The sequence below is a fragment of the Vitis vinifera genome, chromosome 13, assembly GCF_030704535.1.
Source record: "Vitis vinifera cultivar Pinot Noir 40024 chromosome 13, ASM3070453v1".
In the NCBI taxonomy this organism is placed as follows: domain Eukaryota; kingdom Viridiplantae; phylum Streptophyta; class Magnoliopsida; order Vitales; family Vitaceae; genus Vitis; species Vitis vinifera.
The window spans coordinates 4,365,607-4,605,580 of NC_081817.1; the positions used below are offsets into that span (position 1 = coordinate 4,365,607).

A 239,974-nucleotide genomic window follows, 5' to 3' on the forward strand; every position below is an offset into this window, starting at 1 on the left:
AGTTTTTCTTTTCCGTTCTTTTTAAATATCAATGTATTATGATGATAATTGTGAATTTATATTAAAAAAATTAATACAAACACTCTTAGATTTTTTATTTTACCTACCTTCAAATATTAATTTTAAAATTAAATACTCTTAAAGAATGATCATTACTAATTTTTTATTGAATGAAATTTAAGGTAAGTTAATATTTTATTTTATTTTGAAGAAAACAAAAAATTTAGTTTTAAACACATGTGGATAGTGTTTTTTTTTTTATGTTTAATATTCTATAAAAAAAAATAAAAAATAAAAAATATGTAGAAAATGAGATCCATAATATGAAAATTGTAAATATTATAAATATAAAATATTATGAATATAAAATAAAATAAAATATTATATATATATTTGAGAACAATATTGTTCAAAATGCTAGTATTTATTTATTTATTTATTAGATTATTAATTATTATAGGTGAATATATTTTTATATTTAAAGCTAATTTGTTTTAATTCATTAATTACACATGATGTTAAAATAAAATTTTAATAAAGAAAATGAAAAAAATAATGAATAAATGAATCATACTTTTAAAAAATAATTTTTTTAATTAAGTAGATTTTTAAAAATAGGGAAAATGTGAGAATTGTTTAAAAAAAATCAAAATTAAAAAACGTTTTACACCAAGGGGCATAATTCCAAATCCTCTAAAGTACCATGGATCTTTCTCTAACGTTCTCCAAAAAAATGATGAACTCAAAACGAGTGGGCGGTTTTTTTTATTCTTTTTGGGTTTTTCTCACACAACTTAATATATATTGAAAACTTGTATTCTCATCCCATCATCCGAGAAACATTGAGAAAAAAAAAATTTTAATACCACGAAGAAAAAAACAACTGACATATTTTGAATTTTGAAAAAACATGGGAGAGAATATCTCTCCCCATGATCCCCACTCAAAAGGTATTTCTTAGGGAATACAAGTAAGTGTGGTCTTCACCACATTGTATCAAAAAATATTTTAAATAATCAAATTATAAAATAAATAAATCAAATCTGAAATTAATTTAGAATTCAAAATTCCAAACTAATAAAATCAACCCAATATAAAAAAAATGTTCATATAATTTTAATGGAGCCGTTGAGAGGAACTATGGACATTATAATTTTAAGCTCCAATAATTTTGACAATTAATTAACAACTTAATTAAAAAATCAAAATTATTAATTCCAAAATTACTCCACTAAAAATTTGGAATTGCACTCTTAAAATTATAAAATTAAATATAATCAAAGGATTTGAATTGCCCATTGATATAGTCACTACATATGAGTCAATCCTTCATAAACAATTCATAATTAAAGCTAGGTTTTTCCGTTAACCTCTTTAATTATATCTTTCTCCTTAAGTGCCATTGGTTCTTTAATGAATAATATATTTATGGTCTAATCATAAATTGAGCGCTCTTATCATTCAAGGCCCGAACCAATACTTATGGGAACCGTCCATCTGACTTCTTAACGAAGGAATGGATTTCATCTTGTATATTAATATTCCCGGCTATTTATTTTATTATACTTCCAATACACCAAGAATTTGACACTATGTATTTGTGTCATTACCCGGTATGTAAAAAAATACAATAGAATAAATAGGAGTCTATTAATCACTCAAAATTAAGATCAATGCATATATGACCATCACTGATTAATATTGAATGCTCTATATTAAAACGGAATTTATCAGAGATTCATAATTAATCGTGTTCCAGTCCTATATAATCAAATTATATAAAACGCTTTCATTCCAATAATCTCATTATTAACAATCCGGATAAGATCATTTCATTCAAAATGCAATGAACCGCGCTAGTAATTTTAAATTAAAGATCTCAACTTTAATTTTTAATTATGAACATATTAGATTATTTTACTTTAAATATTATCCTCTTGTATATAACACTTATATACAATATTTAAAGTTACAATTAAATAATCTAGGGTTTTCGATATTTATAAAGCGTCTATAACATGGATGCAACAATAATATTGAAATAATTTCTTAAAAAAATATTAATAATCAGCAAAATAAAAAACATCTCGTTTGTTTATGGGCACATATTCCAACAAGGGGCACGAAGAGAAGTGGAATGGGAGAGTTGTCTTATGGAAGGAAAAAAAAAAAAAAAGGAAAGGATGGAGTCAGTTGACTTTGCTTGCTTGGGTGGCAACCCACCTTTCTGGGAGGGTAATCTTGAAAATACGTACAAAATAATTATTCTAGCGATTGAAACCCAAGGAACTTTTTTGGGTTTTGACTTCATGAAATTTTACATGATTTCCCCAAATAAAAATGGCAGAAATTTCAAATTAATTCCTAGAGAAACGTGCCCACGACAAGTACTTCCCAGAAATAATTGAATCTTCGTATCAAAGCAATTGAAAATGGCATTGAAGAACACGTTTCTTGGGTTTGCCTAGAAAAGTCAACCAAGATGGATTTGAAAAAAGCGACATGCACGTGTACAACTTGCATAGTTACTTCTCTTGGGTGGAACAATGAAGAAGTAGGCGGACCTTTCTGTTTTTAAATTCCGTGGATGGTTGGATTTCTAATTGTTGGGAAACATTGATTCTTCATTTCATAATTTTTTATTTTAATTTTTTTTAATGTCCCCTTAAGCCAAAGTAAATTTTTTCACTTTGTATTCTTTTAAGATTTTAAAGGTATCTTTGCAGATATTTACAAATACATCTCAATTTATTACCATAAATTATTTAAAATAGGATTAATCGATTAAAAAAGATGAAAATATCCTAAATTTATAAAATTAATTTTTCCTATTTTTTAATATGAGGAGTAATTCATTTTAGATATAAATACCTTTCAATATTTTCATTATTTATATGCATATTTTAAAAGAAATGATTATTTTTACAAGAAAAAAATAAGGGTGTTTTTGTAAAAAAAAAAATGATATTTTTTTAGGTTAAAAAAATTATGAAGAGTTAATTTTTTAAAATATGGAAGATTCCATCCCTTTTAATCGATTATCCCTTTAAAGTAATATTAAAATTAATCTATTTCCAAATATATTTTCATTATATTATAAGTTTTTCCAATTTTGTGGTTAGTTTTTAGAATGCACACGGCTCCCATATTTTCTCTAAGGAGTACCTATTTTAGTAAATTACATATTAAAATTTATTTCTATGTTAGTTAATTATCCCATTAATAAATTGAAAATTAATGTAAATTCACGTGGACTTTCAAATTTGTCCTTTTTATCATTTAGATCAAAATAATACCATTTTAGAAATTGCCCGTAATAAGGAAATTAAGATTTTCTATATCATGTAATCAGTAATAAAGGTGTATATTATTATTATTATTATTATTTAAATAATTATAAAAAAAATTTGTGTAGATGATCTTTGGGCCACATCACGAAATATTTATTTGCTTTTTTATTTTATATCTTTTTCTTTTTTTGGATTGGTTTGTTTTTCTCCAGCCCACGGAGACGCAAGCAGTCTTTCTTTGTCTCCATTAGAAGAAGAGAAACGAAGTTCATTTAACAAGCCACCTAGGTGTCACTCTCTCAGCCGTAGGATGATGAGGAGAAGAGATAAAAGTCGAAGCACCGGCGGAGGAGGGCGATCAACCGACTCCACATCAATCGTATTCGTATTAGGAAAAGATCAATCGTATTCGTATTAGGAAAATTCAGCGAGTGGCTGTGCAGCCGAACCAAAAAGAGGCAGATTCTGAAAATAGCGAGCTGTGTGTACGCGATTGGGATTCACTCAGGAATTTTACGGTTGAAAGTGAATGCTGCATTTAAGGAAAGAGAGAGGCGCTGGCGATGACATATCAACATATATCGGAGGCCGGAACGCTCTTGGCAGCCGAAGAAGAAGAAGAAGAGGGAGAAGAGGCTGTGCAGGAGCTTATGATGGAGGGGCCTAGCTCTGAGTCTCGGGCTCCGAAGGCAAATGGTGAGGCGCATTCGGCGGTTGAAATACCAGAGACGGCACATCAGATCAGCAAAGGTTTACTTATTCATTTATTTTTTATATTTCCTCTGTTTGGTTGCTGAGAAAGTTCATTTTCTTTATTGCGTATTTAGATCTGGTGATGGTGTTTTCTGGTGATATGTGTGGTATTTGGGATTAAGTCACAAGGAGACGGTGCATGTGTATTGATATGAAGCCATATTTTCATGGTCAAGGCCAAAACAGCTGATAAGTTGAAGTTTTTTTAGGCTTTCTTTTAGGACTTGGTGGTTTTGTTTTCTAAGTTTTATGCACTTTTTGTTTAGAGGTGTGCTCGTGCTCGATACAATTCAATGGAAGTCGGTGAACAGATTTCTTTTGGTTTATGTTCTGCAGACCAGTAAACTAGTGAGTCCTCCTCATTGAGGCAATAAGATTGTAGCTAGTTGCTTGATTTTGAAAATTTCTCATCATTTAAAGTTAAAGTGGTTTATTGAGGTTCTAAATTCAGTGTAATTTAAAAGGATAAATTAATCGATTCTCCTAAATTTGATTTTGGATCCATGAATCTTGAAGAGGTGTGTTGTGTTACTGATCCGTTTGGTTGCTGAGAGATCAGAGGAAAGGAAAATGAAAAAAAAAAAGTGGAAATGCCAAAAGCATACTTTGAATCTTGGAAAGAACAAGGTAAAAAAGAAACATGCTACAGATTACTTGCAAACCTTCTCTAGTTTTTGGCATTTCCCTTCTTGCTCCTCCTTTCTGAAATTAAATTGGTGCTAAAATATTAACTTGTATTTCTTTTGATAAGAAAATGACGTGATCCAATCAGCTGTGTCTTGTACATTTGTCTTGCTTTTATTATGTTAAGCCTTTTGATAGCTCAGGAGCTAAAATGCAGAAAATCTCAAAACTTCAAATTTCTTTTCCTCAGTTGGATTAGTGACCAACCAGAGGCAAAGATTTTTTATTCGGTAAAAGTTTGTGATGCATGGTTATGTGCACTATTTCTTTATCTTGACCCCTCTTTCTGAGTAGTGAAGGAGAGTTTTCTTTGTTTTTGAGTGATATTTATATTTGGATTGTTTCATTTCCTATAGTAAAAATGCTGTTCAGTTATTCTCAATACATTTATTACCATTTTTTTTTTGGGAATTTACAGATTCATGGCTTCAAGTCGGTTTTGTCCTCACCACCGGAATCAACAGTGCTTTTGTTTTGGGGTATTCTGGGACAACTATGGTTCCCCTTGGTTGGGCTGGTGGTGTGATTGGTTTTCTTTTAGCCGCAGGAATATCACTTTATGCAAATTCTCTCGTTGCCAAGCTCCATGAATTTGGTGGAAAGAGACATATTAGATACAGAGATCTTGCAGGATATATATATGGTATGTATGAGCAATCCAAAGGTTTTTGCCTGATGTCTTAAACTTGTATGATTTACTTTTATTGATTTCATTTACTTCTCTCTTTCAGGTAAGAAAGCATATACTCTGACTTGGGCTTTGCAATATGTAAATCTTTTCATGATTAATACTGGATATCTCATTTTGGCAGGTCAGGCTCTGAAGGTAAAATCAATTTGAAGAAGTTATTTTTAGTCTGATTTAACCAGATCCATATGCGCACACTAATTGACATATTTACTTCATCATCTCTTTGAAGTGGCAAATCCAATTATCTCTATTATATAGAGAGGAATCTCACTTTCAGAAGAGTTGTATCTAATAATTTCCCATGCTATCTTCTAGTATTAAAAAGTTTCCTGCCTTTTTCCTTGGTTAATGTTTAAACATTAATGTACCTAGATATGAAGAAGCTAAAAGTTTCACCAAGTCTAGAAGTGCTTCATTTATGAGAAATCTTGCTCTGTTAGCTTTTATGATATGGTCTATATTATGATTTAGGATTCTATGAGAATTTTTTCCCTGAATCTGCCAGACATTTTCTATGCAGGCTGTCTATGTTCTTTTTAGGGATGATGGTGGCATGAAGCTCCCATACTTTATTGCGATTGGAGGCTTTGTATGTGCCATCTTCGCCATAGGAATCCCACACTTGTCAGCTCTAGGGATTTGGCTGGGTTTTTCGACATGCTTGAGTCTAATATATATTGTTATAGCATTTGTGCTGTCACTTACAGATGGTAAGATCTCAAACTGAATGCTTGGTCTTGGAACAACTTCTTATTGTATGGTTTCCATGATGATATGCACTTTAAAAGACAAAGCAAAATCCAATTTTTCCAAATTACAATTTACCAGCTTCTATGGTCAGTTGGTTGCTTATTTTTTTTTTTTTTTTGATAGGAAACCACACAAGAATATATTGTCAGTTGGTTGCTTATTATAAAGTCAACTTATTAGTAGTTTTCTTTCTACCTGGGGCACATTTCCAAAGCATAAAGAAAATTAACAATGGTATAAAAATGGAGAAGGAAAATTTGAACATGGAAAGGGGTCATAGTTGCAACAAATTTTGCTGAGCCTGCAGATATCATCACCACGGTTGAGTTTGTGAGAGAAAATAACATCCTTTCCTCAAGCCAAATCTGTTATTGACTAAACTATATTTTCAAGTTATCCAATTTTTAGAGTAAACTATATTTTCTAGCTGTCTGATTATTGAGGCATTACCAAATCCCAATTCTGCTTGTTTGGCATATCTTATTCTTAACCATAGGATACATCATCTTATATCTCATAGTTGTATGCTATGAGAAATGGCCGAATATAAATGTTTGGAAAACATGGTTATATGATTTCATGAGGGCTATATTCAGCAACGTGTATGATAATGAAAGAAGTAGGGCTCATTTGGGACAGCGCATTGTTTTTAACTTCAGCTGAAAGCTAAAGCCAGAGGCAAAGTCTTTCTTTTGAAAAGGTGATATTAGTATTGTAAAATTTTTATTAAATATGAAATAACTTCATGTATTAGCCAAGATAGAGCTTCTACAAGAAGTAATATTTTCTTGACTTTCATATTAAGTTCTTTTTTAACTCATAAGTCGTTTTAACAAAATTCGGTAAACAGATCAAGAAGAAAAAGAAATGTTTTTTCTTCTCAGAAATCAATCCAAGCAAGGCCTTAGCATTTATTAACATAAAATTCCTTGATGTATACCTAATGAGGTCATGGCTACTCTATGTACATGGTTATTGGTTTTAAGTGCCTGTATTGAACTAAGCTACACCCTGAAATGTATTAGTCTTTTCTAAAATATAAATGTAAGGATCATAAACTGTTCGCTTATGTTTCCTTACACTGTTTTTTCTGTTTAATTCCTGTATTGTTAGCTTGGGCAAATATTTCTGTAGAGTTAAATTTTCATCAACAATGTTTGCGCTGCTTTAGGAATTAAAGCTCCATCTAGGGATTACAGCATCCCAGGAACAGAAGCAAGCAAGGTCTTCAGTATTATAGGGGCAGCTGCTAATCTTGTTTTTGCATTCAACACAGGAATGCTTCCTGAGATACAGGTAACCTGGAAAGCTACCCATGGGTTTCCTATAAATGTAGAAATGTCCTGTTCACCTCTCTCATTTTTCCCACTAAATTGAATTATGTTTTGTGACTGCAAACTCACAATGCATTGTGATATCAGCAGGAATATGAAATACACCAGCTTTTACCTTTCACTGATTTAAGATTTATTGGAAGTTGTTGAATGTGGTTATAGCATAACCACAACAATCTGTTAATGACCATAGGAATAACATTTCATTCAAACAAATTTTCAAACCTTAAGTTAATTTGTGTTTCTAGGGAATCTCAAGAGCTCTGCTTGAATGTAGTTTGGTGATATAAATTATGATTCATTAGCAAGGCTAATGCAACTTGTAGATAAGTTCTGGACATTTGTTTGGAACTTGTTATTGCCTAATTACTTGGTCAAGTTGGCTGCCCCTCCATCTGTCATCTTAAATCTAAAAATCTGCAAAGTTTGTGAACGGAGTGCTTCTTTATTAATCTTTCAGGTTTGAGAACTTTTTGCATCAGTTTTCTCTTGAAAATTGGAAAGCAAAAACAAAATTTCTAGGTTGTGTTGCTTCTTGTCTTGATTTTCTCCCAGTTCTACACCTGATATCAAATTAACAAATAAATTGGGACACACTGAACCCCTCAAAAGAACTTAAGTTTCAAGTTTGTCTGGAGTTTTCTGATTGAAATATGAAAATCATGTTTACCACCTCTGAATTCCAAAAGATAATGGAAGATTTTCTTGGTAGTACTTTTCGTAGAACTTGACAAAGACCATATAGTACACAATTTTTATTTCTCTTGCTCTGTTTTCTCTCTCAAAATTCTCAGATTCTACAGCATTTATTTTTATAACAGGCAACTATTAGACAACCTGTGGTTAAGAATATGATGAAAGCTCTCTACTTCCAATTTACTGCTGGAATTCTACCACTGTATGCTGTTGTTTTTATGGGGTATTGGGCTTATGGATCAACAACATCAACCTATTTGCTCAATAGTGTCTCTGGTCCAGTTTGGGTTAAGACAATGGCAAATCTTGCTGCCTTCCTGCAAACGGTTATTGCTTTGCATGTACGTAACCTTATCTCTTGATTTTTTAGCTTATGATCATCTATCAGTTAATGGTTGTTAGGATTTGCAAATATCAACTATTTCTTTCTCAGTGAAATTGACAATCATTGCCTGCTTGCCTTACATTTTTTTCATACACATTAGGAATTTCACTGTCTAAATTTGTTTTTATTTGATGGAATCAACTTTTTCTTCCATCTTTGGACTTTCTGATCCAAAATTTGAAGGCTGAATGGCTAATTTGAGATTTTCTTGTTGGTGTAAATCAACTGGTGGGTTCCAACCATTTTGTCATGCAGTTAGATTGAGGGACTTGAAGAACATGTGAAGTCAATTATATTTTTCTTCTCTTTACTTCTGGAAGGAGAGTTTTACATTTAATACCTAAAAACCGATGCATGATAGATCCTGTTAATTTATGCTGCCCTTGTTATGACGACATCTTGAAAACCGATAATTGTGTTAATGGACAAATAATTGGTTTAGTTTCATGAATAACCAGTATTGTTGATATGACATAATTGCTTATAGATTATTTGGTTTTTCATGTCCCTAAATGAACAGCATTTCTCCCTGACTACATTTTCACGCTGCTCGTATGTAGCTATGCCAAGTTTTGATGTCTTTCACACACCTTGTGTCCCACCTTCAATTTAATGCCATCATAACTTGGTGCTTTTTGTGACTGAAGAAGTTGCTTGTTCCTCTGAAGATCCTCACCGTATCCTTCAAACTAGAGTAAAAAATTCATGAATCTCACTGTTCTGAGTTTTTAGAAGAATTTAACAAAGAAACCAGTGATGTCTTTCACATTGTTATGCCCCACCTTAATGTATCATAAATTTATTGCTATGTTTAACTGAATAAGCTGGTTGGTGTCTTATGAAAACCACAACTTACCCTTAAAAGAGGAGGAAAGACAAATCCAAGGATCTCACTCTAATTTAGGTTTTTAAAAGTATCTACTTATGATGCTAGTATATTCTCCAAGACATGTTATAAGAAAATACGATATATATTAGCTCAATTTCAAGGTTTTACTTCTATCTTCTATTAACTTCTTGTAATCAAGCTTTATCATCTATTGAACATAAACTATGCAATTTGCAATCACAAAGAACTTGAAAATCACTGCAGAGGGATCCAACCTAATCAACGATTCTTGTGAATTTGTTCAGTTTCAGCCTTTTTACCTTTATATTACATAATTTTGTCTTCTATTTCTTAATTTTATTGATACTTATGGTTTGTGGAATTCAGATTGATCTCTATACAAAAACTATTTACCTACTTCTACTCTAAATAAATATCCTGCAAGAATTTTGGTTGATTTCATGTGTATCTGAAAATTTTGAAGATTGTATCTGGGTTTCAATTTTTTGAAATCTCCTCTTTTTATGTTTCTTTTGTAGTTATATCATATTTTCCATGTTTATAAGAAGAAAGATTTAATGGCAAAAGTAAATCAGCATGGCATTCTGTAATCAGGAATCATAAGCCTTACAAAGACATAATTGCAGCTTATATGAATCCCTTGCAAGCTCTTTCCATTTAAACTTCAAATGCTTTCTTTTTGTAGATATTTGCTAGTCCAATGTACGAGTATATGGACACTAGATATGGTATAACAGGAAGCACATTGTCCTTTCGGAACTTGTCATTCAGGATTCTAGTGAGAGGCGGTTACCTGGCCATTAACACACTTGTGTCAGCTATGCTGCCATTCCTTGGAGATTTCATGAGCCTCACAGGAGCCATTAGCACCTTCCCTCTTACATTCGTCCTTGCAAATCATATGTACCTTGTGGCAAAGGACAAGAAGTTGAACTCCTTACAGAAACTCTGGCATTGGCTCAATGTGTGTTTCTTTGGTTGCATGTCTATTGCGGCAGCAGTTGCAGCCTTGAGGCTCATTGCTGTGGATTCCAAAACTTACAATCTGTTTGCCGATCTGTGACAATATTTAATGTTTATATATCGGCCTCCTTGTTCGCCTAGTAAGTTTTTATTTTATTTAAAGCTTCAAAGCTTTAAGCATATGCAAAGCTGTTATTAAGCTCCCTTTTAGCTTAAAAGTTTTAATGATAGAACATGCATCCATGATCCCTTTAATGTCACAAATCCATGATTCTTTAGTGGATTTATATAGTTTATATATATATTTTACAGTTCAGGGGATTGCATTCTGGAAATTCTATATAATGCCAAGTATTGAGTTCAATATAGTTGGATGTTAATATAGATTGAAAAGAAACCAGAGCAGGCGGTGACACTGTTGTCATGCCCTTTGCACTGACTCTTTTGGAGGGACCATTTATTCATAACTCCTAAGCGATGGTTTTAAATTTTAACCCATTGATTTTCCTTTCCGATAATAATTTGGGTACTGCCTTTTGCTTGACCTTGACAGTCCTAGAAGCTGCAGCATAACAAAAGAAACTTTTCAAAATGACACCTGCATGTTGGCATAACAAGAGGATTTCAATTGCGGTTATAAATTATTGTATCTTTTGAAATGCAAATGGAAAGATTTGCTAGGCCATGCCTCTAGAGAAGCTGGCAGATTTCATAACTGGGAATAATTCGTGAGATACCAATGCCACTGTCATGATGGACAAGAGTAAATGGACAGTTTTTCATCAAGATTTTATGTCCCATTGGAGCAAAGTGAGCCCAGTTGAATCATCCAAAAGTATATTTAGACAGAGTCTACTTTTTTGGCACTTTCAGAATGGGTCAGGAAGATTTCTCAAACACAAGCAAAATCACGTTCCAGCTGGATTATCTGTCTGTACAATGTCTCAGTTTCTTATAAGAGACCCTGAGGAAATTTCATTAATACAAATTAGAATCAATCCTGATGTGAAGCTTTACGAGAAAGTACGGTTTCTGTAGCATTTAAAAAAATAATTACAACAAATTATTTTTAAAAACAGTTCTTTAATGTTTTATAAAACAAAAATCTATTAAAATACAAAAAACATGTTTGATAATTGTTTTCGAATACAATTTTTCTTGTCCATGACAAAAAAACATGTTTGTCAACGAAAAAACAATTTTCTATTGAAAAAATTGTTTTATTTTTAAAAATAAAAAACACAATATTTTAAGAAAACATCGTCTAATTATTTTTAATCATTTTCATTTATTTTTAAAGGCTATTTAAAAAAATAACTATACAAATATAAAACATGATTAAAAACAAAACTTTACATATAAAAGTTATTTTTAAAATTGATTAAAAAACAAATAAAAAAAACTTGAAAACAACTCAAAGATATTACCCAACAACATCATATTTTTTGTTTTTAAAAACAGAAAACTGTTTTATGTTTTTGGATTGTCAAATGTGTTGTCTGTTTTTTTTGTTCTAAAGAATAGAAAACTATTTTCAAACACAAATACCAAATAAGGCCCAAAATTCTACATCCATTTCATCACAACATTAGAGAACATAGACTAGTCCCACTTTAATGCACTATATTTATCCATTACTTCCACGTACAAATCATAGAAGTGAAAACTTTAGGTAATCAATACCATGATAATGCTATATCTAAATTTTTAATCACAGTTAGGTACAAAAGTGAAATTAACAATACAAAAGGCCAATACATAAGGCTTCATACCTCAACAAAGTAGATGAACCAATGGATGAATAAATGTGGACAAATTGAGGCAAGAAGCAGAATAGTGATACCTCAACAAACTCACTTGCAATTCATAGGGTGCAAAAGTTGTCTCAATGGCACAAAAACTAACAACCAAATCAACAAAGTTCACACCCCAAATAAGTTGTTACAGCTATGAAAATAAACTTATAATGGCTCCCTACTGTAGAAGGCATTTCTGGCAAAGGAATTCCCCAATGTTCTGAACCAACTGCTTCTGATCTGCCAAAAAGATGTGTTAAGCAAATACCCATCAATCTGGTGGAACCCTATGGAATGCTGAAATGATTAAATGAAACAGAAACATAAATTTTTTTATCAATTCTGCAAAGCAAACTCAAAATTCATCACATGCATGGGAATTTTTTCATTTAAGGCCATGAAAAGGAAGATGAGCACCAACACAAAACCAAAAACCAATGTATTTCACCATGGGTGTGAGTATATTCCTGCGCCCATGTGTTTGTGTGCTAGTGTGTGTGTGTGAGAGAGGGAGAGAGAGAGAGAGAGAGAGAGAGATAGGGGGGGATGGGGGGAAGAGAAAATTACTATCATCATTGGTAGTAGAGAGAGAATTGCTGCAGACATACACTATCATCATTGGTAGAAGGGAAAACAGGGTGATAATTACTAGGAGAAGAGAAAAAACCATCAATAAAAATAAATAAATAAAAGTTCCTTTGTTTGCCATGCTAAATTGCATTTTTTCTCAGAATCTCAGCAGCTCTTAATATTTTAGAGTAAAAGTCACACTTAGATAATTTCATGCACTTAACTTCCTGATTAATCAGTTAAAATGCTATTCTGGCACCAGATGTATGCTTTTAACTGACAACCAGTTAAGGATCATATCTTGAAAATCAAAGTGAAGGCACTAGAAACTACCTATATCTTTTGCTCAACACCAGATAAACATTTAGCTTGAGATCAAAAGATTAGAACCTATCAGTTACTAAAAGTTCTTTAAGATCCCCATGCAAAACAAAACAGACTAATTGATGACCTGAGACATTTTTTATGGAGCAAAAGTTTCATGGCTGTTAAAAACCAAAATTCTGAAACCCAGATAATATTGCTCAGCTCCCAAACTTAAGAAAATACCTATACAACCTGTTTGAATTTCACAATCAACAAAAAACACACTTCTCAAGTACCATAGTTAAAATTGTGATTTCACAAAAAGCCTAAAAATGGAGAAAAATGTTCTTTTTCATCTCAAACTGAAAAAGTAAAGTCCACCAAAATTAAAATACAGTCATCAGAGACAAATATGAAAAGCTCATACATGTATGTGTTGCGTGTTCATCTTACCTGCAACAACATCACCCAGACACCAACTTTATGATGATGCAAATGGAGTTCAGTAGTATCAGAGGAACTCGTAAGTACTGGGTTGCGTATATGAGACCTATAAGCTGGCCCTTAAATGACTTTGTTCTGCCCCCTGAGAATTCTGAGAAACTCCACCCTCTAGGTGCCAGGAATCGGTCTTCATTTAATATTGCCAATGCATTTGCAATGAGCAGACAGCCCTCCAGTAGAGTCCACAAACCCATATCCTGAGTAATAAAGGTTTATCAATCAATTCTGATACAACCTTCAATGAGCATCAATTTAAAGATATCCTTCCCTTCACCAGACTTTTGTTTTATTGGGATAGGGAGAACAGCTAAAACGGATTGAGGAGTTTTCTGCACATATATACCTAACAGGGAAGACAATTAAATAAAAATGGAAAAAGTTAAGAGTACTTCTCCAAGCACTTAAAAATGAAGTTACTGCAACCTTAATCAATTTTGTTATGGATTTGGACATGAAATTCTCATGAGCAATGAACAAGTGTGATGGCTTTATGGGATGACAGTCTAACAGCAGCTACCATGGATCAATCAACCCCTTCACCATGACAATGAGCAGCACTTACTCATTTTCATTAAGTCAGCAAAATATACATTAAGTCAGCAAAGCATACCGCAAAGCAAGGATACAAGTAGTGGTTCATGTATTTATTTTATAGGCAGGAAGGAGGTAGCTTTTAAGATTCTCCTATATTTAAGTATAACTAAATTTCCAAGTTTTCTGGGAAGATGCGATATCTTATAATTATGATAGATTTACAACAATACATCATCTTGTCCTGAGCCTATCTGATACATGTGTTGGCACACATTCATATGTGTCCTTGAACATATCATAATTTGTTAATGGAGAGTAGATACGCATGTTATAAATAGGTATTCATTCACACATCTATCTAGGGATTCCATGGCTCATGTTCAATAGGCAAATCCCAATAAAATTGGAGAATCCACTTTGCATAAAAATATAGGCAAGTTGTGTGCCCATGCGACACCATTTCCAAATCATTGAAGTGTTACTCAGGGGATCGGTATTCATCGTACTGAGAAGTTCACCAGTTGTGTTTATTGGATCTACCTAATTGAAATGGATATGAATTGTGACAAATCCTTTCTCAGAAAGAAACCCACACATCAATCCACCATGAGGAATATAATTACCCTGAGCAAGCAGAACTAGGACTCTTCAAATTTCCCTGAAAGAACAGAAATCAACACATGTTTGTGGGGTAACAAATCACCCATTTTCGATCTGTTTGCATCAATTCAGCTTTCTATGATTCCAAGACGAGCAGTTGATATATGCCTAAATTGTAAATTCACTACCAAACACATACAACTCAAACCTCTTCGCATAAAAACACAATCAATTGTATACAAATTTTATTATGGAACCCCATTCCGAATACATTATGGATATGGAACCCCATTCCAAATCAAACCTCTTCACTCGATCATCATCCTCTACAGCATAGCAAATAACTAGAATCTTCGGTAAAAGATAAAAATATTACACCAGCAGGCACTACTAAATCCATTGATTTAAGATTCGATTTTTATGTGTTTAGTTGCTGACCAAATCTGGGACTCCAAACATACACTATAACTCAACCAATTGAGTTGGGTATTTCGATTCTCCATAAACCCCAAAAAAAAAATTCAAAACCTTCCTTATTTTCTGTTCTTTTTTCCCTCCCTCTTTCTCAAAAACCAAACGGATGGTAAAGATTTTCCCAGAAGGAAAAAAAAAAAAAAAAAGAAACAACAACAACAGCATGTGAATGAAAGATTTCTACATACCTCAGAAATTCGTGGGAAATGAATGTAGGAACGTCTGGAATTGGAAGGAGATCCGAGTGTGGGAGAAGAAAACAAGTAGATGGCCTTTTTGCCCAACCCTTTTAACTGAGTCCCTTGTTTTTAGTGGGCTTTTTGGTAAAATCAATTTTGAAGGAAATTTCAAATTTTATTCTTTTAGTGGATGAGTCCTCCAAATTGCTCCAAATTGAAATCCAACCCACTTTCTGGGGAAAAAGAAAATTATCATTCATTCTAAAAAAATTATAACCAGAGGCTTGCCCAAATTAATGGATAGCTTAAATAAAAATTTAAAATTAATAACTATTTTTATATACCACTTCAACTATATATTTTTTATTTAATATTATTATTTTATTTCTCATAAATAAAGAAAAATGGTAACAGTTCAATTTTTAATTTTTCACAATTGGAATTTGAAATGTAACCCAGAAAAAAGTGGAATTTAATTTAACTCCCCTGTTCCCACTATTTTGTAACCTTGTTGGATGGGAAAAGTGGAATGACGAAAAAGGGCAGTCGAGGCGAAAAACAAAATAATAACACCGTCTCTCTGCTCTCGCCGGTGCTAACGCCGACGATTCCGACTGCTCCACGTCTCTGGTCAGTCCTCTGTCTTGATCACTCTCCTTCTCTCCCCATGTTGTCTCTGTACCGTATTTTTGGAGCTCGGAAAACTTATTCATCTTTAGCATCTTTAATTGCGATTAAATTTCTTAACTTTATAAGATTATGCCTTTGTTTTGATTCAAGATGGTTTTGTCATTGTGTTATAATTCTCTATTTGGTTTGCGGGAAAGCGTGGGAAAAGAATAACAGGCTACAATTGTTTGAGATTTGAAGATTTTCTTTCTTTGGCAGTTAATAGACTTTGTAAATTTCTCATTGAATTCCTGTTATTTCCAAACAATAGAATGAGAATAGGAAGCAGCAGTAATTTTTTTCTTGTCCTTTCTTGCTGTTTGGGCATTGTTTGGTAGCTTGGAAAATGAGAAAAGAATTAAGCAGGTTGATAGGACGATGAGCTCAAATCCATTTGATTTCTTCGCATCTCTTTGACATTTAGGGTTTTGGTCTGGTTTCACACGGGTTCAAATACTTCAGATTTGGGAAGAGCTTTGTCATGATCCCAAAGCCTTTGATCAAATTAGGGAAAATAATTGTTAAGACTTTCAATTTTTGTATCTTAAAAATGGGTCTAATGGATATGAAATTGATATTGACTGATTGAATGGGAGAAATGTGTTTTTCAAAGCCGTTGAAATAATTAATATGTTTTTTCCCCTCAAACTCACTTCCCGTGTTGGTTGTTCAGAGATATTGTGGAGCAGAGGACAATTGATAGTAACTCTTCAAGTTTTTTCCCAAGCACTGGTGAGACCAATCAAACTACAGCTGGAGTCCAATTCTCCTGCGTGGTTAACTGTTTTTTTTTCTTCACATAATCAAGGTTTTTTCTTTGCTAATCTTGTTTTGTTTTGTTGTTATGTTGTTTTTTTCAATGTAATATTGATTTGAGCTCTGTTTAAGCTTTTGGGTTATGGTTTTTTCTTCCTCCTCCCTTTCATAGGTAAAGGATGGCAAAAATTAGAGATAGAACTGAGGATTTCAAAGATGTGGTCCGCCAAACAGCACTTTCTTTGGGATATAACGAGGTTTGTTAATTCTGTGAACATCTCTAAGATGTGTTTGTGTTTGTTGAGACACTAAATTTTTCCAAGTGAACTTATTGAGGAGGGGGATTGATTTTATAATGTTGTTCTGCGTAGTTGACAAAGTCATATATATTTTTTAGACAGAGTTACAGAGATCTGTTAGAATGTCGTGTTTGTGTTAAATCAGAACTACCTTAACATGGTGTCTGGGCTATGATTATTTTATTGCAGGTTCAATGTTTGAAAATCAATTCTTTTTGTTACTGCATGGTTAGGCTATGTAAAGTCTTGATCTGTTGTAACGTACCTGTAGGGTAGAGTTCCCTTGTCTACTAAAGTCTTGAATATGTCACTGATGACGGAGAAACCTGTCATTCAGAGATATTTGTGAGGAAGAGTGATGATACAGTGCTGCTTATTGGTAATGTGATGATGATATGAGAAGGAATTTGATGTATTTTCATGAATGGCTGTTCTACATATTTGGAAACCTGTCATGCTGTACTCTAGTTTGTTGACTTGAAAGTAGTGATAGTGTTGTATTTGGTATTAGAGCCACTACCAGTTGAAATCTAAATATAAATTGTAATATGTCTAATAAACATCTAATGTCTTTTTGCAATGAAAAAGTGTATTAAGTTGTTCTGATGTACTTTGAACCATTCTGTGCATAAACTATGAAAGCTTCTTTACCTGTCCTGTTAAGAGATTTCGATGCATAATTTTGTTAGTTTGGAAACTATTTCTTCCAATATTTTCTTAACTCCTATTGTCTTTTTTTCTCTGCAATTTGATTGCTTTTGACAGTCCAAAATGGCATCCATACTGTCGTCTTTCATTATTCACAAACCTTTGCAAAGGACATCTTTTACCAAAGCTGCCCTAAAGACGGTATATGCACTATTGCCACCATATTCTTCTGATTGTGAGGAGTTCATTGGATATCAGCTTTCCAAAATAAATAAATAATTCAAGATTTGATCCTTCTTTTTGTGAAGAAAGGAATTGTTTCAAAACTTATGACCATTTGTTTGGCTAACATATTCTGTTTAATTTGTTAGCTTGAAAGCATCAGAACTTTGGAACAGTTCATCATGCAGCATCGGAAGGATTATGTTGATATGCACCGTACAACTGAACAGGAAAGAGATAGCATTGAACATGAAGTAAGTTTTGGAATCAAATCCTCCAGGGCCCTCTGTTTTCTATGAAAGAAGGCATCATACATTTTTAAGTAAATGATTTTTTTTTTTACTTCATTTATAGATACGATAGGGTTTAACTTGTTTTTGCATGGGTGGGTTTTTTGTATGTATGAAGCAAACAATGATGATTTTGTTTTATGGATTATGCTTAGTATGCTCAAACATAACTTCTTCTTCTTATGTTTGAAAAGGCTTTAAAATTTCACAATGGATTATTTTTTTTATTCCCCAAGTTACTACTCATGTACCATAAATTAACTCTTCTTGATTTTCCCTGAACTTTTTCCTTGCATCAATTGTGAGACTCTTACAAGAGGTAAGTATTGAGGGGTAAATAAGTAATTAAACTCTTCTTGATGCCTTCTGAACTGTTTCTCCTATTTAGAGTTGAATGGTTACGAATATAAGAACAAATATATTTGACATGATTATGCTAATCAATGCTGAGCATTTTTGCTTTTTGTCAACCAATTAAGTTTCTCTAGTGTTCAGCAACAAACATGAAACTGTACATTCATAGTCTTTACTAAATCAATTTTTTGCAGGTTACTATTTTTATTAAAGCATGTAAAGACCAAATAGATATTCTCAAGAATAGTATAAGTGGTGAAGAAGCTAACTCAAGGGGCTGGCTTGGCATTAGAGGTGATCATTCTAATGCTGATACTATTGCACACAAACATGGGGTGGTATGCCTTCTATCTCTCTTATGTCTCAAGTTATTCATCGACTAGTGAATTTTTTGTTGTTGTGATCTTGACCATTTGCTTAAACTTGTTCATTGTTTTGATTAAATCAAATGTTCATTTTTCACCCCATAAGGAGCTTGATGTGGAAATTTTAATAATTCTTTCCACCTCTGATTATGATGGTTGTTAACCTGATATACATTGTTGACTTATTACTCACAAGTTTTGAATCAGATCAATAGCTTAACATGATATTAGAGCACTGATTAAATAGGGGTCTCAGTTTGAGTTTCCCTATTTGTGTATCACCCAATCTGTAACTTGTGGGTTGTCTCTCCACATGCGGGTGTAGGGCCTATACAAGAGAGACAGTGTTAGGGCCTATATTCTTGTTGTTCATTACCTAACTGCTTAAGGTTTTGGCTCAAATTAGAGTAAACTCCTTTAATTTATCTTTCTTCGAGTAGTTTTGTCCTGTTTAGGTTGAGTCTGGGTGAATCTTTCACATTTTCCATGATATTTTGATTGAAACTATGGTGCTTACATGGTAATATATTTCTTGTGTGAAATTGACAATTTTTTAAAATCAAATATTCATTTCTGAGCTGATTGAAGCTGTGCTTCCAAATAGCCATCGTAAGATGGAACATGGAACACTGCTAAATTGTAAGTCTCCAATTCTTCTCCTTCTATACTCTAGGGTTAAATGAAGTGCCTATGTAACAAGGCTTGCATATTTGGGATTATCCATGTCATAGAAATAGATTAAAAAGAATACAGGGAAGCTTCAATTGGACTTGTGGTGCATTAATCTCTTCCCTTCTATTTGACATGCCTGTTGTGTACGGGTAATACATACCCATTCCCATTCCTTTAATATGTTGTCTTGGGTTTATCACATGTTCAACACATTTTGAAGTTTTTTCTTGCAACACGGTTGTAATATGTGATTAAACGCATAGAACCTATCAAAAGGGAAAAGAAACTGCTATACATGTAAGCAGGACATTTCAACAGTGTGTACAGAGTTCATGTCTCTCATACTACTTTCTTGAACTGCAGGTTTTGATTTTAAGTGAGAGGCTTCATTCAGTAACAGCCCAGTTTGATCAGCTAAGAGCTAGACGCTTTCAGGATGCGATTAATAGACGGATACCAAGAAAAAAAATGAACCGGGTGTCCAGTTCAAATGCTACAGAAATCCCTAAATCTATCAATTCAGAACTGAGGGAGCCTGATGAGCCTCAGCCAGAGCCTCTTAGAGTTCAACAACAACTCTTGGATGATGAAACACGTGCTCTTCAGGTGATGGGCATATCGGTTGGCTGAGTAATCCTTTTATAAGTTTCTCAATGCATGCAGCACCTCAATTCAATTCCGGGTGCGGGGTCCTTGTATTAAAGCTGCTTGCTGCTGTACTTATGCAGGTAGAGTTGTCTAGCCTTCTAGATGCTGTTCAAGAAACAGAAACTCAGATGGTGGAGATGTCTGCATTGAATCACCTCATGTCCACCCATATTCTGCAACAAGCTCAACAGATAGAGCTTTTGTATGAGCAGGTCAGAATCCATTTTGTTGTTTGTATTTTTGGATATTTATATATTTAACATTATCTCATCTTATTTAGAGGCCTCTGCAACAACCAATATTTATTCAAAGGACTCGTATCCTCTGCAACAAATTTCCAACCCTCCCTGAAACTTGAAAGAAGCTTTTTTGACAATTGTAATTTGTAGATGTTAGTGTCTTCTATTAGAATTGAAAGGATTTCCAATTCTAGAACTACCATGACTGAAGAGGCAAAAGATAACAGGAAGGGCAGGATTTCAATTGGTGATTTTATGATCCCCTATTTGAACCGCTCAAAATGATAGATCTCTTTGGCTAACATTTTCTTCTTGTCTGGTATTATGTTATGCCTCTATAATACACTGTTGTTGTTGGCTGCAATTGTTAGTATAGGGATCTACCTTATCATGTGACTTCTTGAAAGTCCTAGTCCACTTTTTGGTGCCCAACTTATGGCAGAACCTAACTGTTTCTATGAACTCTAAAAATCACTTTGGTCTGAAATAAACAATATTACTTCAGTCCACCTGCCCACAATTTGTTATCGCAAATCTTGGTGACAAAAAATCCAAAGTAATCAGAAGCCATAATCCTTTATGAAATGTCTTCAGTTCATCTGGCATGTTCAGTATCAAAACTGAATACAAAAGATCCTACATTCAAATTGTGGGAGGCATTGTGGAGTCACTCAATATAGCCATCTTATTGCTGTGTTAGTTTTGACTACCTAAAGTGGGAGGATGGCAAAGATCTTGTGGACCTCAGGCCAGCCTATTTGCGACATTAGGCTTTGTGATTCAAAACATTTTGTGGAAACCTCCTTTCCATCTTCTTGATAAAGGATCAAAATGGCTGGGCCTCATTAATAATAGATCCCTAATTAGAAGTCTCCCCTAGATAAAAAAATTTCTTAGGAAACAAAAGAAAGAAAAAAAAGGTAGCAACAATGGAAGCCCTAATTTTCTAGAGTTCAACTACAGTACCTGGGTATAAAAATATGTAAAAGCCAGTATTCAGGTTGAAGTTTCTCTTCTTCTGTTCTACTTCATTTTATTGAGGACCCTGGCCTTAATAGGTTGAATAAAGTTGGTATATTGCATGACTTTTATGTGGAGTCATGAAAATTGTTTTTGCTGCAGTTTTTCTTTATGGTAATTATGAGTTGATTAGAATCCAACTTTTGAGCTTTGGCATATATTTGTCGAAATATCAGAACTATGCACAAGAAGCAGTGTTTTATGTTCACACCTCTTTGTTTAACAGGCAGTCGAAGCTACATCAAATGTGGAGCTTGGTAACAAAGAGCTGTCTCAAGCCATCCAGCGAAATAGCAGCAGCAGAACCTTTCTTTTGCTTTTTCTATTTGTACTTACCTTTTCAATCATCTTTCTTGATTGGTATAGTTAAGTGGTTGATTTTTCTTGGTTTATATGTCCATCATTTTCATCTTTTCTGCTTACTCCAAGAAAAGGAAAAAGAAAAGAAAAAGGAGGAAATCCCATCTTTGCCTTGAAGTTTTCGTAGCCTGGGGGATATGATACATGGGTGGAATGAAATGGAAAATGGATCTAGAATTTAAGTTATTTCTATTTTATTTTCCAGTGATTTTTGTATTTGAGATTAATTCACACTATCTCTTCTATTGATACTCTTTGAATCAGGAGGAACCCATGGAGATGGGTTGTGAATTAATAGACCTCCAACCGGCTGTATTCTGATTAGAAATTGCTTTCATTTCCACACTGAAAATTATCACATTTTATCTTGGACAAAAAATATGGTTTTATTAAAAAAAATTATATCTTAGTATTTTTAAATAGTTTTTAAAATAAATTGTTTTGAATTTGAACTTTTAAAAATTCTTATATTCTACATGAAAGTTATTATTATTATTATTTATTTAAAGAGAGAAAAATAGAAAACTATTTTACATTATTTTGCATTTCTTGGTGGGATTGCTCATAAATTAAATTATTTGTAGGTTACATTTGGTTCCATCAATCTCTCTTAGACCTCTTGCTAGGATGATTACTCTTACATAATGTCTTTATCAATTGACCCACAAATTACGTTGGGCAACCATGATTATAAAAAATATAAAAACTTTCTCAACAAAATTCATGAAGAGTGAAAAAAAAAAACTATTGAACAAAAACCCAACTACTATGTACCTCTTGAACTAATCTAATTTAGGTCCATCTCCCTCCCAAGTTCTGCTCCTATCTTAGTATACTTTAAAAAAACAAAAAGAATGAAGGAGCTATAACCACTCAGTGATTTTACTCTCTATGCAAAACCCAGCTGCTGCTGAACGAGAGAAGCGAAAATTGTCCACCCACCTCCGTTCACCTGCAACAGAAGCCATGGATGTGGTGTACGTAGTTTAATTTGCAGCAGATTCAACACGCAGGTCCATTTCCTATCTGCTCAAACCTGCTCTATAATAAGCCTTCTTGCTTGTTACATATGCACCCAGGTAAAGGATTTGCGTAAAAATTCTCCTCTTGTTTTGGTGACTCTCCAGGCATCCTATGGTATGGCGCTCCAGTCCTGTTTGCATGTAAGAACCTCACTTTGGACGAAAACTTCTCCCAAGACAGCGTACCGTTGTCCCATTTATCAATCAGTCTCACAAAATTCCGACTGCAATCATATAAAAACATGTCAGATTATCAGTTCTCATTTTATAAAGGACTGGAATAATGGCTGATCATTTTTGTAACCTACGTGTCAGGGTTGATCGTCTTCCGAAACCCTTCAAACCGCCTATGGCCCTGCACTGCCTTAGCCATATTCCCATCATAGGTATACACAAAGACATCGCTCTCAACTGCTACAAGATAGTCCAAGGCAGCAAGCTGATTCTGGCGGTTCTTAAGAAGCGCCAACTCCTCCTCTGTGGCTAAGTTAGAATGTGAGAGTACATTTGGGTACTTGGACTGGATTGCAGAAACCCCATTTTTGCCATAAATCTTTCCTGCAACTATGTATATTTGTGTATCGGATGGGAACCCCATTGCCTCAAGAAAGACAGCAGCCTCTCTTGGGGTTATGGGGCAGCCCCCTTGGAGTCGCCTAGCCTCGCCGTCGATATCTTTCTCCTTCCAATGCTTGACATTATGCCTCATAACCTTGAGCTCCTCAGCATCTTCTGCAGTCAGATTGTGAGTGCAACCGGTAAAAGCAAGCATGTCCTTTTCATATCTGTAATCACAATCAAACCATCATGGTTAATGAAATTAAACAACAAAAAACTACAAATTTTTGCAGGCACCAATAATGCAGTCTCTTCTTATTAGGTACCTTAAATGGAGAGCTATATATGGCTTGTTATCGGTTCTAAGCCTGTCTACTAACTTCATTGCAAGATTTTCGATTGTGTCAGTGAAACGGAGTGCATCATACATTGCCCGGCACCTGAGCCTTTGGATTGACTTGGAAAGGTAATTGTTTGCAAGGCGGGAATCGGAATGTGTAAACTGGATCACCTTGTGCTTCTTCAGTAATGAAACTATCGTCTCTTTGTAATAACTAGCCTGCATAAGAAATAATCATTTTTTTTTTAATAATAGAAGACCACACTCTCCATATATAGAAGTTCTAAATAATTATTTTCATACCTTGGACCAAGAAACTGGGGGCTTCTGGAGGGGCTTCACTGCTGCATACTCTGGTGGGAGAGACTCCACTATTTCAATATCATCTTTTAGAACCTCTTGAAAGTGGTTCCAGTTGAAGATATCTTTAAAATCACTGAGAAAAAAAAAAATCATTTTTAGAAAACATGAATACAAAGTTTTGTTCCTCCTTCTTCTTCTTGTTCTTACCTTGAATCTGTCCAGAAGGAATTGTGATCAAGAGAAGGATAAACCAGGGTTGCATTCATGATTTTTGCTATGGCTACCATGTCACTTATCTACATTTCAATCCGAACAAAGAGAATCAGGTGACAAAAGACAGAATGTGAGAGAATTTGCAAGGAAAAGTTTACCATGCTTACCCCAGTTCTCATTTGATTCAACCCACCATTAGCATGAATTAGAATATAGCCATTCATGACAGCATCACTTCCTGGAAATAATCAAGGAAAAAGAGACAGAAAATAGTAAATAAAAAGTGGATTGAATTGAATTGCACTGGTACTTGGGAAATATCGGAAGTCTTGAACATACTATTTTCATTAAATGGACGATTAATACATTTATAGTAGTCCCCACTGTTGGGCTTAGTCCAAACATCTGGATTCTGATCATGATCAGTAGCAGGAACAGATTGAAAAGTAGGATCGCCATCTCCTGAAAAATGAGACGCAAACACCACACAACAATAAAAATCCATAAAAGCATTGGTCAAAAGACCAAGAAAAATCTCGCCATACATTGATTCAAGGCATTCGCTTTGAACCCAAAAAGCGATTTTTTTTTGTTATTTTGTTTTCTTCAAGAGAATAACTTCGAGCATGAAGCAAATATGAGAGATAGAGCGATTATCTGACCAGCATTGTCTCGGATTATGATATTATGAACCACTGAAGATTCATACACAGGCTTCTGAGGAATAAGAAAATCATTCTCTACCACCCCACGAAAACTCGTGATGAACGACAACCTGGCCACCAAGGAGAACGACGAAACCATTATCAGGCCCCAACAAATCCAAAAGATTTTGCGCCTCTCCGCCTTAAACTCCCAAAAACGCATCCTCCTCCGATAAACAGCGGCATTGCGTATTGCAGAGCTATCGTTGACGTCATTCACATGGCCGCTTTCATCTGCAAATTCCGTCACGCGCCTTCTCGTCCCCATGGCTTGCGAAAGACCAGCATTGGCACCGCCAGAGCTGTCTCCGCCAGACGACATCTCCACCAAAAAAAAAATGGAAGAACCAGATGGAAAAGAAAAATAAGCCAGAAAGAGTGGGAAAATGATAGAAAAAGAGAGGAAGGATTAATAGAATCTTCCCAATAGAGGGTAACGGTTTTCTCTCCATTTCTATCCATCTTATTTTTATCCTTTTTTTTTTTCTTTTTTTTCTTTTTCTTTTTAAAAAAAAACTAGATATATTTTTTTCGTTGAAAACATTTAGATCTTTGCCGTCCTGAATATATGGCGAGACACTCTCTCTTCTTCTGATCTTTAGAAGAGAGAAGGAATTTCACAAACCCTTTTTTTATATTATAATAATAATAATATTATTATTATTATTATTAACCACTATACTCTTAAAATAAAGAGATAAATAATTTCAAAAATAATTGAATTATCTTTTATATAAAACCTTATCAATTTTTTTTATTATGAGAATCAAATTTTAAAATTTATGATTTTGTTATTTATCTTAAATCTGAATTTTGTGATTTGAAAGTTAGTTAAGAAATTGATAAAGGCTAAAGGCTTTAAGGATGATCATTTTTGGAGTTCTTGCTAAAAAAACTTATCTATTTTTAAATGGATTTAAGAAAACTGTTAATTTGAATAATTAATAGCTTATCTTAAATAATTGGTACATCTTAAATAGTAAATAATACATTATTTTTAAATGAAATGTTTGTGAATCCATTATATCGATTAGTACGAATGTATGTTATGGATAATGGATGAATATTGTGTAACTAAGAATGTTTGATAATGATTCTTGAAATGTTCTACTATTTTTAATACTTTAAAATTTTTATTTTTTAAATATTAAAAATATTTTATAAAATAACTATCAAACGTACTCTAAGAGTTCGTTTGACAGTGATTCCAAAAAGTATTTATAATATTTTTAGTACTTGAAAGATAAAAAATTTCATATATTAGAAATACTATAAATGCTTTTTAAAATCACTATCAAATACACTCTAAATTATTATTAATAAAGCATTTTTAAAAGAATTTGTTTCATACTATTTTCATAATACAATTCAGATGAATGAAAATTAAGATTCTAAGTAAATATAAGATTAGGAGTTCATATTATCACTCAATAAAACTTCTTATTTTTTGGTAGCAAGATAAAAATGCAATAATTTTAAGAACACTTTGTAAATTAGTTTTATAGTAATATGGAAGAAAAGAAACATAATAAAAAGAAAAAAAAATTCAAAAAACATATAATATCATTTGTGTAACAAAAATTTTACTATTCAAAAAGCATTAAGACTTAGTTTGGTAACTATTTTTTAAAACTGTTATTTGATATTTTATTGAATAAAAGTCTATTTGGAACCTAAAATATTTTTAATATCATTGAATAAGTTTTTAAAATAATTTTTATATTCAGTGCTTTATTTTTAATAATTTTATACGCTTGTATGATTATTTTTTAAAACAATCCTTAAAAGCAAGTGAAAACAATTACAAATAATTAAAATATGTTCTATAAAAACATAATATTTTTTGTTCTTAAAACAAAAAATAAAAAACAATTTCTAATCATCAAACATGTTTTCTTGTTTTTTTATTCTAGAAAACAAAAAATTGTTCTTAAAAGCAGTTGTCAAACAAGCCCTAAGGAACTCTACCTTGGAATTTTTAGGTTGTAAACAATTTTTAATGAATTGTTATATAAAAACAATATGAATCTTCATAACAAATTTAAGATGTTTTCAATTGTTTTTTTTTTCTTTTTTCTTTTTTCCTTTTTTTTTGAAGTATTTTGAAAAACAATAAAAAAATATAAAGAATAGAAAAATAATATTTATATTCCACGAAGACTTGGCTAAGGAAACAATATTTAATATTTTAGTTTCCAACAAAAAAAATTTGAAAACAATTAAAAACTATTTTTAAAAACCATTCTAAACTAATTATTAATTATTTTAAAAAATGTTACCAAATAACATTTATTCAATTCAAAAAGCCAATTATTAATGTGATCTCACCGTTGGTAGCTTAGATATTGATTAGTAATTAATTGATGTAGAATTTCTTTTAGGACAAAAATTTAAGTACCTAGGCACAAAAAATAAACAATAAAGTGAAATCTCTAATGTTTTATTTGGTAAACATTTTTACATATGTTTTAAAAATGATTTTTATTATTATATTTTATTTTTTAAAACAATAATTAGAAAATAAGTAAAATCAATTAAAAGATATGATCTAAAAATACTTAATTTTTTTGTTTTTAAGAAGATAAACTAGAGAACAATTTTATAGTTGTCAAATGCGTGTTTTTTTATTATAAAAATAGAAATTTATTTTTAAAAATAGTTTTATAATTGTTAAACGTGTTTTTCTGTTTTCTTTTTATATAAAAAAAATAGAAAATTGTTTTAAAAAATAATTGCAAAACAAGACCTAATGCTTTTAGAAAGACTAATAAAAGATTTCAAAATTATCATACTACGACATGATGAAACTCTAGAGTATAAAAATTGTATACAAATCATAACTTAAAATTGTGACTAAAATTATTTATATATTTTCATAATCTAAAGTTGCTATAACTTGTTATATATTTTCATTCCCTAAAATTATAAATAAATGAATTTACATATATCATGAATAAATTATTTATAGTGTAAATTTCTAATATTCTTTCATTGAACAAATAACATAATAAATGATTAGATTTAGAATGATTTAATAATGTTTTTCATGTAATAGTTTTTTGAGGGTGTCTTTATCGATCTTGTTGATTTGATGTTTGTATCCTTGAAAATATATGATAAGATTTAGATTATTAAATAAATTATATTAAAACATATAAAAAAAGATTATGTTATAAAAAATAAGATTAAGATATAAAACAATAAGATCGACTTAGTTGTAAAGTATAAGACCTAAAATATACATGTGATATTTTTCTTATTAATTTTACAATACTTTAATAGGACTCTAAAAAGTGTAAAATTCAATTCTTTATTAAGACTTTAAAAAATACAAATAATTTTAAGGGCAATATGGTAATTAGCTTTATCCGAAATTCCTAACGAAAGAACAACATGGAAGGAAAAAACTTAAGGATTAAGAAGCAAACCAACCCAAGCCCAAGTTCAATCCAATGCCAGGCCCGTGCATTGAGGTGTGGCATAATTCCCATTGGGCTCAGCCCTAGTGGACTTGGCCTGTAATTTCAATAACTGGGCTTGACCCTTATAGTAAACCTTTTTGGCTCAAAATCAGCCCATTTAATCATTAAGATTTATTTGGATATGTTTATTTAAGTAATTTAACTCTTTTTTTTTTTCAACTTTGAGAAAATAAAAGCTAATTTTTATATAGAAAACACCCAAGAGGGTGGAGTGTGAATTGGGTTTTTTAAAAAATCGTTTTCAAAACACAACAATTTCAAGCAAATGAAACACAAATATAAAGAAATGAAGTTAGAGATAGCAAACTTAGATTTTATAATGGTTTAATACTTCTTTGCCTACGTATACTCTCTTCAGGCTCGTAATCGAGTGAGGTTTTCACTATACTTGAAGTTTCAACCAAACTTTTAACACATTTACACTTGGATTCTAACTTCAATAGGTTTTTATACAATCTCTTCAAGTTTCTACTCATTTTAAGGTTTTAACACTCAAATAACAATTTTGAATCTCTCAACCTAACTCAATAAATATTACTTAAATACTATGAAGAATCACAAAGGTGCACTAAGAAATATGCAAATAGAGATTTAATGCACTAAGGAAAGAATAAGAGTTTTTGAGTCAAGAACAAGTATGTAAACAAGTAAATGCAAATGTTTTCTTACTCATAAATGAAGTGGGGCTCTCAATTTATAGGTTCCTAGTCTTGAAAGCCAAAAATGCTAAAAAATGGCCTTGATCGGTTGAGTTGAGAGTCAATTGATTGACTAATCGTTAGGCAATAAACACATAGTAGGTGACTGTTAGGCCTTGATTGGACCTTCACTGGGAAGACATATCTCTCGACTAAGAATGCAAGGCTACTAAAAGAAAAAAAAAGATTTTTTTCATCTCTCGATCGGACCTCGACCGTGAAGGTGTAACTGATTGATCGGTATCTTAACCGGTTGATCCAATTGTCCAGTACCTCAATCAGTTAACCATTTTTGTCCCAAAAACCTATATTTTTCTATTTTTTTCTCTTATAACACTTAGACAAAGTTTTTAGGTAAATTAATATGCCAATCTTGAAATGATTTGTCTAAAGCTCATTTGATAAAACTCGGGTTTTGATGGAAATGTAACTTTAATGTATAAACCGAATTTTAAAAGATGCATAAAAATCCTAAATGCACCCATGCATTCAACTTACATATATTTCCTATGATTAAAAGGTCTTCCAAATATCTTAATTTTTCATCCATTAAGTCATTTAATAAATTTCAAACTAACATTTGAAAATCTCTATAATTCAAATTGATTAGTAACTTAACTATGACTTGTTATTATTTAAACACGATTAAGAGAACCTTGGGCTAACAAACTTGAAAATGGAAATAGGAAATTGTTTTTTTTCTTATACTAAAAAATATTGTTACCAAACTTAAAAATTAAAAGGAAAAAGCAGATATTTCTTAAGCATACCCAATTGGCACCATATTCCATCACTATTAACATAATCCGATTTACACGAAACAATAGTTTCCAGCCCTCAGCCCAGTTAACGCTGTTACATGGGCCTATCTCAGAGCCGGCCCAGACCAAATGGGTCCGTTTGCCTGAAACCCTCTCTATAAATACCTAATTTCAACATTGAGAAACTAGGGTTTTGGGTTTCTTCAAAGCAGGCGTAGCTGGTTCCGCCAAGTGAGAGAGAGAGAGAGAGCTCGAAGGCTGCTGAGAAGATGGTGAAGGGACGCCAAGGAGAGCGCGTTAGGTCTGAGATCTATGGTTTCTTCTCATTTCCTGCTTCAATCTTCTACTTTCTTTATTCATTTCGCCAAAATCTCTACATTTTATTTATTTTTTGCTTATTTGTGTTGTACTTTTGTAATCTCTACAGGCTTTATGTCCGAGGGACTATTCTTGGATACAAGAGGTAACAAATAATTGCTGTTGATTTTGTTCTATGTTTGGTAACTGAGAAAACGAGGGAAGACGAAAAACAGTTATTTTTTTGGTGGAGTCGTAATTGTTTTTGCTTCGTAATGCTTTCTCGGTAATAAAATGGAGGGTGATTCGTTATTGGTTGTTGTATGGTGATGACCTAGGTCGAAGTCGAACCAGTATCCCAACACCTCTTTGATCCAGATCGAAGGCGTGAACACCAAGGAGGAGGTGGCGTGGTATTGCGGCAAGAGAATGGCGTACATCTACAAGGCCAAGGTGAAGAAGGACGGATCGCACTTTCGTTGCATTTGGGGCAAGGTCACCAGACCTCACGGTAACAGTGGTGTTGTCAGAGCCAAGTTCAAGTCCAATTTGCCTCCCAAGTCCATGGTAATTGAAGAGACCTGTTTATAGAATATTGTACTGTATGCTTCTGCTAGGATTAGTTTCTGACTTCCTTCTATAATTATGTTGTATTGCAGGGAGCTAGGGTCAGGGTTTTCATGTACCCAAGCAACATATAAGGTATGTTCATTGCTCTTTCATTGTTTTGTTGATTGGGTCTTGTAATTTTATTGAACTAATCATGCATTGAAACTGTTTGTTCTCTTACCTCTTATGAAATATGGATTCATGCTAAATAGTGTTCACTTAGAAATTGTATTCATATGATAAAATATCATATTTGCATGTTCGAATTTGAATGGAACGTTGTTTTTCTTTGTTCACAAAATTAATATTTGTTTTGCATAGTAAGTAAACATTCTCTATGGCACCTATTTTGTAGGCTCTTTTTTTTTTCTTTCTATAGGCAAATAAGAAATATATACACACATGATCAATGCATCACTGTCAAAGTGGTGGACACAGAACATGGTAACTATACAAGTGTGAAAGCAATAATAACTAACCTATAACCACAACCCTAATCATGAACTAAGTACACAACCACTCTATAAAATCTGTCAAGGATAGGGGACCCCATTTGACAATCAACTAGGAGATGCCCAAAACACCACAAGTAGAAATCAGAAATGAGAGAGTCCTTAAGAGCTTGGTTAGTGGGTTGCACTCCTTCAAAGGTTCTCTGGGTGCTTTCTTCATTTTGTCAAAAAAGGCAAAGAGGAGCACCTATTTGTAGGCTATGTTGCATGATATATGGTTATAAGGTTGTTTCTTATTCATAAGTCTTAAATTATAGGACATATATTTTATGATTAAATATCAACATTGCTTCATCGTCTGATTGGTGTACTTTGTGTAAGGTCAAACAGTGATTTGGTGGGAAGTAATTTTATCTAAATAATTCATACTAAGTTTTTTGATGCAATTTCTTCATTTTTCTTATGTTCCCTTAATCTTGGGAGAACACCAATGAATAATAATACTATGTATGGGAGAACACCCATGAATAATAATACTATGTATACCCCACATAGTTGCTTTTTTGTGGGATTATGACTATTTGATATGCATTTTCTAATGTTCCCTTTCAGTGATTGGGTTGTTATTTCGTTTAACTTTGTGTTGTTTTCTCCTTGCAGCTGTTTGAAATCATGGGTGGTGCCAGATAGAGCTCATTAGGACTTGATGGGATATGCAATTTATATTTGCCTTTTTTGAGTTAAGTTCAATGTTTTTGTGTCATCTGAAGGAGAACCATTTTTGTTTGTTTAGAATGTTCAATGGAACATTACTCAATTGCTCACTAAGTTCAGTCTGGATTATTCAAAATTCTTGCTCTTGATATTGATACTTCTCATGATCAAAACTTATTTTACTTAATATGGATTGAAGTTTGCATGAGAATAAACTGGATTGACTTTCACTCTACCTCACTGAAATGTTTAGGGAAAGAAAAGTTATTATATCTTTTAGTAAGAATATAGGGTTTATGAAATCTAAATGTTCAATATGGTTCTGGAAAGAATGAAAGAAAATGGAAACCTGAAATAAAAAGGTAGTCATTAAGTTTCTGTGATTGTAAGGTACTTCCCCCTCCTAAACCGGCTTGGAATCACGGCTTGCAGCAAGCTTGTTCTGAAAGATTTTAGAATCTACCGGAGATCATGCGTGGTATGTGTGGGGTTATTTCCCATCCCATTGATGAAAAACAAATTATCTAATCATGTGTAAGATGGCCAGGTTTGGGGGTTATGTGTTAACTCTGAAAGGAGGAAGGGAATAAACTGCAAAGAAGAGGGGGAGGTATCACATTTGGTTTAGGGAAAGGGAGAGAAGAACTCTATGGGCTCCCTAGCCGGGTAGATGGATACATTCTAAATGGTGGAAGGAAACAACCGGTGGGGTTGCCTCCTTTTGCGAGAGGCGCTCTTCTTCTGCCAAAAAAGAACAGTAGTTGAGGGTGGGTTTAACAAGATCCCCTTGTTTGCTGGCCTTCGGTATAACACGGAGTGGGAATCCCAAGTTGTATGATAGGGAAGTTTCATCCTTGGTGGGCAATTTCAGCCTCTACCTCTTGGATATAAGGTTTTGAGTGGTAATTGTTTTTTGGATTTAAGAGTGTTTGGAAGTGATTTTAGAAAGCGTTTTTAGTATTTATAATACTTGAATGATAAAAAATTTTAAATATTAAAAATATTAAAAGCGTTTTTTAGAATCATTGTCAAACTGGTTTTAAGTTTTTTGGTGATTATTTTTTGAAAATAGTTTTTAAAAATAGTTTTTTAATATTTTGTAAAATTAAGTAAAAATGTTTTTAACTTTATTTTAATGCTGTTAAATATATTTTAAAAATAATTTTTATATCTAATTTTTTATTTTACATATTTGTATAGTTATTTTTTAAAATGATTCTTAGATAATAATTGAAAGCAATTGATAGATGTTTATGAAAATATTGTGTTTTCTATTTTTAATAATATAAAAATAGAAAATAACTTTTTAGTTGCCTAAATTTACCATAGTCTCAATGCAGGAGCGGATGGTTTTCTGGTTACTTACCCTTCTTAGCGGAGGGAGGGGATGGATTTTCTGTACTACTTTTAACGGTCCCAGGCGTGGGCAACAACAAATTGATGTTCCCGCTTTCAATTCCAAGCCAGCCCGCCCGGCCGCTCGCCCATCCCTCCCTCTCTTCCCTTCCCCCAAGCCGATGATTCTCCATAGCCCATTAATGGAGCAGTATGTTTCTATCCTTCCACAGCCCCGCGGCTGCAAAAAGTCTTACAACTCTTACTGAAGTGATGGACCTTCCCTGCTCACAAGGCCCGAAGGCCCAATTACTTTCTTGAATCCCAAGTCTATTGGGGTTCCCCTCTACGTGTTCCTTTTGAGCTCAAGACCCCTTGGTCGTCTAAGACAAGTATGTAATCCATCTGAAATCATTTCATTTAGGCCAAAATAAGTTTTGTCTGGCACTAGAAGTGAGAGGATTCCCTTCTCTCACAGGCCAGACAGAATTGACAACCTAAACTCTCAAGACTGATGATCTGTCCAGTCAAGCTTTTAAGACTTCTGGCATGCGTGATCAATCATACTTGACATTCGAGCGGCCAACGAGATTCCATTTAGCCAATAAGTTTATGTCAATTAATTATTGCACAAAATCTCAGACGTTGACAGGCTAAATGGACAAACATCTGCATGGTCTGAGATCTTGACATGTTAGCGATGACACTTACCAGCAATGTTTTCAGAACCGGACCGGTGATTGAACCGGAAAAGTTACCGGTTCACGGTTCACTGGTCGGACCGGCGGTCGAACCGCTATCGAACCGTTATCGAACCGATGACGTCATAAATATATAATTTATATATTATTAATTTATTAAAATTAAAAATAATTATAAAAATTTTAAAATATATATGAATAAATTAAACATCAATAATATTATTTTATATATTTGATATTATCAAATTAAATCATATTAAATGAAATGTATACAATATTTAAATGTGAATATATTAAAAATGAAAATTTTAACTAATTTATAATTTTTAAAAATATTATATTATTTTTATTTAATATTATAAAAATTAAAATCCAATATATATTGTTTTGTTTGGCAAATCAAATAACAAATCACGTGTAGCCGAGTGGTATCCTAATTCACTTACTAAACCTGAGGTCCAGCTTCAAATCCTCATGTTGCATATTTGTTAAGTTTTTTTCATTATCATATTAGTTTGCAATCCCACATCGGTTTGTGAGAGAAATAAGGGTGCAAAGGAGGCCTATAAAAGGCATCCTTGTTGAAAGCTACAACATGTCCACCTTGTGGGCTCAAGACTGAGCCAACTTAAATGCTAAGGGTGTGGGCTTTGTCATGTAAAGACTTGGCCCAGTATGGTTTTTAGCCTATTGCTCTAATATTTTATACAATGGGCTTGCAAAATAATGGGCCAATATGGACTGTTCGGTTCGTTTAGAACCGTCCGGTTCACCGGTTCGACTGCTGGTTTAGGCGGTTCGTAACCGGTCCAATAGTTAAACGGTTTAATAGAGTGGACCGGACCGGAAATGTGACCGGTCGACGGTTGGACCGGCCGGTCCGGTCCGATTTTTAAAACATTGCTTACCAGTCGCCCTTAACTGAGATGATTGTCCAACTGCCCTAAAGACATTCAACATTACAGAAAATGTTAAGAGTGCACAGTCAACACTACAGTGACGGTGTCATTAACTCTATATAAACCCCTCAAAAAACACAATCATTAACTCTATATAAACCCCTCAAAAAACACAAACAAGGTACGTACACATATACCTCTCTCCCACAAAATAGTTAAAGCTACTCTTATCTGACTTAAGCTTCGGAGGGGTGTGCCCGGATCACCCGTTTGAATATCCTTTTGTGCAGGAAAGAAGCCCGTCTGACTCCAGTACAATTAGACAAATTCTTCAAGAAGCACGAAGAAGAGAAGAAGTCTGTCTGACTTCAAAAAAGCTAAACGAACCTGATTCCAATTGACTTAACACCAACAAAGTTGGCTTGGGGTATCAATTCTGAACTGAAATGATTATTTGGAGTTTGAACGATGTGCTTTTGTTGAACATGTTCAAATGTAAGTTACTTTTGGGCTATAAAAATACTAGATTATGCGGATTTAACCTTTAACTTCACATTGTAGAAAGGTTGAATTGCTTATCTTGTGTGTAGGAATCAAAACAGGGCGGGTCAGGAAATTCTTGATCCCCAATTTTTAATTTCACAATTTTATATTTAATTTAAAAATATAAAATTATATAGTGTATAATCCATAAATGTTATTATATAATTAGAAAATTAATATAATAGGGATTATATATTATTTTATTAATATTTTAATTTTTATATTTTTAATTTAATAATTTTAAAATTTTTATTCCTTTTTAATCCTATTAAATTAATTGAGATTATAATTTTTATTATAAATAATTACAAATATAATATATATTATTATAAATACATATAATATAAATTTAAAATTGAATTCAAATTTTAAATTGAATTAAAAGAAATATATAAATGATTTGGAAATCACCCATAATAGAATATATGGCTATGCTTTGCACATATATGATAGAGACATATATGATATATAGGTTGTAGACATATTTCACATTAAGAATGGGTTATTCTAACTCAATACCGTCAATAATTAGAGTTAAAAACCTTCTATTTGTCAATATTAATATTGATCTATTTCCATATTAGATATATTGTATAACCCTTTTTAGCGTATTGATAGAACATGACATAACATTCATACTACCCTATGGGAATAAAACTTTAAAAGGAGTTATTCTGATTCGAACGTCTTTTCCTTGAATTGTCCCCTACAACATGTTGTGGTCTCGCCATATCGCATGTGACTTAGTCATCTAATCAGACAGGTTTCCGTCTCCGATTTGCGCTTTCAAAATTTTTTTCCACCCCGCCTATGAGCTCGATTATTCATCCTTTGCGCCGTGCCCTAAGTACACACAATAAAGTCCTGCACTAAAGAACAAATTAAAGTTCAACATTGATGGAAAAAGTCTGGCAATAAGACGCCACCGAAAAAGGAAATACCAGGGCTGCAAAAAACTTGGAGTTGGCTACCATTTTCACTTCTTCAAGTCAAACCACTTGAAGTTCTTATGACCATTAGTATGTTACTTGAAAATGCCTATAATTAACAACTTACAACACTTGATAACATGACTTGAGTTGATTTCAAGCGATTGCATGACCATCTCCCTTCACTTGAATTCTTCCAAAAAGGGAAAAGGATGATTGGCAACATTGCAAATGCGGGAAACTCTTTCTTCAAAAGACATGCACAAACTGGTAATTTTTTTTACCTCCCTTCTTGAGTTGTAGCAAACTTCAGAAGAACGAAAGAATATGCAGAATGATAGGGAAAGTGACTTGGATTTTACTATGCATAATGGACGGCTCCTTTATCAAAATTGGAAGCTACTAGGCTCGCTTCAAATGTGAAAATAAGCCACTTTACGTGTATGCTTTATTAACGTATGCCTCCATTCATATCAAAATTATGGCCCCCTGAAAGCCCGACTCGGTTTCTGTACATTTGACATATTTGAAATTCCTTTATTCATTACTTTTATAGCCTCCTGTTGCCCATCAAGCGGCAGCTTCTATTTTTTATGAACTATCACCAAATAATCTGCATGTAGATTTTGTATACACTAAGGTGATGTTTGGAAGGTTGAATTGGAGAATGGTAATTAGAAATCAATTTCATTCCCATTCGATGATGTGTTTGGATTGTTTATTACAATGAGAATAAAAATAAAAAATTATTGTTATAAAAACCAAATTTCACCATTATTAAAATTTTGATTCCTCACTTTTATACGATACAATTGTTAGAGTGCATGATATATATCGTGAATCCAAATTTTATAAGTTTCTTAGGAAATTGGTCATTTACCATGATATTAGAGTCATATTTGGTATTTGGTGGGAGGTCGAGTGTTCGAACCTCAGGACAATATAAAATAATTATTCAACAATAAAACAATTTTCCTTTATTTTTTGGTACTAAGTGGTCATTCAAGTCCTTGAAGAGTTATTATGAATTAACTTTATTTTTAAGTCACGAATGAATTGAAAAATTGCGTCTCAGTCTTAAATTGGTTTTTGACTACAACAAGATCATTATATATATATATATTTGAAATCTTTAAAAGACTATAACTTTTTTTTTTCTTTTTTAGTCATTTTTTTCATTTTTTTTTTCAATTATAACATAAGTCATTGTTCTTTTAAAAAAATTTATACCTTATATACCTTGTTAACATCAAATATCATGTTAAGAATGTTTTCTTTCATGATTTCAAGAACTCGCGAAGTGACAAATTTATTATTGTCAATCAATTATTAGTATCATAGTATAAAACTTTTACTTCTTTCATCGTTCTTAATTTCTTTAACAAGTTTTTTATCTATTTGAGAGATAACGGAAAACCCTAATGCTACAAACTAAGGGAATTGTTTGATTTTGTCGCAATAAAATTTGTGATGTTTAGCTTGATTGAAATTAATCTAAGATTGAACTTTTGTTTTCCTCATTATCCTTAATTTCTTCAGCAAGTTTTTCTACTTAAGAGATGATAAAGAACAATGACGCCACAAACTAAGGGAATGATTTGATTTCCTTGGAGTTGGAGTAGGGAATTTATAGTGTTTAATCAAACTAAAATAGTAACGGAAGACTTTTTAAGAGGAATGCATGGTTTGTAAAGGTAAATCAAATCTTTTATGACATTCAACTTCAAGCCTCCTCCTCTCTAATACAACGTTGAATAACTAATTTTCTTAAAAGTTTAGATTTATAAAATTTAAGCTTACAATATATATCATATACTCTAGCAATGATGATTCACCTTCCTTCTCATCCTCTTTCAATTCATATTTCTACTTATGAAACCTACCCCTGATTCCTTTAATGGGAATGCAAAAACTGCTTCCACCATGCAATATGTGAAACAAGATACTCCTTCTATGTATGTTACTATCACAGCTATATATGACATAATAACATTAATCAATGAAGATGGGGGGCTCAGACTTCCAGGATATAACCTCTTCTGAAGCCTGGTATACTGGGTTCTGGGCTTTGGTAGCTTCATGAATGCATTTTATGAGGCCAAGAGGACCTTCAATTTGGTGTAAATGACTGAAAGACTGTTACAAGTTAAAAGCAGTGGCCTACATTGTTTATGAGGTAGCCATTTATTAATTAATTAAGACATATATTTATGATGAACTGCAGACATATCAGGTACTCCATTCAACTGCATTTGCTGCTTCTCACACCATTTAATCTTTTGCTCATTTCTCATTTAGTGGCTTTAAAGCCATTAATTGCTATCATCTGCAACAGTCATATTGCTTTGTTCCCCATGAATGATCTGACAAGATACAAATCACAAGCTTTAGTACCTATTTTGCAACTGTTTTCGAAAACAGTGTTCTGTTATTCATAACAATGTTTTCGGATAATATCTTTTAGTGGTTTCTTATTATTTTCACTTGTTTTTTCTAAGATTGTTTTAAAAAATAATTATATTGATTGAAAATAAAATATTATGTATAAAAATTATTTTTAAAACATATTTAAAAATATTAAAAATATGTTAAAAACATTTTAAATTCTCAAACAAGATTTTATTGTACCAAACATCGTAAAACTGATTTTGAAAACTGATTTCAAAAATTATTTTTTAGAATTGCTTTTTAAAAGAGTTACTTAGGGTCTTAGTCTTGTTTGTTTTTTATTATCTAGAACAAAAAATAATAATAATAATAAGAAAATATGTTTGATAATTATAAAATAAAAAAAGGGCTTTATATTCTAAAAAAAATGGAAAATAAGATGTTCTTTTGGAAAATATCTTTTAGTTGTTTTTATTTTTTATGACCGTTTTAAAAAATATCTCATAACATATAAAAGTTGCTACTAAAATAATTTAAAAATATAAAAAATAAATTAAAAACATTATAGGTTGTAAGAAAACTTCTGTTTTATAAAATATTAGGAACAATTTTCAAACACTAATCCCAAAATTATTTTCAAAAACACTTTTCAAACAAAGTTTAAGGATCCGTTTGGTAGTAATTTTAGAACGTTATCAACTATTTTAATATTTGAAAATTTTTATCATTCAAATATTAGAAATGTTAGGAACGTTTCATAAAATTACTATCAAACACATTTTAAGAGTTCATTGAAAATAAGTTTACGTATTTTACTTTAATTAAAAATTAAAGTGGAAACCCAGGTTTGGTATCATAAAAACTTTATTAAACTTAAAAAAAAAGAAAAAAAGAAACACCCTTTTTAGAAGTGGAACCCTTGCAAAGTCAAAAGGGTTTCAAGATTTTTGATAGATAATCCAGGGAATATAATGCAAAGCGTAAGATTGAAAAGAAGAGGGCCACATGGGCATATTGTTTATATAGCGTGGAACAAACCACGAGGTCCGTACCTTCAGAGCCAAGCTATTTGGTTCCATGATTTTGGAATGAATTATTTTGTTTTAAATCATGCCATCACATGGTTTTATTTTGACGTGACCAAAAAATTGGGCCCTTAGGGGGCGTTTGGAATGTGCGTTTAATTTAGATAAACCCACCTCCACTCTTCTCTTTTTTCCTCTATCCCTATGACCCCAGATCAGGCTCAATACTCCATAAATTAACCTAATTTTAAAATGCAGCATTGATGATACAACAAATTAATAATCGATACTTTATTTGAATATTAATAAAATAATTCACTCCTTAGCATATTAATTGTCAAAAATCAATGAGGATTTCTCATTAATATCTAGAAACGGATGTTATGACTATTTTTATATGATGTTTTTGTATTATAAAAGTTTGTTTGAGAATCTGAAATGTTTTTAATGTTTTTAAATATGTTTTAAAAATAATTTATATCTCTAAGCTTTATTTTTAATTATTATGCATGTTATAATATTTTTTAAAACATCTCTTGAACAACAAGTGAAAATAATAAAAATTAATTAAAAAATATTCTTTAAAAACATCGTGTTTTTTGTTTTTAATAACTAAATATTGAAAACAATTTTTAGCCAAACGTGTTTTTTGTTCTCTAAATAAAAGAAAAAATGTGTTTGACAATTAAAACTGTTTTGTATATTCTGTTTTTAAGAACAAAAAATAAACTGTTTCTGATAACATATTTTAGTTATTTTATATTATTTTCACTTGTTTTATAAAAATTATTTTAAAAAATAATCATAAAAATATGTAAAATAATTAAAAATAAAATATTAAAAATAAAAATTATTTTTAAAATATTAAAAAAAAATTATATTTTCAAAAATATTTTTGTTTTATAAAATATTAGAAAATAATTTTCAAATATTATTTTTAAAAACCATTTTTTAAAACTATTTTTTTTAAAACAATTACTAGACAAATCTTTTTTTTTAAGAACAAAAAATGGAAAACATTTTATGATTATTAAATATGTTTTTTATTTTACTTTTTTTGAAAAAGTGAAAAGCTATTCTTACAAATAGTTGCCAAACATACCCTATCTTTTTTTTTTTCTCCTTTTTTAAACCAATAAATGTGAAATCTTAAATATTAATTTTTTTTTAGTGAAAATCATGTGAGATGTTATTCTCCTTTTTTAAACCAATTAATATAAAATCTTAAATATTAATGTTTTTTTTTTTGTGAAAATCATGTGAGATGTTATTCTTATTATTTAGATAGAATGATTCATAATGTTAGATTTTTTTTCAGATTCTTTAAGATTATTTGCTTAAAATAAAGTAAAGGAAAAAAAAAAGTAATTTTGAATAATTGATGCTAAATATGTCATTCAGTTTCGCGTTGGAGATAATATTTAAGTATTTCACGAACACTCCAAATCATCAATGGTGGTTGACTTTTTAGTCGTCTGACTCATCCTACAACCATTGGATTGCATGTTTGACATCACGCACGCCCAATGGTTGGACTCATTCATGACATTTGTGGATCAAGTGGGTCCCGCCATATGCCATTTCAACTCACCATTTGCAAATAAATCACATGGCCCAGATTCACAAAATCCCTTAAAAGAATTAGACCACGTTTGGACCGCTCTTTCTTTCTCTTTCTCATTATTTATTCCCCACTTTCTTTCTTCCTGGTTTTTAGCTCTTCTAAGTGGCGCGAACTGAGACAACATTCATCGTCCTCCACTTATAAATAACATGTTTTATTTATTTATTTATTTATTTTATTTTAAATTTATATTGTGGTTCACTGCTTAATCTGATAGCTTCTAGGATGCTTCCTTCGTAATTCGCAAAAACAAATATATTAAACATGTTGGAACCATTTTTGACAATAATTTTTTGTTTTTCAAAATAAAAAACACATTTGAAGATAAAAAATTATTTTTTATTTTTTATTCTTGAAAACATAAAATAATGTGTTTCAAAATAATATTTTTTAATTATTTTCTATTATCTTCTAAAGACTATTTAAAAAAATAATTGTATAAATATATAGAATAATTAAAAATAAAATGTTATATATAAAAATTATTTTTAAAACATGGTTAAAAATATTAAAAATAAATTAAAAACATTTTAATTTTTCAAACAAACTTTTGTTCTATAAAAATCAGAGAACAATTTTTTAAAATTGTTTTTGGCAACAGTTATCAAATAGGCACAAGAGTCAGTTTCACTACAATTTTAAAAGGCATTTTTCACCTAGGAAATGCTTTTGAAAAAAAATTATGTATTTTACAAAATTTAAGAAATATTTTTAAAAATATAAAAAATCACTAATATTGAAAAATTACCTATATATGTTTGGTTCCCAAAAAATTTGAGGAAAATAAATTATTTTTATATGTTTCTTTAAACTCATTTCACTTAATTTCCTCTATTATATAAAGATTAAATAATTTTAAAATGTATAAATTTATAATAAATTTTAATTATATTTAATTTATTGTGAAATAAAATACGAGAAAACTATTTTTCTTTATTTTTTTTTTCTTTTTATAGTACTTTCTCATAACCAAACATGACTTATGCTTTTTGGAGGAAAATACTTAAATAAATAATTCTTTTAAAAATATTTTTAGGAAAAAACACTTTTATTAAAAACACTTGGAGTTTGTTTTGTAGTAATTCAAGGAAGCCTTTTTAACTTAAAAAATGTTTTTGAAAAAACACTAGGTGTTTGACAAAATTTAAAAAATGCTTAACAAAATTTTTTTTTAAAAATCACTTATAATGATGAAAATTTACTTATAGGTTGTATTTGGTTCTGACAAATTTGAGAGAAAATATGAGGGAAATAAAATAAAGAAAAAAAGTGGAAGAAAAGAAAAAAAGAAGAAAAATTAAAAATAAATTTAAATTTAATAAATTATTTTTATGTCATTCTTCAAATTTATTTTACTTAATTTTCCTTTATTATATAAATATTAAATAATTTTAAAATACATATATTTTAAACTAAATTTAATTATATTAATTTTCTTTTATTTTTTCCTATGTGAAATGAAATATGAGAAAATTATTTTTTTACCATTTTTTTTCTTTCCTAAATAATTTATGACAACCAAATATAATAATAATGTTTTCAAAAGAAATACCTCATAGATGATTTTCCTAAAACTATTTTTTGAGAAAAATATTTCTACTAAAAATATTTCGACTAGAAACCTTTGTAATCCATTCTTCGCTTAGAAACACTGCAACCCACACCCTATATGTCACATGCATTATTTATGATCCTTGTTTTGGACCCAATTTGAAACCTTGCTTATGAAGTGCTTTTAATCTTTTCACTTCTTTTATATATGCTTTTAGTATTTAAAATTATTCTTTTAGCAGAAGCTTTCATAATGTCTTACATAACAAAATAATGATTTTATTTTATTAAATAAATGCTTATTCCTAGTTTAAAAATCACTTATCTCAAAATCATGTCAAGTGATTATCCATATTTTTAAATTAATATGTTTGGTTTCTATGAAGTGTTTAGGAAAAAAGATTAAAAAATAAATGTAAAAGAAAATGAATGTATTATATTTGGATAAAAACATTAAAAAAAGAAAAAGGGAAAAAATTATTCTATCATTTTTTCCCCTTTTTCTTGAGAAAATGTGGAGAAAATATATTTCTTAGTATATTTATGTTTTTCTTTATATTATATTTGGTTCTTAAAAAATTTGAGAAAAAATGTAATAGAAAAAAAAAACAGAGAGGAAAAATGAAAAAAAAAAAGGAAAAAAAAATTTAAATTAATAAATTATTTTTAGATATTATTTTAAATTCATTTAACTTAATTTAATTTTTTAATATAAAGATTAAATAATTTAAAAGTATATAAATTTATAATTAACCTTAATTATATTTAATCTCCTCTAATATTTTTTGTAATACAATTAAATATAAGAAAATCAATTTTTTTAATATTTTTTTCCCTTTCACCATAAACCAAATATAACCTTAATTTTTTGAATAATGGAATAATTTTGTTTTATATTTTTCATGTTCTTTTTTTTTTTTTTTTTTTGAAATTCAATGGGGTTATGTCTTTTAATTTTTAAAAAAGGAAATGATTTCAAATATTAGAAAGTGATCATTTCAAAATCATTGAAAAAATAATATTGGGTTGATTTTTAGTAATTTCCTCAATTACCAACATTAATTTATTTTCAGCTAATATTAGCATCGTATTTAAGAGTTTTTAATTATTATAATATTTTTGTTGAAAATAAATAATTATAAAAAGGGCAAAAAAAAAATTCATTTATTGGATATCGAAAATAATGATGAATTATGGTTTTGTAAAAGTAGGAGGAATAGAAGTCAACATAAAAATTTGGAAGTAGGGAAAAAAAAAAAAAAAAAGGGAAAAGGAAAAATTACAGGAGAAACGTTGATAAAAATAATAAAATATAACAATAAGAGAGAGAAAGAGAGAGAGAGAGAGAGGCAGAGAGGGGGAGAGAAAACGAAGCCCAAACGCGTTCGCACCCGCCTGCTTAAAGAAATTGCAGATGCAAAAACGTCGTCGGTCGTCCTCAAAACTCTCAATCTCGAAATTTCTCTTTATAAAGCTCTCTCTATTATTTTCTCCTTCTTCTTCTCTTTATCTAAGCATGAAATTGTATCAGATCCATGGCTTATGAGTTTGATCAATCTTCTTCGTGAATTCGCTGAAAACCCTAACAGATCCATGTTCTCATAGTTTTCGTTTGGCTGCCTTTGACCAAAACCCTAGCCTCTCTCCACAATGAAGAATTCCAGCCGATTCTTCACGATCGGCCTCGTCACTGCCTGGTATTCGTCCAACATAGGGGTTTTGTTGCTCAACAAGTACTTGCTGAGCAACTATGGCTTCAAGTACCCGATCTTCCTCACCATGTGCCACATGACGGCCTGTTCTTTGCTCAGCTACGTCGCCATTGCCTGGATGAAGATGGTGCCCATGCAGACCATCCGATCGCGGGTCCAATTCATGAAGATCTCCGCCCTCAGCCTTGTCTTCTGCGCCTCCGTTGTCAGCGGTAACATTTCCCTTCGCTTTTTGCCGGTTTCATTCAACCAGGCGATCGGGGCCACCACGCCGTTTTTCACTGCGGTCTTTGCGTATCTTATGACCTTGAAGAGGGAGGCTTGGCTTACGTATGTTACTCTCATTCCCGTTGTCACCGGGGTCATCATCGCAAGCGGGGTATGCCAATTTTTTCAATTCTTTGACAATTTTAATGCTTTGTTTGGCTTTCGGGAATATTTTATGGGAAGGGAAGGAAAAGGATCGAGAAAAGGAAAATTTATTTTAACGATTTTGTCTCCTTCATTTCTTTGCTTCGTTTTTCTGATAGCCAAATGAAATATTTTGTTGTCTGAGTGGGTTCTGGGATTGATTTGGTTGGTGGTAGATGTTCCAATTTGGATTTTCTATTTGTAGTTTGAGTGCTATTTCTGCTGCTGAAAGGGAATTCTGAGAACTGCGGAGGAAAACATATACTTACGGTCTCTTTGATAGCTGATAATTGCTACGGGAAGTGGTTTTTTTTTTTTCAAAGAAGGAAAATTTATGTAGGACCTGAGAAAAAAATTATCTCTGTTCAACTGGCATAATATGATTATTGGACTAAGTTCAGGGTTGAGGTTTTTTTTTTGGAGGGGCTATTCTTTTATTTTTGTTAATCGAGAGTCACTGCAAAAACGAAATATATGATTCAAAACTCCAATTTTCTTCTTCCCCTTCAGTTTTCTGAGTTTTATTTTCAATCAAATGCCAATATTGTCATTTTAGTTTCAAATGATGAAGACGGGGATGATGATATCTTTGACATTTTGCTGACATCTTTGAAACTGTCAATTGGATCGCTGGACTCTTCTGAATCTACCTTTTTTTTATATAAAGTAACTCTAGTTATTGCTGAAACATATAATAAAGTTTTTGTCAGAATACCACTTCCCCAAGCAGTTTCTTCTTGCTTTTGTTAATTAATGGATTTCTAAATTATCTTATGGTGATTGAATGTATTCTTTCTGTAAAATCTAGATCCAGTAATTGCTGGAACATATAAGAATTTCTGTTGGGAATTCTGCTTCCAATCAGTTTCTTTTTGCTTTTGTTAGTTAATGGATTTTTGCATTATTCATGGTGGTTGAATTATTTCCCATCAAACCATAATTATTCTGAGTCTTGTTATCCTTATTTTTATGTGGAAATAGGGTGAACCAAGTTTTCATCTATTTGGGTTTTTAATGTGTATTGGTGCTACTGCTGCAAGGGCACTTAAATCAGTGCTTCAAGGGATTCTGCTTTCTTCTGAGGGGTAATGACCATTTCTTGTCCACTCTTACATTGTATTCCATGGAAATTAAGGTCAAATCTTTTTATTTTACTTTTGGATCCATTATGAAATTGGAAATCAGTACTGAGAGATGTGTATTTTTTATTCAAGGGAGAAGCTGAATTCAATGAACCTGCTTTTATACATGGCTCCTATAGCCGTAGTATTTTTACTTCCTGCCACACTCTTTATGGAAGAAAATGTGGTTGGTATCACACTAGCACTTGCAAGAGATGATATAAAGATCGTTTGGTATCTGCTATTCAATTCTGCCCTAGCATATTTCGTAAATTTGACCAATTTTTTGGTCACAAAGCACACGAGTGCCCTAACTCTCCAGGTATGCATCGGTTTCAGATCTTCTCTTTTCCCCTTTGTCATTAAACAAACACATTTTGCAGTTATTGACACCTGGTTTAGCTTCAATATTTGGGCCATAAGAAACCAATGGTCTTTTTCCTAAAGAAACTCAAAGCTAAGGATGACTATTTACGTCCAATGGTTATGATGTCATATGGCAACACTGCATAGTTACTAAAATCCAAATATAAAGAAAATTCAAACAGCTTTTAAGAAGATGTCGGTTTCCATGCTTTGTTTGGCATTGTGCAGTTAATGCGTTCTTACAGTGGCGTATGTTGGACTAAGTTTTTCTTTTTATTTAAAGCAGTCCTGTTTCCATGACCTGTAAGTTCTTGTGGCTCAGCAGAGTGGTTGTGACCTTTAGGTTCTACAAAGAAAACATGGGAGAGCAGTTAAACGTCTGACACTTTTGGATAATCTTTGCATATAATTTCTAAAAATATTCTTGAATAGGTGAATCTCAGAATGAAGCAAGAAATCAGAGTGAGTTATGAATCTTAGACATAGTGGAAATGAAGAATAGGAAAACTTTTGGATAATCTTTGCATATAATTTCTAAAAATATTCTTGAATAGGTGAATCTCAGAATGAAGCAAGAAATCAGAGTGAGTTATGAATCTTAGACATAGTGGAAATGAAGAATAGGAAAACCCAGTTAGTCACAAGGAACAAAACCATAAATTCCTGAATATCTGGCAGAAAGATGCTATAAAGTTCTAAACCCTGAGGGGTAGCTCAGTTGGTCCGGCCTTGGGTTTGCTCCCCAATGTTCACCAATTCGAGTCCCCTCAGGGCTACTGGAGGTTTACCCGGTCGTTAACTTCAAGGCCCCGTGGGATTAGTCGAGGTGCGCGTAAGCTGGCTCGGACATCCACGATTATAAAAAAAAAAAAAAAAAGATGCTATAAAGTTCTATCCACACTCTACCTATAAGGCTAGAAATTTTTTTAGAAGCTAGAGTATCATGTAACCAACAAGTGTAAAGGAAGTGTAGTCATCACTAGGACTAGTCGTGTATGGTATTGGTTACTCAAAAACCTGTATTGATGAACTTCCATTAGTGTAGAAACATTTCTTTCTGTGCCCCTTTTTGTTAGGCGCTTACATCAATACATTTACCCTATTTGCATATCAGGGGAAAACAATAGGAAAAATAATATCTTTTGAGGTGGTTGTTACTTTTTAGTCTCTGAATTTTATCTGTTCAGGTTTTTAGGTTTGGACAGTTAGGGTATGAGCTCACAATTTATGTAAGTCTAACACCATTCAGACGTGGAGAGACAAATCCTTATATGAGAAACATTAAGCTATTAATTAACTTAAAAGCTTAAACTGTTAGGCAGCAGTTACGTATCACAGATAAATATAAAATAAATAGGAGAAGGGGACTTGAACTCTTTGGTTAATTATAACTCTTATACCATGTTAAGGTACTAACTTTCCTAAAAGATTAAGCTGTTAAGATATAGGCCAACAATGCATATCATGCTAACAAAAAAGATGTGCCAATAAGGAAGGGCTTAGTGATGAAACAAGGACAGTTCATCTGCAATAGTGTATCATGCATGTGGACTGTATTTTATGGGCTATATGTTAGTTGGAATGAGTTGTGGGGTTTCTTCAGACACTTCATTGGAAGTCCTTTGGGCAAATGCTGAGGATGTTATGATTTGAAGGTGGATTGAGTGTTGGAAGTTTTCGGTTTAATCTTTCTATGGTGCCCTTAATGAGAAATTTCATTTCCTAGGAAAACCATTTGGAGGCTTTCTGCTTCTCTAGGGTTCATGTATTTTTCCTTGACTATGACATAGATTAAGATCTTTACCATGAATCCTAGGAGAGGATTTGGTACAATCCCAATTGATGCATTACATATAGATGCTGGGTGGATCGATGATCTCTTTTTTCATTACCTTATGGATTTAGAAGCCTGGTTTCACATCTTGTTTCAATTTCTTACATCTTTGATTATGCCAAAATTCATGGATTATCTTCTTCTTCTTCTTCTTCTTCTTCTTCCTCCTCCTCCTCTAGCATTTATAAAAGCACATCCTTATTCTGGTTCCATGAAATGGATATTACTGAAACAGGATTCTTTCTTCTTCTTCTTCTTCTTCTTCTTCTTCCTGCAGCTATACATCTATAAAATCACATACTTCTTCTGGTTCCATGACATGATCTTCTTCTTCCATGAAATGAATGTTACTGAAATGTGACTCTTTCTTCTTCTTCTTCCTGTAGCTATACGTCTATAAAATCACATCCTTCTTCTGCTTCCATGAAATGAATATTACTGAAATGGGATTCTTTCTCCTTCTTCTGGTTCCATGAAATGAATGTTACTGCAACAGGATTCTTTCTTCTTTTGTGGATATTTTTTTTTTAAAAAAAGAAACTTTTTTAAACTAATGCAATCCCTTTATCCCCTCTCTGGATAAGAACTCATCTGATGTTGCTGGGGATAACCATACTCTCTATTGATGGCCTTGAGGCCTGGCTCAAGTGGTAAAGGAATGGGAAGGGTTTGGGGGAGGTTCCAGGTTCAAGCCCCAATGGGGACAAAAATTTACCTATCACTGAAGAAAAAAAAAAACTATACTCTATTGATTTTGTTTGAAGCATTAGTTTGATGGAAGATTGGAATTAATATTTGAGAGAGATATAGCTTTCTGTGGTTTGGTGAAGAAGTGCTACAGAACCTGTTTAACAACTAAAAGTTTCCTTAGTTGCTGATTGGAATAGACTTGATGGTTTTGTAAATATAGCCATTATCACTTCAGTACCTAGAATTCACTCCATTCTTCTTTATTTCTAGCTCAGAAAAAGCATCTCTTTCTTGGCTGTAGTTTAGATGGCATAAAGCTTTTCTGCCTCTTGCTACTTTCTTTTGTAACTGAAAGTTGGAGCTTACTGTCTGATTCAGCACTTATCCATAGAGATGATTTCTTTTGGATTATATATGTGTGTGTGTGTGTGTGTGTGTGTGTTTGTGTTTGTGTTAATTTTTAGACGGACTATTTTCTTTAAATTTCCTATTCTTTGGGTTTGTTGGTTCCTATTAATTTTCGTATTGTATTGAGGTAATTAAGTTAGTTATGACTACAATTGTTTTCTTTCTAGGATTTTTTAAGTTTATAAATACATTGATTTAGTAAGGAGTGAAGAGATATGCTTGTTGTTAATGAATAACATCAATTTTAGAATTCCTTTTAAGAATTATGGTCACCTATTATTCTTAATGTTCTTTCATTATTATCAACAAAACTACAGATGCCTAGTTTTTTGTTATTTACTTTAAGAAAATCAACTAGGTCTAGAGGATGGTTTCCTTCATTGTTATTCAACTGTTCTGAACCGCACACAGCGGCACTTGTTAATAGTGTGTGGGGTAAGTGATATTAGAGTCGGAATGCCTGCTGCATCACCACCTGAGTTGCATTGAAATTTGGAAGTCAAGTGGGGCAAGGCAAGATGACCTTAGTTGAGGATATACAGATCTATTGGTGGCTTATGGATGGAAACAACTTACCTAGTAATATCATGCTACTCTGCATCCGTGGCATAAAATTTGATATTTTTTATTTTATACGCAGTCCTTGCTAATATACCATTTTGTAGGTCTATAAACAGCTAGTGTTAGATTGTGGGCTGGGAGTGAATTTATGAGGAATTGTTTTCTCAGGAGAAAACTTGTTATTAAATTTTGGAGATTTCTGCCACTGGTCTTGAATGACCCCTGCTAGGCAGTTTCTATGCATGTCATGTAAAGATCAAGTAATATATTGTTTTCTTGCTAGGAACAGAAAATCAAAATTTAGTGAATCCCACAGGGTTACAAGTTGAAAGGCTGTTGTCTGCATCACACTTTGCTGCCCATCTACCTTGTTTTTTAGCAAACGCCTTAGAACCCAACATTTTTTTTGATTCATGAAGAAATGAATCATTTGATTTCTGTATGAAGGCTATCCATTGTTATGAGGGAGAATACCTCGAGTAGGTCATCGGTTTAGCCATTCTGTGATTGTGTGTGTATGTGAAGTTTGTCCCTTTCTTTGTCTTTTTCTCATTTTTACCTTTTCTATTTTTTGTCAAAATCTACAAATGCTTCCTTTCATCTTTTAAATTTAGATGTCTTTTTTGGGGTATCGCAGGTCCTGGGAAATGCAAAAGGGGCTGTGGCTGTGGTGGTCTCAATTTTGATCTTTAGAAATCCTGTCTCAGTTACTGGCATGCTAGGTTACTCGCTCACAGTGTTTGGCGTCATCCTCTACAGTGAGGCAAAGAAGCGAAGCAAATGACAAATTACCGTGGGAATACAAATTCTGTCTCTGTTTTTCTTTATGCAAGGACCGGGGCCAACCTCCTGGAGGCAAGTATTGGTCGGCCCTGCTCACAGTTGGTGTCCTTGGATTTTGCCCCCTCTCAGTTCTATTTTTTTCCCTGGAAGCCCTGGGTGACCGGCTTCCATCTGTATCAGCAACAGCCACCAGAGTAGCCCAGAGTAGAAAACTTCAATAAATGGCTGATTTTTCTCTCTACTTCCCCAGTTTGGGTTATGGAGGGATATCTTTTTCCGTTTCTTCCCTTCTTTTTTCTTTTCCTTTTTTTTTTCTTACTCTTTTTATTCTTTTCCAGGAAAGGGTTGTAGAATTGGGTCTCCACACAATCAGTCTGTTATTAACATTTGTCATATTGATTAATTAATGAAAGACACTCATAATTTTACCATTTCACTAATCTCATGTGTTTATGGCTATTTCCTTTTTCTTTTCTTTCTAGCTTCCTGTTTGCTCGGGAAAAAAATTACCATAAAATATGAAGAAAGGCCACAGCAACATGGCAAATTTGGACAATGACATCCTCCAAATCCTAGAGCCCAGGCAAGGTTAGTAAAAAGAAGAGTCTAGCTGTTTTGGATATGGCTTCCATGTTGTAGAATGAGATTAGCTAGATTAGGTAGAGAGACCTTTAAAATACAGGTGAAAAAGAATCTTATTCTTATTTTTCTATATATATCAAAAGGATTTTATTCACTTTTCAATAAAAGGTATTGAGTAGTTTTATCTAAATTTTGCTAACTTTAGTTTTTGACAATTTTTTTATAGGTAAAAGAGTACATATATTACTATACATGAAATATACAAAAAAATGTTCAGTATAGATGAAAAGTTTAAGAAACAATAAACCTCTTTCCTTACTGTTCAAGGTATCTACAAAATTAAATATAGACGTTATGTGGTCCTCTAGATACATCTAAGTCCAATTAATAAAAGTAAATATAAAATTGAATTTGATTGTTTGATTGGAGTGCTCAACATCATTAAAATCCCTTTTATTCCTTTCCTTTCGAAGAGTTCATAACAAGCATAAGGGAATGACGCTCCATGTTTTTTCCATTTTTTATAGAATCATGTCAACCCAACATGTTACTTTTAATTGAAGAAGACATCACCTACTCCACTCTAAAAAGAGAATAAATTAGATGTCACACCATTCATCCTTTGTAGCAATGCAAAAGTAAGTGGTTTTTTTTGTTTACTCCTCACCTTTGTAAGAGTAACACTTAGAAGAGTCCAACACCTCATTTTAAGTTGGTCAAGAGTTAGAATTCTACCCCAAGACGCTTCCCAAGCAAGGAAATTGACTTTCAATGGTGCCCAAGTGTTTTATGCTAGACTAGTGGGCAATGATTCTCTATATCCCTAGAAAAGGAACAATAAAAAGATCTAATTGACAATTCGTCGTTCTTGGATTCATTCCTATTCAGTTTGTCATCCACTTCCCTTTTAATTGACAATGACCGTAATTTTTGAAAGAAAATCTTCATTTCATTAAGTTCTCAATCATTGAACTATCTTAAAAAATAAGGGTTTCAATCACCCCCTTTCTCAACCTGCTCCTATGTCTCCGTCACCCATCCATTTTGGTTAGAAGCAAAAGAGAATAAGTTCGTTCAAGTAGACTTCTAAAATTTGATCCTCGCTCCACAAGTCTTTCTAGAATTTAAACATTTTCCCATTCCCAACTAAAAATGGAAACCTACTTGTTATACCCTCCATTCGTTTCCTGACCCCTCTTTCTCTCTGAACTTCCCTATCACGCTTTCATAAAGTTTCCTTTTCTTTAACAAAGCTCCCATTCTATTGACCATACAAGATCTTATTTAGGATATAATGATTACAACTTCCAATGCACCCATCCTTCTTTCCCAAGCAAACCAAGTTCACCAAATAAGGTCTTTTCTCTAACACACCACCTCCCATGAACAAGACAAAATTAATACCTTAATATAATGTAGTATTTAAGTTGAGAAATATTTGATTAAAATAGATGAAATAATTCTCGAATTATGAATCTAACCCTTTCCATATTTTTCCTTGAAAAATAACTTTTTTTTTTTACATAAATACTTTTTAACATTTCAAGTATTTACATATAATTTTCAAACAAAATGTTATTTTTGTAAGAAAATAACGAGGACATTTTTGTCAAAATGAGATAAAAAGAAAAAAGAACAAAATATTAAATTTCAAAATTTGGGTTTTCACTTACCATTTTAATCAAATAATCCTTAAATTAAATTATTTATTTTATAAAATTAAATAGTTTATTATATCAAATTATTGTATTAAATTAATGGATTTGATACGGATGAGATTAATAGATACAATTTATTCCTATGCATAGTGAGGTTGAAACTTTTATGAAAAGGGAGAGCTTTCTTATACTGTAAAAGGAGGCCTTCACCACCTATACTATTCATCCTGAAAAAGATTTTCATCATTTTCTAAGTTTTTGCGTTATTTCCTTCTAATTTGGGAGAGGGATTGTCATTTTGTTTTCATAATAGATATTTTTTTCAATTTTGTCGAGGTTTCCCAATTTTATTTACTTATTCCATATGCCCCAGTTACTCCCTTTATTATTTATAGCACCTTTAAAAAAAAAATGTTATAGTTAAGAATGGACTTATTTGATAATAGGTATAGACTTATAGTAAAGAAAATATATATATATATATATATATATATATATATATATATATATATATAACGGGTCGATTTCCTAAGGTGGGGAGTTACGCAACTGCTTTGGTTGCTTGAGGGTGGAGCCGGCAATGCACCTGAGGCTCCAGTTTTCTCTTCTTCTAAGTTCTATCTTAGCACACAAGTAGAATCTGATGCATCCCATCTCTGCAATTGTGTACTCAGACCGCCATAGGTTGATTCGGATACAAGCTAGGAGTCACTCGGCTTCCCAATGGAATCGCCTTTGCGAAGGAATTGACTTATCTAAGTGCAAAAATGCCAATGCAGTTAACTCCCTTCTTCATTTCTATACTGGTAGCTTCTTCTGGCTGCAAATTTTTTAGGCCAAAAGGAATTGTAAATTTGTAATCCAATCAAACCACCCATCAGTTGCTCCTGGATTGTCTTTCCAGAGAAAATTAAACCACCCACGCCTCGTACAGAATTCAAGATTACGCTCCAGTGGTTCATGCTGAAATAGAAATTCAAATATTGTCTGTCTTTTGATTTTTTTAGAGAATGATCCACAAAAATTAAGCGGGAAATCAACTCATTTCCCTCTGCAGGTCGGCACCAAAACGCCGTCGTTTTGCCAAGGGCTTTAACAATTCCATTGAACATTACCCCTAATAAATTGCAGCACACAAATGGCTTCAATCAACCAAACCTACCTGTCGAATGTCTCTGTCGGCTACGCGCGCCCACTTGGTTTTCTGTTGAGGGCCCAGTAAAGGTGATTGGTCAACCCATCTTATCCACACATGATTCCTTCATCATTATGTTTTTCTGCCTTTTTGTAAGTTCCTCTATTTTTTTTAGAACCATGAACCACAAACCACCGTCATAAAAAGACCTTCCTAATGTTGTACATTCGCCATCACACGAGGGCCGAAGACAAATAAATGCAAGCAATTTTATTTATTTTGTGGCTATGACCAACTCATTTGATATGTATGAAACAGGATAAACCTTTGTGTTTTCCTGCTTTCATTTGTTCGTTTTTGCAACGGCACAAAACAGGAGCTAACAACAGTCACTCTTGGTAATAAAGTTCATTTCACAACTGTGGGAATGCACATTCCCATAAATCAAACACAAAGATGACAACACGGATGAGCAGAAAACAAGGACAAGAGAACAGTATCGTCTTTGACAGTTTCTCACCCTGGAAATCATGGCAAAATCTAAAGAAAACACACCCAAAAACAAAACAAAGCCATGTAATTAGAGGATAAAATATTGTTATGGAGTTCAAGCATCAGGAACAGAGGCTGCTGAGCGCTTCATTGATGCGGACTTAATTAGATGGTTGTAGCTTCCTTTCTCCTTGAAAAGCTGGGCAAAATGGTGTTTGCAATACAAAATGCCCTCAAGGGCTGCATAATTTGATGGGGATATTGGGCAGCCACCATGGGAGCACTTGAAACATGATTTGTGATAAGCCTGGCTCTCCACGGTTACCTGAAAATTTTGAATATATTTCATATAATGCTAATCAAAGCAAATGAGCATTTCCAACAGTATTTTCATTTTCATGGAAGAAAGCTTAAATAACATAATTTGCACTCTGTTCTAAAGAATATGAAACTGCAGAGACATTAAATTTTTCACTCAAAAACCTGACATAAGATTTGCGCTTTTTTTAAGCTTTAATCACTTCTCTTTGTATTAGTAGAAGAGGTAATTTGAATTTGTATTTTTTTTTTTCAAATAAATTCTGCCCTTTATTTTGGATTGATAAGCTGGAACTGAAGATAAAACAAGTTTGCAGAGCAACAGCACTCAGTTGAGCTATCATCTGTCAGTGTTGAATCAACAAACATGTCTTTTGATCCAATTTAAAAGATGATATATTGTGACTGCTCCATTAGCTCACTTCTCCATCACTTTGGGAGCGCCATTCTGAACCCCTAGGTTATTTTCTTAATCTAAGGACTTAGCCACTATTTTATCAAATAAAAAAGCAGCAGCAGCATCTCCTAAGTCTTAAACTAACAATTTAGATTTGGTTACATGAATAGCATTTGACTCTATACCTCTTTTTGATGGATAACATTTGTTTTCTGGGAATTAGACCTTAATACCACTGACTCCACCTTGAACCATATTTTCAACCAAGCACTGGGTCCAAGTACAACGGTAATTATACCAGGTTTACCATGGCAAAACCACTTTTGAATATTTGCACTTGTGCTTAGCTCCTCATACAGTGAACACTATTGAGAAGACATCATCAGCCAACAGTCCACAATCTCAGCTCTCAAGTGAGGAGCAGTTTTGCGTTGAGATGGCTGGTGGCAAAAATATTTTGCTATCACCTGGATCCTTCAAAAGGAAAGATGCTAACCTGAGAAAACTTGGCAGAGCCAACTTGAGCTCCAACATAAGGGAGTTACTGTAAGACTGAACCCTCATTTTCTAGTCACTAATTTTGTTGTAATGTCAACACTCTGACCTGCAACCGAAGTCATCACAACACCTAGGTGAGCCTACATCAAGGCCCTACCAATTGCATAGGCACCTAGGTTATCGTTCTTGTATTTTTCATGCATTGTGTTCATTGGTTTTCTCAAGTCCGTCACTAACTATAAATTTGCAAAGTATTTGTTGAACATAATGAAAATTACAGAGAAGATTATAATTAAAAAATTCATTAATAAAAGGTCCCTAAGCAACATTTCTTAGAAAAGAAAAAGAAGTCAAGATTGAAAGGCAAACATGTAAGATGAAACTCCAGCAAGAGCATCAAATTTGACCAAAATACTAGAAATAATCATAATGGACCACGATTAGTTCATTTCAATCAATGTTAGACAAAATAACAACTTGGAGAAGCAAAAGGTCATTTCCTAACTGAAGATATAAGAAGGGCAAAACATATTGGAAATAAAGCATGATGATAAAGATATGGCTGTGTTCTTGAGCTAGAGCTTTATCACAAAGTTTTCTTTGATTACAGTTCTTTTCTTCAAAATCAAGTTTTAAGTTTGTAATGGTAAATGTTATAGAATTTGTTTAACAAATTCTGGATGGATAAGTGGCCAGTGTCAATATTCTGATTTCAAAACGATACCTAATTGATGTTATGGTGTAACAGTAAGCTTAGGCATGCGGCCAAAGCAGAAAGGAGAACAGTTCATCTACCCAGATACGGCTCCAGGGCACAGTAACCAAACCTTCAGAAATAGCATAGCAAGTTATATGGACTAAACTTCAAAATCGAGAAGATAGGGGGGTTGGTTTTGCCTATGTGATTGTAATATGATACAAGCCCTTACTGTATGATCCTTATCAGAACGTTTATAAATAAACATACAGGTTTAATCAGTCACAGATATGAAGGAAACTACATCAAAGTCAAACTCTTGTACTACATTTCCTAATTGGAAAGTTACTCCAAACACAAAGTATGAGAAGACTTAGACAAGTAACGATCAGGTGGATGAACCTATTAACAACAAGATAGTTTGAACCTGTAACACTTCCACACCTCAAAGAACTAAATATAGCACCCATCTCACATGAGACAATGGAAAAATAATAACCTAAAGCAAGCAAATAAAAGGAAAAAGGGAATGTAACTTTTCAAGAAGAATATCATAACATGGTAACCTCTTTTTTAGACCTTAGAACCCCACCTTCTCAAGTGGATAAGCTGTTTTACCACAGGTTGCACATTTCTCTTGTGTCCCAGAAAACATGCTGGCAGCTTTGCTGGGTGACCTTGTCTGAAAGCCACACAAGGTACTGAGAATCAGAGATGGCATTGACCAACATAATAAATACCCAATCTTAAATTTATCCACTTGGAGCTAATGTACAAATGGTTGCACGAAAGATTTACCAGCTCTGGAGTTAACTTCTCAGCTGACTTCGCAGCTGTTGAAAATGAAATATATTGCACATTAAACAATGGAATAGAAACCATTGAGAAATCAAACAAAGAATCTTATCTGGTGAAACAAGAAGACTCACGTGACTGAAAATTCTTGTTGAAATTTCCAGACTCCTTAAAGAGCTGCTCAAAGTGAGGCTTACAGTAAAGAACACCCTCCATTGAGGAATAATTGCTCAGCTGAAAACATATGTATATCAGATATAATAACAATCACTTTAATTTTGCATTTCTATTGTAGAGAACAAACACAGATTTTTAAGTCAGATCCATAAATTATGTCTGTTACTCAATGAAATAAAATATTTTTAGATATAAATTACTGACAGCTTGTGTGAAAAAAGACCAAGATCTTCAACAGGAAAGTAACAAAAGGTAACAAAAGAACAAACAATATATAGAAGCAGAGGCCACCTTAAGTGTCCCATTGCAGTGAGAGCACTTGAAGCACGATTTATGGTAAACCACTCCATCAGCAGACAACTGCTCAACCGGATAAACAGTCTTCAGGCACGCCTTGCATTTCTGTTGTGTGCCAATGAAAGACATAATTGTGCGTGCCTTAGATCCGACTTTTTATCCGATTCGGAAATGCGTGATTGGCTTCGGAAATATATGCTTAGATTTGCCTTTCCCTCAGCTGCTCAGAAAACTTCAAGCACACCAAAAAATAAAAAATAAAAAAATAAAAAAATAAAAACCACAATCGTTCAATGCCAAACTAAGAGATGCTTATTCACGCTCGTTTGGTTGCTAAGAAAAATCCAAGAAAGAAATAGGAAAAAAAATGGCAACTAACCGAAAAAAAATACCTGCACAACTATTTGACTCAATTAAGGTCAACATATCATTTTCAGGAGATCAAAAAGCACAAATTTCAAAATCTATTTATCTTTTCCTTTCCTACATTTTCTCTACAACCAAACGGAGGCTCAAAAGAACCGATCTGGAATCCGGAGAAACAATAAACGACCAAAATCAGAAAAACTCGTCAAAACTGGTCAAACAATCACAACAACATGAGCAAAAAAACAGAGTCGAATCGAGATCTAGCTGAAGAAAGCGGTGACAGAATCAATCTCGTTAGACCAAAAGCCGCCTACCTAAACAAGCCAGAAATCGTTGATCCGTGAGGTCTTCAGAAATGAAGGTATTAATCAACAGCCAGAAATTAAAGATTCAGAGGCGATTTGGAGAATCAAAATCCAAGCTGACGTAAAAGAGAGCGGGAGAAAGAGGATTGGACGCTTTTTGCAGGGAGCGGATGCTGCGAAGTAGTGGATGATGATAGAGAAAGAAAGAAAGAGAGAGATAGAGAGAGGGATTAAAAAAATATCTTCGCTGGAAATTTATTGGCTCCATTTTGTCTCGTTCAACGACCCTGTACGCGGCTTTTCCCCTTTTGCTTTTCCTTTCCTTTCTTTTTCTCTTTTATTTTTATTTTTTAAAAATTAAAAAAAAAAAAAAAAAAACAATTTTCATTCCAAAACAAAAAATATAGAATTAAAATTTATTCTTTTAGATTATGTTTGGTTACCCAAAATTTTCAGAAAAAATATGAGAAAAAGAAAATAAAGAAAAAAAGTGAAAGGAAAGAAAAAATGAAAAAAAATAAAAAATAGATTTAAAATTAATAAATTATTTTTTATATATTTCTTCAAACTCATTTTTTTTATTATATAAAAATTAAATAATTTTAAAATATATAAAATTTTAACTAATTTTAATTATATTTATTTTAAAAAAAAATTATAGTGAAACCAAACATTAAAAAACCATTTTTCTTTACATTTTTTTTTCTTTCTTTAATGCTTTCCGAGAACCAAACATAATCTTAAAAGTTTCAAGTATCAATGTCGTCTGTATCACAAATCCATTGAGATGTGATAATCTCTGTAATGATTTTTTAATTAAAATAATTTATATCTTGCATTATTAAAAAAATAGTATGATAAGACGTGCCATGGTTCAATCCTAATATTTTTCACAGCTGTGCCAAGTTATTTGATTACTTAGTCTAGCCCTTTAATTATGGCAATATTTTAATTATTTCGAGTGAAAGAAAACTTAATCTGAGCGTGGAAATAGGATGATTAAAATCCATGTAAAGAACTTTGCTTTGAAAAAGGAAAAAGATTTTCGGCCAATATGAGCTTGATACTTTAAGGGCCCTAGCCTTCTTTGTACAAATAAAGGGCGGATCTTGTAAGAGTCAAGAGTCGCAATTCCCATGAGAGACCTGGCTGTTGTAAAGGGACCATGCGTTGGGGAAAAGTTCACTTTATTCATCGACTGTGCTTTGGAAAGGCATTTACCGTAACTCGTGGAGTACATTATTATGTAAATCTCAAGGACATTTACAAGTCTCAAGATTTGAAGTTGAAATATGACCGCTTGCAATCACTTTTTTTTTTTTTTTTTTTTTTTAAATATAAAACCTTTTAAAAATATTTTTATTATTTTTTATTTTTTACTTTATTTTCTCGTCTATCTCTCTTCTATTTTTGTTATTGATCTATGCCTCTCTCAATTAGGAATGTCAACAAAACATGTCACCTTCATCTGAACTTTGTCCTATTTATTTATATTTATTTTTATCCCTGATTTTAAAAAATAATAATTGGGTGAGTTGGCAAAATATAGCAAATTTTGATGTGATGAATTTATAATTAATTTTTTTTATAATTTAAAATTTTATTAAAAATAAATATAATTTGTGAATAAAGGAAAATTATAAATAAATATATATATATATATATATATATATATATATATATATATTATGAAAAATAACATTTTATTTATGTTAAAAAATGAAATTTTTTTTTAAAAAAAATCAACTACAATAAATTTTTATTTAAATTATATATAATCAAGTTGGGGTTTTTCAAACATTTCCCAAACTTTATCCTATCGAGGATCACGTAGTCAGATACTTGAAAAAATCATCTCATTATCATCCTTACACTTAATCTAAATTACCCTCTTAATTTTCTCATTTAAATTTCTCCAACTCTCTCACCACCAAGTCCCTACTTTGTTTCCAACTCCTTCATCCTCTCTTATTATTGCGACATTGTCGGCCTTTTTCTTACCACCATGACTTAGGGATATTTTTTCTTATTAGGGCTTTGTTGCTCTTTTTCACTACTATGATTTTATCCTTTTTTCTTATTACCCCAACTACATTTTTATATTAGTGTATGTCAACTTTAATAAAATCCATTTATCAAACATTACAATAGTTTTATTTTTGACACTTTGTAACATATCTTATTCTCTCATAATTATAATAATTTTATTTTATTTTTTGACATTTTTTGGTTGTATAGGAAACAATAAAATTTTACATTAAATTTATATGAGGTTATTTGTGAAAGTGAGTTACATGAAGTAAAATCCATCCAGATTTAATAATTGAAATATGGATGTTACGCATGTTAATTTCTTTATTAATATTTGAGTACACCTATACATGTTAATTGCAAATTTAATCAGGTGTGTTAAATTTTTTATAAACGAAAATTAATATAAATGAAGTGAAATTTTTTATGTTGTATCATAATTAGAATTGTAATATAACTTGAAAATTTTTCACTTAATTTGCGATAAATTTCATTTACAAAGAATTTAACACATCTTAAGTTATCAACCAACTAATTCATTTGTACTTAATTGTTGTTAAATTTTGACTTATAAAGAATTTAATACCTATTAAGTCTAACTTTAAATTATTAAATGTTTACTTTGCTTTATATAATTTTTTTTCAAACCTAACCCACCAAGTCTAATTCAAATTCTCTCATTTTCTAACTAATAAAAAAAGGTTAAATTTAATAAATAAATAAAAATCAAAATATTGATTTTTTATATTCACTTATTTATTAATATTAATTAATATGATTAAAATGAACTTATTATTAATAGGTTCAATTAAATAAATAAAAAAGCACATGACACATTATATGTCGTGTAACTTTATTTGAGCTTATCATATATTAGGATGAAAGTAAAATTGTGATGACAAGAGGGACCATTGAAGTCATCCTAGTGAGAGGTCCAACAAAACCATGTGAGGGAAAGAGATCGAAGAAGTAATGATGATGAGAGGAAAACCGAGCTGGAAAGAAGATGAGATGAGGGATTTATGAGATAATGGATGGTGAATGAGTTTGAGAGACGTCCAAAGATGAAAGAAAGAGCAAAAAATTAGAGAGAGAATGTTTGAAAACATAAATTAAAGGGAAATGAGAGGAAAATAGTTTTTGGGAGGAATTAAAGGAAGACGAAATGTTCAAAAGGATCGTGTTGAAAAGAAAAATGAACGTGGAGAGCATTTTTCCGATTTCAAGATTATTTTGGCCTGAGCTCCGAATAACCCTAAATTTTAATTGGTCAATGAGACGGCCGCTTAAGAGGCGAATAATATTGTTGGTTCACGCTTTTCAGACTTTGATCCCTAATATTTTTCAGGAGACACATAATTACACGCGCGTCAAGTCTTATGATGAACGGCCATGATGGCCTTTTATTACCTCAAGGCACGGAAAGTGTTCTGGACCCTTGGTGGTTGTGCTTCTCCTCATTTGAGGACTGTTGAGTCTCATGGGAAGTGTCAGCCCAGTTTCAACTTGAAGCTACGATACGGCTTCTTCCTTTGCTCAATTGCAAGGCTAAGGAAATAATACAGACTTAAAAAAAATAGATGAAAATAAAAAATGAGTGGAAATGAAAAATAGATTTATATTTAATAAATTATTTTAAAATTTATTTTACTCATTTCTCTTCATAATAATAAGATTAAATAATTTAAAAATATAGAAATTTTAAATTCATTTTAATTATATTTGATTTTCTATAACAAAATTAAATATGAGAAAATTATTTTATTTTTTATTTTATTTTTGAAAAACCAAGCAAAACCTAAATATTTTTAGTTTCTAATATATTCCATACTATTGTTATGCGATAATGTGTAATATTGTCCGAGAACCAAACATAACTTAAATATTTTTAGCTTCTAGGATATGCCAGACAATCATGGGATCATGTGTGACAGAATTGGCCAAATAAACTGCAACGTAACTGCACATGATCCAATTGGTCTTGAACCCTGCTTCACGGACATAAATTTCACAACTCGATGACTTAGGAGACTTGTTTTTCGCCTGGACCCACTTGACTGAGGACTGGATTTGGTTTCCTTTACAAAATATATAATATGCTTCGGTTACTATATACACTACAGAAACATACTTTTCTCAGGTTTTTACTAAAAAGACATTGTCTGATTCCATTATTTGTATCTTTATATCGTAATGTCATCCATTTATTTGTACCTTTATATCTTATTTTCATTCATTTATATCCTCATTGGATGACTCGGATCTCATTATACATATTCGGTCTAGATTTTTTGTTTTGTAAGTACCACTGTGCTTTGCATTTTCCTGTATTATATGATGGGTGGTTGGGCAAGCTGAATGATTGATGGAAGGGCTTATAATGGAGCACATGCCTTCATTCTAAGGCTATTGAGATTTATGAGCGAGGGCCCATTTCACTCACAAATGCAGTACACTCCTAGTGGGTTTAAAGGAAATTTATCTTAAATCATACAAAACATTTGACAGTAATCTGATATTATTTTTTTCATCACTTGAAAGAATTATGTTCATACAGCTTCACTGTGTACAACAAGTCTCTTCATTCATCTCCTCACACTTCATATGGCCCTCGGCCACTGCAAGTTAGTTCATGATATTCACCTCTGAGACATACCCTTCTTCAACCATAATCATCAACTTCTTCAAAAGCAATAGCATTGTAATTACTTCCTCTTTGATGTCCCGATTGAGAAGATTCTCAGGCGTGAATGAATAAACAGAGTTCCCAATCTCAATCCAACTACAGCCAGGCAATTTTCTGGCCTCATGATCTTCCATCATCTTATTGATGCGATTGAAATCATCACATCTCCTTGCCTTGGCATAAATATCAGATAATATCATATAATTTTCTGAATTCTCAGGCTGTAGCTCTAAGAGATGGCTGGCTGCAAGCTCGGCCATCTCTACATTTCTGTGCATCTTGCAGGCTGAAAGAAGAGCACCCCATAAGCTTGCTGTTGGTTGAAGTGACATCTGATAAATGAAATTTCTGGCATCCTCAAAGAGACCAGCACGCCCTAAAAGATCTACTATGCATGTATAATGCTTCCCCGTAGGAATTAACCCATACTTTGGGTCCATGTTATTAAAATGTTCCCATCCTTCATTAACCATTCCAGCCTGGCTACATGCAGAAAGAACCCCTGCAAAGGTGATGCCATCAGGTTCAAACCCTTCATCGAGCATCTGGTAAAAGGAGGAGAGAGCAGTTTTGGCTCTCCCATGTATCACATAGCCCTGAATGATAGTGTTCCAGGAAATAATGTCTTTTCGATGCAACCTCCTAAAGACCTGCTCAGAGTATTCCAGGAGTCCGCATTTGATGTACATGTCAATGAGAGCATTGGAGACAAATAAATCTTCTGAGATGATCTCATTTCTTATGATGTAACCATGAATGGATTTTCCATGGGATAAGGTTGCTGACTGTGCACAGGCTGGAAGGATGCTAGCTATAGTGATGGAGTTGGGTTTTAGTCCCTTCAATTGAAGTTCTCGGAAATGCTTCAAACTTTCATCGACTAGCCCATGTTGTGCATAGCCTGCCACCAGTGTGGTCCAAGTTATAGTATTCCCTTCTATCCCTGCAACTTCCATTTCATGGAAAATCCTAGAGGCTTCGTTGAGAAACCCGCCCTTCATGAGACATGAAATGATCGAATTCCATGATACTAAGTCCTTAGAATCCATTGAATCAAAGAGCTTAATGGCATAGCTTGCATTTTCGCTGCTTCCATACATGTTGATGAAGGCTGTGCAGAGAAACTTATTAATCTCACCCTCGCTTCTTAGTAACATGCAGTGTAATTGCTTCCCTATCATTGAACTAGCAGAACTTTCAATAATTGGAAGCACAAGATTGTAACTTTCCAAGTTGGGTCTTTGGTTTGTCCACTTCATCTCAGAGAAAGTTTCCAAAGCAGCTTCAAAATCACCAACATCAACAAATCCAGCAATTAGAGTATTCCAACTTCGAACATTGGGTTCTATCCCAGTCTTCCTCATCTTATTGAAAAGTTCCGATGCCTTATTTGCATAACCATTGTGAGCATAGCAAGCTAGAATAGAATTCCAAGAATCTAGTTCCTTTACACCAAGGCAGCTAAAAATTTCTTGAGCAGGTTCTAGTACTGCAAATTTAGAGTACATTCTTACTAAACTGGAGCCAACAGAGCTGTTAGAGATACCTCCACTCCTTTTAAAGAACAAGTGAAGTTCCTTCACCCGCCCAACATTTTCAACATTTTCATACATCTGATCTAACAATGTATCAGGAACTACACCAGGTTTTACTCCAGCATGTTCTAGACATTTAATCAGCTTGAGAAACTTATGAATGGAAAATTTACTTTTAGAATAGTGTGGAAAGAAGCAATACCAAGTCGATTTCACTGGATGTATACCATCTAAATGCATAAATTTCAATAAACTAATTGCTTCATCACTGAGATTAGCCTGAACATAGCTTTTGATCATAGTGTTCCAGCATGATACATCCTTCTCCTTGACTCTATCAAAAACGAGGCGACCAAAATACAGACCTCCACAGTTGCCATACACATCAACTAGGGCAGTGCCCACATGCTTTTCATACTCGAATCCTGTCACAGCTGCCAAACCATGAATCTGTTTCGCCAATTCCAAGTATCCCAAATCAGAAAACAGGGGTAAAACACCTGCTAGAGTAGCAGAACTAGGCCTAACTTGAGAATTCAACATTTCTTTCAGAAGTTCTAATCCTTCTAAACCGCGACCCATCTGCATATAGCCAACGATCATTGTTGTCCAAGTAATCACATCTCTAATATCCATCTCATCGAAAACCCTCTCAGAATCATCCACCATTTCACATTTCATGTACATGTCAATGAGAGAATTCATCACAACAACATCCCCTAGTAGCCCAGTTATCAAAACTTCCCCATGAGCACACTGCCCTCTCCTCAAATCCTTTACCGCACCACAAGACTTCAGAACCAAAGGATAAAGAAAACAATCTGCTTTGACTCCCGAAGAAATCATTTTCCCATAAAGCTCAATGGCTTTCTCCGCATCCCCATTTTTGGAACAGGCCCCAATCATCACAGTCCAAGAAAACAAGTTTCTCTCGCCCATTCCCTCAAACACTTTGAAGGTCTCACCAAAATCTCCGAATTTCGAGTACATGATCATTATATTGTTCAGTAGAGCTAAACTAGGTTCAAATCCAGCATTGACCATGTGCTTGTGGATCTCTTTGCCTTGACTGAAGGCTTTGAATTTGATGCAAGAACGTATGAGGGAAAGGTATGTTTCGGAAGATAGTTGGGGGAAGTTCGGGCTGGGGTTCGAACGGAGGATGCGGATAGCTTCGTCGAGGTGACCGCGAGAAGAGAGCAGAAAGAGCTTCTCTGCTGTCGATGGTGGTTGGTGCCATGAGCAGAAGGATTTGTGCAGTAACCTGAGAGACGCTTGCATTTGCTCACAAGGGTAAAATGGGAAATTTGAACCACATTTGAAAGTAAACCTCCTAGGAAAACTTACGGAAGTACAACAAACGACGTCGTTTGGCTCTCGGTAAACGAGAATCCGCTGAAAATAAGTAACTCAGACCTCACGAGTTGAACTGAGTCGGACATGGCGGAAGCCCTCTCAACCTTACACGACAATCTCATTCGGTAAGCTTTCTTTTCCTCTCTCTTCTTCTTCTTCAATTACGACTGCTACTGCTCTTCTGACTCTGAGCAATCTAGGTTATCAGAAACAATCCAAGAATCTCTATCCAAAGCGCAGTACAATCCAGAAGAAGGCACAAATGTGTCCGTGAAATCCATGCTTGAGTCCCTTCTCCCACGCAAAACCTCAATATCAAATCGGACAGAAGGCCGCAGAATCACCGAAGACCAAATTGAATGCGAAATCAAAGATTTCTCATTGTGCTGTGCGGCATTAGCCTCCGCCCAAGGCTCGAACCATGCCTCGCTCTCGTGGATCCCCAAGGACCTCTCAGTTACGGCAGTTTCGGCTTTTGAAGAGCTCGCCAAAGCCTTTTCCGCCAATTTAAATGCCGGAAAATCAACAAGGATTGTTGAATTGGGCGTGGACTGTAGTTTGGTCTCTGATGACAAGAAATTGGTGGTGGAATTGATACCTTTAGTGATGCCTTTACTGAAAGCAAGTATCAAGGAGAGTTCGATTAATCATTTGGATGATTGTGATGAGGTCTCAGCTGCATCAGCAAGAGCTCCACTTGCTTATGCAGTTGTGGCTGCTTATCAGCTTAGATGGTTTGTTACACAGGTTTGCTTTTAGTTTTTGTTATAATACTTCCAAATTTTGATTTAGCTATGTATGCACTTTGTTTGTTGGTGGTGAAATGATAGGTTGTTTTTCAGGTTGAGCAACCTCATTTAGGGAAGCTGTGTTCTTTGGTGATTCCCTGTGCATTGACAGCTCTTGATCACTGGTCACCAGAAGTGAAAGTATGTGCTGGAATATATTTTTGGTCCTTTTTTTTTTCTTTCTTAGAAATTTCCAGTTGTTAATTTTGATTTTGCTTCAGCTATTAAACATTGTTTTTGTCCTTATGGGTTGTGGTTTCAATTCCTTGGTTTGAATCTCTTCAGGGGCAGGGGATGATTAGTTTTATACATCTAGGAAAAAATGTGAAAGCTACTGAATTCAGTTGGTATGAAGATGTGATCCTTGATACATGCTGTCAGAATATTGCTTCAAGTGATGAGATATGGCATCTTGTAGTTGAGATGTCGGTACTTCTTGTGACTTGTATACATGGAAGTAATCCTCGTAGCTCATGGTATGCTTCACTTGTTTGTTGCTGTTTCTGCTTAAATTCCATAATGTCTTGCTTCAAGTGCTGTCTTGTTAATCCATAAATAATAAATGAATATATAACTTATATCAGAGATGATGTTATTAATGGAAGGAGTGCAGGTCAGAATGAAGTAGGTCTATCCTTCACACCGAGAATTTTGATATAAATTCAATACTATTACAATTGCAAAATGAGTCCTGCAGAAATGATGGCTTTACTCTTGCTTGATGTCCTGGGGTGGGGCCAGGTTAGCTTTATACTGCTAGTTATTTGCTTTTTCTTATGAAAATTTCATCTTTAGGTTGACTGAGTGACTCAATGAACTTCTAAATTATGACAAGAAAAACAGGGTCAGTTTCATCTTTAGGATAATAGACTTTCAACCAACCTTGCCACATTTGTTTCTGTATTGGCAAAAGTCATCCTTTCCCCTTATTCTGGCTTGAGGTATCCTGTGAATTGAATATGTTACATTTGTGGTCAGTTGTGTGGATTATGTTGCTCAGCTGTGATACTATTACACAGACTACAATTTGCAGCATCTGTTGTTGACGATTTTGTGACTTATGTGGCTTAAAATGATGTAGTTTTTTCATGTCCATCATGTTTTGAAAAATTTATTTGTTCGTTCTTTCCTTATCATTTACTTTCTATATAGGTATGAAAGGATTCTAAATGAGATGTTAAATCACTTGGAGCGTCAGCCAAAGAATAAAGACCGCTATACCCCATGGCTTCAACACATTGAGCCACTTTTCAGTAGTGTTGGTCTTGTGTTATTAGCTCATTTCAGACGTATTTTTCCACTTTTCTTTCAGTGGATGCATTCTGATAATGATCAAACTCTTCTACTGGTAAAAATAACTGAATCTTTCTCTATAAGAAGTAATGATTCTTTTTATTTATTTATCTTATTTTATTTTATTTTTATTGACATAACGTTCTTAAAGTGCTTATGAAAATTTGGTCTTTTTCTGGTGCATGAATCTTGGATGTAGGTCTTGTTTGGGCCTTCTTCCTTGTCTTTAATAACTGTTATATAACTTGCAATGGAATATTTATAAAGTACACCCTTAAGAGAGCTGTTGTCATTATTATGAAATTGTGCAGTAGATGACTTTGGTCTTCTGCCTTGGTAATATTTTGTTGGAAGCTAGTCTCATTGTACGTGGCTTTGTTGTGGATATTCATTGATTTTCTTTGACATATCCTTACTAGAAAAAGTGTCTTAGTAAGAGAAGCTTGTCTTAGTTTACTCAAAAGGAAAGGAAAATATATTGTGTTAATTCTCTCTTCTTAATTCATAGTATTACCTAAAAGGGTTGAAAAGAATTGGTAGTCCAATTTTAGTTTGATTTATGGCCTCAAACTCTATTTTCTTGAACCTTAATTATTAATCAATTAATTTAACCAGACCAATGGTATCCAAGAATATGTCAAGTATAAAAGGAATAACCAATTGCAGATAATGAACACCAGATATATGTGAAATACCGCCTACAGAATATCGACTGAAACCTTTGCAAATGTAAAAAATCACAGGTTTATTGACCACAAAAACAATCTCCTATATATGAAAGAAGAGTAACAGTTTTACCTGATTCAGAGGTTACCAATTCCCATGAGACTTATGCCATCCTACACCTACACTTCTTTGTCTCCTTAGCACAACCCTGCTCGTGCTCCTCAGTGAATCACCTCAAAACTGTGTTAAGGCTAAACCAATCGAAAACTTTAACCGTTGCCTTTATATCTAAAGAACTTTCCTGATCTCTTTGGAAGGTTTCTGTGAGCTTTGGATCTAAGGTAATGGTGAATTGTTACTTCTTTTTTTCTTTTTTTTCTTTGCAAGGCTCTCTTGAAAAGTTATTTTCTTTTTGTTTTTCTATGCAAGCCCTAATTTTTACTCATGTAACTTTAGGAAACATTATTTTCGAAAAAAAAAATATTCTAAGAAAAATGTGTGGTGCTTGAGTGCCATCCCATGGTGGCACTCAAAGTTCAAGCATCCACCTTGATTTCCTCTTTTTTTGCGCTTAAATTTACTTGATTGTTCCCAATTGCTTTCAAGCATCTTTTGTTCTCCTTTTCAGCTTGTACTCGAATCTTTGATTGTAGAGTCTTCGACTTATTCTTGAAGCTTATAAGTTTCAGTGGAAGTTAAGTAGTTTCTGGAGCAAAATTGTCAACTTAACTATTTTATTAACATATTGTTTAGCTCTACACTATTAGATTGATAATGATTTTTATGATATCATTTGATGTAGTTTTCTATCTATTCGTAGGTTTTAGGGCAGTCTTTTTCTCATTAACAAACTCTGAGCCCCTGTAATGTTGTCGTGGGATTTCGGGTGGGGGTGGAAGGATTAGGGATGGGGAGAACCAAGAATAAGTTTATGCAGTATTGATGTTTTTTGGAAGTACTAAGGGATATAGAAATCTTGCATTTTTTCCCTTGTCTTGCAGGTCCTCAAACGGGTCTACACGGTAACAAAGCTAACATGGATAAGGAATACACCATATGTTGAAAGGTGAACTTGATAATGAACTTTATCCCTACATATAGTGTTCGTTTAAGGGGGCATTGGAGTTCCCATGGAAATCAAAATGATCTTGTTATGTCTTATATAGCTTTTGAAAGTGGAAGTGGATCATTTACATTATCAGAATTGCAGTATGGAAAGCAGGAAGCAGAAAATATGATTTTTGGAAATCCTCAAGTTACTGTGTTCTTAAATACATCCTGAGAACAATTATAGTATTCACTTACATTTCATAAGAAAGGAACTATAATTATTCTAATTTTCCAAGAACACAATTGGTTGATTCTATTTCCATAGGATACCACAATGGTCCTTGTTTTTTTTTCTACACCTTCAAGTAATTGATGCACCTGTTTTAGCTCATTGTACCAGACTATGATTATATATGATTATACTTAATCTTATGGTGCTGAGTCTTGAAGCTACTTCAGGAAGAATAACCTCTAGATAGGCCATTAGAGATCAGATCATTCTACTACCCATTGCTTGAAGTTTCTTTCAAGTACAACCTTTGTTGTTGCAACTGTTCATTGGAGTGCCATACCCACTTCCATGCTAAGGGCTCACTTTGAAACCGTTCATGTCTTCTTTCTTCCCTCCAACTTAAGACCCAATCCTTCTTTCAAGTTACAAAAGAACCACCATATCCCTTCCTGTTATTGAACCTGACAAGAATGTACTTTCCTGTTTATACAAATACCCACTTCTGAAATCACTGTTATGATTATTTATCCTAATTTTGGGTTTCAGACTGGTGGATGAGCTTGCAGTTACATATAAGGAGGCAGCACTGAGAAGGGCTCGGGAAGAGATCAGAACACATGTTATTCAGATGCTGATCTTACTCCAACAGTAAGGATTGTTTTCTTTTTATTCTTCAGTATTTGCAGGGGGTTTGTTGCAACAATCTCTTTCTTGTTCTTATGTTATGTTATTTAATTTATTTAATTTATTTTTCTATCATCTCAAGATGCAAGGGTCTGCAGTTTGAGGCAGCTTGGAACAAGCACAGGGATGATCCAAACCTGACAACACTCGGTCCATCCTTCAATACAAGAAATGCTGCAATGGTAGAATTTCCGATTCTCTATTATTGTGAAAATGATAACTTGTTTAAAAATAGGACATATGATTTATTTCTGAAGTCACAGTTCCACTTGCTCTAGTCACTTTGGCCAAAACATTTGACTGGTAGCCAAAATTTTCATTGAGCACATTGTGCATCAAAGGCCACTACCCATAACGCAGGAATTGTTACAATCCATTCAATTACCATTATCATGCAGTGCTCTGAAGGTTAATTAGTTCCAATACATTGTCGTCATTGATAACTGTAAAATAGCTTGCTCAAATATTTGCACTGTGTGTCTGAACCATTAAACTCACGGCCTCTACCACCATCTTCTGCTTGTTCATTCCAATCTCTCAGCTATATTTTATTTTGTGTAAAGGGGATAAAGTGTGTTGGGTTGATACGAAGAGTGGAACTTTCTTTGTTAAATCACTTTATGTTAGCCTAGAGACAAGAAGGGTAGTGTAATTCCCTTCTAGTGTTGTGTGGAATGCATGGGTTCCTCCTAAGGTGTGCCTTTTTGTTTGGGAGGCGACTTGAGGAAAAGCTTTGACTCTTGATCAGCTTCAAAGGAGGGGTTGGTCTTTGGCCAACCGTTGTTTCCCATGTTTGTCTCATGAGGAGTCTATTGACCACATCTTTTTGCATTGTGACAAGGCAAGGGTGTTGTAAGAGCTATTATTCTCTCTCTTTAGAGTTTTTTGGGTGATGCGGTTCGTAGTTAGAGAGACTCTACTAGGCTAGCATGGTTCCTTTGTTGGAAGAAAGTGGAAAAACGTTTGGAGGGCAGCTCCTTTATGCCTCTTCTAGACTATTTGGAAAGAGAGAAATAGAAGATCTTTTGAGAATGTGGAACTCTCAATCCAAAAGTTGAAATACTTGTTTTTGTGTAACTTGTTAACTTGGACCAAATTGCTTATAGGTGAAAGATTGATGTCCATAGTAGATTTCATTGATTGGTTGAGATCAGTTTGAGGGAGGGAGTATCTTTTTGTTTTATCTTCCTTTTTTTGGTACTTTTTGGCTGCCGTTGTATACATCGTGTGTACTTTGGTCGCCCGTTTTAGCATTTTTAATACAAATCTCATTTAGTGATAATATATATATATATATATTTTATGTTGTCTTTTGAGTCTTTTTCCTCCTCCATGGTGGGGAAGTGTTTATGAAACAAATTTTCTTGGTTTTATCTTATTTACATTGTGGCAATGTTACGCAGGTTGTTCAATGATCATGATGGTGCTGAAGGATTTTGAGTTTTGGATTTAAGGGGTATCACTGTATAAAGGAATGCTGTGTAAATAGACGAATTGAGATCCTCACATTTGTAAGTTAGGTTTCAGGCAGTGATTAATCTTTTGATATTCAATGCTGTTGACATTCTTGGGCATTACTATTACCTACAAGGCTACAACTCGAAGTGTTGATGTTCTTATTTACCTCATTCTCGGGCCTAGAACAACTGCAGCAGTCCACGATAAACTTGTGGCCTGGAATTTTTTCCCCAAGCCCGCTACCGCCATGAACCGTAGGGATCATCATCTTGAACCATTATAGTAATTATTCTGGTGACATGATGGAGAGCCGGGAGCCCACTGCTAGAAGGGGCCAAAATCCATATAAGTCAGAACAGTGTTATTGGACGCTAACCTGAGCTCAAATGGGTTGCCTCTCGTATTTGGCTTTCAACCATTAAAAAGCCCTTAAGCCCTCCATTTTGATGTTGGAAAATTTGGTAGAAATACAAAGAAAACGAAATAAAGCAGGAAAGAATGGAAATAAAGAAATATGAAAGAAAAAACAAAAGATAGATCAAATCTAATAAATTTGTCTTACAAATTATTAAAAAAATTATATATTTATTTCATAAAGAATAGATAATAAAATTTTAAATGATCTTTTTATTTATTTATTATATTTAAAATTTTCTTTGTATTTTTCATAATAATTAAATTAGAGAATTTAGTGTTGTTTCCTGTCTCTTTTCATAATTCCACATCAGACAAATATTTCTTATATTTTAGTGAACTTTAGATGTTTAAATTGACAGTGATTACCGTTAAGGAGTGTGATCATGTGGTAATGAAAGAAAGTGAAGATGGGTAGGGAAGGTAGTCCACAAGGTTTTAATTCTTTTCGCTCATATTCTGAAAAGTTTCGTTTCAATTATCAAACTTTTATCTTGTGTCGATGATTCTTGTCATCGTTCCTGAGAAAGAGTGTTCGGATAACATTTCAAGTTATCAAACTTTGATTTTTGTTTTTGAAAATACTAGTTAAAGAATAATTTTTCTAAAACATTTGCAGGCCAGGAAAGTTCCAATAAACAAGAGCTTGCCAAATGAGAACATCTTTCTCCCTAGTCACTAGCTCCTAGCCAAGTAGAAATAGAATGAAGCGGTAGGACTTTTTGAAGATCTTGGCTGGATTGGATTGGAGAAGGTTTTTGGGCTGAGTGTGAAGCCCAAGTTTGGCCCAAGCTCAGCCCTCATGCAATTGGACCATCAGCTTGCTCTCTTGCTTCTCAACTTCTAATCTAACCGCCATACCAACTGTAATCAACTGTCGATCTCCAAATCCCGACTAAAGTAAGCGGAGTGCGCACTCAGCAATAGCAATCCCACCAGAACCGCCCAAAATCCCACTGTTAAAATCAAAACGAAACCCACATGCGCATCATAGAGCTTGTCAGTCTGTTGGATTATATTCTCACTTGGGATCTCCCTCTTCCCTCCATCCTCTACCCTCTGCATTCAATTTAGAACCCCCGAGAAACCCTCGACAAACCTTCTCTTCAAGAAAACCATGTCTCTCTCACTAAACCCCACCTCTTTCTCCTTCTTCCTTTTCTCCCTCTACTTTCTCTCTCTCCCCGTCGGAACCTCCTCGCTTCCGGTCGTTGGCATCACCTACACTCACGACCCCCGCCACGACCACGACCACACCCCACCAAGCCATGTTGCCTCCACCGTCCATTCCCTCAAACTCTCCGCCGTACGGCTGCCCGAATCTGACCCTTCCGTTGTCCGAGACTTCTCCTACTCCAACATCTCCCTCCTCCTCAACATCCCCAACTCCTTGATTCCGGCCATTGCCTCCAACCGTTCCAATGCTCTCCGGTGGCTCTACCACCACGTTATACCCTTCTATCCACGCAGCAAAGTGTCCACCATATCCGTCGGCAACGACATTCTGGATACCTCCTCCGACCTCGCCGATTTTCTCCTCCCGGCGATCAGGAACGTCCACTTGGGACTACGGGATCTTGGGATCCAGAAGATATCTGTTTCCACCACCTTTTCTTTCATCAACATCATGACGACGTCGTTTCCTCCTTCGGCGGCGGAGTTTCAAGAACCGGTCTCCGAGTTACTGATAAAACCACTTCTTCAGTTCTTGGACGACACCAACTCTTCGTTCTTGGTCAATCTGTACCCGTACAATGTGTACCGCTTGAACTCCGAGATCCCCATTGGGTTCGCTCTCTTCCAACAACACCCCTTTAATTACCGTGACGATCTCACCACCGGAGTCCGATACCGGAACTTGTTCGATATGATGGTGGATTCGGTGATTAGCGCAATGGCGGTGGCAGGCCATGAGAGTATCCCAGTGATAGTGACGGAGACTGGGTGGCCTAGCTCCGGCGACGCCTCGGAAATTGATGCCAGCCCGGCTTATGCAGAGATGTACATTAATGGTCTGGTGACCCATCTGAGCTCGGGTCTTGGTACACCGCTGCGGAGAGAGGGGGTGGCGGAGACTTACATATATGAGCTGTTTGATAGAGAAACGAGGCAGGGCACTGATTCCGGACGACATTGGGGGATCATGTATCCCAACATGACAAGGAAGTACAATATCCCGTTCTCTGGTTCAGTTAGAACTGGTTATAGCAGAGGTTGGGTGAGGATGGTGGGAGGGCTTTTCACCATTGTTGCTCTATGGCTGTTGCAGTAGAATCAGCTCCAGTTTCTATTCATTTGCTTTACATTTTCCATGAATGAGTTGGGTAGACTTGTAAATGGTGGTTGTCTTGCTGTTGCATGCAGTTGAAACGACAGCGTTCTTGGATGTCCTTCACTTTTTTTCTCTCTCCTTATTGGATTTCTTTCTTTCCTGATGGCGGTGATGTACATGTTGAAGCTTTGATGAAATTGTTGTCATAATTCGTAGTGGGCGTGCAGCTGAATTTTTTTTGGGAAGGGTGGGTCTCTGTTTGGTTGTTGAGAAAACATTTACAAAATAAAGCGGCATTTTCAAGGGAAAAACAGGAAAGCAAGAAACAGAAGACGCAATTCAACTGATCCAAATTGGTGTTAGTTTTCGTTATTGTTGGCTCAAGATTTCCTCGAATTGCCCAAATTTGGAGGGAATTTTCCAATGGTGAATGAAAAGGGTATCAATGTAATTAAATTAATTAAGAATCACATTTAAAATTGTTTTTGGCCGAGATCATTCATATAAGAACTTGTTTTTAAAAATTGGTAAGATTTCCGTTATAATGATTTTTCTCATTGTATAAATGAAATTCAAATCGAATCCCACTTAAAGTCCGTTTAAGAGTGATTCTAGAAAACGTTTCTAACATTTGAATGATGAAAATTTTCAAGCATTAAAAATATTAAAAATATTTTTTAGAATTACTATCAAATATACTTTAAGAGTGTGTTTGACAATGATTTTAGGAAATATTTTTTTGTATTTTTAACACTTCAATGATAAAAATTTTCAAGTGTTAGAAACGCTTTCCAAAATCATTATCAAACAGGCTTTTAGAGTGTGTTAGGAATTGATTCTAAAAAACATTTATAATAATTTCAATATTTGAACTATAAAAAATTTCAACTATTAGAAATATTAGAAGTGATTTGTAAAATCACTATCAAATGAGCTCTTAATACATTAGATTTTAAAGAGTACCTTTATTTTTAAAAGTAGTTGAAACTCAAAAATGGGATCTAATCACTAGAAAAAAAATAAGAAGAAGATCAAAATTGGTTTAGAATGCACTATGGTTTTATTATTTCTTCACACAATTATTATTTTTTATATTTTTTTACTAGTTAAATAGATTCTAAATGAAGGAAGATTTTCTAAATGAAGTAAGGTCAAATCCAACAAAACTTAATACATTGACAAGACTTCAAATAAATTTAATTAATATTATATAAATTAAATTTTAAAAATAAAATACAAAAAATTTATTTATTCAAATGAGTTTTTGTTTTATTTTTTGATTTAAAAAAAAAAAGACAAATTTACACATCATTGTTTTTATTGATTTTTTTTTTCTTAAAAATAATTTTTAAAAGCAAGTTTTAGGAAATATGACCAAAAAAACCTAAATATCTTCAATGCTTTTTGCTTCCTTTTTTACCATTTTTTCCCTTTTTATTCTTTCTATATATACATTTTTATTTTTAAAAAAATATAATAACATCGAGTATAAAATAATAGCAATAATAATAATAATAATAATAATAATAATTTGGGGATTGGATCCGGGCCTACTGAGAAATGAATGAAACCCGGCCCGTGGCCTACGGATACCCAACTCCAAGTCCCATCGTTTTATGTCATATACGTAATAGCGATATACGTCGTCTCCTCAAAGTTTCGCGAAAGAGTGGCGAAACTCTCTGCCTCTCAGAAGCTCTGCTGCTTTTCCGCTCTTTGTCTTCTCATTTTTCTTGGTAACTTCCTACATATCTAGCTACTCACATCTGTGTACGCCTGTTTGCTTTTTTTCTTTTTCTCTTTCTTTCGTTTTCTTTCTTGTTTGGGACGTTGTCTTTGCAGAATTTCATGGAATTTATGTGCTATCGTATTTAGATTTTGTTTTCGATGTTCCATTTTTTCTAATTAAATTCTAATCAGGAATCTTCCTCGTTCAATTTTCCATTTGTATATATATATATATATATATATATATATATATAATTTTAATCCAATTTTGTTGCTTCGTGAATTGTGAGAATCCATGAAGGTCGCTTTCCTATGGTATTTCTATTGTTCTCCTTTAGTTTTGTTTATTTTTTCCAATTTTGTTTTGGTCTTTTGAATTTTGGAAATTGGATTTGATTGTGCTCTGTTTGGGCTTTGGGAATAGTTGATTCTGAGAAATTCTGTTGAGAACTTCACAACGGCGGTTGTTGTTGATGTTGTTTGCAGCAACAATGTAGATATGGTTTTAATTTTATTCTTCGCAATTTTTCTCAAGGTAGTGGCATAATAGTTGCTGTGTTGATGGCAATTCTGCACTTTGTCTTTGTTTGGTTCCCAGGAAAAAACGAAGGAAAATGGTTAAGAAATGAAGCCATTTTAAAGTGTTTTCCTTCATATTTTTTGCGCTACAGTACTTCATAGGAATAGACTGGATTATTAGCATCATGCTCCTGTACTAATGCAAATTATTCACTGATACAGCTTAGTAATTGATAAGCAGCTTCATATGTCAGCATTTAGCCTATTCCTTTATGATTTTATTTTCCCTGAAAACAAACGGAGCCTCCAAAATTTATAGACCTTCTAGCAGTTTCTGCAACTTGTCCCATTTTAGTTCTCGATAAGTTGGGTAATTTGTCACTACTTTGAAAACATAATTGGTGGGTTTTGGATAAACAGAGGTTATATCTCCTGGTTGTATTTAGTTCATTTTTATTTTTTCTTTTCTTCTTTTTGTTTATAGATGCCTGCTTGAATTAGCAGATAAAAATGGCAAGCGAACAGAGGATTTCTGGCATGTCCACTCGAAAGGCAAAAGCCACTTGGACACACACATTCCACAAGATATTTGTGGAATTGTGTTTAGAACAGACAATAAAGGGGAATAGGCCAGGTACACATTTCACTAAGGAAGGCTGGAGGAATATTGTCGAATCATTCCACAGAAAGGTGGGTGTGAGATACGACCGGAAACAATTAAAGAATCATTGGGATGTCAGCAAGGAACAATGGAAAATTTGGTGTAAGCTAATTGGAACTAGTAGCATGAAATGGGATTCCGCTTCTCATAAATTTGGAGCGAGCAATGAAGATTGGGACAACTATTTACAGGTATGCTAATGCTACCACTACAGGGAGGTTCTCCATGAATCCAGATTAGTAATGGAGTAATGTTTATCACAGGCAAACCCAGAAGCTGCTCATTTTCGGTACAAGGAGCTCCCGTTCACTGAAGAATTGGAAACCATCTTTGATGGAACAGCAGTGAGCGGAGAAACAGAACCTCCAACTCAGCGTAGGAAGAAAAATGATGGTTTGGCCACCGCCATTTCGCCCATGAATGAGCAAGGAATTTTTAAGCCTGATGGGAAAATTAGGCGTCATTTTGATGCTGTTGAATCAAGGAGTGTTATAACGGTTCAATCTGCACAATGTAAACAGAATTACAGTATTGGGGAGTGCATTGAGTGCCTGGATAGGATGGAGGAAGTAGAAGAAGGAAGCGAACTATACTTGTTTGCATTAGACATATTCTTGAAGAAGGAATACAGAGAAATTTTCCTTCAATTGAAGAAGCCTAGCGTAAGGATTGCATGGCTGCAACGGCTGCAATCGGTTTGTCCACCTTTGCATTAGGGCTCTGATTATTCTTTGGGCTTCTTTTTAATGTTTGATAAACTCCAGGTAGTTCTGGTATATGGCATGATTCTGATCTGGTTAATAGAATTTATTTCTACTTGGTTGCTAAATGAGTTGCCTCATGTTTGTTTGATATAAGCATATTTAATGTCTAGTGTTGTTAATCAAGACCTGCATTTTTACTCTATAAGATGGAACCTTGATCCCTTCATATTTTGCTATGATGAAAGTTTCATAACTTCACCAAAAGCTTTATATCCAGTATAGGTAGGGTATTCACATGTAGATGGCCAATTATCACACCCTATTCAAAACACCTTTAAGTCTGTGACACAATGCTCTAATGGAAGCTTCAAACCAGTACTTTACTAGCCAGTTCAAGACTGATGCTCAAAATTGCAGCACAGATTGAATTCTGCCCATGAATCATGATGCTGTATAATTGGACTACCCGGTTTTCATGATTGATTCTGAAAGTTTCAGGGCAAGTTGAATAAAGTCTATGGTGCTATAGAATTCAAAACGGCTATAAGAAGGAGATAGCAGGATTGGTTAGAAAGAAAAACAAGGAAGGTGGTCCACCTGCTTCTCTTCATTGTTGGATAAACTTTTAGAATTTGTGCTTGATTCTTAAGACTTACATTGATGGATTGTGGGACATGTTATCGCTTATCAATATAGCCTTCCCCATGAATTTGAGTTATTATATTGCATGCTAAGCCTTCTAAAAATGACCTCTTCACCCACAAGTGATTCCCATTGCAATAGGGAGAGGCAGAACTCACAGATATCGCTGAACAATAAGATTTTTGTGGGGAGAAAATTGCATATTGTGACTACTTGTCTAGAAACAAATAATGAAATACACTGCACTGCACCTCAGCCAACTGGGAAGACAAGCGACGAATTTCTGTAGGACATCAAATTGATTGTAACAATAATATACATATAATAGAAGATTCAAGCAGGGCCAATACTTGGAATATGATAAGAGACAACTATACAATGGAATACTCTCTAACAGGTTACAATCACCTTGGAACATGATCCTACTTCAGTAGATTGGCGCTTTCAATGTGATCATCAAACTTGTAATACATTGGATTAGGAAGCTTGAATATGCGTTTCCCTAAACTTGGGCCTGTCAGAGCATCCATATGACCGCTAATCACAGCTGTTATTCGGAAGCCCTCTTTCTGTATTACGCCCCTTTGTCTGGAAAAATATTCATGAGTATCCATTTGCATTTCATCATCTGACCTGCAAGAATGCTGAAATCAAATTAACCTACAAGTTCAAGGTATAGCTTCAGATAAGAGACAAAGTGGAATCTAAGAGTGGAGACCATCTGGATAACATATCTTCACATGCCCTCAAAGAGTTCTATAAAGTAAGAAATGGCAAATGAAACTTGATCAGGAGGGAATAGTCTAAGACATTAAGCTCATTATCCAATATTTTAGGAATCTAAAAAGAGATATTGTTGGTTAAAAATCAGCATAAGCAAGACTTTCACAAACACCCAAACCTTTTAAATGATTAAAAGCTCTTAAATAATAAGATCTTGGAAAAATAAAATGAAAGAAAAAATGTAAGAGAAAGGAAAAGAAATAGAACTGGTTTGACGAGGTTGTGCACTACAACTATACTCCATTCAATTCTGTCAAGGTCTTGAGCAAGGAGTCATTACAAAGGGGAAAAACAATACAAAAGGGAACATCTTATCTGTTGGAGAGTATGACATATATTGTGAACCCAAATCTTTTATGCTTAAATTTTTAGGAAAATTTATTGTTTTACATTATCCCTGAAAGCACAAAAGTTCTAAAATGAAAAAGGCGATCAGAAAAATAAACATCTGAGTTTAGCCATTAGCCTGAATGACTAAATATTGTTTGCTATACCCAATATATCTGGCTTGATGAGGTGTGGAGAAAAAAACATTTATGTACCAATAACTAGAAATGTGAGGCTTTACCAGGGTACCCCCTCCATTTAAATTTTTCGCAGCTCTTTACTTGATGAATTCAATTGTCTCATTCAATAAAGAAACATGAGAACAATACCTCATAATCAATGAAGACCAATTCCGGTATCCTGCAGTAGTAAGGTGCTCTATGGTGGCATTTCGTTGTTTCTCAGGCTTCCTTGATAGCAAAATCAAAGACCACCCACCAGCTTGAAGTTTCATGCAAAATCTTAGAATAAGCTTGTGTTTTAGATCTTTGGTCTCTTCAATGCATTCATTACATCCATTTTGATCAAATCTGTGAAAAACAAGTATTTCTTTTTTCATTTAGAAATGACAATCTAAATTCATGAATATTTTCAAGGGCAACAATATATATTTCAGACTAAATAAATTAGAGGGGAATTCATCAAAATAAAAGTAGTAACAAATCACATTCAGAAAGGGTCTACATTCTGGGTTCATTGAAAGGAAAATAGAAGAAAGAAATGTCCTGATTGACATCGCAAACTGAAATTGGGCAAGGAAAAAAAGCATTCTACATATGTCCATGCCTGTGTGCTGCACAAACATCGATTGAAAATCCAACATAGTTGAAAATAAGAAACAAATAAATTACTAATGGGATATTTCTTTTTCTAGCTTCATGGCAGATGATTGATAGCTGACAAATTTTAGATTTGAGATAGGTGGAAAAGATGAGGACAAGAAAACAGACTAGATCAGAAGGACATGTGAAGTTCTAAATCAATCCTGTCATTGATCCTGGAGTAGATGTTCTCGCTGGTAAAAAAATAGCAATAGCAATAGCAATAGCAAGAAGGGAAAAGAAAGTGAGGAGATCAGAAGAATAAAAAGATAAAACTTTAACTATTGAGTTCAAACCCTTTGAAAACAAGTATTTAAGAAAGACATCCAAAACCTTGATCCCTTACTGAGGTACCAGCACATTCACCAAAGAACCAAGTGGTTGATGGATCCTAAAATAGGCTCTTTACAAGAACCAAGCTATTTTTACATTAGGAACATAATCCACAATAACAAGTTTCACATTAGCAGGGAGGAAAGCATCGATCAAAGCAATAGAAGCAAACATGTTTTCATAAAACAGGGGGTAAATACCTGTACAGATTGTTGTAAAGAGGATTTGATGAGTGGAAATCATCTATATCCAACAAAAGTGCATCTAGACCATCACCCAGGGGTGTGACAGTACTGAAGTATTTCTCAGCTAACCACATAGTAAACTTAAAATCTTTTGCATATTGACCTTCTTTTATGTACTGAATAGCAAAATCCTTGCAAACTGAAGGGAATTCATTTACTTCCAAGCTGTTGATCTCCGCATGAAGAGTGAAAATCTTGCAATAACTGTAATAATCACTAGACTTTGACGAGTCGACAGCTCCTGACCTCTCTATTTGACAGGATTGCAACATTACCACCAATGCAATCAGCAAAGTAATTAGCAAAACCCCAATGGTAGTAAGCGCACCAATGAAGATGGTTGCAGCAAAAGATGTCATATAGATCCCCGACTCCACCACATAATGGCTCCCCATATCTATGGCCAAGAAAAATAACAGGATCAATGTAACAGGTAGCCAAACTTAATATAAAATGATCCTCTGCCTGTCAAATACAGTATGTATCAATAGTTCGCCAATATCAGCCACCACTGGCATACCAGAAGAAATGGAATACATGTAAATGGATGCATGCCCTGCCCAATGAATTCAATTTTTATAGCAAATAACCCAAAAAAGCCCCATTTGGCAAACCCTACATTCATGACAAAAGATTTTCCTGCAATTTTTCTGGTTCTCTAAGCTTTTAAAATAACCAAAACAAATTTGAAAGCAAGTATCAGACATCTTCAGATGGAACCCAATATCAGTAGGCTCCCATTTTCATGGGGACACAACAGATGTATAAACTAGCCATCAAACCCAGTTCTTTGCATGGGCTAAATAAACTAAATCCTTCTCATGATAGTGTATGAATCAGAAAATCACCCATACAAAGATAAGATGTTGCATACCAGAACCTCCTCTACTAGAAGAAAGGCTTTGGGTGGAATACTCGCGCTCCATTTGATGAGCATAGGCGGACATTGGAACAGCCCCACCAGCAAAAGAATAGCTCAAGCAGTAAACAGGAAGAAATAGCTAGATCACCGATGTCTAATCAATTGAAGTCCAATCCCTTCTAGTTAATAGAATGGTCCTCTGCAATAGCAAAGAATTAAGTCATGGAGATGGCAAACCCAATTCATCCTCATCATAAAATAAAAAAATTTCCGAGAAAAAAGCAAACCCACTCGCAATTCTACTTTCGGGTTGCTTACATGCTGATGTATTCCGAACTGAGTCTAAATTCCACATAACCCAAATCCAAGAAAACAAACACTATGAGAGTAGAATAAAAATAAAGAAAGAAAACTGAAATTCCAAATCGAACCTAATTCTCCGCAACGTAGAACCAAAAACTTACCAGCAGCATGATTTTCCATGCTAACAGTAACAGTGTGCCCAACAAAATCAAAAGCGAAGAAAACAGAAGAAAATGATGAGAAGGTTTTCATCTCCAGCCAACAAAAAGAAAGAGGAATTCAAACAGTCATCATAATCGACACATGTGTAGTACACATGTGCATATGATAGAAGAGAGAGAGGAGAGACCAGAGAGCACCGCTGAAGAGAGATCTCGAAAATGCGCCCATTGGCCCATTTCTCTCTCATTCCGGAAATTTCCTTGGTTTGTATGGTTGCGTGTACTACTCTACTGGGGAGAATTTTGTCTTTTTAATCTGACGGTGAAAACTGAAAAGGATATTCCTATCCAATAAATATGGGAGGAATGGTATCATGGGATGTAGCTTCGTGTCTGAAATCCACCACATTAATTCTTCCTTCACAAATCGCAGCTGCATATAATCCAAATTAGAGTCGTATTACCTAAATGCCCCTCTAAAAATTAATATGTTGCCCCTTTTTTCTTCCATTTTTCATTTCTATTTCTTTTGGATAGGAATAAATTTGAGTCCTGTCTTGTAAGATGAAATAAAGAAAAAATATATATTTATTTCTATTTTTATTTCTTCAATAAAAATAAATTTGATGATTTTGATTCTTGTGTTTTAATGCAAAATTAGAATAATTTGATAACAATCAAAATATGAATAGAAAAAAAATTAATTCGACAATAATTCTGTTAAATATATTTTAAAATAATTTTTTATTTTTTATTTTTTTAAATAAAATATCGTTTAAGAGTTTTTTAGCTAAATATAAAAATAAGAAAAATAATATTTACTTAATAAATAAAAATTAATCATAAAAAATCACGAAAGCTAATAAAAATAGAAGGATAAATAAAAAGTTAATTAATAATAGAGTTTTTTTTGGATCAAACTAATTCAAAATTACTAAACTTTATATTAAAATAAATGCTAATTTGCTAAGAAAATTGATATTAATTCACTTGATTTTGGATTTTTAAATTATTTTTAAAAATGATTAAACTGTTAACAAATCCATACATTAAATCTTACTTGATTTCAAATTTATTTGCCCCATGAAAAAACTCCGAAAAACATATTTATATATAAAGGAGAAACTAACATGGTCATTTTGAACCAATTTTAATTTAAAAAAATCATATATTAATTGATATAAATTTCAAATTATCTTTAAAAATTATTAAACACATTAAAAGTTTAACATGCTAAGTTGACTTGATTTGAGATATATTTATTTATTTATAAAAATTTGAAGAAAAAATATCTTATAAAAAGTTTTTTTTTTTTAAATTTCAACATCTATTTTATGTGAAAAAATATTTTTCATCCAACCAAACACAATATAAGATAATTTACCAGGTCGATACTTTATCAAAGGAATATTTGAGGAGGACTCATCAAAGCTAACAATGATGGTTGAAATTTTGAAGAACAAAATGAGATTTTGTTTAAAAATATTGAAAATAAAAAGTTGAGAAAAAGGTTGAAAACTTTGTTGCAAAAAAGGTTCTTGTTGGAAGTTCTAAAAATGAACCTAAATAAATCATATTCTTAGGGAAGGATTATGATTTAGGTGATGGTGCTTTAATTTTTTTTTTTTTTTCAATTATCAAATTCAATGCAATAATAAGGGGATATAACAGTGAACAATAACAAAAAGGTAATACAATAATAAAGAGACAGAGGGAGAGAAAGTAAACACCAAATTCAACTTGGTTCAGCACAATCTTACCCATGTCTACTATTGTCTAGTTGAAACCAAACTACACTTTTTTATACCTCTAGTTGAAACCAAGGCTCCTTCAAAGTACCAATCAACACATCCACCTCTTATCAAAACCCTCTCGTCTAGAGAACCAAATGTGTATTGAAGGTCGGTACAAAGGGTGAAAGTATACTAAAGAAGGTAGTTAGATCCAAGAATGCAAGATAAGAGTAATTGCACTCAAAGTGTATCAAAAACTCAAATAAAAAGAAGTTTTTGGAGTCTAAATAAGACACTTTTGCGCAAGTTAGCCATTAGGCACAATTTCTCACTTCATTGGTTGATTGGTCGATCCATTGCTTGATTAGATGTTGGAGCTTAATGCTTGTTACAAGTGATCATTTAATCCCAACTGATCAATTGGTTAGTTCTTAGATTGCTCAACCAATAGACATTGCCAACATACTACAAACCTGGGGCCAAATAGAATCGATTGACTGTCCAAGTTAGAAAATTGATGTTTTATGCTCTTAAGACAATCTTCTAGTTTTGGCTAAGCTCTAGCTAAGTTTCCCAGTGTTGAGAAACCCAGTTTTAAACTTGAGAATATGCTGGAAAAATTGGGTTTTTAGCATTAAATAAGTGTAGCTGATTTTATTAAAAGCCTCTTCAATTTTCACATTCAAGATCTTCACTTTGAGAACTCCAGAAAAATGATTCATTTAAATACAAAGTTTAATCTTAAAAGAACAGATTTTTATGGAGTATAGCCCCAAGATTCATAGCTCATTGAAAATTGCATCCTGTTTAAGCACTTCAAGACCAAATTAAGGGTTAATCCTTCATTTGGCTACCATCAAAATTGGTCTTAAGAAACCTTGGACTGATGCTTACTAAGAAAATTACAGGCTTTTAAAATCATAGCTTTTTTGCCTTGCTTCTAACAAAGCAAAAGCACCTTACTACACTCATAAATTGAGACACATCTTATATCTCCATTCAGAAAAACCCATATCTATCTGACAAAGCTGTTAAGCGAATTGGCATCTTTCCAAACTTCCAACATACTTTTGACAAAATTGAATCATAAACAACTCAATTTTATAAAAGCACTTACAATGTTTCGTTTCTCCACGCAGGTGTGTTGTAGCACAATTTGGTTCTGCAAAACCAAGTTTAACCAAGCCATAACAAGATAATCAACCTTTCATGAAGCTTGTGAACAGAGACAGAATATAAGGAAACTGAAAATTCATGTCCCATACATTCACAAAGACCCACAACCCAATTCCGAAACAACACACCTTTTGTGAAACACAGACCTCTATCAATTCACAAACAGCTTACTTATCCAGGGGACCATGTTCCACAGCAGCCATTTGATTTCCATGCATTCACAAAAATGAAGAATTCATACACAGTGAAGATGAAAAAGAAGGAAACTCAGGGATACCGCCATGGGATGATTCCCAATATATAGCAAAAAGTTTGGATACAAAATTTCAGCCTCCATTTTTTATCAAACAATGCAAGGTATCATGTTAATTTCAACCTCCATCTTTCCATTCAAAGAGAGAAGGCATAATATTTTTTTATTCTAATAAACAATTTGTTTAGCAGCCAACAAAAATGCTACTTTTTCATCCCCAACTGAAGCATCCTGGACAAACTTACCTGGTTCAGGAGGCTATGCAGAGTTTTGATCTAGTAGTACAACAAACCCAAATGACAATAAATACCTAGGAGCTTTTTCTAACCATCATTGCCTAAGGCCTTAAACCCATTTACCAAATTCACAGCTCTCTCAACAGCCCTCGCTAATTCAATAGCTGCTCCAACATAAGTATGTGGGGTCAAGTTCAAGAGATTGGTCTTTGCTTCTTTAGGTAATTCCAACCCTTCAATAAACTCTCTTATGCTTTCTCTAGTAACCGCTCTTCCTCTTGTTAACTCCTTTAGCTTCTCATAGGGCTCCGGAACACCATATCTTCTCATCACCTATAAATAAAATAGCAAGTGATGATACTTATTAGGAAGATCTGATAATAGTGTAAATATAATTGAAAATAACTGCTAAGAAGCCTTTAATTTTAACTATGTGGGACAAGCACAGTGAATTCCTGTCCATGACTCAGTCTCAAATAGGGCCATGTCATCTATTACAGTAAAGATCATCATGTCTTAAAATGAAAATTGATAAATAAAACAGGCAGAAAATGTGAAATAAAACATTATAATCCCCATTAAAAAAAAATAAAAATAGAATGCATTAATAACTAAAAATCATCAAACAAGGGTCTCACATTTCTAGACGGGAACAACCAATCCTGAATAGGACTAGAAGCTGTACTCCACAAAGACGACAACACATGCCAAAAAATGCAGGGACATGACACAACTCAACCTATGAGATTTCTAGGTTGTGAACTGAATGATTTGATCCTGTAAGATTTGACCCAGCGAGGTAAATTAAGTCCAGATGATGTCTAAGGAGAAAACTTATAAACCATTTTCTAATATCAAAGAGTGGTGCATCAAATTTAAGGAAGGGGAAGAATTTAAAACACACACAACTTGGAAACAGTGAATCAGTATTTGTGTATATTTTTCATACTTCATATACAATCTTCTATTAGGCCCACTTCGATCTCAAGGAAAATGAGATCATTTGAGTACATAGCATTTGAAGACAGACTGTGTGTTGTTATTGTTGTTGCTTTTGTTTTTCCTCTTTGAAAAGGGAAGGAAAATATATCAGAAAGGGACCTTCACTACAATTACAGAATCAAATTACAAAATCTAGTAGCATATTTACCACTAGCATCCTACACAAGTAATTGATCCTTGATGGTTGGAGAATCATCTAATCAATATTCACAGTTTTAAGCTTCAAACATATAGCATACAAAACCAGAAGAAAAACACATACAGTCTGTATTGGTTCAGCAAGCACTTCCCATGACTGGTTCAAGTCCTCGCTCAAGCAAGCTTCATTTACCTAACGTGCAAAATAAGTTCAATTAGAAAAGTTTTGCCCCATGCTGAAGCATTTACAGCTCTTCTTCTTGACCTCAAAGTAATAATCGAACATTAAAAGAATAGAAGAGAGAGCTGCTTGCCACAGATGATGCCAAGGTGCTAGCTATTATAAGTTGGATAATAAATGGTAATGTCATCATCACAACAATATTAAGCTGATGCATGGCAATAATGTTTTTACAGATAATCAACCTTCAATATATTTTTTTTTTGATAGGTTAATTCCCACACCAACTAAGATAATCAACCTTCAATATTACACAGTTACTCCTGATTTCCTTATGTAAGGATAACAGGTCACTGTAATTGCACATTATCCAAGAGAGGAGCACTGTAACATATTAATTATATTGCTTACCTGAAGCTTTGCTATACCCTGTAATGAACTTTTGTAGGCAAGAAGAGAATGTCCTAATCCTTCACCCATGTTCCTTAGAACTGTTGAATCAGTCAAGTCACGCTGCCAATAAGATATAAAAGATTTTTTTTATCAGAATGGGTAAAAGAAAAATTAGTATTCCCAAAATAAGAGGCACTCCATTCCTCAATCACCAGGTCCACCACTACTATAATTTATAGCTTGGATTCATAAGCTTCTGGTGTCTAGCTAAAACTGTTTCTTTATTAGTTTATTTGCATCAGAGGAATTAGCAAAAAATCTTAACTTCCTCCTAGCATCTGTTATACAGACACTATATGCAGTATAATTTTGGTTCCTTCAACTGGTACCCTATTGATGCTACTCCTGAATTTAAGATATGATGAAACTAGGTGACAGAACCTAGAACATATACAAAGATAGTATAAGGAAAAAAGTTACAAAGAAAAATAGACTAGGTGTTACCTGCCATCGGGAAATAGGCAACTTCATGCTTAGATGAGATAGGCCTCCATTAGCCTTACCAAGATTACCTTCACTATTTTCGAAATCAATAGGATTCACTTTGTGAGGCATGGTTGAAGACCCAATCTCACCAGCCTTTGTTATCTGCTCAAGATTTTGAATGTTAAATGATCCACATTATTTGTATATGAGACAAACCCAATAAAAATATTTATTCATGTAAGATTCCTTACCTGCTTAAAGTAACCTACAGAAATATAGCTCCATATGTCTCTATCAAAATCAATCAATATGTTGTTGAACTGGATAATTCCATGGAAAAGCTTTGCCATGTAGTCATGAGTTTCAATCTGCATAACAAGGACATAGAAAGTTACTGAATTGGGAAAATATGTAAGCGCATGAACATAAATGTACTTGCAATACCATAAGCCTATATATAATGCCTACTTCCATAACATGATTCTCATATGGGTGAAAAAGGTACTAGCAAAGGATAATCAGGATTGTGGATTGAAAATAAAATAACAGAAAGTCAAAAGATAAAGAACTTAATGCGAATGATCCTATGGACCCTGAAATGAGCCCTTGGTATCTAGAAAGAAGATTAAAAAAAAGGTAAGACTGTTATGAGCCAATAATAGAATATGTTTATGGAAGGTCAAAATGAGATTAGCTAGCACTTCTTGAAATGCAAGGCTGTGTGATTTAGAAACACAATATGAAAATGACAAAGATGTTTCATTAGGAGGAGGAAAAGCAGAAATGCCAAAAACAAACCTGAGTCACATAGGGATTGAAACTTAGTCCAAGTGATTTTACAAACTCTTCTGCAATTTGAGGCCAGTTAATATCAGGATATGCAATGAGATGTGCATTGTAGTTTCCAACTGCACCAGCAAACTTCCCCATTATCTCAACTTGAGAAATATCCTGCCTTTCTCTGCTTAACCTGACAGCAAAAATTGCCATTTCCTTCCCCAAGGTTGTTGGTGAGGCTGGCTACAGAACAGTAAAGAAAAATGATTGACCGATATATAACCATATTGACCTGTTTACGGCTATACTGGTTCTGAAACCAAACAATATCAGTAAGTAAACTACACATAAAAGAACAATGATATAGCAACACAGAAACCCAGAACAATTCATAAGTTCAACTACAATGTGAATCTTATAAATAAAATTGTTCAAACAAAGAAACACCCACTATCTTTCATATAACAGGAATAGAAGACTTCAAGAAATTCTAGAGAGAAAAAATACACAAACATATAAAAAGATATAATTAAGGATGGAAGTCAAACAAGGGTGATACTTAAATTTCTTGGTGGTAAGGACACTACATAATCTATTTTTACTAGCGCAACTTACATGTATTCCTACAAGTGACACAGTGAAAAAGTTGATAAAAGGTCAGGCAAGAAGCAGCTTCATTTTAAAACACTAAAAACCTGTCTTACCTGCCCATGAGTGCGAGAAAGCATGGCAATATGAGCATTATCCTTGGCCATGTTACAGATAACCTTAATCAATTCATCCATGACAGGAAATATGACCGTGTTCATTGCTTCCTTCAGCATCAATGCATGGGCAAGGTTGTTGATGTCCTCAGATGTGCAAGCAAAATGAAAAAATTCAAGCACCTGCAGTGAGATAGATAGATAGAGATAATTGATTGATAGAGAAGGAGAGACATAGAAACATAGAGAAAATTGCTAATGTCCTCAGATGTGCAGGAAAGTGAAAAAATTCAACTGCAGAGGCAGAGAGAGAGAGAGAGAGAGAGAAAGGAGGGGCTCAAAATTTCAGATAATTAAAACCAAGAAATGTAGCTGTTAACTTGTAAATTGTGTTGTGTGTGTGCGTGCGCATGCATGTGCGTGCATGTGTTTGTATTGTGTATCATATCGTATTATGTAACTTGATGTTTTTTACATAACAAAAAATAAATCAGAAAAAAGTATAAATGCATAGGGAGGGAAGGGAGAGAGAGAAAGAGAAATCAAAGTTTCAAATAACAAAACCCATAAACATTGTCGTCAACTCATAAATTCTATCAACTATCATGTGCCATTTTCCTTTTTTTTTTTTGTGTTGTATATCATATTGTATAATGTATCTTAAATGAGTCAAAACCCAGGCATTCACCAATATCATATATTATAAAAATCCATAAAATCAACTTTTTGAAGTCTTAATGATAACTTTTAGTTCCAAGTTCCAATGAGTCATATATACTTATATGCATCAAAATTCCAACTTACAAGCCCATCACCATTCCCTCCACAAAAGAAAGAAAATCATCCAAATGAGAAAAACTAATACAACATTTTCAAAACTCAACTTTATAATATCTTAAACAAAAGTTATATATATATATATATATATATATATATATATATATATATATATATATATATATATATATATATATATATATATATATATATATATATATATAAAGTTTTCATTCACCATCATACTTATGAAACCAAGGTTTGGTTAATCTTGATTTTGATAATAACAAAACAAGGTTTAGAACTAATGATCATATTTCAAGTGTGATTAGGCAAGACGACTTCCAAAGTGACAATTCAAAGACAAATCAAGCCAAGGAGAAATCATGAAGAAGAAGACCACCTCAAAGAGAAGAGTTTTTCAAGACCAAAGCTTCTTAATCTCTTTGTAAGGTTGTTGGTGCACTAAGACTTTCATGCATTTCATTTTTTATTTATGCACCAAAATCATTCAAGAGTAATATTGTTTTAAATATCTTAAGAATTGGATGATTTCATGTTTTCAACTAAAACCTTATATTAAATGATTTTCAAACTTGTGTTAAAAGGTTTTAAGTTGGAAAAGGTTGAGTGTTGAGCCAAAAAAATGGCTCCATCGGTTCAACTGGTCAACCGGTTGTGCTCGTCCGGTCGAGGACGACCGATTGAGGGAGGCCAAAAAGTTTCTCTCTCTCCCAGTGGCTTTCTCTTCCCGGTCAAGGTTGAACCTCAACCGATCGAGGTCCGGTTGAGGTCCAACGGTCACTTTTCCTAACGGTTAGTCAACCGGTCGACCACTAGCTCGACCGGTCAAACCCCCAACGGCTAGTTTGGCTTTTTTCTTCTATAAAAAGGCTTCAATCTTCATTGTTTCATAAACTTAACCTTCCTAAATCATTCTTGATTATATTTGAGCCTTGGAAGAGTGTTTTTTAGTACACCATTGTTTCATAACTTGCATATCTTTAGTGCACCATTCTATCCTAGTTTTTCTTGTATCTTTGAGCCTAAAGTTCTATTACTAGGATTTTTGTGAGATCAATCTTTGTATATCTTTGAGAGGAATTTTTTCAAGTGAGGGGTATCACTTGAGAGGTTGTTCAAGAGTGGGATAACTCTTGAGAAGTGTAAAGGGTGTTTGGAGCCAAAAGTCCAAGAAGGTGAATTGGAATCGTAATCCAATTGTAAAGAGATTGGAAGTTTGGTTGAAGCTTCAAGATAGTGGAACCCTCACTCGATTAGGAGGTTGAGGAGAGTGGGCGTAGGCAAGGAAGTGTCGAACCAATATAAACTCTCGTGTTTGCACTCTCTCTTCCCTAACTCTTTTAAATTATATGCAATTGTATTTATTTTGTTTATTATATATTTGCATATAATTGTCTCTTATTTTTGCATAGTTTAAATTTGTGAAAAAAAGACCATCACCCTATTTACCCCCCCCCCCCCCTCTAAGGGTGATTACCATAGTTTGAATTAGCCTTAAATTCCTAACAATACTCAAATTCAATGCTCAAGTTATTCAATTAACAGTTCCCTAATATTTATTTATTTATCAATAAGTAAGCAAGAAAATATTATTAATAATAGGGAACAATTCCCAATATTTATCATAAAAAATAAATCTACTTAAGTTTCAATTTTTCGTATGTGTCTTTGATAACAAGGGTGTACTATTTTCATGTAGGATTATTTTACCTCTTTTTATTTTTCATTATCAATTCCGTTATTTTTTTTTTTTTTTTTGATAAGTAAACCAAGATATATTGATAAAGGGGCAAAGAGTTACAAGTATACAGGGGGTATACAAAGCAACAAACCCCTCAAAAAGCCAAAAAAACAGCAAGCCTCACCATCCCTTAGTTGGACGCCAACCATTCTAGGAATCCTATAAGGGACATACGCTCCTTGCCAATATACAATCTAGCCCAGCTCCACAAACTACACACAAAAGAATTCTTAAGCTTTTGGATATTTAACTCTCCTCCCCTAACCTATTTCTTTCTTTCCAAACCGTCCAAAAAATACACAACGGGATGGATTTCCATATCTTTTTCCTTTTCTTTCCCACAAAAGGGCCCCTCCAGCTAGTTAAAACCCCCTTTGCAGTTTCTGGAAAAACCCACTGCACACCCACATAGAAAGCGTATGTCCCTCTATAGGCTAGATTGTATATTGGCAATACACAACCATTCTGACTACTATACAATGAATAAGAATGTGATTTACAGTTTCTTCTTCACACCCACATAGAAAGCAACAATTAGGAAGTTGTCATCCTCTTTTCTGAAGTCTATCAAGAGTGAGCACCCTCCCCCAAGTAGCCTCCCAAGCGTAGAATGCAACCTTGGTTGGTACTGAATCCACCCAAATATATCTAGAAGGAAACCCAATATCATTTGGTCTGGTCATCACTCTATAGGCTTCTTTCACCCTAAATTTACCATTCCTTCCTCCCTTCCAACGGACTGAGTCTTCCTCCATAGAAGGCTTGTAATTCCTCAAAACATGCAACAAGTTCCCTATCATCTCCAACTCCCAATCATTAAAGTCCCTCAAAAATCTTAGATTCCACCCCCCTTGGCCAAAATTCTGATCCCACATCTCCTCCACAGTCGCATCCCTATGCGCAGCCATAGCATATAGGTGGGGGAAACTTTGGGACAGCCTTGTTATTATCAATTCCGTTATTAAAGTACATTTTATACAATTAAAATAATTATTTTCATTTTCAAATTTTATTTTTCCTAGAAACTATTGAAAATAGTCAAAAGCGTTTGTATCATTGTATCATTGTTACAATGCGTGTAAGATAAGATATATTTCAGTGATACATATTGTTTCACATAAAAAAGGTTGTAACATATCACCATATCATATCGTGTATTTTTATTTTTTTATTTTTTATTTTTGATAAGTAATCATATCATGTATTTTAAGTTCTTACAATTAAGCCTATAAACATGAAGGAGTACCGCAAAAGCAAAATCCAACAAATAGAGGTACAATCATGTCAAGGCTGAAATAATAGACTATTTTAGCATCTAAGAAACCGATGAAGCGAAACAAACCTTAGCAATCTCTGGATGTGACTGGCATTTCTGTTTCAAGAAATACTCCACTGCTTTAACATCGTGGTTTGTCACTTTCTCAATATTTTTAACTTCCAAGGCATCACTCATGCTAAATCCATCAACCAATCCTTGCAAATAAGATTGAGCTTCTTTACTGAACTGTGGGACCTCCGTGACTTCAGGAATTTGTGAAAGCTTCAACAACCATTTGATCTGACAGAGATTCTCTATGTTAAAAATGAACCTTTTACATACCATTTCTATCCAAAAGATCCTAAGACACAGTATCAAGACCCATAGCCCATACACTCACAGTCCTACAAAGTAGAAGGGAAAGAGTTTGGTTTCATGGCCTCAGAACTGAGCCTTTCCCACATCACTCTGCTCATAACCACACTTCACAAATACACTAATACATGATAACAAAGTTGACTGCTCTAACATGAGTAGAGAAGGTATCTAAATAATACGACACTAAATAGGAGGTTTTGAATTAAAGTAGTACCTCAACAAGAACTCGAAAGTGGATTAGGCCATATTCACTCATGTAAGGAGCCAAGTCCTTGACTTTACTCCAATAACGACCATCCAAAGGCGACAAAGCTGTTAAGCTTGTGAGCTCAAAGTCATGAGAATATTCTCCAGGCATCCTTTTCCCCTGAAACAGTAAATTGAAGGGACAAAGGCAAAAAAACTTTACTAAGAACATTTACAAAAACACTCTGTGGGAGATGCAAATATCTTAGTTATAACATAAATTCCTTTGTTCATACTACATTAGCACCATGAAATGGGAGTTCAGGAATATTTCTCATGATGCCCTATAACCCAAAGTCCCTAAGTGTATGTTTTCAAATCCCTTATCATATATGTTGCTGCATTTATACATTAACTAACATTGAAGTTACAACAATAAATTGTATGTCTTGTGCCCTTCTTCCCCCAAAAAAGGATTGCTTAACAAAGAAAAGTGTGCATTAGACAAGGTCGTCACAGATACCTCTACCTAATCAGGCAGTCAAATGGAGTCCAAAGGTGATTGAACAAAGAGTCAAAAGACTCAGAATCCACCAACAAATGCTTTATGGGGAAATTTGTAAATTAGAGGGACCCCATTCAAAAAGAGATACATCATGTTGAAATTGTGTGGAATATTCAAGGGACTTATTTCAGCATAAGGAGACGTGAATCTGACTTGGGCTCCAGTTTGGAATTCTTTTAACAAATGGATTCCAGATAATCTTCAGCAGCATCTTAATATCAGAATGTTCATGAGCATCCACTCAAGGGCATAGCATTTGTTGCCTACCCATTACACTGTTTCACATTGATTGCTTACATATTGCAACCATATTATTTCCAGGCTTGGGATCGATCCTGTAAAAGATAAAGACTCTAAAAACGAGATGGGTGGTTAGGCATTAGACATTAGAAAATCTGGAGCTTAAGAATCAAGAATCCATTCCATCTGACACAGATGCTCTATGAACTAGTTAGTCATCCCAGCTTAGTTATGCCTTTTTTGTGTTTTTTTTTTGTCCCTTTTTTTCCCCAGAAAGCACTATTACCAGCCATTTGGTTGCTTTTACATCCACTATGATATTTTCAGTTGAAACACATAGAAGCAGACATTTAACTCTGGCAATAATGCTTCCATTTCGCCAAGGGTTTCTGAACTAAAATCAAGTCTTCATACCAGCAAATGATTTTTTTTTGTCCATAATATCAAATATTATATGTGCTATTCCGTTGTAACTTATATCAACAAGTCAAAAAACATCACATCATAAATCAGGGATGATGAATGAATCACCTTTTCAGATTTAATACTGTTGTCTTTGACGATGGCTTTGCAAATACAATCTCTGCGAGAATTTGCTGCAGAAATGTGAAACGACACGTTTGAAGGATGATGAGGGTTATAGGAGCAAAAGAGGCCTATTGATTTGTGGTAGCTTGATATAGGGTTGAAGAGGGACCGCTGATTTGGGTTTAAAACCCTAGAAGAAGCTCCAAACTCCATGAATCACCACAGTAGCTTTCTTGAATTGAAACCCTAATCAGAATTGAGAAATAGCTCAATATTTTCGCGTTTAGCTAACAAATATTGCACAAACCTCAACTGGGGATTGAATATATAGGTTTATGGAGCTCCTCAGTCCTCAGTCCTCACTTCCTCATCGCTCTCGCATTCCCGCCGCCGGTGTTTGGGTGGAACCACTTTCCCATTCTCAATCGGAATAAGGAGCGGTGCTGAATTTAAATTATCGCATCCAAACAACAGTCTTTCCCTACAACCGAAAATGCATCATATTCCATTAATTAATATCTATGAGCTAGATTTAATTTACAATGTATAAGATATCCTCTGATGTTATGCCATATATTTAGATTCCATTTCACAGTGATTTTATAAAACTCTTTTAATTTAAAAGATGGTTTTGAAAAAACATTCGGTGTTTTGTTTAAAAATTTGAAAAATCACTTGTAGTATTAAAAAATTACTTGTAATGTTTTCTAAAAAAACAAAATCATTGAGATGGTGTTTGGTACGTAAGAATGAAAAATGGGAATAGACATCTCATTTATTTTCTACCTCATTTTCATGTTTGGATAAATTTTATGAAAATAGGAATAGAAATAACAATGATTCCGATAAAAATCAAATCTTACTTATAAGTGAGATTTCAATTCATCGTAGTGGTATTATGGTTCATTCGTTCCATAAGAAAATATTAAATAGTCTAAAATTACTATTTTACCATTGAATTTCGTTCATCGGATGTCTCTTCATCCCATAATAAGACTTATTTTTTTAGTTTTATTATTTAGTAATAAAAAAAAAAACTCTCAAAAATTTATTTATTTTTAAATGAAAATTAAAAATTTATTTTAAACTATGTGTAAGGGTATTATTGTCAAAAAAAAATTTAAAATTTTATTTTATTTTATTCCCATTCCTATTATTACCAAACATTGTAATGAAAATAAATAATCATGAATTATAGGTTCATCCGAACACTAAAAATTGAATTACCAAATTTATTTCTATTCACCAAAAAAATAGGAATTAAAACAAAATATTTCTTTTCATTCTTTATTCTCGTGTACCAAATACCTACCTTAAGTTTAAGTAAAAACACCTCCAATTGCACTCTTAGATTATGATAAATAAATAAAAAGCATGTCGGTTTTTTAATATTTAATATTTAAAAATTATATTATATTTTAATATTTGTTATTAATAAAAATATGAACCAGTTTACAACTCATAATTTAATAAGTAGTAAACAAAATATAGATAATATATTTTATCACTCATTTCATTTAATGTCTGGTTTAATATGGTATATAATCCAACCAAATATGAAATAAGATAAGTCTTATCTCATACCGTATTCAATCAAATAATATCACCCAAAAAAAATTGTAAGTATAATAAATGAAGTTAATTTCATAGTATAAAGTTATGGATAAATTTATTTTAGAAAAAAAAATTAAAATGTTTGAAAAATAATTTACCAAGTTATTAAAACCTAAATCAAAAAATATTTTTTTCTTTAAAAATTTTTTAACTCTTTGATAAGGGAAAGTAATTTAAAACTGATTTTACTTATAAAAATGAAAACATTTTTAGTGTTAGGTGCTATGATATTTTATTGTCCCCCGAGGAAGAAGTTTTTAAATTTCCATGTTTGGAATGAAAAAAATTTCAAAATTTTTAGTATGTTATAAATGCATTCGATATGATAATAGATGACCACCACCTTCTCCCCGTTTCTCATTTTTTGCTTGCCATGTTTATTACCATTAATGTTCCATTTATTTTAATTTCATTTATAGTATTTAATGAGACCTATAAAAGGCTCTTGGAATAAAAAGAAAATCTCCAATTCTATCTGGGTCTCTTAGTTGTACTCTCCTTAATACATTTATGAGAATATTTATATGTTTATAATGTTTTCAAAGGCAGGTCGGAGGTTGAACTGAAAAAGTTATCGATTTACGATTTATTGGTCGAACAGTATTTGAATCGATGATATCATAAATATATAATTTATATTTTATTAAAATATATATATAACCCAACATGATTTTGATCAACTAATAGTTGATCGATTTGATGGCATGACTGTCAATTCAAACTATTTGAAGTCGGATCAATTGTTAAACGATCCAATTCGTCAGATTGAATCGAAAAGGTTGTTGGTCAACGATCGAACTAGTCAATCTCATTCAATTTTCAAAACATTGTATGTAATGACCTACTCCCAACCGTGTAAATATTGTCCACTTTTGATCCAAAGGGGCCCTCATGGCTTTAAAACGCGTTTATAGGGTTAAGAGGAGTCCATACTTATATAGTGTCAGAAATTTTTCCTCATATTCGATGTGGGATGTCACAAACACCCCCCCCCCCCCAATGCAGACACAACGTCCTCGTGTCCCACAGGATTGCAGGGCCAAATAGATGAACACCCCTACAGGGCCAAACAAACCACTACACCGAGGTCGGAGATTGGCTCTAATACTATTTGTAACGATTTGCTCCCAACTGTGTAGATATTGTCTGCTTTGTACCCAAAGGGACCCTCACGTCTTTAAAACACATCTACAAGGTTACGAAGAGTTCATACTTATATAGTGTCAGGAACTTTCTCTTTTATTCGATGTGGGATGTCACAAACACCCCCCATGCAGACACAACGTCCTCGTTGTGTCCCACAGGATTGTGGGGCTAAACAGACAAACACCCTTATTAGACTAAACAAACCACCACACTGAGGTCGGAGATCGACTTTGATACTATTTTGTAATGACCTGCTCCCAACTGTGTAAATATTTTCCACTTTGGACCCAAAGGAGCCCTCACAACTTTAAAACGCGTCTATAGGGTTAAGAGGAGTTCATACTTATATAGTGCCAAAAACTTTATCTCCTATTCGATATGGGATGTCACAAACCCCCCTCTTCCTCCCCCCATGCAGACACAACGTCCTCGTTGTGTCCCACAAGATTGTGGGGTCAAACAGATGAACACTCTTTCAGGGCCAAACAAACCCCCACACCGAGGTTGGAGATCAACTCTAATACCATTTGTAATGACCCGCTTCCAACTGTGTAGATATTATCCGCTTTGAACCCAAAGGGGCCCTTATAACTTTAAAACGTGTCTACAAGGTTACGAGGATTCCATACTTATATAGTGTCAGAAACTTTATCTTCTATCTGATGTGGGATATCACAAAGACCCCCCATATAGGCACAACGTCCTCATTGTGTTCCACAGGATTGCGGGGCCAAACAGACGAACACCCCTACGGGGCCAAACAAACCACCACACCGAGGTCAGAGATCGGCTCTGATACTATTTGTAATGACCCGCTCTCAACCGTGTAGATATTGTTTGTTTTGTACCCAAAGGGACCCTCACGGCTTTAAAACGCATCTATAAGGTTACGAAGAGTCTATACTTATATAATGTTAGAAACTTTCATTTCTATCCGATGTGGGATGTCACAAACACCCCCCATGCAGACACAACGTCCTCATTGTGTCCTACAGGATTGCGGGGCTAAACAAACAAACACCCATACTGGGCTAAACAAACCACTACACCGAGGTCAGGAATCGACTCTGATACCATTTTGTAACAACCTGCTCCCAACTGTGTAGATATTGTCTGCTTTGGACCTAAAAGAGCCCTTATGGCTTTAAAACAAGTCTATAGAGTTAAGAAGAGTCCATACTTATATAGCGTCATGAATTTTCCCTCCTATCTAATGTGGGATGTCACATTATATATTTCTCTTTATTCCTCTTTACATCTAACCTTTCATTTATTTTTATTTATAACAATATAATTTTTTTTAAAAGGTTTTAATTAAAAAACATCTAGAATTCTATGAAATTTGGAAAATCATAACGTTCTCTCTTAGAAAAAATAATCTTTTTATCTTATTCTTTACAACTTTTAATTATATTCTTTTATCTTTCCTAGTATTCTCCTCTTTATTTTATCAATGATCATTTTTTTTTCTTTACTTTTGATGATCTTTTGAGTTGATGTATTTTTTAAGAATTTATTCCAAATAAATATGAGATTCTACTTTGAATCTAGTATGCTCTTGTATAGAATCAAAGAAAATGGGAAAAACAAGGTTTTACCATGATAATTTTATATATTATTTTAATATTTTTTTTTCAATATAAATAGTAAAAGTCTTACGATAATGATTAATACATCATTTTAAATTTTTATTATTATAAATAATCTTTTAGTAAATTATAAATTTCATACTAGTTTCACTCTTTTCCAATATCCATGGTATAGTTGGTTAAGGTATAATTTCAATCGGTTGAGGGACAATTGAATATTGATGATACCTTCAATTGAGCTTAGAAACTCCAGTAGTCACCTACAAAGTATGATCAATTAAGGGTCTTTTATTACTTGTTGGATTGTCAAGCAAGAAACCTAGAGATTGAAGAGTTTTAAAACATTTATTGATAAGAGAACAACTGCATTCAATTGAGAAAATATCATGTCTCTTATTCAAAGCTCTTCTTCTAAATTCATTGATTTTCTACTTGTAAATTCATTAAGTGCATCTTCAAATCTATCATAACTTTTCTTTGTATTGTAAGTTAAACCAGTTCCAAGATTGGAAGCATCAATTTCATTCTTTATTTACTCATTGTGAGAGAATAGACGTCAAGTTGTTTGTAAACTTGAACAGATTGCGAAGGTACATTGAAATCTAAACATCCAAGTATAAAAAAAGTTTGAAGACTTTGACTTTAAAAGTCTTAGTGATAATAGAACTCTCAATTAAGAACTTGAGGAAAATAGACATAAATAAAATGTCAAATAGTATTATACATTCTTTCTCTCAAATATCTTTAATTTATTATTATCTAATTTCTCTATTTAATTTATTATTGTCTTATTTCTCATTTTCTTATTAATTGATTACTTTTTAAAAGGTTTTTAACACCCAATTTACCTCCTCCTCTTAAGTGATTTGCTTAATCAAATTAGCTGTTTTTTACAAATCAATAATTTATTTGTATAACTTATCCTTTTTTTCTTTAATTAATAAGTAGCATTGGATTGTAATAATAGGTGTCGAACCATTATTAACCACGTAAGAATGAAAAAGAATTTTTCTAATTGAGGTCATTGATGCATTAATTAAAACAAGGTTAAAATTTTAAAATAACTTTTTTCTTATTTTCCATTACTTATATTTATGATCAAAGTAGTTATAGAATATTAACAAAAAAATCAATTAGAACTGGTTTGGGAATTGTTTTTTGGACTTGAAAATATGTTTTGATAATTTTTTTTTACTAGAAAGTAGTGTTTTGAGAACTTGTTCTAAAAATTTAAGCACAAACTAACTTTTTTCTTAGTCATCAAATGCATCCTTCGGGTCTATAAGTTCGATTTGTCCATTTGCGTTCACTATCGCTTCATCGCATTGCAAGTGGACATGTGGTAGCATTATGGTATTTTTTAAAAAATATTTTAATTATTTTCAATTATTGTTCAAAAATAAAAATAAAAAAAAATAAAACATGTATAAAGTAGTTTAAAAAAATATTTAGGCTATGTTTGGTTCCCAAAAAATGCTAAGGAAAGGAAAAAAAATGCAAAGGAAAATAATTTTCTTTAGTTCGGATGACATGGAAAATTTGATGAAAAAAAAATATAAAGAAAAATATAAAGGAAAATATCATAATATTTTCCCCGATATTTTCCTTAAAAAATAACGAGGAAAATAAGAGGGAATGAGAAGGGAAAAGGGGGGGAAAATTTATCGGGCTATTATGTCTTCACCGAGCATCTCCTCCCTCTCCCCCACCTCCCTGGCCTTCAGCTCCGCCTTGGACCGCTCCAGCTCCACCACCTTGGCCCTCAGGCAGGCGATTTCCTCAACGGCATGGCAACTTGGGTCAGCACCAGCGTGGCATCAGCCTTCTTCGCGTCTCTGGAGCGTTGCTCCTGCATCAATCTGTCCACGACCGACATGGACGACGACGACTATGGGGAGGAGGCCAAGGACCGGCCTTTGATGCTCACCAGTGAGTCCCCAAAAAGCGACGTCGTCAATAGTAGTTGTCGATCCTGACGTCTCCGAACAACTCCATCTCATGCTTCACCTTTTTTGCCGCTAGCACCGGAGGGGGAGCCGACGAATAGGATGACTCCATCGTGGCCGCCATTGACGATGACTATGACTATGACGATGACAATGGTGATGGATTTTCGCCGCCTTTGGAATTTGGAGCTTAGCGATGAAAATGATTTTAGGGTTATTTGATTAAAAGGGATATCAAAAGTGAAAACACTAATTTGATTTTAAAAACATTTAATATAATTTCTTTTTTGAAACATGAAATTTCCTTTTTGTTTTGTCTTTTTTTTTTTTGGAAAAAGGAAATACTTGTCAATAATTTTTTTTAATAAAATTAAACAAATTTTAAAAATAAATTATGTGTATAATTTTTAATACATTAGAATTATTTTTCTAAATATAAGAATTATTCTATCCTTTTAATTAAATATTTCATGATTTTATAAATCAAGAATTATAATTAAATCTAAATTTTATTATTAAAAAATGCAAAATATATAAAAAAAAGAAGTAAAATGTAGTAATAAAGTTATGCTACAATTATGGATTATTGACACTTTTTGGACGATAAAATCATGTTTGAATTCAATATGTGAAAGTGACTATTCATATTACAAAATAAAGTTGAAGAATCATAACTTAGCTATAAAAAAATAAATGGTCAAGCATATTTGGCGAAAGAGAATAAAAGGTAAGATGTTTGTTTGATTTATCAAATATTATAAAATTTATATATTTTCATGTTTTTCAATTTCTCGATATGATAGGGTTATGTTTGGTTCTTAAAGATGATTAAATATATATATATATATATATATATATATATATATATATATATATATATATATATATATAGATATATATATTATCATATTTGAATTTTTTATTAAAAAAATAAGATTGAAACATGGTGCAAAAATAATTTATTTATTTTAAATTTAAATTTTATTTGTCTTCATATTTGATTTTTATAAAACCAACCAAATCCTAACATACAAGACAGGACTCAAAAGCCAAATTTAATTTGAATTGGGCTTCTCCATCTGTTGAGAATTAGGTTTGTTCATTGGCAATTGCCTAATTGGTAAATGGGTGTGTTCTTGATTACAACTATAATTGAAAAAAGGGTTGTTATTGCTTGATTTTCAAGACTTTGAATTGATTTTTTAGGGTTTGGATTATAATTGTTTCAATCTATGGCGTTGGCTTTGGAGTCATCCTTTCGGCGGGACTTGAGTTGGTAGAGCTCTTGCTCAGCTTGGAGCAGCTTGAGATGGAGGATTGAGAGTTGGGAGATTGAGGAGGAGGATGGGAGGAGGGCCAAGAAGAGGGAGAAACCAAGGCCAAGGTAGGAGGAGAGCAACTTCCCATGTGGGTGTAGACCCATTGATGATTCTGACTCTGATGCCCTTACTTTTTCTTCCACCTTCTCCTCCATCACCATTGCTAAGTGGAGCTCTGTATTATTCCTTAGACCATGTGATGTCGACAACTTTTGTATTTAATATTTATTAATTTGATATCGTTTGGTGACTGAGAAAATGAGTGAAGTCTCTGTTTTTCCTATTCTTTAAAAATAGAAATTCATTAATGACATTTATATATTAATGCCACATTAAGGGCATAATAGATGTATATTCCTTTAGCAAGGTGTGTAGAGGTCCTATAAAAAGTGTATAAATGCAGTGTTAATTTGTAGTACAAGAACATAAATGCAATGTTAATTTGTTGAAAATTTGGTTTCTTGTGTATGATTTCCAGAATTATTGAATTTGGTTTATCTAAGTATTGATTTTCACTTAAATTTCTATGAGTAAGGAGCAATATTTTGAGTTAGGAAGTATGTTGATTATATGTTTTTGTAATAGTTTTGTAAAACTGCTTTTTAGAAAATAAGAGCACAAAATTTATTTTATTATTTAATAAATTGATAATTATCTAAGACAAATTATTGATTTTGTTTTCCTTCCATTTTTCATTAACTTTTTTTTGTGGTTAACCAAACAAAAGAAAATGAATTTTTTTTTCCCTTAAATTTTCCATGGATAACCAAACAAGTGAAAAAATTTATATTCATTTCCTTAGTTTTTTCTTTCCTTCCACTTTTCCTCCAAATTTTCTCTCTCGCATTTTCTGGGAACCATAGCCTTAAATACATATAAAATAAATTGAGAATATCCTAATTTTTGAGATAGACTTTTATTCATTAAAAAATTATTTAGCACTTAATTTTCTATCTCGCTTGTACATGTTTAATTCGAGAAGGGAAGGAAGGAATTGAACTTTCATTTCAGCTTCATTTCCAATTCCACACTCAACCCAGCGGTTCCAGGCTTCCAGCGTAGATGATAACGGAAAGCGTATGCTGAGGTGGGCGTACAGCAACAAACTCTGGGGCCCACATGTATATCTCTCCACATAAAAGCAGAGCCACAGATACACGAGCGATAATTATTAATCCCATCACTCTATCTACTCAGCACCCGCCACGTGGCGCATCCCAGTTCTCTGCTTATCTACCCGGACCATTCATTCCCAGTCGTTTGAGCAGCTGAGCCAGAACCCCTCCTCTTTCTACTACATTTTCTTCTTTTTCTTCTTCTTCTTCTTCTTCTAATCTGCAATGGAGACTGGTGTCACGTGCTACGCACGTGGGGCTTTCCTCCACACCAGTGTCTCCTCTCAGCACTCCACTGCACTAGTTTCTCCACCTTCCATCTCTCCTTCCTTCAGCTCCAAGGTAATATACTTATATACATATATTCAAAGCTTTCATGTCCATGTTGTAAGTCTGTGTATGTTGCATGATTACTAATTAATCTTCATACCAAAACTGGGCAAAAAGAAGAGGGTGATACAGAGAAAAATTTTGTAAAAAACTTTGTATGAAATGATCATGGCAGAGCCTGAGATCAAGCTCGCTGTTCGGGGAGTCGTTGCGGGTGGTGCCCAGATCTTCACTCAAGGTTTCAAGGACGAAGAACTCTTCCCTTGTAACCAGATGCGAGGTCGGTGATAGCCTGGTAAGTACTTGTTCGATTAATATTGTTCTATGTCGACAGCACTACTGCTTTGTTCAGTTTCTCTACACTTGTAGCCATGGAGCTGAGTGTGGAGGTGATTGGAGAGGATAAGATTTATTGGAGCTTTGTGATTACAGGAAGAGTTCCTTACAAAGGCAACCCCAGATAAGGGACTGATCAGGCTAATGATGTGCATGGGAGAAGCTTTGAGGACCATTGCCTTCAAAGTGAGAACAGCTTCTTGTGGAGGAACTGCTTGTGTTAACTCTTTTGGTGATGAGCAGCTCGCTGTGGACATGGTTGCCAACCAGCTCCTATTTGAGGTTAGACTTCATTTTGTAATCTATTCCTGGATGTTCTTTTCTTGCTCTTATGTCTGCATTTTGGGAAAGGAAAATCATAGAAAATTTATAAAAGCTTTCCTGATTTTCATGAATTTTTGTTATTTTCCTTGGTTGTTTTTTAGATTGAAACAGAGCCTAAAAGAAGAATGGTCACAAGAAAGAATTCTCTTGAGTCTTTTGGAATGATAATTTTGTGAAAATATAGTTGTGACTTCAAGCAAATACTTGATCCATCTTCAATCTTCAAACAGGACACTTTTAAACTCTCCACAAGAAACACAAACTGGGAAATTGCTTGCATTTATTGAACTATAGAATCGTTTCAATTTTCAAGTGGCCAATAAAATATTTTCCCCTTTCAAGAAAAAAAAAAAACAATGAGGAAGAAACTTAGTGCCCAGACATGGAACTGCAATTAAATGGTTCTATTTGCCTATATAGCATAAGTCACTGAATTTAGAACGGGGTTTTGTTTAATATCTGTGAGCATTTATGCTTAGGCCTTGAATTACTCGCACTTCTGCAAACACGCTTGCTCTGAAGAAGTTCCTGATCTCCAAGACATGGGAGGCCCAGTTGAAGGTTTGCAAATCTCATCATTCTTTTAATTTGATCAGCAAGTTTGAATACTTAAGAAGAAAAAAAGAAAGACGATTTAAAAGATTACCTATGACACTTCTTTTGGTTATTGGAAATGTACAGGAGGATTTAGTGTTGCTTTTGATCCACTTGATGGCTCCAGTATAGTGGACACAAATTTCACAGTGGGCACCATCTTTGGGGTGTGGCCAGGAGATAAGTTAACTGGGGTAACAGGAAGAGACCAAGTTGCAGCAGCAATGGGGATTTATGGTCCTCGAACTACATATGTTCTTGCCCTTAAAGACATCCCTGGAACCCATGAGTTCCTCCTCCTTGATGAAGGTTTCTTTCCAACAAACATAGTCGAATTTCAAATTAAATAGAAAAAGCAGCTTTCTGCTTCTAATTTAGAGTGTGTTTGGTAGTGATTCTCTCATAAGTATTTTTAGTTTTTTTAACATTACAAAATTTTTATTTTTTAAGTATTAAAAAGATTAAAAATGCTTCTCAGAATCACTGTCAAACGCTTAATTAGTCACCCCATTTCTTTATAAACCAGAGGAACCTCACTCTCTGGCTCTCTCTGATGCCCTGTTTTTTCCTTCTTTTCAGGGAAATGGCAACATGTAAAAGATACAACAGAAATTGGTGAAGGAAAGCTGTTCTCCCCCGGAAATTTGAGGGCCACTTTTGACAACCCTGACTATGATAAGGTTTAATTTTTTCCTAGTTCTATTTCCTTTCTTTTTCTCAAAGGAAGGAAGAAGTAGGGTTATTGTTTTTAAGGCCCTGAGTACTGCTAAACCTTTAAACAGATATCAACTCATTTTGATTTCTTTCATTTGCCACCAACAGCTGATCAACTACTATGTAAGAGAAAAGTACACTTTGAGATACACTGGAGGAATGGTGCCAGATGTTAACCAGGTATTCCCATTCTTCCACCCACCCTCCTTAACCTATCTTATTAGTTTAATAGACAAACTAAGTTTCCCGGTTAATATTATGAATTTAAAAATTCTCAAAGAATATAAAACTTTTCCATGCAGATCATTGTAAAAGAGAAAGGTATCTTCACAAATGTGACATCCCCATCTTCCAAAGCCAAGCTGAGACTGTTGTTTGAGGTGGCTCCTTTGGGCTTCTTGATTGAGAAAGCTGGAGGCTTCAGTAGTGATGGCACTCAATCTGTGTTGGACAAGGTGATCAATAATCTTGATGAGAGAACTCAAGTTGCTTATGGGTCCAAGAATGAGATTATCAGGTTTGAAGAAACACTATATGGGTCATCCAGGCTCAAGGCAGGCGTGCCTGTTGGAGCTGCTGTCTAATCCACATATCCCCTCTGCTTTCATGCCTCTATTTTTGTATCTTTGGAACAAAATTCAAGCTATTTTCTTATACGGTTTGTATGATATAGTGCATGAAATATTCAAGTTATTTACCCCTGGAATTAAAATGTTGAATTTGTATTAAGATGAATGGATGATCAAGCAGGAATATTGGCCAGTCTCATTTTCTGAAATATGTTCTTCTGAATTATGACTTCTTTGGATTAATGATAATGAAGTTGCGTCAAGTTTTATTGCACCTTATTTCTAAAATCAACTGATGATGGTAGGTTACTGAGTTCTTGCCATACCAGGATTCCCTATAACACTATCCACCATATGAGGCATCGGCCCGTACTCTGGTTTCAGGACCAAGAACCAATCTGTTTTAGAGTTTGAACATGGAAACTGTTATTATCTCCATATCAAACAAATTTTAATGTCCTTTGCTAGAGGGAAAGCTTGTATTTCACTGCATTTAATTACTGAAAAAGAGCATACAAATCACTGGCCTGAACTACCATACACTGTCTGGCTCAGTAGTGTTCAGTGACACTGGATCAGGAGTCAAATCTTTTCGAGTGGCACTCAGGTGAATAAATAAATAATTTCACTGGTGTGTATGAAATTGCAAATCCCTTTCATGGAGCTTTCCCAAAAACAAGGTCATCCTATTCTGTTTGGGATATTGTAAATCCCTAGAGAGGTAGGCCTAGGGATTATCCCCCTTTCCCTATGCCTGCATCATCCAGAGTAACATGCCAACTTTACATAGCTTCTTAGGATTCTTTCACAATGCAAATTGATGCCTTCTTTATAATTAATATTTCAGTCTGCTAGTGCAAGATGTGGATGAAGTTATGAGTAGCATACCAATCCAACAGGCGGTTTTTCTAGAAAGAGTTTGTTATTCAATCTGAATGTAAAAAATCCTAGAATTATATTGTTCTTGATCTGGGGGGATTTTTTCAGCTTGTGTTGGAGAAGGAATTAATATCATCAAACAAGAAACAGTAAGCATGGTAAGGGTTCTGCCTTTTTTTTTTTTGTTTGCAGTCATTTGTATTGGTAATGGTGGTGTCCCTTCTGTCGTCTTCCATCCTCTGTAAACTTGTTTTAAAAGTTAGCAAGTTGAGCCGGGGACCACCTCATTCGCTTGGGATCAGCTTGGTACTAGTTGAATCATCTGATCCATCCTCTGGAATCATTGCCTCCTTCTACCTCTCATTCACAGAATTTACAGATACAGTAATCAAATGCTTTTAGGATTCTGTGTTTTAAACTTTTACCCTTTCTGCAGGCACAGGCATTAGCAGTGGGGAACGGGAAATGGCGTGGAACAGTTGGAAGCATTGTGGATGCACCCATAGACAAAGTTTGGGTGATGGTGTCACAGACTAAAAGACTACCAGAATGGATGCCAATGGTTGAAAGATGCACTGACTTGGATGGAGATGAAGGCGTTCCAGGCTATATCCGGCTGGTCTCCGGCTTCATGTTCCCTCAACAAGATGGAGAAAGGTCATGGGTCAAGGAGAAGCTAGTTTTCATGAACCCATCATCACATAGTTATGCATACAAAATGGAAGCAAGCAATGTAGGTTTAGATGGGTCTGTAAATTCATTAAAGCTTGTGGATTATGGAGATGATTCGACACTAGTAGACTGGTCATTTGAGATAAACCCTTTAGACGGTGCTTGTGAGGACAGCATTATAGACTATCTAGGATTTCTCTATAAATCTTGTATTAATAGGATTAAGGGTGCCATTGAAGCTTGGGACAAAAAAGTTTGACCAGGATGTCTCATCCCTCAAAACTCACTCCAAGGGTATGATAGTTTTTTCACACCTCAAGTCCAATTACTCAAAGTGAAAACAACATGAACATTCGTATTGTAATCGGAAATTTATCAATTACCAAATTCTTGTTCAAAGTAGTAGGACAAAATTCTAAAATCTCTAAGTATCAACTTTAAAAAAACTAATACATCAATCAAAGTGTTATTGTCAAAATAACTTCAAATTCAAAATAATTCAAACGAGAATTAAGTTTTAACATCTAAATAATGTTCAAAATAAAGAGAGTTTAAACAAATATCCTAATAAAGCCAAATTTCTCTCCTAACGGTCACCCCTCGCCTGAACTGAGGTTACTTGAAAGATTATCAACAAAGGGGGATGAACTTAAAACTCAATAAGAAACATTAATACAGTTTCATGGATCAAACATTTTCAATTATGCTTACAAATAAGATACACAACATATAGTTATTTTTATAAAAACTTTTGAGTTCAAAATGCTAATACATTCAAAATTTTCAACAAAACTTTCTTATATCCATTTGAAAACAATTTCCCATCAAAACCAAATCGAATACATTCAAAATATCTCTACTCTAGTTATCATATGACAAATGGTGCCTAATTAGGTGAGACTTCACAATTGAGTAACTAGGTTCAAATTTGTTCCATTCAATGTGAACAAAACCAAATGTCAACAATTATAACCATTTGACTAGGACTATAAAGTCAATTATTATAACTTGTTGACTAGGACCGAAAATGTCAACAATTATAACCTATTGACTAGGACCATATAATCTAGAGTTAAACACTTTATTTCATTAATTCACACTTACAAAACAAAACATCATAACTTCTCAATTTTTCATTTTTCATAAACAAAGAAAATGCTCAAATGTTCTTTCCACACAAAACATATATTTGATCCATGTGTAAAGATAAAAATAATATTTTTACACATTTAAAAATACAATATAAAAGGAAAATTACTTTCTTTTATAAAAACATGCATTAATATCCCTTACTAAAAAAAAACACTCAAAATCTTGAAGAATAATATTAAAGAGCCTACTCTTTACCTAGCATAATATCATAGACAATATTTATTTTTGATTATTTATCTAAAGATATAGATTTGACAATACTAAAAATATTTTATTTAGTATTAGAGATCCTAATTAATTTTTCATGTTAATATTATCACCACCCAATATTATTTTCAACTTACTAAACAATAATAAATTAATTTAGTGAGTTTCCAAATTATTGTAAAATTCATTTTCTTACCTAATCTTACCCTCACTATTTATTTGTTTATAAACTTAAATTAAATTAAAACCTATACAAGAAACTATTATTATTATTATTGTTCTCATAATCCAACTACACTTAACAACAATTCCACCCACACACCCCATTATATAAATATATATTATTATCATTATTATTACTTTCAAAGACCTCTAACACCACTACTTAAAGCCACCAACTACACCCATTATTATTATTATTATTATTATTATTATTATAATAATAATAACACTTTTTTTTAAACCTATGCTACACAACATCCATCTACATTATTATTATTATTATTATTATTATTATTATTATTATTATTATTATTATTATTATTATTATAAGAATAACACTTTTTTTTTTAAACCTCTGCTACACAACATCCATCTACATTATTATTATTATTATTATTATTATTATTTTCTTCATTATTCCAAAAAATACGCAACTCTTATTTTATTTATTTATTTATTTATTTTTCTATATCTATTCATTTGAGTAATCAAAATTTATTTATCTCCATTAATAAATCAAACTATGTTCATTAATTTTTAATCTTTTTGACCCATAAATTAGTTAAACGAACTCTAATCAAAATTGACATATTTTAAAATATTCAAAACTAATTAACGAATATAAAATATTAATTTAAGGATAAAAAATCTTATTTAAAAAATTAATTTTCAAACTCTAAACCTCCAGATCTTCAACCTTATATTCTTTGATTTTTCTGATCTCTATGTAAAAAGGTTTTCTAAATAGAGATGATAGTAAAAATCTAATTTATACCTAGGGGTTTTAAATACGAAAAGATTTTTTTACTCTTATTAAATTACTTTAATCAATTAATAATTTTTAAATTACGATTTTATCCCTAAATTGGGTTTGGGGCATTACAAGATGGCTCATTGAAATGTATTAATATCAAATAGGCCCAACTTTTTCTTTCACTTGATCTATTATTGAATGTCTTAATATGGCTATAATGTAAGGTCAAATTAGATTCAAATTGGACGGAGTTAATTAAATTACTTTAATTAATTAATAATTTCTCAATTATGATTTTACCCCTAAATTGGGTTTGAGGCATTACAGGATGGCTCATTGAAATGTACTAATATCAAATAGGCCCAACTTTTTCTTTCACGTGATCTATTATTGAATGTCTTAATATGGCTATAATGTAAGGTCAGATTAGACTCAAATTGGGTGGAGTTGCTCAAGTGTTGCTGCATTGAAGCTCCTTACTCCGAGCAGGTTCAATCTGTTTTGCCCATCAAAACAATTACGGTTCCTTACATGTTCTTGACCTTTTGGACTATAATTATGAATTGACTGAGAAAGAATGAAAGCATGTGATTTCTATGGAGTAACTGAAAATGTAAATAAAGAAACAAGATGAAAAATGTGTAATCTATTCCAAATTAATGACAGAGAAGAGATAGTTACAACAAACTTTGCCAGACCTTTCACACAACAACAGACCAGACTTCCCTGATCCATGAAAGCCATCTCTCAACAATATCCTTTTGTTCCATTGGCGGCATTTCATGTACTTATGGTCTATGGACCATTTCCCACCAAAGTCAGCATCCCCTTATGTAAGTAATAGAAGCATACATAGTACTCTTCTAGAAGAGTAGTCCTTAAGCATCTACCAAACTTTTCTTACTCTTCTTTTCTCATCACATGTTTGCAGTAGAATTTTATTGTATGGTCTCAGCATTACATATAGAAAGTACCCCGTCATCACATGTGATGTACATATACTAGAGAACCTTCTTGAATCAGTTCTCTTCCCAAGGATCCATCACTCAGAGAATCTGACTCAGGCCCTTTGGCATATTGATTCAGATCCATTCATATGGGCATATTTGATCATGTTATAGGTATTGCCTATTGGCACTTACTGGTCTACCATCTCTTGTAAGCGAACCACTCCCTATATGAAGACTGTTTCATGCTTGTGACATCTGCTCATGGAGGGATAGTTGTGACAAGGGAGTGAATGAGAATTAAAACATGTAAGAATGCATCTTTTGGAGGAAATCAATCCTAAAGGTTAGGAATTGAGACACACTAGCATCTCTTTTACATCCTTAATGAAGAAGCAGCCTGACGGACAAACGTGTAGCAGTAAAATAGCTTCCATCAAGAGAGAGAGATGCGAGAGAGATGTGCAGCTGGGCTGTATGTTTCAAGCAGTCCAGATTCTGATATGGGTTGCTGTCAATGGAAAATGGCAGCAAGAGCATAGTGGACAGATAAGTACATTATGTAACATGCAAGAAAACTCTGAGGAAATAACTGGCTGACCTTCTTCATCATTCACCTAACAGGCTGAAAGGACATGGCATCACAAATTTATTCCTTTATAAGGTTGGAGAGGCGTGTCATGCCTACATACATAAGAGTTCCAGTAAGAGCCAAAAAGCCACGAATCCCGGGAGAGAGAGAGAGGTACCAAAAGAGAGGAAGAAGATGGAGTTTCGGGTAGGTGCAATGCTACTTGTGGTACTGATATTTCCAACATTGGTTGGGGCCATGGTTCGCCACTACAAGTTCAGTGTAAGTACATCCCTTCATCTTTTCCTTTACTATTGGTAGATGTTACTATATAGCAGACGAAACATTTGAGACTGAAAGAGGCATGCCCTGCTTCAGGCATAGGCATTGCTTTGTCAATAATAGGCAAAAGAGGAAAATTATGGCGTTTTGTTGCACATGGCCCTATTCTAAAGGTCTATTCTAAGAGTCATTATTTGGGTGATCCATGTCTGGGTTTAAGAGCGGTATTATTGCATTCAACAATTCCTCCCCTAACATGATACTCTTGTGACTCCAACCCATGACCCTTGGCTCATAATTCCAATGGTTGGATCAAGTTTTAACCATTTCATCTGAAACCATTTTGAGACTAATATATTGGGTAAATATTGATGTAATAGTACGCCATATATTCCTACCAAAACCTCCAGCCTGAATAAGTCAAATTTCAAAACTTTTACGAGATATTTGGTTCCCAAAAAGCAAAGAAAGGAAGAACAAATTGAGAAAAATTATTTTTTCGTGTCTAAGTTACAATAAGAAAGGAAAAAGAAGGTGGTGAACTTGAAGAAACATGAAAAAAATAAGTTATTAATTTTAAATTTATTTATAATATTTTTTTCTATTTTCTTTTCCTTCCATTTCCCCCTCAATTTTCTAATAACCAAAGATTAGTATACATTCTTCTCCACTTGTATCTAAGTTTTTACTAAGCTCCCCAAAAGTTAATGAAATTTATTGGTGGTGCATATATGCAGGTGGTGATGAAGAACACGACAAGGCTTTGTGCAACTAAGCCTATAGTGACTGTGAATGGGCGGTTTCCAGGGCCTAAGCTCTACGCAAGGGAGGATGACACGGTGATTGTGAGGGTCATCAACCACGTTACCTACAATGTTACCCTCCACTGGTGAGACTTTTATAAGGACTCCTTTTGCTGAACATGGGTAATAGGGCCATTCTCATGCCCAAGAAACTAGATAAAAAAAAAAAATTGACTACTGGTTTGAGTAGTATGATTTAGCAGAATCGGAGGGAAATGACAATTTTGTGTGTTTTGGATATGGCAGGCATGGGGTGAAGCAATTGCGGACAGGGTGGTCAGATGGGCCAGCATACGTCACTCAGTGTCCGATTCAACCGGGGCAAAGCTATATCTATAATTTCACTCTGTCTGGCCAGAGAGGCACCCTTCTTTGGCATGCACACATTTCCTGGCTAAGGGCTACTATGTATGGTGCCATTGTCATCTTGCCTAAGCGGGGTGTTCCTTACCCTTTCCCCAAGCCCGATAGAGAAGTTGTTGTCATATTAGGTGAGGTCGAGGTTCTCTCTCATTTGTTCCACTAACATTGTCTTTGAATTTGAATAAAAAAGAAAGAAAAAAGACAAAAAATAACTGCTTCACCCATTTTCTTCCATTTAAATATTGTTATCTCCTAATTCAATAAACCCTCACGATTTTAAAATGTATTTATATAGTTAAAAAAAACTCATACCCGTTACTTGTTCCCCTACATGATGTGAGATATCATATTTTCTCTTAGAAAAGAAGCTTGTGTATATATATATAGAGCAATTCTCTTAACCACATAAAGTTGACTGATTGGGTCAAAAGTAGATAATATCTATATGAAAGGGAGTGACTTGTAATGGTTTATGATAGAAAGAAATGAGACCAAATTTGCTTTACAATGATTTTGGTTGTAGAAGGGGTGTAAGCTTGTAGACATCCTCAAATATTTGTTTTGACTGTCATCTAGTTTGATTGCAGCGAAAACACTTCAAAGAACATGAAATGGGGGTTACAAACTGTCCCTGACAGATTTGCTAAATGCACTTATATTCTGTGATTATAGGGGAATGGTGGAAGGCGGACGTTGAAGCTGTGATCAACCAGGCTATACAATCCGGTTTGCCACCAAATATATCAGACGCGCACACCATTAATGGCCATCCAGGCCCCACATCAACTTGCTCTTCTCAGGGTACTGACACCGGGTATACATTGTCTTGTGTTTTTTTTCCAATCCTAATGCCCCCCTCCCTACCCATTTTTTTCCTCTTTTATCCAGAATTCTTCACCACCCATTCATTTTTGAAAGAAACAACATTTCAATCAGAAAGTATTGAGCTGAAAAATGTTTTCAACCTGCGTAAACCAGAAAGAAAATCACAAACGATTTTGGAGGAGACAACAGAATTGATAGTGTTGCTACCTATAACTGCATTCTCCCTGATATATATGAAACCGTGAGCAGGTTATACTTTGAATGTTGAAAGTGGAAAGACCTACATGCTGAGGATCGTCAATGCTGCTGTGAATGATGAGCTGTTTTTCAAGATTTCTGGCCATCAACTGACCGTTGTGGAGGTGGATGCCATCTATGCCAAGCCCTTCAAAACTGATACCTTATTCATAGCTCCAGGGCAAACCACAAATGCCCTTTTAACTGCAGATCAAGGCGCTGGCAAGTACTTGGTTGTCGTGTCGCCTTTCATGGATGCTCCTATCCCAGTAGACAACATCACAGGAACTGCTATTTTGAGCTACACAGGCACCCTTGCTGCTTCCCCTACTGTCCTTACCACCAGCCCTTCTCAAAATGCAACCCAATTAACATCAAGCTTCATGGACTCTCTTAAGAGCCTCAATTCAAAGCAGTACCCTGCAAATGTGCCATTAGCTATAGACCATTCTCTTCTTTTCACCATTGGTGTTGGGGTCAATCCGTGTTCTACATGCGTAAATGGGAGCCGCCTTGTGTCCTATATCAACAATGTTACCTTTGTGATGCCAACTACTGGTCTCCTTGAAGCACATTACTATAACATAGGTGGGGTTTTTACTGTTGACTTTCCTGGAAACCCGCTCATTGCCTTCAACTATACTGGCACTCAGCCATCAAATATGCAAACCATGAATGGCACAAGGCTCTACAGATTGGCCTATAATTCAACAGTTCAAGTTGTGATTCAGGGGACTGCAATGATATCACCAGAGAGCCATCCAACCCATCTTCATGGCTTTGATTTCTATGCAGTTGGGAGGGGACTAGGGAATTTTGATCCAGTGAATGATCCCAAGAAGTTCAACCTCATTGACCCTATTGCAAGAAACACAATAGGAGTACCATCAGGGGGATGGACTGCAATCAGATTCAGGGCAGACAACCCAGGTAGACCTACTGGCCTTATCTTTTTATTTCCTTGTCGTAAGCGGGTAAGGTAAATCAACTGCAAGGACTAATGGCCAAGCACCAATTATTTCTAACATGACCCTTTACTTTTGTCTTCAAAGAAGCATAAAATTGAGCAATTTCTGATGATGGGTGTAGGTGTGTGGCTGTTGCATTGTCATTTGGAAGTACACACAACTTGGGGGCTCAAGATGGCCTTTCTGGTGGAGAATGGGAAAGGTCCAAATGAGTCACTTGTACCACCTCCCTCTGACCTTCCAAAATGTTAGATAATTCCAAAATGCCTCAACTGCATCACAAGACTAAGCAAAAAAAAAAAAAGGAGAAAGAAGAGGATGGAAGCTGCAGGAGAACAAAGAAAAGAAGAAAGATTTAAGGGACTGCTTGTTTTCATGAAAGTGGAGGAGGGTGAGCTGTGTTGCACAATTTTCTGTCTTTTCTTTTTCTTTCCATGCTGCCAATGTTTGAAGTTACATAGCCTTGTATAACTGAGTATGAGGGGGGGTTTTTACTAAAAAGATCTTGGATCATGGTTGCAAAATTTGAATTTGGTTACAAAACCCTTATCACTTGCTTGAACCCACATTTCCCACTTAGGAAACAGGCACTTCACTTCATCCATTGAGCTACAGGTGCATAAACATAATTAAACCATCCATGATGATCAACAATATTGGTTTTCTAACCTTAGTTTTTAGTTATATATTGAATAAATAAGAAACTTTTGTTATAAAAAAAAAGGATGAAATTTAATGATTTTATAAATCCGTATTCTTCAATCATTAACATATATTTATGTGACAATAAATCATTTTTTTTACATTTATTTTTATATGAATTAGTAGTGACAATTTTAACATAACATGTGATAAAGAATTTTAGTGGATTCACGTTATGTTAACTGATATAATCTATTTAATAAAAAGGTTGTGCTCAAGTTTAACTGTTTAATTTGTTTAACATATTTATTTAATCGTATCAAAATGAGCTATATAATTCATTTACTTAATTATGTTAAAATCATCTACTTATGATTCAATCTATTTATTTCCTATTTAACAAATATGAACTTACTAATTTTATACATCTAAAATTTTTAATTTAAATATCATACAATTAAAAAAATTAAATAATTAAGTAAAATTTTATTTATTTTATTATAAATATTAATAAGATAATAAAAATATGTAAAATTAAAATTAAAATTTACTTTCTACATTCTAAATTATTAAAATTTAAAATTAATTCAATTAATATTTAAAAAATTTAAGCTTAAAACTTAACATTTATAAATTTAAATTTTCAAATAAATTAAATGAGTTATAATTATATTAACATGTTTAATAAGTTAGAATTATGCAATGGGTTTAAGAAGTTTAAAATCATCTTAATTAGTTATACATTGATTCATATATAATTCAATTTTACACATTTAAAAAGATTATATAGGTTGTATCGTTACATTCCAATGATGAACTATTGTATTATCATTTTCGTCATTCAGACATTATTATTAAAGGGTTATTTGATTAAACGTATCTTTAAAAATCCAAAATTTGAAATTTAACCTCTCATCCTTTTTTGACTTTATTTGAATAAAAATGCTCTCATTATTTTTTTATAAAAATAACTCTCTTTTTTAAAACCTACATGTAAATATTTGAATGACAAATGACATTTATGTAAAAAAAATGAATTATTTTTTAAGAAAAAAATATAGAAATGATTAAATTTAAAATTTAAGAATTATTTTATCTCGTTTAACTAAATATTTCATTATTAAACGAGTCATATTCAAACGAAGTAAATTTTTATTATTTCTTATCTTAACACGACACGTACACATGCACGTATTTGTATTTGACATGATGCGATACTTCTCAGTGCGATCCTAAATAAAGCTTATTAGTTTACACATATACTATAAAAAGTACGATATCAAAATGTTTATTTTGACTAAAATTTTTCAATATATAAATTTTATTTTTTTACAAGTATATAGATGAATAAAATGATAACATATTTCAACTGGTGAATCATTTTCCTATGAAAAGACGTGCATGAAGGGTAACTTCATTAAAGTTGAAGGGGGGTTTGAGGAAATGAAGCACTCAAAATAAAATAAAATAAAGAAGAAAAACCAAAAGAAAACAAAAATTTGAAAAGAAGGAAAAGAAAGAAAATGGTTAAGGAAGGTGGTATCATACTATCATAATATAACATATTCTTTGGATGGAGAAGAGCACCACACCTCCAATCCCCACAAGCCATCTTTCATGTCTCCTTTTCTCTTTCTTATTCTTCTCTCCTTTGGATTCATCCACCACCAACACCACCCAAAACCATTCTCCTTTTGATTCTTCTCTTTTTTCACTCCCCCAAGGGCCAAGGGCCAAGCCCCCTCTTGCTTTCCTTCCCATTTTTTCCCCTCCTCTCTTTTTTCTTCTACTTGAGGTTTTTTGCTTCCATCTTTGCCTTTGCAGCAAAGGAAATTTCAGGAACTAAAGTATTTTCCCCTGCTTTTCTGACTGGATTCTTTCAGAATCTCTCTCTTTTCTCAACTGGGTCTCTTTTCTCTTTGCTCTTGGGGTTCTTCTTGTTTTGGTCTCTTTCACTTCCTTTGTGAACTTGGGGTCACTGGGACTGTAGTACAAAGAAACCTTCCTTCCTTCCTTCGAATTTTCAACTTTCTGTGCTTCAAGTTCAGAAATTTCATCTGGGTTTTGCTTTTCCTTTCCATTCTCTGGGTTTTATTCTTTTTCTTCTTCCTTCTTTTTTTCTTCCACCAAGATTCTCTCCGATTCTGAAAAGGTTGGGTCTTTTCTGGATTCTTCGAGTTTATGCTATTGAGAAAAAGGGTATTCTGATTCCTTATAAATGATTCTAAACTGAATGCCTCTTGGACCAGTGTGAAACCTTCTTCACTCTTCACAAACTCTCTTCTCAATTCAGTATGCATTTTTTGCAAGCTGTTACTGCGTACTAAGTTGTGGCTAGTATGGAAACTCTCTATCCAGCTTCGCATATATCGACTTCGAATTGGTGGTTGCAGGACAGCAACAGCACCCTATGGACTAAAGAAGAGAATAAGAGGTTTGAGAGAGCTCTTGCTATTTATGATGAGAACTCTCCGGATCGGTGGTTGAAGGTGGCGGAAATGATCCCAGGGAAGACTGTGTGGGATGTGATACAGCAGTACAAGATACTGGAAGAAGATGTCAACGATATAGAAGCAGGGATGTTTCCAATTCGTGGCTACCTTGCCCCTTCTTTTACACTGGAGTTGGTTGAGAATCGTGGCTTGGATGCGTTAAGAAAGAGGACCGCCACTATGGTTCGAGCTTCTGATCAGGAGAGGAAGAAAGGGGTTCCATGGACAGAAGATGAGCACAGGTGAAATCCCTTTGAAACCCATTATTTGGTTGCTGAGAAAACTAGGAAAGAAAATATCATAAATAGTACAAAGAAACTCAACTGCAGTCTAGCTAAATAATTGTGCATGAATTAATTGAGCTGTTTGTTTGATTTTTCTTGTTTCCATTTTTCTGTGAACCACAAACCCAATAGATAGGAAATAAATTGGTTTGATTGTCTGATTTCATTTCTATGGTGCATTGCCTACTGTAATAATTGCTTTAATTAGAGTGGGAATTTTAGGTAAGGACTTAATTTTGAACCCATTTAATCATAGCTTTGAATGAAGATCTGATGTGGGTTTGCTGATGGATTGATGTATTTATACCCCTTTGTACTGTGTGGCTTGAACCTTGAATTCCTTTTTCTGATCCTGCTCTTTGTTCTTGACATGGGTGGTTTGATGATAAACACCAGGCGATTTCTGATGGGTCTTATAAAGCATGGTAAGGGAGACTGGAGAAACATATCCCGGAATTTTGTAGTATCTAAGACGCCTACTCAAGTAGCCAGCCATGCCCAGAAATACTTCGCTAGGCAGCTTTCAGGAGGGAAAGATAAGAGGAGGCCGAGCATCCACGACATCACAACGGTCAATCTGACCGACACTACTCCCCCAGAGAACAATAAATCTCCTTCATTGCATCACTCAACTGCACTTCAGTCGCAGCAGAAGTCCACTGGTGCTCCAAAAGTAATACTGGACTGGGATCATTCCAATGATGGAGCCCTCATGGTATTCAATTCGACTCATGGCAATTTGTTCATGCCATCGCCATATGAAGTTGCTTCGTTCGGTACCCATCATGGAGCTCATATTGTACCTCGCAATCCAGTGTTTCAAATCCAATCTGCAAGACATCAAGTTCGTGGATGAGCAAATCGGGTCCAGAAGAGAAGAGCAGGGGAGTTGATGGACAAGGAAGCAGTCTCTGTAGTTCCTCAGTGGATTGAGGAGAATTCTGATGTTATGGTGCCCTAGATAGGCATGGTTTTTTATGTGATTACATGAATGAGGAGTTGAGCTACTACTTAAAAGATTTTCTCGACATTATGGAAAGATGGGATGGCATGATGGTGCAAAATTCAGAGTGTCTGAGTTATGAAACTGAAATGAAAGACTCTTGGGTTTGTCTATATTTTTTTCCTCCATTGCTTAAAAGTCTTTGAAATGGTTTGTATCAGACAGATTTTTACATACCCAAAGTGATGATGTTCTGTTAAGCATGACATGAAAGCTTGGCAGCATTAAGAAGCCCCTTCGATTATTCTTTATTATAGACAAACATTCCTCATGGAGTTTTGTATCATTTCGTCCAACTACTTGTTCATCATCCATTCTGTTGAAATGGAAAACGCTTAAAGCCATTTCTTGAAGTTAATGATTCCACGCTTGAAATTTCACACTCCTGCATCTCCAGATATTTTCAACAGCCCTTTGGCCTAATAATTGAAACTTTTTTTCTTTGTTATTATTATTAGATTTTAACAGATGGGTTGACAAGTGGTTATGGGTTTTATACAGTTTTGTGACTGTGACCTGCACTTGCCTGTAGTAATTGGTGGTATGGCCGAATTGGCTGACTCAATTACCACTCTTTTTTTTAAGTTCCAGTACCTGATAGCTTACTTTTTGCCCACAGGGCCACAGCCACCCTTAGATTTTGTGTGTCCAACAAGGCAAGTTGACCCAAGCTTGATAACTATTACCTAGTAGAAGCTGAGTCTGCATTCCACCAAACTGAGCATCTAATGCTTCAATCGGTATTAGAACATTGGAAAGATTCACGTAAGCGTACCATGGTCATGGTGGCCTCTATGTGTTTTTCCAATCTTCTTTTTACTCCATTTGAGGTCTTTGCTTTTTACTCTTAATACTTGTTTTTTTTCCGGCAATCCTATTGTTAGTGGTGGCAGGACTATTGTATTAAGCATGGTATCTTCTTTTACAAGTCCCTCAAAGCATCATGTTTTTGTATGATTCTTTTATATTTTCGTTTGACAATCCAACCCAAATCAGAAAAGGACTCCTAAATGTGTCTAGATTTTGTGGACACTGTAAGGTCTTCATGGGAACAGAATCTACCTTTTCCTTTCCCATTTTGCAGAATGTGATCTTGACTTTACTCAACAAGATTGTAGCTTTCGGTTGTTCATCTCTAAATGGGTGTTGAAATAATTTCTTAACTCTCCCATTATGCTGCATTGGCCGCCAAGAAGATCTGCAATAACATAAAGGAGATTGGAATCTCTTAATTTTCGGAAAACAAGAGTATTTTCCCTGGTCTACGACGCTTGGCCTTAATTAAATATTTGATTATACTATTAGAAATGCCCCATGGCTTTCAATAGACTGCCAAAAAAAAAAAAGGATTCGGTGCTTAATGAAGAATCTAATGCAGGAAAAGAATATTGATTAAAATGCTCAAAGGGAAAAGGGAAATGGGTTGACATAAGATGATTAGAGAATCACAATGGAACAGTATCATTTTTCATTCAATCACCAAACCCCCTCCCCTGCAACTATTAAACTAGCTCACTTGACTTTTTTTTTTTTGTGGGAATGGGCTGATCACTACCTCAATGCTATTCCACAAACAATTAATAAATGAAGTTAAAAAAAGAAATGGGTGCCTCCCAATATGCTGTGTACTGTGTTTGTTTCCTCTTAGTTGCCAATGTGGTTGCTACTACCACCATTGTTGCTACTGCAACTATCAAGAAAAAGCCAAGTGCCCACCCATGTCGCTTTTGCTTATATCATTTTCTTAGCCACACATGAGCAATAAAAGTTCCCCGAGGACATGAGCAATACAACTACTGTGATTAACTTTTCTTTCATAAATGACAAAACTACCAACTTTATATCTTTTTTTTATAGCAGAAGCAGCCTTTCTGCAAGTTGCATAAGAAAGCACTATGCCCACTTTATGGTAATTTCATTGAGCTTTTGAGTAGATTGAGACTGCAAACATGGGCTCAAAATCATATACTTTAGGCCATCTTTTCCTCCAAAAGAAAAAGCCTTCTTTATCAATTTTTTTTCTCTTTTGATTATTTGCTCTTAAAAATCGTTCAGATGAACCATGCATGCATCGGACTTGTAGACATAAAAGTCTCCACTACCTAGAAAGATATGCTCTTGCCGTGGTGACACTTCTTCAATGACCCACCAGAGATCTAGTGATCATCCCTGAAAGCCTTTTGTCATGAGATAATTATATAATCAAGAACAAGTACTCAATGAGAGGATGGTGAAAGTAGGGAATTCAACTCTAGTTGGTTATATAACTTACAAGAGGAGGCGAATCTTTGGTCACTTTGTAATTGGAAGACACTTGTGGGTGTGGCTACCTTCAAATGGAATCTCATTGTTTATGTGAGAAAAATAGACTCCAAATGTTAATAAATGTGTTAAAGTGTTGATATTTCACTAGGTTTGCACTTTTCTTTTGGGTTTTTGATCTGATTGACTAGTGAGGTGAGGCAAAAAGGCCTTTCTGATGAACTTTTCTCTGTTCTCTTGATTCTTAGATTCTATGATCTGTTCTTACTATTTCTTGACCAACAGCATAATCTCTTAGTTATATTTGAAACTTGCATCGTTATTACTAAAAACAACGAAAAATTTACCAAGGAATGTGTTCAGCAATGGGTTTGGCCAATGTAAGCAGCTTCTTCAACAGCCTCCAAGATGGTTCCTGCAACAAATTATTTACACTCTCATCTCACAGTCAAACCAATTAAGGGTAGAACAGGAAGTGGAGGACAAAATATAGAAACTTCTGCATCAGACCTTTCAATTTTGTTATAAGACAACTGCATTCCATAGTACAAAAATGATTCCATTGGGAATTCTCTCCAAAGGAGTTATCTGAAATAGAATGCTTTCTTTTAGTCACATATAAAATCCAAAATTAGCACTGTGCCATACATATCTTTTCTTAACGCGTTTGAAGTGACTGGAGAAGTGGGGGGTGGGTGTGTTTTCTGAGGGGGGTCCTTGTTTGATCAAAATCATATCCTATTTCATAGTCATCTGATCATCACCTTCGAACTTAATTCTTAAGATAGCGACAGCATAGTTCTTTGATGATAATGCATTCTAACAAACCAAACTAAGGAGTATCTGCAACCAAACAGAACTTTGGAACTGCACTCTTGGGGCATACTTTCAATAATGTGCCTTCAGGATGGAAAACAAAATGGCCCATAGCCTTTTGAGTCACCTCCATTGAAAGTGTACCATACTCTTTGGTGAATTAGAATAATGTAGAGGCATCACTAATCCAAACAAAGAAGGAAAACAAGAGAGATCTTTACTAATTTATTCTACATGCCAGTGACTTTATCACCAGAGTCCTCTGCACTGATGATACCTACATTATCACAATGTCTGCCCACCGTGAGAACTCCTGGCATTTTTATCTAGAGGAAGCAATGATTTCTACCCATCTTTCCCATTCTCTAGAGAAACCTGGGACTACTCAAGTACATCACAATCAAGCTTCCTCTCACCAACAGAAAAATGGAAATAGAAGAGACCATTCCCATAGAAATCACAACTCATAGCACAAAGGGAAATTTCCAAGTTAATAATTAGGAAAATGGTATTATTCTATATTCAAATCCACGTTTAAAACAGAGCTATTTCCAGTCATGCTAGCAGGCCCCTTGACTGTTAATTACCACCCTCTATCTTTGCAGTGAATTTTATCTTTCTGTTTGCTACAATTTTTTGCATTTATAGTGTTGAAGTATGACTTTTAGCACTTGAAGTGTTATTAAATAGTATCTACGCATTATTAGCAGTAGTAAGTAACTCAATAATGGCTCTTAATATGGCAATCCAATTTAGGAGCAGCCATCATTTTTTCTGGTAATACAGCTGTTTATAAAGTGAGCACTCAGAAGTTTATTATTGAGCAAAAGTTGTAATGTAATGTGCACTAAGAAAACACAAGTGGAGCTAAGAGGACAGTTGTCTGCCATGTAAGAGATGACTGCTAAAACAGTAGCAAGCTATAGAGACAAGCATAGAGTGAAGTTTGACCAATCATCACAGTGAAAATACATCATGGTTTCATTTATCATCATTAGGGTTGTCATTCAAAGATCATCATGCTTGCATTTACTTTTGAGACTACTGAGTATTTTTTGGTTCTTAAGAAATTGGCCACTATCAGAATTAATAAATAATATTAACAAACTTCAAATGTTATTTATTGTAATTCTTTGAGCTTACCTTGCATACAATTGCTCCAGCAAGGATCTACCAACAGAAAAGGCTCCTAAAAACACTTGGCAATGGATTTGACTTATAGAATCCATTCCATAGCATCATCAATTCTACATGGGAATGTCACCTGCTCCCACTGGGAGATACTACTGAAGTATACAAGTAACTCCCCGTACGTAAAAAAACATGAATCAACTGTGATTCATATTAGCCACATTACATACAGCTAGAAAGATCAAATATTCAGGATTTATTTATGTCCAATAGGCTCAATCACCTGTTGCATTGGATAGATACAACTAATAGACTAGAGGGACCACTAATTTTTCACTTATTTGTTTAAACTGTGGTGGTCCTGATTGATGTGAACCACACAGGTAGTGGAGTAGTCTCCATGAAAAATTTGGAGTACTAATTGCAACTCCCAATGGGTGCTATAGCATTCCTGCATTTGTTCAAGCAGCAACAACTATATTAATAATCTGCTCTGTAACATCCTTAAGATATATATCATAATGCTTTCAGAAATCTTTCCCAGGAATGTTCTCACTACAAACTTGTACATTCCCGCAAAAATTTTGGGTCATGCTATAATGTTGCTTCTGTAAGTAAACCAAGCAGACCAAGGAGTTAGACTCATGTGCGTGCACATGTAGTGTTCAAAAATTAGATGAGAAATCCAATACATAGGAGAATATCTCCCTCAAATGAGAGGGTGCTCCTTAAGGAGGAATCGGATTTTACTTAATTTAAAGTGCATATATTGATCATGAAAGGAGCAGACATCTGAAAGAAAAAGACAAGCAGAGCATAGGCTTCTTTACAGAGCCACAAGGGTAGCCCTTGGGATGAGCTTCATGCCATCACCCCAGTGACCCAGAAACAACTGAGAACAAATTAAAAATTAGTGTCCCCACCAAAGCTTTCATAGCATCCACCTAAAGTTTATTTGAACGTGACAAAAAGATATCTTATATAAATGAAATTCTATAGTTTCTCCTGAAGGGAAATTTCCTTTTGGGGGGAAGTTGTTTTCCAGGAGACAGCAAATTCCCTCATTGCCTTTTTAAGAATTACTTGAAGACTTATAGCAAACATTACTATCAGACAGAAACATACATCATCCAACAGTAATGGAACATATATTTTAGTTATTTATTTATCTTGTTTTTCCATCAAAAGAAAGAGAGATGAGGAAGTTTGCCCAAGGAGAACTGCCATAAGATCATGGTCATGAGTCCAACTTCTAAATAAGATAAGAAGATTCAATTCTTCTACTTTTTTTTTTTTCTTTTTTTTTTGAAATTTTTTATTAGCAAACGAGGCAAATATGATAATAAAGAAAGCACCAGAAAAAGGTTCCCAAGAGGATTCAATTCTGAGAGAAGGATTTTGTAAAGATCTTTGTTGAGTAGTAGCTCTGAACAAAATAATCTGTTCTAATGTGTCAAAATATAAAATGGTATTTCCTAGTTTTTTTTTTTTTTTTCTTAATTAAAAATTTGTTTAGGACATTGGAATTTTTTATAGCGGCCTTCTTTCTTGCACAGTCCTGCAAATGATATCTACAAAGGAGGATATAGTGTATAAACAGAAGGAAAGGAATTGTAGGCTTTGAGAAATAAATAATGATAGTCAATTCTAAAATACTAGATAAAATATGTTTGCACCAAGGTTAGTATATATTAGAAGGCATAATGTGGTTCAAATCCATCCAGCAGATGGGGCTGGAGGGCTGGAATCCATGGTAAAGTAGTCCTCAGAAAAATCCCTACTAAATTTACCAGCCAACTGAAGACAGGTAATATTTTAGTCTAAAGCACTTGCTGCTGTAACAGGGCCATAAGTATGAGGTATACCTGTAGCTCTAATCCGAATGCTTCGCTCTGATCCTTTTGACCAATTCTCCATCCCTAGAGCACATCAAAGAGTACATGATTAAATTAATAACTAAACAAACATAAACCGGACTGGGACAGTCTCCATTGTCCTAATCCATGGACTCTTCTATTTGGATTATTCCATTGAGTAGCATCTCTTCCTTTTTCCTAACATTAGAAGATGACAACTTGTAGAGATAAATAAGGTGAACACCCAAACAACAATAAACACTGAACTGACCATGTACAGCAATCTTTGTGTGGAAAATTGGACACCCAGTTATGACTGGTGCTGCTTTCTCGGAGATCTACCATAGTGGTCCACTCCTATGAAAACTGCAGCCGTACTCACTTCCAGGGGTAATATAAACACCTAAAATAACAAGCAAATGAAGTTATAAACAAGACTCTAGAATAGAGGGTATACAATATACAGGCAGCATGTTAATAAGTGGCCACAGCAGGAGAGAAAGAGCACCAACAATGAACTGGCAATTGCTTTTTTCAACAGTAATCATCTGGGCATCTTTCTCCTGCTATGCATGAGAAGTCTCTAATTTTAGACTCCACCGGCTTGTTGGGGTCTCCTTAGATGCACTTACAAGGATTATCCTCTTCACTTGCATGTGAATAAAATTAAGGTTCTTCATGCTTTAAAAGCAAAGTTCTGATCGAAAATCACCACTAAAAGCATCAACCTATCATTAGGGGCGAGACATATCTTATACTTGTAAAGAAGAATAGTTTTAAAGTGGGATGCTTCTTGTCCTCCTCTGCATTGTCAATTGTCCCCAAGCAAATATTCAATGATCCTCTCATCTTTCATCCACCACAGATATGGCTTCTTTTTTCTTTTTACCATTCTAATCCATGATTTAAACTAGAATCAGGGGTGTCTCCTTTTCTCATTATTGTAATCCATTATTTTAACTAAAATCCAGATATATGAAATCTTGCCTACATACAAAAGAAAAGGAAGAAAGAAAACCCACATCAACCAATCAGAATTACTGAGAACCATTGGAACTGAGTTTTGCTGTGACATTAGCTTCTTTTTGTAAGAGCACAACTGAAGCGTCTGTGGAGAAAAAAATGAGACATATTCCAGTATATCTTCCAATGTTTTAAAGTTCTCTACAATGTATTCTCAGTTGCTGGTATGGTAGCTCCATTCTTGAGTCAGACAAAAGTCTGCTAAAATGTATTTTACACAATCATAGCAAGCACAAGATCAAGCAAATAAAAATCACTTCCATTTTTATTCACAAACTTGACACCCCCACATTCTTCTCATTGTCAACAATATTTGCAAAAAGATTTACTTGCCGTAGAATTAATACAATCCAAAAGTGGGTTGAAAATTGAACTCATTGCCCATGGGAGTTAACACAGAGATGCACCAAGAGTGCAAGTGCTTGCAGACTACAAAAGAAATCACAAACTTATTACAGGACAGCAGTCTAGAAATAGGATATGGAATGAAATTTGCAGATGAAAACCGTCTTCCAGGGAAAAAGAGAGAAAGATACACCAACTTATTAACAAGACACCTAACAGGGCAACATGACAGGGAAAAGATAACTTCTGGAAAAGGATATACAGTTCTACAACGTAAGAAAAGATGCAGGGTCCAAGGGAGTAACAGTACTTGGAAAATCTGTTCTTGGTCCAGCAAGTGAGTAGTATGCAAGTATATGTGCTGGATGCTCGATGGACACAGGTTCCCTATCCGGAGCATTAATAGTAACTCCTCTTGAAGGAATTAACTCGATATTCCAGAATGGGCGAGCCATGACTAATAGATCACGGCCTGTTTCAGATGCTCTATACCCTTGCACCCACAAATACCTCAGTGACGTCAGTTGCATTGCTGCAACAGCCAGTGCACGCTCACTGAAGCAACAGCCCCTCATCTCTAGTTTTTGCAGGCTAGGGCAACCTCTAGAGAACTCCAAAAGCCCTGCATCTGATTCTCCAACATAACCAAGAAGCATCCATCTAACATTTGGGCTGTACTGTCCAATATAATTGAGACCCACATCAGTCAAACCACCTGAACGGAGGTACAGAGCGAATCTTCTAAGCTTTTGGCAACCCCTCAGTAGAGCTCGAACTCCATTGTCCAATGGCAAATCTGTTATCCTTTCTTCCCGTTCGAGCAAGACGAGGCGAAAATCACATAGCTTTTTTGAGTGAGCACCAATACATTCTAGAGCAGCATTTGTGATATCGGACACATAAATGGCCACATATTCTATCTCCAGGCATCCCCGAGCCAAAGCCATTAATCCTCTCTGTGAAACTACACCTTCTTCATCCTCCATTTCCTGCTCATCAGCACCTCTCTCAATCCTAAGCCTCCTTAATTTTTTACAACTCTGAGCAAGAACTTCTAATCCTCTGTCTCCAATCACGTTCCTGGCCTGTTAATAAGAATATCAAAATTTTAAAAAGCAAATCTCTTAGTTTTGTTCCCAGTGCAAAGATGAGCATTTTATACACAAGCTATGCAGTGTACTACTGTATGTCTAAATAATCCCTGCATTTTCTAAATTTTTTCTTCAAGTCTAAATTTGCCAAGATGAAACTTTGTTTATTCAAAATAAGCTATCATACCCTTGGACTACACTTTGAATGGTATAAAACACCAATTAGGCAAAGGTAGAGTTGAAAGAAATTAAGAGAAATGATATTGTATTCTATCAAGACATTTTATGAACAAAGTGAAACCTAATACACACAAATTTAGCCCCTTGAGGTGAAAAGGGGAAAAAGAAAAAGAAAAAGAAAAAAACCACAACATAATAAAAAAGCAAGAAATGGTATTGAGATTCTACCTCAAGAAATTCCAAGTTGGGGCACTTTTGAATTAACAGACAATGGTCCTCTGTGTCAAGCAAGCAATAGAGTAGATCCAACTTTTTAAGTAGGGATGCAAAAGGGAATACTATGGGCATTTCATTCTTCCCCATGTAGTTTAGACCCAGACGGCATAATTTTGGGGGGAACGATACCGCGGAGTATTTATCTGATTGTTCACTAAAAGAACCCCCAGCAAACTCTTCTAGTGCAGTTGCAGCACGGAAGAAACCAACTAGGTCCAAGATTTCAAAATCACTAATTTTCATAGAGGTTAAAGATCGACAATTTCTAGCAATGAGTTCTAGGTCTTCAAATTGGACTGTTGCAAGCTCCGTCATGTAAAAATTCAAAGTTTCAAGAACTGTATTGTTCATTGCCAGCTCATGGAGCCATTCCCCATCTTTATCCACAATTTGGCTCTCTTCCAAAAACAAGGTTCTTAAATTCCTGAGAAAGAATAAACAGGATTAAAAATACAGATAGTAAGAAGCATAATAAAAAAGAAAGAAAGCATGCTTAGAATAAGTGAACTGAAAAAAAAAAAAAAAAAAACAACTGTCCATCACAGAAAAGGAAAAAGAAAAAGTAACACATATTTGTCCGACATTAAGATGTTTGCATGGGGTGATAATGATATTCACAATGAATCCATGTAGTAAGAAGATATTCAATGTTAAGTTACCAACTAATGTAGCATGGTTTGATCATGTGCTACCCTATATATGGAACTGAGGAACACATTAACAATGACCTAAATGAACAGAGTCACAGACCAACATACATTAACCTAACCTAGATTGCATGGTGGCTGGGGACAAAATCACATGAGTCAAAATCAGTACATACAACTCGATTCAACAAATCTAATTGTAATCAATTAATGTACATGAGTCCTCAATAGCCCCTCCAATCTATCTAGGGATCTTTTCTGTTAAATTTTAGGTTAGCATGTTTCCTTCACAACAAGAAGGAACATCTTTTTTGTCCTTTCCCTTGCCACAAAATTATAGAAACAAAATATTAGCAGTGTCTCACATACTATTTCATGAATACAAGAGAAGATTTTGAAGGGTATAATGTTTTCAGAAGTACTTTGAATTCTGCTTAGATTGTTAGTTTTGCCTCACAATCTTGTCTAGAGCAACAAATTCATGACCTGCTGCAGCCTCTAGACAAGATGATCACCCAATAACTAATGACAAAGACAGTGCTGTTAAAAAGTTGTTGCCATGTTTGGCCTATGGTTTGATAATAATTTTCCAGCAGCCTAAAACATCTCCCTGCAGTTCCAACTTATAACTAGCCCTTTTGTTATCATGTGATATGATCATGCTAACCATCAAATGCAGCATGAAATATCCTATGTTCCTATCGTGGTGAGAACAGCCCAATAACTGCCACTGGGGGGTGCATGAGTCTAAAATGATTATGAACTCTTCAATCTCTTCTTTTACTGTTCAAACATAAATTACAGCTCTATTTTGCTGAAATTTTAATCTCTTCTACACAGTATCATCTCCCTATGACACTGTTGTATGCTTTTTATAACAGCCATGTAAGTTCTTCACTTCTGTATCTTTAAATCAGTCATGTTATAAAAAAATCTAAGAAAAAATACATAAATCTTTACATCATCCAGTAAAGAAAACAGTTTTCATGACTAATCTCTACTTAGTGGAGCTTCAAACATATTCCTTATTCTTACAAAGAGGCATCAGTTTTTTCCTGCCAATATTCCACCAATTTCTTCATCTTGAAAATGCCAGTTAATATCTTAGTCAACTAAAATGATTCACAATCTCCTCATTGCAATCTAAAATCCCTTAAGCTTCATCTTAAATCAATGATTCATTAGTTCCATATACCATTTTTTTTATAGGTATTCTTTAGCTCCATTTACCTCAATTCTAAAAAGAAACAAGAAACAAAAAATAGAATAATAATCCCCCATACACAGCCAAACCCCAATTAATATGCCGTTTAATCATAAAGCTGTTGAGTTTCTTCCTTATCAGATATGCTATAGTTTCAAATAACTCTATTCTAAAAGGATACAAGAAAAAGAAAAAGAAAACAAAAATGATCACTAATTGCAAATGTTCCAGAGCACTTTCAATCATATACCCCCTATGCAGTTTTCTTTTAGACAAATGTCATCTTCTGCAGGGTTTTAATACATTATTTGCTATATCCAGAGATTTCAGAAAAATAATGATGGTCATTAGCATCACCCCATAGTTTCTTTACAAAAACATGGATGTGAAATCAGTGTCTGATATTCTTAAGAAATACTTGATACAATCATCTTACAATCTCACAACAACCCATACAACAAAGAAGCACCCAGATAGGAGTTTATGAAGTTAGTAAAAAGATCTTCAATTGTTAACTAAAACAAAAATTAAAAACAGAGCTTAGACCAATTTCTTGCATGTGAATAAAGGGAGTGGTTCAATGACAATTCCAAGCATTCCACAGAAAACATCTGCTCCATGGAAAGGGAACATGATTTTATCCATGATGTCTAAAAACATACAACAGGATTAGTGACGTAGAATTGCAGATATCAAAACATTATCAGGTTGTATTATTCTCCTCACTAAGAGAGTTCAGACCTTAAAGAGGGCATAATTTTCTTTCATATTCAAATTAACTACATTCTTCTCTGTGCACTTCTTTAAAATCCATAAAACAGTGTGCCACAATAAGAAAAACCCACAACGAACCAACATATAAAAACCAAAGGCAGACGTGACAAAAACTGAATTCAATATTTCTAAAGAATCCAACATTTCTAACCTAACATTCAATCAAACAATATAATTTGATCAACAAAGAATAATCGAATCCAATATGAAGCCAAAACTACCTGCAAGACCGACCCACATGTAGAAGCCCATCTGTGGAAAACCCAGAGCACTTATCGAGTTTAAGCACCAGGAGCACACGTCCCCGAGCTTGAGCAAGAAGTTGTAAATCGGAATCCTTCACAATCATGCGCCGAAAGTGAAGCGACTTCAAACAATCAAAATAATCTGAGATCTCCTTAACCCATGGAGTCACATACCCTCCCCAATCCTCCATTATCAGATTAAACATGGCCGCCCTAGGTTTACCCTTCAATTTTAGGGATTCAAGATGCGGAAACCTCCCCCTTAATCGACCAGGAGTGGTCGTGTAGCACAAAGCAATTGTAATATGTTTCCTCGTCAACGCATCCAGCTCGTACCATCTACGGCACACTAGAGAGACCGCATCACGGTCCTTCGGGTCGTGAATATATGGCATCACACAATTCAGAACCTCATCAGACATTCCCCGATCCGCCATATCAAGCATTTCACGACTCACCTTTCTCTCGTTTCCATCCTCCATATCCAAAAACAAGAACCTCCCAACAAATCGACGAATTGACACTTTCGGGCTCAACAACAGAACAAATTTAAAATTTTGACTACATAAAACTCTTTGTTTCTTGTATCAAAAAGTTAGTTCGGATTCCAAACCGAACTCAAGAGCAGCGATTAATCAAGTCAACAAGTACAAACACCGATCCTCTCTAGATCAGCTAAAAACCTTCAATCTCAAAGTGAAAAGAACTCGAAAATGAACTTTGAAAAGGAAAAAAACAACCAGAAAAAACAAAGATTCGAATCTGCTAATCGAAAAACAACGTCCAAAACGGATCTGAAACTCAACGCTTCACATCATAGCTCCCAATCAAATTTCAATAAAACCGAAAGTTTTCTCAAAGTTTTCTCAAAAGCCGCAAGAAGAAAACTATTTTCAATAAACTCTCCGAAATTAACGCGTTTGGAACACGAAACTCAACCGAATCGGATCGGAGGTTACCGAAACCTTTGTCCGACGCTCCCGTGAGCGCCGTCACCGAGAACTACTCTCGGAAGCTGCAACAAGCTCATGGATCGACCAATCACACATCGAGGGAACATAGACTCCACGTAGTCGCGAAGCAGAGAGCCTCTGGAGCATCTGAGCCAGGCGTAGAAGAATCGACAGGCGCGGATCATATATGGAACCGACGGCTATGATGGTCGGGAACGGATATCGGACGGCGACAGTTGCGACAGCTTCTAGGGAAATGGATCAGAGGCTAGGGTCACTATGCGGCTCAGACTAAACAAAACGCAAAATAAATATAAAGCGCAAAAATAAAATAAAATAAAAATAAAAATAAAGGGAGAAACGACAAAAATATGCTGCTCCAGCCAATCACGCTGCGCCCACGTCATCATCGGTTTTAAGGCCAGTCAATGGTTAACGCTAATTACTCTCCTTTCGAGGTTTTACTTACGTGGCGCTCCCTCATCAACCCTGTCAGAGAGATTCTGCTGTTTCTCGTTACATATTTTTGTTTCCCTAATTTTTATTTTCGTCCAAAACATAAACTCATCTAATTCTCACGAGATTTTCAAATTAATATACAACTAACGGTTTTTCTATTTCTACGAATTCCGGATACCATAATAAAAATAAAAATAAAAATAAATTCCCTCCTCTCTTTTTCCCAAGTTTTATTTTTATTTTTTTATAATTTATTTCACCTTTTAATCCATAAAAATTGGATATAATACCAAATCAAAATCATAAATTATAAAATATTGATTCATAATAAATTTAAATTTAAAATATTAATTATTTTCATATTCATTTTATTAAATTAATAACATTACACAATATAAAATTAAGTACATAAAAATAAACATTACTATTTAATTTACAATTACTAAGAATCTTAAACTAGGGATAGTAAGGGAGGGTCAATATTTTTTATTTTAAAAATTTTTAATTATATAAAAATAAATGTATTTCATAAATAAATAAGTTTCATAAGTATTTATATCTTAACTTTTTAAGATGAATTTTTTTTTTTATGTGTAAAAGGGAAAAAATAGAAAAATAAATTAAATTATTTTTAATTTTATTTTATATATAATGGGAAACACAAGATAATAATACCCAAACTTAATTTAGATAGGACAAGAAAAAAAAGTCTTATTCATTTTATAAAATAAGTATTCATTCCAAACTTGTCTTTAACGGGATAAGTACCTAAACATCTAAAAAAAATTCATCACTATGTTACAGTTTCAAATATTTGATATTACAAAATTTAGAATAAATATATAAATATCATAATTAATGTTTGAGAGTTTTGTAAAAAAAATACTCATAAATATTAATGAGATTTATCAATTAGCAATGGCAAAAAATCACCAAATATAAATATTTTAATTTATTTATGCTTGTCATATTTTTACAATAATTCAATGAATCATATCAAAATAAAAAAAGTTTTCCTAAGAAGACTTTTAGACGAGAAAATTTCGCCCTTTCTCCTATTTGCCTTTTGTTTTTTTCACCTACTTTTCACGACCTTCTTAGTAATTGATAATCAAAAGAAATGAGAAGTCAAAAAAATTGAAAAGGAAGAAGGAAATATATCTCTTAAAATTTTATTCAGTCGCCTCTGAAATCTTTAGCGTTCAAGGAAACCGATGATTCCTGGTGATACCAGGGAAGAAGTCGACGCTGACGTGGCAAAAAAAAAAAAGAGGTGGGAAATCGACAGCTGTAGCGCAGTAAAGCATTTGGACGGTTAAAAGTTGTGCACATTACTGTGCACCATGGCATATGGCGTGGGTCACGTACTCACATTTCTATATTCATATTTTGGGGTTGTGGCAGCAATTGGTTCACCCGTCGGTCACCCACACATCTCACCCGCTCTTCTCGTGGTTATAATTACGCCAACTCGTATAAATTGTTTTACCATATCAGCCATCAATTCATGACTTCATGACTCACGACAAGCGAAACCCTTCCTTTCCGTGACCAGCTTTTATTCATTTATTTTTTAAAAAAATTATTTAATTATGTCAAAATCAAAACCCCAATCCGTAACGACGCTCTCCTTTGTAACGGACTAATGCGACTCTATTTTTGGTAAATAAATGAAAGTAACCATTTTTTTAAAATGAATTCATTTTATGGTTGGCAATTATATGTTTTTAGTAATCATGTATAGGGATGGTAATCGATGGTTAGAAACGGTTATTCCCTATTCCAATTTCATTTCATTTATATTAAATAATAAAAAAATTAAATCGAAGGAGGTTTATATTTAATTTTATTTTTAAAAAATAATATTAAAATAAATATATCTTATAAATAATTAAGATATTATAATCCATTTCAAATCTATTCTCAAGATTTTTAAAAAATTTTAAATTTACCCTTAATTTATTTAAATTTTAAATATGTTTCGTTAGGAAACGTTATGGTATGGAAAAAACTCTACTATTACCATGGCAATAGCATTATCGATAAAAGAAAAAACCAATTCTACCCTCCTACAAATGACATGGCTGCATACGTATGATATTTGGGAGTTGTAGCCGCAATTGCTTTACCGGGATAAGTATGCCAAATTCGTCGATTCGTAAAACATCAATTTGTTTTATAGTCTCAGACATCAATTCATGACTAAGGAGGAGCGGAGCCCTCCGATTACCTAACAGACTTTTATTTTTAATTTATTTAATTATGTCAAATCAAAACCTCAGGGTAACCAACTCCTATGAAGCACTCTATTTTTTTTGGCAAATAAATCAAAGTAACTATTTTTAAAATGATTTCATTTTACGGTTGGCATTTGGCAACTATATGTATTTTTTTTCATGAATCATATCATATCATTGTCCATATGAAATGCCAATTCTACCATACCAGAAATGACGTGATTGCATCAGTTTAGGGTTAAAATAGTCTTTTACGTCACAATAATATACCAAACAAGAATGGTGTTAGAAAACGGCAGAAAAATTTGACGTTACCTTCTTTCCACGAAAAGCTGCATTGACTCCAGGGTCTCAAAAAAATCTTTTTATTTATTTATTTTTGGCCCTCTCTCGAGGCTGACCTTTCCGCAAAGCATGAGTGGGAGCAACCAGAGTTGCCACGTGGCCATTAAAAATATTATGGGGTGGGGGGTTCAAAGGCTGGTGTCACCCTATCATTATTCCTGAGTGGAGCATAGAGGCACCTGAAAGTGAACATCAACCTAATTACCCATAAATCATTCACTGCTTCCTGGGCCACTCGTCTCCACCCACGTGTCCCCCACCACAACCGGGGATATTCCTTCCTCGAGATCTGCGGGTGGGGTGCGGAGATATTGGAATCCGACGGTGGAGGGGAAGAGGCCACAGTAGTTAGCATGGGAGCATATCCAGGTGCGGAAGAAAAGGAGTGAAATTTTTTGTTTTATGGATGGTAAAGTTATCTGAAAGTGATGGGAGGCACAAGGTGGGATGATAACGTGACGGGGGCCATCTTTTGGACTGAATGATTGAGATAGGGTCCCTTCCCACTCTCACTTGGCCACTTCAACGTCTAGACCATAGAGTTCTAATTCTCCAACTCTGTCCCTATCCCTATGAAAACAAAAACTAAACCATAAAAATTTTAAAATTTCAACCTCATAAATATTTCTACATCTTATACTGTCCTAAATAACTTAGGAACCAAAATTAGGGATGGTTGAGATACTAATCCATTTATTCATTTTAATTTTTTTTAAATTATTAAATTAAAATAAAAATATTTTATAAAAAATTAAAATAAATTAAATTAATTTTATATATGATCAATGTTTGAATCCACCCAAGTTAAAAAAAGGAAAAAACTCAAACCCATCATAGTTTATTTATTTAAATTTCAAATTCGTCATGTCTAGGGTGAGACAAGTACTCAAAAAAATCTACTTTTGTCAACCCTAATCGAAATGAATTGATCCAATCTCATATTAAGACTTTTGTGTTGTGGAAATTAAAATGTTTGTCATATTCATAACTTTATCCTGATCAAAAGTAGAAAATTTGTAAATAAAACAACCAATTGAAGCTTTTGCACATCTTAAAAGGTAACCCGAATTATTTTATTTTATATATTTTTGTACACATGAGATGATGAAAGCGAGGTCAAAACAAAAATGGAAAGTGAAATATGAAATTGGGAGAATAAAAGTGAGGAGTGGGGGAATAGATAGAAATAGTAGTGGATCCCAAGTTCCCCAACTCCCTGTGTGGTAGAATAATTGAAAATGAGAATATAATTCTTGTCTCTCAGTCATACCCTTAAAACGCCAAGTGCCATTGGCTTTTCAAAATCACATCTCCCTTTAGACATTACTGAATTTCTCACTTTATGACCAATAATTCACATTACATAAAGCTATCACTTTATTTGTTTTCCTCCCTCTGTTACTGTTCTTCATTCCACTCCACCACCATTCCATTCCACCTAACCTTTTTTTTTTTTTTAAAATATATCCATTACCACACTTAATATATTCACAAATTATTCCAATCTTCCTTTTTTTTTTTTTTTTACTTTTATTACGGTCATGATCTGTCCATGTCTTTATTGGGAAAATATTCTTTTTTTTTTCTAATATTATGAAAGAATCTAACACAAACCAATGCCTAATTAATTAATAAATAATTAAATATAAGTTTTTATTTTTATTTTATTTTTCCCAGTTTCTTCACTAAAAACAAACCAATTCGTTGTTGTGATCCAAATCCAATTCAACAATGACTGGTTTTGTGAGATTAGAATACTCATCTTGATTGAAGCCAGTCCAAAACTCAAAAGAGGAAAAAGGTTTAATATCTTTGAAAAACTAATGATACCTTTTTGGTGGCTTGTGTTGTGGGAAAGCAACAAAAGTGGTTATATAATCTTTAGAATGTAGCATAGTCCTAGGCATTCAAGAAATCTTCAAATGGAGAAGGCAACATGGCTCTTGACCTTCACATGGACTAGGTGGTTGTCCACTGGTGCAACACCATGGTCCCCTTCTTATTTAATTTTAACCTTATATTCATGCCTTTTGCAAAGACTAAGACGTTTTAACTTCTACCAATCTTATGTTCACATAGTGCCTTCATCATGCCTGATTTTTTAACCAAATAAGAAAATGAGAAAAAACAAAAAAGCAACAAGGTGGAGTAGTAGAAGGCTAGAAGCTATATAGATGGCGTTATATTATGAAGCTTTCTGTAATCTCTACATATGGAGATTTTTTGCCATGTGGGCATGTTGATTCACAAGCTGAGACCACTTGTGATGAGGGTTCCAATTGAGAAATGAGATTGGATTGCTTGAATTCAACTACTTATTTAGTGGGTTATGATATGTACCAAAACTTGGTGTCACAATATGCTTCAAATAGGAGGTGAGAAGCTTCTAGAGACCCCTATAGACATCTACACTTAGCTACAAAGTGGAAGAATATGGAAACTTCTAAAAAGGGTTAGAGTTGTCCACACATCTCTACACTTGGCTAAGAGAGCATTGGAATAGTGTGGGGTGTTCTAGAATCTTTCAAAGTCATCTTTTACATAAACTAATGTAGGAGCCTCTAAATTATTCTTGATTTGTAATGAACCCTTTAAGGTTCTAGAGACTTCCTAAGGTGCTTATAAATAGGTTAAGATCTCATTTGGCTAAGGCACCACCCAATAACCTAACCAACCAAGTAAGTGAATTCCAAAGCACTTGTAAAGTTTCCTTTAAACAATAAAGCTTCCGTTCTTTAAGTGTTGCCTATTATGCCCTCTAAAGCTTCTAAGTCGGGTGCATCTTAGCCTAGCAAGCTAAACATCGAGAGTAAGGTTGACTTAGCAAGATTAAGGGTCTTAAATTGTCTAAGTGCCGAATGAGTTTAGGAAAAGACTAAGTCCGTAACATTGGTCATTGAAATTGACTGTGACACTATACTTTGTACAAACATAGTATGTAGCAATTAAGATTTGGAAAGGATTAAAAGAATTGGGTACTTTTTTTTAATTTAGTTCATAAGGTAGATAGTCCCTACATGAGAGGACCCAGCTGGGGAAGCATCAGCACGGCACTCACCATTCATGGGAAGAGTAAGAATGAATCCACTTTTTCCTAAGTTCTTTTCCAGCCATTTGATAGGAAGTGGGGTTTAAAAAACAGAAATCACTTTTGTTGTGTTCAAGAGTTATTCTTGGGCATTTTTTTATATTCTCTTCTTCCATATACTTGCAATTAACATAGGTATTGTTCTTGTTCCTTTTTGTTCTGTTTTTTTTTCTGTTGATCTGCTGTCTTAAGGTGTTTGATTGTCCTTGTTCCGTGAAGATATGTTTGTGATGCTACAAGACTACATTTCATTTGGCTGCCCACATGCAGAGATGGCCCTTCACTGATATGTTCCCATTCATTTGAACCCTTAGCCTTAGCCCCAGCCAGCTCCACTTGTGCCCAGAGACTATTCTAGCCTGCATGATTCTGCACATATCCCACCCTTATGAGTTGCTCATCACTACCATTCCCTCCACCTCCCTGCCCTTCTCAAGAGGGCATTCCTCCCCATTCTTTGTTCCACACAATGCCCACTTATTTCAAGGTTAAGAAATAAGAACTTGCATTATATTGATACAATTTTCTTTCTTGGGCCTCAAAGGTTTGCCATGGGGGGAGAGTGATTCAGAGCAAGTCATAGCTCAAAGTCATGCCTGCATTTGCCACTAAAACCCCACTTTGCAGCTACCCACATGGGGTACCGTATTATTCGGAATGCAACTTGGCCATCGGTTTGAGTGCTTTTTACTCTTTATCACATTCCAATTTGAGCCAAATAAGGTGGAGCATCAAAATTCTTAGCCTCCACACAACTCTACAACCCAACAAAACCCAAGACTCAATTCAAATGTTACATATACATAGAGAAACAACACCGTTAGGCATACTCCATACATTTGTATCTCAATGTGGTCATTGCTACTTTCCCTTCCATTATTATTATTATTATTATTATTATTATTATTATGAGGCATTATCCTCTCAGCAAGTACCTTGCCCTTGGGTCTGTTTCTCCGAAACTTCCTCTAGTTTTTTATATTTATTACTTTAATACTCAATAGTAGTAGTGTCAAAAAAACAGGGTCATTGGATTAATAAATTGTTCAAAAAACGACAATAATAGTAATGATAATGACGATGATACAAGTGTAAAGCAAAGCAAGGGTAAGTGAGGAGGAGAAGAGGATGTGAGAATTATGGGGTGGTGGTCCTGGTGGAGGCATCACTTAGAAATCCAAATATCCAATAGCTTTCCAAGACATGAGATGGGTTCCTTCTGAATGAGACAGGGCACGATTGAATGTTGGGGTTTGGGCCATCATCGATATTGTGGCTTTCACATCATACCACTTACAATTCTCAAGACCATGAGGCAGGAAGTTGCTTTCCATGTTATGAGAGGCTACACATGAATTCATTCATATCTTCGTGCTGTTGAATGGACATGTACCGTGCGTATGGTTTCTTTACTGTCCTTCATTCGATTGGGCGGTTTGAGAGAATTTAGAGCCATAAATCGTCAGGATTTTTAATCATTGTACTTGCCATCTACTAGAATTCTCCACATTCTCTGGAGAAGTCCATTATTTAGGGGAGTCTTAAAATTGGGAGTTGATCTCAGGCGGTGGATGAGCGTGTGTAGACCATCATCATCAATCATCAATCATCAAAATAGATGCGCTTAGGGGCTGGACGGACCAGGTTCAATTCAATGAATGAGAATGCCAAAGCCCCGCTACTTTCTATTGGCAATCAAAGATAATCGACAGCTCCTTCAAACCGAATATATTTCACTTTCTTGTCTATAATGAATTGAGTTCGTATGGGCATTGCTTCATTTTTTCTTCAATGATTATTTCTGGCAGCAAGCCTTTATGTAGTGCAGATCAAAACAAGTAAAGAATCTATAATATTACGTCCAATTGAGTGTGGCTTAATGACAAAATGGTACTGTTTTATCACCCATATATACGAATTAGTTCTCAAGTACTACAGTCTAACTGCGATGGCTGATTTAAACCCCACTTTGTTGTTTTCAGATCATATGAGATAATGCCCAAATTTAGACTTCTTATCTATTTATTTATTCATCTGTCCTTAAAACGGAACCAACCCTCACAGTTACTAACCTAGGCGAAGCAAATTTTTTTTGCTTTCCAATTTATAATAATGCCGTTTCAGCCTTTGCAGAACAGACCTTTATACCAAAAGCACACTACACTCGTTACATCTTTAAACCACTGTCTTAAGAGCTTGGAGGATGTTCAGCTTAGGTTCACAACTCAGGGTGACTCAACCAGACTAGAAAACCACCCATACCCAATTCCAAGTCACTAAAACACAAGCAACCAAGAGCAGAAGTGATGATAGCTACATCCCATGCACAACCACAAGGTAACCCAAGATTCTTTAGCTTTCTAATCAACACCAGAATAATATGCATTGACAACACCACCACACAAATGGCTTGATGTACATCAATTACAATCTCTAGTAAGGGTAAAGCCTACCCACACATATCTACATTTTCAGGGCCCAAAGAAGAGATTTACAAAGTAACACACACCCACATGAAATAACAAAGGATATGGTAATGTCTTCTAAACATAATGGATTTCTCTCCTCCCTCCGTCACTCTTTTTCTTCCCTCAACTCTGGAAAATAGGGACCTTCCTGGTCATCCAAACAAGATTCAAAGGACCCAACAGCATGCTCCGCCTGAGAACCCAAATCTCCACTCCTCATGACACTAGATCCAATAGATCTCCCAGATAGTGAAACCAAGCTCATGCCTACAATGCTGTTTGCAATAGCATCAACATCTCTAGTTCCATTGTAGAGACCGCGGCTTCCCACAACCAGTAGACTGTGTTTCTCATCAGCATTTGTCAGAACAGCCGGCAATACATCCATCAACTGTGGATTATTCTGGCTTGAACTATTGATGAGCAGCCGCAAAGTCTCTCTTGCACCTTTTTCTACTGCAGACTCAGTTTCTGGGATCAATGGGTTCACAAGTTTTGGGTGCAAGGGAGGAATGGTGGTTGATATGGTGGGACCCGCACTAACCAGGTACCCTTGACCTGAGGAGCACACATCTATAACAGGAATGTGGACGATAGGATCACACATTAAAGGAGTGAAAGTTGCAATCTGTTGAGAACTTGCCATAGAGAAAGGTAATCGAACCAATGGGTCAGGCAAGAAAGCTGGGAAGTCTACTGAGGGAACGCCTGAGACATTGAGAGATGGAGTTGGCCTCAACAAATTGGACGACCTACTGGCTGGTAACAAAGAAGAAAGTGGAGGTAAAGATAAAGATTCAGCGGGTATGATAGGCAGCTGTGAAGGGGCTACTGTGTATTGCAAAGAAGATGCCCGTGGGGGACACCAACAATAATAGGGTGCGAAGAGAGATGAACCTATCGAAGGGATTTGAGATGATGGGCTTATTAAGGGTGCAGCAGCAGATTTACCCAGTGATTCCAGAAAATCTGACTCAGAGAATGGGTATGTTCCAACAACTTCCGGAAGCTTGTCCTTTTCAGTAGAATTTGAACTTGGTGCATCCATAGTGATACATGAGGCAATAGGCAGATTGTCAACAGCTGAAAAATGGCTTTCACCACGCCGTTTAAACTTCTCTCTGGCAGCATTTCTCAAGGATGATAAGTTCCTAGGCAGACCCTCTTTAAAGGAACTTGGCCTTGGACTCAGGCTACATTGATAGAGTGAATTTGGTTTAACTGCTTGACTGCTGTTGTGTCGAGACCGTGAAGGCTTTGACAATGAGGGCAAAAATTGAGCATTTTGACCTAGTTCAGAAGGATCAGCTATGGTATCCATTGAAGAGGATGGCGAATTGGATGGCCTTGCTCGAGCATTGCCCATGGATGACCCAACAAGGTAGGCACGGAGGTGGGTCGCAAAGCAGTCAAGACGTGACTCACTGATTCCAGTTAATTCAGCTAAAGATGGCTTCCTCTTGAGTAAATCCTTCATCTACTCCACAGGGGAAAAGGAAAGAAATATTAGTCAGAATCAGATGCACACCATGAATGTAAGCTACTGTGCAGTGTGCAGAACATAAGCTGCTATGTAATTCATAAATAATTAATTTAATTTGTCTTTTATTCCTTCTCTCAAGCTCTCTCTAATGTGTGTGTGGGTGTGTCTGTGTCTGTCAATGATAGTGGTTTATTTATCTATTTAGTTATTTGAATGGGGAAGGGTGTGGAGAGTAGGGACAAAGCCCTCCCAAGGGCGAAGACATGGTAGGATGACTTGAGAGCTTGTGGAAAAGATCCAATTCATGGAAGTGAATGAGAGAGAACATATTCCAGAGGTGTTTGTTTACAAATTCATTTTCTAGATGAAATTTCCCCATTTGACACTGAACCAAAAAAACTTCCAACAATTGAAAACAGTGGGGTATTGAGGAATAAAGGCGATTTTCATGGATGTAAAGCCTCCATACTCCTCATCACTGTTCTTTTCCATGGGCGAATGCATTGACCACATACAGAATAACCAAGTAGATTTACCTTTGCAAGCAATTCTATGCCCAGGAGCTTTGACTTTTCAGAGCACCAAAAATAGAGAACCTCACAATCTGGGATCTTTATGAGGAAAGATCTTCCAGAATTGTCTGCAGGTATTTCTTCAATTGCAACAGCAGAGCACTGGGAAATACTACTTAAGGTAGACAGCCTCTCTGTGTAACCATCATCCCCAATGAATGCAATGCGCATTTCAGATGTCGGCAGAAGTGTGAGATTTAGGTTTCCCCTGTTGATAAAAAAAGAACAAAATGTTCAAAGTGTTAAATAGTGAAATGACACATAAAATGGGCTATGAAGTAAATAAAATGAGAGAGAGAGAGAGAGAGAGAGAGAGATAGTAATAAAATCTCTACAGCAGTGCTCCAGCATATTGGCACAGTTTAGATTCAGTAGTTAATGTCCAACATAAAAAATAAAAAATAAAAAACTGATCTCTATACTGTATGTGCATTTAAAAATAACAATGAAAAAGGAACATAGATATGAATAATTTAAGTCATAAATAATTTCAATATTAAAGCATAAGCATTGAGGACGCTAATTTGTCATGGTAATGTAAGCTCATCCTGTACAGATATTGTCCACTTTGGGAGCATTATCTCTCATGGCTTTAAAACACACATACATACTAGAGCATTTTCAGTTACGAGTGCTAGAAACTTCTTCCTCCTAAGTGATGTATAATCTCACATTGACCCTCCCAAAAGTGGCCAACCTCCATGCATTTCCTGATGGGGATTCGCCTAATACATTGTTCACAAATTGCTAATCCTATGAAGATATAGTCCACTATGGACACACCACAACACTTATCAACTAACCTTCATCCCTTAAAAATGCATCTAAATATATTAGATGAGTCATCCTTTATTAATGTCACGGAATTTCTCCCTCCCAAGCGATTTCAGATCCCACAAGACCTCTACATGTATTTGGTGCCTTTTCAGGCTATCGCAACTAACTATTAATGCAAAGCCCCAATAATGTATCTTTTTATTTTCAATCTTGAATTCAGAACAATGCAAACATTTTTTCAATATTTAGTCTTCCAATTGGAAAATGGTTGTTCAAATTTATGGAAAAAAACACACTACTTTGGTTAATGTAATGTATAACCCATGGCCAAGACAAACCACAGGGGCAAGGTGTGTGCCTCACTGGATTTAAATCAATGTATATTTAGAGAGTATATTTAGAGAGACTTTCTTTAACTATGAAATGTTAACATCACATAAAACTACAGCCAAGAGATTACATAATGCACAATTCAAGCATAGAAAGATATAGAAACAGCAATAGAAACAAAAACAATACCCCAGAGACCATGATTGAGGAATTCACAGCATCAAAATTATTCTAAAAAATAACTAGTTAATTGAAGTGTTATTATGGGTAAGCACTTAGAAGTCTGAATCATCATTATGTTCTGGAAATCGGGATACTTGTTATGTTTTGAAATGGTAATTATGTTTACACTGGCTTGGAAACTTCTCAGGCTGAATAAAGAATATATTTAGCACTGTTCCTCCAGATGAATGCATTCATCTACATTAACATAACTTGCTTTTATCTTACAAACAAATTACAAGGCACTAAAATATGTGACTAGAAGATTATTCTGTTACATTGCTGAGAATACAATTAGGATTGCATCCACCATTCATCACCAAGCTTCTAATAACGCATTTATTGAAAAATTTTCACAATAATATCTATCAGTGATGCACCTATCAAACAAGATAACATCTACCAGTGATGTATCAGTTCAACCAAACCATTGCTAGAATGCATACAATGCCAAAACAATCGTTCAACTCAAAACACAGATCATAACACAGACAGCAGGTGCACAGAACAGCTAACAATAACAAACAGTTCTTACATCATGCAATCACTTTCATGAATACAAAAAAAAGGGGAAAAATTAGAAGATAGCCATAATGGGGCATTTGACTTTTCACAAAAGAAGGAAGAGCAGCTAGACATAAATTGATAAAGATTAAAATGCAGAACAAAATATTCTTGATTCAATATAATGTCTGAACATCATGCATGGCATACTAACTGTTAAGCAAGCATAATATCTTCAAGCCTACTAAAACACAACAGATACAATGCCTTCCACACAAAATCCCACTTAAAATAAGAAGTAGAACCCATATAACCAAAAGATATAGGTGATCCAAAAAAAGAGAAGCAAACTATATAACATAGGAGCATGGAACTACCTTTACTTCCTCATAATTCAGAGATCATAATAGAATACGCCCACTTTACCTACAAGTCAAAAGATATATTTATTTGGAAGGATGAACATTGTCACCATCAATAATCTAAAATATAGAATCCTGCAACTTCTACTAGTTATCAACAACATACATTTTCCAGCTAATTATGTCTGAAGATAAACCTGACACTAACGGAAAAATTCCAACCAAAATCTCCTTCTACAGAAAACATCCTCTGTGTAAGTACACTAGAGAATATTGCATCCAAGGATGATAAGAGTGTAATTAAATGATTAACATTACAAATTTGTCATGTGATATATTAACAACAGAATGTCAATGTTCAAAAATAAGAAAACATGCATAAAAATTGCCATTTTACATCAGATTTCTTCTAACCATATCCATTAATCTTTGTGGTGTCTCCCCAGACCAAAATGCACTCAAACCTGACTAGATTTTCTAAATAGTACAAGGGTACAATTAAATAAGAGTATCATGGGCAGAAGCTTATTTCAATTCCCCAAGATGTTAAGATCATAACATGAAGAAACTCCAAAGCACACAAAAAGCCTTCTCCACACATGATAACAGGAAGATGGTTATCTAAGCACAAGAAATGAAGAATAGTATACAAACATTGCATCTAAGTTTCCATCATGCCAAGTTAAAGTTACAAGATAATGTAATACTATGAAAAATTAGCAAATCATCATCATGTATATTCTACACAAGAATCAAATAGCAAAAAAGAAACATGAGTCATTTTTAATAGGAGAAAAAAAAGCAACTGAGTCAGATGACTCAGCTTTCTCTGAAAAGCCAAACAACTAAGCAATTTTTTATTTTAAGTAAACTAGAAGAAAATATCTGGAAAAAAAATATATTCCTCCTTTACCATGCTCTTAGCCTCTTAATACAAAGAAACCACAAGACAGAATGAACCAAGACAGAATTAATTCATTGAGTAATATCCCAACCTATAGAGAACAAGCTAAGGTAGTGATGGGTGTGTTTAAAAAGGAATCATTTACTTCAATCTTTTGGGCATTCTATTCTTCCTTTTGAGAGAAGAAATTGCTTTATGCTTTACTTGAAGCAAATTTTAGAACCAGCAAAGCACCAGTCATTGAACAATAATACTTATATCATGTTCATCATAAGATCAGGGGGTAAATAGAAAACGTAATGTAGAAGTAGCAACTAAACATATCAAAAACCACATACAATAAATAAAGACAGTCTTTAAGAAAATGTTTAGATTTCTCCTTAACACGGTAAAAATCCGTAGGTCAAACAAGGAGGATTACGAAGAAAAGGCTATGAGAAGAAAGCAATATCAAATTTCAAATACATGCAAGACAAAAAATCTGGTCACGGTACCATTCTGCGAATACAACTATGAAGCTATTTTAGGAAGGAACGTGAATAACCAAATTATAGCTTCAATCAAAATTAATGACCACATTATATTCATTCATATGGCAGCATATATTATTTTCGAAACCAAAATCAATAATAATGCTGCACATATGAACAGTGAGGAAAATACAAATGAACATTACAACAATGTACACCCTAGAATGCACATAGACAAACAGTAAGATTGGGTGTTCAAATGGTTACAATTACCTTGTAGCAGTTGGGCACAGGAGGGTCCCTTGCTTAATGATCTTTCCAACGCGAATTGAAACCAGAGGAATACACAAGCACCTTGCTAGTTTACCAACTTCTGCCGCATCGAAGTGCTGTTTAATAAACAAAAAACAAAAGATATATAGAAAATTAACCATGATATATAAGCTGAATATTAAATAAGCATGTTCTTCATAATAGCCAATAAAACATTTAAGATAAAATCGTCCAGCTAACAAATTCCTTATGCACAAGAATCATGTTTTCACTCACAGACACGGCATAACCCTTATCAGCCACCACATCAAACTACCTACATAGATGTGCGAATCGTTCTGTATTGGAAGCATTATAAGATTTACAAGGAGAGGACCTTAATCTACATAAATTCAGAATTCTAAAGTATATTATATGTCCTGATCTATACACACCTGAATTAGATGATCTAAAAGGCGATCTTCAGCAACACCATTAGAGACATTCAGTTTCAACAAAGGCTTCAGTCTCTCATCAGCACGACACGCCCCCATGACTTGCAAATCCAGAGCCTGCAACCACTGCAAAACCCTAGTTTCTCGATTGCTACGCTGAAGCAACAGATCTCCATCCCCGTCTTCTACCAGAATATCGGTTAATCGCTCCGTGAGACCAATCTCACCATCAGAACCACCGTTCGCCGGAGAAACGCTAGAACTCCCACCAGATCCAATAACAGCGGATTCAACGGACGGTGAATTCTCAAGATCCTCACCGCCGTATTCCTCCACTGCATCGGACACATAGATCTTGCGATCATCAACAGATCCTTGTTCGTTAGGGTTTTCCATTGCAAATTCTTTTAATACAATCCTGAAACAAAGGGAGAAACCGCCACAAGACTCGAAACCCTAATTTTTCACACTCAGAAACTGCGATCGGTCAAATCAGAAGCCTCGGAGACAAAATTGAAGCTAAAGGCAAACGCCGAATCGCAATTCCGAGAGAGATGAAAATCCCCTCAAACAAATGGTCCGCAGCCAACAGGGGGATAAGGTGTGCGAGGGCTTTAAATAGGGCCTGACGGGCACGAAAGCAGTCTATGAATTACGGTTTTGTGCTGGTTTCAGGTCCGAGATTGATTGCTTATGAGTTATGACCCACCTCACGGCCTTCTCAGTCGCACTTGTCTTGAAGATGTCCACAATCGAACCAATGCTAAGACAGCTGCCACGTCATCCGCGGACCTCACCATCGGGTCGGGTATTGTAAAAACTTTTTCTTAAAAGACGGCAGTACTGATTTTTTTTTTCTTTTGAAGGCGATTTGCTAACTTGCGCGTTGGAGGGAGAGGTTAACGTGGGGCCAGGCAAGTGGAATTAATTTGGGTAGTGCGTTCTGCGTCGACCAATAAGAAGAAAGGAGGCTGATAAACAAGATTTGCCGCTATAAAAATGTAACTTAAAAGCCATGACCCAAAAGTCACTTCAAACGACAGAAAAATCTTCTATGTGGGCCCCAGCTCCTGGGCCCATAACAATAATTCAGTATCGTCTATATGCATATATGCTCACCCACGATTTCCCTTTTCTTTACAACTTGAATATAGATGGTGTTAAAAGGAATAGCAACTGTTATTCCTATGTTTGCCTATTTTGATTTTGAGAATGACCAAAATGGTGGAAGTCCAATGCCTCGTTTGGCTGTCCGGAAAATACCCAAAAAGGTTCAAGGGCTGCCAGCGATTTTGAATTGGAAGTACACGGTCCAGCACACTTCCCAGTAGGAATGGCAACGGGGCGGGTTCGGGACGGGTCGCCCCCATCCCAACCCCGCCCCGTTTAGCAAAATCAATTCTCATCCTCGTTCCGTTTAAAAAATTAAACGGAACACCCCGTTTAGTTTTTTTTAAAATTACTTTAAAAAATTTTAATTACATTAAAATAAATATATTTTATAAATAATAAAATTATTATATTTTTTATAATTTATTTTATTAAAAAAATTTATTATTATCTATATATTAAAAATAGTAAAATAAAATTTTAAATTAAATTAATTTTAAAATTAATTTTATATGTAAACGGGGCGGGGCGGGGCGGGGTGGGATGGGGCAATACCCGAACCCGCCCCGGGTTAAAAAAAATCTCATACCCGTTCCAAACCCGTTTAATAAATTTTAATCCCATCCCATTAGGGGCGGGGCGGGGCGGGGCGGGGCGGGTACCGAAAAAAACCCGCCCCGATGCCATCCCTACTTCCCAGCTGAAAATTTGAAGGTAGTACGCCGACTTCATGCAGCTGAAAATCCTTGAAGTGATAATTATTTCAGATGATCCCTCCTGCATGCCACAGTAAATGGGTTGGAACTCTGAAGTCTGAACCAAAGTCAAAGGTGCTTAAAATTTTGGAAAAATTTAAAGGCATGTTTGGTTTTCAGAAAATTGAAAGAAAAATGAAAGAGAAAGAAAATAGAAGAAAAGAGTTTTAAAAAATAAAAAATTGATTTAAATCAATCAATTATTTTTAAGATTATTTGATTAAAAAGATCATTAAAAACTTAAATTTAAAAATTTAACCTTATAATTTTTTTTTATCTTATCTTAACAAAAATACCCTTTTTATTTATAAAAATAACTCTTTCTTTCAAAACTTACCTGTAAATATTTAAAATGATAAAAGGCATTTATGATAAAAATTAATTACTATTTATGTAAAAAAAAAAATAGAAACGGTTAGATTCACGATTTTGAGAATTATTTCATTTCTTTTAATTAATTAATTCTTATTTTTGTATATTACCTCAAATTCCTTTCACTTATTTTAATTCTTTAATATAAAGATTAAATAATTAAAAAAAATGTGTAAGTTTTTAAGTAATTTTAATTATATTTCATTTTTTATATTTTTTATAATATAATTAAACTAGAAAAATTCATTTTCTTTAACATTTTTCTTTTTGCTTTTCTTAAGGTAGTGTTTGGTTTCGGAAAATATTAAGGAAAAAAAAATACAAAGGAAAATTATTTTTTCATGTTTGAAAAATAGAAAAGAAAATCAAATATAATTAAAATTAATTAAAATTTTATGTATGTTTAAATTATTTAATTTTTATATCGATGAGTTAAAATAAATAAAATGAGTTTAAAGTAACAAATAAAAATAATTTATTGACTTTTAATCTATTTTTTATTTTTTCTTTCTTTCTACTTTTCTTTTTGTATTTTTTTCCTTTACATTTTCCCTCATATTTTTCGGAAACAAAACATAATCTAATACTTTATGGGAACCAAATAACAAAAATGAAAAAAATGAAAATTTCTTATAACATACGAAGGTGGCATCCATGGTTGCTTTGTAATACTGGAGTCGTATCGTATTATTGTTTTGTAACATTTTTGTATATATATATATAATAATTATAGTATTATCATTAGAATAATCTTTATAATAGTTGTCTATTTGTCTAACATAACTCATACTAGTTAATCAAAAAGTTTCATCAACAAACATGATAAAACATCCTAATGATCATCACTATCAACATCACCCTCCTCCTCACCACTATGACCTCCATCCTCACCATCATTTCCCCTGGCTAAATTATTATTTATTTTTACAAGTGTTTGTTTTCATCATATGTGTATATCCTATAGGATATTATTTACATCCTCGACAAGTTTAATTCATATCAAATTAATCACTTATTCGTGACATGATAACCTAATCAAAACATGTATGTATAAGAAGATATACCAAAAGAGATGTTACATCTCCTTAATACAATTCACCATATTTGTCAAATCCTTAATAAACAATCCAAATAAAAATATATTATAACAATTATATCAAATATTAAGCATTAGTTTAACATAACCCATACTAGTTAATCAAAAAGGTCTATCAACAAGCACAATAAAATATCCTAATGATCATCACCACTAACATCACCCTCGTGACCTTCCTCACCATCATTTCCTTTAGCTAAATCATCATCATTTTCATCATCATTAGAAAATGGTGGAGTTAGAGTAAGAGTTTTAAAGATTAGTAGTCTTCCACATGTAGCAGTGGGATGATTTGACTATTGATATGATTTTCAACTTTTTGTTAATAGGAAAACTTGTGTTTTGGGCTGGTTATTTGTAAATAATATGGTTTTCAAATCCCAAAAATCATGAATATCATGTTCCACTATCAAAAGGAAAAATATTATTGTTTTTATGCGCTTTGTGTTGTTTCCATTTTCTATTCCCAGATTGCCCCTCCATGTCTCCATGTTAGCAGCAACCCTATCTTCATGTCACCGGAGAAGGTTTCAAAAAATAAAAAAAACACAAAAACCTAAAACTTCTCAAATTTGAAATACAAAAAACACCCAACTCCAAAACCACCTCAAATTTCCCCAATTTGAAACTTCTTTCTCTCAAAGTTTGGGAAAATATCTCCCTCTCTCTTGGCTTCGTCACCTACCCAATTCTGAGACCCATAAAAAATTTCCCAAAATTTCTCTCATTTGAGAAAAGAAACCCTTAATCTAAAACTCTAATATACATTTTTCTTTCTTCTCAACTTTCTTATCAACTAAATGAAGCACTCCATCCTAAGAACGTCTAGTTAAAAAATGGTTTGAAGGGGCGTAATTATGATTTTGATTTTACTATAGCAGAGTGGACTCGAACGGAAAGCTAAAATCCAAAATATTGGCTTCCTCAACAAGGTATCTCATCTTTCTGTCATTCTATTGCATTTTGCCTTAATCTTAACCTGAAATCTCAAGGTACTTAATTTTTATTTATTGTTTTTTAGTTCATTTATTTCAAATGGAGCACATCAACAATTTTGGAGTCATTATTGGACTCCAAATTTTGTCTTGGGTTCTAGAAACTTCAAGAAATTAACATGAAAATATAGTAAATTTCAAATGCATATATTATTTGTATATAGGCAAGTATGCGTAAATTGTAATAATGGACTGCCTAACACTTTCATACCCAAAAAATAATATTTTAGAATGCATTGAGAAAATATTAAGAAACATAAATTAGAACACCATATTCAAACTTTATGGCACTCCTAAATACTTTGGACTCTAGTATAGTATTGCTCTACAAAGAAGAAATTGAGACAAATGAACTAAAGAACAATAAATAAAAATTAATTACCTTCAGATTTCGGGTTAGGGTTAGGGCAAAATGCGACAAAATAATAGAAAGACGAGATATCTTGTTGAGAAAGTCAATATTTTGGATTTAAGTTTTCCATTCGGATTTGTTCTGCTATAGCAAAATCAGAATTACAGCTACGTTTCTTCAAGCTGTCTTTTAATTGGATGTTCTTAAGATGGAGTGCTCCATTTGGTTGTTGAGAAAGTGAAGAAGAAAGAAAAAGGCATAATAGAGTTTTGGATTAAGGGTTTCTTTTTTCAAATGAGAAAAAATTTTGGGAAATTTTAGATGGATCTCAGGATTGGATGGGTGACAAAGCTAAAAGAGAGAGAGAGAAATGTTCTCAAACTTTGAGAGGAAGAAGTTTCAAATCTGGGAAATTTGAGATGGTTATCGGGTCAATTGTTTTTTGTGTTTTAGATTTGATAAGTTTCAACTTTTTGTATTTTTTTTTTATTTTTTGAAACCTTTCCTGCTGACATGGAGATAGGGTTGTTGCTGACATAGAGACATTGGGGGGCAATCTAGGAACAAAAAATGGAATCAACACAGAGTACACAAAAACAATAATATTTTTCCTTTTAACAATGGAATTTGATGTTCCCTATTCTTAGGATTTGGAAACCATATTATTTGCAAATAACTAGCCCAAAACACAAGGTTCTCTTATTAATATATTTAAACATAGATGGATATTTTAAATATAAAACAATTCTTTAATACCATGTCTAAATGTAAAATGCTTCCCAAAAAATTTAAAGGAAAGTGTAAGGAAAAGAAAAGAAAAAGAAAAAATGGCACGAAAGAAAAATGAAGGAAAAAAAAATACATTTAAAATCAATAAATTATTTTTATTTGTTTCTTTAAATTCATTTAACCTATTTTCCTTGATTATATAAAAATTAAATAATTTTAAAATACATAAATTTTTAACTAATTTTAATTATATTTTAGTTTCTTTCATATTTTTCATAATAAAACCTAATATGAGAAAATGATTTTCTTTATCATATTTTTTTCTTTTCCTTAATACTTTCCAAAAATCAAACATAGTCTTACTCTTCATTACTTAAGATCCATACATCGATGTTAATGGTTATGTGTGATCTATAATATCATATTTCATACTAGTTAAATCAAACCACCCAATATTTTGAAGAAATAAACAAACAATTATAACATAACAAGAGGCCTCTTGTTTTGATTGTCTCATGTTATGCCTTAATCATATAGTGACATATCAATTTGACGAATTTCAATTAATGGATGAAGCTCGTGTGATAAACAATGAAAAACATAAACAAAGTCACCTCATTATAGTGCCATTTTTTGCATTAACGATGTTTGGACCACAATGATATTGAGAATTCTATAGTTAGGAAGAAAGGTAGTGATGTGTAAAGTTTGATAAAATGGAATAAGAAGATCACAGAGTACTCTTGTAATTTTGTCATCCATTATCTTGATTTCATTATCAAACGCAAAAGGATGTTGCATATTTTGGGGATGGAAGACTTAGCAAGCAAACTATAATGGTTGGTGTAGAGTTTGCCAACTATCAAGTGACAAGTGGCAAGGCTGTTGACTAAGCTCAACCAATAAACAATAAAGTTGGCTGACCTGGGTAGAAAATAACGGCTGGGAGTATTGTTAGTTAGTTAGAGGTTTGTGACTGATATAAATTGTGCAGTCTCGGGAAAATAGAATAGGAGCATTCAGTTGTATAGAACAGAGAGCTTTGGAAATCCATAACCATAGGTCTGTTTAGGTTATCTTGTATAGAAAGAAACAGAGGTGAGGAGGGTTCTTGGGGAAAAACTGTAATTTCTTTGTTTTTGATTCTTGTGTAATCTCTGGTTGGCGCAATTGAATAAAAGCTTCAGGAAATCAGTGTGGATGTAGATCAAGTTGATCAAACCACGATAATTCTCTTGTGTTCTTGATCTTGGTTGATTGCGTACCAGCTGTTTGATTTTATTCCTAAGAGAAGTTCTTGCAAACTGGTTGTTTTTCCTTTTAGTTTATGCTCTAACAGTCCCTATTTCAAGGCTGGTTCTTCTTCAACAATTGATATAAGAGCCTTTGGGTTATAATGGGGATTGCAAAGTTCAATGTAGAAAAGTTTACGGGCAAAAATGATTTCGGGTTATGGAGACTAAAGATGAGGGCATTGTTGGTTCAACAAGAGCTCCAAGATGCCCTACTTGGAGAGAAAAACCTGCCCAGTACCATGCAAGAAAAGCAGAAAATAGAGTTGTTGGAGGAAACTCATAGTGCTATCATTCTTTCTTTAGGTGATACTATGCTGAGAGAGGTGGCCAAAGCAAAGTTTGCAGCTGAGTTGTGGCTCAAGCTTGAGAGCCTATACATGACCAAGTCATTAGCAAACCGATTACATAAGAAGATCAAGTTATATACATTTAAGATGACCCTGGATATGTCAATTGAAGAGCATCTTGATCACTTCAATAAGATAATCTTGGATTTGGAAAATATTGATATCGCAGTATCAGATAAAGATAAAGCAATTTTGTTACTGACTTCTTTAGATGCACTATATACTAATATGAAAGAAGCCATAATGTATGGGAGAGATAGCCTGATCTTTGACGAGGTGCAGTCCATTTTGCATGCTAGAGAATTACAGAAACAAGAAGAATCCAAAGAGGAGTTGGGTGAGGGTTTAAACATCAGGGGCAAATCTGAAAAACGAGAAAAGAAGGGCAATAATTCAAAATCTAGATCAAAATCCAGGACCAAGAAGTTCAAGTGTTTTATTTGTCACAAGGAAGGACATTTCAAGAAGGATTGCCCGGATAAGAGACAAAACACAATAAAAAAAACCATGAATGAGGGTAATGCTGCTGTGATTTTGGATGGATATGACAGTGTTGAGGTGCTAAATGTGGCAGAAGTGGACTCGGGCAAGGAGTGGATACTTGATTCAAGGTGCTCTTTTCGCATGTGTCCTATCAAAGCTTGGTTTGAAGACTTTAAAGAAGCTGATGGAGGTCATGTCCTGCTGGGTAATAATAAACATTGCAAGATTCTTGGTACTGGTACCGTTAGGATCAAGCACTATGAAGGCATTGAAAGAGTTCTTGAAGATGTCAGGTATATACCCGAGTTAAAAGGAACCTTATCTCACTTGGAATGCTGTACAAGTCAGGATATACATTCAAGTTAGAACCTAACTCTTTGAGAGTGGCTAGAGGTTCATTTACTGTCATGAAATGGACAATAAAAAATGGGTTGTATACTCTTATAGGCCAGACTATGACAAACAAAGTTTCTACTGTGCTGAAGGAGGATGTGGGGACAACCAAGCTATGGTATTAGAGGTTTGGTCACATCAGCCATAGGAGACTACAAGAGCTGGAGAAGCAAGGGGTGTTGGGAAACTACAAGCTGACACATTTGCCTTTTTATGAACATTGTGTGTTTGGCAAGGCTACAAGGGTGAAGTTTGCCAAAGCAGTACATGAAACACAAAACCAGCTGGACTACATACACTCTGACTTGTGGGGACCATCACAAGTACCGTCGATAGGTGGAGCAAGGTACTTCTTAACTCTTATTGATGATTACTCTAGGAAAGTGTGGATTTATTTTCTTAAAAATAAAAATGAGACCTTCCTAAAGTTCAAAGAGTGGAAAATTGTAGTTGAAACTCAAGTAGGCAGAAAAGTGAAGAAGTTGAGAATAGATAATGGGCTTGAATTCCTATCAAATGATTTTAATTCATTTTATCAAAAGGAAGGCCTAGCTACACATAGAACTATCAGATATACATTTCAACAAAATGGTCTAGCTAAGCGCATGAATAGGACCATTTTGGAAAGGGTGAGATGCATGCTGTCAAGTTCAAGGTTGCCAAAGGTTTTTTGAGCTGAGGCTATAGAAACAATTGTCCATTTGATCAACAAGAGCCCATCATCAGCATTACAATTCAAAACCCCTCAAGGAAAGTGGACTAAGAAAGCTGCAGATATCAATATCTCAAAGTTTTTGGGTGCACAACTTATGTACACACCAAAACAGATAAGTTAGAACCACAGGTTGTAAAATGTATTTTCTTGGGGTATCTGAAAGGAGTTAAAGGTTACAAGTTGTGGATAGAAACACAAGGCAAAGGGAAGTGTATAATTAGCAGAAATGTAACTTTTAATGAGCAAGATATGCTAAAACAAACTCTAACAAAAGATATGGAAGGGTTAGATCAGTTACAATTTGAGGTGGAGCATGAGACTTTGCAACCTGAAAAGTCTAAAGAGACTTCATCAAAGACAGTTCAAGAAGAAATTGTACGTGAAAGACAAGATGAACCAACTCAAGGGCTGGAATCCTATAGTCTGGCAAGAGACAAGCAGAAAAGACAAGTCAAACCTCCCAAGAGATATGGCCAAGTTGAGATGACAACATTTGCATTGAGTGTAGCTGAAGAAATAGTGGATATGGAGCCAAAAACATACCAAGAAGCCATCAATAGCAATGAGGCTGATCAATGGGTAAAAGCTATATAAAAGGAGATGGATTCCTTAAAGAAAAATGAGACTTGGGAATTGGTCACTAAACCCAAGGACCAAAAGGTTGTCAAAAGAAAGCAAGGGACACTAGGGAATGAGGCTCCAAGGTACAAGGCAAGGTTGGTGGCTAAGGGGTTTTCACAAAAGGAGGGTGTTGACCACAATGAGATATTATCTCTTGTAGTTAAACACAGTTCAATCCGATTGTTATTGGCTTTTGTAGCTCATGAAGACTTGGAGTTGGATCAACTAGATGTGAAGATAACATTCTTGCATGGAAAACTTGATGAGCTAATTTATATGCAACCACCCGAAGGTTTTGGGGAAGGAATCAAGGATGGTCAGGTATGTTTACTTAAGAAATCTCTTTATGGCCTAAATCAATCACCTAGGCAATGGTATAAGAGATTTGATAAGTACATGCTAGATATTAGTTTCAATCGGAGCAGCTATGATGGATGTGTATATTTTAAGCTAACTGAAAACAGCATGATATATCTTTTACTATATGTGGATGACATGTTGGTGGCATGTAAGGAGAAAAAACACTTGGAGCTGGTCAAAGAGATGCTTAAGGATGAATTTGAAATCAAAGATCTTGGTTTAGCCAAGAGGATTTTGGGAATGAAGATAGAAAGAGACAGGAGCAAAAGGGTATTTAGGCTTTCTCAAAAGTCATACATCTCAAAGGTACTAAGCAGATTTGAGATGAATAATGTAAAGACAATGAGTACTCCTCTAGGACAACATTTTAAACTTTCCATAACACAAGCACCTGAGACTCATGAAGAGAAAAGGTTTATGGAAAGGATACTTTATGCTAGCATGGTGGGTAGTGTGATGTACACTATGGTGTGTTCTTGGCCTGATCTTGCATATGCGGTTAGCATGATAAGTAGATACATGAGCTGCCTTGGAAAGCCACATTGGCAAGTAGTAAAGTGGCTTTTTCAATACTTAGCTAGTACTAGAAGCTTGGGGCTGGTTTATGGAGGTAATAGTCAGTTGGGAACTCAGTTACAAGGGTTTGTAGATGCTGATTATGCTGGGAACATTGACACCAGAAAGTCTCTTACTGGATATGTATTCACAATGTTTGGAAGAGCAGTGAGCTAGAAGGCCAACCTTCAGTCAGTGGTAGCTCTCTCAACCACTGAAGCTAAATACATGGCAATGACAGAGGTTGTGAAGGAGGCAATTTGGCTAAAGGGTATTACAAAAGATTTGGCTATGTATAGAGGTAAAGTTGTTGTATATTGTGATAACCAAAGTGCAATCCATTTAGCCAAGAATCAATCCTTCCACGAAATGTCCAAACATATTGATGTAAGACTGCACTTTGTGAGAGATATCATTGCTGCAGGAGAGATTGGAGTTGGAAAAGTTCCTACTAAATACAATCCATCCGACATGTTGACTAAGTCTCTAAATGTGACTAAGTTCAAACACTGTTTGAATTTGATCAACATGGGAGACTGTTGAAGACTTCCCATTAGGGAAGGTATTGAGACCTGAAGGTAGTTCAGACACTTGTCAACTTAATAGGCTATCAAGGTGGAGTTTTGTAGAGTTTGCCAACTACCAAGTGACAAGTGGCAAGGCTATTGACTAAGCTCAACTAGCAAACAATAAAGATGGCTGACCTGGGTAGAAAATAACGGTTGGGAGTATTGTTAGTTAGTTAGAGGTTTGTGACTGATATAAAATGTGTAGTCTCAGGAAAATAGAACAGGGGCATTCCATTGTATAGAATAGAGAGCAAGAAATCAAGAGAGCTTTGCAAATCCATAACCATAGGTCTGTTTAGGTTATCTTGTATAGAAAGAAACAGATGTGAGGAGAGTTCTTGGGGAAAAACTGTAATTTCTTTGTTTTTGATTCTTATGTAATCTCTGGTTGGCACAATTGAATAAAGGCTTCAAGAAATCAGTGTAGATGTAGATCAAGTTGATCGAACCACGATAATTTTCTTGTGTTCTTGATCTTGGTTGATTGCGTGCCAGCTATTTGATTTTATTCCTAAGAGAAGTTCTTACAAACTGGTTATTTTTCCTTTTAGTTTTTGCTCTAATAGTCCCTAGTTCAAGGTCGATTCTTGTTCAACAGTTGGAGATATAAAAATGTCAACTCGCTCGTACTTAGGTGGTGTTTGTTTTTTAGCCAAATAAAAAATGTCAAATATTTTTATTTTTTCTATTTAACCAAAAAAACAAACACCACCTTAAACTCAACCAAGAACCTTTCATGGTCCACATCATCCATAATGCAATAGAATCTTTGCATGGACACCTAATGGCAATCCAAATTGAGGTAGAGAATTATGCCTAACTTATAGAAGTAAAGCAACTTAATCGATCCATCTTATTTAAACTTATAGAAGTAAACCACCCATTCATATGGTATTGGATGTAAGAAGTTAAGATATCATGTATCAAGTACATTTTGATGGATAGGACAATCACGGTCATTACCAACACTAGATGACTCTACCTCTTTTTTTTTTTTTTTTTTTTTAGGAGCCATATGTTTTTGCTTGCATGTAACACCCATAAATATTAATCAACAAGAAATAACAAGCTCATTTACATGTTCAATTAGAATACTACCAAAGTTCATTTCATCATCCCCCAAAAAAATTAGCTTTCTTAATGTTACCATCATGTAAAAATATATTAATCCAATAATATGTAGAAGTCCATAATATAATTATTACTAAATGTAGAAAGCTATAAAAACTAGCAATGGAAAAGTAGATCCACAATATAACCTCAATGACACAAAATAAAAATCATATGTAAGTGTGATAAATCATTCCAAAATATGCATGTCTTATGTTAAAATATACATTCATTTCTTACACATGTATTACAATAATCACACACATCATTTATCATAATAAATATATCATTTATATATACCCAAATTATGTACACCCTTTAATAAAATATGTACATCCTATGCAAAAATAAATAAAATTACACCATTTATAAAAATATTTAATATGATTTATTTCTTTTATTAGAATATACATATCTTTAAGTAAAATATGTATATTCTTTGTAGACATGTCTCACAATCTATGATAAAATATGTAAATCTTTTGTTAAAATATACGTGGATTGAAACTTTAAAATATTGAGGAATATTTCAAAAATAAATTATTATAACAAGTACACTCTCTCAAAATGCGGACATAAAAGTTAACACTGGTAGCTAATAAAAATATGTGTTCAAAACACTAACACTAAACTTTTTCATAATTTCGAATGATTATAAATTCTACGTTGTTGCAAGATTCACAATTGTGCCCCAACCCCATCACAATAGAAGCAATATACAACAAAACCCTAATAAAATAATACTCTTAGAATCAAGAGAAATTATTATTTTAGTGAGGTTATTGATTTATAGATAAATGAATAATTTATTAATTTAAAGATATTATTATTTTTCTAACGTACAACACTTATACATGTATGACTTATAAATTTAAAAACAAAGGATGTGTTCAAAAGTTAATACACTAAAGTTTAAGACACTTTAATAAATAAGAGGTTAATGTGAATTGTAGAAGATAAAATGATTCTTAAAAGGAAAAGATTTGATATCGAAACTTAATACTCTAGAAGATAAAAGAGGTTTCAATATGTAGTAATTTCAAGAAAGAGTTGAATTGAGAAAAGTGGAGATTATAAAAGCTACTCAATCTTATGTAATTAATTTTGTTTGCTATTTTTTTTATAGACTTCATATTATTAATTTATGATTTCCTTTAATGATTTTATTTTTTATTTTAAAAAAAAGTCATTATGTACATTTAGCAAGGTTATTAATTTAGTACATTGACCCGGGGCCAAAAGATTTTTTATTTGAATGAAATTATCAATTTATCTAATATTTATTTATCAAGGTTCTATTGTATGACCCTTTTAGTATTAAATTAGGATTCAATACACTAAGTTTGAGATATACTAGGAGGTTGTTTTGAACATAGATGAAGGACATTAGCATAATCACACCCAGTTTTATTATACAAATTCTATTGGGTATTAGAACACGAATGTTGTAATTGATTGGGGGACGAATAGAACCAAAGTAGGGATGACAATTAGGTAAATTTTTTCAGTTGTTTGCCCTAATAAGACATATTTGAGATGAAAATAAATGAGTTAGAAGTGAATTTGATTTTTTTTATTTAAATTTGGGATGATACAAGGTATTTACCTTAGTCCATCACCCAATTATATATAAAAATAGTTTTTTTCTCTTTCTTTTTTTCACATATAAAATAATAAAAAAATAATTTTCAAATAATTAAAATTTTATTTATTTTTAAGAAAATATTTATTTTTTAATATAATTAAAATTTTAAAAATAAAAATAAATGGGGCAAGGTAGGATAAGATTAGTATGAGAAATTTTCATACCCTCCGTTGGTGGGCCAATTTAAAAATTTTTACTAGGCCAAGGTGCAAATAAATTTATATAAATAGGACGAAATTAATGTGCAATTGATGGATCCCAAACTCTCCCCCCACCCATCCCTATGAGAGGACATCAACTCTTAGTTGGGCAGTTTGTACCAATCCTTCCTAAAACCTACAATATAAAGAATTTGTCATTCACCGTGCCTTGAAAGTGCAATTAATTATACTTTCTCAAATTACCATCTGGGAACGTCTTTCTAACGCATGCCTTCAAAATGTCTTACACTGAGCAATATCTATCACTAGTTTTTCTTCTATTTTTGGTTCAATAACTCCTTTTCACTTCAATGCTTCACCTTTGTTCCTATAGAACAACCTAACAAACTTGTTTGTATGTTTAATTATATGAAGTTTTGTTTCGACATTCATCTTGTAACTAAGCATTAAATGACTCCAACATATTTGTCATGAGATACGATGATCGGGCTTGAGTAACTCTAGATTGAGATCATTTTCTTCAACCCAGTAAGCCTAGATTGAATTGCTTTATATTCATTGTCACAATCACATCATTGTAGTCAACATCAAACCTAACATAGGCAATAGCACCAATATGGAACCTATCATAGGCAGTAGCTTCAAACAATTACAGTGCATTTTCCTTTTACAAGACTACCAAAATTCTTGATATGCATGATTTTCAATGCCAAACACCTCAGTAACGCTACTCGGAATGGCTTGGTACCTATTTGATATGATTAATATTCCCAATCACCTAAAAAATGCACGCTACTATGGTTAGCTCAGATTATGTAAGCATAAAAAATGGATGTGCTATGAACAATTGACTAAAATGGTTATCAGAGGAGTATGCCAGTTTCGCAATTGAACCTGAAATCTGAATCGATTTCATTTCCATTATCCCTTCACATACCATGAGAGCAACTTACATGAATTTCAAAGTCTTTACATGTTTGTTTGAGCTGATATTTCAGGTTGAACATTATCACATTGTCTATAATCTTTGCAGTTCCGACAAGAATTCACTATTGATTAGCTAGAACCATCACCCAAAGAAGATGCAGAATAAGATCATAATACCTCAAAAGACCGCCAACAGGTCATCATGTGTGTTCGCAGATGCAAAGCAGTTGAAAATGAACAAAGATACCTAACCAAACACCCAAAAGAAATGCATCTCACCTGCCGTAACAATACTAAACAGACAGGCAGCGCAGCTATTCCCCCCCTGTCAACGGATGCAGAGCAGATAAAAGAAATATAGAACTTGGAAAATTATAAGCAACAACATGATTCGCTACCATTTAACCTATACATCAAACCCAGCATCAGGCAGTCAAGAGAATCTAAGAATCATAATGGGCAAATCAAGTAATGCCAAAAGCTCCCAGATTCACATTAGCCAACTTATGGTGTAAATCGTCTTCTCAAGTTTGACTCGATATCAATTCCATTGGGTTGGTTCAAAATTTTGTAAATGCAAGCAACATAATTAGCTGAAATAACACATCTAGGCTCAGTCAAAATATTACTGGAGAATTTTCCAATAAGACCAATCTCCTATTAAACAATGTTTGATGCTTGCTTCACTTGTTCTTTTTAGGTTCTCTTGCATAATCATTTATTAGTCCTTCAACGTCTTTCCAGAACAGGCCCTCCACCAAAATTCCGTCTGTGGTGAACCTGCAAAATTATTGACAATAGAGAATGTAAACGGGTACAAAATTGCTGCACAAAGAATTACTTAAGCAATAATAATATGAAGTACAATATGTGTATGAGTATGAGCCACAGGGATAGGGAGGGAGGGAGAAAGAGACCACTGGGTGACGCTTTTAGTAAACTCTACTGGGTCCTTTGCAGCCTTTGATTTTGGGTCTGCACTTGCTATGGAAAGTGTGTACAAATCAGAGAATCTTGGCAGCTTGGAAGAGACCACCAAACCTGTGCTGTTAAAGAACCCCTGCACAAATGAATTACAGCTAAGAGAACTCCGTAATCTGAAGTTTCTGACGGTTGATCAGTATCCACATGCATAACAAAAGTTGACAGTCAGCTAAGATAATGGAAACATGAACCAATGTCTCTAGTACTACAAGAAGTTCAACATGTCAGACCACACAAAATAGAATGTCTGAAGTTCCTGCCTACAGGCATTCATAAGCAAGACAATTTAGGTGTCATATCTACGAAATGATTACTCATGAAGGAGCATCATTGAGCCTTTTCCTAGGAAAGAACAAATGGAGAAAGCAATTTTTTTCCTTCTAGAGATGGAAAAGCCAGGAAAAAAATGTATTTAGAAAAAGCAATGAAATGGAGCTCCAAATGTGGACTAACAGAATGAAATAAGAAGCAATGAGCTGGGTCCAAAATATGTGGGAATGAGACAGATTAAGAGTCCGTTTGACAGTGACTTTGAGAAGTGTTTCTAGTATTTTTAATACTTGAAAAATAAAAATTTTCAAGTGTTAGCAAGGCTAAAAATACTTCTCATAATCACCGTCAAACGCACTCTAAGAGTATTTGGTAGTAATTTTAGGAAGCACTTCTAACCTTGTTAGCACTTGAAAATTTTTATCAAAAAAGTTATTTTCAAGTATTAGAAAGCTAGAACCGTTTTCTAAAATCATAGCCAAACAAGTTTTAAGAGTGGGCTTGACAAAGTTAAAGTGTTTTTAGTAGAAATGTTTTCTCCAAAAATGTTTTATGGTGGATCATCTGGTGAAGCATTACAAGTGATTTTTGAACTTTTTTAAAAGTGTTTTTTAAATTCTATCGAACATTTGACTTTTCTTCAAAAACACTTTTTATGCTAGAATTGCTTTCTAAAAGCACTACCAAACGGACTCTAACATTGGTTGTTCCTCCAATGAATAATTTGGACTAGATTTGGCAGACCCAGGGGATTGAGATATTAAAGATCTATCACAATATTTACTGTGCTAAAACGGTATATTTCCAAGGAACAGATAACACATTCCAACCCAATTTCATAACACATACTAAAGGTTCCTTCCAAAATGAAAGCTGTCAATTCATGTGGTTGGATTCATAAGAGCACAAAGGAGGGCTACACACCCATGCCTATTAAAGTTTTCCCATCCTACGGATTACTAGAATTCAGGAAAAGTGTAACAAAAAGAATGCATAAAAAAATGGCTTACATATCAGGCTCAAGCCACTGGAAAACAATTGAATCAAGAGCTAAATTCCTCACCCCTGTTGGGGTGAACTTTGCTTGTTAAGGTAAGACGAAGGCAAAAAGTGTTTTGGAGGGAAATAAGCACAGTGGGAAAAATGCTTCTTTTGTAATCTTTCCACCATTTGTCCCTATGAAAGATCAAAGAGAAGTGAGATGCAATCCCCATAACCAAAGCCAAATGCATAAGAAAAGACAGGGTTTCAAGGATTTCCCTTTCATTTGTTCCATCCCTATTTAGCTCAAAGAGTGGCATTTTACCTTCCTTTCTTTTGGTATGTAGAAGGGTTGAATTTGAAAAGACAAGGTATGGGATGAGAGTCAAGAAGAAACAAATAAGCCACCAAGTTAAGTCACCAAACAAAATAAACTTAAGATCTTCAATAGGCATTTGAAAAGAATGGAGCATGGAACTGCCCAAGAAGTTCCCAGTTATACACATTGGCTGTCACAAGATTGTTGCTAGATTCAGCAGTATCAAAAAACAATCCAAAAAGAGAAAAGTTCAAGTCAGTGTGACATCTCAACTTGTTACAAATGTATCTATCAGCTCCAGGCATCAGAAAGACCAAATTCTAATATCTGGGTTACTGAAAAGTTTTTAGAGACCCAAAGATGATGGGTCTCACCTCTTCTTATTTTCTTCCTAGTGTCTCTCTTTCTGTGTTTCACAATTCTCCACCACCGCTGCACAACCCCAACCCCCCCTCCCCCCAACCAAAATAAATAAAAACAAAATAAGAAAGAATTTAATGTACATAGCACACTCATGTGTCCCATTTTCCTCTCCTCCCCTCAATCACTTCCGAAAACTTCTGTCTCCAAACTCCCTAAAATTGCATCTACAGATACATTATAGAAACTCATGGGTATGAATCAGCAAAGAAACATATTTTACAACAAAACAACCAAAACACAAGTTGTCCAACAACATGAATGGCCCACTTTTCAAGAAATGCATAGATAGGATCCATCAGCCGAGGGATGCTAAAATCTCCCATCCCAATGTCTGGGACCAACTTCATAGCTTTTTGCCTTCAATTCATTCAGGCATTTAGAATTAAAAAAATCCTTAAACATGCTATGTTTAATTTTAAAAAATAAAATAAGATATCTAAGCTGATAATATCACTCCAAAGTTTCTTATTTGCCAAGACATCAAATCCATAATGTGAATCATGAATACATTCTGTAGCAACAAGACAGCCACAACCAAACTTTCCACTTGAAATAGAGAAGGAAAAAGGAAAAAGGAAGAAGGAAAAAATTACAAAAATAAAAAATAAAAGGAACTTACTTCAGGAGGATGGGTAAACAGGATTGCATTCTTTTCCTTTGTGTATATGATCAACTGCAACAGCCCATTGAAGAGGATATACTTGCCAGCGTCAAAGATCAAACATATTTTGATAGATAATCAGACACATTTTATAAAAAGTAGGGCCAAAAAAGGCATTCCAAAGTCCGTTGGATGTACACAAAGAAACATCTCAAGACAACACAAAAACAAAGAGGAACACCATCAACAGCCCCCTTAGCCCGAACCCAACCACTCTACAAAGTCTACAAAGGAAAGAGGACTACAAACTATGTACAACTTGCACCAGGCCCAAATATTACAAATGAAGAAGAATTTCAACCCTTGAATCAATTGTCCCTCATTGTCAAATGTCCTACTATTTTTTTTCCTTCCAAACAGTCCAAAAAAGGCATAAAGGAGCAGCCCGCCACACCTATTTCCTTTTCTTACCCACAAAAAAACCACGTCATCCTAACAAAGCCACTGTAACCGAGGAAGGGAGCACCCATGACACACCCAAAAGAGAGAACAATAAATTATAGTAGTTCTATGGAAAGCAACATCAGGAACACATTATGTCCATGCAGTTGGATGAGGCATCATTTGTTGTCATGTAAATTAGTAAGCTCATAATACAGCAGAATCCGCACACCTGCAAACTGATATTTTCCCAGAAAGATGTTTTGGGATATCATTTCCAGAATCTAGTTCCCAAACACTGAGGCTATGTTTGGTTCCTGAAAAGTTAAAAGGAAAAGAAAATGCCAAAGAAAATAATTTTTTCATGTTTGGTTTTACTGCAGAAAAAAAATCAAATATAATTAAAATTAGTTAAAGATTTATACATTTGAAAATTCTTCAATCTTTATATAAGAGAAATGAGTTTGGAAAACCATATAAAATAATTTATTAATTTTAAATCTATTTTTTATTTTCTTTCACTTTTTCGTTTCTCCCACTTTTCCTTCCTAGTTTCTTTCCCCATATTTTCCCTCAGATTATCCGGAACCAAACATAGCCTAAACCAAACATTCATATAACATCCAACCAAAATTTCAATTCATTTACCAAAAGCCAAGTTACTGGTCTCTGTCCTTCTCCTACCTTTTCTCACAAACTAAATAGACCTTGAGCAGCAAAAGAAAATCAAAATCAAACAAACCACGCAGCAAAAAGGATATAATAAGATGCAAACAATCAGAAAATCTCGATTCTCAGGAAACTTCTTCGGGTAAAATTGTGCCACGAGTGCAATGATAATGATGATCGACCCCATCAACAACCTCACATTGCTCATCCTCACATCTTCCACATATCCACGACTCGTCACGATCTACAGCAGAAAAAGAAACCCAAAAGAAAAAAAAAACAACAACAAACCACATAGATCAAGACAGATACAACTAAACTTATGTTTACTGCGAAAACGCGAAAAGAAAATACAAGAAAACTCAAAATCAAACAGTGGATCGATATTCCCCTATGAGATTGAAAACTCAAGTTCAGTTCGGGGAATTACTAGGGTTAAGGTTTCGTTTTACCTCGGAGACGTACTCGTCAAGGATGTGTTTGATGGAGTGGTGATCTAAGAGATTGGCCTTTTTAGGGTTTTTGTTGGAGTTATTGTTGTTGCTGGCCATGTCTCCTTTCTTCTCTTTTTCCGGGCGTTGTCTGAACGTCGTGAAGAAGCTCAGCAACTTGCGTAAGGGTCAATGAAGCGCCGGCTCTCGTGGGCCTTTTATCATCGAGCCACTTTCTATCGGGCGCGAGGGCTCAGGCTCACTGAGGTGGTGAGTGTACCGTGCTCCCTACTCTCGCGAAACAGAGGATATGGTCAATGGGAGGTCTAGACTCCAGTCTCGTCCAAGGACAAACGGTGTCGTTTTGGAGAGGCACGGTCTTGGTCTCAGGCCCCACAAACTCAAAAGGGGATTTTATGACAATATAATTTTTTTTTTAAAAAAAATTCTTATAATATTTTCTCCTCTCATTAATATTATTTTTGTTTGGCACAATTTAATACTTATCATTTAGCTATTAAAGTTGATTTTAAGTTAAATTATATTTAAGTTATTCACATAAAACTTACTACTTGATTTTTATTTTAAGTATTAAAGTTGTTCGATAAATTTAAATTAAAACTTATTCTAAATAATCAAATTGATATATTTATCATCATAAATTATAATTATGATAAATGAGATCAATCAAGTAATAGTAGAGGATGTGAAATAATAAAAGATATCGTTGAGATAATAAGAGCAAATTAGGGTAAAAAAGTAAAATAAAGATATGAATTTAAAAGTAAGTGAATTATTTTTACTTATTACTTAAAGTTAGTTTTTATTTTAAAAGTTCGTTTGGTAATGATTTTAGAAAGTATTTTTAATATTTTTAATATTTAAAAAATTTTATCATTAAAGTGTTAAAAATATTAAAAACGTTTTTTAGAATCATTCTCCAACGCACTTTAATTCATACCATTAAAGTTATTTTACCAAACATACTTAATTTATTTAATAATTTAAATTAAATTATTAAATTTTATTAAATTAAATTATTGAATCACTTTAAGTTATTAAGTTAATTTACCAAACACTCATTTCCTCTTGTTAATTTATATCTTAATTTCATTTATTTAAACTTTGATTTCATTATTTGTGTTTAATCCCATTCTTTGTATTTTGGCCTTGTTATTTATCATCCAATAACCTCATATGAGAGTTAGGTGAATATCAAATTAATATCTTTGAGCATATTTAGAAACTATTTTTAAAAAGCAATTTTATTCTTTTACAAATAAAAAACTATTTTCCAAATTTGAAAAATACTATTTGATAGTTTTTATAGAAAACAATTTTATAAGAAAGAGTTTTATTTTTATTTTTTTTCAATGGTTTTCACTAGTTTTTTGAAAACTATTTTAAAAATAATGTAACAAATGTGAAGAACAATTAAAAATAAAACAATACATATAAAATTTATTTTTAAAAAACATTTAGAAACATAGAAAACATGTTTAAAACAAAAAACATATTTACTATTTTCTAATTATCAAACATACTTTTGAATCTTTTAGAACAATTAAGTCATGTTTGGTTCCAAAAATATTAAAAAAAAAAAAGGAACACTTATATAATTTTAATTTATTTAATCATTATATAATAAAGGGAAATAAGTATAACGAGTTTAAAAATACAAACAAAAATAATTTATTAAGTTTAAATCTATTTTTTTTTCCTTTTTTTTTTTTTCCCTCAACTCCTTTTTCCTTCAAATGTTCTAAAAACCAAACATAGCCTTAATAACATAACCTTAATTTTCCTAATTTTTCGAAAACATACTGTGAACCAGTACAAACATATTTTGCACATCATCTTTACATCTTCATTATTTTCTATATGTTCAAAAGCAGAAAAAACTGCTCATCCTCACCAGCAAAAGAAGACATCTAGATCGGACACTTTGGGCTTGGTCAGTTTTAAAATGTACACCAGACCCTAGTCTTTATTTCAACCTACAACATTAGTAATGCAACAAAAAAGGATCAGTGTGCAACAAACTGAAGGCGATCATTACACCCTGTAATTACCATCGTGAAATACATTTCATCAAAATATCAGGGGCGTCTAAAAAATCACATTATTCCCAAGAAAATCATCTAGTATCCTATTATTTTGGGATGTAAAGCCTGCAAGCATAGGGGGCTTATGATTTTAAATGAGCAGAGAAATTTCAAGCAATGTTGAGCTTGGGTTGTTTGTTCTACATATAACACAATCTTCTATCAGACTATCTAACTGTATTAGTGACCTTCTTAGACAACAACAATCGAACCCCTCTCACAAGTTCTTCCTTAACCATGAATAAAACAGCTGCTGCAAGAACACTTTGCACAATTTTTGTGTTCATCCCTTTGTAAAAGCCAGCAAAACCTTCATAGTGAATCATCTTCCCAATCGCATCACATGTGCCTAAATTTTGAGGAAGGGAAAAAAAAAAATTTGAAACATGAATCGGATAATAAAGGAAAAAAAATCACAGAGAAGAATGAAGGGAAAAGAATGGGGCATGAAAGAAAACAAATCAGGGCATCCACAGCATCAGCTAAATTAAGATCCAGAGAAATGGTCGTCGCTTTAAAACTGAAAGTTTGCTTAAGTTTTTTTAGCCATCCAAGTAAAAAATTGGATTTTGAACATAACAATCTATATGGTTTCGTGAAAATTATATCTGAAGGGCAAATTTCGAGCGGATATTCCAAGGCAAAGTTCATTCAATCCAGAGCTACACGCCCTTATGTGTTAAAATGTATTTAAGGTCATGCTATTATATCATCTTTTTAAGAACCTACCAAAGATGCAGTTATGCTTTTCACAATTCTTGAAATAAGAAAATATAAATATCAAAATTCAACCTTTATAATGATGCCTTTTGTCACCCCCGGCAACTTGCTTTGCTTGAAGCCTTGACTGCAAAATGCCAAGAGAATTATTAAGGAACCAAAATCGGCCCAATAAATTATTAATGAACTAAACAAATGTTTTGAAAAAATCTTCCCACTGACACCAGATCCAGGGTTCCCAGTCCTGTATTTTATCATTGATTTTGGCTGGTCAAGTCCTTCTCTACGAATTTTTTCATTCCACATTATTTTATTTTCTTTGCAACTACAAGCTCATGTCAGCCCAAAACCTGACTACAAATTGCAGTCAAGCAGCTTTATTGGTTAAACTAGCTGGAACTGAAATCTAGTCAAGATCTAAAACCATGGCAAATGTTGGTGTTGTAAAGGAACAAGCATAGCTACATCTTTACATCAGGGACTCATGTTGTTTAAAATTATAAGAACTCCTCCACCGCTCTGAATAAATGCAAAGCAATTTCACTAGATTCCCTTTTCCCTTTTTTTCTTCCAAAACAGGCAAAGAAATTGTTAATATAATAATATCAACTTAGAATTTATTGAACAATGCCAAAACAGGAACATACTAGTCATTTGAGCCAAGCCATAGTATCTCAAATGCTGCTCCCTCTAGGAGATCCAGAGGTTGGATACTCTCAGAAGTGATCTCCCAAAGATTGATGTCAGACAGGGATGAGATAATAGGTTATATGGAATCATGAGCTAGAAATGCCCATCCGTTCTATCACATTTGCAATGAACCTACTTAAAGCTTTAATGTCAGAAGGAACTCAAAAGAAAACACATTTAAGTCATGTATACTGAATAATAAACCTTTCTGCAAGTCATGGCAATCCGATAAAATAACATGTAAGTCTCAGTTACTATACAAATTCATTCCTGAAAGCTCATGTCATTTACCTTCACAACCAAAAGAGGATATGTCACAACTGTAGCTCCAAGTTTAGCCAAAGCTCCAAGAAGAAATATCTAGCAAAGCATCAAGAATTCTGTTCAGCTAAAATAATGAAGCATCCTTTTATGGGTGGGGGGGAAACAGTATGTGACTGCTTCAATGAGATGTCAAAAATAGTAAATTACTAGAAAGGCAGTAATGCTGAAAACTTAGGGACTCAGGTTAACAATTAACCTCCGAAGCAGTTATTCCACCACTATCCTTCTTTTGTGAGGCACGTCTCTTCCTCAGCTTCTTCAACATTGTTTCATACAACATGAATTGTATGGAAGGATTGCTCACCTGTGAGCAGAAGCAGGAACAATTAGTGACCCTCCATTAGCACCATTAACAACCACTTATCACATACCATGATCAATGTGGGTAATACACCTTTCCAGAAACCCCGAACTCCAGCTTCACCATAGACTTCTTGAATCTGTACATGAGCAACATTCCTCATTAGAAAAGCAGAAGCATACAACGCCAAGATCAGATGAACCAGAAGGCCGGGTTTGATGCGGGGATAAAAATAAAAAATAAAAATGAAAAGAAAAAACATAGTAACTATGCCATACATTTGAACAACAACAAAAAAAGACAGTAGTTTCTATTACTGATGCAAGTGGTTCTCACAGGAACTTCAAGAATAGTTTTAAGACCCATAAAAACTATGTAGAATGTGATTAAAGCAAAGTTGAGTACAAGATGGTCATGGACCCAACAATTCAATAAAGTTTACCTTTTTCCTGGTGAGTAACATTTAAAAATGATTATCAGGGAATGGGACAAGATGAGAATAGAGGGTAAGCCTAACTAACATCAGTTTCATTACTAAACTGTACAAGGAATTATAAAAGAACATATGATTGCACATACCGCATGGCTAGTTCCATAAGGAGTAGGCTCGATTGCAGAAACAGCTGCTTCATTTGCAGCAACTGCTGGACTATAAATAGGCTTGGACTGCTTTGAGATTTTTGTGTGAGTCTGCAATGTAAAATCATTATCAATCAAGCCAAGAAAGCACACATGTAGACCCAGCTTGAGAGAATGAAGTAGTCAGAAAACATACATTTTGAAAATCAACTTCTGCTCTGTGTGTGTGTGTATAGGATGCAGAACTGGATTGTATATGGATCGTGAGATCATCAATCCCGAATTCTCTTTTTATATAACAAGGCTTCCCTTAATAGCACTTTCTAGTAAATAATCATTCCTGATTCGTGAAGTGAAAAAGCATTTATTAATTAGTTCTGTGCTCAAATAAGATCTAGAATAGGATCACACTTGGGTAAGGAGATCTTCAATCTCAACTTCTTTAAATTGCAACCTTTCTCAGTAAGAAATTGCTCAACTTATGAGCTGAATGAAATGGTTCCTCTTTGAATATAGAAAGCATCCACTCAAACACATTCTCTTTCCCACAATTCACACAGAATTTCTCCTAGTCACAATGTTGCAAATCTTGAAAACACCCAATAAATTGAGAGAGATATAGGATTATATTAGAAGTGCAAAGAGAAATAATACTTTATTATTCAGTCTCACTTGACAGACTTCTATTGAATTGTATGTTTCAGTTGAGATTCAGAGTGTGGGGCTGTGATTGTCAAAGTTAGGAATTAAACTGATTTCCCAGGGTTCAGTTCAAATGGTAGAATAACTTCAATAGTAACTATGTCTTTGCTTTGTTCTTTAGTGGCAGGATAAGAACAGAAGCGCTCACACAAGCTGGGATTCAAACAGTAGTATAATTGAAGGCATTGAAAAAACCTAACACTAAAGTTAATTTCAGACAGCCACAAAACCAATTATCATTCACCATACCATATCACAGATAGTAGGGTGGAACACAAATCCTGTTATGCTACTCTAGGCTATCTGAAACAACAGGCAGTGGCATGTGGCCAGATAAACCTATTACAATTCAAGCAAGGGGATTTGGAAATATTTATGCTGGCTGCTATTGTTATGAAACCTCCTCTATCTGGCCTTAAACCAACAGTGCAATGCCATGCGGTTCTGGAGACCATGATAAGCAAGGCCAGCAACTTGGATTCCAATCCACTGCTACTTACAAATTCAATATTTTTAAACATGAACTCAGGGATGGGAAAAAAATGGACCAAGAAAATGAAATGTCCAATCATTTAGAAAACCAAAGAACTTCATTGACTTGGAATAAAAAAAACTGTAGGCAAGTTCCAAACAGCTTACCTGCATGCGAGTAACAATGACCCAAATAGGGTTGGTCAATAGCACATTCACGCACCTACACCAAGCACAGCGCCAAGTAATATTTTAGTACTAGATAACAAGATTCCAGAAGCCCCACAGGGTGGGGGTGGGACAGTGGGAGTTGATTAATACATGCCAACGGCATCACTAAACAATTCTGGTTTTACATGATTTTTAATTCACCAAAGGAGCATTTCTACAAAGACAAATGCAAATACTGTATAGGCAATTAAATCTAACATAAGAATGCCGTTACATCTATATTATGCAAGTACAGGTGAGTTATCAAAATCCAATATGAGGAACAGGTTCCAAATCCAGCAAATACAGACACAGGGTTTGAGGAGACAATTATTTTGTTTTCACCTTTTATGCTTACCTTAAAATATTTTCCTGTATATATACTTAATCCTATGAAGACAATGTTTGACCTCAAAAGCAAATCAAACTAAAACCAAAGCAGCATGTTAATACAAAAATCCATATCCACACACTTGTAACAGGACAACAACATGTCCATGTGATATAGCTTTACAATATCTCTATATAAAAGATGAAGGATTCTAGTCATGCCATAACAAGATTATAGTTTCCAGTAAGGATAAAAAAAAATTGGTGCATATAGAGGAGATGAGGAATAAAGGATCTCTTGACAAGAGGTCTAATCAAACAACAAAAGTTGTCCACAAAAACTTATCTAACATGTGTTTTCTATAGTCAAGATAGGTGACTAAATGCTGCACAAGCACAAACAAGATTGTACAGCTTGAATAAGTAAACATGCAACTTAATTCTTTAGCAAAAGCATTTTAACAGAATCTAGCCAATGCTACATTGACTCTGAATGTTTAAACCACATGTACCAGATATAGATATGAGCTACATGATTGACAATCAATTATTCCAGCTAGTAACTGACTGAAGTGGGTATAATGAGAAATAGAAAATTCCATATTGGCTTAAGGCAGATTTGATGTGCCTCCAAGAATTGAAAATGCGATCCATGTCAACAGAGGGGATCAGAAGTTTGGGCATGGGGAGATTCTTGAAGTGGGTAGCCATTGATGTAAATGGGGCCTCTGGAGGTCTTGTGGTTTTTTTGGGACAGCAAACATTTGGAGTTGCTGGAAATAGAAATAGGGGGTTTCTCACTTTCATGAAAATTCAGGAACTGCAAAGAAGGTTTTTGTTGGGTGTTTTTAGGAGTTTATGGTCAGTTATTAGCTTCTGAAAGAAGAGTTTTTCTGGAAGCATTAGGAACATCAGTGGGCTGTGGGCACTCTAGTGGCTCCCCCATGAGCACAATAATGGTGGTAGCCTGCCTCAGTCGTGAGAAGCTTTAATGACTTCATAAAGGATTGCAACCATATTGATTTGCTGATGACTAGAGATGCATTTACTGGGAATGGCAGCCAAGACATTCCAATTTTTAATACATTTCTACAATGTGGAGCAGGACATTTTACCTGGGCCAGCATCACTATCCTCTCCCTTACAATAATGGAGGTTCAAGAGAAGGAAAATGCCCTTTCAGATTTCAGAACATGTGGCTAAAGGGGGAGCAGTTCATGGAGTTGCATGCTTCTCAGGATAGTAGCTACGAGACTAGGGGGTTGGCTGGCTACAGGCTTGCATGGAAGCCGAAAGCTCTTAAAAGAACTTGAAGCATTGGAACAGGAAGGTGTTTGGCCAAATTGCTACTAGTAAAGCTTGTGCTTTGGACACATTAAGAAGAGAAAGAGAGTGGCTTATCTCTTCATGAGCAGGAGGGCGGAAATTCAGCTATTTGGATGCTGGATGGTGGTCTCATTAAGGACTTTTAGGCTTGGGGGTTAAGGAGCAGAAAGGTTGGGATTTTACATCTTCTCTGTTTTTTGAGGTTATTTCAGATTTGAAAATCAACTTGGAGAAAAGCAAGCTACCTCTAGTTAGAAGGACGGGAATACGGATGGTTTTACCAACAAGTTGGAATGGAGGAGGGGTAACTTTCTTACCAAGTATCTAAATATATTGTTGGGTGCCTAGTTCAACTCTTCTTCTATGTGGGATTCAGTTGAGGAGAGGTTCAAGAAAACACTGGCTTCATGAAAATGTTAGTACCTTTCCAAGGGAGGGAGGCTCATTGTATTGAAAAGCACTCTTTCCAGTGTTTCAATTTATATTGGCATTTGTAGCAGTTCGGAGGTCTTTTTGAAAAGAAAATTCATCCAGTCAGGTGGTCAGTTATGAATTTTAAGCCTTTCAATTAGGCGTAACAAGGTAAGTGGCTTTGCAAATTTGCCACTGTAACAGCTTTTGGAGAAAGGTGATAGTCGAGAAGTACGGGGAAATAGAAGTGGATGACATTCTAATGAAGATAAAAGATACTAAAGAGTAGGGGTGATTTTTTCTTGAGAACTAGATCTGTCATTGGCAGTGGCCTTAAAGTCAATTTTGGCATGAAAACTTGGGGTGGTGGGGGGCCCCTTAAAGAATCAATTTGTGGGGTTTTTCAATCTAGCAAGCCATAAGAATATTTAGAAGGTAAGTTTGTGGGATGAGAATTGCAGGGGAATCCTAGATTAGAAGGAATGTTTAGACAGCCTTAAAGTTAACTTTGGCATGACACTTGATGTAGTGGGGACCCCTTACAGAATCGATTTCCTGGGCTTTTTAATCTAGCAGGCAGTAAGAATGTTTAGGGGGAACAAGAGGGTTGGGCTATGGCTAATAGGTGCTTTCTGTGCCAAAAGTGTGGGGATTCGATTGACCACCTCCTCCTTCATTGTGAAAGAACAAGGGAGATGTGGTCGTTGCTCCTCTCTTTTTCTGGAGTTTCTTGGGTTTTTCCGCTTTCGGTAAAGGAAACCCTTTTAGGTTGGAGAGGCTCTTTTAGGGGCAAGAAGAGGAAGGTGGCATGGCAACTGGGACCATTATACTTGTTTTGGGTTATTTGGAAGGCTAGGAATTCAATTGCTTTTGAGGACGGTGTACTGTCCATTCAAAAGCTGAAAAAATTCTTTTGTGTATTTACTTTGGTCAAAAACCAAATTGTGGATAAAAGATGGTCCTACGACCTTAATAGATCTTATAAATTGGTGTGTATGCGTTAAGGGAGAGGGTTCTTTGTGCTTTCCTTGTGTTTTGGGTCCTTTTGTAAGGGGGTGAGTGTTTCTATACTGTAACTCTGTGAATAGCTTCTTTAGCGCCTCTTTGCTATACATATATTGCTTATTGATCAAAAAAAAAATGTTTAGGGGGAAGATTTGTGGGATGAGAATTGCTGGAATCCTAGATTAGAAGGAACCAAATTGATTGTTAGGGAAGGATTCCTTGTTGCAGCTTTTAAACTCTTTCTCTATTTCTAGTGACTCGGAGGATAGGTTAGTTTAGGAACAGAAGTGATGAGGGAAAACCTTTTAAAGTTTACTCAAGAAAGAAAGGGAAGACCTAAATAAACTTTAAGTAGGATTAATATTAATTATAATTGAATTGGGATTGGTATTTTTTGGAGTCTAATTAGGATTAGCTAGTTGAGTTATAATATAATTAGAATTTGAGTTATAATAGGTTATTAGAGTCCTAGTAGACTTTGGATGTTATAATTAGAATTAGAATCATAATAGGTTGTTATTAGAGTCTTAGCAGACTTTGGATTTCTTAGAGAAGCCTATAAATAGGCTAATCAATGTAAATTAAAGGGATGAATTGATATGAATAATATTATATTTTCTTTCATTGTAGGATTGCAACCCTTAATGGTGAGACATCATTGATTTTCTTCTAGGTGAGACTCCTAGAAGGCCTTAGTGAAACTCTAAGGTTTTCCATTGTTTCTTCGTTCTCTCTATTTCTTATCTTATAATTTTTTTTTTTATCAGAATTATCTTATAATTTTCTCTACCATAAAATTTATTCCTTGTTCCTCTCCTTGCACCCTAAAAAATAAAACCCTAGTCCACCTAGCCTTGAGTGTAGGCAACCATCCTAGGGTTGTCCTATATCAAGAAGACAGAGTTTGTTCAATAGGTATTGCCTTTGCAAAGAAGACCTTTAATCTATAGCACACACTCTCATTCATTGCAAGTGGGCTTCCAGCTTGTGGTCTACAATGTTTTTATTATATTCAGTGGAACAGAAGAATGTTTGAAGATTTGTAGCAGTCTTGTGTGGAGCTGAAATATATGCCCCTGAAGACTTTATTTTTGTGGTCAAGCGGGAAGATAGCCAGTTCTCTTTCATCCTTTTTAGAATCTGTGGATGGTACAGGGATTGAGAACTTTAGCCAAGGTGTTAGCCTAATTTTTTTGCAATGCTTGTATGCATTGTGCTTACATGGATTACGCCTCTGCTTTTTGTTAAGCACTTATTTAATACAATCTGTTTCATTTGCCTATCAAAGAAAAATAAAAGTAAATTCTAAAAGGTCTAATTCTATCTACAGTTCTGCAATGTCATGATGGATAATGAACTGAATCCACTAGAGCTCTACAAACAAAGTAAATCACCCAGATAAAGCAGCCACCACGAGCGATGAGAACATTCCGACTGATCCATCACCAATCCCATTCTTCATGCGTTCAAGCGCACTAGCTTCTGCCTTGTTCCTGAATATTTGATAAAAATAATAGTAAACGCCCTGTACCATAAAAAAAAGATCGCGAGTAAATAAAAATTAGAAATATTGTATGAAGAGATGCACATGTATGTTAAATGAGTAATAACTAATTTCTTTTGGTAGCCGGCAAGAATTTAACATTTCTTTGTCGTGTATACTACAGAAGTTCAGTATGGGGTGATATGTATAAAAAAATGCACAATAATATACAAAAGAAAATGACAATAAGAACACTAGAATAATATCTCTGATACTAATGGGACCCTGTCCTGAGTGTGAGTCGTTTAGCATACAGAGATTACACCCACACCATTATATTCGTGTGAAAATCCACATTTTACTACAATTGCATAATCATCTTCATGGCTACAGAGATCAGGTTTCCTCTTCAAAGACAGTTTCAAATTTGTTTGAATGTGTCAAATAAGAGTAAATTGGGAGAAGAGCAGCTATGACGTTAAGCTTGATTGGTTCAAGTAGAAATGCCATTGGATTACACTTTTGACTACTGAGTAGGGTGACCCTGCAAGGGGTTGAAACATCCATGAGACACAGAAAGTATACATATAAGTGGCAGTTACAATGGGGCTAGGAGACATGTGCCACCTGCCCCTTAACCCCTGTAGAGCTCCCTCTTAAGAAAAAGCTGCATTCCCCTATATAAATAAATAAAACCTTCTTAAATAAATAATTATCTCCACTGAATTGATTTTTAGATTTTAATTTATTATTGTTTTACAATTTTAATTTGAGTTTTGAAAATCAATGTAAAATAAAAACTGACTTAAATAAGTTTTTTGAGACATTTTAAATTATAGTTTTTGAGGAAAATTCCTAAGAATGGAAGAAAAGAAAAAGGAAACGGTAAAAACATTGCATAATACATTAATTTTAAAAAATAAAAACTCACTTAAATAATTTTTCTGAGCCATTTTAAATTATAATTTTTAAAGAAAGTTCCTGAAAATGGAAAACAAAAAAAAAACAAAAAAACAAAACAAAACAAAAAGAAAAGAGTAAAAAAAATGCATAATAAATTAATTTTCAAATAAAAGGTCATATTTCCCTGATTTTTCAGAACTTTATTCTTATTACTTTTTCCTTATAAAAACACTAAAAAAATTTATCATTATTTTCATTTTCATCTCTTTTTTCACTTTTATATAATAATGTTTTGATTTAATACTAAAACTGCTGAATGAAATTGTATGAGATTCAACAATTTATTAAAAACATGCAATAAAATAGAGACCGTTCAATATAACAATAACTTAGATCTATATATGGAAAAACATATTTAATAAAATTAATTAAATTATTTTGATTCAATGTAAAATTTCGTCTACAATTGTAGAAAATTTATTGAATAGAAATACTATCAATAAATTTTCAGTTTTTATAAGCACAAAAATGACTGCCAAAGACAGTCTTCTGCTGAGAAGGTGCATGTGAAATGCATTAACTTTGAACACACTTTGAAGAGACAATCATAATGAGCCATGGAGCCATTGAGATGATATATGGTCCTAATGCATTTGGTGATTGGCACAAAAATAAGACAGTGTCAACTGTGATTCCTAACTAAATGCCCATACTCCCAATAGGGTCACAACCAATGCTAGATCAAATCAGTGACAATGTTCTATTTAGCAAGTAGACATATCTTCTAGCCAATTGCTCCTATGGTAGCAAATTTGATCCATCATCAAAGCAAAGAAGCAAATTCCACAAAGAGGTTACTAACACCATTTCGCATCGCCACGGTTAAAGTAGCAATGCAACTGATCAAGCATTGGTCAGATAGATCTTTTGATGTCTGGACAGTTATTGTAAGGGAAGGGTGCACCATAAGTGCTTAACTGCATGGACCAAAGAATAGAGGAACTGTCTTTGGGATTTCACCAATCACCATATATATAGGAAGTGATTGAGTTATAGCTCCTTGTTGGGAGTTTAGATGTTTCTTACAAATTCCTCCTTCTTTCCCTTTCATAGTCTCCCATATACTTATGGCCGTTTGCTAATGCTTTTTTTCTTTCCCCTTAGAAGTCTGGCATTCTTCAGGTGTCCCCATTTTGTGCTTTCACTGTGATGTTTTACTTTAAAAAATTAATAACCGAGATTGCCAATGCAGTGCGCACAGTGAGAGTGCTGAAATTTGAGAAGGGGAAGAGGGTGCTTATATATATAGCCAATGCAGTGTGCACAGTGAGAGTGCTGATAGTTAAGAAGCTGCAGAGGGTGCTTATATATATATATATGCACACTCTGCAGATAATATGTAACCCATCGGCATAAAACAAGTGTCCCCATTTTGTGCTTTCACTGTGATGTTTTACTTTAAAAAATTAATAACTGAAATTGCCAATGCAGTGTGCACAGCGAGAGTGCTGATAGTTGAGAAGCTGCAGAGGGTGCTTATATATATATATACACACTCTGCAGATAATATGTAACCCATCGGCATACAACAATTGCAGTATGGCACATTTTTCACTGCCATGGGACCACATGTATTCCCTTTGAAAATTACAAAAGATTCCTCACGTTCTGCAGAATTACAACACCAATTATCCACCTAATATTACAAAATATCGGTATGAAAAGCATTCCAGTTTCAAAACAAAATTAAAAGTCATATATTTAAGCAGTTAATATTTCCTACCCCCATTTGTATGTCATAATTCCATTTTTTTTTTACCATGGAAGTCTCTGTAGGCAAACAGAGTACATATCCTGCTAAATACTGAGAGTAAGTGCACGCGCATGTTAGAAGCAACCCCGAGAAAAGCTCAAATGGGCTAACCTGAGATGCAGCCGTACCGACCAGCGACGGCGTTAACCCTCCGTACAGCCGATCCCATCCTTCATGCTTTACAACCTGCACATCGTTCAACAAATAAATAAAATCTCAAACTAAACCAAAAAAGGAAAAACAAAAAAAAGAGAAATCAAAGTTCAATCGAGAATGATAAAAGCAAAAACCTGATACATTTGTCCAATAGTCCCAAGCTTCCTCTTCTCTCTCTTCGGATCGCGCTCCGTTTGTTGACGAGTATTTACCTTAAATCGCCCAAAAGAATCGCAAAATATGTCAGAAACAAGGGAAAAAGAAAAAGGAAGTCAAGCTTAGGAAGATCATAAACATGGTGAAGAGATACAGTTTGGAGAGGATATGTGAGGAGCTGAGCGATGATTCCGCCTCCGGCTCCGGCTAGCCCGTTGATCAAAGCGTCGGACATGGTTTCTCGGGCAAAAAGAGAGGGAAAATGAGATCTAATGGGAGAGAGGGAATTGGAAAGAGAAAGAAATGGGAAAGAGTCGAAAGACTATCTCTGACTTTGGCTGTAGCGAACTAATTTTAACATGTTGATGGCGCTGGCCATCAGGGCCCTCTTGGTTTGTTGTTCCGTTCAAGAAAGCAAATGACGTTGCCAACACGTCTACTATTACCCTTTTGACCTTGTTCCTCCCACTAATTAGCTAATATGTCCTCCCTCACATTTTGGGTATATATATTTTTTAATTCTCGGCGTCTGAATTATTGGGATAGTATTGCGGGTTGTAAAAGGGCCCATTGGCCCAAAATCCAGCCCAAACTCCTACATAGCCCGATTTTAACCCAACCCAAGTGGGCCGAGCTTGGGCTGATTTTTCAAGCTCATTTGGTCCATGGGCAGATTGGCTCGCCCAAAACAAATCAATATTTTGCTATATAAATATTTGATTAAAAAGGATAAGATAATACCCATATTTGGAAAAATAATTTTCATATATTAAAAATATTTTCACCCTTCGAAACTTTCTATTCAAAAGTGTCTGATGTGAGATAGAAATTTAAAAATTGTTAAAGGGAATTTTTATCAAAAGAAAAATTATTTTTCATGTTTTCAAAATTAGAGGGTCATTCTCCTCCAATTTATGTTTTCTTATACTTGTTTTTAGAAAGTATTTTTAAATTAAATAAAAATAAATAAGGATCCCTTTGGCCATTTTTTTATACTTGTTTTTAAAATTATTTTTAAATTATTAAAAAATAAATAATTTTTTAGTATTTTCAAAAAACAAAGGTGATTGCAAGTTGTTTTCAAAATTAATTTTCAAAAATAAAAATAAAAAACTTATGTGAATAAGTTGTTTTTTTAAATAATTTTTCTTTTTCCATTTTATAAAAGAATCTAAATTCAATCTATATAATATTAATTAAATTAAATTCAAATCTTATTAAAAATAAAATAAATTTTATATAGATAAATTTAAAAATAAATAGTTTTTAATAAAATATTAAAATTATGATAAATTATAAATTATATTTTTATAAAAAAATATAATTATGTGTAAAAGATAAACAATGTAATCATTCTAAATCAATTTTTATTAATAAATTTATAGTTTTAAATTAAGTTATTATTTGAGTTTTAAAATATTTTAAAAAAAATTATTAAACTCATTAATGAATTTCAATGCATTAAATTCGTTTGATTTGGATTTTATTTGTCTAGTGAAAAAATTAGAAAAATATAATTTTATGTAAAAGATAAATAATAAAGTCATTATAAACTAATTTTTGTCCATAAATTTATAGTATTAGTTAGATGGGTCTTAATTTTCAAGTTATTTTAAAAAATTATTATATTTATCAATAAATCCAAAGCATTGTGTTTTGCTTGATTTAGAGTCTACTTATCAAGTCCAAAAAAAAGAAAAGAATAGAAAAATACATAGTTCTAGATAAAAGAGAAACAATAGAATCATTCTTAATTAATTTTTATAAATAAATTTATAATATTAATTGGATTATTATTTAAATTTCAAATTATTTTTAAAATTTTCTATACTTATTAGTGATTCTAATGTATAAAATCATATTTGATTTGAAATTTATTCACAAAATAAAAAAATTCACAAAAGTATGATTATATATAAAGAAAAACTAATAAAATCATTTAAAATAAATTTTAGTTTGTGACTTTCTAATGCCGATTGAATCAGTTTTGAGCTTGTTGACTTTTATTAATTGAATCAGTTTTTGAGTTTCAAATTATTTTTAAAAATTAATGGAGTTTATGTATAACATGTAATTTGATTTAAAATTTATTTATCAAATGAAAAAAAATTAAAAAAGTTAGAAAAATACCACATATAATTGAAAAGATTATCATATTTGAAGATTTTCAATTTCTACTTTGAGTGAGAGAGATAATAAAAACAAAGGTGAACTTGTATTCTACTTTATTTATTTTTTATGATTTTACCTTCTCAATTTATCTATGTTTTGGTTCTGTTTTTAAAAACCAGTAAAAATTAAAATTTCTACTTGTTCTCGTATATCTATTCTTGATTTTACTTTGTTTTTTGTTTTCAAAAAACACTAATCAAATAATGTTATTAATTTTTAAAAATATAAACTATTTTTAAATCACATGATCAACCAAATAGACTCTAGTTTTTTAGTATTTTTAAAAACAGTGATATTTGGAAAGTTATTTTTAAAAATACTTTTCAAAAACAAAGACTCATCATTTTAAAAATACATTTTCCTACTTTGACTTTGTAAAAATATTATAAACTCAATTTTTATAATTTTAATTAAATATCATTTAAATCTTATTAAAAATAAAATTAGTTTTATAATTACAAATTATAAATAAATTTAAAAATATTTTTTTAATAAAATGTAAATACTAATATTAATAAAATCATAAATTGTATATTTTTTTACAAAAAATAATTTTGTTTTAGTATATATTATAAAAATATGGGGCCTAAACATCTTACAACTATAATTGAATTTTTTGTTAAAAATAAATAAATAAATAATATTAAAAAGCAACAATAAAATGATAACTCAATAGGTGCAAGTCCTGGTCCATTGTAGTTGTTACATCTATTTTTAAATTCTAAATTATTTATAAAAAAAAATAATACCCATTAATAAATTCAATATATGTGGTCTCACTTAATTTAAAATTCATTTTTAATGAAAAAATTTGTAAATTTATTTTGAATTTAATATGTGAATTTTCAATGGCAATTTTGTTTTTTTAGGCTCTAAATTATTTTTAAAATTAATAAACTTCTTTCCAAAGAATGGGTTAAATCTTGTTTAATTTAGAATATATTTATTTAGTGAACAATTAAATCGAAATCTTGTCTAAATTGTTTTTAAAATTAATAAACCAATTTTTATCTATAAATTTATAATATTAATTACATCATTATTTGAGTTTCAAATTACTATTAAAAATCATTAAACTCATTAATCAAATATATTAAGATGATATTTGTTTTTTTGACTTTTTGTTGAAAACAATTTATTTTCAAAATTTAGGTTGTTTGTTTTTCTACTTTTTTATGACTTATTATAAATTTGTTACTAAATAAAGAAAGCCAAAATAAATAGTTTTTTATAAATAGAAAAAATAACATATTGGTTTTTTTTTTACTTTTTAATATTTAATAGAAATAAAATACTATAAAAACAAACAACCTAATATTTAACATTATTAAGCATTAAGATTTTATTTAGAATTAAGTAAAAAAAAATAAACACCACCTAAGTCTTATTCAATTTAGAATTTATTGTCAGAAAAAAAAATGATAAAAACATAAACAAAGAAGAAACTCATAAAATCACTCATACTTTCCATTCCACTACTGCAGGCCAAAAGAAGGGGAGATTTGTGTGTTCTCTTCCCTCGAGAATGGAATGTTGCACTGAATTCCTTGTGCCTATTGAGGAATATAAAAGTTTCCCGATTGTAAAGATCCTTATACCTCAAACAGCTAGGAAGGTGAGACTGGACCAATTTCATATGGAGCAAGAACCGATAGAATAAATGTGGACCGACAATATATTAAACATTGTCCAGGATTAAACTATCTTTTAACATGCAATTTATGATTTAATCTTGAGTATGGACCACCTAATGTGTAGAGCCCAATGCCATCACGGGCTTTAGATGATGGGCCTAAGGCCCGTGAGGCCCAATAACCAATGGGTATGGTCCCTAAGGTAGGAGGGTATAAAAGGCTTAGACTTGTGTCTTTTGGATCTATCACATCCTTTTGAAAGAACAGAACCGCTCTCTCTCCCACTCCCATTGCCTGAGAGAATCCAGAGAAAGGTGGTACCCTCCATCAGCCTTAGAAGATCCGTACCGTCTTCAAATTCACACATGGATTCAGGTTAGTACAATTTTTAATAGTAATCATGGCATAATTTCTTCATGTGATTCAATATACGATCCTGTATGATCATTGAATAGAATATGAAATCTTACAAGGACAGCAAGGACTTCACTTCATCTCCAGAAGAAAATTTCTTGATAGCACAGGAAAGAGACGATTCTCAGCCTCTAGATGAATGCATTAAGCCTACACAAAATCAACTGCAAATAGATCACGACTCAAAAACTAGTTCCCTATCCCGGCCCCATCTAAGGAGGGAGTGAAATTTACACCTCAGAGCAGTAAGCACCACGATAATGAAAGGCGGGTTATATGTAACATCAATCTTCTAATTTTTACCTGCTCTAGCATACAATAATAATCGATAAGCCCTCAGTTACCTTCTCCAAACTTTGAATCAAGATACATAACGTTTTTAAAAAATAAAATAAAAAATAAACAATTTCATGGCATCATTAATTAAAAAAAAAGTACACAGAACAGAAGATGAGTTACCCTTCAAGCAAAACAAAAAGGGAGAAAAAGAGCACTCCAAAAATAGCCTGACAAAGGGCCAGAATAAAAGACAAAAGAACACAAATATACAGCTTCGGAAGGCACAGTATCTCCAACAAAAACTTCTTAACTAGCAACCCACTTGCCAATGATTCTACTATCTGATCGGCCAAGCATGAGATCCACACAAAAGGACATCTGACCTTTAAGGACAAACTGAAACCCCATGCAGCAATAAATTCAATTTCCAGGGACCATGCCTCCTTTGAGAAACCTAAGAAATAAGTGTGTCAGTAAATCACCTTCCACAGAAAATTCGTGGAAATCGAAGGAGTAATCCCAAGTCAAGCCTTCCAACAACACTAGTAACTAAGTTGCTATAGCCAATCCCACCCCAGTAGACACTGAATGGGCAGTAACCACTCAACCTTCATGATCTCGAAACACTCTATCCATATTGATCCACCTTCATGATTTGAAACATCTGATCCTTTCCGTCTGTCCAGGATTCCCCAGAGTTAGCCATCAGCCCAATGGAGGAAAAACTCACTCAGAAAACAGAGTTGTTGGCTGCCTCCTCTCAAACCAAGCAGCTCTCAAATCCAGCGTTTTTACACTCAGCTGTCAGCTTTGAGAATTCTGGAATAATTGATACATATAGGGAAGAACGGAATACAATGCAACTCACATTCCAAAAGCCTCCGTATCCATGATGACCCTAACATTTTTCTCTAACCAATCAATCATAACAACGCAAGACTAAACACACAAAAAGAGCCCTACTCCTATTGTTTCCTCCAAACCCATAAAAGCAATGATCATTATATCTGCTACCTTTCTAGGGGTGCCCGAGCCAAACCAGCAGCTCTAAAAGTTCTATATTATGTAACTCCAACAGCAGTTGGGGAGGGAAGAAAGAGGCAATATATTGACTCACCACCATTCAAACATATCACACACTGCTTAGGTTTGAGTGCTTTATAAATCATTCTTTGTGGTAGCAAATCATTAGTATTGACCCTCTTGTTAGCCACAAGCTGGGCCAAGGCTCTCACCTTAGGTGCAGCTTTGGATTTTCATATGAAATTGGCCAAAGGGAAAGAGATTCACTCCTCAGATTTAGTAAAGAACACCACAAGAGGACAAAGACCTCATATTATACATGGTCTATTTGTCATGCAGAAACCATAAAAAATTAAAAAAATTAAAAAATTGAATTTCAAGATACATTGGGATTGAGATGCCAGATGTAAGGCCCCAATTTTTTCCTGTCTTTTTGTTTCATCTCTCAGCAACCAAAATGGACCAATAAAGAAATTGGAAAACACAAAAGGTGAACATTTCTGGTACTATCAACAAAGTGCATAACTATTCAAATGCAATTACAATGGACATAAAAAATCTAAAAATAAAACAAAACTCAAGACATCAGCTACTTTGTCCCTTGGAACGTGAAGAAACAGAAGGCTTGAAAAGTTGACTGTTGGAGCACAATCCAGAGAAAGAAGTTGTTTGAGGTTCAGAATTTGAAGGATGTGGGCGGTTTCCTTTCTTGAGTCATTACCTGAAATGTGATCTTCCAATCCCGAGGTTAATGCATTAGACTTGAGATCATATGGAGTTCCAATTTTGGCTCTAGATTGTCTTGAAGGTGCTTCCATTGCACCTAAATCTTCTTTTCTTTGTCCTTCTAGTCACATTTTCCCCATTATGTCAAGGAGCCTGGTGCACTACTTGATTCTAATAATGAAATATCAGTAAATACAGATATATCGGTAATTGGATTTTACGGATATATCAGTAATTGAATTTTATGGATATATTAGAAACATCGGAGAAATATTGGTGAATATTTTGACAAAAATATCAGTGATGAAAATTATTCAAAATTCATGGAAATATTTAGAAAAACTTCAAAAAATGATAAAATAAATCAAATATACATGTTAAAGTTATTTTCTAAACATAATTGACATAGATATGGTCAAAAAGAAAAATATCGGTAAGCAAGGATAAATCGATCTTAATAAATCATTATTTATCTAATCAAATTAATTTTAATTTATAAAATATTAAAAATTCATTATTATTATTATTTTTATTTTTATTTTAGTATTTTTTTTAATAAATGTATACTTTTAATATTTTAAAATAAAAAGGATAAATATAAAAAATTTAAAAGTGAAGTGATGGTAATTTTTTAAAATAGAATAAATGAGATAAATGATAATACATTTAATATTAAAACTATAATTTATTTAATTCAAATGCATTCAATAATGTAAAATAAATGATGATGCATATATGATTTTTTAATATTTATATTTTGTGTATTTAATTATCATATAAATGATATTAAAAAATATTTGTTGAGAAAATTATAATGACGGTTTTTATACATTTTTTTATTAATTAAATAAAATTCAAAGTAAAATTATTAAAATTAATTAATTAATTTTTTAATAATGGACTTTAACAAATTTATTATCAACATATATTATTAAGTGAGAATTTAGCCTAGTGGTAACCAGGCTTGACCCTAAGCTTTTTGGCCTTGGCCTCAGTTCGAGCAACAATGTAAACATTTTCAAAAAAGTTTGAAATTTGAAGGGGGCGTGGAAAACATCGGGAAATTTCTCAATAAATTGGCAAAAATGCCAAAAAAATCCCAATATTTCAGCGAAATTGCCGAAAAATCGACAAAAAGTCGACCGACCAATTATTGGTGAGGAATATCACATCGGTCTGCTCCGATAACCGAAATATTACCAATATTTTGTCGAAAAATTCCAACAATTCAAACCATGATTCTAATGTTGGCACTCCTTAGTCTATGGCATTAGTGTATAATGGAGCTCCTTTTGCCTCAAGTATCAAATAATGGGCTTCCCTTACATTTTAAAAAAGATAAATGGTGCAACAACCTTTCTTTGGAAGATTCATTGATAGTAGAGGTGTGGGAACAGGGTTGAGAGGGGGGTCAATGGAGTTCCTTCTTTTCAAAACTTTCAATGATTGGGAACTTGAGGATAAAATGGTCTGGATGGACTCCAAGTATGGCAAGTTCTTTGTCAAATTTTTCTACTCTTCCTTAGCCTAAGAAAGAAGAAAGTCTTTTCCTACAAGCATAGACTGAAACCCTTAGGCACCAGTGGTGGTGGCTTTTTTTTTTTCTATGGGAAGCCGTTTGGAGAAGGATTGGAGAAGGATTTTGATGCTAGATCAACTAAAAAAGGGGGATGGATAAGCCTGAATAAATGTTATACATGCAAAAACAAAGAAGAATTAGTTGATCATATGCACCCTTCTATAGGAGGAAACCTCTTAAGTTGGCATGGGTCCTTTGCAAAAAGAAACAAAAAAATGCTTGGATGGCCACTCCCTTGTGCTTGTTCTGGACTTTATGGAAAGAAAAAAATAGGAAGTCATTTGAAGATAGGAAGTAATTTGAAGATGTTGAATAAATGGACCAAGCATTGGTGCACCCTTTTCATAGGCATTGTTAATATATTTTATGTTTCGCCTATCAAGAAAAAAATTGTGTGGATCCCTAAAAACGGCAGTAAAGAGGATATTAAAGATTTTAGACCCATCTATTTGATTGGAGGATTTTACAAGTTTTTGGTGAAGATTTTGGCTAATAGACTTAAGAAAGTGATAGGAAAGGTGAGTTCTGAGTCCTAAAATGCTCCCGCTAATGGTAGACAGATTTTGGACATCATCCTCCTTGTCCATAAGGTTTTTTATTTAAGAGTTAAAAAGTATGACTTCTAATGTGATTTGCAAGTTATACATAGACAAGGCCTATGATCATACTAAATAGGAGTTCCTGATTTCAATGTTAGAGTTAATGACCTTTGGTCAAAAATGGATGAGTTGGATTAGATTTTACATTTCAAGAGTTTGGTCAACTATGCTAGACGATGGGACTTCTACTAGTTTCTTCTAAAGCACAAAAGGCTTAAGGCAAGGAGACATCCTACTCCTTATCAATTCATTTTTGGTGACGTTGGTCTTAACTTTTTCCTATAGAGGGTGATGGTAGGTGATTCTATCAAGGGCATTAAGGTGGAGGCTTATGGGGTGGCAGGGTTGACATTTTGCACCTTCTCTTTGTCAATGACACAGTTCTAACAGTTATCCTATGTTAGATGGATTCTTTTATGCTTTGAGGCTATTTGGGGTTTTACAATCAATTGAAGAAAAGCGAGCTACTACCAATATAAAGAGTGGAGGATATAGAGAGTTTAGCTATTGGGTTGGGATACAGGAGGGGTAGCTTCAAACCAAGTATTTATTTATGTCACTGGGTGCTTATTTCAAGTCCTATTCAGTATGGGATTCAGTCGAGAAAAGACTCAAGAGAAGATAAGCTTCATAGAAATGTCAATATCTTTCCAAAATGAAGGAGGTCAACTTTGTAGAAAAACACTCTCTCCAGCCTATCAATTTTTTTCTTATTGGTATCTGCAATTCTAGGGAAGGCAAGAATCGGGGTTTTTTTATCAGCAGGGAAGGCAAGAATCAGGTTGAAAAGAATTCAGAGGGATTTCCAATGAAGAAGGGGTATAATTGAAAAGAAAATCCATCTAGTTTTGTGGCCGACTGTTTGTTTGTTTTCAAAAGTCCAGTGGAGGCCTGGATATTAGGAGCATTGGGCATCTCCAAAAGGCACTACTGGCAAGTACCTTTGGAGATTTGCTACCAAGCGCAACAGCTTCTGGAGAAAGGTGATAATGCAGAAGTATGAGGGGAATGGAGGGAGGGTGGCATTCAAGTGAAGGTAGGGATGCTTATGACTCATACCTATGAAAATTCATAATGGTTGGTGAGGGTGACTTCTCTTGAGGATTAGACTTGCCATCAGCAATGGCCTTAAGGGTCAACTTTTGGCATGACCCTTGGTATGGTGAGGATCTTTTATAGAATCAATTTCTAAGGCTTTTGAATTTAACAGTCTAAGAGAATGTGTGAGTGGCAGGTTTTTTAGATGGGAAATTGATGAATCCTAGACTTAGAAAGATTTGTTTAGAGTGGAAGTTGATAAAGCGGATTCCTTATTGTAACTTTTAAACTCTTTCTCTATTTCAGGTGACTTGGAGGATTGGTTTGTTTGGAAGGATGATAGAAAGGAATCATTCTCCATCACATCATACTACTTATCTCTAGCCTCAATTGAAACTTCCACCTTCCTAGCTAAATTGATTTTTAGACCATCTCATGAAATGAGGGTAGAGTTTGGTTAATAGGTGTTATTGTGGCAAAGAATGCCCTGAATCTATAGCTCACACTCTCATTCATTGCAAGTAGATTGCTGGTTTGTGATCTATGGTGTTCTAATCATTCAATGTGTCTTTGGGTGATTCCCTATTTGGTAGAGATGTCCTTATTAGTTGGCATGGAACTTTGTTGGAGCCGAGCACAGGACTGTTTTAAGGTTGATACAATCTGTTTTATTTGTTTGTCACAAGATTACAATCAAAGTTGTATCAAGAAAAGAATTCAAAGGAATTTTCTTTGGTTAGGAGTAAAGAAAGGGAGGCAAGACCATCTTATAAATGGAGACCAAGTATGTAAGACTAAGGAAGAAGTGAAGTTGGATCTCAGGAGGATTTCTCTAAGGAATAAAACACTCCCATGGAAATGGTTGTGAAGGTGTCCTAATGAGAGGAACACTTTGTGGCACAAGGAGCACCTATGGATCATGGTCAAAGAGATGGAACACCAAAATTTTTCTTAAGTGGGCATGCAATCATCCTGGGAAAGCTATAGCGCCGGGATTTCTCTCATTTCTCTAACTTGTTTTTTGTTGCAGCATGGTTCAAAAAAAAATTGGTTTGGGAAAGATAATTGGCTAGAGTATCCACCTCTTAGTGGTCAATACCCAAATCTTCTCAAGATAGCAAGATCTAAAACTCCCTCGTCTCATCCCTTTTGTCCCTCTTTTTCTTTTCTCTTGGAACTTTTGTTTTTGCTGCAACTTCTCTATTACAGAAATGAAAAGCTTACACTTCTTATATCTTTTTTATTCAATGCAGCCTATTCAAAAAAAAAATTATAAAAAAATCTTGTTTAATCAACGTGCTCTTATCTTATCATATTCCTCCTAGATTTAAGGGTTTAGTTTTGAACTCTTTAGGCGTGCTCTCAGTCAACTCTTTTTTTCAGCTCTTTCTGAATCTAAGAACTTTCTTTCCAGCTAACTTGACTTGAAAATTTAAAATCCCACCAAAAGGACCTTTACATGGTTTGCATTGTATGTTATAGGTGAGGAGGTCTTACAAAGCTCTTAAGTGTTCTGTTGCATTGTATGATTGGAAAGTGGGGAATCAATTGATCATCTCTTCCTCTACTGTCCAATGGCTTTAGGTTTTGGCATAAGCTGGGAAAGAAGCATCATAAATATGATGATCATCTCCTTGTTACAAACTCCTTAAAGGCAGAACTCTGAGCTGGTGGCTAATCCGAATTTTGGGTTATTTGGCCAAAGAGGAAAATCAATATCTTTTAGGATGGTCTATGGAGGCCATCTAGAATTTGGTATACCTTTTTTTTTCCTCCTCTTTTGGATTCTAACATTGAAGCTTTTTTGGCACTTCTTTTAGCTTTATAATACTATATTAGAACCTTGTTTATAGGTATAAGAGGACCATTGACAAGTTATTTCCAGAATGAAAACTGCCTCCAGAGTGTTTGGTAAAGTTGGATGTTGATGGATGTTTTTGAACCACCTAGGACAGGGTCTGTTTGAAAATCATTCTCAATAACAGTTTTCTATTTTTTAGAACAAAAAATAGTTGTCTAACTATAAAAACATGTTTGACAAACTTTTACTTAAAAAACAGTTTTTAAAATTTTGTTTTGAAAACTTATTTTTTTTTTAACAAATTGAAATATTTTCAATTGTTTTTGTAGAATCTTTTGAACCAATGGCACAGAATGTTTCATAAGTCCTAACTTAGCTTATATCACACGATTCATAAAAAAAATAAAATAATAATAATAATAATAAAAAGCCCACGAACTCTCCAAGAATAGTGCATTATGAGCTCTATAGACCATGCTATTACAAAAGCATGTAATCATGCATACCATATTGCTACATAAAAAGAGGGCATAACACGGTAGTCCACTACTCTATTTCCAAGAGTGGAAAAATTAATGGATATGCAACCCCTCCCCAAGAACCATGTATCGGGTAAGCATGGACTCAAACCTAGAACCTACCATTCCTAAGTGGAAGTGCCTTACCACTTGAGCTGCTCATGGGAGTTAACTTTTGTGATCATTTTTACCAACTTGATATACCTTTTTGAGGGATCTTAAAACAAAGGAAAAGCTCAAGAGGCTCAAGAAGGTTCAAACTGACATTTTCTCATGCTAATCATTTGGAACTTTATGAACTCCACATAGGACTCTGTTAACCCACAAATGTAAAAGATCCTCTCTTCCCATTCTTGCAAGTCTAGAACCTTTCTATCAAAAGTTCTTATTGATCCTTTTAAACTCTGTTTAATCTTCTCTACTTCCCACATGACCCCAACAATACACAATCTCATTCCACATACAATGTCTTAAAAAACCATACAACCTATTGTCTTTTATAGCATTAGATAATTCTTGTTTGGAATTTCATCACGAGTGAATAAACAACTTTTGGAGCAAAGATTTTTTGAGGTGTCAAGCAACAAATTGAATAATTCACCCCATATATCAAAACATTTCAAAATAAATAATTTATTTTAGGTTCAATATATATATTTTGATAGGAGTTGGAATCGATATGCTAGATGCAAATAGATAATATCTTGTAAATTATCTCTCTTTTTTGTCAATTGGCATTTTTTTTATCCTTTATTTTATGTTCCTTAATGAGTACTATTAATCATCTTTATTCACTATTATTAGTTGTCAATATTTTTAACATTGTCTTTTATACGAACTTTCCATGTATCTTTAGCCAATTTTAATTTTTGTTGGCCACCTATTAGTTTTAACTTTTATTTGCTCATAAAAAATAATAATAATAAATAAAACAAAATCATATAGAAAAAAATAAAGTCAAGAGTTGGAAAAGGTTGTGGCCTTCACTCATTGTAGTTTTAGCTTCTTCAAAGTTGAGCTATTAAAAAAATACAACTAATTCAAAACTATTTTATTGTTTTTCTACTACCTTTGTACCAACCAAGGGGGCAAAGAAGAGGCTTCAGTGCTTCACATGCTTATTAGTTCTCATGATGCATATGGAGAGTTTCTAATTCATTGTCTCTAATACAGACTTTCCCACTTAAATACTATTACTATGTGATTTATCTTGCATTCCATCTAATTACAATACATATATCCCGACATTTCTATTATTAAATCATTTAAAACCCCTCTCAACATGCCAACTCCCTCTATGCCCTAGCTCCTCTATCTCCCTATCAACAAGAGAATTAATTATATTTCATCCATATTTCATTTTTCACTTTTGATACATTTTTGTTGACTGTTCTTTAGAAAAAAAATCTTTTAAGAAATATTTAGGCCAAAATGACAAAATAATCCCCACTTTGAAAACATAAGCCCCACATGTTAAAAATTGTAAATATAACCTCAGTTGAACATAAATATCTGCTTTTTTAAGTGTTTTGACATAAGATGTGCATACAAAAATTGATGGATGGCATTTTGTCACAAAAAAAAAAAAAAGAACGTAATATTTCAAATTTTTAAAAAGTGTGAGTTATTTTTTCCAATTTAGGGATTATTTTTTCCCTTTTAATAAAACATCCCTTCTTTTAAATTGATGTATAAAAATTTAAATTCAAAATTACAGCAATCAATCAATATGTAAACTGCCCTCACCATCCCCCGTTCATATAGCATGTGTTTCTCCTTTAACTTCTAGACTTTTATACACCCTTTTTTGTCATATGACCACTGTGCTCAGGTTCATTATATTCTTTAATAATCTAATTGAATTTAGAGTTCAAATTCATTATGAAAGAATTTCCTTTCATAATTTGCCAAGCCTAAATACCTAGAACAATATTTAATCAGGTAAAGTTATTCATCAACCATAGATGGGTCATGGGAAATAAGTTTTTCCATAATAACCACCCCTTCCTTTTATTAGCTAGGAGTATCTAAAGAAATGCATCCTGAATCTCCCATATAGAGCAAAACTTCTACCATGGAGCCAGAGACACAGCAGCGAAACATGATTAATGAGTAATAATAATATTCTGCTTTTTTCTCACTTTTTTGTTGGATAAAATATGTAATTGCGATTAAGGATTCGAATAAAGGCCCAAAATCACCCTCTTGATATTCTGCCTCAAAATAGAAGGATCTCGGAACTACATTTGCAAGTCAAAGATTGAAACTCATATTCTTCATTGTGTACTTAAATAAATTGGAACTCATATTCTTTATTGATTACTTTGATTTCTTACCTTCAAGTAAACCAACAAAAACCTTGCTAAAATGCAAAAGAAAACATCCACCAATTCCCAGTACTATGAGAGATGTCATAAACGGTCTGCGTGTTATGTAGAAACCAGGAGAAAAATACAGGAAACTTGGAATCACATCACGAGTTAAAAATGAAATGGTAATCGTAAGATTCCAAATTTTCCTGTCTTTTCCTCTGATCATCGATCAACCAAACCAAAACACACACACAAAATAAAACAAAATGAAAACAATAAACACGAAAAAAAACAATCGAGAGCAAGAAAACCAAGAAAAGAAAAGAAAAAAGACATTTCTAGTACAGCCAATGCACGATATACAAGAATTTAAAAGTGATCGCAATGGAAATGGAAACGGAAACTCCAATAGAACAAAACAAAACCTGAGGCGTCTGCTGCATCGTCCCTTGCCCACTTTGATCTGGCCGATAGTCAACCTGGATTGTGAATCTTCCACGATTCAGCAAATAAATTTTACGATTCGGAAATTTCGAAATTCAAACGATGAAACCCTCAAAAAAAAAAACTGTAAATCTTTCCACTACACAGAGTACGTTAAAAATGATGTTATGACTAGAAACAACTCCGTTTTTCAAATCAAAGGACCAATGAGGAAAAATGTACCTTTGAGCGTTCTCATTGACTGGCAATTCGGAGTGGTTCGGAATGAGAGAATTGCTCGGAAGTTCGTTTTCATCGGCATCGACCAATGAGGGCTCGAACCGACTAGGATTGGGTGGAGCCGGTGGCGAGATATAAAGGTCAAATAAAACAGAACCAAAAATAAAAATTGCACCAACCCTGGAGCACTCAAAATTATACTCATCTTTGTGCTTATAGAATTGTCATGGAAAACTTTTATACAAATAAATGCTTTGGTGTTTGAATTTGATAAGAGGTGGGAAAATGATATAGAAAAAATTTAGAGAGGTATGAGCTTATTGTAATTTCTCATTGATAAGACTCGTAACGACTCTAGAGCGCCATGATCAAAAGAAGATGTACTAGTAGCAAAGTAGATATAACGTACCTCCAAAAGGAATAATTCAATAGCATATACTTCTCAAATGTCATATTAATAATGTTCATGGGTGTTGGTGCATTGTCATTGCTTGCCCTGTTTTAGAACCTTCCCTTATATATAGCTAAACAACTTTTCATGTGTTGTGTTTTCATTAATCTAATATATAACTGGAAAATATTATTCAGGATTTGGAATGAAATCGTGTTTGCATTAACACGATTGATTTCGAGTTATTTTCTTCATGGATGGTTTGTGTAGCTATCAAACTAGGATGCTTGGTTGTCGTCTTTATCGTGGTTACTCGAGTGCCCACTTCAATATGTGCCTATTGTTTTCAGTGAGGATGACCCTTTGGAAACTAATAAAGTCCACAAATTATATATAATGATTTTAAATAATTGTCATATCAATACAGCCAAGCTTGAGGGTTATTGAAAATTAGGTATGTGGATTTTATGGATTTTAGATAACGCGTCAATATATGTACAAAAGAGAATATGTATTTAAAAAAAAAATACAAATGATTAACCCTTTTGAACAAGGTACTTTTAATATTTTTTTCTTCATTTGCATCTATTTCATACTTTGTAATTAAAAACTTATTAACTTAAGCATTGCAATCAAATCATATAAATTCAATTTAGAGGTTCTTGTTTGTTATGATTCATGAATAAAGTTTGTTTTTCCTACATCGTGTTGAATAGTTATGGTTGATGTTAAACTATTGAAGTTTGATATCATCTATGTGAAAGTTCTTAAAATAAAGAAGGCACTTAACCCTCCTTGCATTTATCTTAGTGAAAAGGTTATGATCCAAATTGTTATTCTAATGGAATTAGAGTTGCAACTGGATAAGTTGATTAAATTGATGATCGATCCAAGTCCAATTCGAATTAAAATGCAATTAACTCAAACTCAATTTAACTTGACCTCTAATTCGAGCTACTCAATCCAATTTCATTTTTTAAAATTCAAGTTAAACTCGATCGAATTAGATTTGGGTTGATTGGGTTAAACTCAAGTTGATCGAGTTACCCTTAACTTAATTAGATTGTATGATTTAAAATCCACACATAATAGTTTTTATTTTTATTTTTTATATTTATAATAAAATTTAAATAATAAATAACACAAGAGGTTCAAGACGATAATACAAAAATGAAAATAAATTTCCATATCTTTTTTTTTTATAAAAAAAAATGCATGATATAAAAGTAAAATTAACTTATATAATTAAAAAAATATAAAAAAATATGATATAATTCTAATATGATATTTTTTTAAAAATTTGAAAAGAAAATAAATATTATCATATAGAATAATAAACATTATAAATATTACATAAATATCAAAATGTTGTTGGAACCTCGAGCCCAACCTAAATTAAGCTGGGATTGAGAAAATTTAACTCAATCTCAATCCAAATAATGAAAATATTTACCCAATTTCATTCAAACATCATGTTGAGCTCGGATCAGGTTGGGCCAACCTGTAAAAGTTGCACCCCAAAATTAAATGCAACAATTGTGCCAAAACATGTCAATGATGCCAATACTGCTTTCAGTTGGTTAAAGTAAACCGTTTGTGTTTCAAAGCCTAAACGGCGGAGCAGCATGTTAAGCATTAAAGGTGAGTGGACAAATGTCACAAATAATATAAAAATGATGCTCGACGAAGGCAAAACTATTTTGACCAAAGCCAGAAACACAACGTAAAGGCTCGCTTCTACCTCTATTATGAATGTGTGATCAGCCAAGTGCAAAGTGTCATATTACGTTGACAACAGTGTCCGTCATTGGCCTATCCCTTACACTGTTCCCCAAGCAGCGCACGTTAGAACCAACCTATGGCATCATCTCGTCCTCTGGACATCGACCTCACCGTCGTCTCCGCTAAGCACCTCCAGAACGTTAACTGGAAACATGGTGAACTCAAGCCTTACGCCATCTTCTGGGTCGACCCGGACCGCCGGCTTGCTACCAAACCAGACGAATCCGGCTCGACTTGTCCTGTCTGGAACGAGCGGTTCACCGTCTCCGTCAACCTTCCCCTCCACGACTCAGTCCTCACTCTCGAAGTCTTCCATTCCAAACCCTCCGAGACCCCCAAACCCCTGGTTGGATCGCTCCAAGTCCCCCTCAAAGACCTGGTCGACTCGGACGATTCCAACCGCATCAAAACATTCCAACTCCGCCGTCCCTCCGGCCGTCCCCAAGGCAAGATCCGCGTAAAACTTGCCATCCGAGAACGCCCCTCACCCCCGGCGCCCGATTACTATCTTACCCCACCGGTGTCCTTCTATTATTCCAGTGCCCCTCCTCCACCTGCGCCTAATCCTGTAGGATACTCCCACCTATCGCATACCATTCCTCTCCCTCCTCCGGTGCCTCAATCGCCGTCTCCGCATCCCTACGGTACCTTTTGCAATCCTTATCCTGGCTACTACGGGTACTACTCGCGGGCGCCGCCGCCTCCGAGGCCGTTCTTTGATTGGTCGGCGAATTACGGTGGGCCATCTGCGCCGGTTGATCATTCGCCCTATGATCAGAAGCAAATGGGGGTAAAGTACGAGGAGGCAAAGATCAAAGACAGGGCCGAGAGTGAATTGGGTGCTCGGGACTATTACAAAGATCATCGCTTTGATTACTAATAAAATTCTAGGGTTTGGGTCCCCATGCCAGAGGTAATATTGAACATCTGGCACTCAATATTAGCTTTCCCATTTTATGGCATATTTGTATATAAAACTATCTTGATTGTGGGTATATCTCAGGGCCATTGAATGCTTTGTTGATGAAAAGCCATGTGATATGAATGAATGAATGAATGAATAAATGGTGGTTCTTTTGAGCAATTCTTGCTTCCATTTTTGGGATGGCGTTTATTGAATTGTTGTCCAAGTGTTTATATGAATATCTACCATGGAGCATATTGAATGGAGTTCTAATGCGTAGGTCTGCACACAAGATACAACCTTTCTTATGAATCTTTCCAAATGGTGGATGTGATAATGATTTTGTGTTTAATGTTGATTGCTAGTGATCTACATTTTAGCTGATGATTTTAGTTACTGCTTAGGGGCACTAAGTAAGAAGGTATAAATAGGATTCAAATGAACACATAGAATTGTAGCTTCAATGAAGTAAAATGTAAAAATGAGGGAATACTGAGAATTGACTGTAGGGGACACCCGAAAAAAGTGACCATTCAACATTTTGGAACATCAGTGCATGTGTATCAAATTAAAAGAAAATATTAATAAGACAGATATAAGGCAAACCATATTGGTTTTACCTATCAAAAAAAAAAAGATATAAGGCAAGCCATACAATGTAGTTCAGAATGCTGGATTATCAAGAAATGACTTTGTTGTACAGGATCTTGTCGTGTCCTAAGACCAGAGTTAGCCTTTTCTTTGTGTTATTTTGGGCTAGGCATTCTATTTTGTGTACAAAATCAAATTCAAGGTCTTCTTATGTCTTTGTCTCCCAAGTTGGTCATGAGCAGCCAAGGACATATTCCCATACATGCATTTGGATGAATTTTGGTATTTTTATGTTAGCTTCATTTGGCTTGTAAGCCTGCTATAGGGGAACGTTTTAAAGGTGCTTTTGAGGTGACGAGAAGAGTACCCAAGTTTAGCTGCAGGAGATTTCTTTGCATCTTGGGAGGGTAAGGCTCTTCATTTTCGTCCCTTTATTTGTTCCTTCAAATTTTCAAGGCGTTGCAGCCATGCATCCCTAGAACTATTTATTTTGAGAGCACCCAAATTGGATCCTGTTTCTACCTAGTTTTGGTTTATATTATTCTTTTCTTATCTTTTCTCTGTTGTTCTTGATTTAGGAGTTTGTTTGCTCTTTTGCTCACTAGGAATAGTTTTCATTCCCCTTTTTTCATTTCCCAATCTTCCCTTATCCAACTAGGAAGCCTTAATTGCATTTGACAAGTTAGCTTCAGATTTAGCGGTATTGCTGTTTGGCTGCTCTACTTTATCATAACATGTCTATAGAATTAAGCATAGCTAAATGGGGATCTTTTAGATGATAAGTAGCAAGACAGGAAAGGACAGAAAAAGGGGTAGTAAATACTTATATGAAACACTAGAGGTAGCATTTATAGAGAAAGCCTCTAAAATGATTTGGTTGCTTGCAATTTGGGTGAAATTGAGGGTGCTTCAAGGGGAAGTCCGCAAGAGGTTCAAAAGGACTGATTGAGGAGCTGTGAGAGAAGGCATGAGGGGCCAGGGTTGACATAAAAAATATAACCTAAAGCTAAATTTTGAACCGTGAAAAAGTAATATTTGGTGGCCCTAGACACCTTGGAGTCAATATCTTGTTTGACGTAGTTCCCTTGACGTTAACCTTATATGCCAAACTTTTGCAACTTCCTGATTTTCTTTTCCTTTTCATCCTAAGATGTTCCTTTGCATCCTAGGACGTGCAGAGCATGCACTTAACAGCCTTTTAGTTTGGGGAATTACCCTATGGAAACGAGACTAGGTCATTTGCATACTCCATGAAAGTGGACTCTTGTAATGGGGAAGGATTTCACATTGGCTTATCATGAAAGGAGGATATAGGGTGACAAATCATGCAGGGCCTCCTTGATCCTTTTTTGTTTTAGCAAGAGTCAACAAGTTTCATGTGGTTTTGGGACAACTAAATATTGCTTCCATGAATTTCTTCTTCTTCTCCTCCTTTTTTGTTCTAAATCAGAAATTTATGGTTCCCATAACCTTTGGAACCCCTTATAAACCCGCCCCAGCCCTTTACCACTTGAGTCAGGCCTTAAGGAACTTTGGCGCTCAACTAGGCTATTTGATGTGATCATCTTGATGTGATCAAATGAGTGAATATTCAAAGTGTATAAAGAAGGGAGTAAACCCAATCGATGGGCCACCAAGCCAGACTTTGACTTCATTTTTTCTAATGTATTGTCTGAGGACTGAGGAATATGGTAGATGCTTGGAGAAATGTAATTGTTCCCTCAAGGGTTCTCCATCCATGCTTTACCAACATTTCATAGCATTTTTGACATTTTAATCAGTGTGTGAAATGACTTGTCCAATGTAACCATTTACTGAGGTTATATAGAAGCATCAGGTGTGAGTGAGTCCAGTTATGTTCCCATATTTCACTAATTTTGAAGCAAATCTTTTGTAATCCAACTGTTCAACTTAATAATAAGAAGGTTGGACCCTCTACTATTATGCAAGGCCTACTGTATAAGGAGAAGCGATTACTGATTAGGGCGATTAAGTTTTTGCATGTCTTTCAAAAACTGGATGGACAGGACCTGGTTTTCAGGGTGGCCCAAAGTTAGCCTAAGTTGGGCCAAAAATAGTAAACAACGGTTGGAAGCTTAAACTGAGCCCAATATTGTCTGTACCCCACGGCTGAGATCAGGACATGAGTGCGTCACACTGGATCACCAATGTTAGCCCCTTTTTGGGTTAGCCCAAATCCTCATCTTGGGCAGCCCGTTTACCTAAACCAGTTCGATTACCAAGCTGAATCCATATTATTTTTATAATATATATTATAGAACTAATGATCATGTGTGATAATAATAGATTATAGATGGTAAGAGCAATATTTACTGAATTTTATTGGAATTAAATAAGTTGGTATTTTAAATTTTTAAGAGTACAATTGGCCATCTGGATTGGTGGATGAGCCTCTGAAAAAGGCTTGTTTAATTTTGTTATCTAGATTAATTTTTCATGATACACTTTAGAAAACCAAAATAAAAATAAACACTATTATATACTATTATTATATATTCAATGGTCATGAGAGTATAAATTATTATTATCGTGAAATTAAGGTTTGGTTAATTTCAGTTTTAATGATAATAAATAAGGTTAGAATTAATAATTTATTTTAAATGTGTTTAGACAAAAAGATTTCCAAAGATAAATTAAGTCAAAAGGAAAATCAAGAAGAAAAAGATTTCAAAGAAAAAATCAATCAAGACTATTTGTCTAAGATATTTTTACGAAGTTATTGGTGCATTAGGATGATACATTTCATTTTTTTAAGCACCTGGAATCATCCAAGTGCATAAAATCGGTTTTATTCTTTTATAAATTGGATTAATAACTGTTTTAAATGAAAATCATTTTTGTTTAATGCTAGTCATAGTTAAAAAGATATTCAAAACTTATCCAAACAGTTTTACTTAAAAACTTTATGTTAAATATGCAAAAGTTGCAAAAGATATAAAGTCCATTTATGTATCTTTGAATGGTTTTTAATCTTAATTTTTCACATTGAAACAATTCAAGTCATTTGTGCATCATTTTCTCATTTTTTTTTTTCTATTTGTTTGACTAGTGGTGGACCGATTGAACCAAATGATTGATCGATTCATGAAAATTTTCTAAGTGGTAAAAGCTTGTTTCAACCCATTGAATTGGTGATTGACTGGTTGAGTTCCCATGACCTAATAGTAATCGTTACTGGTTGACTCCAAACCATGCCTAACGCCTAGTTTGGGCTTCAAACTCATATTTCAAGGTTTCAAACTTCTTATATTGAATGAGAAGAGTTAAAAATCCTTATTGAATTCATGTGAGCCTTATGGGAGTGCTTTTTTTAGTGCACTTTGCTTTAAAATTTGCATATCTATTAGGGCACCTCAATTCTAGTTTATCTTGTATCTATTTGATTTTAAACATGCACTAGGATTTTGTAAGATCAACTTTTTTTTTTTTATTATTATTTTTTATAATCTTTGTTGGGTGAACTTAAGTATAGGGCATCACTTGTAAGAAAATCTAAATGTGAGGTATTATTTGGGGAATTCAAAAGTGAGACATTTCTTAAGAAAATTTGTAAGTGCTCAATGAAATCGGTTAATCTAAGTATAAAACTTGAAGATTTTGTTTGGAAGCCTTAGTATAATAGAACTTTAAGCTTGGGATTGAAGTTAGAAGAGTGTTGATGTAGGTTGAGATTTGATTGAATCACTATAAATCTTAAGTTTGTATTTGTCTATTCCCTACTTTATTTAGTCATTTGCAATTGATTTTATATCAATTTTTATCATATTATTGCTTATATAATCACTTGCATTCTATAATTGTTAACTTTACAAAAGGTCACTATCACCTTATTCACTCCCCTCTAAGATGATTACTTTAGATTGGTATTGTTAAAATCCTAACAATTATCATTATTATTATCCTCATATTATGATGATCACAATTATTTTCTTAGATCAGAAGTAAGCATAGGATGATTTGGTGATTTAAGAGAATTTTGAAATTAAAAAGAGGTATTAATCGAATTTTACAAGATTTTTTTTTTTGCTAATTTACATTCTTTCATATTGCCACTTAAAGATCCCCACACTTGGATCATAAAATATTGGGAAAATCATGTAAGGGTGTACTCCCCAAAAAATATAGATTTTTTAAGAACTTTTACAAAATATTCAAGAAACATACACTTCAATAGTAAGTAACAAGATTACCCTTTTAATAGTTTTCTCCTCCAAAAGCCAATTAATCCAATTCTTTTCTATAAATAAGCTTTACAGATAAAAACCACAAATTTTCAAGATTTTTTGTATCACTTAAATGATTAATGTTGATATACCATTTCTTTTCATTATATATTGCTTTGTAAGAGATAAATTTGAAATTTAGACTCAAATTTTCTCTAAATATAATAGTGGAATCTTATAAATGTCCTTTATTTTATAAAATTTTTGCATTTTTGATATTGGTATCGCCTTTTTCACATTGGTATCCCCTTTTTGACATTGGTATCACCTTTTTCACATTGGTACCGCCTTTTTGGATATTCATATCAATAAAATGATTAAAAATTTGATATACCTTTTCCTTTTCCTATGTGTTGTTACGTAATAGATCATCTTGATTTTCAACTCTTTTAAATTTGAACACATGACAAACTAATATGCCTCATTTTTTTTTCTTTCTTCATTTTACCTATAAAGGTAATGTATCTTTTAACATTTTTCTCGTTTAATATGCTATTTACACATTCTCTCATTATTTTTTTAAAAAATTTATTTATTTTTCACTCTTTCATATTTTTTATATTTATTAATTTTAATTATTTATGAACACTTTCAACATAAAATAAAAATAACAATATATGATAAATAACTAATAAGAAAAATTAATATAAAAATAAAATAAATACATAATGAATAAATTTAGAGGTTTATAAAATAAGATTTTATATATTCATGCTAAATAAATTATTTATTTATTTGATAAATCTTATTATATTTAGATTAAATAAAATATATTTGTCACATTATTTTATTGTTTATATATATTTTTTTAATTTTTAATTTTCATATGAAATCAAAATCAATGGTCATGATTTGGACTTGTTATTTATGATTCTTGATTATAATTCTATTTTTTTTAGTTAAAATGTTTAATTTTTTATTTATATAAAATAAAAACTTGATCATGGTTCTAATTTTTTTACTTTGTTAAAATTTTAAGTTTTTTATTTATATAAAATAAAAAATAAAAAATATATTTTTTGTAAAAGGTATAATTAATATTTAATATTAATTTTCTCTTAATTTTATTAAAAATTAAATTTTTTCATATTAAAATTGCACATCAATTGACACGAACCTTGGAAAATAGGGTTAGTATTAATTTTTTATGAAAAAATTACCACTGTGAAAATAAAGATGTACCACTTTTATGTGGTTTATGGTAAGGATGTTACGAGTTGTTACGTGTCTTATATACTAATAAAATAATATGAATTAATCGGTATTATTGTGTGATGACACTCACTTAATTTACATTATTTTATCATTACATAAGATGTTAAATATGTAAAGGGTGATAATATATCTTACCATAAAAAAAATGATACATTATTGCTAGCATTGTATTACTTTTAATACACTTCAATGGTACTTTTTCCATGATAAAAAAAAAGTACCCCTTTCATAAAAAATGATACTATTTTCATAAAATAGTGTCACCCTTTTTATAAAAGGTTGGTAGCCCTTTCATAAAATAGTGGTACTTTTTTTCCAAGAGTTGTATCGATTAATGCGTTATACAAAATTTTTAATTTTTAATTTTTAATAAAAATAAAATAAAATAAATATAAATGATTAAATAATTTTTTTTATGAAATATATATATATTTTTATTTGATATAAATGAAAATTAAATATATTTATTTTTATTTTAAATTTGTCCTTATTAATTATTTATTATATATTATTATTTTATGTTTAAAGCGTCTATAAATAATTAAAATCAATATATATATGAAAAGACGAAATGTTGAAAAAATTAAAATTAAAAAGATTTTATGAAGCTAACATATTAAAAAAAAAAAAAAAAGCAAAATGGTGGAGCTAGCAAGGAGTGAAGGAAAAATAGATGAATTAGTGAAAGAAAATTGAAATAAGATTGAGAGGCGGCAGGAAGAGAGATGGATTGAAAGGATAATTTTGAGATTTTGATGATTTTTCACTATTGAAGTGTAAGTTTACAAAATTATTCTTTCCAAAATTTTCTCACTAGGGCATGATGACATGATTCCCCCTAAGAAAATCCATTGGAGTAATTATATATTTTATTATGATTAGTCCAAAATCTTTACACAAGGGATCAAGGAGTTTCCCTTCCCTCAGTCTACCCATGTGAATTGATCATCCAAATCTATATCATCATTTTTAAAATACATCTTTGGATTTCTAAAATTTTGTGTTATCATGACAATTGAGTTTGAAAAAACAAAAGGTGAAAGATTTCTTTTTTAAAAAAGTGAAAAATATTTTTTAATACATTGAAAACATGGAAATCAACTATATCACTTAAAACACTTTGTGGATTTATGCTATAAAAAAATATATGAATATAAAATATGATTTTTTTTTTTTTACAATTTTTAGTAGGTTTATATTTTGTCTTTTCACAATTTTATATTCAGTATTTTTTTTTTTTAATTTAGTTGAAATTTAGCACCAAATACGATTTTATAATTTTTTTGCCTTTAAAAGATAAATTTGACCTTTTAAAATCAAACATATATATTTTATAAAAAATAAAATATATATTTAAAACCAAATCAAATCATATTTTTATCTATTGTGATTAACAAACAATAATGTTATGTATGATTCTTAAAAAAGTACCACTAAGAAAAGAAAAAGATAGAAGAAATGATTTTTTTTTTCATATTTTATTTATCATAAATAATGCAAAAATTAAAATTAGTTAAAAACTAAGTGGGTGTTTGATAAACCGACTTAATAACTTAAAATTTTAAAGTAATTTAATAATTTAATTTAAGTCATTAAATAAATTAAATATATTTAGTAAAATAAGTTAATGATATGACTTAAAGTGAAAAAAACTTTAAGTAATAAATAAACATAATTAACTTATTCTTAAGTTTATATCTTCATTTTATATTTTTTATCCTTATTTCTCATAATAATCCCTATGATATCTTTTGTTACTAAACAACCTCTGTTATTACTCGACCTTTTTTTACCCTAGTTATAATTTAGAATAAATTTTAATTTAATTTTATCAAACAAATTTAATATTTAAAGTAAAAATTAAGTAATAAGTTTTAAGGTATAATTTAACTTAAAATTAACTTAAATAATTGAGCGATAATGATTAAGTTTTACCAAACATCGCATAATAAATTTTCAAATTCTTTAATCTTTATATAAAGAAGGAAAAATAAATGAAATGAGTTTGCAGAATCATGTAAAAATAATTTATTAACTTTAAACTTATATTTAATTCTAAAAAAATAATTTTTTCATATTTGATACATTATATAAAATAAAAAAATTCAAATATAATTAAAATCCGGTAAAATCTTATACATTTTTAATTATTTAATATTTAAAAATTAAGTAAAATGAGTTAAAAAAAAAGCATATAAATAATTTCAACTCTACTTTTTATCTCTCTTATTTTTTTCCCTCTCTATTATTTCCCTTCTAATTTTCCCTTAAATTTCCCAACTACCAAACATTCATTCCATGTAAAGTTTTCATAGTCAAAGTTTGACAGAGCTGATAACTTCTAAGTTTTAAGCAATACTATCATCATTATACCTTGAAGGAAATCCCCTCTACAGCACAAATGTATATATATTTTTTCATATGAATTCATCTTCCATATAAAGTAAGTTGTCGTTTTCCATCTCAACCCAATAATTTACACACAAATTGACCTTGACCCATGATGCATTGAAGCTTGAAGTTCATTAACTAATCCTCATCCAGACATCTTTCTACTCCATCTCCTATTTAATATTCCGTAAACTCATCCTCTCTTATCCGAACAATCCTCCTGATCAACCCCAAAACCTTATCTTCCATCTTCCGTAGCAACTTGGAATTCTTTACATCCATTGAACACACTAACTCTCTGTATTGCTTAAATCACATGCATGCGCCATTGCTGGCTTATCATGATATGTGTGGAATTTTGGATGGACTTCTCCTCATCGTGAAACTCGTGTGTACTTTTAATGGCTGCTGTCTCATACCAACACTACTCATTTTTTCTTTCTCTTCTCTTTTTTGATCTGTATGATCGAAAATGGCAATGTTCATAGCGTGTTTGAAAGGATGTTTGTTAGGAAAATCCTCAGTTTTTCCATGATCTAGACATGGGGTATCCAAATCTAAAGCCTATGTTTGAAAAGAGAAACAGCTAGGGTCTCTCCCCTTATAATTTAGAAAGAGAATTTGATCGAGTGGTGGATGAGTCACTGCTTGGTTGCTTGAATTCACCATGTTTTCTCTTTTTTTTATGCATATGATTTTAAGTATAAGAAAGTGACGCGTTGATCGATTGTTTGTTGGGCGAGTTTGGAACGTAGGGATAGGAATGAAGATGGAATAAGAATAGAAGTGAATCACCATAGTATGTAGAAGGGAAGAATCGTGTTTTTTATTTTTACTTAATTTTAAATTAAATAATATTTAATAATGTTAAGTATTAAATTATTTGATATTTTTTAGTATTTTATTTCAAAAATCAATATGTTACTTTAATATTCAGAAAAAATTAAAGGATTTTGGTTGTTTATATTCAACAAAAAAATTTAAGAAATAAATAATAAACCAATAAAAATTTAAAAAAAAAATTGAAAATTGAAAGCAAATTACTTTTAACAAAAAGTTTAAAAAACAATCATCACCTTCATGAAAGCGAAATTTGAAGCATGTTTAGGAGTTATGTTTTACCAACTTGAAACATGTTTATATTTTTTTTATAATTTTCTTTTAAAAGTATAATGAAAGCATATTTTAATTGTTTTTAGTTGTTTTTAAGAAATATTTTAGAAAAAAAAATTGTATAGATAAAAAAATGCTTGAAACTAAATATATAAAAGTTATTCTTTAAAAAATAAATTAGAGAATATTTCAAGTTTTTAAATACAATTTTGTTTTAAAAAAATATAAAAAAAACTACTTTTTTTTTTTTTATAAAAAAAATATACTTCTTACAAACCGTTTTTTAATAATTATTTTCAAAAACATCCAAATATGCTCTTAGTTTCCAACCTAGTGAATTTTTCACTCATATTCTCATTCTAAAACCTAATTTAAACAATGAAATTGATTTATCTTTTTCATTATCATTCTCTATATATTCCAACAATAATATGAGCTAAAATATGAATGCTTCTCTACTTGTTAGAGAAGGTAGGTAGTTATTAAACATATAATCTGCTTTTAAATTTTTTTATGTATCATGATTATTGAATTGACGACATATAATCCACAAAGATTTAAACACATACTACATAATGCAATGCACACACACCTTTAGCTAAAAATTATCATCATAATCATTTTCCACCAATTTCATGATAACAACATTTCATTTTGCACACGATTGTTGCGATGATTATGTTAAGTTAATGTGTTTGTTCAATTGAGCACCCACAATATATAAATATATATAAAGAGAGAGAGAGATTAATGTGTTAGTTCAAAGGGTATGTATATGATATATTTAAATAAGAAAACCATAATTACCAACATAAGTTAATAATAATTTGTAGGGCCCTTTTTACCTTAGTGAGTGGGGAATCATCTTCAAATATGACCAACGTGTTTCTTGGAACAACAATGATACATAGAATGATCACACACGGGTGATTGCTATTGAAATTGTGTTGACTATTGCAACATATCAACTTTATTAAGGGACCCATTCGATCCGAATCTATCTTTTTGGTTTGTGCTCGACAACAATCATTTATTTTTCTTTTTTCTTTTTTTTTTTTATTAAAAAAAAAGGAAAAGAATTTGTGGAGGATGAGCATGAATATGTGGAAGCACAAATGATGGTGTGTCCAATGTATTCCTCCCAAAAAAGAGGCATTGTTTCATTCAAGAAAGGAGAAAGCAAGTAATGGTTTTGTATCATCTAATACATGCAGGGACTTGTTCATGGAGACCCTTCTGTTGGCTGTGGGTGTTTGACATTTAAGATAAAGTTAGGACAAAATCCCTATGTATTGTGAGGCACTATTGCAAACAAAGATGTCTTATCCTTCGAGAAAAATCGCCACTACTACTATTTTGTTTTAAACACACCTAAAACAAAAATCTTATGATGGGATATTGAAAGATTGAAAAACCAATAATGGAGTTGTAAGGTTAGTGGTTTTCAATTTTGTCACAATCTTTTTTGTAAACAGTTAATATACGACCAAATTTGGTATGAAAGAATAAGGAGTAGAAAAAGAGAACTTATTATTTCTTTTTTTAATTATAGTATATGAATAATTTAAATAATAATAAAAATAAAATTAAAAATAGTTTTGAATTTCAATGGGAATGATACCATACTTGTAAGTGAGATGTCAATTGATTTCTAATGAATTTTTATTTCTTTTGTGCAATACATGATTTAGAATATATTAATTAAATTACTATTTTGCTCATTCATTCCTTTTAAGTTTGTACGACCTTTTTTTACAACTAATTTTTATTTATTAAGTAAATACTAGTTTTTTTAATAAATAAAAAATTATTTTAAACTATATATGAGGGTATTATTATCAATTTATTTATTCTCCATTCTTATTTTCATTATTATCAAACATCTAAATAGAAACAAATAATGATTCCAACCTTATATTTCTAAGTGTATTCAAATATAAGAATTGAAATCATTAAGGAAAAGTAGGAATAAAAACCAAACATTCATTCTCATTTTTCATTCTCATATATCAAATTTTGTCTAAAATTTTTATATGCAATAAAACTTCGATAATTAAATGTTTGATAAGTTAGTAATCTCACTTAAATAATAAATTTTTTTGGTCTCAATTTGGGTCAATGTACTAAATTAATAGCTTCTTTAAATACATAAGATAATATTTTATTTTTTTTCAGAAATCCTTAATGACCCAAGTAAATATAAATTAAAAATCGATGAAGTTCATAAAAAAATAGCAAACAAAAATTTATAATATAGTATTGAGTAATTTTTTTACAATTTTTATTTTTCTCAATTCAACTCTTTTTCAAAATGATAAAATATTTGAAATCTTTTAATCTTCTAAGACATTAAATTTCAACACCAAATCGTCTTATTTTAAGAGTTTTTATATTCTACAAAAATAATCATTTCTTTTGTTTTAGAGTGTCTTAGGTTTTTATGTATTAACTTTTAACCACATTAATTGTTTTTGAATTTATAAATCATATATGTATAAGTACTATACAATAAAACATAATAAATTTTTTAAATGAATAAATATTTATTTATCAATAAATTAATAAATTATTCATTTATCAATAAATTAATAACCTTCTAAGATTATCATTTCTCTTGGTTGCGGAAGTACCATTTTATAGCAGTTTTACTATAATATTAAATAATTAAAAAATATAAATTAATAACCTCCTAAAACAATAATTTCTCTTGATTAAAAGAGTATTATTTATAAAGATTTTACTATAGTATTAAATAATTAAAAATGAAGGTTACTTGTACACAAGGTCTTGATGCTTCATGAAAATGAACTGTCCTACTAGAGCCAAGTTGAAATATTTCCTTCATGCCTTCATCTACTATTGGGCAAACAACTTGTAGCTTCCACCTTAATGTTGTTAGAAATTTGAGGGAAGATGTAAGGAAAGGAAAATAAAATGTAAATTTAAAGTAAATAAATTATTTTTATATATTTCTTCAAACTCGTTTCATTTATTATTTTTTATTTAAAGATTAAATAATTTAAAAATAAATAAATTTTAATTATATTTAATTTTTTTTCTATATTTTTCATGGTTAAATTGAATATGAGAAAGTAATTTTCTCTTAACATTTTTTTAAATTTTTTTTTATGACTTTTTAGGAATAAATATAGATGATGTTTTTTTTTAATTGAATATAAAAAAATTAAAATATTTTATATTTTATATTCAATTAAAAGTAACTTATCGATTAATGTAATTAAACTAAACCTATAGATAATACATTCATTTTAGTTATATAGATTAATATTAATAAATTACTTTTAGTAAAATAGAAAAAATTAAATATTTTGACTTTTTTAATATAACGGAAAAACAAACACCATCATACCCTAAAGAAACCTATTATTTAGAAAAGGAAAAAATGAGGGCAAATTCTTGACCGGAAAAATAACTTTGAGAGGCAAGTAGGTGATTCATTGACAAAGGGGACTGAACAAAACATAGAGGAATGGCCAGACTTTGTTCGAGCCATTATATGATTTGAGACTTCATTTGAGCCATTACTTTGATCGTGATGGTGGTATGCTGACACTCCACTTTGTGCATGGGCCTGGGGGTGGGAGTACCTGGCTCTTGTTTTATTCCCGGTTGTAATCGATTCTACGCAATTGAATGAGTCAACCCACCAGTCATTATTGCTGATATCTATTTCAATTTCTATTTCCCAGCCATTGGATTTGATTCATCGAATCAAAAACAAGAGGCCAGGAGCCAGGTTTACACCTTACAACCCTATCTGGATGCAAGAATGCTTCACCTCAAGTGCCCACCCAGCATACTCCTAAGACTCATAACCACTTTTTTTTCCTAGGAAGTCAACAGATAATTATTTGCCAAGCACTGTAGCATTTTTTAGAGTAAATTTTTCATTTTCGAAAATCAATAATTGTAGAAGAACCACTTTTATTTTCATTATAAAGAATATTTCTAGAAATATGGTGGATATATTGCTTAGTAAATGATAAAGTAAGTGCAGAAAATGTTAGGATGTTCATTGGTCCCTACCAAACCGATAATATCGACTGTTAGAAGTTTACAGTGTAATTTAGGTTATTAAAGTATAAGTATATGGGAATATGATACAAATATACGAGAATAAGATTATAAGACATAAAAGAATGAAATTAAAAAAAGAAAAAAGAAAAAAAAAGGAAAATGCAACTATTTAGATGAGATATGTGGTAATAAAATCAGATTGTATACATAAGATAGCATGATTGATTTTACTTTCTATAGATATGATAATAAGATCTTATAAATACTTTTTATTTTATAAAAATTTATAAAATTCAAACGTTTATGAAAGTCATTAAAATCGATATATTTTTTCTTTTTTCTGCATATTGCTTGGTCATAGTTAATCTTTAAATCGACTTTCTATAAATACGCTTTACAGATAAAAATCACAAATTTTCAAGATTTTTCGTATCACTGAAATGATTAAAGTTGATATACCTTTTTTTTTTCATTATATATTGCTTTGTAAGAGATAACTTTGAAACTTAGACTCAAATTTTCTCTAAAGAGAATAATGGAATCTTATAAATATTATTTATTTTATAAAATTTACATATTTTTTACATTGGTATCGCCTTTTTGAATACTCATATCAACAAAATGATTAAAGTTCGATATATCATTTCCTTTTTCTATATGTTGGTAGGTAAGAGATCACCTTGAAACCAGACTCGGAATATTTATGAAGCCAAGTCAAGAATGACAATCATCCGTTTCAAATTTTCTCTAAATGTAATAATGGAGTCTTATAAATACTCTTTATTTTATAAAATTTGCACCTTTTTGACATTAGTATTACTCTTTTCAATACTCATATTAACAAAATGATTAAAGTTCGATATACCTTTTCCTTTTCCTTTTCTTATGTGTTGTTAGGTAAGAGATCACTTTGAAACCAGAGTCAGAATATTTATGAAGCCAAGTCAAGAATGACAATCATCCTATTCAAATTTTCTCTAAATGCAATAGTGGAGCCTTATAAATACTCTTTATTTTATAAAATTTACACATTTTTTACATTAGTATTATCTTTTTAGATACTCATATCAACAAAATGATTAGAGTTCGGTATACTTTTTCCTTTTCCTATGTGTTGCTGGGTAAGAGATCACCTTGGAACGAGAGTAGAAAGCCAAGTCAAGAATGACAATCATCCAGAGGGGGAAGAATGATAGTAAAATAAGAGATTCAGTTAATAGGTTCAATCTATGAGAGAGGTAGGCTACATTCAAACCACTGAGGGCTGATACTAGCAATCTCCATCAGTGATGGATATAGCGTACATGCACCGAGAAGACATTTGGGTTGGCTACTTGTAGCAATGATATGAAGCTAAGACATGCTATGCTGGCTTACATTAGCTTTATTGTCCAGTGCCCGTTGCTGACAACCCAATGTTCCTGGTCCTTGTGTCCTCTTTCATCTTTCTCGCTGGTGGCTTAAAGAAGGGCTTTTTTGAAGTTGCTTTTTAGCCAACATGAATATTCCCCTTTCCCCCCCTTTGTTTTGTTTTTCCCTTGTTCCTATTTCTTTTGAATACTTTCTTGTCATTTAAAAATTAGATTTAAAAAATGGAAATTGCTAAGCCGACGTTAATGGTACCCACCAAACAAAATATCCGACTTGCTGAATATGTATGCTGGGATTGAGATGGAATGAATAAGGATACAAATTAATGAAATTTAGGTACAAAAATATAAATAAATTAGATTATGATACGAATAATGAGACCTAAAAATCTTATTTTGTACCATCTAATTGGTCGTATATTTTTAATAAATATCGAAAAAGTATACTTTTTTATTGTAACTAGACCCTTGAAAATAGGAGTCCTTTTATAATTTCAAAAGTGTAATATTCATAATATCATACAAAATTTGATAAAAAAAATAATTAAAAAAAATTAGTCCCATTTTTTTAAAGATACAATGAATGAGATGTAAATATAAAACTAGAAATAAATTGGATTATGATACAAATAATGAGACCTAAAAATATTACTTTATATCACCTGATTGATCGTGTATTTTTTAAATAAATATCAAAAGAGTATTCTTATTTATTGTAATTAGACGCTTAAAAAATAAGAATCCATTTATAATTTCAAAAGTGTAATATTCATAATATCATACAAAATTTGATAAAAAATGATTAAAATTTTTTTGGCACTGCTCTTTCAAATGAAATGACTATTACTTAAAAGGGTGGATGCTTCTCATCTTTTATTTTTCTCCACCATTTTCAAAGTGTATGTTTATTTACCTATTGTTTTTAATTTGTTTTAATTAATTGATTTTTTTCAAACATCCTTTCATTTTGGTACACCTTGTAGTATTTAAATAAATTAATGTTATGAGTTTTTCTTTAGAATTTTATTTTTTATAAAATAAAAAATTATTTTAAAAGAAGTTCAGTTTAATTTAAGAAAGGATTCAATATGCATCTTATAATTCACCCTTTTTATAATTATGTTTTCAACTAATTAGCATAATTTAATTATAACTAATAAATGATTTATATAGAGATTAATTATTAAACACAATTTAACCATACCCTAAAAATATATCATAACTAGTTAGTAATAATAAAAAAAATTGGGAAATTATTCCATTTATTTCATCACAATATTTTTTCTTTTAACGAAAGTCTTTTAGGCTATCTTTGTTCCTAGAAAGTACTTAGAAAAGAAAAAAATTGTTAAGAAAAATGATTTTTTTTATATATTTGGTTTCATAATGGAAAATATGAAAAAAAAAAAAGAATAAGATTAAAATTAGTTAGAAATTTATATATTTTAAAATAATTTAATCTTTATATAATAGGGGGAAATAAATTAAATAAGTTTGATGAATCATATAAAAATAATTTATTAACTTTGAATTTATTTTTTATTTTCCTTAGTTTTTTTTTTTTCACTTTTCCTCTTTATTTTATTTCCCTCGTATTTTCCTTCAAATTTTGTAGGAATCAAACATTACCTTAGGTTATGTTTAGTTCTTAGAAAATGCTAGAGGAAAAAAAAATGATAACAAGAAACATTTACCTATGTTTAACTAACATGCAAAATGAGATAGAAAAGAAAGAAAGAAAGAAAGAAAGTAATATGTAAAACTTTAAAATATTTTCTTTGGCATTTTTCTCAAAAATAAATGAAGAAAGTTTAGCAAAATGTATTTTTCAATAATTTAATTTTTATTCTATTAAAATTTTCATGGATAATTAAATAAGAGAACTTTCCTTCACAATTTTTCCTTCTATTTTTTCTTTTAATTTCCCTTCTTATTATTATTTTTTTGGAAAATAAATATAATATTGAATAATATAATCTTAATAGAAGAATTAATGAAAATAGATTTTAGAGCTAAAGGTTGCAATAGGAAAGAAAAAAAAATCTTATATAATATAAATATTTTGTAATAAATAAAAATAATGTACCATCTAATTTATTTCACCATCATTTTGATTTTTTTTATCAAAACTATTTGAAGAAATATAATTGTATATTTTTTTTCCTATAAACTTTAATTGAAAAATAGTTGAATTAAACAAAGTTTATTTAGGATCATGATTTTATTTTATTAAATAATTAAAAATAAAATATTTTATTTTAAAATGGATTTAATTTGAATATTAATTAATTAATTAATTATAGATGTTTCAGATGTTAGATGCTTGTTTCCAATGCTTAAAATGATACAAAAGCTTATTTCTATGTAAGAAGTGCATAAGGGGTTCAAACATGGCTATATAAAATTAGTTATATGGAGCGTTTGAACAATGGAAAGATGCATAAGACATCCAAATGTTTCAAACAACCTTATTATAGAAGGCATATTGAAACCTCATTTCCTAAATTCTTGTGCTTTTTCACATGTCCCTTTTTTTCTTATGCTCATTCTAGGGTGGTTTTACTCTCATTTCTCATCCATTCCACTTGAAATATGTCTTTGTAAGAGCTTTCTACTTTTTGACTAGTAACTTTCTCAAGTTAGTTTCTTATTTTTCTAATTCTTCTTGAGTTTTTTGTATTGCTTCTCATAGAGGTACTAGGAGAAGACATTTGTCTCCATCTAAGTCACCAATACCTAGAACACTTGTACATTCTTCATACTTCATTGATGATCCTTCTATTAACTATATTTGTTATACACAATATATGAATTCTTTTTATAAGAGATTTTTTGAGAGCTACATTGAGCTTGAACACAAAATTGATTTATCTACTTTTGAGGATACTTCTATTCTCAAGATTTTGTGTGAGTATTGGTGGAAGCGTACTCTCATTACACATAGATGTTCTATTCAAACATCCATGACTACATCTCAAGGCTACAATTTAGTGTTTCCATGTATGGTCTTTCCTTCATAGTTACCTTGTGGCTTATCTGTTAGGTCATAGACAACTTTACCAAGGCATTGTTTTACCCATGATTCCTTACATCCTCTTTTATCCTCAAGAGAGTGAAACTACAACATGAATCTTTATAGAAAGGTTTTGAATTCAACAATTAGCAACCCAAAATTTTCATTGCGTTCTTCTAAGAAAGGACATTGATATAGGTAGATTCATCTTAGATGTCATAGGCTCATGCACTTTTGATACATTTGTTGACAATCTTTCTTTTTTGTTTATCATCTCTAGGATTCCTCTAGATGATAAGCTCAAGTTCTAGCATGAGTTTCCTAGTATTTGGCAGCTAACACATTGATATGACCTTTTAATCTAATTATGTGAGGCATGTCACCCAACCATATTTAGAGGCCAAGGAGGAGGAGGAGATTAGAGTGATTGAATAGCGACTTGATCATGTAAGACTATCTTAGGGTCATAATCAAGGTCCAAATGAGAGGGTTGAGGTTGTTCGCATGGTGCTACCCTTTTTCTTAGTCAATCTTGTTTTGCTTTTTGCTTTAGCTCATGTTCATGTAGTAGATAGCTTTATATGAGATATTTTATAGTTGTTGGTTTCTTGATCGATGAACTTTGAGCTTAATTCTTTCTAAACTTACTTTAAAAGGTTTTAAGAAAGGTTCTACAAGTTACTAAAAGTTTCAGACCTCAAATCAGGTCTTTTTAGGAACTTTAAAGTGTAACCGGTTAAGGGAGCCTAGAATCAATTCAACTGGTCGACGGTTGGTCAAGGTTGCTAAGTTTTTTTTTCTTCTTCTTCTAATAATTGGTATGTAGTTGGTTGAGTCATAGCCTTTACCAATCAAGGACCAATTGCATCTTCGATTGAGCTTAGAAACCCCAATGCCACCTATAAAACATTTAATACTCAAAATAAACTAACTATTTTGACCTAATAATTAAAGTTAAAAATAAATTTAAGTTGGAATATTAAGTTATTTTAACAAACATTTTTAATCTACTTAATAACTTAAATTAAGTTATTAAGTTATATTAAGTCATTAATTTGATTTACCTAATGTCCTCTAACTCTTAAAAATAAATTTAAATTATAATATTAAGTTATTTTAATAAACATGTATAATATATTTAATGAATTAAATTAAGTTATTAAATCATTAAATTGATTCATCAAATACCCTCTACCTCTTAGATCTTTCAAGAGCATTCTTGAAAATGCTTCAATAAAAAGACAATATGTATTAATTTGTTAGGCTTAATAAGGGGTTGTGGTATTTAATAAGCATTACAAGGTGGTGAGTTGACGATATAAAGGAATGATGCTAGTATTGTGCGATATAAGACCCTTGGGAGCATATACGCTCAAAGGTAAAATTATGTATATTCTTTTGATATTTAATGGTTTGTAGGCCGTTTTTTGTAGTATATATTATCTTAGTGTGATTTTTTTTTTCTCCTATTCTCATTGATTAATTAAATTAATGATTTTTAGAATTTTAGATATAAAATATCCAAAATGGACATAGATTGCTTGGAAATATGTGCTCATAATTTAACTTGGTCAATGGCAAGCACTTCAAATATAAGTTGTTGTGATCATTATGTTGTATAATTTTATTATTATCATTATTATGGTTAGTAGGAAGTCACTATCATGGTTTTGGTGAATAATACAAGTTAGCAAATCTAGAAATTTGCATAATATTATATACACCAAAAAATAAAAATAAAAAAGGCTACAAATATTGTGTGCACGTAAAATATTTGAATTAAAGCTTGGTGAGGCCCTCCAATTTTTTTAGGGTTTTTTTCATGAGAGTTTGATTGATCTCTTGATGGGGTGACCCCAAACGACCACATTCAGACCATCGTTTAGTTTATATAATGGCACAATGGGGGACCTCATGACCTATGCTTTTAGGCCACTATACCCCCTCTCGTATGGAATCTCTACTTCCATACGCCCTTGTCCTCATCCAAACACGTCCAAACTACCCAACTGCTTCTGTTCCCCAAAATAAATAAATAATGAAAACCCATATCATCAAAATGACCAAAACGCCCTCTACTAAGGACGACTGTCTTGGTGGGAGGTATAATGGTATTTTCGCAGGGATGGGGTGTTTGGTGGGGTGAACCTGGGAGCAGGGGAACATGGCCGGCCCCTCGGTGGCTGGTCTTAGTTCAAAGAACGTCAACGAGAATCGGATTAGAGTCCCAATTCAGGTACATGAACGCGCATACTACGACCAAGAGGCTGCAGATACGGTCAACGCTTTGACTTGTTCAGTCCAAAAAGGAGCAAAAAAACCATAAAACAAAAAAAATAAAAAATAAAAATGGAAGGCGTAGGTACTGCGAATGCGACGGTATATTCTCCTCAATGAATTCATGCTTGCTCCGTTTCTTCTTCTAAAGTGGACTACGCTCGATAATTAAGATCAAAGTAGGTTTTTTTTTTTTCTTTTTTTTAAGGCTATGCTTGCTTCTGAAAAATTTAACAGAATAAATAATTTTTAATTATATATTTCTTTACACTCATGGTGATTATATTCCTTTTAAATAATTTAAAAATATATTATTTTTTTACAAATTTTAATTATATTTGATTTTTTTTTTATATTTTCTAATGTAAAACCAAAGATATAAAAACCATTTTTCTTAATAATTTTTTTTTCCTTATTATTTTCAAGAATCAAGTATAACCTTATATTTAATTTTCTTTTGTATTTTTCATGGTGAAATTAAATAAGAAAAAACTATTTTTTTTAACATTTTATGAGAACAAAACATAACTTAAAAGAAAGAAAAATAATTATTTTACTAGACATTTTTATCATTTTTTTTCTAAATTATTTTTATTTTCAATGTTAGAACGTGTATTTTATTTTATTTCATTTTCATGAGGTTGGTGTAGTGGCACCAAAATGATGAAATGTACATTGCATTGGAAATCATTTCAATGGCAAAAATGTATTCAAAGACGGTAGGTTTGACCATAGGTTAATTTAAATATAATTTAATAAAATACACAAAAAAAAATTTCAATAATAATTTTGAGCTTTTCCAAATATTAAACATGTCTGAGCTCTAATATATTGTATTAAATTCATATATCATTGATAAAAGAAATAAAAATATATTGCATCTTAAATTTTCATATTTTTAAAATAGTAAAAAATAAATTTATTTATTAAAAAGATATGAAATATGTCTTTTATTTAATATTATTAGAATTTTTTTGTATAATTATATTTTAATATATAATTGTTATTTTTTATTAATAATATTAATGATTAAAAGCCATTTTCTAAATATTAAATATTGTATTAAATGATGGTGTATACTAACATTATTTTAAATTATACTATATATAATTTTTTATTTTTAAAATCAAAATTTCAAGTCTTATTTAAAATTTTAAAAAATAAAAGAGAATTGATAAAAATAAATTTATAATCAATAAGGTCATATCCAATGAAAAAAAATATTATATAAATTATCATATCATTTTTTTCTATTCATTAATAATTAAAATATAGAATATCCTTTATTATATTTTATTGTTAATCAAATATATAATATAATATATTGTCTCCTCTTTTATCTCAAATATATTCCATGAATAAAATAAGTTTTGTGGGATTTTAAAATTATATTTTTAGTACATATTATTTAGAAAAAATAAATAATTCATAAAAGGAAAAAAAAATTCCTAAGTTTCACACTCGCTTGTTATACCTATTTGGTAATTGTTTTCAAAACTAGTTCTAAAAAATAATTTTTAAAAACTATTTTGTAAATAAAAAATTATGTTTGAAAATTTAAAATATTTTTAAATATATTTTAAAAATAATTATTATATATAATACTTTATTTTTAATCATTCTACAAATTTGTATAATTATTTTTTAAAATAATATTAAAAAATAATTAAAAAAAACTAAAAATATCATATGAAAACATCTAGTTTTATGCTTTTAAGTATAAAAAATATAAAATAGTCTCCTAATTATTAAAAACATTTTTTTGTTTTCATATTTGAAAAAATATAAAACTATTCTCGAAACAGTTATCAAATGTGATTTAAAAATAGTTTGACAATGCTTTTAAAAACACTTTTAACCTAAAAACAGTTTTTTTTTTTTTTAAATAGGTGTTTAACAAAATTTATAAATTCACTGATAATGAAAAATCACTTTGTGAGATACTTTCAAACGCCCTGCCCTCTTGGTTTCTCTCCTTTTTCTTCTAATCTAAGGTAACTATGTTGTCAAGTAACAGGGGACAAGTGGATATTTTCAATTTCGTGTTAATTCTACCTCGAAGGTATATTAACCTACTAATTGATGGGACTACGAGAATTGTATTCAATGCCATACTTAATGGGATGAGCTACTCTAGACGTACCAACCACCAAGTTCCAAAACTTGACCAAGTCATTTTTTGGAAAACATTTCATGCACCTATATATGAATTATTTTTTTGTCACAATGAAGATTTTAATTAAAAATTAAAATATATTATTTTTATATTTTTCCGACTCTTATTTTCAGAACACTACTCCAAATTCAATGCAAAATCCAAAAATAATAATAATAATAATTCTACTTAAAAATTTTAAAAGTGAAAAATATGATAAAATAGTTGCCCATGAATCCCAAAATTATGAAATATACAAGTATTACGTAAAATTTTTATTGAATGGTAATCATTAAAAGGTATTTTCCACGATAACTAATTTCAACTCTTGAAATTGATTTTGTTTTTGAAAATTTATTTCGTATCATTTCATTTGACTAAGCTCCCAATTTCATTTTCATGTCATGACATAATACCTATGACGTGAACAAGAAATGAATTGTCCTAAATTTGATTTAAGTTTGTTGAATCCAACTCATGTTCAACTAAAGATTCAAGTTCATGTCGACATAATTTGAATAGAGGCCGTAGCCAATTAAAGCTAGGAGTTGGTGATGACATGATTTGAATGTGTTACAATCAAAATTGAATTAAAAAAAAATTATAACTCAAAAATATTAGGGTTTGTATGGATTGAAGGTTCAAATAACTCGTCAAAACCCGAAGTCATAAATCATTTATTTGTTTAGTATATTTAAATTATATTATTTTTTATTTTTATCTAAAATATGAAAAGGTAAAAATACTAAAATTTAAACTATAATCTTTCTCACTTTTAATATCTTAAATTAGGATTTATTTTTTTTAATTATTTTAAACTAATAGGCATAGCAATTTCGAATAATTCTAGCAAAGTGGAACTAGAGTTCTTTATAGGCCTGTGGGTTGGTGATTTCTAATTTGACATGGAATAAAATTTGGTATGAGTCAGATATATTGATAGACGAATTTCACACGACTAATTTTTTAACTTGTACTATAATCCTAGTCACAAATAAACTTTAAGTTCTACTATAGCAATCTAACATAAAATGGAGTCTATTAAACTAATCAAAAAATAAGTGTCATTTTTGTATTTTAGTAAAGGTAATTTATCAAATCAAACAACAATTACCTTTTTTTTGTCATTTCTATAATTAAAATTTCAAAACAACTGTAAAAAATCAATATATTTTTCCAAAAATAAAAAATAAAAAAATTAACACATTCTACATGCATTTCATTCTCTTTTTCCCTTTATTGAACAACAAATATATCACGTTTTTAAGACTTATTGAAAATCAATTAAAAAAATAGGAAAAAAAAACACTTTTTCTACTCATTGTTATTCAATTATTAATAATTTTTTTTCAAAAAATAATATTACTATTTATAACAATATAAGCTCCATAAAATGATTTTTAATGATTCCAGGAAATAAAAAAATAAATTGAATTATTTATTAGATTAAGAGTTGATTTAATATTATTATAAATCATAGGTGGTCATTGATTTTGGGGCCAAATTAAGAATTGTGAAAGGAGATTGACGGTTGGCTTTGAACTGTCTCACACGTGGCGGATGTTAAGCAAACAATAAAATTCTTGGGTCCTAGTACTTAGACACAAAGGGTGTCCGAAAATTATATAGAGAAAAAGGTCTAAGAAGCAATGGACCTTCAAAGTCAAACTATTATCTAACCCCTATTATGCCTAATGTGCTAATTTTCTTTTATATTTTTAGTATTTAAGAAATGGGCACACGCCGACAAATCAGAAATGGCGGTTGCTTATGGAGATATTTATATGCTGATTAACCGACTTTTTCATCAGGTAATCTCAAACATAAGCTTCAATTATTATAACTCAAGTAGCCGTAATTAATTTCTCGCGAGACAGTTCATGATTCTTCTAGCTGCGCAGACCGACCTTTCTCGGGATTTGAAGAATGACAGCCAACGTACAGAACGTAAATAGTCGGCGCGATTCTTTTATGTTGCATGTACTGGATAATTAATTTCTCACGAGATGATTTATGTGCCATGGAAGCTTCTCAAAGGTTAAAGCAGCCAGTAGAAAACAGCAGCAGTCCAACTGTTTAATCCGCAACTTTTTTTTTTAAATGTAAAAATTAATTCTCCCTCCAATTTAATTATTTTTATTTTTATTATTAAATTTTTTTTAAAAAATAATATTTTAAAACTATTTTTTAAAACACTTTTTAAATAAAGCTAATATTATAAAACAGAGTATTTTATTTCGTTTTTATGTAAAAATAATAAAATAAATTAAAAATAATATTAAATTGATAAAATCGCTTCGTTGAAATCTATGATTGATTTCAGTATACAGAATAAAATACTAAAATGTTACTCGAATGTACTCTAAAAAAATATATATATTATTTGGTGTAATTCGTGAGTTGGTGAAACAGCGCAACAGATTTGTTGGACTTAATGCCGCAAATGCAACGAGGAACTTACAGCACTGTGATTTCGTTGCATCAGACGGTGAAGAGATATACACATGGTGCCAGGTACAAACGACACCGTTGCATGCACGCACGTCAGAATCTTTTGAACCCAAGCTGCATTGTACTGCTCATGGGTAAAAGAACTGCTAACTTCATCACCCTTCGAGCCCGTGGGGGACACTGTTTGCTGCTTCAGTGGAGGGATACAGTAGGAGATTAGGGCCCACGACTCCTTGGCGCGTGGGGGAATGGGTCCCGGGATTTGCAGGAAAATCTCAGGAGATTCATGATATCCTCTTCCGATTGCAGTTTTAAAAGCCCCAAACCAAATTGCATTAAATTCAATTTCCCATAAAGAGTCATGGTATTATGGCCCTTTTTGGCTTTTCCTTAGTTCTTTTTCCGTTTTCAGCTCTCGACAACCCTTGAAGAACTCGCTCATAGTGACACGTTGGCATACATGTGGCTCCTAGCCGCATGTGCCAATTGGCTAAAAGCTGTCCCGGCAGCTGTACACGTGGTTGGGTGTGATGGTTAAAATGATTGAAGCTGATGAAGGGGTAATATCATATGTTTATTGGCCCAAAAACAAATACAAGAGGAAGTCAACACTGAAGAGGCAACACGTGATGGGCCTCATGGATGGGTGATTTTATGATGAGGATGTAGGTAATTTCTACGCTGGCAGATGCAGACAATGTTAACCCATGATTGATAAATTAAAATAATAAAGAAAATGACAACATCAGCAACCACCTCAGCTAGTGCATGAACCCAACCCCCTATATAAACTAGAGGCTATTTCTCGCTAACATCACTCACTCACTCTCAAATATACACAGAGCGAGAGAGAAGGTCGGAAGAGTGAGAAAATGAGGCCTGATTCAGTGACTATCGTCTCGAACTGCACTGTAATTCCTGAGAAGAAATCGAGCCTTGGAGATCTCAAACTGTCGGCCTCCGATCTCCCAATGCTCTCTTGCCATTACATTCAGAAGGGGGGCCTCTTTACTCGTCCTCCTTTCCCAATTGATGCTCTCCTCGCTCTTCTCAAGCGCGCACTTTCTTCTACTCTGGTGCATTTTCCGCCACTCGCCGGCCGTTTGATCACCGACGCCCATGGTTACGTCTACATCACTTGCAATGACGCCGGCGTTGATTTCATTCACGCCAATGCCGGGCATATATTCATTCGAGACCTTTTGTCTCCCATCCATGTTCCAGACTCCTTCAAGGAGTTCTTCGCATTCGATAGAACTGTTAGCTATGATGGCCATTTCAAACCGATTATGGCGGTGCAGGTGACTGAACTAGCCGACGGAGTCTTCATCGGTTGTGCAGTTAACCATGCTGTCACCGATGGGACGTCTTTTTGGAACTTCTTCAATACGTTTGCGGATTTGTCCAGGGGGCTAAAGAGAATTTCGAGGGCTCCGTGCTTTGAGCGGAAATCGGTGCTGATTTCGCAGGCAGTGCTGATGGTTCCCCAAGGAGGTCCCAAGGTAACCTTCTCCGGCGATGCACCGCTAGCCGAGAGAATCTTTAGCTTCAGTAGAGAAGCGATTCTGAAGCTTAAATCAAAGGTGAACAATCATCAATCATCGTGCATCGGAGAAATTGACGCCATTGAAATACTGGGAAAGCAAAGCAACGATCCTTGGAAGCCGGACCAGAAAGCAAGCGGAAAGGTCACATCAGTTTTGGAGAACTGGCTAAAAAACGCCGTCGCCGTCTCAAAACCCCAAACTGATTGTCCAAATCAGACAGTGGAAATCTCATCGTTCCAGTCCCTCTCAGCGCTTCTATGGCGCGCCGTGACGCGAGCTAGAAAGTTCCATCCCTCCAAAACGACGACGTTCCGGATGGCGGTGAACGTCCGCCACCGCCTGGAGCCAAAGCTGGACCCGCTCTACTTCGGCAACGCGATTCAGAGCATCCCAACCTACGCCTCCGCTGGCGACGTCTTGTCTCGGGATCTGAGATGGTGCGCTGAACAGCTCAACAGCAACGTCAAGGCTCACAACGACGATATGGTGCGCAAGTTCATAGGGGATTGGGAGAGCAGCCCAAAGTGTTTCCCACTCGGGAACTTCGACGGCGCAATGATCACGATGGGCAGTTCTCCACGATTCCCGATGTACGATAACGATTTCGGGTGGGGCAGACCCATGGCCATTCGGGGCGGGCGGGCCAACAAATTCGACGGCAAGATTTCCGCCTTTCCCGGACGTGAGGGTGGGGGGAGCGTTGATCTGGAGGTGGTCTTGTCGCCCGAAACCATGGCGGGTCTTGAATCCGATTCGGAGTTCATGCAGTACGTAACGGGTTGTGCGTGAGCTTCACCACTCATGGTCGCAACTTTCGAAGGCATGTGTTTTCTGGTCCACTGTGTATTCGACGGTTATGATTTGATGTGGATGGCTGGGGTTGGGGGGCGAGGGGGCTTTCTTTGTCTATTTGTGACATATCCTTAGTGGTAATAATAATATATTTATATTTCGTTGTGGTTTTGCTTTTTGGCCAAGCGAGGAGTTGACTTCTGACTTGCATAATTCTACCAATGTCTGGCTTTTCATAGCAAATCCTCTCTCTGTTTTCTGTCTCTTGTACTTCCCAACTTCACTGCCTGGTTTGTTTGAACCTTTAATTTTAATAATCTTATTTACAGGAACAAAGCAAATTAGACAGTTCAGACTTCTTCATCAAACATCCTCCACCTGGTAAGAATTCATGACACATGCTACCCCCCATAGATCACATTTTCCCGTTCTTGTTCTTTACTTCTTTTTTTTTTTTTAATTTCTTCTACAAGTAAAAATTTATTAAAAATGATTAAATCTAAGTAAAGCATGAACATCAATCATTGAATTATTCTTTATATTTTTTCAACTTAATAAATATTTTTATGATAATTTTATAATAATTTATTTCATTAAATATTATAAAAAAAAAATAGAATATTTTAGTAATTCCTTAATGAATTAAATATTCTTTATAAAAAACCGGTGTATGTCTATATTAAGGTGTATTTGGTACATGAAGAAGATAAATTATAATAGCATAAAAAAATCAAAATTCTAATAAAAATAAAATTTGATTTTCTTAATAATAAATTTTTTACTTTTATTTTCATTTTAAAAAATAATTCAAACAAATTAATAAATTAGAATGTGATTGATTTCTCACATTTCAAACATTATGTCAGCGTCAAATTGTAACTTGTTGAGAAGTGTCTGCTAACAAACATGTGGATTGCTCACATCGTTGTGATCCAAATAATTCATCATACTATTCAATCAATAGGAGTCATTCCTAGTCCATCCCCAAACCAGCATGTGGTGACCCACTCCCGTCGTGGGGAGCAGCTTTAGCAGTCCACCAACAACCAACGAATTTTGGGAACCACATAATAACATCTACGATTCTTTTACATCACAAATCCTAGTAAAAGTGAAATTTGATTTTCATAGAAATAAATTTTTTATTCTTATTTCTATTTTTAAAAATAATTAAAGAATTAAAACGGAATTGATTTCCCATATTACTTAATTAGTACAAACTATACAATAACATTCAAGATTTTTGTCGATCACATATTTACTCATATGTCCTCTAAAGTCCCAATACAACATTTGTATCATATAAATATATATATCCAAAATCTATATTAAATGCATGTGAAAAAAGCTTAGCTTTTTTATAGACAATAAGTACAATGCGCTATTAAAGATTTCCTACAATAAATTCAACTCATTAATTGTGTTCATAATAAATCATTTTTATTTTAAAAAATAATTCAAATAATGAACTAGAATGGAATTGATTTCTAATGTTAATGAATACAAACCATAAAATAACAATTAAGATTTTTGCCCATCACATATTCTTCTAGATGTCCTCCCAAGCTCAACCCAACTCTCAAATCATATATACCTAAAATCTATATTAAATAGGAGTGAAAAAAGATTAACTTCTTTATGGATAATAAGTATAATTCAGTATTCAAAATTTTCTACAATAAATTCAATTCTTCAATTGTGTTCGTAACAAATAATTTTCATTTCAAAAAATAATTCAAATAATGAATTAGAATGAAATTGATTTTCGATATTACTTAATTAGTACAAACATCCAAGATTTTTGCTTATCACGTATTTGATAATATGTTCTTCGTAGCCTGACATAACATTCTTATCTTACACACCCAAAATCTATATTAAAGGACTTCTTCATGAATAGTAATTACAATAAACTACTCAAGATTTCCTACAATAACTTTAATTCATTAATTGTGTTTATAATAAATAATTTTCATTTTAAAAAGTAATTCAAATAATGAATTAGGATGAAATTGATTTTCAATGTTAATTAGTACAAATATCAAAGATTCTTGTCCATCACATATTTGGTAGTATGTTCTCCGGAGTCCCAACATAACATTTGTATCTTACACACTCAAAATCTATATTAAACGACTTCTTCATGAATATTACCTAAAATATACTACTCAAGATTTTCTATAATAAATTCAACTCATTAATTGTATTCATAATAAATAATTATATTTTCAATGCTATAAAGGCAAAATATTAAAATTTATATGAATAATAAAGAAATATATTACTTAATTTACTACAACAAAATCATCTCACTAATTGTGATCAAGCTTGTCCACTTCCCTTATTAAACTCTATTAAGAATTAATAAAAGGATTAAATATATTCAAGCTTTTCTATTTTTCCTATCCCTAATAGAAATTAAATAATTTTAAAAAATTCATATATTTAAACTTACCCAATCCATATGTTTACCACTGCATGTTTTTCCTCCATGCATTGGAATACTGTTGAATTAATTGAACAACATAAATTAATATGTGAATTATACTTAAATTTATTTATTTTAGAGATTTCTATTTTTCAAAAAATGAAAGATCATTTTGGAATTTTTCTTTTAAGGTGATTGGGTGCCATGATCCATTAATCACTAGAGCTTCCATAGATTAGATTGTTCACAGCTCATTTGTTTGAATCCAATCAGATATAATGTTTAACTTAGATTAATTTTTATCTATAAAAAAAAAAATAGTAATTAATAATGTGGTATTTGTTTTTGTTTTTTTTCCTTAATTCTAAATATAACTTAAAACTAAATAGTACTTAATAATGTTAAGTATTAAGTTGTTTGTTTTTATAATATTTTATTTATATTAAACATTAAAAAGTATTTTAAAAAAGTAAAAAAAAAAAATAAAGCAAATTACTTTCAATAAAAAGTTAAAAAAACAAATACACTCTAAACCTAACATAAGAACATATTACCAAAATTCAATATGAAAAAAAAAAAAAAAAAAAACCAAAATCAAATTTCAAAATTAATATTTTATTACATAACTTTGAAATCTACTTTTCTAAATTTTTTGCCAATTAAGCTACTTTAAAAATAATCTATCTCAAGTCATCAAGCCCTCAACCAATCTAAATTAATATTTTTGGAACTTTATATATAATCTTTAGATTAAAAATCCTAAGTTGCAACATTAATCATATCTCTAAATTTACATACTTCTTTCACTTCACATTCAAATAAAATACATATTTAAGTTTAGCCCATTTCATCTTTCCTTTTTATTTTTTGATTCATAAAAAAATAATTAATAAATTTAGTGTTTGTTTGAATATACTTTCAAATTTTTATTTTTGAAAATGAGAATCTTGTATAAAAAAAAATATGAACTTATTTTATATTTATAAAATTTATTTTAAAAAATTGAGATAGAATTTTTAACTCATTTTTTAAAATAAATTTTAACATTATTATTTCTCCTTGTAAAAAAAATATAAACTTATTTTCTATTTTTAAAAATTGAGATAGTATTTTATATTTTAAATATATTATTATTTTTTTAATACAAGTCAAATATTTTTGTATCTTAAAAGTTTTTCATTCAATTGAACAAATTTGATGGAAATTATGAATTCACCATTTTTTGTGTCAATGTTTTGCTTTAGCTTTTTTTGTTGTTCAATATAAATTAATATGAAAAATTGGTTCTAATACACTTTACCCCCCTCAACTTATCGTGTGTTTTGCATATTGTCATATTAGGTTTAAAATAAAACAAATTACTTTTCAATCTTCTTAAAGACCAGCATTGTGCTTTTTTTGTTGGATGATGTTAGTTTGATTGGATGTAAATGACATGTGTTGTGCATGTGACTTAATAAGTAAGGTTAGATTTGTAATTTGAATCACCAAAACAGTGTTATTCCTCATTCTTTGTTCTTCCTTTGACACCTTAAATCCCTAAACACCCACAAATTTGAAGCCTTAGAATCCCCAAAGTCGAGCTTTGTGAAGAAAAAATGTAACTAGAAGATTAATGGATCTCCTGTTCATTGCTATTATGGTAATGAGACTTGTGTTATGACATCGTAGACTAATCTAAATTCAGGGAAAATGTTTTTGGTATGCAATAGACATAAGGTAATAATATGTTTGATTTTTAGATTGATTCTTGGCCATTTGCTTTTTATAGACATCTTATTATTATATATGTTCAATTTTCGATACAAAAATGTGGAGGATGTGGATTCTTCTTATAGTAATAGCTCCAATGTGTGATAGGTTGAATCAAATCATTTCTAGATTGTTGAATGAACAGAAAAAGAAGGAGAATGACATATTTATTTATCAAAAAATGGTTAAATGCATGTTTTGGTTGATAATCATTTCATGGACGATTTGTTTGGTTCTTTTGGCCTGTTGAGATATTAGGAATGTTTTCCTTATATCATTCTTTCCTTATATCATTTAGTATTGAGATATTAGGAATATTTAGATATTAGGAAAGTTGAGATATTATGAATATTGAGATATTAGGAATATTGAGATATTAGGAAAGTTGAGATATTAGGATATTAGTTGTTATTTCCTTATATCATTCTTTCCTTGTATCATTCTTTCCCATTCTTAGAATGATGATTACCCTCTATATATACTCTGTACATGAATGAATGAAAGTATGAATGAAAAAACTATCATTTATCAATTTGAAGATGGTATCAGAGCCATGGAACTGAAATCCTGGATATTTTATCGCTATGGTAGTCCGACAACTATCAACCATCCTAAGACAAGCCCTAATATTGATAAGTCAACCTTCAAATGCACTCACTGCAATAAGACTGGTTCCACTAGTCTGGATATCCCACAATTTCAAAGCAAAGACTCTTGGTATGACTAGGAAAACAATGAGGAACCGAGGGTTTGAACCATGGACCTTTAGATCATGTTTAGGCTATCAACACTTTGTTATTAATGATGATAATCGTGATCAACGGAAGAAGGATGCCAAGAAAACCTCGACTGCAATTGTTGCCGAAATAACAACAAAGACTAATGTTGCTGAGAAAGCCTCTGCATTGGTAGCCGCTACTGATCATGGTGGTAAGTTTTTAAATACTTTTACACCTGTTATTAATAGTGCATGGATAATTGATTTTGGTGCTACAGATCATATGACTTTTGATTCTAGACAAGTTTCACCCCTTAGACTTTCCTCACAAAAAATTGTTTCCACAACCAATGGTAACACAACCCCAATCATTGAGGAAAGATCTTTAACTCTTACTGATACTTTAAATTTGGATTGTTTTAGTTGTTTCATCTTTAGATTACAATCTTTTGTCAATTTCTCAAATCACTGCAGCCTTATCTTGTATTGTCATTTTTTGGCCTGAATTTTGTGTGATTAAGGACATCCAAACAAGACAGACGATTGGTTGTGGTATTAAGCGGGGAAAACTCTATTACTTGGACTTGCAGTCAAAGGATTCAAATAAGTTGCAACAAGCCTTGATGGCAGATGGATCTGAGGGGGAGAAGAAAAAGTCTGAAATTTGGTTGTGGCATCGACGTCTAGGACATGCTTCCTTTGGTTATTTAAAAAAATTGTTTCCTAATTTGTTTGCAAAGAGTGATATTTCTGGTTTCCGTTGTGATATTTGTGAATTGGCTAAAATCCATCGTGCTTCGTTTCCGTTAATTTTGAATAAAAGTTCGTTTCCTTTTATGGTTATACATTCTGATGTTTGGGGCCCATCCAAAATCCCAACTTTGAGTGGCTCACGTTGGTTTGTTACTTTTATTGATGATTGTACCAGAATGACATGGTTATGCTTGATGAAGACCAAAGATGAAGTGAACTTGTTGTTTCAAAAATTTCATAAAATGATTGAAACTCAGTACAATGCAAAGGTTCGGGTTCTACGTAGTGATAATGATGGAGAATATCAAAGTTCTGATCTTCAAAAGTATTTGGAAGGACATGACATCATTCATCAGACTACTTGTTCCAATACACCACAGCAAAATGGAGTCGCTGAACGAAAAAATCGGCACTTGTTAGAGGTTGTTCGTGCTTCCTTGATAGTAGCAAAAACACCGATATCTTATTGGGGAGAAGCAATCACATCTGCCGCATACTTGATCAATCGGGTACTTTCTATCTCAATTAACTTTCAAACACCTCTTCAAGCTCTTACTAATGCTGTAGTTGCCCCAACCGTCCCAAATCTACCTCCTCGTGTTTTTGGTTGCGTGGCATTTGTGCATCTACACAAGCACCAACGTACCAAGTTAACTTCCCATGCATTGCAATGTGTGTTTGTTGGTTATGCATTGCACAAAAAGGGATATCGATGTTACCATCCTCCAACTCGACAAATGTATATTACAATGGATGTGGTGTTTCATGAAGATTCGATGTATTTTTCATCTGAGTCTGAACTTCAGGGAGAGTACCATAAGGAAATTCAGACTCTCGATTATGATTATCATATCTCTCAGAAAGATGAATCTAAACAATCTGAACTAGTGAACCAGGAAGCGGGTGAGTTGGATATGAGTAGTCAACAATTTGGGTCCGAAGATGTCTTCATTGAAATACCAAATCAATCGTCGTCTGTTGAGGGTGTTCTTAATTTGGAACTTGATCCATTCATGAAACGATTACCACACTGTCATAATAGAGGTATTCCTAAACCCACATATGAACCTGAATTGTCTACCAAAGTCAAATATCCCATGAGCAACTATGTGTTTAACCATCGTTTGTCTAAATCAAATAAGTCATTTGTAAATCAATTATCTACTATAGCTATTCCTAACAGTGTGCAGGAAGCCTTAACTGATCCAAGATGGAAAGCAGCCATGAATGAAGAGATGAAATCATTGCAGAAGAATGAAACATGGGAACTCGTAGAATGTCCACCAGGAAAGAAGCCAGTTGGGTGTCGTTGGATCTATATTGTGAAGTACAAGGCAGATGGTAGTATTGAACGATTTAAAGCAAGACTGGTAGCAAAAGGGTACACTCAAACTTATGGAATTGACTAGACAGAGACATTTGCACCTGTAGCTAAGATCAACACAGTTCGAGTATTACTGTCTTTAGCTGCAAACCTAGATTGGCCATTACAACAATTCGATGTGAAAAATGCCTTTCTACATGGTGAGTTATCTGAAGAAGTATATATGGATCTTCCACTAGGATGCATGGTGCCAGAAAAGCAATGTCAGAAGGTGTGCAAATTGAAGAAGTCATTGTATGGGTTGAAGCAATCCCCGAGAGCATGGTTTGGAAGGTTCACAAAGTCAATGAGAGCTTTTGGCTATCGTTAAAGTAATTCAGATCACACTTTGTTCCTGAAAAAGCAACATGGTAAGATTACGACACTCATCGTATATGTGGATGACATGGTAGTTACAAGAAATGATCCTGAAGAAAGAAAAGATCTGCAAAATTATCTATCTAGAGAATTTGAAATGAAAGATCTAGGTCCTTTGAAATACTTTCTTGGGATTGAAGTTTCTCGATCAAGTGAAGGAATTTTTCTGTCTCAAGGAAAGTATGCTTTAGATCTTTTATAGGATACTAGAATGTCGGGATGTCAACCTGTTAATACACCAATAGAAGAAGGTTTGAAATTGTGTGTTGAGCCTAATCAAGTATCAACCGATAAAGGAATATACCAGAGACTTGTGGGGAGATTAATGTACTTAGCTCATACAAGACCAGATCTTGCTTATGCATTGAGTGTAGTGAGTCAATACATGCATAATCCTGGAGAGCAACATATGAATGCAGTCATGCGTATTTTGAGGTATTTGAAGAATGCTCCTGGGAAGGGAATTTTGTTCGCTAAAAATGTTGATCATCAGAGTATAGAAGTATATACTGATGCTGATTGGGCCGATGCAGTGGATGATAGACGATCTACATCTGGTTACTTTACTTTTGTAGGTGGTAATCTTGTGACATGGAAAAGTAAGAAGCAGAATGTTGTCGCTCGTTCAAGTGCAGAAGCGGAATTTAGAGGTATGACTCTAAGACTTTGTGAGGCATTATGGTTAAGACTCCTCTTACAGGATTTAGGTTACCTATCTAGGCAACCAATTCGATTGTTTTGTGACAATAAAGCCGCATGTGACATTGCTCATAATCCAGTACAACATGATCGTACAAAGCATGTCGAGGTGGATAGATTTTTCATTAAGGAAAAGTTGGATGATAAGATTGTGGAATTGCCTAAGATTCGATCAGAAGATCAATTGTCAGATATCCTTACCAAAGCTGTCTCAAGTCAAGTGTTCTCAAAATTTTTAGACAAGTTGGACATGTGTGACATCTATGCACCAACTTGAGGGAGAATGTTGAGATATTAGGAATGTTTAAATATTAGGAAAGTTGAGATATTATGAATATTTAGATATTATGAATATTGAGATATTAGGATATTAGTTGTTATTTCCTTATATCATTCTTTCCTTGTATCATTCTTTCCCATTCTTAGAAAGGTGATTACCCTCTATATATACTCTGTACATGAACGAATGAAAGTATGAATGAAAAAACTATCATTTATCAATTTGAAGCCATCATGCTACAAAGAAATGGTGTTATTTCTGATGAAGGCTTCCAAGCTCTGTACTCAAAGTTACTTGGAAATTTGTAAATTAGATAAAGGCTCTCAACTTGGTTTTAGTTATGCATTTTCTGTAAACAATTTGAACAGATAAGAAGTTGTGATTAGGGCCTTGATGGAATTAAGCTATAAAATCATGTTTTGTAATTAATAGAATGATGAAATTTGAATTATTTGTTGAGTCTAAGCAAAATTTCAATTTTTGATACCATTTTGCATTCATGCTTTTAAAACAATTTGTTTGTGTTATGGTCTTGAACTTTTAGTTTTTTTAAAAAAATTGTTTTGCAGATAATTTTTCCTTCACCTAATGAAGATGAACTTATTATCTTGCAAAATGCTTTGTTTGGAAAGATGGGTTTCATCCAATTCAATGGGACAATATTGGAATAAATTGCTTAATAGAATCTATTTCAAATGCTAAAACCAGCAATCTTAGTTTTACTAGAGAGGGGTAGAAAATTCATCAACTAGCTATGTTGGAAAGAATGACCCTTTTTCATGAAAAATGAAATATGTTTCTAACAATGGTATATTTAATTATGTACTCTTATTGTAAAAAAAATGAAAAATCCTATAAACATAAAGTCATAACACCACCTATAACAGGTCCTCTATTTAATGCACATAAATTGTCAATCTTTATAAGTAAAATGAATAAATGAAAATTGCCAATGAACTGCATTAATTAATAACTATATAAGATCTATAGTAGTCTTGTTATAGAAGTAATATAACCTATAAAAAAGAGCCAACTATATAAGTATAACATGTTACAAAGGTAGGGGCATTGCATGATATTACAAAAAAAATGCCTTCCATGTTGCCCAAAAAGTACAAGCATTCAACATAAACAATACCCTTCCCTAAAGAGTGTCATTCCCATGCAATCCAACATTTATACACATTCATAAAAAAAAATTAAAAAAATAGAAACCTAAAATCTATCCCACAAAATGAACAAAAATTTGTCTTCCTAATATGTTTGATCATATTACTTTCTAATGCCTAAGGCTGCACTTGATTTTTGAGTTCCATGTTCCATCTTTACCTCATTTGGATCTCTCCTTGATATGGATGTTCTACACTTCATCACTAAATAAGTCTTCTTCATTTTACACGCATTCTTACTTGGTTCATCGAGTTCTCTTCTTCTTAGTGTTTTCAACCTACCAGGTTGTTTGTGACTTGGAGGATATATTGTAGGTAGTCCCTATTTTAATCGCATATCAGGTCCATCTATTGGCTTCAAAAAATGTCCATAAGCCTTTTTATATGTTGCCACATGATAGCATGAATGCATAAAATTTTATGAATCCAATATAGTTGAGAATGCATGTAGACAAAGGATACCAATTAAGTCCCATCTTCCACATTTGCATGTTTGATTGCCAAGATTGACAATATATCTATCATCATGCATGCAATTGATTTCAAACTTTAATTCACCAGCCCAAGTAGGTATGTAACTTGTTGCCTCAACCTTATTTTTCTCCAAAATCTTATGGGTATTCGAGTATAATAATCTTTCGTACTTACTCATGTAAGTCTTCCTTGCATTCATCTTTTTAATCAGATATATGGTTATGTCCTCTAGCATACTTAATATTGGTTTTTGTCTTGCTTCAACAAGAGTTGCATTAAATGACTTACATAAATTGTTGAGTAACATATCACACTTAAATGATGTATCGAAATGAGATCTTGACCAATAAATTGTTGGCTTGGAGGTTAACCAATTATAAGCATTTCTATCTTTTTCTTTCATCCACTTCATATGTCTATTAAAAGTAAACATAATAAAAGCAGTGGCTGCTTTCTATACTCTATTTTTCAATGTTAGTCCTTTGAAATTTTGCTTAAAATTGTTATACAAGTGACTCAAGCAATGTTTATGCTCAAAGTTTGACAACAATTCCTCAATAGCAAGCACCAACCTCTACAAACACACACACATACTTCAATTTTTTAAGAAAAGAATATAAACCAATAAATGAAAGAATAGCACACAAAAATGAAAAGTAACAATAGTGGCAACTGTTATAAGAATTAAATCCTCAAAAGTATAATAAACAAATGCTTTAAGTAGATGAATGGATAGTAAAAGTAAATTCGATATGGATAGTAGAAGTAAACAAAAGCTTTATACAACTTGTTGTAGAAACTATGAACTACACTAAAAAAATGGTGAATGTACAATAAAAGTAAATTAAAAAACATCCACAAACCTAGATAAGAATCTAAAACAAAAAATTTTATATCTCTTGATTGTAACTTAATCTACTATTTATTCATACAAATTTAACCCCTAAAATTAGAACTATATATTAAATGTATCCCAGAATAATAACTAAAATTTATATGACTAACAATTCCAAGACCCTAAAGTAGCATCAATGTTTCAAGCAATCATTCAATAACATAAATCCAAACCGTAAAGTACTAAATTGTAAAATGTAGAGTGACATCATCATATTTAGCATCAATGTATCAATGAATCATTCAGTACATATAAGATTTAACACATTTAAGGACCAACCCAATATAATAATAATCTATGCATAGAGTTGGGCATAAAAAATAGACTTTAAAAAATACATAATATTAAATAGTATATGATCAAGACTTAAGTTTATAATTTTATACCTTTTGTTTATCACTAATAAAAGCCCAAGCCTCAGAATTGTTGATGCAGGGGTCTTGAATCAAAAACTCCAAAAATCAAAACCAACTATCTTTTGACTCCACCTCTATGACAACATAACATATGATAAAGATTTGGTTATTTAAGTCAATGCCAACAATTGTCAATAATTGTCTAGAGTGTAAGCCTTTAATAGGGCACCCATCAAGACCAAACATTGGCCTATACCCAGATAAAAACCCTCTTTTGCATGCATCGAAGCATATATTTATCATTTGAAAAACAACCTTGTCTTCAACTAATTCTATTTTCATAATCACTGTAGATCTTAGATTTGTTCTTTTCATCTCAACACAATAGTCTTGAAGCTTAGCATATTGGTTAATATATGTTCTTTGAATTTGTTTGAGTGCTTTCTTCTTTGTTGTATATGCTTGACTAGGAGATACCTCACATGCAAGTGAATTCCTCACTATGTTGATGAATGCTCCAATACATAACTTTGAGTTGTTTCTAAAGTGGTTGACATAATTGTTACGCAAGTACCTTGACATGTGATTGTCTTTTTTAAATACCCTACCACAAGTATGCTATGAATTATAAGTCATCACTTGAAATGTCTTTCCACCCCTCATTTGAGTTGCATCACAAGTCATTACTTTGTCCTTCTCATTCTTAATGAACTTCATATTTTTACCATTCTTTATGACATATTCCCTCACTGCAGATCTGAATTTAGTTGTACTTGTGAAGAGTAGCCCTACACTAAAGTTAAGATTTGCTATGTCTGTATCACCCACAAATTAAGGATATCGAGGCTTATTTCTATTAATTTTTTTTTTCATTATCACTGCCTAAACTCCTCACATCATCATCACAAAGGTTTTTCTCATCCTCCACATCATTCATTGCTATGTTTTCCTTTTCAACTTCATTCTTTTTATCTTCTTTTCCTCTTATCCCAACCCACCATTCATTATCATCCACATAATTATCATACAAATCGTCATCATCACCAACCAGATATTCATCATCAATAAAGTCATTGTCGCTAGATGAATCTCTTCCAACCTCTTCATAATTTGATCTACCTTTATCTTCATATTGAGGTGTTTGATCTACATTGGGTTCTAGTTATACATTAGTCCTAGAGTCTTCAACTTCACACACACTTTCACCAAGCTAACTGCAAACATTTGAAGACCCAATTTGGCCTCGAGCAATATGTAAAACCTTTATGTGCTTGACAAGCACCTCTACTTCCTTATCCTTTAACAATGAGCTGCATATTTCTAAGACAGTTTGATTTGTTAAGCACCATACTAATTCTCCATTTTTATTAGTATAGTAATCCCTCATGCAGTCTTTATATCCTAATCAAAAGAGTATATAATCTAGTTCAATAAAAGACATTACATTTTTGTCACAATTATCAACATAATCCACTTTTCCACCCATATAATCATTAATTTTTGCTATAGGTTCTATGTTGCACTTAAACCTCTCTCCATAATGTAGTTTGATAGCCAAATAGTCGGATTGGTGATCTACAAACATATGATACATAGTTCATATTAGATATATCGATAGATGCAAGGTTGATGACAAGGAAAAAAATAAAAAAATGTCACAAGAAATTA

At 33.2% G+C, this 239,974-nt stretch overlaps 23 protein-coding genes, 1 long non-coding RNA gene and 1 other non-coding gene across 40 annotated transcripts; 14 read left to right on the top strand and 11 right to left on the bottom strand.

Annotated features, from left to right (window-relative positions):
* Window positions 1-3,522: 3,522 nt before the first annotated feature.
* LOC100242738 (proline transporter 2) lies at window positions 3,523-10,660 on the top strand. 2 transcript variants are annotated; one of them, XM_002280181.4, is made up of 7 exons: window positions 3,523-4,040; window positions 5,146-5,370; window positions 5,459-5,553; window positions 5,939-6,128; window positions 7,340-7,464; window positions 8,324-8,539; window positions 10,119-10,660. In XM_002280181.4, exons 1-7 carry the CDS (start codon window positions 3,854-3,856, stop codon window positions 10,494-10,496), a joined length of 1,416 nt encoding a protein of 471 aa, XP_002280217.1. In that variant the 5' UTR covers window positions 3,523-3,853; the 3' UTR covers window positions 10,497-10,660. The 2 variants fall into 2 exon arrangements, with proteins under 2 accessions (XP_002280217.1, XP_019080089.1); XM_019224544.2 differs by having other exon boundaries at window positions 10,205-10,660.
* A 1,409-nt stretch (window positions 10,661-12,069) lies between these two features.
* On the bottom strand, window positions 12,070-15,499 carry LOC100247882 (uncharacterized). The gene is made up of 3 exons (XR_009467462.1): window positions 15,369-15,499; window positions 13,522-13,769; window positions 12,070-12,432 (listed from the first exon to the last, which is right to left on the bottom strand). It is a non-coding gene; the product is annotated as an uncharacterized LOC100247882 (transcript).
* Window positions 15,500-15,861: 362 nt separating this feature from the next.
* LOC104881127 (syntaxin-81) lies at window positions 15,862-22,087 on the top strand. 2 transcript variants are annotated; one of them, XM_010660187.3, is made up of 9 exons: window positions 15,862-15,989; window positions 16,702-16,760; window positions 16,957-17,041; window positions 17,849-17,932; window positions 18,103-18,207; window positions 18,792-18,935; window positions 19,998-20,240; window positions 20,363-20,494; window positions 21,768-22,087. In XM_010660187.3, exons 3-9 carry the CDS (start codon window positions 16,964-16,966, stop codon window positions 21,909-21,911), a joined length of 930 nt encoding a protein of 309 aa, XP_010658489.1. In that variant the 5' UTR covers window positions 15,862-15,989; window positions 16,702-16,760; window positions 16,957-16,963; the 3' UTR covers window positions 21,912-22,087. The 2 variants fall into 2 exon arrangements, with proteins under 2 accessions (XP_010658489.1, XP_010658487.1); XM_010660185.3 differs by having other exon boundaries at window positions 15,864-15,989; window positions 16,702-16,836.
* A 348-nt stretch (window positions 22,088-22,435) lies between these two features.
* Window positions 22,436-25,459, bottom strand: LOC100246252 (O-fucosyltransferase 19). The gene is made up of 8 exons (XM_010660183.3): window positions 25,000-25,459; window positions 24,677-24,799; window positions 24,505-24,575; window positions 24,332-24,420; window positions 24,125-24,257; window positions 23,808-24,040; window positions 23,232-23,708; window positions 22,436-23,147 (listed from the first exon to the last, which is right to left on the bottom strand). Exons 1-8 carry the CDS (start codon window positions 25,361-25,363, stop codon window positions 22,943-22,945), a joined length of 1,695 nt encoding a protein of 564 aa, XP_010658485.1. The 5' UTR covers window positions 25,364-25,459; the 3' UTR covers window positions 22,436-22,942.
* A 4,638-nt stretch (window positions 25,460-30,097) lies between these two features.
* On the top strand, window positions 30,098-32,190 carry LOC100258134 (large ribosomal subunit protein eL33w). Its single transcript, XM_002280003.4, has 5 exons — window positions 30,098-30,283; window positions 30,410-30,445; window positions 30,618-30,846; window positions 30,939-30,981; window positions 32,001-32,190. The coding sequence occupies exons 1-4, from the start codon at window positions 30,252-30,254 to the stop codon at window positions 30,978-30,980; spliced, it is 339 nt and encodes a 112-aa protein (XP_002280039.1). The 5' UTR covers window positions 30,098-30,251; the 3' UTR covers window position 30,981; window positions 32,001-32,190.
* A 12,176-nt stretch (window positions 32,191-44,366) lies between these two features.
* Window positions 44,367-51,375, top strand: LOC100241014 (probable sugar phosphate/phosphate translocator At3g11320-like). The gene is made up of 4 exons (XM_002279951.4): window positions 44,367-45,140; window positions 46,154-46,257; window positions 46,387-46,615; window positions 50,790-51,375. Exons 1-4 carry the CDS (start codon window positions 44,700-44,702, stop codon window positions 50,934-50,936), a joined length of 921 nt encoding a protein of 306 aa, XP_002279987.1. The 5' UTR covers window positions 44,367-44,699; the 3' UTR covers window positions 50,937-51,375.
* Window positions 51,376-54,685: 3,310 nt separating this feature from the next.
* Window positions 54,686-58,924, bottom strand: LOC100263273 (LIM domain-containing protein WLIM2b). Its single transcript, XM_002279886.5, has 6 exons — window positions 58,665-58,924; window positions 57,976-58,213; window positions 57,642-57,741; window positions 57,511-57,545; window positions 57,305-57,394; window positions 54,686-55,127 (listed from the first exon to the last, which is right to left on the bottom strand). Exons 2-6 carry the CDS (start codon window positions 58,108-58,110, stop codon window positions 54,918-54,920), a joined length of 570 nt encoding a protein of 189 aa, XP_002279922.1. The 5' UTR covers window positions 58,111-58,213; window positions 58,665-58,924; the 3' UTR covers window positions 54,686-54,917.
* Window positions 58,925-63,311: 4,387 nt separating this feature from the next.
* LOC104881125 (pentatricopeptide repeat-containing protein At2g21090-like) lies at window positions 63,312-66,349 on the bottom strand. Its single transcript, XM_010660181.2, has 2 exons — window positions 66,255-66,349; window positions 63,312-66,171 (listed from the first exon to the last, which is right to left on the bottom strand). Exons 1-2 carry the CDS (start codon window positions 66,347-66,349, stop codon window positions 63,312-63,314), a joined length of 2,955 nt encoding a protein of 984 aa, XP_010658483.2.
* LOC100261631 (uncharacterized protein At2g39910) lies at window positions 66,286-72,604 on the top strand. 2 transcript variants are annotated; one of them, XM_002276207.4, is made up of 9 exons: window positions 66,286-66,388; window positions 66,464-67,010; window positions 67,106-67,192; window positions 67,337-67,527; window positions 68,204-68,399; window positions 70,012-70,076; window positions 70,839-70,940; window positions 71,059-71,158; window positions 72,380-72,604. In XM_002276207.4, the coding sequence occupies exons 1-9, from the start codon at window positions 66,348-66,350 to the stop codon at window positions 72,389-72,391; spliced, it is 1,341 nt and encodes a 446-aa protein (XP_002276243.1). In that variant the 5' UTR covers window positions 66,286-66,347; the 3' UTR covers window positions 72,392-72,604. The 2 variants fall into 2 exon arrangements, with proteins under 2 accessions (XP_002276243.1, XP_059598037.1); XM_059742054.1 differs by lacking the exon at window positions 72,380-72,604 and having other exon boundaries at window positions 71,059-71,397.
* Window positions 72,605-73,802: 1,198 nt separating this feature from the next.
* Window positions 73,803-75,120, top strand: LOC100266823 (glucan endo-1,3-beta-glucosidase 12). Its single transcript, XM_002276182.4, has one exon. The coding sequence runs from the start codon at window positions 73,966-73,968 to the stop codon at window positions 75,118-75,120; it is 1,155 nt and encodes a 384-aa protein (XP_002276218.1). The 5' UTR covers window positions 73,803-73,965.
* Window positions 75,121-76,722: 1,602 nt separating this feature from the next.
* Window positions 76,723-78,857, top strand: LOC104881124 (L10-interacting MYB domain-containing protein). 2 transcript variants are annotated; one of them, XM_059741661.1, is made up of 3 exons: window positions 76,723-76,856; window positions 77,872-78,219; window positions 78,292-78,857. In XM_059741661.1, exons 2-3 carry the CDS (start codon window positions 77,878-77,880, stop codon window positions 78,742-78,744), a joined length of 795 nt encoding a protein of 264 aa, XP_059597644.1. In that variant the 5' UTR covers window positions 76,723-76,856; window positions 77,872-77,877; the 3' UTR covers window positions 78,745-78,857. The 2 variants fall into 2 exon arrangements, with proteins under 2 accessions (XP_059597644.1, XP_019079957.1); XM_019224412.2 differs by lacking the exon at window positions 76,723-76,856 and having other exon boundaries at window positions 77,116-78,219.
* Window positions 78,858-79,537: 680 nt separating this feature from the next.
* Window positions 79,538-83,453, bottom strand: LOC100246113 (uncharacterized protein At2g39920). Of its 10 annotated transcripts, none has more exons than XR_009467339.1 (7): window positions 83,210-83,453; window positions 83,037-83,087; window positions 82,758-82,944; window positions 81,839-82,280; window positions 80,814-81,014; window positions 79,783-80,018; window positions 79,538-79,657 (listed from the first exon to the last, which is right to left on the bottom strand). XR_009467339.1 is itself a non-coding variant. In XM_059741657.1 (7 exons), exons 3-6 carry the CDS (start codon window positions 82,828-82,830, stop codon window positions 79,797-79,799), a joined length of 927 nt encoding a protein of 308 aa, XP_059597640.1. In that variant the 5' UTR covers window positions 82,831-82,944; window positions 83,064-83,087; window positions 83,210-83,452; the 3' UTR covers window positions 79,538-79,657; window positions 79,783-79,796. The 10 variants fall into 10 exon arrangements, 9 of the variants coding, with proteins under 9 accessions (XP_059597640.1, XP_010658478.1, XP_059597641.1 ...); XM_059741657.1 differs by having other exon boundaries at window positions 79,783-80,007; window positions 83,064-83,087; window positions 83,210-83,452; XM_010660176.2 differs by having other exon boundaries at window positions 79,783-80,007; window positions 83,210-83,452.
* Window positions 83,454-86,369: 2,916 nt separating this feature from the next.
* On the bottom strand, window positions 86,370-96,485 carry LOC100249654 (uncharacterized). Its single transcript, XM_010660175.3, has 11 exons — window positions 96,293-96,485; window positions 95,989-96,217; window positions 94,681-94,833; window positions 94,173-94,388; window positions 90,289-90,471; window positions 89,606-89,827; window positions 89,059-89,175; window positions 88,826-88,969; window positions 88,340-88,441; window positions 87,872-87,940; window positions 86,370-86,940 (listed from the first exon to the last, which is right to left on the bottom strand). The coding sequence occupies exons 2-11, from the start codon at window positions 96,196-96,198 to the stop codon at window positions 86,695-86,697; spliced, it is 1,662 nt and encodes a 553-aa protein (XP_010658477.1). The 5' UTR covers window positions 96,199-96,217; window positions 96,293-96,485; the 3' UTR covers window positions 86,370-86,694.
* A 1,818-nt stretch (window positions 96,486-98,303) lies between these two features.
* Window positions 98,304-102,571, top strand: LOC104881156 (uncharacterized). The gene is made up of 2 exons (XM_019224044.2): window positions 98,304-98,377; window positions 101,956-102,571. The coding sequence occupies exons 1-2, from the start codon at window positions 98,304-98,306 to the stop codon at window positions 102,308-102,310; spliced, it is 429 nt and encodes a 142-aa protein (XP_019079589.2). The 3' UTR covers window positions 102,311-102,571.
* Window positions 102,572-104,783: 2,212 nt separating this feature from the next.
* Window positions 104,784-107,790, top strand: LOC100260169 (sedoheptulose-1,7-bisphosphatase, chloroplastic). Its single transcript, XM_002263013.4, has 8 exons — window positions 104,784-105,056; window positions 105,220-105,339; window positions 105,477-105,662; window positions 106,184-106,265; window positions 106,386-106,607; window positions 106,878-106,978; window positions 107,121-107,192; window positions 107,315-107,790. The coding sequence occupies exons 1-8, from the start codon at window positions 104,940-104,942 to the stop codon at window positions 107,594-107,596; spliced, it is 1,182 nt and encodes a 393-aa protein (XP_002263049.1). The 5' UTR covers window positions 104,784-104,939; the 3' UTR covers window positions 107,597-107,790.
* Window positions 107,791-107,997: 207 nt separating this feature from the next.
* On the top strand, window positions 107,998-109,391 carry LOC100853171 (uncharacterized). Its single transcript, XM_059741493.1, has 3 exons — window positions 107,998-108,006; window positions 108,091-108,188; window positions 108,863-109,391. The coding sequence occupies exons 1-3, from the start codon at window positions 107,998-108,000 to the stop codon at window positions 109,389-109,391; spliced, it is 636 nt and encodes a 211-aa protein (XP_059597476.1).
* Window positions 109,392-113,108: 3,717 nt separating this feature from the next.
* Window positions 113,109-117,006, top strand: LOC100247392 (laccase-4). The gene is made up of 6 exons (XM_002265137.4): window positions 113,109-113,267; window positions 114,005-114,156; window positions 114,317-114,561; window positions 115,106-115,234; window positions 115,508-116,425; window positions 116,585-117,006. The coding sequence occupies exons 1-6, from the start codon at window positions 113,181-113,183 to the stop codon at window positions 116,713-116,715; spliced, it is 1,662 nt and encodes a 553-aa protein (XP_002265173.1). The 5' UTR covers window positions 113,109-113,180; the 3' UTR covers window positions 116,716-117,006.
* Window positions 117,007-118,639: 1,633 nt separating this feature from the next.
* Window positions 118,640-121,170, top strand: LOC100255200 (transcription factor DIVARICATA). Its single transcript, XM_002274978.5, has 2 exons — window positions 118,640-119,839; window positions 120,278-121,170. Exons 1-2 carry the CDS (start codon window positions 119,445-119,447, stop codon window positions 120,735-120,737), a joined length of 855 nt encoding a protein of 284 aa, XP_002275014.1. The 5' UTR covers window positions 118,640-119,444; the 3' UTR covers window positions 120,738-121,170.
* Window positions 121,171-128,210: 7,040 nt separating this feature from the next.
* On the bottom strand, window positions 128,211-134,023 carry LOC100254771 (coronatine-insensitive protein 1). The gene is made up of 3 exons (XM_002276109.5): window positions 132,711-134,023; window positions 129,817-130,288; window positions 128,211-129,402 (listed from the first exon to the last, which is right to left on the bottom strand). Exons 1-3 carry the CDS (start codon window positions 133,214-133,216, stop codon window positions 128,584-128,586), a joined length of 1,797 nt encoding a protein of 598 aa, XP_002276145.2. The 5' UTR covers window positions 133,217-134,023; the 3' UTR covers window positions 128,211-128,583.
* Window positions 134,024-142,154: 8,131 nt separating this feature from the next.
* LOC100251255 (uncharacterized) lies at window positions 142,155-149,379 on the bottom strand. Its single transcript, XM_002279583.5, has 4 exons — window positions 148,616-149,379; window positions 148,182-148,297; window positions 144,304-144,547; window positions 142,155-143,761 (listed from the first exon to the last, which is right to left on the bottom strand). The coding sequence occupies exons 1-4, from the start codon at window positions 149,009-149,011 to the stop codon at window positions 142,391-142,393; spliced, it is 2,127 nt and encodes a 708-aa protein (XP_002279619.1). The 5' UTR covers window positions 149,012-149,379; the 3' UTR covers window positions 142,155-142,390.
* A 14,295-nt stretch (window positions 149,380-163,674) lies between these two features.
* LOC100256412 (signal peptidase complex subunit 2) lies at window positions 163,675-168,695 on the bottom strand. Its single transcript, XM_010660172.3, has 5 exons — window positions 168,346-168,695; window positions 167,986-168,137; window positions 166,802-166,883; window positions 164,123-164,265; window positions 163,675-163,985 (listed from the first exon to the last, which is right to left on the bottom strand). Exons 1-5 carry the CDS (start codon window positions 168,442-168,444, stop codon window positions 163,889-163,891), a joined length of 573 nt encoding a protein of 190 aa, XP_010658474.1. The 5' UTR covers window positions 168,445-168,695; the 3' UTR covers window positions 163,675-163,888.
* Window positions 168,696-170,357: 1,662 nt separating this feature from the next.
* Window positions 170,358-182,386, bottom strand: LOC100261501 (peroxisomal nicotinamide adenine dinucleotide carrier). Its single transcript, XM_010660171.3, has 11 exons — window positions 182,164-182,386; window positions 181,988-182,065; window positions 181,809-181,883; window positions 178,893-179,023; window positions 174,385-174,439; window positions 173,044-173,154; window positions 172,535-172,603; window positions 172,360-172,467; window positions 172,131-172,199; window positions 171,222-171,276; window positions 170,358-170,778 (listed from the first exon to the last, which is right to left on the bottom strand). Exons 1-11 carry the CDS (start codon window positions 182,242-182,244, stop codon window positions 170,597-170,599), a joined length of 1,014 nt encoding a protein of 337 aa, XP_010658473.1. The 5' UTR covers window positions 182,245-182,386; the 3' UTR covers window positions 170,358-170,596.
* A 3,799-nt stretch (window positions 182,387-186,185) lies between these two features.
* Window positions 186,186-197,200, bottom strand: LOC104881122 (uncharacterized). Of its 3 annotated transcripts, none has more exons than XR_787136.3 (3): window positions 196,771-197,200; window positions 196,530-196,583; window positions 186,186-186,379 (listed from the first exon to the last, which is right to left on the bottom strand). It is a non-coding gene; the product is annotated as an uncharacterized LOC104881122 (long non-coding RNA). The 3 variants fall into 3 exon arrangements; XR_002031555.2 differs by having other exon boundaries at window positions 186,186-186,393; XR_009467237.1 differs by having other exon boundaries at window positions 196,530-196,658.
* Window positions 197,201-198,731: 1,531 nt separating this feature from the next.
* On the top strand, window positions 198,732-200,024 carry LOC100266706 (uncharacterized). Its single transcript, XM_002279429.4, has one exon. The coding sequence runs from the start codon at window positions 199,017-199,019 to the stop codon at window positions 199,818-199,820; it is 804 nt and encodes a 267-aa protein (XP_002279465.1). The 5' UTR covers window positions 198,732-199,016; the 3' UTR covers window positions 199,821-200,024.
* Window positions 200,025-225,524: 25,500 nt separating this feature from the next.
* LOC100247932 (uncharacterized acetyltransferase At3g50280) lies at window positions 225,525-227,226 on the top strand. Its single transcript, XM_002276014.4, has one exon. It carries the CDS (start codon window positions 225,575-225,577, stop codon window positions 227,036-227,038), a length of 1,464 nt encoding a protein of 487 aa, XP_002276050.1. The 5' UTR covers window positions 225,525-225,574; the 3' UTR covers window positions 227,039-227,226.
* Window positions 227,227-239,974: the final 12,748 nt, after the last annotated feature.

What these genes read in the sequence shown, in the direction of transcription:
- LOC100242738 (XM_002280181.4), top strand. Translation starts at nt 3,854, where the DNA reads ATGACATATCAACATATATCGGAGGCCGGAACGCTCTTGGCAGCCGAA. An exon ending in TGGCAGGTCAGGCTCTGAAG is followed by an intron (nt 5,554 to 5,938) that starts GTAAAATCAATT and finishes TTTTCTATGCAG; the next exon opens with GCTGTCTATGTTCTTTTTAG. An exon ending in AAACGGTTATTGCTTTGCAT is followed by an intron (nt 8,540 to 10,118) that starts GTACGTAACCTT and finishes TTCTTTTTGTAG; the next exon opens with ATATTTGCTAGTCCAATGTA.
- LOC104881127 (XM_010660187.3), top strand. Translation starts at nt 16,964, where the DNA reads ATGGCAAAAATTAGAGATAGAACTGAGGATTTCAAAGATGTGGTCCGC. An exon ending in GAGATAGCATTGAACATGAA is followed by an intron (nt 18,208 to 18,791) that starts GTAAGTTTTGGA and finishes AATTTTTTGCAG; the next exon opens with GTTACTATTTTTATTAAAGC. An exon ending in TAGAGCTTTTGTATGAGCAG is followed by an intron (nt 20,495 to 21,767) that starts GTCAGAATCCAT and finishes TTTGTTTAACAG; the next exon opens with GCAGTCGAAGCTACATCAAA.
- LOC100246252 (XM_010660183.3), bottom strand. Translation starts at nt 25,363, where the DNA reads ATGTCGTCTGGCGGAGACAGCTCTGGCGGTGCCAATGCTGGTCTTTCG. An exon ending in TCCTTCTGGACAGATTCAAG is followed by an intron (nt 24,258 to 24,331) that starts GTAAGAACAAGA and finishes TTTTTTTCTCAG; the next exon opens with TGATTTTAAAGATATCTTCA. An exon ending in AAGACGATCAACCCTGACAC is followed by an intron (nt 23,148 to 23,231) that starts GTAGGTTACAAA and finishes ATATGATTGCAG; the next exon opens with TCGGAATTTTGTGAGACTGA.
- LOC100258134 (XM_002280003.4), top strand. Translation starts at nt 30,252, where the DNA reads ATGGTGAAGGGACGCCAAGGAGAGCGCGTTAG. An exon ending in CGCCAAGGAGAGCGCGTTAG is followed by an intron (nt 30,284 to 30,409) that starts GTCTGAGATCTA and finishes TAATCTCTACAG; the next exon opens with GCTTTATGTCCGAGGGACTA. An exon ending in ATTTGCCTCCCAAGTCCATG is followed by an intron (nt 30,847 to 30,938) that starts GTAATTGAAGAG and finishes GTTGTATTGCAG; the next exon opens with GGAGCTAGGGTCAGGGTTTT.
- LOC100241014 (XM_002279951.4), top strand. Translation starts at nt 44,700, where the DNA reads ATGAAGAATTCCAGCCGATTCTTCACGATCGGCCTCGTCACTGCCTGG. An exon ending in ATTCTGCTTTCTTCTGAGGG is followed by an intron (nt 46,258 to 46,386) that starts GTAATGACCATT and finishes TTTTTATTCAAG; the next exon opens with GGAGAAGCTGAATTCAATGA. An exon ending in CGAGTGCCCTAACTCTCCAG is followed by an intron (nt 46,616 to 50,789) that starts GTATGCATCGGT and finishes GGGGTATCGCAG; the next exon opens with GTCCTGGGAAATGCAAAAGG.
- LOC100263273 (XM_002279886.5), bottom strand. Translation starts at nt 58,110, where the DNA reads ATGTCTTTCATTGGCACACAACAGAAATGCAAGGCGTGCCTGAAGACT. An exon ending in ACTGCAATGGGACACTTAAG is followed by an intron (nt 57,742 to 57,975) that starts GTGGCCTCTGCT and finishes ATATGTTTTCAG; the next exon opens with CTGAGCAATTATTCCTCAAT. An exon ending in AGAAGTTAACTCCAGAGCTG is followed by an intron (nt 57,395 to 57,510) that starts GTAAATCTTTCG and finishes TGTGGCTTTCAG; the next exon opens with ACAAGGTCACCCAGCAAAGC.
- LOC100261631 (XM_059742054.1), top strand. Translation starts at nt 66,348, where the DNA reads ATGGCGGAAGCCCTCTCAACCTTACACGACAATCTCATTCG. An exon ending in AATACACCATATGTTGAAAG is followed by an intron (nt 70,077 to 70,838) that starts GTGAACTTGATA and finishes TTTGGGTTTCAG; the next exon opens with ACTGGTGGATGAGCTTGCAG. An exon ending in ATGCTGATCTTACTCCAACA is followed by an intron (nt 70,941 to 71,058) that starts GTAAGGATTGTT and finishes TATCATCTCAAG; the next exon opens with ATGCAAGGGTCTGCAGTTTG.
- LOC104881125 (XM_010660181.2), bottom strand. Translation starts at nt 66,349, where the DNA reads ATGTCCGACTCAGTTCAACTCGTGAGGTCTGAGTTACTTATTTTCAGC. An exon ending in ACGTCGTTTGTTGTACTTCC is followed by an intron (nt 66,172 to 66,254) that starts GTAAGTTTTCCT and finishes AGCGTCTCTCAG; the next exon opens with GTTACTGCACAAATCCTTCT.
- LOC100266823 (XM_002276182.4), top strand. Translation starts at nt 73,966, where the DNA reads ATGTCTCTCTCACTAAACCCCACCTCTTTCTCCTTCTTCCTTTTCTCC.
- LOC104881124 (XM_059741661.1), top strand. Translation starts at nt 77,878, where the DNA reads ATGGCAAGCGAACAGAGGATTTCTGGCATGTCCACTCGAAAGGCAAAA. An exon ending in ATTGGGACAACTATTTACAG is followed by an intron (nt 78,220 to 78,291) that starts GTATGCTAATGC and finishes TGTTTATCACAG; the next exon opens with GCAAACCCAGAAGCTGCTCA.
- LOC100246113 (XM_059741658.1), bottom strand. Translation starts at nt 82,830, where the DNA reads ATGTCCGCCTATGCTCATCAAATGGAGCGCGAGTATTCCACCCAAAGC. An exon ending in CTTTACAACAATCTGTACAG is followed by an intron (nt 81,015 to 81,838) that starts GTATTTACCCCC and finishes TGTTTTTCACAG; the next exon opens with ATTTGATCAAAATGGATGTA. An exon ending in TGGTCTTCATTGATTATGAG is followed by an intron (nt 80,008 to 80,813) that starts GTATTGTTCTCA and finishes GCATTCTTGCAG; the next exon opens with GTCAGATGATGAAATGCAAA.
- LOC100249654 (XM_010660175.3), bottom strand. Translation starts at nt 96,198, where the DNA reads ATGGAGTTTGGAGCTTCTTCTAGGGTTTTAAACCCAAATCAGCGGTCC. An exon ending in ACTTTCGAGTTCTTGTTGAG is followed by an intron (nt 94,389 to 94,680) that starts GTACTACTTTAA and finishes AATCTCTGTCAG; the next exon opens with ATCAAATGGTTGTTGAAGCT. An exon ending in TTGCTGAACCAATACAGACT is followed by an intron (nt 86,941 to 87,871) that starts GTATGTGTTTTT and finishes TTTTATTTATAG; the next exon opens with GTGATGAGAAGATATGGTGT.
- LOC104881156 (XM_019224044.2), top strand. Translation starts at nt 98,304, where the DNA reads ATGACTGTCAATTCAAACTATTTGAAGTCGGATCAATTGTTAAACGAT. An exon ending in CGTCAGATTGAATCGAAAAG is followed by an intron (nt 98,378 to 101,955) that starts GTTGTTGGTCAA and finishes AAAAATAACGAG; the next exon opens with GAAAATAAGAGGGAATGAGA.
- LOC100260169 (XM_002263013.4), top strand. Translation starts at nt 104,940, where the DNA reads ATGGAGACTGGTGTCACGTGCTACGCACGTGGGGCTTTCCTCCACACC. An exon ending in GCGAGGTCGGTGATAGCCTG is followed by an intron (nt 105,340 to 105,476) that starts GTAAGTACTTGT and finishes TTGTGATTACAG; the next exon opens with GAAGAGTTCCTTACAAAGGC. An exon ending in TGGTGCCAGATGTTAACCAG is followed by an intron (nt 107,193 to 107,314) that starts GTATTCCCATTC and finishes TTTTCCATGCAG; the next exon opens with ATCATTGTAAAAGAGAAAGG.
- LOC100853171 (XM_059741493.1), top strand. An exon ending in TCTTTTCGAGTGGCACTCAG is followed by an intron (nt 108,189 to 108,862) that starts GTGAATAAATAA and finishes AAATGCTTTTAG; the next exon opens with GATTCTGTGTTTTAAACTTT.
- LOC100247392 (XM_002265137.4), top strand. Translation starts at nt 113,181, where the DNA reads ATGGAGTTTCGGGTAGGTGCAATGCTACTTGTGGTACTGATATTTCCA. An exon ending in TTCGCCACTACAAGTTCAGT is followed by an intron (nt 113,268 to 114,004) that starts GTAAGTACATCC and finishes GCATATATGCAG; the next exon opens with GTGGTGATGAAGAACACGAC. An exon ending in ATCAACTTGCTCTTCTCAGG is followed by an intron (nt 115,235 to 115,507) that starts GTACTGACACCG and finishes AACCGTGAGCAG; the next exon opens with GTTATACTTTGAATGTTGAA.
- LOC100255200 (XM_002274978.5), top strand. Translation starts at nt 119,445, where the DNA reads ATGGAAACTCTCTATCCAGCTTCGCATATATCGACTTCGAATTGGTGG. An exon ending in TGGACAGAAGATGAGCACAG is followed by an intron (nt 119,840 to 120,277) that starts GTGAAATCCCTT and finishes GATAAACACCAG; the next exon opens with GCGATTTCTGATGGGTCTTA.
- LOC100254771 (XM_002276109.5), bottom strand. Translation starts at nt 133,216, where the DNA reads ATGGAGGATGGAAACGAGAGAAAGGTGAGTCGTGAAATGCTTGATATG. An exon ending in CATGTGGGTCGGTCTTGCAG is followed by an intron (nt 130,289 to 132,710) that starts GTAGTTTTGGCT and finishes ATTCTTTCTCAG; the next exon opens with GAATTTAAGAACCTTGTTTT. An exon ending in CCAACTTGGAATTTCTTGAG is followed by an intron (nt 129,403 to 129,816) that starts GTAGAATCTCAA and finishes TCTTATTAACAG; the next exon opens with GCCAGGAACGTGATTGGAGA.
- LOC100251255 (XM_002279583.5), bottom strand. Translation starts at nt 149,011, where the DNA reads ATGGAAAACCCTAACGAACAAGGATCTGTTGATGATCGCAAGATCTAT. An exon ending in TTTTAGATCATCTAATTCAG is followed by an intron (nt 148,298 to 148,615) that starts GTGTGTATAGAT and finishes TTTATTAAACAG; the next exon opens with CACTTCGATGCGGCAGAAGT. An exon ending in CTGTGCCCAACTGCTACAAG is followed by an intron (nt 144,548 to 148,181) that starts GTAATTGTAACC and finishes TTTTATCAACAG; the next exon opens with GGGAAACCTAAATCTCACAC.
- LOC100256412 (XM_010660172.3), bottom strand. Translation starts at nt 168,444, where the DNA reads ATGGCCAGCAACAACAATAACTCCAACAAAAACCCTAAAAAGGCCAAT. An exon ending in TTGACGAGTACGTCTCCGAG is followed by an intron (nt 168,138 to 168,345) that starts GTAAAACGAAAC and finishes TTTCTGCTGTAG; the next exon opens with ATCGTGACGAGTCGTGGATA. An exon ending in ACTAAAAGCGTCACCCAGTG is followed by an intron (nt 163,986 to 164,122) that starts GTCTCTTTCTCC and finishes ATAATTTTGCAG; the next exon opens with GTTCACCACAGACGGAATTT.
- LOC100261501 (XM_010660171.3), bottom strand. Translation starts at nt 182,244, where the DNA reads ATGTCCGACGCTTTGATCAACGGGCTAGCCGGAGCCGGAGGCGGAATC. An exon ending in TCGGTACGGCTGCATCTCAG is followed by an intron (nt 179,024 to 181,808) that starts GTTAGCCCATTT and finishes TTTATGGTACAG; the next exon opens with GGCGTTTACTATTATTTTTA. An exon ending in ATCCTCTTTTGGTTGTGAAG is followed by an intron (nt 171,277 to 172,130) that starts GTAAATGACATG and finishes GGCATTTTGCAG; the next exon opens with TCAAGGCTTCAAGCAAAGCA.
- LOC100266706 (XM_002279429.4), top strand. Translation starts at nt 199,017, where the DNA reads ATGGCATCATCTCGTCCTCTGGACATCGACCTCACCGTCGTCTCCGCT.
- LOC100247932 (XM_002276014.4), top strand. Translation starts at nt 225,575, where the DNA reads ATGAGGCCTGATTCAGTGACTATCGTCTCGAACTGCACTGTAATTCCT.